Source organism: Sabethes cyaneus, chromosome 2 (assembly GCF_943734655.1).
Source record: "Sabethes cyaneus chromosome 2, idSabCyanKW18_F2, whole genome shotgun sequence".
NCBI lineage: Eukaryota > Metazoa > Arthropoda > Insecta > Diptera > Culicidae > Sabethes > Sabethes cyaneus.
The window spans coordinates 78,013,029-78,301,386 of record NC_071354.1 but is presented as its reverse complement, the minus strand read 5'-3'; the positions used below and the strand labels follow the sequence as shown (position 1 = coordinate 78,301,386).

The following is a 288,358-nucleotide window of genomic DNA, read 5'->3' as shown; positions in this document are numbered from 1 at the left end:
CGCGCGTGGGGTACCGTCGATAAGTAGGTGATGAACGTAATGACGGAGTTGCAACGAGTGCAACGACAGGGCCTGACATAGCTTAGCTAGGGTCAGATAATGGGCTGAGTGGGTAACCCAGGTCCTAGTTTACGCGTGTGGCAGTATAGCATGACAGGGTGCGTTGTTTGAACCTACACCAATAATGACAACGGTGGAGATCTTAGGCACATCCTCCGTCCTGAAGTAAAACTTAACTGTAGTTCCGGAAGGGATTCAGTAAAAGTAGAGCAGTAGAATTTTTAGTAGATAGGCGCAAGTTAACACATTGCGAATCTTAGACAACACCGTGAAGATGTTGTCTTTAGCAGATTTTCTCAAACCTGCATAAAAATATAAAAAAAGATTCTCGAGGTTCTGGGTTCTTCATTCATTTTACAGCCATTTTGTATGATGTGTTACTTTTTTTTAAAATTAAATTTTTTTTAAAATAATCTCAAACTCAATCTATTTTCATCATAACACCTGCCGTTGAAACATCGCTACCATATTCCACAAGTTGGTGTGCAATCAAACCCATCATCCTTTGCTTACCTTCTCTGAGTTCGTTTACTACCACCATAATTTTATCATCCTGTTTCTCTATTCACTGTATTTTCTACGAATATCGCTCCTCTATACTCTCTCTCTCTCTCCCTTGAAGATACTTTATCCGATGGTTTTGACATTCAATACCACCACTCACTGCTGTTCTAAGTTCCACTCACTTGCGCGTGTGTATGTGTGCACCCGTATACGTGTGCGCGGGTGAGCCTCCGACACCAGCAACGCCCACCCACCCAACCGACCGACGGTGACGCTTTTCCACCATGTTGCTCCCGCGGGCGGACGGGCTGGCTGGCTGACTGACTTTTCGCAGGCTTCAAGTTCGGCTACTCGGGAGCAAATTTGCCCAGTTGCATATCGTCTTCCGTTCGTGTTGCTCGCAAAAATCCGGCCGCTCGCTGGTGAGGTATAGCGCAGCCAGCCAGTGTTAGAGCCTACCACCTCCACACACACTTTGTCTCTCTGCAGGGGACAGTCCGTTTGGTGCTGGGTGGAAAAAAGTGAGGATTTAGAAAGTACAATAAAACACCTTCCACTTCATTTCAATCTCTGACTCGTCGGCGTACGGATATACACGGGTACGGCTACTCGGTGAAAAGGCGTTTTATTTTTGCAAGGCGACCAGTTTCGCGATTTGGTCCAGTGAACCAATGAGCATGTTTCCTATTTCCACTGTTGAAGGGTTGAGTGAAGTATTATATAGCTGGGTGCTTCCCGAGTGTTGAATGCAGTTTAGCGCGAGTGAAAAGCTTTAAAGCAGACCGGTTCAGACGGAAAGTGCTTGCTCTGTACATGAACCGAGCATAAATATCGTAACGGGAAAAGCGAAGTGAAGATATTATAGCCATTGCGTAGTGACGGCGAATCAAGAGTGAGCTTTAATTACCCCGGGATTATCCTTGGCGGAAAATAGCTTTGTGTGGGTGCTTCACTGGTTCGAGAAGTGAATAGTGATGTTTGTTCATTGAGAAAATATAGCTGGAAAAAGACACTGAACGTCTTATTCGTGTAAAAGTGAGAAAGAGTTACGCCAAGTTGTAAACAAGGTAATTTTCGACCGAAAACATCCCGCATTTTGGAAGCTTTGATTTGATGCACTGCCACCGACGGATGCCGAATGAAGATCAGGTATTGGTGTGATTTGCTGCCGTCGGAAAATATTTTATTCAATGCTACAAAGTACCTACAGTGTGTGATTTCTTAAGTGAAAATTGAATTCTGTTATTCGCTGCCACAAGAAAAGAGCATAAGGGAAATAAGACCAAGAGATTTTGGGATTTTCTTTACAACTGCTTTCATGGCTTTGTGGGGACGGCTCTAATGGTGTTGGTGGGACCAAACCAGAGCCTGTGTACTGTGCGGCAGAGTTTGTTAGACTACATACGATGGCTTTGCAGTCCAGGCCCCGAGGCAGTCCACGCTGATGTTTACTTTCTCTAGCTCGTTCTTCGTGGTTTCTGCCGATGGATGCGATGGCAGAGCAGTTTTCCGTGAGCAACGCTGGTATTGGTAAAACCGGTGGGAAAACGAAACCAGGCTGACAGGATGCCGAACAGCTGAATCGCAGGCTACGTACCTACCGTACGCTGTACTTAGGGCGGCAAACTCGGCTCGGATTGAAATTGCCTCTAGCACCAATAGAGCCGGGGACGAGAGCTAATCGAAAGGCTGTTGTAATGAGTGGGGCTCCATATTGTGATGATGGGGTTTCACAGTCAGCAGCCGTCGCGTCGGTACGGGGTAGAAATTGTAACGTTTAGTCCCTGTGTACATAAGCACATCAGGAATAATTTGTGAAAATAGGAATGATTTTGTTTCCTGCTGCTAAGCCTTTTGTGGAATAGATTGCGCCCTGGGAAAAGCTTTCATGTTGATTGGTGGTTGAGCCTTTGAATTGCGATGGGTGTTTTGCTATGAAAGAAAGCGCAAGCTGGCAACACGTACTGCCAATAATTCATAATTTAATAAGCTTCTGAAAGTAATTCTGTATTTATTTCAAAGAACGCAGAGACTCAGAATGCGGATAATGTGGGGTATTTTTCACAAAATCAACAGCCAGTAGTGTGAAGATAAATGTGTGAAATCCAAAGAGAATTTCAAAAAGAGCTCAAATCTATATGTACTAAATTTATGTTTAGTGTGTAAATAAAATATTGCTTGCCTCATTAGATATTAAACAATAAAACTTTGATGGTTAACGACAGATATGCGATCAAGGTCTAGCGATACGGTGGGTGGTGTGCTGGTGCTGGTACTTTTACACCATATAATTTTCCATTACTGCTAGTAAAAATGATTATACCTTTTATACACAGATTTCTGATGAAAGCCGTTTGTTCAGTTATCGTATTATGTTTCGGCTGTGTGCCAACGAAAGTGCTGTGCTGTGAAAATTATAATACAGCCAGAGCCAGAGGATTACAGTTTATTCAGAGTCTGGCATTATATGTTCCTTTCAACGATCGTTAAAGCGTTACAATCATGGCAGACCCTCTGAGCGAAACAACGTAAATACCGGTTTTGCCTGCAAAAATTTTCTTGGGAGTTTGTAAAAAGTATGAGATTTTTCTCGTGTTAGGGACTTATTACTGCGATCATTATTTTGGGAAAAAGAAGTATGGGTTGGTATAGACCAAAGAAAATCGATAAAACGGGCTACTAATTTATTAGCCTATCATTGACTTACATGCAATGGCAGTTACTTTCAACAAAATTCTTAATAAACTTTGCTCAGCGTGATATTTTGCAGAATGTGAGTGTGAAAATAAAGAAAATCGTAAGAGAAATGCGAACGGAACTTTTTGCTTTCAACTCTTTTCGATGTAATCCAATTTGTTTCACACCGTAATGCAACAGCGTGTGCATAATTCCAAAGGTCACAAGCGATAGTTTTGCCAATTGTCTACGGAAAATTGTTATATTGTTTCGTGTGGTCAGTCAATTATAACCAGTAAAGTTTGTTAATAATCGATTATTTCTTCTAAATTAAAGTTTTACAGAAACAGTTTCTCTCGTAGAAATAGTTTCAGTTTATTTAATAACTAAGTCGATTTCTATGAATGAAAAGCAAACTTGAAATCAGACTCACTGTTAAAAAATTAGGAAGTGGTGTAATTTCAAATGTAGGTACAGTCTTACAACCTTGCTCAACTCCATCAATGGGTATGAGCAATTCGTAAACTGTGTACAGCAATCGGGCCAGCTTCAAAATACAATCTTAGTGACTATCGCATTTTCGAACCTAGTGCCCTTCTGCCATACAAAAAAAAAATTCAAATGCACTCAATCGGCAACCGTGTTGAAGAATTACACTTTTAATAGAATGAACTACACTCATGTTGGTTTTACTTGAATTTAATAAAGGTTTTATTGCGTTATTAATCATTACCTCTGGTTTTATTGTGGTATTACGCAATACCAAGAGGATGCGAGTCGAAACACATTTTAGCCAGCTAGCAAACCATAATAAAACTGTTGAAGCAAAGTTATTGTGGTTGCTTATATTACTTCGATAAAACTAGTTGACTGCATCACGCCTCTTATAAACTTACCACAAGAGTGGCGTAGCAATACAAAATTGATACAACCAATCAAAATTGATCTTATCGCTGTTGCTCGTGAAACCGCAAGAATTTATTTATTTATTTACTTTTCAATGGGGCTTTCAACCGGCGGTTGGCTCGCCCCTAAAACTGCAAAAAAATTGTTAGCTTTAAAGCTTGCTTTAGATAGTATTGGAACAAAAATAATTGCGTGTACTTCAGTTATTTATTATTGAATTCAAGATCTTTTCTTACACAAATGTAGCGGGTTAAGGTCTTTCGGAACAAACTGGACCCCTTTCTCTGCGTACCATTCTTGAACGACTTTGCTGTAATGACAGCTTGCCAAATCTGATAAAAACATCACGGGATGGTGGTGGGATCGAATGAACAGTAAAATTCGTTTTTGGAGACATTCCTTTTGGTACAGTTCCAACCTAATTGTCTTATTTGTAAGGAAAACACTTTTTCTTCAATTTTTCTGCCACAGCTGCAAATGCCCTGCTAAATCATAAATTTTCGTGAAAATTTGTCGGCAAAATCAAATTTAACTTTGCTTGGAACATACCCCCGAGCCGTTGCCAAGTAAAATTTTTGACCTGGCATTTGCCCAAAGTCAGCCGCAGGTTTCGTCGTCCATCAGAAAACACCCGTCGAACTTGGTTAGCGCCATACAGTATTTCTAGGCAATTTCAGCTGTTTAGCTAGCCTAGATGCAGACCACAATGGATTTTCTAAACAACTGTGCACAATTTGTTCCCTTCTTTCGGCTTCCATGTTGTTTGTTTACAAAAAACCCGAATTAATCCACCTAGCACAATACTCGTTATTTAATTGCTCAGGAACATCTATGTATAATTAACTTGACTATATTTTTAATTATCCGTTCCGTATTCTTCAAAATCCTTATTTGCCAGTAAAATTCCCAACGTATTGCGTAGAATAATTAAATTTTCATTCCTTGGGTGCGTAAATACTTGTAACACCTTATTTAGTTTTAGAATCGGTCGGCCTTAACCTTCGAGCTTCAGAGCCACATACGAAACTTGTTTTGAATTGACAATATGAAATATAGATTTTTTGATATTTTAATATTAATACCATGCGATCAAAAGTTAGCATCTTTGAAAAACAAGAGTTCAGAAAAATTATTATTATACTTCGCTTTTGAAGAAAAAGGATATCGACAACAAAATGATTAATCTCAAAATTTTACTATTAGTTTGCTTGGCTTAAATTTTGCAATATATCTGAATTAGAAAAAATAACTGAATAGAGCAATAGATATGAAAAAGAGAAATTGAACTTTTTCTTAGCTGGCGCTCCTTCAGACAGTTATTTTTGCATGAAAATCAAAACTTAAGCTTCTTTTGAATGTACTTTCATGAAAAGATAGTCATTAGCTTGATCGCATCGTTTTTACAATGTTAGAGGGTTAGGAAAACAAGATGAGTCATTTTTGATTTATTTATTAAAACATGACACATGACATAAGACATCTGTCCTTTAAAATGTCATTAACGAAAACAAATCTTACAAAATTACTTCCGTGCAACGTTTACTTCCTATTTTTCATATAACATTTCTAAGCTCTAGTATCTATTGATTAAAAAGAGCATCTATTGATGCGCAAAATTTGTTTGAAGTTTGTATAAATTTATTTGGAAAAATCAACTCAGTATTTTTTTTATTTTTAGTATTATTTTTAATCCTATACACCAGACACCACTATACCTACATGCTTAAATTAACTGCTTTTATTCGCTTTTTGCTTTTCTTGTATAATTGTGAGTAACAGCAAGTGAACAAAATGACAGTTGAAATCTGAAATCAAAGAAAAGAAAAAGCTTTTCGATTGAATCCCACTATTTAATATTTATTTGCAACAGATACGTAGTTCGCCTACGACGTGCAAGCTTCATCAGTGTCTTATTTTTAAGCGTATACGTATCAGTCGCGAATAAATATTAAATAGTGGAATTAAGTCGGTAAACGTTATTTCTTTTCTTTAATTTCAAATTTCGTATTCCACTAAGAGGCTTCAAAAACTTCAGACAATTGACATGTTTCTCACTTTTCTTGAATTTCAATGCAAATTTAAAAATTGCAAATTGTCATCACATACACACACATACATACATCACACACATTGAATACGATCAACATTTGTTTTGATTTCACACGTTTTAACGGTTTAATATACGGTGCTAAAGTGTTAAAGTTTAAATAACTTTTGAATGAAGCGTCCGATTTTAAATGACTCGGTTTCGTTTGATATATCTCAGCAATAATTTTCAAATAATAATAAAATGTGTGATGTTTTTCATTGAATTAATGCTTATATGTTACAAAAATATGTTTTAAATACTATTTTTTCACATTTATTTATGTAACTTTCAAACTACAAGGCCAATCGTCATGAAATTTGGAAGTTAAGGGTTTGTAAGGCTCCTCTTTCATATGCAATCAATTTGGTTCAAATCGGTTAAGGGACCTGTGAGATAATAAAGCCCCATATTTTTAGTATTTTTATACATGACTTTTGAACTAAAAGTCCGATTAGTATGAAATTCAATGGCGACCAATGGGACACCTAGACCTTTCATTTGACAATAAGAACATTAAAATCGGTCCAGCCATCTCCGAGAAAAGTGAGTGAGATTGAAAGCGGCACACACACACACACACACACACACACACACACACACACACACACACACACACACACACACACACACACACACACACACACACACACACACACACACACACACACACACACACACACACACACACACACACACACACACACACACACACACACACACACACACACACACACACACACACACACACACACACACACACACACACACACACACACACACACACACACACACACACACACACACACACACACACACACACACACACACACACACACACACACACACACACACACACACACACACACACACACACACACACACACACACACACACACACACACACACACACACACACACACACACACACACACACACACACACACACACACACACACACACACACACACACACACACACACACACACATACACACACACAAAATGCTCAGTTTTCGAAACTGAGTCGAATGGCATATGACATTCGGCCCGCATGACCTTCTTTCCATTTCCGGTTTTCCAAGTGATTTCTATACCTTTATACTATATATTTTTATAGTAGAAAGGCAAAACAATCGTTTTGCGGAATGTCAAAAATACATAGGTGAAGCTAACAAAATTTCAGAACCTCCAAAGCCGTCCACCAAGAGCGCCACGATATGAGCGAAAGTTCGTTCCAATTCTAAATGAAGCAAGCAAGTTTTTTTTGCTGCTATTATGAAGAATACTAAAGTTCAAGACCAAAATCTTTTTTTTTATTGCAATATTGTAGTATTTTGTTTTAGCTCGTAAACAAAAATTAATCAAAGCAAATTTTTTTGCAGAAAGTTAATATTAATCGGGTTTTCTGTCACAGGAAGCAACTAAAATGATTTTGCTAGAAATCGAAATTGACTGAACATTGACTGAAAATATTGATTTTGTTAAAACAACCAATTTTCAAAAATTTCAATATTCTAATGGCGCGTTGATTTTATCCACCTATTAATATTAATATGCACGATAAAATTTAATGTGCATATGCTGCAAACGAATTAAGATTGCTCGAAATGTTGTTAATTATTCTCAGGGATATTTTATTATGGTCGCTAATAATTAAATCGATCAGAATGATCTGACAATTAAACTTTAATTTGAAATGCTTCAAAGCTTTGAATTATTCGCTAGTTCGTTCGAAACTAAAACTTACCAGTATTGTTTGGTGCTCGTATCAGGCAATTTGGACTGAGAGATTGGAGAGTATTAGCATAAGCATAAGCATAAGCATAGTATACCGCCCGTGTGCTGCTACTACGTTATTGACCAGGACCGATGAAAATTGCAAAATGATGGATGGAAAAAGCACACTATTCCTCATTGTGCAACCTTATCAAGTACCTGCATGCTGATCAATACCGACACCGGCCACGTCCGAATGCGGGTCCTGGTGGGAAGGGAAGGAATGTTAGTCCAATACTTGTTGCTACTAAAGACCAGGGAATCCTCTGTATCTTCACGAGTATTTCGGGAAAGGTATTGTTGTTAGTAGGAGAGTGGAATAGATCAGGATACATTTTAATGATGATGTGATCTGTTAAAAAAGCTACGCGTGAATTCGGCGAGGTTTCATTAAACGCGCGCGAAATTTCTTGGAGCTCTACTACTCAGATATTTGACTGTGCAAGTATATAATCGTATACGACATCGGACCTGATGTTCAGGAATCAAACAGTCTCCTAACACCGGAATGTTTAAACAACTTAATATACATTTTGTTTATAAAAGCTAATACAGGCTTTTGTACAACTCGAAAGGCATTTGAATTTCAATAAGTTAAACGCGCGTGATCGTGATGCTATCTATTATGGGTTTGTCTTCATTGGTGTCATTACGAAACAAAAATCTTCATATACGAATTATCTGGAAGCACAGCGATTACGCAGAAAATAAGAGTAATTAGCTAATTTCTTTTAAAAACTATGCACCGATGACGAAATCTACGTGTAAAAGTAGCTCTAGCTATAATATGATAGAATGCATAATCCCTAAAAAAAATTCATTTTTACGAAATTTGTCTAAACTACCACATTGTGGAAATACAGCAAAGTGACTTTGTAGCACAACTACATTCCACAAACATTCAATATCAAAAAAGTGCAAGATTTTTATTTTCCCCATTCTTTCAATTACGCGTCAAATTATATAGAAGTAAAGGAAAAAAGCAAAATATCTTCCATCACTGCTATTTTTCCAATTGGAAACTTTTAATGAAATTCGGATTACTTAATAGAAGAGATCCGATTGATACTAACACTTGCACGCACACGTTGGATCTACTGTTGATTGCTTGCAAATAAATAAATATACAATAATACCTAACACAATATATATGAACTACTGAATGCGACGCGTAACCATGGTACGATATACCAAAGGTTTAGCAATAACAATCCAAATCAGCCACACATCCAGCTTAAGACGACTAAGGCTTGACGCCCATCATACAAAATAAGAGTAAAATACACAAGAAATAGGTATTACACACAAACGACAGGCTGACATCAAAAATAAAATTGTTACCGAGTCAAACTGAGTAGTGATTCTACGCTCGTACTCACACATAGATAATTACGATTCCCGAATTCACCATCTTCGTATGTATCTGGATAGGGTAAGACTGTCCAGAACGCACCGTGGGGGCAGAATGGCCCATGCTATTAATTGCTTAAAAACGCGGAAACTATTTGGTAAAATTATGAATGCGCATTTTATTTTGGTGTAAAGCACGCTAATTCATAATTGTGTAGAATGTAAAAGCATCAAACATAGATTGAGAGATTGGAGAGTATTCAGCGCAAAGTCGTTCGTAATCTTCATTGGAATGATCCTCATAACTTGCCTTCCTACGAAGATCGCTGTCACTTATTGGACATAAAGACCTTAGAGTAACGTCGGCGAGCTGCACAAGCTGTATTAATCGTTAAGCTGATAACTGCTGAGTGCGATGCTCTAGATATGTTAGCACAAGTCGGATTCTACGCATCTTCTAGAATATTACGACCTCGAACCATGCTTCAGATAGGATTTGAGACCAGTGGTATTCAAGTGTAGGCATAGTGTGGTCCAAATCAAATCGCCTAATGAGTGTAGCGGGCCGCAATGATCTTTGGTCATTACTGCGCTAAACCAAAAGTAAAATATGCGGCGTCAAAAACAATTTTGCAGGAATCATCACAAGATTTAAATCAGAAAACATTCAGATCCACAGCATGACATAACGACTAAGCTGGATGATCCCTGACCTGGAGTCATCGATAAAATTTCTCATAAGTCCACCAAGTCGAGTAACATTGTTCACCAATAGCGGGAATAGCAACGGTCCCAAAATGCTACCTTGTAGAACTCCGGAAGCATTTTGGAAGTATCTCGATTGAGTAAGGCCGAATCTAACGGCGTTCTTACGACTGCGTAGATATTGGCTAAGCCAGGAAAGCAGGCTCGTTGACACTCATGATTCGTCGAGTTTGGCTAGCAAATGATCAACACAATTGAATGCCGTTTTCAAATGAAAGGTAAATTACGTCGATCTATTTACCTTGTTCCATGATATGTAGACAAAGTGAGGTAAACTCTAGTGAGTTGGTTGAAATTGATCGGTCAGGACAAACTCCGTGTTGTGAAGTAGAAATGTAACTTTTCACGCAAATCAGCAGATGATCGGCGACAGTGGATCCAAATATCTTATAGCAATCACACATTAATGTGCCTTTTATATCCTGGGTATTTCCCATGTACGTGTATCGCTGTAGCCATCGTGATACTACTATCAGAAGTCTCTCCGAGGGGCCATTTTTTCTCGCTTGTTAAAGGTCGATTCAACCGTACTTAGGTTTGGCGGCATGTCCAGTATGATCTATCACGATTCAGGCTGTGCGAGATCGCACGAAATTTCGTCTGTACCAAAATCGAACGAAGCTGGGCGAAATTTACCATAACGTTAATTGCAGTTTAATGGCGACCAACCGTAACACTTAAGGTAAATTACGTTAATCCATTTCCTCCCAGCTCACAAACGAAACGCACCCTTCTCTCGATTCTAGAGAAGGCTAGGTTTGAGATATCAACTTGAACCCTAAAAACCAAAGACAGATTGGGAAAAAATCTAATCGATCTGTTTTTGCACCAAGCTTAGATGTTACATATAACAAAATTATAGGCGTGTAAACATAACAAGTCTTGCCAATTTATAGTCAGCTAACTTTAACTAACTAACTAGTAACTTTACCCTTGGATGGAAAAGGCGAAACCGGGGGAAGCGGAAACGTCAATGACAGCATATCTGGATTCGAATCTTATATTCTAACCTATCCGCAATGACAAAGCTTTGTAAAACCTGCGTACCACCCCTCCACACTTCTGTAAGTCCATGCTTTTCCTTTTCTCTAGCACAGCGTTGCGGGACATAAGGACAAAATTAAAAATACATCTCTGCGGTTTTTCCTTAGAGGATCTGAAACAAAACTTACCTGAAAGTTTCAGCTTTTTATCTCTGCTGGAAAAAGTGTGGAGCTTAATGCGTTAAATTTCGATAAACACGAAACCTCGCACAGCCTTAATTACGATTACTAGAACAGCAGAAGAGTAATTTAGTTTTATCCGATGCAACCTAGAATGTGGTTGTTGTGTACCATTTCTCCATGGCCCTGATCATAACTTGTACTATAGACCAAGATGATGTCGTCGGTGTTGGTATTAGTATTATCCGACAAGTGCCCCTGTTTCATCAAAATACGTCTCTATTCCGTGTTCTGATCTGAATGTATATTGATAGCGATCAAGAAGGTTACCGATCTTCAAAAAGTGCGTTCTGGAGATTATCCCTTGGTAGACGGTTGGCTCAGAGTGGTTGTTATGGTGAACAGGGTCGTAGCACAAGCCTTGCAGTTGTACTGTACTCTTATAGCTGGCAATAATATAATGTAGTACATAGTTACGTCCAGAGGGTCAAATCTAAAGGGTAATTGAATCGTTTGTTTGAGAAACCCCACAAGTCCACTCGACACTATTGTTGGAAAACAACAAAAAACTGATTTTCTCAAAATGTTGAACCAATCCTTATATTTTTTGGTTTGAGGTTCTATGATAATATCTAAAATACATTATGTAGACTTATCTTTTGATCAAAATAATGATTCTAGCTGAAATTACAAGGCTTTGAAGTTGATGGATATTTGGGGTTTCTCAAACAAACGAGAAATTGACAGTGCACTTAAGTAGTTTTAGGCCGTTTCTATTCAAACTTGTGATCTTTCCATGCTCATAGTATGTAATTTGCTACCATATACCACTGAGGATGTTAAAAAAGTACGTACCGCTAAGAAGAAGAAGAGGGGAGGGGCGCTAAATATAATTTATTAAAAATTTTGCAGTAGAATACAAGTTTTAGAAAAAGTTTTGTACTCTTTTAATCCAAATTTTTATCATGGTTTGCATTTACCTATTAAAAAATAAAAGGTAAATGGAATAACGGCGGTTTTTGAATTGCATAAATGGACCACAGTAACACACGAATTCACATCGAATAGAATACCTTGATACTTTGCTAGTAGTAATTAAAGATATTATAACCAGAAAATAAACATTTTAAATCTAGGATAACAACCGTACTATGATTATGGAACAGAATCTGAGAATAAGGGCCTGTTCTCAAATTACGTTATACCAAAAGGAAATGGAGATACGTGAACAGCACCTTAAATACTTCGAAATGATAAACTATTGATTTTACAGTTACTCGGAAGTGCTCGACGGATTACTTACATTAGGAAAAGCAACGAGTTAACAAAAAAAATAATTAGAAGATTAAACCTTTTATTTATATATTGTGCTATTATTAACATTGTAACGTAATTTTTCGATTCCGAAGACATTTTTATACCATTGAATTGTGTTGCGAATACTGCTTACAACATTGCACGTAAATATTGAATGATAATTTTGTACCTATCGCAGCGCCGCTTTAGGTGATTATCGGAAACATGGCTATTTGGGGTTTCTCAAACAAACGGATATTTGCAACCCAATTAAAAGGGGTTCGTGGAACTAACTTTTTCTGGAATTTTGAGGGAAGGTGTGGATCTCCTCAAGGATTCGAAAACTGTTAAAAAGTCAATTTTCATAAAAATGGCGTTTGTGGGGTTTCTCAAACAAACCATTCAATTATCGATCGACAACTTATCTGTGAAATGATTAGGGATTACCTACGAATGGCCGAAACATAAATGGCCGAATCACGAATGGCCGAAATACAAATGGCCGAAATTACAAATGGCATAATATATCTAATGGCCGAATCACGTATGGCCGAATCACAAAAGGCCGAATGTCCTAGTTGGCCAAAAATATTCACGGCCTTCAACCTGCAAAAACGTTGGTTACATGCTGTCCTTACTCGCTATCGCTCGTTCGGACTTAACTAAGGGATAATCCCTACTAGTCAGTAAACCTAGGAAAATGCATGCACCTAAATAGAAGTGCAGGGGGGCTGCTGGCGCTTCCAACGGCGGGTTACCGGCGCACACTCGTGACCTGCGGCCGTCTCTCCCTGAATCGTCTAGGAAACATTTGCTACTACTACTACGAAGTTCATTTGCGCTTAGGGGAACAAAGAACTATCAATCATTCATACTCTATAGTAGATAGTTCTGTTGCTTATTTAGTTTTTTTGTTTGATTAAAGTTATTGGTTAGCTACTTGCAAATTCTTGTTTTAATTAAATAGTTATTTAAGCATTCCGAAAAAATTCGGCCTTTCGTGATACGGCCATTCGTGATTCTGCTATTCGTGATTCGGTCTTCTGTGGCTGTTGTTGAAATTCGGCCATTTGTGTTTCGGTCATTCAGTACCAGCCCAATGATTAGCGTGTGCGTCAGCCATTGCATTTGTGTCACGCCTAGACTTGTCTTAGATTCGAAGTGTAAGATCTTCATAGACGGCCATTCATACACTTGACCCGGCATCAAACCACATTTTAGGACTGAATATCCCTGATATCAATCAAAAAATTCTCCAATGAATCGCTACTTACGCTTCGATGTCGTCCCTTGGCTGGACTGATTGGACGGACCTCGGACGTGTTCGGAAGGTTCTCGTCCTTGGACACCACGTGTATGCTGTTAGCGGCATAATACTCTACGGCCTTTGTTCCGTTATGATAGGATGGTAAATCCGGCCAAAACAGCACGGAACAATCGTGTAAATTCAGAAAAAAGAGCGCACGTTTTTTCAGGCACTCTTTCGTGTAAATTAATTTGCTCTCGGTCCCGGTAACAATAAAAATGCTACTTCTCAAGCCATAGGCACAGATGGCCTACCAAACCAGGTATTTCTTAGTTAACTGTGACAGTTTCATATGGCACATTTTCCCTTCCAGTTACCTTATAAACTCCTGGTCAAGAAACTGTTTGAAGTCTGCTTTCACTTAGGTTTCATCGTTTAGCATTACGTAATCGAACTTTGTCAGTATCGTCGTGTACAACTTCCGGGATCGTGATTTTAGCTTTTTGTTTATCTTCGCGATTTAGGGCTACTGCTTTCTTATCGTTGACAATCCAGCCCCTGTTGTAGCTTAATACTCGAATGTAGATGACACTCACAGCTTGTTTACGACATCTCAGACGGAGAGATTGCGGTTTTGCTTGTCATCGCTGCGGTTTCCGTCTTTCGGTTTCCCCCCAGATGCAGGTTTCCTGGTTGTCAAAAAACGTTTCCCGAACAGTAATGACCGCTTTTAACGTTTTCGATAAGTAGACGTGCGATTGGTTCAGATTTCACAAAAAATTGAACGCTTTGTACAATCGGGCCTACCTTCAATGAGGAACCTTAGTAGGGTATGTTGCTGCTTCGTCATAATTGCCTATTCCCGTCCTATCCAACACAAAATTATTAAAAATATCAGCGATTTTTATGACACACAATGCAAAATTAGTTATTCCCTAATATTTTAGTTTGTTGACTATCATACGCGGTCAATCAAAGTGAGCTGAGAATTATTTAAATGGCATTTTTTATTGAAGAATTTCTAGCAGCCAAATTTCCTACGGTTTTTCGTGCGACAAAGAAGAAAAGATCGACTAATCGTTTCAATTTCCGTCATTCATAAAATGAAAATAACTCACGCAACTCATTGTCGTTATTCTGCAGCCGAGAAAACTTGCATGACCTGCAGAAATTTTGCAGAGTAACATTTGTCATGCCGTCCTACACAAATACATGCGCGCTAGCTACGTAAACATTATTGTGATTTTTAGTTCGGACGATGAAAAATTTTGATGGACGGATTTTAAAACGGTACGACGAATTTAAGATATAAAGTCAGTTGCGTAATTTGAATAAAATGCTTTAATAATCGCTTTTTAGTGAATTCAAAGGGCACGGATCGGAAAGTAAGTGTGTTTGAGTCAAATCAGCAGCAGAACTTTTGGACTATTCATTAACCGTTATGTGTGCGACAAAAAAAACACCTTTAGCAGGGCGACAAGGGTACCCGGGTACCCAAAATTGATATTGTTATAACATCAACAATTTTAAACCGATTTCGACGAAACAGGTGTCATTTGATTCGTTTATTTATCTAGTTTTGAATCATTTGGCCATTTGGCCACTAAAACACATACGGGGCCCGAAAATCCGGAATTCCGACAGAGTGTCCGCTGTGAGGAAGAGAAATGATTGTATTGCAGGAAAATCAGTCATGCGGATATAAAAACTCTAAAAATTCATACAATGTACTATTTCATATAATGAGATGAATCAGGTTGGCCATTCCGGAGTAGGTTCCTGTGGGGTCATGGGTGGCCAGTCCAGGATTGGAGGTAAAACCTAGCAATATGGGTATCAAAGTTCTTGGAAATAGTTCGGTAGGTGATATTTTTTACATTTCGATGTATTTTGATTGGTTATTTCGAAAATGGTTTCTACGGGGTCACAGATGATACCGCAGGATTCAAAATAATGCTTAGCATTATCAGAACCGTTCAAAACGTAGAAGCATCCGTTTTACATTTGGAACCAGTTCCGAAATTATCAATCAGTACTAAACTGACCATTTCAGTTCAAAACATCTAAAAGATCCGCTAAACCAATTCTAATATTGTATTAGGCACCCAACTCGCCATCTGTATCCCTACAGGAACCAAATTCTGGAGTGGCCAATGCGATCTAAAGTCACCAATTTATATAATTAGATGAAAAAAGGGTCCACAGTGTCAAGTTCAAAGCTAATAGGTTTACTGAAAGCTGATATTCTTTCAAAACATGCGGCTTCCCACGTTTTACCGGATGTTGCTCCGGAATTACCGATTCCCGGGAACTACTTGTCATTTGATGGCCAAACGCTTTATCTGATCAAAACTAGATAAATGTACGAATCAAATGCCACCGGTTTCATCCAAATCAGTTCAACATAACTAAAGTTATGAAGATAGAAAATCATGGGTACCCGGGTACCCTTGTCGCCCTCCTACGTAATAAAAAAATTCAAGTGACTCTCATTGCTAAACCCCTTTATGGATATGCACCAAAAAACCTCAATTATTTAAGATCAACGAGTTTTACGATGTCGCAAAATTTCAATGACGTATGTTTTAAATTGAATGAGTTATAACTATTTTAAAACTGAAAAGGTACCCGGGTACCCCGTCGCACACATAACGTTTAAATCCACCTAAGAAATGATGAAAATTAGAGTAGCTTTCCTTACTACGACGGGAAATACAAAAAAAAACCCTATGTCTGCCAACTCTTGACCGTTAAATTTGCACGAACATTTTGCGATGAAGTGATCCCGGATGCCCAAATTATCCAGGCTGCTCGCAACATTCTGCTAATGACTGTGAATACGAAAACTTGGCTGGAAGTTAATCTGGACGCATAGATTAACCTATAATTCGGGACTGAAGTGTCGCTAAAAACTCATAAATGGAGACTGAAATAGTTTTATTTATCTCTAATCTTTAATCGTACCATCTCGTCATATCCCAGGTCGAGATTAGATTTAGCGCACGTCAATATCTTCCTTCTTAACTCTCGGTCCCTATTTAGTTCCAGTTTTCTTGAAAGCTCTTTGCCGCCTTTCCACACCTAAGTCCTACTTATAACCCTTCAGAACATTAAGGGGTACACTGATGATTTTGGAATTTTTAACACTTCAGTCATGTTTTCAGGTGTTTGTACAAGATTTTTTACTTGTATTTAAGTTCTTTCATTTAAAAAATCATGTTTCCTAAGTAATATGCTTGGTTTCTTCCGGAAAAATTCGAAACTTTCTTTGTTTGTTTTAGGGTAATGTTTCGATTCCCATTAAGGATTTTATATGAAGATCTATTTAGATTGATCTATATGAAAGTTTCGGTTTTCATACAGATATTCCACCAAGCATTTGAAATCGAAAAACAAAAAAAAATATGAATAAATATGAGAAAAGCTCCTGTAATATGAAAATATCATGCGTTCAACGCTAACAGTACCTACTTATATTACAATCCAGGTTAACAAGCGATTAAAGCTGTAATAATTGTAAATAAGCGATTAACACATTTTGCCTGCATTTTTTTCAACATTTTCAGTTCTCGCAATGCAACTGATGACCTGTTTTTTTTTTCAAGTGCTAAATAGTTTCTAAATTCATTGTGCCTATTGTCGCCAATGGCAAGTGTTTTCGTTTTTTTTCGACAACAAGGAGAGTACACAGCACTCGGCATGCCAGTTGATGAATGGGCACACTAAATTTTACGAGTATCGTCATTCAAGGGGCGATTACCGTGCGTCGTTCCCCCTGAACCTGACAGCTGGGATCTGTTCCCGGTTACAAATCATTTCCTTTATTGCTCTCGGGTTTTGCCATCAGTTGCAACAGGGCCAACATTGAACGAACGAATGAACGAACGAACGAAGTAACAAATGAGTGAACGAGAAAAGCCTGTCATTAGTAAATATTGTATAGCTTCCTTCAATCGATTGTCGCTCGTCGTCCCGGAAGTTAAGGACTAGGTCAACAATGCGGGTGATGGTGTATGAAAAGGGAGTTATGTATATCGAACAATATACTTCCGACGTTTGTTATCCGCTTTTATGCAGGGCACAGAGCGGAGTACAAAAACCGCGAAACCAATCTGGTAAAGCAGTTGAACATAAAATATGGGGATGGAAAACAGGGCGCAATCAAAAAATAAAATCAATTTTGGGAACTTCACCGTCATCAATCTATTTTATTTTGCGGTAAACTGTTCTACCGCAGGTGCATACCAGTTAACTTTGAACTTTAAATGGCATGTCAATCGAAGTGCGGCATCGCGGTAAATGTCGCGTTGGAAAAATCTTAAAATAGTTGGGAAAAAGTATTTCCGAGTGAAATATACTGAATGTCGCGAAAGTTGCGGCGAAGACAAGGAAAATGAACGGCTCGGGTTACTTTAAGAGTGACTGTACGACTGAGGAAGGAGCCAGTGGTGTTCAGAGCAGTGAATCATGCAGTATCGACGATGATAACGGAAGCCATAGAGCCTCATTACTGGCAGTGCCGGGAGGATTATCCGAAACCAGCAGCAGTTCCCTGCGGAGCCGAAGCAACAGCTACAACAGTTCCTTCAACAGGAGAAGCCAATCAAAAGTGTGTATTGACTCAAATGTATTCCCCTTTTTTTCTCCGGCACACAGCACCATATAGAAAAAAAAAATTCACAAACTGCTGAGTAGCTGCTAGCTTTCACTACTGTGTACCGTACCGTACCTACTTCACGCTGATGCTGCTGTAGGCACCAACCAACGGTCGTAAAAAGTACCTTTGTCGTACGACAAAGCTGTTCCACTAAGATTTTCCTTTTTCCTGCTCTGTCAACACAGCACATAACGCACGCTGTTGGGTTTAGTTTTTGCTAGTTGAGCAGCCTTGGGTGGTAGTTTTTCAAACATTGACTTGAGATGATATGCAGTAAATATTCACTCTACACTAAAGGTGACGTCGAGGTACGTGGGGTATAATGAACATCCTGAGGAAATTGTTCAGTTGGAGCTTAGTGAAGGAAACACATTTAGTATCACTGCAAGTTTATATATACTGTACAATTTTCTTACTGTAATTGCTAATGTATTGCTAGTTTATAATGTCAAATGATTCCACAATACAAAAAACGAGAAGAAAAAGCATATAACAATTTGCGATTACTTAAACGTTCCATTAGTAAGAATCAAATTGTTCAAAAAGTTTAACAATCTAAGTAATGGTCTTAACACAGTTGTTTCTCTCGACAAGCCGGATCCTTTCCGTTGAAACCTGATCACCTAGAAACGGAACTCAGATTGTTGTTTGATAATCTTTAGCTGCTCTTCGGTTGACTCTACGGACGATATCAACGTCATCTGCAAAACAAACAACCAGGTGAGTTGTTAGGCTTGGTTTTTTCTCCAACTTCCAAGACAATGTTGAAGAGCAGGTTAAAGAGTACATCCCATGGCATCCATTCCATCCAACGTCACGGAGGCGGCTGAGGTCTCTCCCGTTATTCTGCGATCTGACGTTTCTTCGGAAAACTATGTTTTAATATTAGTTACCACAGCTTGATTCGTTTGACTGAAACATACACCGCCCTAAAATCAACAAAAGCTTGATTAAAATGTGCTAAAAATGTTATTATTTAATTAAACAAAATCGTTTGTACGGATGTTACGTTTAAATTGGAGAGCAACTATGAAAAATCAATAGTGAAGTAGCGTTGGTCCATCCATATCCTTACCACCCCCATACATAATGGCTTGCTTTGTGGTCACGAAGTTTTCCAATCTCGCCAGCAGGGACGCTTTTTGTGTTCCTGCTTATTTAGCTGATGTTTGCTGATACTACAGTAGCAGTATACGTGAATGTATATTCTGATGAATGTTGAAGCCCTTTGTTTAATTTGCAGATGTGTGATTAGGAAATTACGGTAGGATTTGGTCGACTTTTGCCAGCGGTACACATTCAGGGACTCGGGGATTGCAAATCAGATTAAAACAGACCCTAATTAAAACACAAACCAGCACAAAAACTATCTCAACTCTGTTTTCACAGTTTGTTTCACGATATCACTATTGGTTGGAAAAGTGAGTCATTTGTTGCAGACTGTCGAATTCTCAGCGGGTTTTTAATAATATTACCTAGAACTAGTTTGCAGTTGAATTACAAAAACCGTACGCATTCTGTTATTCTATCAAAAGAATAACAATAAAATTTTAGTACTATCAACCAATTATTTTTGTGAACTAGAACGTATGAAACAACTGATGGACAGGCGTTTGTGTCTTTCGTTGAGAGAGACTGTTTGTATTTCGATGTATCAAAAACTACTTTTTCCATATTCCATATTCTACATTGCGTATTCATTCATATTAAAACGTATGATCTTCGAGGAAAACCGATCGGCGTGAAAATTTGCATGTAGGGGTATTTGGAGCCGAGGAAGGTTCTTATGATTGTTAGAGATCCCTCCCACCACTAAGAGGGGGGGCTCCCATACAAAAGAAATACAAATTTCTGCATAACACGAGAACTAATCAGGCAAACGGAACCAAATTTGGCATGTGGGTATTTTTGGAGATAAAATTTTTTTTATGGTGCATTGAGACCCCTCCCCTCTTTAAGAAGGGAGACTCCCATACAAATGAAATACAAATTTCCTCATAACTCGAGAACTAATCAAGCTAATGGAACCGAATTCGGCATGTGAAGGTTTTTAGAGACAAGAATTTTTTCTATGGTGAACTAGGACCCCTCCTCACTTTAGGAGGGGGGGCTTCTATACAAATGAAATTCAAATTTTCTCATAGTTCGAGAAGTAATCAATCAAATGGAACCAAATTTGGCATGTAAAAGTTCCTGGAGGCCAGAATTGTTTCTGTGGTGAACCAGGACCCCTCCCCACTTTTGGACGGGGGGCTCCCATACAAATGAAATACAAATTTCCACGTAGCTCGAGAACTAATCAATCAAATGGAACCAAATTCGGCACGTGAAGGTTATTGGAGGCCAGAGTTTTTTCCATGATGAATTAGGACCCCTCCCCATTTTAGGAGAGGGGGCTCCCATACAAATGAAATATAAATTTCTTCATAACTCCAGAACTAATCAAAGAAATGGAACCAAATTTGGCATGTGGGTGTTTTTGGAAGCAAATTTTTTTATGGTGAATTGGTGGTATGGTGAGGGGGGGCTTCTATACAAATGAAATACAAATTTTCTCATAACTCGAGAACTAATCAATCAAATGGAACCAAATTTGGCAAGTGAAGGTTCTTGGAGGCAAGAATAGTTTCTGTGGAGAACTAGGACCCCTCCCCACTTTTGGACGGGGGGCTCCTATACAAATGAAATACAAATTTTCTTATAACTCGAGAACTAATCAATCAAATGGAACCAAATTTGGCATGTGAAGGTTTTTGGAGGCAAGAGTTTTTTCTATGATGAATTAGGACTCCTCCCCATTTTAGGAGGGGGGGGGGGGGGGGGGTCTCCCATACAAATGAAATACAAATTTCTTCGTAACTCCAGAATTAATTAAGCAAATAGAACCAAATTTGGCATGTGAAAGTTTTTGGAGGCAAGATTTTTTTTTTCTATGGTGAATTAGGATCCTTTCCCACTTTAGGAGGGGACTCCTATACAAATGAAATACAAATTTCCTCATAACTCGAAAACTAATCAACCAAAGGAACCAAATTTGGCATACAAATGAAATACAAACTTCCTCGTGACCGGAGAACTAATCAAGCAAATGGAACCAAATTTGGCATGTGGAGGACTTTGTAGGCTGGATATTTTTAAGATGGTTTGAGACCCCTCACCGCTGTGGTAGGAATAAGGACTCATACAAAAAAGAGGGGTTATAATTCCTCTCCTAAAGATGGAAGGGGTCTCAATTCACCATAGAAAAAAATTTGCCTACAAAAACACCCACACGCTAAATTTGGTTCCATTTGCTTGATTAGGTCTGGAGTTGACGAAATTTGTATTTCATTTGTATGGGAGCCCCCCCCTCCTAAAAAGGTAAGGGGTCCTAATTCATCATAGAATAATTCTTGCCTCCAAAAACCTTCACATGCCAAATTTAGTTCCATTTGTTTGACTAGTTCTCGAGTTATGAAGAAATTTGTATTTCATTTGTATGGAAGCCCCCCCTCTTAAAGGAGAGAGGGGTCATAATTTCCCTCCTAAAGAGGAGCGGGGTCTCAATGCACCATAGAAAAAGACATTGCCTGGAGAAACACCAACGTGCTAAATTTGGTGCCATATACTTGACTAGTTCTGGAGTTATGAGGAAATTTGAATTTCATTTGTGTGGGAGCCCCCCCTCCTAAAAAGATAAGAGGTCCTAATTCACGATAGAAAAAATTCTTGCCTCCAAAAACACCCAAATGCCAAATATGGTTCCATTTGCTTGATTAGTTCTCGAGTTATGAGGAAATTTGTATTTCATTTGTATGGAAGCCCCCCATCTTGAAGGGAAGAGGAGTCGTAATACCCCTTCTAAAGAGGGGAGAGGACTCAATTGGAAATGGGCCAGAAATTTAAATTTCGGGACAAAAATATTTGCGGTTAAACAGCATGTCTCAGCTCAATGTGGTCTTCGGCAACTTTTTGAATAAAAAATTGATGCATATTTTGAAGGGATCGTCCAATATTTAAGCGTTACTTAAACAACAATTTAAGTAATAACTTTTTGAGTAAACTTTTTTTTACCTGTTTGGTTTCAAAATATTAAAGATAAACCAATTTCAAGTAATTTTTCTGAAGATATCAAACTTCTACCTTTTACCCATTTTCAGCAATAGACCTTTGTTTATAAACGACCCCTCAAATCACATTTCTTTTTGTAACATGTTTATTTCAACAGACAGCTCAATGTGAAGTTCTAGAAAATATTTTGCACATAAAAGAGGAATATTTTTGCTGAAGACTTTTTTGCTTTATATGCATTAATTAATAAGATATAACTGATTTTAGGTTAAAAACCGTTTGATGGAAAATCCGAATATCTTAGCCATCTGCAAGTATCTGTAATTAGTTTGCATACCAATTTGTAGGGAATTATTAAAGCTATCTGCCCAAATGTGTATTTCAGAGAATACCTGGGAATACCATGGCTGGGAATACCTGGGAACAGCGCGGATTTTTTTTTCATACATTTTATAACATAATAAATATGCGTCCCAGCGTCAAACAGTCTTCACAGAAAATATGTACTTCAACATACTAAATAACTTTGTAAAACATTTGTAAGCAATAAAATAATCGTGTACAAAGTTATTGAGTGTAATTGATTTTTAAATGCTCTTTTTTAACACATCATTATACACCCTAATAGGTGAATTCATGGTCACCCTAATAGTGCAAGAAGATGCGCTATATTTTATTATTTTACTTCCTCGAAGACACCACCCTTGAAAAAATACACATTTTTCATCAAACGGTTTTTAGCGTAAAAACAGTTATATCTTATTAATTAATGCAGAAAAAGCGAAACAGTCTCCAGAAAAAAATATTCCTCTTTAATGTGCAAAATGTTGTCTAGAACATCACATTGAGCTGTCTGTTGAAATAAACATATTACAAGAATAAATGTGATTTGAGGGGTCGTTTATAAACAAAAGTCTATTGCTGAAAATGGGTAAAAGGTAGAAGTTTGATATCTTCAGAAAAATTACTTGAAATTGGTTTATCTTTAATATTTTGAAACCAAACAGGTAAAAAAAAGTTTACTCAAAAAGTTATTACTTAAATTGTTGTTAAAGTAACACGTAAATATTGGACGACCCTTTCAAAAGATGCATCATTTTTTCATTCAAAAAGTTGCCGAAGACTACATTGAGCTGAGACACGCCGTTTAACCGCAAATATATTTGTCCCGAAATTACAATTTCTGGCCCACAGTGCAATGCCAGAATGCCAGAATTTATTCTATTTTTTTTCATTTCAATTTTCCAGCCAATTTTTTTTATTACCAATTTCGAAGCGTTGAAGTGCGAAATAAGTACCTAGCACCTGTAATAATGTACAGTTATAATAATTTTATGTTTTCGTGCAGAAGAATGTTGCCACCGTACTGAATCAGGCGCCTCCTTCTGTTTTAACAAACAAGTAGACACATGGTTGTTTTTCAATTAGCAGCGGCAAAATCTAAAAAGGTTAAAAATATTCGAAAATCCTAATGCTTTATTTTTAAAACATGATAAAGAAAACACACTTCAATAAAAATAAATACCGACGTAGGCAACGCGTTAAAGGGTGTCCTATAAATCTCGCCAAAATATTGGGTAAAAATATACTTTATTTTATATATTCGTTCGGGCACGGTTTAGGAATAAGCGTTGTGTCTATATATTTAGTTTTTGAATGATCATAGTTTTGGCACATTTTTGACATTGGTCTTATTGATTTTTAAATAAACTTTGTCAAAATTGAACACAAAAGGGAATTATTTTATTAAACTCAGTTCTCCAAAACAATTCTCTTATTCAAATTTCAATAAATTTAACTGAACGATCACATTTTTCAAATCTTTTAAATCTATGCACGAAGAAGGTATGATGTTTCAATCAATGATTGATTGCCAATCTTGCACCCATAAGTTAAATGGTGCAAAATATGAAAAAATATACGCCAAAAAAGCAACTCAATTTCAGTTTTTCACCTTTTGCTTCGTTTTGTTATAAAACATGATTGCTATTGTGTCCACATTATTTCATCAAAAGACAGAGAACGATTTGCCAGTAAACCCTCGAGTGTATGGTGGAAAAAGAAACCGGAATCACCGAAAAAGGAAGCTCATCGTAAAAGTAAACAGGGATGTGACAAGAATGATGAATATAAAACCAAAAAATATAGCCTTTGCTGTGCAGTAGCGCGTCAGGTAGGTAAGGTAAGCATCGTACACCATAAGGTCCGTTCCGTCGTCGAATCCATTTTCCGCCTACAAAAGGCGATGGCGAATACGAAGGCGGGGAGGCATTTTACGAAACCAAACTTGCTGTGCATCAACGCCGGAAGACAAACAAAAGCAGCAGTAGCACGTTAAACGATGATTTACTGTTAGGCAAAATTGGAAGGTTATCCAATTGTACACACTCTTCGTAAAGCTTCGTAAGCCCAGTAGAAATCACGACGTATTCAATGTTGGCAGCCTGTAAACAGTGGTAACGCTCTTTGACGGTACAATTTGGCACAAGTGGAAGGTTGGGGTAGAATAAAATGATCTCGAAAATTGGGAGACAACAATACAGGAAGTGGAGCCATACTATGAGAGAATAGTTCATGTCCATGCTTGATAAAGACAGTAATCCTAGCTCAGTGGTGATAACAAACACAAAACAAAGAGCTGGGATTGAGTGGCAATATCAAAGCGAACCTGATCCTACACGCACAGAATAGACTGGAAATTGATACTCATGTCTCAGTTAGTTAAGTCACAGAACATATTTAATCCAATGGGTTCTGCAAACTTTCGTTCTAAAGCTGCTAGTATCATACCGGCCATCCACGTCGCCTGCCCCTGATAACACCAAGCTATGAGTGAAGGGGATTTTTTAAAATTAATTCTTCTCCTAGAGACTTAATATTTCACAACGTAAGTGTCTAGTTCACTGGTTTGTGCTTTCTGATGACGATTTTAGTTTAACCAATTCGCGAGATCTTAAGAGCCAGATAGCATTCCGCCATATTGTCCTCCTTCTTTTGAAATTGCAGCATCTGCCATTTCTGACAAGTTTTAATTTTCCGCCTAACAATACCTAGGGAAAAATCGAAAGAAAAAAAACTTTTTTCGTCTCCATCATCGCTCTTTCCTTGTCAAGGTAACCACCACAGGATAAAAGGACAGCACTGATTGAGTATCTCTATTCTTATTCGTTATTTGTAGTGAAGATAACCTTTTGTGTTGGGAAGATTATCAGATCCTGACCATTGCTGTTGCTGCTACTGCTGCTGCTGGGTGGAACAAAGTGTGACCGGAAAAACCGAGATAAACTTTTCATTCTTCACGTTCTCATTGAACAGCGAGAACCTTTTTATTTTGCTCTACAACAGAACTCGTCCGTCCGTCTCCCTACCTGGGCACCAATCAAATTGGGATGCGTAGAAGTGAGTCATATGTATGAGTTTACTGACAGACATTTTTGTCCCTCATCCCTCATAACGACAGAGCAGTAATTCCGCTAACATCGGCAGAAAGTTCGGACGAACGAGGGTATGCTAACTTTAATCCGCTTCAAGCGAGAACGTGCTGAAAACAATAAATTTTAGATTAGTATCCAAGCAACACCTTTTTATTTTAATTATTCCGTATGTCACGATTGCCGCAATGTGGAGCTAAATAAATTTTTTATTTTCAAGCTTTATTTCCTGAAAATCAAATCATTTTGAATAACCAAACAAAGAAGTTTTCATGGAAACTGCGGTTTTGACTAAACTTTTTCAAGACCAGGTATATTGCTTTTATTGGTTTTTCAATGCAAGCTAGGCATTTGGCAAAACAAAAACACAAAAAAAAGTTGCTCCGTGAGTGGTGATGTTTTTCCTTTTTTTAGAGTTCTGCCTACTACACTTTATAGGCGGGCGGTGGCACAAAGAGGACAAAGACAGATAACAAGTGGGACAAAATAATAGGCAAGCATTTTGTTACTGTTCCCAGTGAAATGGTGGTGTGGTTCTCGACAGTCGAATAAAGTTTTTCCTGGGCCGGTCGTTCTGTCGGTCGGCCATTCCCGGAAGCATTTTCTCTCTTTTTTCTTCCTTTCAAGTGGGCCTTTTCCTTTTATAGCGGATGAGATGAGATATCTGTCCAGAGTGGATACAGAGTCGGAAATGACATTGAATATTTTGATGTGAAACAGTGACTGTGTTGAGATGTAAATTTATGCCATAAAACTAGCGCTATGGTGCGATTTCCTAGCATCTCTTCCCCCGAGCGTGGGCTGCAAAAATCGGCGAAAAGCTGAGAACATGAAACAACTTTCTTTGTAGAATATAAAAAAGAAATTTGTCAAACAATAAACAAATAGGAGCAATCAACATTGAACTCAATGTTGCGCGATTATTTTTCTTTATTCTTCTTAGTTATAAGTTTTATTGTAAGGAATTTTTACCAAAATACATATATTGCAAAATAAATTAAATAAATGTTTAAGCTACATTCGTGATTTTCCAAATAAACATAGTAATTATAAGATTTATAAAGAGTAAATAGCAACGAAAATTTGGAACGCAGGCGTGGCTAAACAGTGTAATCTCCAAAAACTAATTTCATTTACAGCCGGTATCTCATTTACTTATTTAATTCATCTGATCATCTGGTGTTCATGAATTTGTGGTAGGATGAGGAAAAACCCATTGAGATGCAACCTTCAAGAGGTCGTTAAAACCCTGTCATCTTTAAACTTTTGATTACAAACATTTAGTTATACCACACACATTTACAGTTAAACAATAAACATTGAATTAATAAGCCTTCTCATCCGGTTTTAATATATAGTATAAAGGTATAGGAATCACTCTGAAAACCGAAAATGAAAAGAAGTCTCGGTGGACCTATTCTGCTTATCCAAATATTATCCAAATTCCAAAATTCTGCAGAAGTTTCCAAAACAGAGCGAACAAGTGAGCAATACCACCACTAACACAGTTGTTACAAACTAGTTGTGGTAACCGATATATGACTAATTCTGCGGCTGGGAGACCACTTTTACCAGAAATAGTGTAGTCCTATAAAATGGATGTATTTCTGCGTGTGCAAGGGATTATGTAGCATTTAGTAATACTCCGCTCATTACAGGAGCACTATTCAAACAAATCATCGCGATAACTTCGCAGTTTAATACAGGCTGCTATGGATCGTATCACAAAAAATAGTTTGACGTCGGCCGCATATAGCAACCTGCACCCGGGCGGGATAACAAAGCAGATGTCATTGAAAAATATAGAGAATAGCAGTGGTCCGAGATCGCTTCCTTGAGGTACTTAATTCCGATCTGCACAGTGAGAGAACGGTTAGTCAGGTATGATTTAAGCCACGCATCGAAGCTAAATGAAGCGCCCAGTCGAGCAATCTTCGCCACCAAAATGGAATGATCGACTCGGTCAAATACAGCCTTAATATCGATATAGATGGTATCTCCCGGAGACTTGTCTCCATTATACTCGGTCCTGGGCTACTCATCGCCATTCCGCTGAGCGTCTCGAAACTCGTAAGTCAGCTTCAACCTGGTCGAGCCATATAGCCCGTTGAGCGCCTCTATTTCTGGTGCTGGTGGGGTTCTCGAAGAGAACATATTTCACTGTACAGTCGTAAAGCATCCTTGCGACCTGGCCGGCCCTCTGTAGTCTCCCAATTTTCGCCAGGTGTACGAAGGAAATCTCTCCAAGTAGTGCCTGCAACTCGTGGTTTATATCATAACACTTGCTCACATATTTAGTAGTCGACGTATTGATTTTTAGCCTAATCTTCCTTGCCGCTATCCCAAAACTTCTTGAAATAATGTCAAGCTTGTCTACGAAACCTAGGAGTTGGCTACTTTTGCACACATTAGTACGTCCTACCTCTTACCGCAACCCTCGGTGTGAAAGGACTGAAAGGATTTAAAAGTGCCCCCGAAACACACACTTAGTATATCTCTTGTGTTCCAGGGTAGCCTTGATCAGCCGCGTCACTTTTTCCGAAAGCCCATCCTCGTGCATTAACTGCCATAGCTCTTCGCGCTCGACTGTATCGTATGCTGTCATGTTGAACTCCCGACATTTCTGGAGAGTTTGCCGAAGTGTGAAAATTTGATCCATAGTAGCACGAGCCTCTTGAGGCCTGTTTAGTACAGTTCTATGAAAGCTCGTAACAAGATCCGTCGTGCTAATAACAGCGATTGATCCGATTACCCGTTTGTAGATAGAACAAACCACATCTTCTATCCACTCCTCCGGTAATTTGTCCTTCTCCGAAATTTTTGAAGTTATTCAATGAATTGTCGTTGCTAGTAATTTCTAACCGATTTTGTAGAGATCTGCCAGGAGTTGGTTCTTTCTGACGACTCTGCTAGCCTTCAGCTCTCCAATTTCTCGCCAGATCTTGGTTTACCTTCTCATAGAACTTAGGTGTATCCCAGTCAGTTCTAGCTCTTCTTGATTTCTGCCCTGTCTTCCCGAAATCGCTTTTTCGTCCTCAGGATCATTCACAATTCATTCCGCGCTCGTCTATACTTGGTCAAATTTTCCCCCTTGGCAATGCTTAGAAAGTTTTTTCATGCTCTTGTTTTTCTATTCATCGCATGCTGGTCTGCACCGCGGTTGCGGGCTCTCTCATGGCGGAGCGTATCCGTATTCGAGGGTTGAACCACCTAGTTTCCAAGTAGAAGCGAATCAGCGAATGTTAATGATGTTCGTAAAATCGAACGAAAATATAATCGATTTTGGTAAATGTTCATTGGTCAGGCATTTTTCAGGTAGTATTATGGTCAACTTTGCGATAAAAAGAGCTTCTGAGCTAAAGGCCTCGGAAAGCTGCGAAGTTTGTGCATCGTTGGCCATTATCGTTCGTTCGCACAGTCTATGAGGACCGATTACCGGTCTATACATCGCTTTCTTTCGATGACAACCTTGATGTCCTGTAGCGAACAGGTTTCCTACACTGGCTCCTGTCGCGCGTCGAACGCTTCCTTCTAATTGTCAGGTCTACCTTCATGCGGGTAGACCGCCAGTCTATCACGCGGTCTTGCATACTACCGAAGACTCCAGAACTCAATACTGGGTATAGTAGAAGGTTCGCATATAAACAGCAAAGCACCATCTCTTATCGCAAGGGAGTTACTATTGCTTAGCCATCTTAAAGAATGTATGCGTGTTACGCTGATGTGGTTGACGTTGACGCAATGATGTCAGTGTAGTTGTGATGCTAGAGTAGTGGCACATACAAAACCTAACAGTTACCATCGTCATCCGTAGAAAGCGTACTAACCTTGTCCGTCGAGATTGGACAGAATGCCCAGTCTTGAGTTCTATAGTCTTCGATTCTACCCAACATGACAAAGCCCGTTTCTAGTTCGTCGGTAGTGCTACCGCTCTGATAAAACTCGTGCTTTCTATCGCAGATCTCACAAAAGTTCTATCCTTTGCGCCAGATATTCTGCAGAGCTACAACGACAAATTCGAGGCTTTTAAGCTGTTACCCAGCAAACATTTTCGTACATATATCAAAGTAACAAATATGATATATGTACCGATATATAGGGTAAGGGGTCTAGTTTTCGACCCTGTGCTAGTTTTCGCCCCACTGCTGAAACATTCATCAAATAGATTCCTAAGAAAAAGGTAGAGAAAAGCTATTATTTAGGATATTGTCAAGGTTGTTATTTTGCTAGAAATTTTGCAATACCCCACCAAAATAGGCGTCTGTACGTCCAAATAATCAAATTTTTTAAGCTGGGACTGGAGTTCGAGTGTTTTCTTTTCGTCTACTGAAAACAGATACGAAATCAAAATTTCCATAAATTGTGTATATTAGAGGACACTGAATTCATACAATATGTTATTATACATAGAAAAGGCAATATTTCTGACCAATTTTCTTTTGTTATAGTGCATATTTGTTTTTTTATGATGTAATTAAAGATATTTAAAAAAGTACGAAAATTGAAACGCAAAACTGTTTGTGTTCTAGATTTCGACCGGTCGAAACAGCCTGCTCTATGCTTTCAAAGACGCTTGTTTCATTTTTCGACCTCGTTCAAAAGCCATGGAAAAGGAAAGTAACCAGACCCGAAAATAATTGTATGATTTCAGGCGTTTTCCGGGATTGCATTTCAAACATTTTGCATCTATTCGCTCAAATGAGAAGGGTAATTGAAATAGTTTACAAAAAAGGTCTACGGTTTAGTTTTAAAAAAAATAATACCAAAGTGATATTACAGAAATGTTGCAGTTATTTTCTTGCATTAACATCATCAATTTAAACAACCCTCGACTTTAAAAATACATTACTTTGTACTTGGGTCGAATATTAGAAGACGCAAGGATCGAAAACTAAAACAACGGGTCGAAAATTAGCCCAATGGGATATTGAATTGAAACAATAAAATGAATGAAAAATATGCATCGTACACTTATTTCCTTTTAAATATTAATTGAATATACATCCTTTTGTACTATTCTATCATATTTTCGAAAAAATGGCGCTATTTGGACGATATATTGCATTTTGTTAGCCTTGCGTCGGTTTCATAGGTCGAATTATAGTGTCCTTACCCTATCTAGAAAAATCGCATTCGATGCACGAAACCAGCATATGCGTACTGTTTTGGAGGCGATATACGTACTGCAAATTAAATGAAAACAATTCACATTCATAAGTATTTGTATACGACGAAATTCGACTCAACATGATTAGTTCCATAATGCTATACAATTCTGTGACGAAAACCATATGTGAATCAGTTACTATCATTTTGTACGAATAAATGTAAACTAGGGTACGCTTTATTAAGCTTTATGTACGATATCGTGTTTGTTTAGCGATATTTAAGATGATTTTCACACATTATTATACGATTTGTGGTTTTCTGGGTAGTAGCACCCAGTCGCCACCTACGAAATTCAGCGATCTACAGTTCTTAGTACCAAGCATCCATTCGATGACCTCGTTTCATCACCTTTGTTCATGCCGAATGTTTCGAATCAAATTTTGTTTATCTTTCGCACTAATTTCCACAATAAAATTCAGCCATTGGCTTTGGATCAGGCACTGTTGTGAGCCGTTCTTAACCTAGAATGCAGGCATGGAGAAAACGTCAAGCTGGTAGAATCCGCTGCTGAGATGACAACAGATGCTCAATGGAGCTACTTATTGTGCTCACAATCAGCAATCACATAAATTACTCCTTGCCTGTCCATATATAACTTCAGTTTTCACCATGGTTGGTTACTCGATCTCCTCTAATGTTGCACGTATCCCGGCAGGTGCCACGGTGGGGATAGGAGTTGCTGGATAAAGGGCTGAGAACCACTGTGAAGTCTATTTTACAACTGTCAGGTACTAGAGGCAACGACGCCAAAACAAGCCCGAAAATTCATCCTTGTCCTCCATACATCGCCAAAAATGGTCCTAAGCACACGATCTTCAAAAACGGCCAGTGCTTTCAAGTTCCCGTCGAGCACTGTCCACGTATCGTGCCTCAGAGGACTCAGTCTTATTAGCGTTTTGTAGATTGTATGGGGGTGAAGCTAACCAGACCTTAGTGTCTAGTGGAGTCCGTAGTAAGCACGATTTCTGGCAATTATACGTCTGCGTATTGCTCTGCTGCAGTTGTTAACCGATGTCATCAACGCCAATGACCCTCGGTAAACAAGTTTGTCTATCACCTCGCTACGTCTATGCGATGTCTATTGCCTATGTGACGTCGATCGCGCTCGGTTACTTCTGCTGACAGGTGCTTGGTTTTAGACGTATTGATTACTAATTCAACCTTAACTGCTTCACGATTCAGTTTGATATGCTGCTCAGTAACCGCCTGAAACGTTTTTTCGGCAATATGCACTTCGTCTGTTAAGCAGACAAAGTGGCTAGATTTATTGAAGATCGTGCCCCACATGTTAAAACCCACACGTTCCATAACACCTTGTAACGTGATGTTGAACAGGAGACCAGAAATACCATCGCCCTGTCGTGGTTCATTGCGTATTGCAAACGGGCTTGATAACGCGCCCGAAATCCTCACACAACACCGAACACCGTCCATCGTGGCTTTAATCAGTCTTGTCAATTTCCCAGGAATGTCGTTTTCATCCATAATGTTTCTTAGCTTTTCACGGTCAATAGTGTCATAGGCGGCCTTGATATCATGAATAAATGGTGCATAGGCACTTGGTATCCGCAACACTTTTGGAGAATCTGTCATAGCACAAAGATTGGGTCCGTTGTCGTTCGCTCGTTAAGCATATTACTCCCTCCTTTCACTCCTCCAGTAGCTGTTCGGTTTCCCAGAGCCAGCTTATCCTATCCGGGCCCATCTTTATAAGCTCCGGTGCGATGCCATCTTTACCAGCTGCTTTGTTGTTCTTGACCTTCGATCACTTCACCTATTGTGGGGGTCGGTACATCACCATCGTTCACTGCACTGGTGTAGCCATTCTTCTTGCTGTCTGGGTATTCCATCTCCGCGTCATTCAGGTTTTCATTGTAGTGCTGCTTCCACCTTTCGATCACCTCACGTTCATCCGACAAGTTCCCTGCTTCTTTATCCCGACATGTTCCGTCTCACAGGACAAAGCCTTTGCGGGATACGTTCAGTTTTTATAGAATTTACGCGTTTCCTGAAAACGATACAGTTGTTCCATGTCATCGCACTCCATTTCTTCCAGGCCGCGCTTCTTATCGCGTAAAAACTGGGTTTGCTGTTTTCGTTTCTGTCTGTATTGTAGCACGTTTTGATGGGTTCCCTGCTGCAGCATCAACTCCCGCGCTGCATTCTTCTTGTCTTGTCTAATTCTCTGGCATTCCTCGTCAAACCAGTCGTTACGTCGACTACTCTCAGCGAACCCAATGGCACCTTCTGCTGCGCTGTATCCCAGCAGTTCTCGAGACGAACTTCGTTTAGCTCTCCCTCACCCGGCAGCGTAGTACCAAAGGTTGGTAACAACGGGAAGTCTTTGGCGCATTTGAACTATCAAAAGGTGGTGGAATCGATGCTCTAACGTGGATGATATCCGAGAAGTGTCTTCCATCAGTCAAAACCTGGTCGATTTGCGAGTGAAATCGATTTTAGAGGTGGCAAAGTCAACAAGCGGATAGCCGTTTTTGTTCGCAAGCGAGTGTGCGCTGAACATTCCAATAACCGGTCTGAATTCCTCCTCCTGGTCAATCTGAGCGTTGAGGTCTCCGATGACAATTTTGACGTCATGTCTTGGGTAGTTGTAGTATTCACGCACAAGCTGCGCGTAAAAAGTGTTCTTATCGTCCTCTTCACTTTCTAGGGCTTCTTGGGCTATGCACGTTGATAATGCTAAGGGTAAACGGGGTAACAACGCCCGCCGGGGTAAAACCGCCCACCATGATTTTACAGGGCCTTGCTCAAATTGGTGTGAAATGTTGATAACAGTCATATTACTGAATGCGTACGCAATATTTTACAATACCTTTTACAGTAATATCGTATAAACTATCGGAGAAATAAATAAAAACAGATTTTTCGTTATAATCTTTACGTTTTTTATAATTTTGTTCCCGCAGAACTTAGGGTTCATTTTATTCAAAACGTTGAAACTTTTAGTAAATCCAGCCCATATCGCATCTCTGATCCTGTCTTCATCCGATAGTACCCAAATTAGGTAACTGTTCATGCAGTTTTGTTGAAATAAATAGTGAAATGTGTAAGTCGGTCATTTGGGGGTAAAACCGCCCACAACGAACGGCGCAAGATCGTCGTGCAAAATGCAAGTGCGTTAAGGAGATTTTTAAAATAATTGCATAGTTTGGATCAAAGAATCTCAGATTTACATAAAACAATGTAAATGTGCTTAACTTGTAGCTGGTAGACGGTTTGCCAATTTCCCCTGCGGGTGCTATGGACATTTTCTTGTTTTCTCGGATATAGCTTTTTTCAATAATTCCTCCTTCTTGGAACAAATATCATGGAATAAACATTTTTTTATGAATATATAGCAAATTTTCTTAGCAATGCAAAAATAATATGTATCTGGTTTATCAACCAGAACAATTTTAAATGTCAAAAAATTACCCACCGGATCAATTGCAGGAACTTTAATACCCATATTGTTATATTTTATCTTAGATTCTCTCTAGTCCTTAAAGATTGGCTCCAGGATGCTTAACCTGATCCACCTTGTTGTCTAAGGAAACTACACGGTATCAATTTCAAGATTGTTGGTACCTATATTACTGATATTCTTCTAATACGAGTGGTTGCCGGACACTCTTTCGAAATTGCGGATCTTGGGGATCCATATATTGTTTGATGGCAAACTGATTCAATGTGTTTAAATTAGATAAATTCACGATTCGGTGGCATTGGAATTTCGTTCAAATCGGTTGAATATTGTTAAAGTTATACGCTATGGCGGTTTTACCCCGTTAGTGGGCGTGTTTCACCCCGCATGGAAAAAATACTCTATTTTTTGGACGTGTTTCCAAATCGTAATAAAAAATAGAAAATCATTACAGATATTTATGTTTTTATTTTTTACATGTAGGTAATAGATCATTTGTTCATTTAAAGCAGATAAATTAGAAATTGAGCTACAACTTTTTTTTACACAGGTGGTTTTGCTTAAGTGGGCGGTCTTGCCCCGCTTACCCTTAATAGTGAAGAAACGACCTTTAATACTCAACTTGCACATACGGCTGTCGATTGGTTACCACCCAATCACGCGCTCTTGCATGTCACCCATCACGACAAAAGCTGCTCCCAGCTTGTGTTTATTGCCGTAGCTCGGGTAAATGGTGTGACCATTTCTATATGAATGTACCCTAGACCCTTTGCTGCATGCCTCCTGCCGCTACAATGTCGAACTGGCCCCCAATAAGTCAGAAAGAACGCGGGTACTTCGCAGAAAATTGAGAATCTTGCAATTCCATGTTCCAAGCTTCCAATCGTTAGTCCTTTTTCGTTGCCTTGGGCTAAACCGATTGTTCCGGTCCGTATTCATTATAAGCTTCATATTATATGCTTTCTGTACCTACTTACTGGTATTCTTCACGAATGGCTTGTAAGCCTGTACCAACCCCCTGTGTCACCGGAAGACCATCGTGGCAGTACTGTTTAGCGTCCCACACTGACACGAGGACAATGATTCCCCCTTCCATGTCAGCATAAGACCTTAGTTTCCACTGGGTTTAGTTCCCTAATTCCGCTATGGTTGCTCGTATCCCGGCTGGTATCACGAGGAGGTAGGGATAGAAGTTACTGGGTTAGAGGCTGAGAACCACTGAGAGGTTTGTTTTACGCATTATCTTACTGTTTTCCAAGCATGATGGAGCGATATGCTTACTAAATTTATGCGTGTTTATGTGAATGGGGCTTACAGTTCCTTCAAAGCTTTCTCTACTGTACCCACTCGTACCTTACTGCCAGTTCTATGTCGGTCTCCAATTATAGTCGTCCCTGGCGAGGACTCATTGCGCTCCTCCAACCAGTGATGTTAAAAACTCAAAATCTCAAAACTCATCAAAAATCAAAATCAACTGTGAATCATGTCGACTTGATCCTATGCAGAAAAAACTCACGCGTGAGTTTTTCTGTTTTCATAGCAAGAAGCACAAAACTCTCACATATTTCTTCCCGCTTGATCATATTCTGCTTTGCTTTAACTGTTACCCGGAGCTATACACATATACATACAAATTCGTTGTTGAACAGCACAGGCATTCTCTCGTGCGATACGTAACTGGGAGTGAGCGTAAGAGAATGAATCGCTAAATAAATCGTAAAGGTAAACTAAAGCACACATTTAAACTACATGTTTATCTAATTCTTATTAGGCTTTTTACTTTCTATTTAAGAAAATGTCGATTCCCGCGAAGGAAAAATGTAAATTGCGCCAATTTGTTTGCCAGCTTAATTCATGAATGTGTGCTAAATTTTTTCGCTGCTGATGTTATCTCTGGCGGTTAATTCTCTTTCGATCTCTGGTTCGTTATATGAAATGCCAGCTGTGGAAGAAGTAAGCAAAATGCTCACAGCTGAATTTGGTTCACATCCAATAGCAACAGAGACATCACATACAATAGCGAGGGAAATTCATATGTGAGTTCGGCGCTTCTGATCAAAGTTGAAATTTCATGGTGCTTGAAATCTCATTGAGTTTTTTGCTGCTATGAATTTCTCAACACTGCCTCCAACCAGCACATTTAACTATGAGAGTGGCTTTTACACTGTCAAGTGGCTTCATCTGGGTAATATAAAAAGCAGAGTGAAGCATGGGTAATGACGGGCTTGAGTATAAAGCCATGACAAAAACTTTGAATATTATTTGCAATGGCCTAATTAACAATAAATATAATTCCAACAAGCACAGTTTACTATGTTTTCGAAGTTTAATTCGATGTTATGATGAAATAAAAATTGTCATATAACTTACATTTTTGCTGCTGCTGAAGAGAATCGCCACCTCGCTATTTTGAGCATTGATTACAGCATTTCTAAAAGTGAAGTACTCAATTTTCCTATACCAGATTTCTATAGACATGTGAGCACTTGCGTCATTTGACGTCATGGTGACAAGCTTATAACAGTCATAATTTGGAACAAGTTTACAATACATCAGTAAAATTCAAGACTGCTTAAGAAAGCACCTTGGTGATTAAAATGCGCTCCAGTTGATTAAAATTAGTTCAATTTTTGCGTTGTCATACATTGTTTTCATTCGTTTACTGAATCAAAAAGTTGCTACGAAGTTATAATGGAACACCTGCTCTATTATGAATGGTATAATTTCAAGGTTATACTTGGCTTGTGTTACATGCCTCAAATTGGAACCCATATTATGTGCACCAGATCAGCAAATCTTTGAATCAATTTATTCGATTATAAATCATATCTCGTTTTTTCTGCTTCGAAATAGATTCGACATGACAACGCAATAATGAGATTCCGCCAGTCGCATGTTGCGATCTGGGAATCCACCTGTGAAGGACCAAAGAGGCATAAATATTTTTTGATTGCAGAAGAATTGCACACCTGAGTTAGCATCCACGACCGCTCGAAGCTTATTTCCGATGAGACAAAAATGAAATTCATTCTCCGAATTCCATTTCGCTGACACGGCGTCATATGGGATCAGCCTGCAGCTAGAATTGTACACCTTTTCGTCGAAATCATAATAATAATACAAGAATTTCCGCATAAATTGTCATTCTCTATAGAGCGGAACCAGGTAAGATTCCACGAAGGGCATGATTATTGCTTTGGCCCGGGTGGCTGTTGTCGTTGCCTCGTAAGGCTGTGTTGTAGCCTCCGTTGTACCACGCATCTGAGTGTAAGCGAATATCATTTCCCGCAAGCTAAAGCCAATTTATTTTTATACCTGCCGGCAAGTCACTGGTTTTGGTGATATTATTTACAGCCCGCTAAATCGAGATAAAATGTCAACTGAATATGAAAATCTATTTTAGAGGCCCACGGAATTTGTAACACATCCCATCAAATGCAATTCAGATCGACGTGAAAATTATTGATATAAATTCAATTTTTCGGAATAAAATTTGAATCGAAAAGCAAATCGAAATCCTCAACGAAAATCCGATGCAGGATGCATTTTGCATGAACGCTTTTCGTTATCAACTTGTTTTAACTAGTATGAAGCTAATTGCATCACTGCTGCTGCACCGCAACGGATCTGCAGCGCACGCAAAACTCGACAGAATGTTGTACAACTTCCATATCCTGCCTACCTATCTGTGCTGTGGTGGCTCGAGTATCCATATTTTGGATCCCAGCTGCCACCACTAGTGTATGCTAGGCACCAGAACTGCAGTGAGTAAACAAGCCACATTTGGTACTCGGACTATCATTGTTTTTGCTGCACTGTGAATAGTGCCTTTAGGGGGACTCTTATCTGTTTCGGCTTTTATAGAATAAGGCTGTGCGAGATCTCGCGAAATTTCATCTTTACCGCAATTGAACGAAATTTTCCATAAATCCAATTGTAGTTTAATGGTGATCTACCCATAAGGTTTAAGGTTAATTTCGTACGATTTCGTAAAATTTCGATAAACAAGAAATTTCGCGAAATCTCGCACTGTCTGATTGCAGAATCAACGTTGTTTTTATAGTGGTTTAAATTAATTCAATCAACAAATCTGAGCAAAATGTGTACTTGAATTTAGAAAAAACTTATTTTTAATATTTATTACCGACTTAGACAGTCAGTGTTAAATAGCACTTTCTGCATAAATAATTGGAACATCAAAACATGTGGCACCTTGAAAGCATGGCAATGTCACTTGCTGCAAGCGAAAAAACACAACTTCGTAATGAGAATTGCAACAGCCCTTACATAATATGTTATACGATAACGCTTACAGCGTCATTACCTGTACAATATTGCTGGTGCTAAATACGGAGCAGGCTAGTAGGTACATTTTGCAAACGTTCTTCCGGTGGCTCCTACAGTATTAGAGTGTTCAAGCCCTTGCTTTTGTTAGTTGGTTATGGTTTGTTCCACGTGCCTGAGCATACCGACTAACAGCCTGTTGAGTAATCAAAACTTTACGAGCGGAATCATCAAATGGCATCAAAGCCGTTTTTTTGTAAAAATTACGGTAAAAAAATAAAAAAGTGAAACAAACTCATATATATTCTAATATTTTCGAATTCGAAGTGGAATCCCACCGGGAAATAAAGCGAACTGTCAACTTATGTATATTCCACTGCAAATTGGTCCTTTTTTTTGCTTTCCATTTCCCGGCCCATTTCCCGCGTATCGGTAACTTTTTTCCCATTCGATGCCCACGCGTGATTTGCGATTCCGCTTCCGATGGTTCCGATTCGCCCGTCGATGGCAATTTATTTGCGCATTCATCAAGTAAAGCTCCCCGGATAGGGTCCCAGGGTCAATGCTTTCACCGCCTCTCGGTCTCTTCCGGGGCCACGCAAACGGAAGGCCATTCCCGAGACCAACAGCGGCAGGAATTGGAATATTCATTTAGTCTAATGGTATGTTAAAATCCAAAAGAAGAAGAAGAACGAACGAAGGCCGACGATTTTCTCCCAACCCAAATTATGCTCACAGCTAACGATAACCGGTGGACGGTGAAAATTGTAATCAAAAAGGAATAAGAGATAATTGAGGACAATCTTACTGTCTAACATGGTATGAAGTCGTTACAATTGCGATTGGTGGAAAATATTCAACTTGGTACGATATCACATTGTGCAGTGAAAGCAACCGCGAGGAAGAGGTTTTCGTTTTTTACTTGTTTCTCATGTTGAAGAAGTTTTCAATGCAAATGATGGTATTTTCAACCTCCTGGTGTTAGGGCGGGACCGCATCGCCGGCATGTTTTGCTGATTCCTTTCGACTACTGCAGGCTGCTCGTTACTACGTTAATCCCGTGATTATGCATAACAAATCCTTTCAGCTCCCAAGAGCAGCAGCAGCAGTGCGTACGTGGTATTGATTTTAACTGACAGCCACGCCAACAAACATCTAAGTAGGAAAGCTTAAGAAGAAAGTTTGCGCCACAAGCTTGAACAAAAAACAGACATTTCTTGGTTCTTTTAAGCTTCGTAGAAAGACTCAACTGTTTTATTCGGACTGCTCCTGAAACATTAAAGTTTCAAAAAGCTATAAATTGTTGGATTAGGTTATGTGGGCATGTTTGGAAACTGAAAACGGTTTGGACCATGCATAAATTATACTATATTGGCACCAACTCAAACAGCCATAACTGCAAACTGCAAACAAACCGAGTGACAGCGATTTCTTGTTGGAATAGTACCGAAAAAGAAACTCTCCATCGGTTTGTTTACATTTTGCAGTTGCAATATTGCGGCTTACAAAAAGATAAAGGTGTAAAATCAAAATCTAAAGGAGGAAAAGCAGTCAGTTTCTGAATAAGATTAGCGATGGATCCAAAAATCGATCAAAATTTTGTCTGCGGACTAATTTGCAACAAAGAAAAATATTTCAATTACTAAATAGTAAAGATTGATGAAAACTGTAGTGCATTTTCTCCATGAACTTCCCAAACACGGACGGCACATTCATATATGGACTGTAACATATAGGGCTAGCCTGGAATACAGTCCGCAATAAGAAAGCAGACAGAACGTAACACGTGCGAAATAAGCAAATCACAACATTATAACAGTTTAGTGTTTAACGATGAGCATACTTTTTGACTAAAGCCAGGTATGTTCATTGAGCACCTTTAAGTAGATGCGCAAAAACTCGCAAAAACATGGGTCCTACAGGCAAAATATAACGGAAAAAATGTGGAGATATCAAAACATTTAGTAAAATATAGTAGAATCAGGCCATTTGATGTCAAAGTGACTTTAGCACAGATTTATTCTCAGGCACCTCATCGCCCTTCCTTCATGCTGAATTCTATATTATCCCGATATGGCCTATTGACAGTGCAAAAATGACTTTTATAGTTAAATGTACTGGTTTAGCTGCGCCAGGGAGGCTATAATTGGGGATAGTGCTATGATGTGGAACGAGATGGGTAAAGTAGAGAAAGCATTGAAAGAAGGGTACACAATTGCAAACAAGCCCACATAAAATTCAATAAGCATATCGCTCACTCAATAACGATTATAGCGAAAATAAATACAGTGCGGGTTATACAGTAAACACCAGGGCGATATCTCAGTAGATCAACGATACTGGTCGCAGTAATGAGTCCATACAGGGGAAAAAATACACAGTACCAAAATATAAATAGTATAAATTATTATTAATCACGTTACAAGAATAAAATGCAACAATTACACCAGCATATTACAATCGATCAAAATAATGGTCGCCGTGGTCAAACCTTCCGACAAAAAAAACTTCACCAGCAATCCTTCTACTATAATATAGTTGGCACGCACCGCACTACGAGCCGGAACGCTATTGTTGTTGCAGTTGAAAACCGTAATAATCGACGTGCGACTTTCGGTTTTATTCTTGTTCTGTGTGTCGCAACTACGTCGCAGGTGGTGCGCTGTATAGCCATAGAAATGCCTACTGAAATCCCCACATGCCAAATTTAATTCCATTTGCTTGATTAGTTCAAGAGTTATTAAGAAACTTGTGTTTCATTTGTATGGGAGCCCCCTCTTACGCCCTTCATAAAATTGTTCTCTCACCCCGTTGCTTGCTGATCATTTTGTCTATCCAACGACATATTAATTGTTTAGTTTCGTTCAGTAGTTTAGTAGTTATTAGCATTTGAAATCTTTCATTCAATCGTTACACTTCTATTTTCGTTTTCACAAAATGCTACCCAATCCCAGTGTAGTAAACAAAGACGTAGTCCTACGTCAAAAAGGACGGGCATCGATATTTACTCACTAGTTGAGTCCGAATCTTACGATCCGGAAAATATAAATATCTGTTCAGAATTCAAAAAACTGCGGATTCATTCCATTGGCCAGTGTTTGCGAAGATGTTTAATCTTTGAATTAGTACTTTGATTTCTTATATTGCATAATATAGCTCTAAGAAATTGTTCATGAAAGAGTCATAGCCGGAAACTGAAACAAATTTTATTATGGCCGTATTGATGACAAGGGAAAAGCTAAAAATAGCATCCCGTTGAAATCAAACACAGGGTTGTAGACAAGCCAAACAGTTTATCTACCCAAACCCTGCAGTAGCTAAAAAATTACTCCATTTAACTCGTATTGAACTACGCACAATCACGGGACTCCTAACAGGCCACAGCCCCGCTGTTTATCATTTAAAGAATATCGGCAAGGCAATCATCCGACACTTGCCGCTTTTGTAACTCTGAACCTGAAAGTTCAGCGCATCTGCTCTGCTATTGCGCATTATCAAGGCACAACTTCTTAGGAAGTTTCCTTCTTACTCCATATCAGGTATGGAGCCTAAATCCCAAAATGGTCATTGGCTTTATAAACCATGTAGTACCGAATTGGAGCACAGGATTACACAGGAACTCCATCAATGGGTATGAGCGGTCCGTAAACTGTGTACAGTAATCGGGACCTGCCACAAAAGATCATTAAGACTGTCGCAGTGACCTTTTAACCCAATGCCCTTCTGGCATACAAAAAAATGGTCGTATTGGATTTGATTTAACTGAATAAAAACATCTGGCTGTTTGCAACATTTATTAGAGTAAAATGTTGCTTAGAAAATTCTTGATCGTTTGCTATCATGAACTCATTTTTTAAAATTTTGCGGCCTGGTCTGGTCTGATTTAACACCGACCATAGCAATCGAGTTGTGCAGGCGAGTCGAGCAGTCGAATCAAGCAATCGAGTCAAGTAGTTGGGCCGAGCAATCGAGTCGAACAGTCAAGTCGAGCAGTCAAATCGAGCAGAAAGATCAAGCTGCTCTGCATGACTGTCCGGTCGAGCAGTTGAGTCGAGCAGTCGAGTCGAGCAGTTGAATCGAGTGGTCGAGCAGTTAAACCGAGCAGTCCAGTCGAGTAGTTGAATCGAGTAGTATAGTCGAGCAGTCGAATCGAATGGTTTAGCCAAGCAGTCGGGTCAAGCGGTTAAGTCGAACAGTAGAGTCGAGCAGTCGAATCGAGCAGTCTAGTCGAGTAGTCCAGTCGAGCAGTTGAGTCGAGTACTCCAGTTGAGCAGTTAAATCAAGCAGTTAAGTCGAGCTGTCGAATCAAACAGAAGTCAAGCGCTTAAGTCGAGCAGTTGAATCGAATAGTCTAGCGAGCAGTTGAGTCGAGCACTCGAATCGAACAGTTTAATCAAGCAGTCCAGTCGAGCAGTCGGGTCAAGCGGTTCATTCGAGCAGTTAAATCGAACAGTTGAGTCGAGCATTTCAATCGAGTAGCCTGGTCGAGTAGTTAAGTCGAGCTGTCGAAACAAACAGTCAAGTCAAGCAATTGAGTTGAGCAGTCGGGTTGAGTGGCTAAGTCGAGCAGTCTAGTCGGGCTGTTAAATCAAGCTGTCAGTTGAGTCGAGCAATCAAATCGAGTAGTCTAGTCGAGCAGTTGAATCGAGTAATCGGGTTGAGCAGTTGAGTCGAGCAGTCGATTCGAATAGTCTAATCATGTAGTTGAGTCAAACAGTTCATTCAAGCAGTCGATTAGAGCAGTTGAGTCGGGTATTCCAGTCTAGCAGTGGAATCAAGCAGTCTAATCGAGTCAAGTAGTCCACTCGAGCAGTTAAATCGAGCTGTTCAGTCAAGCAGTCAAGTCGATCTGTCCAATCAAGCAGTTGAGTCGAGCAGTCGAAACGAACAGTTCAGTCGAGCAGGTTCGTTAAGCAGTCCAGTCGAGCAATCAAATCGAGCAGTCTAATCGACCAGTCTAGTCGGGCAGTCTAGTCAACCAGTTGAGGGCAGTTGAGCAATCGAGCAGGCCAGCAGTCGACCAGTGAGGTGACTGAGAATACAACCCATTGCTATGAAAGCATGACGTCCTGTCAGGGACTTGTTTTACGGTACAGACATAAACCTCTTATATAAATCTATACCTATAAAGAAGGATTTCTGTCTGTCTGTCCTGTTTTCCTTATAGAATCAAAAACTACTGAACCAATCGGCGTGAAAATTTGCATGTAGAGGTTTTTGGGGTCAGGAAAGGTTTTAGTGACGGTTAGAGACCCCTCCCCCCACTAAGAGGGGGGGCTCCCATACAAATGAAACACAAATTTCTGCATAACTCGAGAACTAATCAAGCAAATAGAACCAAATTTGGCATGTGGGTGTTTTCGGTGACAAGAATTTATTCTAGGGTAATTTGAGACCCCTCCCCTCTTTATAAGGGGAATTATAACTCCTCTCCCCTTTAAGAGGGGGGGTTTCCATACAAATTTCCTCATAACTCGAGAACTAATCAAGCAAATGGAACCAAATTTGGCATGTGAAAGTTTTCGAGGGCAAAAAAATTTTCTATGTTGAATTAGGACCCCTCCTCACTTTAAGAGGGGGGGCTCCTGTACAAATGAAATACCAATTTCCTCATAACTCGAGAACTAATCAAGCAAATGGAACCAAATTTGGCATGTGTGTGGTTTTGGAGACAAATTTTTTTTCTATGATGAATTGGGACCCCTCCCCACTTTAAGTGGGGGGGGGCTCCTATACAAACGAAATACAAATTTCCTTATAACTCGAGAGCTAATCCAGCAAATGGAACCAAATTTGGCATGTAGGTGTTATTGGAGGCAAGAATTTTTTCTATGATGAATAAGAACCTCTCCCCACTTTAGGAGGGGGGGCTCCTATACAAATGAAATACAAATTTCCTCATAACTCGAGAACTAATCAAGCAAATAGAACCAAATTTGGCATGTGGGTGTTTTCGGTGACAAGAATTTATTCTATGGTAAATTGAGACCCCTCCCTCTTTATAAGGGGGATTGTAGCTCCTCTCCCCTTTAAGAGGGGGGGCTTCCATACAAATTTCCTCATAACTCGAGAACTAATCAAGCAAATGGAACCAAATTTGGCATGTGAAGGTTTTCGACGGCAGGAAAATTTTCTACGGTGAATTAGGACCCCTCCCCACTCTAAGAGGGGGGGCTCCTGTACAAATGAAATACAAATTTCCTCCTAACTCGAGAACTAATCAAGCAAATAGAACAACATTTGGCATGTGGGTGTTTTTTTTAGTGACAAGAATTTATTCTATGGTGAATTGAGACCCCTCCCCTCTTTATAAGAGGAATTATAACTCCTCTCCCCTTTGAGAGGAGGGGCTTCCATACAAATTTCCTCATAACTCGAGAACTAATCAAGCAAATGCAACCAAATTTGGCATGTGAAGGTTTTCGAGAGCAAGAAAATTTTCTATGGTGAATTAGGACCCCTCCCCACTTTAAGAGGAGGGGCTCCTGTACAAATGAAATACAAATTTCCTCATAACTCGAGAACTAATCAAGCGAATTGAACCAAATTTGGCATATGTGTGTTTTTGGAGACAATTTTTTTTTCAATGATGAATTGGGACCCCTCCCCACTTTAGGAGGGGGGGTCCCATACAAACGAAATTCAAATTTCCTCATAACTCGAGAACTAATCCAGCAAATGGAACCAAATTTGGCGTGTAGGTGTTTTTGGAGGCAAGAATTTTTTCTGTGATGAATTAGGACCTCTTCCCACATTAGGAGGGGGGGCTCCAATACAAATGAAATACAAATTTCCCCATAACTCGAGAACTAATCAAGCAAATAGAACCAAATTCGGCATGTGGAGGTTTTTGGAGGCAAAAATATTTTCTACGGTGAATTAGGATCCTTCCACACTTCAAGAGGGGGGGCTTCTACACAAATGAAATACAAATTTCCTTATAATTTGAGTACTAATCAAGCAAATGGAACCAAATTTAGCATGTAGGAGATTTTTGAGTCTTGAATTTATTTTATGATAGTTAGAGACCTCTCACCCCTGTGGTAGGGGGATATGGACTTTCATACAAATAAAACAGAAATTTTTGCGAAACTCAAAAACTAATCCAACTCGAGAAATTCGAGACTCTTCCATAAAACATTAATCAATAACAAGACCACAAAAACTATCTATAGTAACACTAGATCATTCAGGACGAGCCGGTCGCGAGTGTTGCCGGTGACCCGCCGTCGGAAGCGCCGCCCACTGGGGGGCTTGCAAAACTCGAGATAGTGACAAAGATCATCCGAGATTCATGATTTATGTACAACACAGGTTAATTTGTGGCAATACGAAGTTTGTCGGGTCAGCTAGTAGATTATATAAATAGATGTGATCCATGGGATCCCACTGTCATTAGTACAAAAGTACAGTTGAAATAAAAGAGTTATATGAAAAGAAACAATATTAAGCGGGTACCCGCATGTTTCACTACGTAACTTTTTTTCATCAAGCGATAGCTACTTTCTTTCTTCAGTGAAATCGCTCAAAACAATATTATCTACAAATGTTTCTTATCAATTGAAGATGTTAAGCTTGAGACTAAAAAGCTATTTTTTTCTATCTGTTGTGTTACCCCCTTAAACCCTAGTTTTTCAATTCTATTAGAAAGTTCTTGTAAGGCGAACAAACTTTTCAGAAGATAAGGTGACATCTTTAATAGTTCAGTAAATCAGTAATTTTACCCATCACCGCATTGTTATATTATAACAGCGTACATAAGTATTCATAATACTTATGAATGTGAATTGATATCATATAATTTGCAGTACGTATATCGCCTCCAAAACAGTACGCATATGCTGGTTTCGTGCATCGAATGCGATTGTTCTAGATATATATCGGTACATATATCATATTTGTTACTTTGATATACGTACGAAAATGTTTGCTGGGTTCGGACTAGACTTCTATCATCTGACAGATCTTGCAGAAATGTCGGGAGTACAATGTGCTCACGAATCACATCTTTGTTGATTTCAAAGCAGCATACGATACAGTCGATCGAGACTGGCCATGGCATATAATGCACACGAATACGGTTTTCGGGAAAAAACTGATGCGAATGATCAGAGCTACATTGGATCGAGTGATGAGTTTCGGGCGCATCTCTGGGACACAACGGAGTCCCTTCGATACACAGCGAGAGTTGAGCGAGTCGCGACGCGGAGTGCATAGTGGACTTTTGTTTTCTTCAATTTAGCTCTTATTTAGTATTGCAACCATTCAACATCATTATTCAACCTTCTTTTTGTATTAATATAACGATTGATGTGGTTGTTTTTAAAAATGAACATTTCCGTGGGCATAAGGCAGCGAAAACTTTCATAGTTTTCAATGAATTTTTAAAACTCAGTACGACGAAATCTTTCAGTACTGAACTAGTTTTTCTTTTTACACGAAAAAAAACTGATTAAATATTGATATCTTTTGAGTAAGTGCTTTTTGGCTGAATAGGAACCGAAACGAGATTGAATTCGTCACATCAATCAGTCAATCTCACTACGTTTCAATCCTTTTGCATTTCAATCGAGTGTAATAGGGATAAATAAACTCAAAACAGCTGCATCTGTACTTCAAAGTATCTCTGTTTCATTCCACTCCTGAGCCTTTGCATGGTACTGCCACATAGGTACAAGATTTTTTCTTGTGTCATGCTCCGTAGACTTGCTGCATGCACGGCTACGCTTCCGATGGTTTGCAGCAAACATGCCACGGCGAGTAGCAAAAACTTGAAATTTCTTCGAAAATATTCTCGATCGATACTCAAGCTGTAACGAGCCGCTCGGCTGCTGGCACAGTTTGCTTCACAGCGTATCCTACTATTGCGTCTGATGAAGCTCGCTTTTGAAGACTGCAGCAGCAACAGCAGATAAGGACCACTTGAAACTGCAACGGCAGCTCGGCCAAATGACTATTGATCAACTATATTATCGCTTCCAGTGTGGCAGGTCGGAAACAGTAAACTATCAGCGTTGCTCTGTTTGATAGTCGAAGGTAACGAACCATTCCAGATAGTACATACGTGATTGCTGTTTCAAATGGGGTGAACATTTACAGGACGAATACTGTTTAACTTTGCATTATTCGCAAGTATAGGTTATGGGCCCAATATAAGACGTGGAATGGAATTTCGAGCAACTGGATTTGTTCTTAAAAAAACTCGTTTCCATTTGTTATCTAAGCTTTATCCAATTTAATCTATAATGAAGCGTTTTTGCGTTTGAATAATAGTCATCAATCAGCATAATATCGTTGCAAAAAAAGCTGACAGATTCATTTTCTGTATACCTTAGCCATTTGATGAATAATTAATTTTCATTTCCTAAGACGGACCTAATGCAAGTGATTATGGCATTATGCAATGAGAGCATACCAATGTCCTATACGTAATAAAAAATCAGTGGGGTTGTGTACAAGACACGACCGCATATATAGGTGACGCAGGACTACGTAAGTGTATTTGTAGTGATAGTATCAGCATCTTTGGCTCGAGCAGCACGTTCCTCCGTTTGTAGTGATAGTAGCATATATTCATGCTTGTAATCATTCGATTTTTCATGTATACATGCTAAATGCAACATATATACATGCTACATGCGTTGTATGTAACATTTATCAAAGTAGTAAAATTGCATACGTTCAATTCTCAAAAGATTGTACATTTGAAAACAATTTAACAAAATCAAGAACACAAACTATTGCTTTCCTGCTACCTTACTGAAATTAAAGATTGTTTTTATTACCCATGGTTCCCCACGTTGAAGGGATTTTACCAATTTAATCCTATTTTATCAACAGCACATCTTTTCACTACACTTCTAAAGGAACGGCAAGCATGCGTATTCATACAGAGTCGTATTATAACCGAACACTACAACAGCTGTAGTACATTTTTCCAACACAGATATCAAGTTCGCCGAGGTTTAATCGTCTCGCAGTAAAGAATTTGCGATCTGTTGGGACAGTGAACTTATGTCATTTTTTCTGGCACACTTCCCTAACACAGACATCAAATTGGACTAGGTTTAATCGCGTTCGTAAGAAATTTGTTGGTACGAGGGGGCTTTGTCACTCTTTCTGGCATACTTCCCAAGCAAGGACATCAAAATGGTCTAGGTTCAATCGCGGAGTTAAGAAATTTTGTTGAAATAAGGAAACTTTGTCACTTGTTTTGGCTTACTTCCCAAGCACAGATATCAAATTGATATAGGTTTAGATCATCGTAAAGAATCTTCCAACCAATCACAAAGCGAAAATTCTGGTAAAACATAGGTTTATTATTTTCAATTTTTCAATAGTTCAACATCAAGAATCCATACTTTTCTTCATTTGGGTCAATTCTTAGAAGATTTTCCGATCGATTGGTGTAAGAATATTGAAAATCGATCGGAAAACCGCTGAGCTATTAGCGCTCAAAACCTTTCATTTTTCGTGACGCTCGCATTTTTCGATTTTTTGGAAGACGTAGTCCTACGTCAAAAGAGTAATTCAATGACTAAGCAATAAATGCTATTTATGTGTTCAAATTGCGAACAAACACTGGAGGAAATTCTTCACTTTCGATTAATTCAATTTTCTAGCACTTATCATTTCTTTGCACCCACTAATGTAGCGAAACTTTTTTCTTTCTAAAAAAGAAAACGGAAACCACTCACGGTCACTGAGTGATAGCAGGAAATTTAATTGTCAAATGAAACGACGTGAAAATAATCTCCAATAAAACCAACTTCCGTGTCGAGTCAGACCGGCGAAACTATTCCTTACACATACCCTTACACATACACCCAAATGATGACTGTCAGATTGTAGCGAGCGATAAAGTTTCACAGTCGCTGGATACTACTTATCGGTGTGTTGCTGCACCTAACTCGTTATAGGGACAACGTCGTCGGTCGGCAGAAGGACGTCATCGAATGCTCTTCCGGCGTAGAGATCTCCCCCGACCAGCCTCGGGACCCGCCTGAAGTGCGGAAATGCATACGGAGCAGAAAAACATTACCGTCATCCAACTACGACATCGTCGTCGTCGTTTAAAAGTTAACGTTTTTCGCCCGGCTGCCTGAACGCTCTCTAGTGGGCGGCAATGACGATGGTCGTAAATTGTTGGAAGAAAATGTTCCACTGAAATCTAGTAGCAATCGGCACACGAATAGAGTCGGTGACTAGAGAACAATCTAATGTAACTTTTCCTTCCGTTTTCATGCACTGGAAAATGCATTAGAAAGATATTCTAATAACGTAATACGTTGGCGCATTTTATGACGAATCACAAAAAGAATAAATTTGAAGTTTTGAATCAACTTTCTTCGATTCAGTAGAGGTTTTGTTTGCACAAATTAGTGAAGAGCAAATTTTGTTTTTAATTTTTTTTTTTTGTGTTCTTCGTAGAACAGCGGAGATGTAGTCGTTCTCGTGAATGATTTGCCACAGCCGTTCTCGACTAATTATATCGTACGCTGCTTTGAAGTCGATGAAAATGTAGACAAGTTTTGCTTACGATATTTTTGCAAAATTTAGGTTTCCTCGTAGCACGTGCTTTCTTTGATCAAAGGTTTTTGGCCGACGAACCTCATCATACTAATAGAAATAGACATCGAAATAGGATTAGGCATTTTGCGGGTGATCCAACTTGTCGCTCTTTTTGTAGATGCGGCAGATGACTACCTCTATCTACTTTTTCGGTAGTTTCTACTTCTCACAGATCTCGAAAAGAACCTAGTGATAGTATTCGTATTGGCTGGAAATCGGCTGGATAATGCATGCCTGTCGGTGCCTCGCGTATCTGTAGGCAGTTAATTGGGGACCCCCTCTGTAAAGTCGTAAAATTCGAATTTTATTTTCTTGCATTTTTGAGACGCTTACACCTTCAGAAATGTTCTGCCAAAAGGATTTTTTAATATCTGATCTCGTTGAACTTAACTATAATTCTAGCGTCTGAAAAAAATTTGCAAAAATATATTATTTTTCGGTCTGCCAGAGTAGGGTCCCCCCTTAATGGAGCGCGCAGCGGTCCACAGCCTGTTATCCAGCAACCCCTATCCTACATGTTCTGTAGACGGACACAATCATCAGCTTGCGGATGACGAGGTAAATTTTCAAAGCATCTGCATCAACAAACAGCTGTTCGCTAGAAACAAGACGACATCATTGGAGTAAAGAGCGAATAGAAATGGTCTCAAAGTGCTTCCTTGGGGTACCCCGCACTGCGGACAGAATTTTATTGTTACAGCCGTTACTGTAAATCAATTAATTCGTAAATTCGAATCGAATTCGAATTCGGCTTTTGTCCGTTTTCGTCGAGAAAAACATCCCAAAAGAGCGTCGCAAATGTGGATTACACACAGCGCCGTAGCGTGGGGTTGGCCAGACTGGCCCCCGCCAAGGGCGCTAGCTCTTGGGGACGCTAAAAAGGGCTTATATTCAGTAATGCATCAGCAAACCCTGGACGGACATTAGCAATTTTTATTGCCACATTATCAGTTGATCAGTTGATAACCATGGCGAAAACAGTCATATAATTGCGCTTGATGCTTTGTTCGTACTGCCAGCTCCACCCCGCAACGAAGAAGTTGGACATAGTGAAGCACTTCGTACTTGCTGAATAGAACCAATCTAGCATTTACAACATCCTCCCCGACGAGAAAGCCGGAAGCGTTGAACGGAAGCCTGGTTTCGGACGCCCAACAATACTGCGCGACCGTAACGTGTAGCAGAAGCTGAAAATTGAAGAATGAGAGCAAAGTGGTCTCATTGTTCCGCAGCTTAGGCTGGGAAGTCTAAGCAAACGGCTAAACGGTGAAGAAGTACTTGGCCAAAATTGTCATCTTAAGCGCGTGCGCCAGTAGAGGCTGACTGTGTCTGAATGGATGGTGTAAATCGCCTAGAGAACGGCTGAACTGCTGGTGAAAAAAATATTTTTGGCGAAACACGATGTCATAGTCATGATGGATGACGAAAACTACTTGACGCTGGATGGCAATGCTGGCAGAGGACCGAGTACTTTACATCTCCAACCAAGAAGGCAAGTGATGACGTCAAGTACTTCTTCCGCCCCAAGTTCCCGAAGATGATCCTTTTGTGGCTGGCGTTCTTTCGTTTGGAGTTTACAGTGAACAAGAAGATACGAACATATAGAATAAAATACCTACCGGAAGTTGCCGCCTTCATCAAGAAGTATCTAAAGGATGTGGTCTTTTGGCGGGTCTGACCTCGGTCCATTATCCTAAGAGATTATTGGAGGAGATGAACCGGCTGAAGAAAAACGTTTTACCGACGATCACCAAATCTCCCAACGTCCCCCAACTGCAACCTATAGGAAATCTGTGGGCGAAGCTCAAACGGAGCCTTTGCTTCAATGATTTTGTTGCCAAAATGGAGAAGGAGCTGATCGCCAAGGTCACGAGTTAAATAATATGCCAACGTTTAACTTTTGATCGGCCACAGCGAAGGTTCCGGTGAACCGCTGAAAAGCCATTTGGCAGGGCTTCGAAACATTGTTATAGAAGGCTTAATTAACGTAAGATTTCAGGAAAATCTGTTTCATTGAATTAGCTTGTGTATTTTTTTCATCGCCATCCGAAATGAGTCCATTTTTCTAATATATACGTTAAGTGAAGCGAAATATTGGATGAGAGACGAATACGAAAAAATGATAAACCTGAAGAAAACACTGATTTAGGAAACGAGGGGGCGCCAAATTGGGCTTCCGCTAAGGGTGCCGCAATGTTACGCTACGGCTCTGATTACACATAGTCGATCGGAAATAAAACACAAGTTTGGTTTGCAAACGTTAATCTTGTTTGTTATTTATTATTACTTTTTTATATGTAACTAACCTTAGGTACTAACACGTTAAAACACAAAGGATTCTGTAATACTCGATGGAATCACGGACATGTCTTTTAAAAAATACGTGGAAATCAATACTGGTCCAATATTCACACCCTGAGGCACATTCGGCTAGATACGCTATTAAATCGGAAGTGGAAAGCACATTGGCAACAAATCCACAAAGCTCACTTATTGCTGCACCTATTCACTCTATCTTTACACAAGCTACAAGTTACGATCTGCATGGTCAAAAACCTCTTTTAGTTCTGTGCACATGGTACTCACAGTACAAACATTCTAGAACCTTTCTTTATTTTTATTGTTAGACCATATTTTATTTACGCTAAGTGCATTATCTCATTTAATTTGTCGATTGTTACTCAGCAGGTTAAAATATTTAGTTTCCATTTTGTTTGATTTTCGTTTTTTTATTTTCTATTGCAGGTATGTATTCGTTCAGAACTTTCTCGTACTGGTAAGTCAACGCCCTAGCAACTGAAAAAAGCCAAAAGGTCACGCAAACCATTTCAGATTGAATGGATGGTCGAAACGTGTGCCAATTACACCACAACTGATTTAGTACGTTTTATTTCTAATTATCTTTGACGGCTATACAAATGATGAACTATTTTGACTTGACAACTCACTGTTTGAATAAGACACAATTTCTTGACAAATCACGACAATTAGAATGTTACCAAATTAAATAATTCGACAGGGTATAACTGCAAACCCTTTCCGGGTTGGGTTTCAGACATTTCACGACAGCTTTAAAAAGTTGATGCTATCGCTGTGCGCCACCAAAGCCAGCCAGGACTTGCTCGTCGTGATAATAATCAATTGCGCTGAGCGAATCGCTTGTACCTACGCGTGTTACGATGGTGTTTCCACCCATAGATTGCTCATGGAATCAGCATTTCTATTACCTACCGCGGGACTACTGGGACAGATTGTTATCCCCGAAGGGGGTTTAGCTAGCAATCGGACCGTTGCCGTCACGCACGGACCGCAATCTGTTCCTAATTGTTGCTGGCGCGATTTGGTCTCGCTCGGTTTGGTGTTTCTGTGCTTGTTATATCGGCTGCGGAGAGATTGTTCGGGATTTTGTTTGAAAGCCAAACGGATTGAGCCATAACCAATGAGGCAGTGAAATTTAATGACCGTGATTGTTGTCCGTAGCTTAGAGCGAAGCCCCAAGGTAATTTGATTCCTTAAACGAAGATATGAGCAACATTTCATTCTAATGTCTCGAGCTTAATGTAGAAAACCCTCGGGCAATTCTGACAACCATCTTTCTTTGAGCTTTTACAGCGAATGTCCTCGAAAGACACAACCCTGCTATAAACGCGTATTATTCTGCCGGCCAAAGATAGTCACGTGCTGACATCAACCATAGTCAACATGTGGCCGAAAGAGTATGTGTCCTAGAATCGCGTGTCAGGATAATTAATGGATTCCCTTCCGGAATTGTTGTGTTTTATCGTGCTTTTACGAGAAATAAAGGCCCCAGCGCCGGTAGCGGAACGGTAGCTCTAGTTGGTTCGTTTATCGAGGAAAAAATAGCTTCTACTAGTCATATACTGACATCACCAAAAGCCGTCCATGAAATGTGTGGTGCTGTTTCGTCTCATGTGAAAGCTATTTTCAAGCAGCAGGATTTGAGCTACCATGTATGTAGGCACAGGATGTGAGTTAAACGCACAGCTACCTATTCATAGTTTGGACTCGAGTAGTTCTAAAAGTAGATACTCGGACATAAAACGGTTGGTCGTGCATCGGAACGATGCAAAAGGTTGTGAGGTTGAAAACCGTGACAGACCGGCACTAGACGCACATAGTTCCTCACAAAAGGATTGATTCGGTTAAATGGTCAACAGACTTTTTTTTCAGGATTGGTAATTTACCTGTTTGTTAAACAACGATGAAGAACTACCTCTTCTATAAGCTGGCCTCAACGTTGCTTGTGTCAACAAGATTGCCATTTGACATCGTGCAACGATGCTGCATCAGAAAACTAGTCAATTTTCGATTGGAATTGTAGGAACAATTCAAAGAAAGCGCATCAAAGCTTTGCTTTTCTCTCCAAGTAATCTCATTCGTACGTTTAATTTCGGACGAGAAAGAAAATCAGAAGAATGGTAAAGTCACTTCAATTAACTTGCGAAATTAGAAGTGGCGTCTCCAAAGAGAAGGTCACTGGCGTGCCAAGGATGCGCCACACTGTGGCGCGTGCCTTACATTCTGATTACTGTTTGATGTCGCACATATAATTATTTTGAAAATGATGCCCTGCATTTCAGTAAATGTTAATTCTTTGTTCATAGCTTGAGTTCGCCTAAAGTCTAAAATATGTCTGATGACACGCTTTTTTTAAAGTAAACTGGACACTAATAGAATTGAGGACTTCAAATTATCGTACAGTTTGGGTCGAATGGTCTTAGAATTTTAAAAAATTTAGCTTACAGGCAAAGTTTAAAGACAGTAAGATGCAATCAATAGTTAAAAACTGAAGATCCATTCCGATGGAAGGGAAATTTTCATATTTTTATAGTTCTTGGCCTAACCATGTAAAAACCTTTTGTCCAATCAAAATTACATATAAACGATCCAAAAACGAAACAAATGTTGCATCTAAGCTATCCAAAATAATATAAAAAGATATAAGAAATAATACGAAAATAGTAATGAAAGCAAACAATATTGGAAAGTTACATAAATAATATATTACATAACACAGAAATAACAATAACAATAGTTATACAACAATGTCACAAGAATGACACAAAAATGACACAGAAATGATACAAGTATACAAAAATTATACTATCATGGTATTAGAATGGCACAAAAATGATACAAAATGAAATAAATATAACTGTTACGTACCTATTACTATACCACAGTGACAAAAAGAGTATAGAAAACTCATGCAAAAATAAGTTGCGACAAAAATGAGACTTAAGTGATATAAAAAGACAAAAACTGGTATAAAAGTAGAGCAAAGCTTTGGATTCACTGCTTCACATAGCATTTTGTTTCTTAGCTTTTCAATAGTGAGCTTGAAATTAAAACCGGTTGGGGATTATTGCATGGCAAAAAAGTCCATTTTCTGTTAAAATCCGACATGGTCACCCAAAAAATTATCACTTTATTCAAAACCTTTTGCGAATGTTCGTCTGTAGGAATTGGTTGTTTGATTTAAATAATGCAAATGTACATTTAATTGGTTAAAGCTTGGCTCCATCCGCGGGTTCCCGAGCTTGGGTAAAAAGAATCGGCGCACATCTTGCTAATCGTTGTTCCAATGACCTTACCTTACTTAATTTTTCGCTCTTGTCCCATTCTTTTTGGATACTATCAATACCGTTGTGTGATTACTTTCTTCTACCGTCCCCTTCGTTGATTGCAAAAAAACGAGGTGGGAGGTTAGCTGGGGATTTCCTTTACTAGCGAAAATGAATAATTAAAATAAAATAAAAATAATAATTTAAAAAAAATAACAGGAGATATCACACGATAAAGATGTCAAAATTTGCTAAAAATTTAACTCTTTTTTAAAACTGTCGGACCCCTCGACGAACAAAGGTCCATTGTTTCGAGGTAATGAAAGCGTAATTCTCATTTTTAAACCATTTTCATCTAACCACGCTCAAAAGTTATAATATTTGAAGCCTGACATCAGCTAGTGGTTCCGCTCAAACAAGAATTACTTACTTAAAAATATACAAATCTATATCTATAAAAATGGATTTCTGTCTGTCTGTCCGTATGTTCCTTATAGAATCGAAAACTACTGAACCGATCGGCACAAAATTTGCATGTAGGAGTTTTTGGGGCCAAGGAAGGTTCTTATAATGGTAAGAGAGCCCTCTCCCCACTATGAGGGGGGGCTCCCATAAAAATTGTACACAAATTTCTGCATGACTCGAGAACTAATCAAGCAAATGGAACCAAATTTGGCATGTGAAGGTTTTTGGAGACAAGAAGTTTTTTTATGGTGAATTAGGACCCCTTTCCACTTTAGGAGGGAGGGGGGCTCCTATACACATGAAATACAAATTTCCTCACAACTCGAGAACTTATTAATCAAATGGAACCTAATTTGCCATGGGAGTGTTTTTGGAGGCACGAATTTTTTCTGTAATGAATTAGGAACCCTTACCTTTCTAGAAGGGGAGGGGGGCTCCCATACAAATGAAATACAACTTTCCTCATAACTCCAGAACTAATCAAGCAAATGGAACCAAATTTAGCACGTGGGTGTTTTTTTAGGCAATTTTTTTTTCTATGGTGAATTGAGACCCCTCCCCTCTTTAGGAGAGTAATTATATTCCCTCCCCCTTCAATAGTGGGGGGGGGCTATACAAATAACATACAAATATCCTTATAACTAGAGAACTAATCCAGCAAATGGAACCAAATTTGGCATGTGGGGGGAGTTTGGAGGCAGGAATTTTTTTATGATGGTTTGAGACCCCTCACCCCTGCGGTAGGGGGATAAGGACTCTCAAACAAAATAAACAGAAATTTTTGCGTAACTCAAAAACTAATCGAACTCGAGAAATTTAAGACTATTTCATAAATTATTAGTCAATAACAAGACCACCAAAAACTATCGTTAGTAACATTAGATGATTCAGGGCGAGACGGACCCAGGCCACGAGTATTGCCGGAAACCTGCAGTCGAAAGCGCCGGGCACTGCGGGGGGAGGTAGGTAGGGAGGTAGAGGTCACCTCTATCTAGGTTTATTTATTTTTTTAGATCTACTGACCTCTATTGCTTTCCTTCAGTAGAGTCACCCCTGCGAAATGGTGCTTTCTTCGAAAAGATTTTCCGTGAAATGGTACATTCTGCGTAAGATTTTTCGCGAAATGCTATTCTGCGAAACTCTATATTTCGCGTTATGGTCAACCGAGAATTGGCGTTCCGCAAAATGGTATTCGGCGAAATGGTTTGTAATGATGGCGAATATTTAAATGCTATCCGCTTTATTTTATCAGGCTAAGCAATGGGGAAGTTGTTTTCTACTGTGAGGAAAATTTGTGTATTAAAACACCCGTGAACTCCTCAGATACTTGCAAAACTCGAGATTGTATATGGCGTCACCACAACCGCAAAACAACTTATTGTACACTTCGCCTTGACATACTCTAATCATTATGCAATTCCAATGTAAAATTGATATGCATACGACTTAATGTACACTTTCTATTACGATCTTGTGTTTTCTGGGCATCGACGTTCTTTCGCGGTTGGTTCGCGAATGTTTTACCAACTAAACTACTGCTGCTTGCTATATTGGGTAGTCTAACACTTAATTTTGTTTTATTCTACCAATTCGATCACTCCCTGTGTACGCGTCACACACTTTCCCCTGCGACGATATTATTTTTCTATGACTGCTCTACCACCGAGCAGATAGACTTGTCTTCTCGATCAGTGTGACAGAAGCAATGCAGTACGTTGCCGACGTTCGCACGGCAAGTCTCGGATTAAAACCACTACCGAGTGTGTTTTTATTTACTTGTATATGCATATACGCAATCAAGACGTAAACTATTTTAGAAAGTGAGAAAGTGTCTGGGTGTGTGACCTCCCAGTTAGTTTCGAGGCACGATGCTGGTCTAACAAGCCAGTCGTCGTATGTTTGAATCTTGGCTAAGCGGTGCTGCTTAGGTAGAGTTAGTAGGATTTTTGCACTAGCCCCGGAACTGTCCTGTACTCTAACAGCCGACGTCGAAGTCTGTCGATAAAGAAGGCTCAAGGTTCAGAAAGATGTTCAAGTTCAAGGCTTTGGATTAATTGATTGAAATGGAAAAGTATGAGCAGTCATACAAAAGCTAGTCGCTGAGTAAGTGCGTGGAGAATGGTAAAATAGGATAACGCAGCAAAATTGAATATTAGACTATCTAATAGAAGAGTGTGGTGATAATGCACTGCTCTCACACTTGATCGGCTATCGAAAATTCTGGGTTCGAGTCCCTTCTGTTATAGTGCTCAATATATTTTGGTCTTTATATAGAAATTATCCAGTTCATCCAATTAATTATTTTTCGCATCATACATTTGCATTCATTTTCATTTGCTTCAAAAAATTTACGTTATGATCACGTCATCATCATTTCATACAATGCAATCCTCACAGATTTCAAAGCGGTGTTCGATCGTATAGATCATGGCATTATGGAATTTTTACGACTTGGAGTTTCACAGAAATTTACTGTACGGCTGAGTTCATACCTGCGTGGCAGAAGTTTGCGTGTGAATCACAATTCCTGTCGTTCTTCACAGTTTACAAACAACTCTGATTCTCCCCAAGGGAATATGGGGCCTTTGCCATAATGACATAACCTTACTGCTGAGTGTCGGTGTAAAGCTCGTATATGCCGATGATCTGAAACTGTACCTTGTTGTAAGATCCATCGATGATTGTCGCCGACTACAAGAGCTCTTGGATATATTTGTGAACTGGTACCTTAGACACTGGTTACTCGTTAGCATTGCTAAATGTCACGTTATGACGACTCACCGTTCAGTGACTTCTGTAGTCTTCCGCTATCAAACGGACGACCAAAAACTCACCAGAGTAGACCACGTTTCCACGTAGGATGACCCAAAAAATACATAAAAATCATACAAAACTGATACACAATACAAGTTGCCAATAGCAAAAACGACATTAAGATATCATAATAAAAAAAATAAAAGTTGTACCGTGCCGTATCGAAATACGTACACCTAAGAACTAGACAATTTTAAATGGTCAATATAAAATTATGATATCGTAATAAGCAATTTGTCATATTGTCTTTTGACAGTATAATGCTTATTTTAACATTATTTGGAATAACAAGAAACTAAAATTAATCCTAGTTATAAAAAATCGAGATCGAAATGTGCAGCTCTTGATTCAAAATCCGTACACTTTTATATGTCTGATTCAAAATCCGTACACCTGTGACTCAAAACCCGTACACCATGATAACCATGTTAAATCCGTGTAAGCTTGATCGAAATGACTGTAAAGTTTATGGCTAAGTTGTTTTTGTTTATTTGACTAATTGCTTTATAAAATATGCTTTTCTCGATAATTGACGCATTGTATTTCAGTCCTGCTCATCTAAGAGTCGTTTACACGCACAGTAGGAACACTACAAGGAATCAATCTTTTCTTTTTTTAGCCAAATTATGGGTAATTGTTCATTTTCGGTCGGAAAGTTAAAATATCAGGTTTGGTACTGATTAAATATTGCATCTATCCAAGGGACCACCCATATGTAAGAAACCTCGTTTGTGTGCTCTTACATTCTTTTCCTTATGCCTCAGGAAATATTAGGCTTAGAAACAAACTTTTTTAACATTTTAGAGTAAATTAACTTGACTTATAAATAATATATAACATTTTTTCTTGATTTTTGTTGCAAATTATACGGAAAGCTGAAAATTGCAGAATAGACGGTATTTCGAGAGTACCAATTCAACATACTAGCTCTTATCGTAGTGACCGGAACTTAAACTATCTCGATGCTTTATTAAAGGATTATCCACCATTTATTATCGTAATTCCCATCTTCCAGTTTATCGACATATATTTAGCTTTAGTTGTTTCCATTTTGTTTGGCAAAACATAGAATAGAGTAAGATCGCTAAGGATACTGCACAGGTGTACGGATTTAGATTCAACTAGTAAAACTGAATCAAAATCCGTACAGCACTAATTATGATGAATAAATATTACTTCAATGCCATAATGAATAAAATTAGGCTGTAGAACGATAAACACCTATAGTTCAAATTGATTTTCGGGATTTTAAATAGGAAAATCACTTCAAGTACGCTTAACACTTCATTTTATTGGAAGTTGTTTTCTTAGCAAATTGCTAACAACACAGCCAATTTAGAAGGGAATCTGATAGGCATTAACGTTTTAATTTTTATTAGTTGTATTTCGTGGCCTACTGCCTATGTTTTGACATTGACGTAATGCTAATAAACCACGGATCTAGGCCTATTATTAATATTTTGCATTTAGACTGTTTAATACATATAATCAAGCAAATTGTATTAGGTGTACGGATTTCGAAGCTGTACGGATTTCGATACCGCATGGTAATTATAAACCTAAAAAACTTATAAAATAACGTAAGAGAGATACAAAAAATGGTACAGAATGTACAAACGAACGCCAAATATTACAGTTTTTACGGCACAAGGACTTAAGCAACAACAACTCCTCTTTTCATTAATATTTTTTGAAACGATGGTTCTACAATTAATGAAGCGACGGTAGGGGAAAGAAATGAAAATTTTTGGTGAAGGAGAGAAGAGCGGAAAGGAGGGGGAGGGGGATATTGGTAGCTACGCTTGACAAGTAGTCATTTTGACTCCTACCTTTTGTCCAATGCTGGAAGGTGCATGAGTCGAACCAAGCTATAATCTGAGATTATAACCGGATTTGAACCCACAACACCCACCAGGGCATGTGGTTCGCTGGTACTTGTACCTTTGAACCATAGAGGCGCTGGACAAAAGGAGACCGCAAAATCCACTTCTCAAGAATAGTGACGCGTTTGGTTGGGTTATCGACACATATTGTGCCCTTCCTACATCTATTGCAGATTTACCACCGATCGAGAAGTTTAAATCTAACTCGTTTTTACTTTCAGGACGACGACACTATGCCGGCCCTTACGACTTGTAAGGTACAGCTGTGAGGGGGTTTCTCCGAAGATCCATCTCTAAGCTAGCTATGTTTTACGATGATGGTGCAATTTGGACTGGAGCGAATGTTATAAGGATGAGGCTATTAGCACTAGGCACATTGCATTGAATTGCAATTGTGTATTTTTAGTTACCAAGAGCTCGGAACCTCGGGAAGATCTGTCTTATGCTAATACAATACTGATTTTGTATTTGGTCACAAATTAGAGTGTCTATGAACAAAGTTTCAATGGTCAACGAAATAATGCAAAACTATTTTCGTAAAGGTGATTGACAGCAAATTAGTATGTTTTCGTTCACTTTAATGGTACCGTTTCTTCTTCAACCTGTCAGAAAACAAATTGTGAGTTTAATATAATATTATGAAAATATACAGCGAGGAAAATCGGCATTGAAACACATTCAAATTGAGTTTCATAAATCACAATCCGGTTGTGAACGAACAACGAATGAAAGCTGCAAAAAACCATTTCTCACAGAATTATTTTGAACGCAAAAGGAAATAGGTATAAAGAAACGTTTTCGAAGTCAACGCCGAAAACTGGGCTACGAAAAAAAACACCGAAATATTTAGCTCGTAAACTTGTACAAATCAAATTTAACCTGAGCTTGCATGCTAAACCGGAGCAATCGCTCCAATCGCTGCCGGCAAACGAACGGCAACCGGGCGTGGGCGGATCTTTGGCTGCCATTTTAACTGCACCCTGTTTGAATTGACTGAGTTCGAAGTGTCTACTTTACCGGGGTAGGTTCACCCGTTGGTAATAGTCGGCCGATAGCAAGCTAACATTACGATTACTTTCACCTGGCCCTCGGCTGAGTGGGTGGGAGGAATTCCGGTAGAAAGACGAATTTGCCACGTGACCAGCTGCAGCCCACCTAAATGGAAATTGATGTTGATAAAGAGCTCGAGGTTCGGTTCGAGACTACCTGGGTGGGCTTCGCCCTGCCAGGAAAGTGAATAAAACGCTTCCTGACTAGTCACGAAATGTGCAAAGGTGCCCGACTTCAATGTGAATGAGCGATGAAAGGATTTGGCACTTGTGCTGCGCTTTCGTGAATGAGCAAACGGTTGGAAACTATAAAAGTGTACCGAGCGGAGCAAAGACAAGTTCAGCTGGGTTTTGGTAATTTGATCAGCGAATGATTTATTGCTTTAGAATTTCTTTAAATTAACGTATATATCTGTAGAAGTGTGAATCTATTCAATAGAAGAGATAACGTACAGTTTTATTTCAATCCTCACTTGCTGAATGAATGGTATCTGTGCGGTATTATTCACTTTCACTACCACCCAGGCTGGTAGCTGCCAACTTCACTGAAACTGAACCATCCAAAAGAAAACGATATACTATCTTTAGCCAGCACAATGCCTCGTCAGCAATAAAACTAATTTGCCCTAAGCTTTCATCGCCGAAAATTAGCTCATCTATTTTTGTCATTCTGAGTATTTCTTGATTGGAAGCACATTCAATTTCAGCCAGGAAGGCCCAATCTAGAGCAGGGCGGGGCAGGGCAAGGCAGAACAAGACAACAGCAGCACCAACACAACACCTACAGGCTACAGCTCCAAAATGTCGTTGGCCAGATCGGAAAAACTATCGGCAAATCATCGTCCGTTATTTTGGCAGCTTGTCTCCTCAGCACTGGTGTCAACAATAGCCTGTTGGCACTTTTCCTACCGTTTCTGTTTCATTCGGCCCATTTCCCACGCCATTAGCTTCCGTCACCTTTTGTTATCGAATGGTGCTTCAGCACGCGGCTTGTTTTGGTGGCCACGCAGGTATGGTTAACCATTACTATGTATATGTAGAGACGTACATAAAAAGCTGAGAGGGTTGACTGATCCCGGCATCGTCGTTACAAAATGACGCTCCGGCTTTATTTCGAGACTATTCATTGAATTGGACATACCGACGAACGATAATAAAACCATAGAAAAGACAAATTTTTGTTTCGGTTTCGTATCAATTTCCGAATTAATCAGATTATTGTAACGCATTCCAATAATCATTTATTCAGTATGTCGTTGGATCAGACGCTACTACATTTACTTTTTGACACTCGGCGAACGTATACGTGGCGTGCCTAAACTTTTGTACCAAATTTTTACAACATGCGGTATACTTGTTTTACAAATTAGTAGATACCATGACTAGCTGATTGCCCGATCTCACTCGGGGCCCCTTTGTCACTCAGTCACTTGTACATCTGTTTTTGTAACGAAAACTCTCATAATGCAAGAAACAAAACCCTTTTTTCATTTGAATGTGCCTACTCCCTTTGTCAGATCCTTTCATGTTGTCCCCCAACCACTTGTAAATCTGTCTTCTCCTCGGTAATCCCTATAAATCGACATAAAATCTTTTTTACGTTTTTGAACCTCCTCTATTTTAATGGCCACCCTATTCTCCCTTTCAGAAATAAAACAACTTGGACAACTGCTATCGTTCCAGCTATCGCAAGAGAAACGCACCCCTTTACTCATTTGAACCTTTCTCGCCTCTTGTAAGAAAGCGTCTCCCACTTTTGCCAATCCCCCTGCATAGAAGAATCAACCCATAAAACATGTGTTTGACAAACAACGTTTAATGGAGAACAGTCTAAAAGTTCCGGAGCTATTCCGGCACAAACATTCATACAGACAGCTCCCCCTTCTGTCACGTAGCTAGCATCGGTTTTCTCATATAAAATCGTTATAATGGAAACGAATCGAAGGTTTATTCACCAAATATTCCTCCTCGGTGGAACCCCCGTCTCTGCTCAGTTGCACAACTGCAATCGGTTTAAATGCAAGAGATACGCAAACCCTTTTACTTATATAGATTTCTCCCCCCTTGTTAAGGACTCCTCCCTTTTGTCAACTTCCCAGTGCTGATTCTCTTATATCAAGCAACATATGTGCCAAGTTTGATGAAGAACCGTCCAGGTGTTTCGCAGTTATGGCCTCCCCCCCCTTATGAACCCTCTCCCGCCTCCTCTTCTTCACAACCCTTCAGTGCTGATTCCCTTATGTCAAAGAACGTGTATGCCAAGTTTGGTGAAGAACCGTCCAAGCATTTCGGAGTTATGACCCTGCCCCCCCCCCCTCTTATCAACCCCCCAGTGCTGATTCCCTTATATCAAGGACTATGTGTGCCAAATTTAGTGGAGATCGATCAAGGCGTTCTGGAGTTATGGTGGAACATACAAACATACTCACGTTCACTTTTATATATATAGATTTAAGCAGCACTAGCAACAAACAGCGTTGATACAAACGAGAAAGATAGCATCTTGACAATCTGAACATTTCTTAGGGGGAAACGAGCAGTCAATAACTTTGCGCCGATAAGCCCATAAGAATTCGGAAGCAGTTTTGGGACTACAAGAGCGGTTCTGTTTTTAAGAAATGTATTTACTGTATTCTTCTTGCTACCCTGAACACAGAGCTTATATTTTCCTGAACATAATTTTTGTTTTGAACAAAAAAACTGCTTTTGAAATTTTCAGAATCAATGATGACTTATTTCTCTTTAAATAATGCCACAACATAGTTTTTCGAATATATCCCAAGTAACAATATGGGTTTTATTACACTCTTATGATGGCATTTAAGACCAAAATTGGTCTTGAAGACCTCAAAAAGAGTATAATAAAACTCACATTGTTGCTTGGGATCATTGTGTTTAAAACACTTACCTGACATGATATGTCACTACAGTTGAGTATTCCAAACCATGTAATTAAAACGCACCCTCATTGCCCAATTTTTAAAAAAAAACGGAGCCTTTCTCCGAAGAACTGCGCTGAGAAACGCGGACTAACACGCTTTCGGGCGAACAGCGTCACAATTTTGCTTCACATTTTTTCTCTCTCTATTGCGCTGCTTAGTCCTTATGTGGACTACTGGAATGGAATGTGACAGCATCTGTGTCTAAAAACAGCTTAGCATTGCCAGTTGTTGGCGGAGACTAAAGATGGGTCGGACGTTTATATAAAGGTTATAGAGATTATTATTCAGCAGTCATCTGGGGATCAAGAATTACACATCGGCAAATGGGGTCCTAGGATAAATCCAGTTGGGTTCGAATGCGTATAATTGGTTACCATCGGGTGATCACGTTAGACATACGGATGATAAGCGTACGGGCATTAGGTATAATGGACGTTAGGCATAACGGATGATAAGTATAACGGATGCTAGGCATAATGGACGTTAGGCATAATTTACAAAATTTCACTTTCCTATTAATACGCTCTTGAGTCAATCATCGCTACGTCACAATACTATGAGAACCGGGAGCCCATTTAACATAATTCTGCTTGGAATAACGTTGTTTCCCATAAAAAACATTAGCATAAACCTAAGCAACTATTTGACAGAAAAACATTTTGCATAATGACCCCTGCAGAAATCAGATCTATTTAAGTACACGCATTTAGTTAGACTTACACACTACTAGGGGTTATCCCTTAGTTGAGTCCGAACGAGTCGTAGCGAGTAAGGAAAGTATGTACCCAAAATTTGAGTAGGTCGATACCCGAGAATATTTTCTATGACATTCGGTCATTCGACCATTTGTGATTCAGCCATTCCTCTGCAAGCATTTTTTAAACAATGCATTTTTGAACAGAATCAATTAGACTGCTTGTAAGCTAACGGAAAATTTCCTAACATCCGTTGTGCTTAACATACATTATACTTTCCGCACGTCCATTTCCTATCGTCCCTACCGTCCATTATGCCTATTGCCCATTATGCCTAACATCCATAATGCCTATCGTCCATTATGCTTAACCTCCGTTGTGCCTAACGTATTTATACCTAACGTCCACTATGCCTAACGCCCATATACACAACGTCCTTATACCTACACTCGTTCCCATCATAACCTGGTTAGCCCACGGTTCGCCTAGTTTAGTAAAAAGCAACAGACTACAAACCTTGTAAGGACTGCTTTAATCAAATTCTCCGCTTCTTTTCATAACATAAGACAAAAGCTTGAGCTTGATTCTATTTGACACCTTTTTGGAAAATGGCGCGTGTGTGCTGCAGCTGCTTCTTGTGGCATTGTTGTGAATTCACTACGCTGTCTTCTCGCTGCCTTTTCGGTTCCCTGCACGCTGGATTGGGCACTGCCTGACCGTTATTTAGCTTGCTTTTGAGATACCCCTCCCACGACTCCATCCTTTAATGACTGCTGTTTCACTTATTCGTTTAGAGGTTGCTGCTTTGAACGTCGTCTCTCCTGACTGTAATGTCTCGCTATGTCCCATTCTTTGCCCAGCTGCTGTTGGATTGCCTGCTCCTCTAATATGCTTTTATAAAGCTTGAGTTACTTAATATTTGGACGCTAAAAACGAATTTGTCTCGGAATCTTGTTTATGAAATAAATATGTTGTGTACTCAAGATAAAGGTTATTTAATGCACTTTAAAGGAAAAATATCGAAAAAATTATTCCGATTTGGTTCGGATGAAATCTCGAACTTTTCTTTGAATGTCATTCATCATATTTTGAGCATTCTGTTGCCTAACCTGAGCGGTCATTCTGTTCAACCACCATCTTTCTCTCTGCCGGATCCCGAGTCACCTTTGTACTCTTCTTCAACTTGTGTTATATATATATATATATATATATATATATATATATATATATATATATATATATATATATATATATATATATATATATATATATATATATATATATATATATATATATAAAAGTGAGCGTGAGTTTGTTTGTATGTTCCACCATAACTCCAAAACGCCTTGACCGATCTTCACCAAACTTGGCACACATATTCCTTGATATAAGGAATCAGCACTGGGGGGTTGATAAGAGGGGGCCATAATTCCAAAATGTCCGGATATAAGAGAATCAGAATTGAAGGGGTTGACAAAAGTGGGGGAGGCCCTAACTCCGAAACGCCTTGATGGTTCTTTATCAAACTTAGCACACTTGACATAAGGGAATCAGCACTGGGACGTTGCCAAAAGGGGGAGGGGGGGGGGGGGCTAAATAAAAGGGGATGCGTTTCTCTTGCATTTAAACCGATTGCAATTGTGCAACTTTGAGAAAAGAGGAGGTGCCACCGAAGAGGAATATGCGGTAAAAAAGACCTTTGTTTAGTTTTCATTACAGTGATTTTCATAGAGCAAACCAATGCATAATTAGCTACGTGACAGAAGAGGGAAAGGATGGACAAGTAGGGGGACGAATAACGTGAGTATGAATGTGTGTTTCGCCATAGCTCCGGAACTTCTGGATTATTCTTCATTAAACGTCGTTTGTCAAACACATGTATTTTGGCATAAAAGAATCAGCGCAGAGGGGTTGGCAAAAGAAGGAGATGGTCTTTTAAAAGGGGAAAGAAAGGTTCAAACGGGTAAAGGAATGCGTTTTTCTTGCAATTGGAACGATAGCAGTTGTACAAGTTGCTGAATTTCTGAAAGGGGGAATAGGGTGGCCATTAACAAAGGGAAGGGTCAAAAATGGTTTTTTGTCGATTTATAGGATTTAGGGGAGGAAGTCAGATTTACAAGGGGACAACATGAGGGAAACTGACAAAGAGAGTAGACACATTAAAATGGAAATAAGGGTTTTGGTTTTTGCACTTTGAGAATTTTCGTTACAATAACATCTGTTGATTGACAAGTGACAAGTGATTGAGAGGCAAAGGGGTCCGAGTAAGATCGGGTAATCAGCTAGTTGACTAATACTTATAAACTGAGTGGAATGAGCGCATTTGCGCAGTGTTGCAAAGCCCGCACTCGTGTGATATAGTTTTCTTGCACACACACTCTTTCGTTCTAACGGCCACACAGGCGTGAGTATCTTTCTTGACCTCTTTGTCTAATTTTTTCATGCCCTGCGACGAGTTTTTGCGAGTGTATATTTAACCAACAGCTGCGGTTGTCGCTTTCGCTCGTTATTGCAACTCGCGCAGTTGATAACGAACGGTCGCGAGGACCCGCGTTCTTACTCGCGTGTGAAGCGAGGGTGTTGGATGAAAAAGAAAAGAAAAAATTAAGAAAAATCTGCATTCATACATCCTACTCACGCTCGTGGGTTGTTAACAGCTCACGATCTGTTGATTTCGTGAGCAAGCTGTGCAGAACGACGTTACGAGGCTGTGTGTTTGCGTGTGTGTCGGTAGCAGAATATATATGCACAAAGCATCAGCCGTTGTTTGTCGTACGCTTGCGTCGGTGGAGTAAGCGTTGGATGCTATGCATTGGATGCGTTGGATGCTTCACGCTCGGTTTGCAACACTGCAGTTGGGTGGATTGATGTGCTTTTCGAAGAAATCCGTCCCGTTGTTTCGATACCACTGGAGTACATCTCCACTATAGTGGAAGCTTACCAAATCAGGCTGAAACATTACAGGTTCATTGTGAGTTTTGATATACGGAGGAATGCATTTTTTCAGGAATCCATAGTCTTGTTTGTGATAAAAAACCTGGATTTTATGTTCGCAGCTGCAAATACCTTGCCAGCCCAGGTAACCAATAAGCATGTTCAATGCAATTTAAATGCAAACCAATAAGCATTTAAGTTACCTCAAATGCTACCTTAATGCTATTTTGGCAAAATAGACGGCTACTTTACTGCTAGCCCTCTTATAGTGCTGACAATGCTTATTTGCAGCTAGTTACAGTAATGCAGTCAAAAGGCTGATAAACAGCAACCAGCAGAATAAAACGCCTGGAATGCTAATAAACGATTGATTTACTGCTTATACTAATGCTTATTGGTTACCTGGCAGTTTATAAGCTTTTTTGCGAAATTATCGGCAAAAACTAATTTGAACTTGCCAGAGACATCAGCTCGATCAATGGCTTTATAGCATGCTAACCATAAACAATCTTCACGTACGCTTCGTTGTTCATGATGATCTTACTTCGTAAGAACCTCATTGTGCATCTTCCGGGCATGTCTTTTGGCCACCAGATTCTGCTGCAGTGTCCTGTTTGGGTGCTTACTGGCCCGAAAAAATCGGAATCCTTCTCGCAATCAAATTCTTCTGACGGAGTTTTGTCTGTCATTAAATTTCATGGCGATATCATAGTCTGACAGCTCTGGGTTTGTCCTAATCGTTCTCAACACCTCTAAATACAGCTTCCGATTCTCAATTTTACTAGGACGCTTGCTATGACCCTGAACTTTGGTTCGAAAGCAGACACTGATGAAGCATGCGAATCGTAGGCGAAACACGTATCTGTCAAGAATAAACATTCACGGTAGAATTTAATTGGAAAGTTTTCTTTTTACTTTAATTTCAGACAAAAAGTGCTAAGAATATGCTTTCGCACCAAATACGTACCGTTCATAATAACAACATTTGTAGTAGAAAATAAGCTTGCGAATATTCTAAATGGTACGAGTTTATTTTTATCAGCTACAAATATAGTTTATGGTTTTTTTTCTTACAAAATGTGTAATTATGGTCTCCATAATTTCATGTTTTGTTATGGTCGGTCATCTTTCATTCATATTAAAGCTGAACTTTGCAGTACAAATGTGCATTTTTGTAACTATTTCTAGGACTAAAAAACCCGCATGTTTCATCGGCAAATGAAAATATAACAATGAAACTGCTAAAAAATAAATTCTCTTTGTATCGTAATTCCGCTTAACAAAATAATAAAATACGACTATTGAATCCCCTCATAGCTAACGCTACATTTCGAACTGACTTCGAATTCAGCCTGAGCTACTATTTTTTATTATCTAACTGGTATTTGCAACCAATAAAAAGAATAAATAAATACTCTATAACATAATCGTCGAAACCATTTGCTAAGCAAACGAAATAAATTGATATCAGCTGTGCAGAAATTGTTCCGTCTTGAAATAACAGTCCATTAAATTTTCAACTCGAATCCATTCCTATCAGCTAGCCCAGATTGAGACATTCGGCGCGCAATGCTGGTGACGGAGCACGGAATGCCAGGATAAATCTGCAGATAATTGTATTTCTCTTCTTCGAAGGCCAGCCAATCTGGAACTTTTTCCCGCTCGGATAGCTCGGGAAAATGTCCCCCGCCGCCGCCGCCGCCGTAAAGTACGCCACAACTTTCTTTCAGTACAATGTGATTTCATTTTCACTTTACTACTGCTTGCTAGTGGGTACTTGGCAGATTTGTTTGCTCGAAAACACTTTCCTGGTCCGTTCTGAAACTTTGTATTGGAGGGAGTTCCCACTGGAAGGAGTAGGAGCACACCAACTACTACTACTACTACTACTACGACTAGTACTACTCCGGGCAGCGCACCGGCAGCACGATGGATTGGATTGGGTGACTGTTATCGTTCTTCACGCTTGAGATGATCGGGATGCAGCAGTCGGAAAATTTAGAATAAATTGAAAAAGTTATGCACTGTGCACAGAATTCCGTGCCAGTATTATTGTGATAAATACTGGCTGCTGGTTGATGAAATTGGAATGAAATATTTACTTTTAAAAAATGGTAATCGATGGTTCAAATATAATTGAAGAAAATCTTCCGTTAATTCCAAGTAATACATAATAATGAATATTGACTCTTAATAACACCATAACTAAAAAATTGAGTTTGATTATTATAATTGTAATATTCGTTTAATACCGAATATGCAGTAATAATCTTATTCACGGCACACAGTGGGACAATTTTAAAAATAGTGAGACATAAGGAATAACATCGAAACCTTAAAGCATAGCATAATAGTATCTTCAGAAAAGTTTCTCCATTCAAAAAGCGCCTTCTAGTGGGGGAAAAATATTTGAACATTGGGGTGTCCCTGAGCAGATACAAAAAATATTTTCTCTATTTCAAGTCAGAAATGATTACGTTCTACAGAAGATTTATAGATAATCTAATTTTAAGAAACTTTGTTGAATACTGAAGGTTTCTATCTCTTACATGAAAAAAGTTATAGAGCCAAACTCTTAGGGACACCCTTAAAAACAGTTTTTTCGATGTAGCTCTTGAATTACGCTTCGTATACTTTTCAAATGTACTAAGAAATTGGTAATCTAATTAAATTGCACATTTTTGTCGAAGATAGTAGAGCTCTATCTTGTTTCCTTTAGAAGCCATCACTGGTTTTTATATTTTTTTACGTAATCTTTAAAGGGGTGTATCTCGGGGGAGAGCAGCTATGAGCAGCTAATCTCACTTGTTTTTTGTGAATCAATTTATGCTGTATCCCACCATGTACAACTTAGGGTGGAACACTGTGGAACATCTGAAAAAACTTATCACGAAGGCAACCGTTTTTAAAACCTTCACTAAGCCAATAAAAAATTAAGACATTGTAGTTTAATAGGATTTTATTTAAATTGATGAATTCTGGCTTTAGTTTTCATAAGGTCGCATAATCAACCCTTTTGCTTGGATTATGCGACCTTTTGAAAACTAAAGCCAGAATTGTGTGTTGTTGTTTGGTGTAGTAGTGAATTGAGTGTTGTTGTTAGTATAATAATTTTGCTTCGGTTGGTCAATTCTCCAAACGCTTAGGGACACCCTAATGTTCAAATATTTTTCCCCCACTAGAAAGCGCTTTTTGAATGGAGAAACTTTTCTGAAGATACTATTATGCTATGCTTTAAGGTTTCGATGTTATTCCTTATGTCTCACTATTTTTAAAATTGTCCCACTGTGCGGCAAGAGTTGTTGTGGGCCCGAAAAAGTAAGTTTCCTAAAGCTGTGTTAAAACCATAATTCGTGATACAACAATGTAAAGAAAACAAATTCTGCCAGATAGCATTCAGTAACGTAGTTCCATCCCGTTAAATATACATTTAGGTATTTTGGTCATACATTCCGGATATCTCCGTTATAGTGAATCTAGATTACTACATTAAAAAGTGTGATTTCGCCGAAATTATAGAAAATAAGGTTGGGTACTACCGATGTGTTCTCAATTAGACGTAAGGTGACGCATGCATGCATTTTTAATAAACGAATAATACGCAAAATCATAAATTGTTGAGCAAGCATGTTGTAAATTACTGCATACTTAACGTAAAGTTTTGCCAAACATTTTCTGCCTAAATTATTTACTGCTCTTCAAGAGCAACTCTGTTATGTCTGTTACACCGTTCAGGGCGAATAGGTCTGTTCAGTTCAGTTCCTAGCATCAACCGAAGCAATTCAATTGTACGACCAAAAATTACGGAGAAGTCAGTCCGAATGATTGGAGAACCACTAATTGGATGTCACGTATTTTTTGCAATCAACTTCTTCTGACCGCCGCGCCGGCCGGTCCGGTTCGATTGTTCATCAACCGTGTACCCGAGAACTACATTTTGCTCGAAACGCCCAGTAGACAGCAGTGGTGGTAGACGGTGCATGGAAATGAAAGGAAAAGCAAAAACGAACTTCCGCTCTGTTTGCTTAGGAAATTAATTACGAAAGATTTTCCTGGCTCTGAATATCATGCAACCACGTTCCGTCTGCTGACTGAAGCAGAAAGAATCCTTTTTTTTGTGCTACGCTGTATTTATCTGTCGGTATTTTCCATCCAGCAGAGACCGAAGCAGAGTCTGGATGGTGGGTCGAATCAAATACTCAGAAATATGAGGCGTGAGATAATCGAAAAAATGGAAATGAGTCGATATTTCGTTCCGCCGGGTCCAAGAGATAATTGTATTTTTGACATTTTTCCTTTAGCGATGCTCATTTATTAAAATAAAATAATCAGCTGTGAGTTTGAATTGCACCATCTAATTTTTCATTGTTCACATTAAGTATTTACCCTTTCCGGACAAAGCCAAAGCACCATATATGTCCTTGAACATTGCACATGTTACGATAGGTCCATCTAACGTACAAGTTTCTTGGAGGTTAGTTAAGTAGGGTAGACGTACCAAATATGGTGGAGATATGTCATCTATTAAGACAAATTTACGTATAAATATCTAATTATGACTCAAAACGTATAATACCTAAAAATTTTCCAGTACTTTGTGATCAGTAGAAAAGGAATCAGGCGTCAGTTTTGATGATTTTTTGACGAAAGCTATCAAAAAGCTGGTTTGAAAATAGCATTGCTATGTACCAATTATAGTAGTAGTGTTTCTGGCATTTCGTTATATGTGTACCAAATATGGTAGTATACTGGAACACCGAAGAGAAATTAAACAATCAATTAATCAAAATCAATTAATAAATTAAAATAGATCAAAATGAGTAATGAAAACGACGCTTATTTGAATTTTACTGGGGAAAATAATTAGAAACGGTTCATAGATTACACAACGCGTCTATGGAGGTGGAAAAGAAAAGTATCTATTGGCATTGCGGCATGGAAAAAACTCCCAGAAGAGCATTTCCTATAACAATAAAGCATCAGAAATATCAAAATTGTGTTAAATAAGTAATCAATGTACGCCACCTTCCATTTTTCTAACTTGATAACAGTGCCTCAGCCAAGCAGAATTTGAAGAAGTGGTGTATAGAACAGTTGTAGAGGTAGTTATTATCTGCAATGTAATTGAAGTGTTCGAATCTCGGTTGGGAGAAGCTGTTAGACTCTATCTAGCACTAGCTAGAACTAGGGATATTCACTAGGTTTAAAGTGTGGGATATTTCAAAATTTTATGTTTTTGTTTAAGGATGGGGGAGTGTACGAAAATCTAAAACTGATGCAACTAGCAACTATGAGTTTCGTAATAGTAACAAAAAATAAAGTTTTTATTTCTAAATTTAATATTATTTTTTAAGTATGGTTTCCTTTTATTAATTTCTTCGTTTTCGGCTCCAATTTTTTACGTTCACGCTCCTCAATTCTAGACTTTTTGAGTCTTTTAGATTTGCATCTTCACGTTCCATGTTACTCGTCGTTTTTTCCGGCGCTTCTTTTCCTCTTTTTCTTATTCTTTCTTACAAATTCCTTCGAAACTAGTAAGCCAGTTATCTACCACCTGGAACCATCCATGAAGATGCTTCTTAGTTACCCGGCCGCTTGCTAATGATACTTACCCTTATTCTGCGAGGCGAGTGACGTGACTATGTTGCAGTCACCGCGAATCAGGTGACAATTGTCACCTAGGTGACTCGCCTTGTCACTTAGGTGACAAGGGTTTCTTACCTAGGTGACACGATTGTCACTTAGGTGACTCGACTCGCCGTGGCGAGTGACAATTGTCGTATTGAGTCATGTGACTCCCAGAATAAGGGTAACTGTTTCTGGTGTGCGGATAGAAAATCCGGGTTTGCGACGCATAAAACCAGAGATTCACTGACGTCCTGGAAATGAAAAACAATTAGAATGTATAAATAATGTTCAGGAACCTTATGGGATCGGAAAAATCATGATGAGAATTTTAATTAATCATAAATACGATCGCATTACGCGAGCACCGTTTGTCTCACACAATTTTCCAATGTGCTCTCTCATGATCCCTGCTGGTCCCAAATAAAATTACCTGGTCGATTGTTCCAGAACAGCGTGATCCGCTCCTTGGATGTCAGGTACTCACTCACTTGGGACAGAATTGCATGTCGGGAAACTGATCCTGCTTACCAACAATTAGTCGACACAATTTGCTGCTCCTTTTGTTTTGACAGGGCAGTTAGTGGATTTTTCTGCAATGTCCAATTCTCCAGTAAACGACAGTGGACATCGGAATCCCGAACTGTTTACAGCATGCGTAAACCATCATCCCGGAGTTGAAGACCTTGGAAAAAATCTTCTTCGAAGTAATGTTTACGGGAAATTTGCTTTCGGTATTTGCTGTTGAATGTAAATCAAATATTGTAATTATATTTAGATAATAAGCGACTAGTTATTGTTCATACCTGATATTTTATTAACAGCATATGATATTTTATTAAAAACAAACTAGTTTTCAATCACACCCGGTAAAGAACACACTATGACCAAAAGTGACAACGATGGGAAAAAAGATTTCGTATGCTACGATAATCGGTCATCGCCTACTACTATGATTGGCGCACCGTTGTGAAATTTTGCCAATCATGGTAATACATAAAAGCAATCATTCTTGACTAAAATCGTATTATTTTTTTATTTCACAACGTTAAGAAGGTGGTGACTAATTCCCCCATGCGGTTTTATTTTTGAAAAATATAGTTTTAATATCGAAAATGTCTTAATTACGATTACGTATAGCTTAGCGAATCGCTAAAAAACAAGTCTCACAGTGACACGAAATTTTCAAACCATGTTTTTTCACATAAAAAATAAGTTTACACTAAAAGTGAATCAATAAATCGGTACTGGAGAACTTTTTTTTGCATAAAAATATCTTTTGGAATGCAGAACAGCGTGTTATCCATGTTAAACGATCAACAGGCTCTCTCGTATTACCATGATTGGTGCTATAACTATATTTGGTACTTCTACCCTAGTTGTTTATCAAAATTTAGCCGCTGGTGAAACATAAATCCTTCACTAATTTTAGAGCTTCAGTAAAACGAAAAACGACTCTCAATATGTTGCTCATCTTTTTCCTACACGAGTGGTTATAAAACAATCCGCTTCTACCCGGTGCGGCATCCTTTCTCATGGAGACTTCTCAGCCATACGCTTGCCGATTACTGACAATCCAATTTTTTAATTCTGTCCCTAAGATTGCTCACATTAAGATAGCCGAGCAACCATAAAAGAACCACCCACAAAATTAACCCACACCCAGTCCCGAATGCCGGCAACACCCCAAAAAGCAAAAGATAAATGAGCTCGCAGATCAGAGCCGCATCAGTCATTCCACATCTGCTCGGATCTGCTGGTTGCTGGCTGCTTGCCGCTTGCTGGTTTGTGGGTCTGTCAGCTTTGTTCTCTGCCACACCGGAAGACGGAACGTTGTGCCTCGGCTAGACAGACGCAGTTTGCCGATGTTTGTCTCCTCCAGATATCTGTCGTTGTTGGATTCCACCAGCACCGACAAATGTACCAGTCAGCACCGAGTCGCACGCTTTTCTTCTCTCCAGCTCGGAGATCCTCTTGACTGCGGTTGATGGCCTGGTCACGTCTCTCACCGCCAATGACGACGACATGTCTCCAAGGACTTTGTTGCAGCACACCAGCTTTCATACGTCAGTCGCATTCACCGCACTCCTAGCCTCCTTCCGAGGAGATTGTGGGTGCCGATTAAGGTTTAGAGCAAGCTTTGCAGTAGTTCCGGATAAATGCTGCCCAGAACAGCAAATGTGATGTCAGCAGTGTCGTAAACAGACGGATACGTTGGCAAAAGTATTTTGTTTTGTGTGTATTTCACCGGTTGCCGGTGTGCTGCTTCAGCACCGAACAGCCCAGCAGTTATTAAATTGGATTGCTTCTATCAATTTGTTGGTTCTGGTTTTGAGCTGCAACAGACACGGGGTTTTTTTTTCAACCTTATCAGATGATGTTATTTCGGTGAAGTCTCCGAGTTGGCTGGTTAACAAGGAAAAGGATTTCCTGCTTGCCCACTCTTTAATTTTATTACAGGCTATAATATTTGAGCTTTTCTTGTACTGCTCATGCTATCCTGCTCAACGTAGGAAGAAAACCGATCAAACCGATGAGCAATGAAGCATTAAACTGAGGAATTTATCGCTGAGCAAGAAGTGTCACCAACATCGAACTCGATATTACACTTTTTGCCCGGGGGTCGAGCTATCTTCTGTCATAAAACTGTCAGGACGAAACAGCTTGCTATCAATAGCAGAGCGGCTCTGGGTAACATTTCAGAGTGTACAGTAGAAGAGTAGCACACAGTAGGTACGATATATAAAGAAAATGTACTTTTGTTCAATGGCCATCCCGCTGTTGTTCACCGGAAGTGAATTGAAAGTCTTATCGCCCACAGTAGTGTAGGGTCCATAAAGCGAGAAAGAGCGTGTATAACCTATCCCAGTGGCGTAGTCACGGGCTGTTGGATCTCAATATAGGTACCTACGTACCTACACATGTACCGTGACGGGTCATGAAAGACGTGTAGAGAGCTGGGAAATGGAAAACAGAGCCGTTGAAATGTTCCTCTAGTATGTTGTTGGACATTGTTTGCACGGACTTTAACTTTTAATTCCAAGCCATCTGCCAGGGAAAACTGTTCTCGGTTATAGGGCAGTAAAAGTAATTAATTCAGTTCTGCTTGTGTTACTGGATAAAATATACAGATGAAACACTAAACTTCTTCATTCAACTACCAATTCAATAGCCATACTAGTGCAGTTGCTGTAAAACAGTTGAACAAACATATTTATGACTAATTTAAGTCATTATTAGGTTGCGTTAACTATAAATTTTGTTGCGGATGGAAACCCTACCCTACACCACTCAACGTTGACCGATGTGGTTGATGTGGAGCGTTGAGGGATGTCAGTATGTCAGGCTGACAATGTAAAACTATTTGTCATAACGGCCGAGAGAATAGAAGGTTACCTACTTAATATTACGTTAGATTCTGGTGTATATCTTCGTAAATCTACATATTTAATAAAGCTAAATATTCTTAATTGCTGTTTTTGAACTTGTATTTAAACACTAGAATCAATAACACTAAGCTAAAGTTAAACAATTACAGTTAAAACCTACCTACCTACTTTGTGCCGTTTATACAATATCGTCGCACTGTTGTCCGGCATCCTTACGACATGTCCGGCCCACCGTAGCCTACCGACTTGCGCTAGATACAATAGACGTAATTACAATAGATATAACATTACTTGCTTCGGTAATATTGCAGACAATTACTTGTTCTACAAATGCCCCTTAGGGACCATCCATAAAGTACGTCACGCTTATGGGGGGAGGGGGGTTGACCTAAAAGTGACGATTTGTGACGTAGGGGGAGGGGGGGGGGGGGGGTATAAAGTTATGTGACGTCACAAGAAAAAAAAATTCAAATGTATAGTTTATGCGGGGATTTATAAAAAGGCTATTTCATTTTGAGATAAAACTACTGAAGGCTTCTATAAAATTACCGTACTGATGGAGTTTTTTAACATATTTGTGTAAAGGGGACTTATTTATATTTGTAGTATGAACTCTCTGTTAAAGCTTTACAGAATATGCTGTACATCACTGAAGAACTCTTTGAGTACTGTCCTGCCTAAAAGATTTTTGCAACCGCAAATAGTAGCCGCATAAACTCCTGAGGGGCTACGGCGTGCTACAAGAGACCAATGGCAATGTTTCCTCTTGATATTCTTGCTGAACTCAATCGATGAACCTAAACTCATACCGAAGTTCCACGGCTGGTTTTAAGGTTCTTCTGTACAACCTATGCTGCCCCTCTCTCAAAAGCTTCCGGAAGGATAGAGTTTGTACCACTTGCGGATTAAATTTCGCATCTAAGGTAATGTTGAATGATTGCAAAAAAATACACAAAATGATAAAATCCGTCAGAAAAGTTCTTCCAAGGCGTGTTGCTGCAAGGCGTCAGCAGGAAGTCCTGACTCTTTCAACTATAGTTCTATAGATCAGACGAATTTGAGTGGATGGATGTAAAGGACGTGGATATGCGCGAAACATTAATCGACGACACATCAGCGACTTCTGAAGCGTTTCCGATCGCAGCAATTGGAGATCATCTTCAAAATCCGTGAATCGGTGACTTATAAGCTCGAATATTTTCCGTCTTTTATTTGCTGAAATTCGTTTTTGTTATTTGATGAATTACCCCAAGCAACAATGTGAGTTTTATTGTACCCTTATCGTGATCTTCAAGAACAATTTTGGTCTTAAATGCAATCATAAGAGTGTAATGAAACCCAAATTGTTACTTGGGAATTGAAGTGAATTGATAGCTTGAAATTAAAAGGCTGGAATGTATATTTAATTTTTTTGTTGTAAAGGGGGGGGGGAGGGCCGTGACGTGACGTACTTTCTCAGGGGGGGGTCATGAATGTGTGACCAAATGTGACAATGGGGGGAGGGGTGGTTGATTTTGGTCAAAATTTGCGTGACGTACTAAATGGATGTCGCCATTCACTACTTTTTCAAATTTTGCTTGGCTGAGGTGCAGTAATCAAAAGAGCAAAATTAAAGCGAAAAGTGCATACCAAGCCTGCCTGGCGAAGCCTCGGAGTTGGCTACCCTTGGTGAAAATCGTCGCCCTCTCGTTTTGATTCCCGCTCGTCGGATCACTCATTCGAAAAGCTGTCACCTTATCTCCACCCTCGCCGTGTCTCGAAGGGACTCGAGAGTGTCGCCGAGATGCGCACGAAACACATCACACAACCCAATGTATAATAGCTCTGATCAGCTGCGTCAGTTTATCCGGAAAACCGTGTTCGTGCATAACCTGCAATAGCTGGTCTCGATCAACTGTATCGTATGCTGCTTTGAAATCAATAAAGATATGATGCGTGCGCACGTTGTACTCCCGACATTTGTGAAACATCTGTCGGATGGTGAAAATTTGGTCCATAGTGGAACCATGAGTCCCGCCTGATAAATCCCTAAGAAACCCTGTAACAGCCGGTGTAACAGGATCTGGGAGAGTACCTTCGTTATGCCGTGATAGTTGCAGCACTCGAACAGATTACATTTTTTGTAGATGGATCAAACCACGCCTTCCATCTTTTCCTTCGGTAGCTTTTCCTCCTCCCAAATCTTGGAAATTACCTAGTGTAGAGCCGTTGCCAGCGTTTTTCGGTCATGTTTATAAAGCTCTGCCAGTAGGTTATCCTTATCGGCGGCTTTGCTGGTCGTCAGCAACCCGATTTCTCGTTAGGCTTCTTGGAGATCAGGTGCTGGGACATTACTCTTTTCTGTGGGCATTCCTAGGTTAATGTTCTGTTCCTCCTTATTCTCCAACTTCGCTCTTGAGGTGTTCATCGAAGAACTTGCACCATCTCATGCTCGCTTGCGATTAGATTTCTTTCCTCGTCCCTACAAATGTCCGGTTTCGGTGTGTAGCCCTTACGAGGTTGGTACACCTTCTCGTAAAACTTGCGTGTGTCAAGTGAGACAGAAAAATTGTATCTGAAGTGGACATGAAATGTGACTAGAGTAGAGTCGGAGTCGAAGCAAGTTCGAATTACAATCAGAGGGGCGACTATTCAAGGGGGCATAGTACTTTTTCAATTTAAAAAAATCGAAAATTTTTTTTATTAATTATTTCGAAAGATTAACATTTTGACCATATGTGTTTCAAGTCATTTCGTTGAATTCCAAAAATTGACAAAGTTACAGCTATTTGTACCGCGCATGTCTGGAGCGATTACACAGCGAATAAAAACTTCAACGTCGTTTTTCTCGAAACCAAGTTTTGAAAGTCGGTACCATAAATATCTCAAGAACGGCTGAAGCAATTCTCATGATTCTTTTTTTGTTTCAAAGCTAACAAAATTATCTAGTATTTGACCCATCCTTTTTTCGATATTACAATTTTTGTATATTTTAGAAATGTTTAAAGTCAATTTTTTCGGCTAAAAACCTTACTTTTATGGTTGAATGTCCGCCATTTTGTTATGCGTTCGAATTTAAAAACAAAGATGGGTCAAACACGAGATAATTTAATATTCTTTCGTGTCGTTTTGGAATTTTTCAATTCGGATAAGCCTCCCAGCGCCAATCCATGGTACCGCAAATCATGTTTTTTTCGAATGATCATGTTCAAGGAGCCGTAGGGGAGAGGGGAAGAGGTTCACATATGCAAACAAAACTGCAAATATTAGTATAAAGTGCAATGTTTAGCAAGCAATAAACCCGAATCGATTCGCTTTTCGCGTTATCGAGAAAAAAAAATTTGAAATAAGGCAAAAAATATGGTGTAAAAAGTACTATGCCCCCTTAAGAGCAATTCGTCCTCTACGATGTTCGTACCAAAATGATGGAATTTACCCTGCCGTAACAGAGCTTTCGATGCGACGAACAAGTCAACCGGTTCCGTCATCTCCAGGGTCTACCAGTGATGATGCCAAGTGTACCTTATTAGGCATACGGACGTTAGGCATAATAGACGTGGGCATAAATGTATGTGCATGTATGTATGGGGGTAGCCACCATCACCTCAAGGGTTTCCCATTGTATGCAAGTAGAATTACTGCAGAATCGAATTTATTTACCTAGCAACTTTCAGGGGTTGGGTGGATGTCGCTTATTTGATTCCACAGGAATATAAGACACTCCTTCCAGCATAGACTTCCGGTTTCTACATACATAACTTCGCCGTGCAAACTTATCTTGCGTGACGGTTAGTGTGCTGAAAGTGCGCGTTAAATTCCTCTCTGACCTTATATGACCTGGGCTGGTTACCACATCCCTCATCCAGTCTTCGATTCATTCGATGCCCTGATGCTCCTTCCCTTTTAAGATAATGATGGTATATGGTAATGTTATAAAATATGGATTATATGAATATACATTATATGAAGGTATATGGACAAAAATAGAACAATCTCACCAGCAGTCCTTCGAATGGAACAGAGATGCATCATTTGAGTGTACATAAGTGGTTGCATTATTAATTTAATTCTTTCTTCTGGTATTCATGAGCATTATTTAAACTTTCTTCGGCCGAATTTTCACTGTATAGTAGGGGGTGCTTGCTTCATGAGCTAAAACGAAACAAATAATTAAAATAACTTATGTTAAGCTTACCTACTAACAAGGTCGTGCGGCTCAGTCGTCATCCAAACCCGCAGTTTTGAGATCAGGCAGCCGGTAATCACCCTTCATCGCCCCTCCTAGCTTGGTTACTCAATAGAGCATTACCGGGTAAGGCCACGTGGAGGCACTACTGTGTTACCTGACTCATGCGCACAGTAGGTAGGGGCTTGGGATGGCTGGAGCTATGTTGGACGCTTTTGCGTCCTCATTTGCCTTCCCCATTCCATACCCCATTACTTTTTTTTGTCGGAATATTTGACCACTGCGACCATTATTTTGATCTATTATGGTATACTTCTTCTTTTGTCTAGGTACTAGTTGCTGACATAACACTATTGATGGAAGTGTTTGTCATTGTCAATTCATACCTCTTCTCCCAGTCCGGCATTGAACTTCTTATGAATTTTATTACCTGATTGGGATTTGCAAACCAGACTTCGAAAGGCTCCATTGTTCCTTTACCGAAGATTCTTAGTCTGCGAAGAGTTAGTGCACTGCACTGGCAGAGCAGATGTTCTGAGGTTTCGCTTTCGAATTCGCAGAGTTGGCAAGTATCATTGTCCAGCCTACCAATCGTTTTGAGATGGCGTTTGCTCGGACAGTGACCGGTAAATAGTCCTATTGTTATGCTTAGTTCGGTTTTCTTGAAATTAAGCAATAATAGACTTTTTTTACGGTCTGGCTGTATGAAGCGCTTAGACTGTCTTAGTCCTGTAGAGGATTTCCAATTTACCTCTATTGTTTTGTGTTCCCATGCCCGAAGTTCGGATTTAAGCGCGCTTGGTGACACACCACAGAACGGTTCTGAGCCGATAAAGGCCGTAGATGAACCCTGCCTCGCTAAAGTATCGGCTTTTTCATTTCCTTCCACTCCGCAATGGCCGGGAACCCAGTAAAGGTTTACTTGATTCTTTTCCGTCAGTTGCGTCAGTGAGAGGATACACTCCCATACTAGCTTTGAATTACAAGTACAAGCTTTAAGTGCTTTCAGCGCTGCTTGGCTGTCAGAAAAAATACATATGTTAGCATATCTATAGTTTCTAACCAGGCAGACACGTGTACATTCGGAGATTGCATATATTTCAGCCTGGAATACTGTGGGCCAGTGTCCCATTGGTATTGAAATATTTATTCCTGGGCCTGTGATGCCAGCTCCAGTAGAGCTATTCATTTTTGACCCATCTGTATAGAAAACGACAGAGCCCTGGCGGATACTCGGGCCTCCTTGTTCCCAAGTATCCCGTACGGTTTCTATTATTTTGAAAGGCTTTACGAAGTTTGTCTTTGTTTCCATCCAATCTTCGTTGTTGATTATAAGCTTGCTCAGCTGAAAGTTTTTGAGGATCGACAGCTGGCTACTTATATCTCCATCACTAACTTGTTTGTGACGTGTTATTTTTAGTGCATGTTTCTCCGCCTCCAACCGTATTACCTGATGGAGGGGTAAAAGGTGCAAGATTGCGTCTAAGGCTTTTGATGGCGAGCTTTCGACTGCACCGGTAATTAAATTACACGCTAGCCTTTGTAGTTTGCCTAATTTTAATTTCCATACCCCATAATGGACGATAGGCATAATGGACGCTAGGTATAATGGATGTTACGATTAACGGACGGTAGGCATACTGGACGACAGCTATAATGGACGATTTTTTTTGTTTATAAGACCACGGTAACCAACACTTAGATCTATTGTGGTAGATCTACAAGAACTATTGGAACTGGACGTGCGGAAGGCATAATGTATGGTAGGCATAACGGACGTTATGTAATTTGCCGTTAGCTTGCAAGCATACGAATGACCGAAACACAAATGGCCAAAACTTAACTAGATGAAATACCAAATGGTGTATCTAAATGGCCAAATCTAAATTGCCGAAACACACATGGCCGGGGCACGAATGGACAACTGTCATTGAATATTTGCAGCCTAAGGGAATTCGCCAACTAAGGGATAACCCCTACTAGTCAGTAAACCTAGGAAAATGCCTGTACTTAAATAGAGGGGATTTCTGCGGTGGGCTTCCCACCGCAGTGGCCGGCGCTTCCGATGGCGGGTTGACGGCGAACATTTGCAGCCCACGGTCGTTTCGTCCTGAATTATCGAAGAAACGTTTGCTGCTGTAAATAGGTAAATAGGTCTCGCAACTAATAATGAGCGTATCAGTAAGATGATGTAGGAGGTTAGTTATCGCCGCAGCTAGAGTCCGAAGAGGACAATTGGCCTAGAAAGATCGTGAAAGGAACGATCTTTCAAATTGGAGACAGATTCGAAATAGAATTACTATAGAGATATGATCATGTCGAGTTTCAAGATAGCTAAATATGCTCAAGTAGCACACTTTAGGTCCATCTAGTTGAAGCAACCGGATTACGACTGAAATTAGTCATAATCCCGTTACCACAACTACTTTGTAACAACCGTGCTAGTAGGGTGGTAGCTTCAAATATCTGGAGTTCAGGATTATTCTTGATCCTGAATTAGCTGCGAACCTGCATGGCTTACGAAAAGGGGACAGGGCCGTCATTTGTAAAGTTTTTTTTGAAAGAAGAACCCAACGGAATTCCAGAAAACTTTCTTAATGGACGTTGCCACCTTTCATTCTAGTAGTTCCCCGGCACACAGTAGTCCAGTGATGGCCAAACTGCGACCCGCGGGCCGCATGCGGCCTTTCGTGCTGATTCTTGCGGCCCGCGGACTGGTTTGAGGGATGGAGAACTTATGAATAATTTTGTTGGTGACACAGAGGTCACTCAAATCAGTCGTAATACCTCGTGCATATTATAGATCTGATTGCTTTCCAGTTAAAATTTTGTGGTGATTCCTAAAAATCGGCTTTTGCTGCCGCCTATGTTACATTTTGTTATGAGCAGAAATCGCCAGAGGTCATTGCGGCCCGCGGACTCATGGGGCGATCTGATTTGGCCCGCACCACGCCAATGTCTGGGCACCACTGCAGTAGTCCAAAAGGACGAAAAGTAGAACTTTTATCCTAGTGTCTTTTGTTTTCATTTTATCATTTATGGTGTTCGGTACTTTTGTTCGTATGAATATCCCCCTTAATCTAAAACTGTCAAAAGTTAGTCGTCGCGTACTATAATGAAAATAAAAAATAACTTTTTTGTGTTAGGAAATATAGACATAATTTCTTCGGCAAAGTTGTAAATATTGTAAAAACAAGCAACTTTGCAGAAGAAATATTTTTTTATCTTTATCGAGTGCTGCACTATAGGGCATATTCTTTAAAACTTCTTTAAAAATTGGTTTTTCATTCAAGAGTACAATGTTCTAGGTATTTAACTAAGCTCTCAAAACACACGTTTTTGCAGAAGATCGCAAATCTTTTGGACCTTTACTTGCTGAGTTATCGCATATTCAAGCTTTAAATTTCCATAGCTTCACGAGCCCATGGGGTAAAATGGGGCAAACGGATTTATGAAATCAGTACTTCATCTTTAAGCTTAAGTCGAGTACTATAAACTTGTATGGATTCCGTTTGTGCTTAACCACCCAAATGAGAGTGCGGCAAGCACACGTTTTATGCTTTTCGCGTTCGCTAAAGGATCGATACACGTCCTTGTTTTGTGTTCGTAGATAGACACATGGTTTCTTCAGCAAAGTTGTTTGCCTTTATATTTTCCATAACTTTGCCGAAGAAACCATGTGTCTATCTACTAACACAAAAAAATGGACGTGTATCGAGCCTTTAGCGATCGCGAAACACATAAGACGTATGCTTGCCGTACTCTCATTTGGGTGGTTGGGGATAAGCGGAACCCATACAAGTTTATAGTACTCGACTTAACTTTAAGATGAAACACGGATTTCATAAATCTACGTGCTCCATTTTACCCCATAGGCTCGTGAAGCTACGGAAATTTAAAGCTTGAATATTTGATAACTTAGACGGTAAATGTCGCAGAAAGTGGCGGCGACTTTCAAGAACAGTAGCCTACGAGCACCGTTTTATTGACAAAGACGCCGACGTCGGGGAGAGGAACCAGAGTCTTCAGAGAAAATGTGTATATTAACATACTAAATAACTCTGTAGAGCATTTGAAAGCAATTAAAAAAATCGTGTGCAAAGTTATTGAGCATAATTGATTTCTAAGTGCTCCTTTTTAACACATCAGTACATTTCGCAACCGGTAAGAGATAGATAGTTACTACATTCAGCAAAGCTGCTTATTTTAGTATGTTTTGCAACATTTTGGAAAAAAAAAGTTTTTTTGAAATTATTTAAAAATCAAAATAGGTGAATCAACGGTCACCCTAATAGTGCAGAAAGATGCGCTATATTTTATTATTAAACTTCTTCGGAGAGGCTTGAAAAATTACGCATTTTTTACTCAATTGCTAATGTCCGCATTTTTTCAAATCCGGACCACCGTGCAGAGGCAGCTCGCGTGGGCGGAGCGTGGGAGAGAATAGTACGGTCGATAGAAAACTGCCATGTAAACCGTGCACTGCAACAATGGCAAACTGGATAAAAAAGGACTGGATACCACCCGGTATCAAATTCAACATCAGCTCAGCATATTTTGGAAACGGTACACCCGGGAATATCTCCCGATGCTGACAAAGTGGACAAAGTGGTCCGGGGAAGCGAGACTTCTCACGACAGGCAATCTGGTTAGCATAGTGGACAATTCCCAAAGAAATGGCAGGTTGCGTGGACGAGTCCTGGATGCTGTGTTCGAGGAAAGTGTAAAAAATCGATAAGCTGTTGTTCAGAATGCAAGAGAATACTGCGCAGACCGAAATTAAAACTGGTTACGTTGGAGGTTGACACTCTTGATGAAATTTGTTCTGATGGCCAGTGTAACGGGGAGAGTACGTTGCGGATGAGAACGCAAAATCCCGTTAAATACTGCTGAAAATTTTACTTATTTACTTATTTACAGTCAATAAAACTAAGCTAAAACTAAACATGTGATCAACAGTCACCTGAATTCCTAGCACTAGCCTGATAACTGTCGTGTATACTAACAGCTAGCTGCTAACTAGCTGATATTTAATCGAATAAAAGTTAACATACTAAACCGAAAATGTTATTCAGTACCAGGACTTTGCTTTTCTTTTTCGCAATTGCCGTGGTGTCACTCTTTTGGCAGCAGCAAATAAAATAAAAAATGATCCCCACTTAATAGTGTGCAGTTCGTTCGAAAGGGGTCAACTACTGCTGACAGGATGCAGAAACTTTTTTTCCACGCGATTGGTTGGTTCATCTCTGTGGTTGCTCCTGATTGGTCCTTTGGGAAGCATCGTGTTGGACGTTCGATCTCGTTAGTAAGCTGCACTAGATGGAAACTGTTGGTCGTTAAAACTCTAGCTGAGTCGGTCGGTCTGCAGTGTCAATCTTTAGCTACAGAGTAGAACTTTGACGATTACCAACACCACCGAAGCAGCAACATGTGAATGACGTTTGCCTTTCGAAGAAACTCTTGCTGGTAATGAAATGTCATAGAAGTTGATGTAAACGAAGAAACTTTCTCTCCGACGTGATTATCAGTAACTGGTGCTAGTGCAGCTGTATATACACTTATTGAAATTAACTTTCAAGACACTGTGCATTGTGCAAATCAGTGTATAACTAAAGTTTTCGAACTATATAGAGAGGCACGGAAAACTTCATCTACTCCCATCAACCACAGGAAACTATTTTGTAGATTCAACAATTATTTTCTCTGCCTGATGGTGAACCAGAAAGTAATGTCATTATAAATGATGCCTGACCGGGAAAAAGCAAACAATTGCTTTTCAAACGATAAAACTACACAATGACAGGGAAAGCCAAAAACTGGTCCAGACAGTGATTAATATTCCTTTTTAACCAACTTACCAAGTTCGCCAGTTCGGCGGCGGGCCTCAAACCGAATCAATCGAAGTTCATTTTTTACACATTTATCACAGATGACTGCGTCCTACTGAAACGACGATGCTATGCTTTGCGAACTTGTTGCGCAAAGGTAGCGTCTGCCATGTGATGCCAAAAGACGCTATCCACGCTGTTCGGTTTGTCCCGACCGACCGACAGACGGTTTTTCTTTCGTCCAAAATCGAAACCTGATCTATGTTCTTTGCTTTTCGACAACATTTTCAACTGTGTGCACACCGAAGTCCCTCTTGGGAGTCGGGTAAAATTTTAGCAATAACGCACCTGCACTCATAATAAATGCGGAAATCTGTGCGAACCTGCTTCAGTCGAGCGCACGTGAAAGATTTTTCCAGTCAAAATAAGGAAAAGGAAAATCCCACCGACAAAAAGGCACCGCAGCTGGTTCTAGTATAAAATGAGGTGCGCACGTGTCCAAAGAAAGTTTCACCAAGAAAAAAGGTAGAACACCCATGCGAAAAAAGAAACCTATTCCGATGTGGGCAACAGGATCGGTTTCCGCAGGATGAATATAAAATGATTCGCCTGACGGGAACCGAATGCGAATACGGTATTGTATTTGTATACATTTTCAGTTTGACCCCTCGGGGGTGAATCAATGATGCAGAGCCGATTCAATTATACCCGTAAATGGGTTTAGGATCGAAAATGTACAGAATTTATGTCAGGACAATTGGAGCTGCATAATGCGAATATTTTGCGTTTGTTTACACTGAATATCCGCACCCTGCGGCGGAATTGATTAACGTGATTACTGCGGTTCAGTTCCTGATCGAATTTTCTACAGAAACAAAAAAATAAATAGGTATGGTAGCGAGGTTTTTCCATGGTTTGAAAAGACAATAACAGATGAATTCCATAGACCAAACTCGTGTTTTTAGTCTTTGACCTTGAAATGCGGTCAGGCAGTAATATTAATTCAATACTAATATATATTTTTTGAAACGGTGGTTCTACAATTGATGGACGGAGGGACGGTAGGCGAGGGGAAAGTATTGAAAATTTTTTGGAATGGTGGGGAAAGAGCGGGAAGGTGAGGGGGGGCGGGTATTTGTAGCTACGCTTAACAAGTAGTCATTGTGACTCCACCGTATCAAAAAAAAAAGATGAATTTCAAAAAAATGACTATCAGTTCTTTCTCTTACTGTAACTTACTTTTTTGGCAAACAATCCGATCATCAGCAGAAGTGTTGAATTGAATCAGCAGAAATGTCAATAAAACAAAATACTTGCTAAAATGCTGATCGAACATGGCGGTTTTGTACAAACAAATGACTCACAAACAGTGATGGCTGTCGCTAATGAAATAATTCTCTTCGGAAGTGATAGCGGATTCGATTCCTAATCATGCAGTAAAACATTTATTTACATTTGTTGAGTGAAGTTAAGTTTAAATATCCTAAATATCTGTACTCTGCGAATCACTTTTATCAGTTTCTTAGAGTTTGTAGTTAAACCATCAGGCCAGAAACACATCTTCTAAGGTTTGCGATGATTTTGGATTTTAAGAATTTTTGTGTGACTTGTAGCACTAGTCAACTTTAAGCAACAGACTTGAAGCTGGTATGCAGTTGACGAAGTTAGCTTACTTAAGGAGCTTCCTTTAAAACTACGGTGAACCGAAAAAATAAACAACTATCCCGGGTTATCATTTACAACACTGATTCACATTCGTCAATTTGCACGAAATTTTTGATAGCACCTTTCATTCTGATAGATTGATTTGGAGTATATTTGTCTTAGAACTAGCATGTGGACAACCGGTTAAAATATCAATTAGCAAACGTCCTCTGCATCTAACTAGTTCTTTGCGACGCTCTACTCTACGGTTATTTACATACTTAACAGAAATACAATTGAAATTATGTAAAGATTCGCAAGCAACTAGCTGATGCAAAGCATCAAATGAAATGCTCAAACACTATTCTCGACAGTCAGTCGCTGATTTTTCTCGCTTTGAGAATTGCTGCGTCACTTCACATGCACAAATATCCCTTCAGCCCTGTTTCCGTGCAAGACAACAGTTCCGAACAAATTCTTGCAGTCTATGGATGCAATCTGGCAAAAGGCAGGGATCACCGCTCACTTCATTTTATGGTGTTTCATTTTCAGAATATCAAATTGGACTAGATTCAATTTTTAAAGAAGCGATGAATGACCCTGTGGGTTAAAACCACTCCAGTAAAAAAAATTAAAGATAAAAACGGTTGAAGGAAAGGGGTGGTTTTACACATTAACAAAATTGTTTACTTTCGGAACCCCAAATTGGACTACGCTAAATGTTCAAACGAAAAAATCCGTTGCAGAAAAGGGGTGGGTATGCACTTTGGCGTACTTCTCAAGCACAGATATCAAATTGGTATAGGACGGGAGGGTGATTTGTTACTTTTTGTAAAAGCAGACCACACTAAACAGACAGTATGTTCAACTGTCGTCCCTGCCTGTGAAGCAAGGTAATCACAAAGAAAATGTATGTGGAAATTTGATTTTTAAACCTTAAATTAATGTTAAAACCTTAAACCCAAAAACCTTATGGCGAGGTATAAGACTATTTTTGGTCATTCAGTAACTTAAGCACTGTGTCTTTCATAGTTATCAGTGCTGCCTTCCAAATATTAGAACCTTTAGACGATTTAACTGTTTCAACACAAACATGGGGATGCCCTGTGGCATGGTCGCGTTTATGAGTGTGATATAAGTATTTCCGGTTAATGAAATCTAAAAACGGCAAGGTTAAGTTCAAATGATTTTGTAGTAAACAGTTAGCGATTTTACGGTTTCAAGAGTTTATTTTTAGCGAAGCTAATGGTTTCGCTAACGTGCTCAACATTTAGCAAAAACACTAATTCGCTAACCAAAACTAAGCATCACTAATTAGCGATTTACCAAATTAGCGAAATTAGGCCCAACTCTGCAAGTATGCATACGCAGAATGCATGTTTTGATAGATTACTCTGGCAAACTGCCTTTGCATGTGCCTTTCTCCATAGAAATATAAAAAATCGCCTTCACGCTGACGTTTCTCTGATCCTAATGTGTACACGGCTTTGTATAATTTCGATCAGACTTTTCTTTTTAGTAAAGAAATTGACTCTCGGTGACACATTTTCGGAAGATTTGCTTTCTAGATCGTGCTGATCGAGCAGAACGGTTTGATTAAATGTCGACTCAGATTTACCGTTAACAGAAAGACACATGATTATCCACGGAACAGAACGTCAGTGATGGTTGCATTCATTTTCATTTTAGCCTTGCTTTTCTAACGTTTGCCGTTGGTTTATTTACAGGAATATGGAATATGAATTCAAACGATGAATGGTAATATTGTTACCTGCCTAGCGGCAAAAGCCACCTTTCCCAAGTAACAATTCTAAAGCCACTTTGGTTTACTTGAATTTTATAAAGGTTTTAATTGCGGTATTAATCATTACCTCTGGTTTTATTATGGTATTACGCAATATTAAGTAGATATGATTCAAAATAAACTAATAGCCGCGGTATAAAACCGCAGTAAAACTGTTAATAAAGCTAATTTATTGTGATTGCTTATATTACCACGATAAAACTAGTTGGCTACATCACGTCTCTTATAAATTTACCGTAAGTGTGGTGTAGCAATACAATATGGCGTACCAATCAAAATTGATCTTATTACGGTTGTTGTCAAACCGCAATAAATCTGTTAGTTTTATAGAGATTTTAAAGCGTTAACTAGGGATGGGAAAACTATCATTAACTACTGATAGTTATCAGTAAGCTATAATATCACTAAGTATCAGTAAGGTTTCGGTACTATTGATATTTACTGATATAGTTGCCTCCCAGTTGGCCTCGAGGTATGACGCTGCCCTAATAAGCCAGTTGTCGTATATTCGAATCTCGGCTGGGAGAGGCTGTTAGAGTCAATAGAATCATAGCAACTGGCCCTGCAATTGTCCTGTACTCTAACAGCTGGCTGCGGAGTCTGACGTTTAAAAACAGAAGGTTAAGTTTTGTTAACGGAATGTAGCACCTAGGCTTTGCTTTTACTGATATAGTTACGTTGTCCCGTTAGAAAAATTAGTTAGATTAAACTTATTGATCGGTAGTTGCGTACGATAAACTTGGATGACACAATATATCGTAGTCAACGTCAGTAGCCGGGTAGCTCGTGCTGATTCAGGCAGTCGTCTCCATTTAACTCGAACTTTGGCCATACGTCGCCAATTTTCCAGTCGTTTCAAAAGTTACAAATCACTTTCGACGTGATCGTGCCATCTTGCACGTTGAGCCCCCTGTTCCTGGTGCCAGTGAGGTTGTTAAAGATAACTGTTTCCGTCGCACTATGGTCCGGCATTCTTACGACGTGTCTGGCCCACCGTAGCCTACTGACTTTCACCAAATGTACGATGCGATTCACTCCAAACAATGTCTGTAGCTCGTGATTCATACGTCTCCACCATTCGTGCGGTAGCGTATGCTTCTTGATCGTAGTGTATAGTGTAGGGCAAAGTAGGTTCGATTTCCCGCATGAATGCGCCGCTGGATTTCCTTACTAATGTTGTCCGCGGTCACCAGCAATCCAAAATACACGAATTCATCTACCACTTCTAGTTTGTCGCCGTCAAGGGTTACCATCCGTGAGAGGCACGCGTTTAGTCCCTTGGAGCCTCTTCCTTTCATTTACGTGATCTTTGACGTATTTATTATTAATCTGATCTACCTATACTACTTCTTTCAACCTGGCGTAGGTTGCCTCCACCATCGCAAGGTTCCTAGCTATGATATCAGTCATCTTGTCACCTTATCAATCCTCGCCGAGTCTCGAAGGGTGTGTCCCCGAGATGCGCACGAAACACACCACTCGATCTAATAGCTCTAATCAGTAGCGTCAGTTTATCTGGAAAACCGTGCTCATCCAATAAGTGCAATTGCTGGTCTTGATCGACTGGTTCATGTGATGCGTAGGCACGATGAGCTCCCAACATATCTGCTGGGTGGTAAAAATCTGGTCCGTAGTTGCGCGAGCCTCCATAAGGTCCGCTTGGTAAATTACAAAGTAAACTTATAATGAAGAACGCAGTTATAATATTTCCTTTTTTGCTTCAATGTCCTGATGAGTAAAATTACTGATATTTACTGATAGTTATCAGTAACTTACTGAAATAACTGATAGTTATCAGTAACGATTTTTAATGATAGTTCCCATCCCTAGCTGCCAGCATAATAATCACTATTCTGGTATCCAAAAAATACAAAATATATCTTCAAATAGACCTTAACCAATAACCAAAATACCCCAACACTTAACTATAATTCTACCATCTGAAAAAAATTTACGAAAATATATTAGTTTTCAGTCTTTCAGAGTAGGGTCCCCCCTTAAAACAACCAGTTTTCGAAAATTGCAAAATTTCAATGGCGCATTGATTTTATCCACCTATCATATCAATGTGCATGATAAATTTAATGCGCATATGCTGCAAACCAACAAAGATTGCTCAAAATTTATTAAATATTTAAATAATTAATTATATTACCGGGGTCAGTCCCGGCGTAGTAGTTAGCATTCACGCCTCTCACGCCGAGGACCTGGGTTCAAATCCCAACCCCGCAGAAGTCACGAATGACCCAAGCTGATTAAAGTGACTATAATAAAACAAAAAAAAAAGAAAAAAAAATTCTATTATGGTTTCTATCAACCAAATCGATCAGAATAATCTGACAGTAAGCAGAAAAGTTAGTTTGCTCACGGATGTATTTTCAAGTTAACAAAGCTGGTGAACTGATTTAGCTTTTCACAGGGGGGAAAAACCTAGATAATTAGATAATTATGGCGGCGATTGTCCAGCAGCGAAAGCTTAACCGGTTTTATTAGAGCGTGATATGACTACTTAACCGTTATGTGTGCGACGGGGTACCCGGGTACCTTTTCAGTTTTAAAATAGTTATAACTCATTCAATTTAAAACATACGTCATTGAAATTTTGCGACATCGTTAAACTCGTTGATCTTAAGTAATTGAGGTTTTTTGGTGCATATCCATAAAGGGGTTTAGCAATGAGAGTCACTTGAATTTTTTTATTACGTAGGAGGGCGACAAGGGTACCCGGGTACCCATGATTTTCTATCTTCATAACTTTAGTTATGTTGAACCGATTTGGATGAAACCGGTGGCATTTGATTCGTACATTTATCTAGTTTTGATCAGATAAAGCGTTTGGCCATCAAATGACAAGTAGTTCCCGGGAATCGGTAATTCCGGAGCAACATCCTGTAAAACGTGGGAAGCCGCATGTTTTGAAAGAATATCAGCTTTCAGTAAACCTATTAGCTTTGAACTTGACACTGTGGACCCTTTTTTCATCTAATTATATAAATTGGTGACTTTAGATCGCATTGGCCACTCCAGAATTTGGTTCCTGTAGGGATACAGATGGCGAGTTGGGTGCCTAATCCAATATTAGAATTAGTTTAGCGGATCTTTTAGATGTTTTGAACTGAAATGGTCAGTTTAGTACTGATTGATAATTTCGGAACTGGTTCCAAATGTATAACGGATGCTTCTACGTTTTGAACGGTTCTGATAATGCTAAGCATTATCTTGAATCCTGCGGTATAATCTGTGACCCTGTAGAAACCATTTTCGAAATAACCAATCAAAATACATCAAAATGTAAAAAATATCACCTACCGAACTAATTCCAAGAACTTTGATACCCATATTGCTAGGTTTTACCTCCAATCCTGGACTGGCCACCCATGACCCCACAGGCATCTACTCCGGAATGGCCAACCTGATTCATCTCATTATATGAAATAGTGCATTGTATGAATTTTTAGAGTTTTTATATCCGCATGACTGATTTTCCTGCAATACAATCATTTCTCTTCCTCACAGCGGACACTCTGTCGGAATTCCGGATTTTCGGGCCCCGTATGTCTTTTAGTGGCCAAATGGCCAAATGATTCAAAACTAGATAAATAAACGAATCAAATGACACCTGTTTCGTCGAAATCGGTTTAAAATTGTTGATGTTATAACAATATCAATTTTGGGTACCCGGGTACCCTTGTCGCCCTGCTAAAGGTGTTTTTTTTTGTCGCAAACATAACGGTTAAGCTTACAACCTGATTCCTAAAGAGGTTGTAAAAACCTTCTGAAGAGTGGGCCACTAGGTCGGAAGGCATTTTGGTAACGGTCATCAGAAAGTTCTGATGGAGCTCATAGTTTTATTAGCTGTTTTATGAAATTGGTCATTAAAACCACTAGAAGAACGTAACAAAATTTAGAATTGTTACTTGGGATTGTTATGCCATCATTATGTGTCACTAGATATAGAAAACGACACGTTGTAGGAACTCAATTCATTTGTTTGTTAACGCTGTGTTAATTATCATCCATCTGCATCCTAGTGATAAACAATCTTTATAGAAAATGTGTATTTTCACATACTGAATAACTTGTGTGAACAACTTTTGAATAATCGACCAAACCTCGTGATTTTAGTCATGACCTTGAAATGCGGTCAGGCATATATTAAATTTTTTTTTAAACGATGGTTCTACAATTGATGGAGGGACGGTAAGGGAAAGTAATGAAGAAGGATTTTCTTTGGGAATTGAGGGGAAAGAGTGGAAAGAAAGGGGGAGGGAGGTAATAGGTAGCTACGCTTAACAAGTTGTCGTTGTGACTCTTACCTTTTGTCCAATGCTGGAAGGTACATGGGTCGAACCAAGCTATAGTCTGAGATTATAACCGGATTCCAACCCACAACACCCACCAGGGCATGTGGCTCGCAGAGGCGCTGGACAAAAGGAAACTTTTGCGAAGATACTATATTGTTTTTGAACCCATTTAGAAAAACAAAAATTTGTATCACCCTATTAGGTGGATTTACGTAACCGTTATAGTGTAAAAAAGCGCTTTCAAATAAGATTAGTAACGCATAAATCTGCTTGGCCATCTCTGAGGAACGTTCGACTTGTTGCCTTCTTGTAAAAGTACATTTTAAGCATGACTGTACGATTGTTTTTAAACTTGTGATAGCAAGAGCTTTTATTTGATACTAAAATAATTGTTGAAATCGGTGGAGCGGTTCCTGAGTAAATCATGTCAAGTAATTTTCACATTTTTGCTTAAAACTTTTAAATGAAACGTCGGACCACAAAACAATTCAATAACGATCTACACGGTGATAACACCTTTGAAATAAGCGTTTTAGAAAATGTTTCGTTCAGCAATCTCAGAGAAACAGGCAACTAAAGTCAAGTGTCGCACGCACACACAAACAGGGAATGGCGTACCGTCGTAAGCCAGATGGATAATATGATGAAGAAACAGAATAGAGTAAAGTATGGCGAACAGAAGAAGCCTGAGCGTCGCCGGGAGAGGACTAAGGGCGATACGCTAGTTGCCAAAGCGAACGCCAAAGTGGACAGACGAATTTGGAAGCAGGTGAGTGAAGAATCGTTGGCTAAATGACAGAGAGACTGGGCCAGGACCGAGAACGGTAGATGGACGTAGAGGCTTATACCGGTTCTATAGACCTGGTTAAACAGAAACCATGGGCTCCTCTTGACGCAGTTTTTGTCGGGGAACCACGGTTGTTTCAGGCAATATCTGCACCACCGGTTCGGACACGCCCCAGCTAGCATTTTTATATGTATAAAAAAGATAAAACTCAGCATTACGTACAGATATACATGCTAATAAGTCGTATTTGATGCGCAAAATTGGCATATCCGTACTACTTTGGAGGCGATATACGTGATTACGAATAGTTTTAAGCGTTACGACTATATAAGTATTTATATACGATAATATCCGATTAAGCGCGAGTCGGTCCGTACTATTACAGTTGGATTTCGAATTTGGCATGGTTCGATTTTGGCATGGTTCGATTTTGGCATGCCTCGATTTTGGCAACAAAAGTATCCGTTTTTGGCAACACAAGATATTTCTCTTCCAAAAATATGCTTAAATATCAATCAGTTCACGCATACATGCTCTAAATGACGAAAAAATGATGCTCTGAATATGTTCATAGAAAAAAGTTATGTGGTTTCGAACAATAATATTTTTATTGCCGTAGGACTACGTCTTACCGCAGGATGTCAATAGCTTATTTGCACCGGACGGATAGCTCTTGTCGAACTTTTTAAACATAAAATGGTTGTAATCATTGATTAATGATATTTAGTGAACTTCTAAAGCATTTACATTAATTTTTTTCGTATCGAAAAAGGGTCTCGATTTTGGCACGGTTTCGATTTTGGCAACATAGGTGACACGCATTTGTTGCCAAATTCGAAATCCTACTGTATACGATTTTGTGCTGAAAATCGTATGTTTGTCAGTTATTATCATTATATACGATAGAAAATCAACTTGGTCCCACTTTATCCAGCTTTAGTTACGATTTCCAGTTTGTTAGGAGATATTTACGATAATTTTCGTATATTGATATACAAGTTGGTGCTAGCTGGGGCAGCGTTACAGTCACGTTGTCTTCGAATTTCCAAGTTTTCTAAGATGGATCGACGCACGTAGTGGAAACTGTAAGACAACAACGAAGCAACAACACTGTGGTTGGTCAGAAAGCCTACGAGGGTGGCCATAAAAGGATGGTAGTCATGTAAGTCGCCATCCCTAGATCGGTACATGTCTTGATAGGTGAAATTGAGTGACGAACTCAACGGAGCAGTGCTGGGCCACTCCGGTGGCAACTTTGGCGCTTGCGAACAAAATAAGTGAAGCCAACGTCACTGCATCATTGCCAAGTGGATCACTGCATCACTTGTATGAAAGTTCGCGTGCAAAAGAACGAATCACACAGTATTTTTGCAGCACCAGCAGAAATTTTCGTGGGTTATCATCTATCTCATCATGTAACTTGTCCTCTGAATGTACAATGTAATGTAATGTTGAATGTAGGTACATTATAATTATCAATGAGTTATCATTGAGTTTCCTAAAAAAATCTTCACTTCCATATCAAGGAATTGATACATACGTGATTAAGTTTCGTGTGAATGCTGCTTCTTCTTCTTCAGCAGCATAGAGCCGGGATGGTTCGTGCTGTTTCAAGCACTCGTCTCCATTCAACTCGGTCTTGGGCCACTCGTCGCCAATTTTCTAGTCGTCTCAGAAGTTGGGCCCCCTGTTCCTGGTGCCGGTGGGGTTGTTGAAGAGGACTATTTTCATCGCACTGTCGTCCGGCATTCTTACGACGTGTCCGGTCCACCGTAGCCTGCTAACTTTCCCGCTTGGATGCGCCGCTGGATCTCATTACTAGTGTTGTTGTCCGCGATCTCCAGCGGTTCCAAATACACGAACTCTTCTACCACTTCTAGTTCGTCGCCGTCAACGGTTACTGTCCATGGGAGACGTGCGTTTGTTTCCTTTGAGTCTCTTCCTTTTATGTATTTGGTCTTCGAAGCATTTATTTTTAGCCCAATTCTCTTAGACTCCGCTTTCAGTCTGGCGTAGATTGCCTCCGCCGTCGCGAAGTTCCTGGCTATGATATCAAAGTTATTTGCAAAGCCTGGAAGTTGGCTACCCTTGGTAAAAATCGTGCCTCTCGTTTCGATGCCCGCTAGTCGGATCACCCCCTCAAGAGCGATGTTGAACAGCATGCAGGATAAACCGTCACCTTGTCTCAGCCCTCGCCGCGTCTCGAAGGGACTCGAAAGTGTCCCAGAGATACGTAAGAAACACATCACTTGATCCAATGTAGCTCTGGTCAGTCGCGTCAGTTTGTCCGGAAAACCGTTTTCGTGCATTATCTGCCATAACTTGTCTCGATCGACTGTATCGTATGCTGCTTTGAAATCAATAAAGATGTGATGCGTGGGCACGTTGTTCTCCCGACATTTCTGCAAGATCTGTCGGATAGTAAAAATTTGGTCCGTAGTTGAGCAAGCCCCCATGAAACCCGCCTGATAATTCCCTACGAAACCTTGTGCTATTGGTGACAACCGGCGTAACAGGATCTGGGAGAGTACCTTGTAGGCGGCGTTTACCAGCATATTACCGCGATAGTTGCAGCAGTCTAGCCGATCACCTTTATGGTAGATGGGACAAACCACTCCTTCCATCCATTCCTCCTGTAGCTTTTCCTCCTCCCAAATCCTCGAAATAACCCAGTGTAGAGCATTTGCTAGCGTTTCTCCGCCATGTTTATAAAGCTCTGCCGGTAGGCGTTCCTTCCCAGCAGCTTTATTGGTCTTCAGCAGCCCGATTTCTCGTTTGACTTCTTGGAGATCAGGTGCTAGGACATTACTATCTTCCATGGGCGCTCCTAGATTAATTTCCGTTCCACCTCCTTCTGCGACTTCGCCATTGAGGTGTTCATCGAAGAACTGCTTCCATCTGTCGACCACCTCACGCTCGTTTGTGGTTAGATTCTCTCCCTCGTCCCTACACATGTCAGGTTTCGGTGTGTAGTTCTTCCGAGTTTGGTTCACCTTCTCATAAAACTTGTGCATGTCATTAGCTCGGAATAGTTGCTCTAATTCTTCACGATCACTGTCCTCCTTCTGGCGCTTTTTCCTCCTCAGGATCGTGGTCAACTGGTTCCTAGCTCGTCGGTATTTGGCCAGGTTCTCTCTAGTGGCAATACTTAGATAATTTTTCCAAGCAGTTTTTTCCCCTCCACCGCTTGTTGGCATTCCCCATCAAACCAATCATTTTGTGTAGTCCGAGGTTCAATGCCGCGGTAGCGTCCTCTCCGATGGCTGAGCGTATTCTGCCCCAACCGTCTTCGAGGTTTGACGGTTGGGGCGTGAATGCTGCTTATTAAAAGCAAAACGCATGTAGCGCCACCTCATAATGTGGCGATTTCAGGAAACATGGTAGATGATCGGGGGTTGAGCTGAGTTCAATAAGAAACTCAATGAGGGTGGCTGTGAGGAGATGGTAGTCATGACGGTCACCATGTCTGGAACGGTACACGTCTAGACAGTTGCAGCAAAAGTGGACGGTCAAGTAACATGGAGCTGCATGAAGTTTGGGAAAACACCTGGAAGGCCTGCGGACTCAGTTGAAAATGGAGCCCGACGCACGCTACTGCATATCTGCGAGCGCTACAGAATGGGAATACTGTCAGCAGGATTTCGAACCATCAATGTCCGAAATAAGCCTGCCTGTCTGAGTAATGTCCACCGCCAGCTTACATTATTTGAAATAGGCAACAAATTTTTATAACAAAGATAACCATGTTTATATTTTTCTCGACGACCTAACAAAAGAGTAAAGTTATTTTTCTACCCCGACGAAACGGCCCTTTTCGTTATTGCTTTCGTCAGCACCCACGTCAGCACGTACCTACCAACCAACCAACCAACCATAGTGGTTAGCTGGTAGCTCGTTAAATCCCACATGTAGGTACATGGGAAAACTTTCAGGCTGTATATCATGAACGCAGCTTGAGAACTACGGGTGTAGCGTCAAAATACTAAATTTCAGCGTGAACTCGCCGATGATGTGGTATAACTACAAAAGGGTATAATTTACGTCGAAAAAAGTTTAGTTATCTGCGTGGAATCCTTCAGTTGTCCAAATGTAATAGTCTATTTAAGCAAATGAGTTGTCCTTAATAGGTAAAGTTAAAAGAGACTTTACTTTGGAAATGTTACTAACAAAAACTTCCAATTTGTGTGACTATTACATCATCTCAACCTGTTTTACAACGTACTCAGTTTGTCTGCAATTAAATTCATTTTTGCGCAGCAACGTTGCTGCCACAAAACTATTCGCTACTGCAATACAGTACAGTGAAACGGTCCTGTGAAGAAAACTATTGCTATCGTACTCAAGAATGGCATGCCATCATCAGCAACACCAACCCGCATCGACGAAGAAAAGTAATCAAAATTAATTTCATGATCTGAAAGAAAGTTGCAAAAAGTACGATTCTAGTGCAACGTATGTTATCGAACTCCACTCAGTACGAGTAATTAAATGAAAACAAACAACCCTCATGCCAGTTGGATGATCCGAGCAAAATAAGAAGCTATTTCTTTCGAGTAACGAGAACATGATTGATGTTTTTGCGTCCATGCATGGGGAGCAATATTTAAGGCGAATATATTGCAGCATGCCAGGCAGAGGTACTCGGCCCACAACATCCTGCATTCCAAATGGTGCATTGATGCCGGCTGTTCTGGAAGCTCGAAAAACCGAGCGTGATTTATTTGCCGCACGTGAACATATCCTCTCAAGCCCGGAGCTCAAGGGTTTGCATGAAATGGTAGCGTCTAACGTCATACATAACCCCGGACCACTACCGCAAATGTTAAAAACAATTTTACGTCCATTGTGTAGGGTATACTCGATCAAAATTGCTTCCCTTGAGCAATACTTAACAGCCATGCAAAATGGTCGGACTGTAAAGCACTGTGCTTTGTTAGTTTAATAATAATTGCTGTCATTAAAAGTCCACAACTAGTCTAATATATTGGTTCACAACTAGCACAATAAACCTACGTATTCACCACCGCTCGCCACAGGACGAGTAAACGGTGGTGGTTTGGTATCCTTCCGCCAGTATTGATGCGTTTGGGCAACCAATGTGGCTAGAGCATCAACAGCAGTGTGTGTTTATGGTTGTTGTTAGTCGAGTGCATTCACTGAAAGTACAATTCCTATGCTTTACGGCAAGCACTTCCGGTTCGTGTTTAATGGATGCGTTTTGAATGTTTACCGCTAGCATCTGTACCTAAGGGAAGAGATAACGTCGGCGAGAGAGACAGACAATAGTTGATTCTAGATTTCAAGAATGAACTTACAATAGCAACGCGCTTAGTATCTCTGGATTCCAGGAAGCAGCGAAATGGGAATAAATGGAATGTTTGCTTCGCAAAAATACAATTCACAATAGAATTTTATGGGTTTTCCCGGAAATGCGTGCTTAGACATTTCTCGTCCAGTCTTCTAATAGATTATCTTCCTAAATCAGCTTTTGGAAGGCTTAATATTTTCTACTCGAATTTTACCTACATTGATTGTTTCGATGAGGCTTCCTGACTTTATTTTGTGGTGCAACAAACCTAAAATGTTACAACAGCAAAAGTACTCTAAATCTACGTGCATCGCACCCTTTCACGTCGTGCATCATTTTACGTTTTGCATGGCTTCGAGCCATTTCAATTACTGTCGTCGCCAGCGCAACCCGATAGGCGCCGACGGTAACTACTCAGGAAGTAGACGACGATGACGACGGCGACGTCGTTTCGCTTTTCCGTCCGGCTAAGCCCTGTGCATGCATTTTACGAGGCGAACAAAATGCAGAAACAGAAGTCCGCCGGTTGGCTGCCGCTCTTGTTTCAAGCTCTGTAATTAGCAAGTCCGTTCAAAGCAGCTTAGCAGTCAAGTTGGAATTGTGTTCAGTCGCTGTGAGTTAGAAGTGAAAACTGCATGCAAGTCCCTTGACTAAAATTAAGGAAGCAGTTAAACGAATCAAGAAGCTTTCCACTGCAATCGCCAAATTAATAGTGAAACCGTGCAAATTAAAAGAAAGTAATTACTCCGGTTCTGGTTGTTCAAAATCATTCGGAACACCAACACGTCGAAGTCGGTACTTCGAGACCTGACAGCCCGGTTGAATAGTACAGTTCTGGCTGTCTAACGAGTATTTTTTCTGGATGATTCATTATCTGCAAATACAGAGGAAACAGTAAATCCTTTAATCTTTGTCTATTCATGGCAGAACCACTTACCAAACCATTCATGGCACATAAAGAAGCTCCACGAGAGCAAATCCTCTACCATCATTGGATGTTATAGTTCCCATTGAATGTAATTCAGCTTTACAACCTCATCATAATAACCATAATAGAACAGCAAGCTACCGTTGCTTCTTTTACATTTCTGCACCTCAGCATAAGTAAAGGAAAATTATGCAGCCAGAGCTAGAGCATTTACTCTGCCATGACATACAACATTTCCATTCAAATCAACCTCAGCGCTCAGAACGCAACTAGGGACGTCATTCACACGACACACCCACCCACCCGTACACGCACCTGGGCGTTAACCCGGAAGCGGAGGAAACCCGATCTGACAGTACGGTTTGGTATCACTTTTCATTAGCCTGCTTATTCTGCAACTGGCCATTGTCCACCCACGACGAGCACGACACAATACCCGACTGTGGAAGTGAAACATAACCTACAAACGACGTACAGTTTAGTTGGCCAACTTGAACATCGCTTCAAGTGTCGTGTTCTGTTCGGTAATTCCACCCAGTTCCACCCACTAGATTTTTGTATTACTCTTTCCTTTGAAATTTTGTCGTGAAAATTGCGACAACATTCACGTGTCTGCCACTGCTGCAGTGCAAGAACTGACTCAATATAAATCGAATATGAATATCCGCAACTCTAGAGCAGCATCTTTGGTCATCGTTTCCAGCACTCAGCATAGCTGTATTTACGGGCTAGCTAGGATCAGTTACAAGCACGCTCTCACTTCCACTTGCCTTCACCAGGCAAGTGCTGGAAACCAGATGAAACGTAATGCAGATTGAATTAAGATAGCATCGCAAATATTTGCTCTTCGTACATCGGAGAGGTGGGGTGGTTCGGATTTCCCTGAATTTGTTGACAGGGAACTGTTGCATGCACACGCTCTAGAGTAGCCTCGCTGCTGCTGATACTGGCGACGATAGGGTGGGTGTGGGCGTTTTTGTTTGGTTTCAATGCACTCTTGAGTGCACTCAAACAAGCGTGGTCCACTTTTTTGCATGAGTAAGCTCTTCTCTTTTTTCGTTTTTGTGAAGCACAAATGTGTAGCGTTCGCAAATTTATAGTTAAAGTTAAATTATGTTTGCCATACAAATAAAGCATAAATTTCGGCGTTGGGAATGTGAGAGAAAACACGCACCAAAGACATATTTTTGGTCGGTGTCCTAGTTGAGAGTAATTACACCAGCCAGCCACGGGTTTCACAAATAAACCATATTTGAATAAGTGAAATAATTGTTCATTTTTTAACTTTGCGTTTATGACATTATACGTATTACGTGGTTGGAAGAATCTTTGATAGTGCAAGTTGAGAACAACCATGCAACTCCTTTTCTTTGAATATCGATGAAGGCGCCATGTTACTTCATCTCGGTAGTTTGTATCATCGCATTACTTTAAGGCGGAACCGAAAGTGGCTAACGTTATTGTGTTAGTGCGACAAACACTGTACTGTACATCTCATGTGTTCGTTAAAAACCTAAACGTTTATTTGAATATTGCATTAGTATTGGTAATATATGTCAAATAGCGGAGCTTGCAAACATAAACAGCTGATCCGCAGCCAACCGCACTAACTACAAACATCCCGAAAAAGGGTTTGTTTTCTTTATCGAGGCATTCCGATTCAATCAAAATTAACAGCAGCAACTGAATAATGCGTAGGATCACTAGGATGTTTAATTAATCCGCTTGAATCAGATTGCGTTTTGTTTGTTTATTTCACTCTAAGCTCATCGATGCGGCGAAAGTTGAAAGCTCTTTAAAAGCTCATTGATGTGACGAAAGTTTGATACTGTGTTGCTGCTTTTTCGGAAATCGCTAGTTCAACGAAATATGTGCGTAACCAAATATCTATTAACTAATTCCAAATTATACATTGGTCGCTTTTATGAAGACGTAATGATCGATATGTTCAGTTAAATTTATTTTCCATTAGCAATTATGTTTTGCTGAGCGTTTATTGATACACAGCAGATCGATAAATTGAATTACAAGTTTTAGGACATTATAACAGCGCTGGAAGCACTGATTACGTGGCGAAAGCGTGCTCTGCCAATACAGATGCATTTTTAAGGCGCAAAACAATACATGCTTCGAATGGTAGCCATTTATCCAGCCATCTTTGAGCCACTTTCGGTTTCCCCTTAATGAAATTAACTTACTATCTAGCCGTTGCAAATGTACTAGAAATGGCATATTAACAGAAGAATTGTCGACTGTTTTTCAACCCTCAGTACTGAAAAATATTTTTCTACGTAAATTCACTACTAACAATCATTATCTCTTATACCGAAATTTCAAACTAGTGCAATTTTGTCGACAAGTGTAAAACAATATCGTGTCTAAATTAGTGGCACAGAAATCTGGCAGCGAAATAAATTTTCCACGAATGTGTTGCAAAATTCTTCGGTTGTGCTGTTGATTGTATGTACTCTAACATAGAGTATTTAACTAACAAGTATTTAACATACATACGTAATTAATTTAGAGAACGTTTGCTATGAGCAGCGCGGTAAAAGAAATTCATTTTGGAAGCACAGGTGCGTTTTAGTTCTTAAGTACCTATATGGGTTTAGTGGCACAGTCTGACAAAATCACACTCTGACTCGAAGCAGTGCTTTTAAACGTTTGTATGGAAAGCGAAATAAAACAATACACAATTTTCGAATGTTCGACATGATAGTCAGTGCAGGTTCAAGGAAATAGGAACCATACAATTCATCCAAAAATACTACCAAATTGTGGCGTACCAAAATCTATATCTCACTATCTCTGTATTTAGGGGGCTCCGTAGCCGCAAGGTTACCGAGTCTGCTTTGACAAGCGAGTGGTCGTGGGTTCGAATCTTAGTAGAATCAAGCCATTCGATGTCAAGTGACTTTAGCATGGGTTTATTCTCAGGCCCGTCCATTTACCCTTCCTTCGTGCTGAATTTCTATATTTACCCTCTGAAGCCACTTGACAGTGACTCTTGACAGTGCAAATGTCCCTCCAATAGTTAAGTGTTACTGGTCAGAGGTACGACTGAGTCCTCGCCAGGGACGGCTGTAATATGGGATAGTGCTGGCAGCGCGAGGAATAAGTGGGTAAAGTAGATCAAGCTTTGAAGGAAGGGTAAACCCCAATACACGCAAGCACGCATAAAAAAAATTCAATAAGCATATCGCTCACTCAATAGCGATTATAGCAAAAAGAAATGCAGTGCAGGTCATACAGCAAACATCCGGGCGATATTACAATAGATCAACACATACTGGTCGCAGTAATGAGTCCACACATGGAAAAAAATCTCTGTATTTAGTTCCTGGTTCAATGCATATTTGCATTTTCAAGAAGGAATGTGTTCTACTTCTGTCTGTTGCCTTATTCCCGAATTACAACCTGTGCCATCCTGGTATTTATAGTATTATAAATGACTGGTTGAGCCCGAATCTTACGATACGGAAAATATAAACGTCCAATCGAGTAGTTGAGTCAAGCAGTTCATTCGAGCAGTTGAGTCGAGCAATTGAATCGAGTAGTCCAGTCGAGCAGTGGAATCAAGCAGTTGAATCGAGCAGTTGAGTCGAGCAGTCTAGTCGAGCAGATGAATCATACTGTCCAGTCAAGCAGCCCAGTCGAGCAGCTCAGTCAAACAGTGGAATCGAACAATCCAGTCGAGCAGTTCAATTGTGCAGTTAAGTCGAGTAGTGGGGTCGAGTAGTAAGTCAAGCATATGTATCAAGCAGTCGAATCGAGTAGTCCACTGGAGCAGTTAAATCGAGCTGTTCAGTCAAGCAGTCAAGTCGATCTGTCCAATCAAGCAGTTGAGTCGAGCAGTCGAATCGAACAGTTAAGTCGAGCAGTTCAGTTAAGCAGTCCAGTCGAGCAATCAAATCGAGCAGTCTAATCGACAGGTCCAGTCGAGCAGTCTAGTCAACCAGTTGAGCAATCGAGCAGCCGACCAGTGAGGTGATTTAACCCATTGCTACGAAAGCATGACGTCCTGTCAGGGACCTGTTTGTAGTTACCGATAAGCCTCTTATGACATCCTGTCAGAGACCTGGTATTTGGTACAGACATGAGCCTCTTACATAAATAGACTAGTTGAGCCCGAATCTTACGATCCGGAAAATATAAATGTCTGTTCAGAATTCAGAAAACTGCGGATACATTCCATTGGCCAGTGCTTGCGAAATTTTTTAATCTTTGTATTAGTGTTTTGAGTTCTTATATTGCATAATGTAGCTCTAAGATGTTGTATATAAAATAGTCATAGCCGGAAACTAAAGCGAAGTTTCAGTGCTAATTCTATAGGTGGGTAAAATGGCTCTTTTGTGTAAGGGGCTCTGAACCGTCCATTGTCTGCCGCAAACCGATTCATATGGTCGGTGTTAAGTCAGACAGAACCGAGTGACGAAATTCTGACTTCGAGAAAAACGTATTTAAAGTTTGCTGCATTCGAAATCATCTTATAACTCTGGCTGTTTGCAACATTTATGTAGTCTGATTAGAGTAAAATGCTGCTTAGAAAATTCTTGATCGTTTGTTGTCATTAATTCATTTTTTAAAATTTTTCGACTTGGCCCGGTCTGATTTAACACCGACTATATGATATCGCGACAAGCAATCGAGTTAAGCAGACGAGTCGTTCAGTCGAATCAAGCAATCGAGTCAAGCAGCTGGGTCGAGCAGTCAAGTCGAGCAGTCAAATCGACCAGTTAAATCAAGCTGTTCAAGCAGTTAAATCAAGCAATCCAGCGGAGCAGTTGAATCTAGCAGTCGAGTTGAGCAGTTGAATCGGGCAGTCCAGTCGAGCAGTTGAGTCGAGTAGTCCTGTCGAGCAGTTAAGTCGAGCACTCGGATCGAACAATTTAATCAAGCAGTCTAATCGAGCGGTCGGGTCAAGCAGCTAAGTCGAGCAGTTAAGTCGAACAGTTGAGTCGAGCAGTTCAGTCCAGCAGTTGAATCGAGCAGTCCAGTCGAACAGTTTAATTGAGCAACTGAGTCGAGCATTTGAATCGAGTAGTCTAGTCGAAAGTCGAATAGTTTAATCGAGCGCTGAGTCGAGCAGGTATATCGAGCGGTTAAGTCATGCTGTCGAATCGAATAGTCAAGCAGTTGAGTCGAGCAGTCTAGTCGAGTAGTTGAATCAAGCTGTTCTGTCAAGCAGTTCAGTCGAGCAGTTGAATGGAGTAGTCTAGTCGAGTAGTTGAGTCGAGCACTCGAATCGAACAGTTTAGTCAAGCAGTCTAGTCGAGCAGTCGGGTCAAGCGGTTCAGTCGAGCAGTTCGGTCGAGTAACGGAATGGAGCAGTAAAGCCGAGCAATCGAGTTGAGTAGGCCAGTCGAGCAGTTGAGTCGAGCAGTTAAGTCGAGCTGTTGAATTAAACAGTTAAGTCAAGCAGTTGAGTCGAGCAGTCGGGTCAAGTGGCTAAGTCGAGCAGTCTAGTCGAGCTGTTGAATCAAGCTGTCCAGTCGTCAGTTGAGTCGAGCTGTCAGGTCGAGCAGTTAAACCGAATAGTCTAGCAGTTCAATCGAGCAATCGGGTTGTGCAGTTGAGTCGAGCTGCTAATTCGAATAGTCCAATCGAATAGTTGAGTCAAGCAGTTGAATCCAGTAGTTTAGCCGAGTAGTTGAGTTGAGAAGTGAAGTCGAGTCGAGCAGTCTAGTCGAGTAGTTAAATCAAACTGTCCAGTCGAGCTGTCGAATCGAACAGTCCAGTCGAGTAGTTCAATCGTGCAATTAAATCGAGCAGTTGGGTCGAGTAGTAAGTCGAGCAGTCGGGTCGAGTAGTAAGTCGAACAAATGTGTCAAGTAGTCGAGTCGAGTAGTTAAGTCTACCCAGCAAACATTTTCATACGTATATCAAAGTAACAAATATGTTATATGTACCGATATATATCTAGAAAAATCGCATTCGATGCACGAAACCAGCATATGCGTACTGTTTTGGAGGCGATATACGTACTACAAATTATATGAAAACAATTCACATTCATAAGTATTTGTATACGATGAAATCCGACTCAACATGATTAGTTCCATAATGCTATACAATTCTGTGACGAAAATCGTATGTGAATCAGTTACTATCATTTTGTACGAATAAATGTAAACTGGGGTGCGCTTTATTAAGCTTTATGTACGATTTCGAGTTTGTTTAGCGATATTTAAGATGATTTTCACACATTATTATACGATTTGTGGTTTGCTGGGTAGCAGTTCAGTTGAGCAGTCAAGTCAATCAAATCGAGCAGTCTGATCGGCCAGTTCAGTCGAACAATCTAGTCAACCAGTTGAGCAATCGATCAGTCCAGTAGTCAACCAGTGACTGCTGTGACTGAGAATACAACCCATTGCTACGAAAGCATGACGTATTTTCAGGGGTCTGTTTTTAATTACCGATAAGCCTCTTATGACGTCCTGTCAGAGTCCTGGTTTTCGGTACAGACATAAGCCTATTATATCAATAGATTATATAAATAGATTTTGTAAATAGATTATATAAATAGATTGGCCTGCAATATGTAATGTGTTGTTTACACAATATTCAGGTATTTGCCGGTAGCGTGTAATGAACAGAGAAAGTGTCGCAGTTGGTTCCCTAACACAATTTACATTAAATTTTGTAGGGGAAACAATCGTCTACAACAGGTTTTATTATGGACATTTAAACTTATGGTAACTTTATTGCCAAAATATTTTCAAATTCTAATTTTATTCATATTTTTGTTTCTTATTTTAAGGAATAGAATTTGCCATATTTCATCACAAATTTACTGTCTTTTCTACCCGGAACAAAATAACTATAACACGAAGATAAAGATTATTGTAACAGTAGATACGGTAAAAACATAAAATTTAAAATTTATCGTCAGAGAAGATAACCAAACCATCAAATTTCTTGTTAAAGTGAGTTAGGGTTAAAGGAGTTAAAGTTAAAGTTAGGGTGAACTGCAATAAATTTGACGGTTTGGTTATCTTTTCTGACAATAAATTTTAATGTTTTTACTGTATTTTGTATCCTACTGCAACAATATTTTTTTTCTCCGTGTTATGGTTATTTTTACCGGGTAGTCAAAAGGAAAAGGCCTTCGCTTTCAAATTCGGAGATGTAGCAACAAGGTGCAAAACGTTTTAAGCTGTAAAAATTTAGCAGGTATAAAAAACAAGGTTAAAGATTGTATAAGTAGATCAAGTGAGAGAGCAAAGGCCAACGTATATTAAAATTGAACCGGGAAAAGCCCATGTCCAATGCGCATCACAGTTGAGCCGACGAAAGGGCCATGACCAACGCATATGGAGATTGAATTGGGAAAAGCCCTTGGCCAATTTGTATTAAAGTTGAGACGGCGAGAGGGCCGTAGCCAACGTATATTAAGATTGAGCCGGAAAATGCCCATGGCCAAATCGTATTAAAATTGAAACGGCGAGAGAGCCATACTTACTTACTTACTTTAGTGGCAACGGTCCGTTACCGACCCTGCGCCGAACGAATTATGGTCCTCCAGTACCGTCGGTCTTGGACTGCCGTTCTTCAATCCCCACAAACACCAGCTGAACGTGCATCGTCTTGGACAGCCCACACCCACCGGGTGCGGGGTCTGCCTCGAAGTCTACGGCCTCTTCCTGGTTCTCTGCTGAGAATAGTTTTCGCTACTCTTTCGTCGGGCATTCTGGCCACGTCTCCAGCCCCCCGCAGCCTGCCACATTGCACTACCTTCACTATATCAGCATATTTGTATACTTGGTACAGCTCGTGATTCATGCGTCTGCGGCACACTCCATTTTCCATTTTGCCACCAAGTATAGATCGCAGAATTTTACGCTCAAAAACCCCAAGCACTCGCCGATCAGCTTCCTTTAGCGTCGTCACATCGTCACGCGTTTACATCGTCACATGTCACGAGTGTACCAACGTATATAAATTTCTCCACTACTTCATATCGTTCCCAATCTAACTCCACCTCGGCACCAACACCACTTGAGCTCCCACGTTCCCTACCAGCAACCATGTACTTCGTTTTGGCGGTGTTAATGGTAAGTAAGATTTCGTGATGATTGATCCATTCCTTTCCACGTTTGCCCTTCGTAATGCACCTTCCAAGGCAATGTTGAATAGCAGGTTAGAGAGTGCATCCCCTTGCTTCAGTCCATTCAATGTCACGAAGGCAGCTGAGGTCTCACCCGCTATTCTAACGCATGATTTGGATCCGTCCAGCGTCGCACGAATCAGCGTAACTAGTTTCGTCGGAAAACCATGTTCTAGCATTATCTGCCACAGCTCATTTCGTTTAACTGAATCGTACGCCGCTCTAAAGTCCACAAACAGATGGTGTGTCTGCAAGTTGTACTCCCGGAACTTGTCTAGCAACTGACGCAGGGTAAACATCTGATCCGTCGTGGAGTGACCCTCGCGAAAACCAGCTTGGTACTCGCCGACGAAGGACTCCGCTAACGGTCTCAGTCTGCAGAACAGGATACGGGAAAACTCCTTGTAAGCAGAATTGAGCAATGTAATTCCTCGATAGATTTTACACTCCATTCGAAGTCCCTTTTTGAAAATTGAGCAAATAAGGCCATCCAATCACTCCTCCGGCATTTGTTCTTCCTCCCAGATCCTGACAATGATCCGGAGGATTGCTTCATACAGCCGCTCGCTTCCCGCTTCTAGAAGTTCAACCGGGATACCGTTCTTCCCAGCAGCCTTACCGTTTTTCAGCTCACTGATTGCCTTTTTAACCTCCTCCTGTGTTGGTGGCTCCACAGCTTGACCATCGGTTACAATTCCTATCTTGTCCCTGCTGATCTCCGCATTTACCTCTCCATTCAACAGTGTCTGGAAGTGCTCCTTCCACCTGTAAGCAGGTTGCCAGCACTATCATTGTACATCACAGGCATGGCAAAATTCCTGCATCTCACCGTTTTATAAAAATCCGTGTGTCGTTGCTGGCGCATCGCTCCTCTCGGCCGGTGAGCACGTGCTCCTCGTAGTCGCGCTTCTTTAGACGATTTTCCGCAGCTCTAGATTCTCTGTTTTGATGCGTTGCCGCAGTGAGAATGCGACTCCTGGCCTGGTTCTTTTCATCTGTCACTCTCTGGTATTCGGCATCAAACCAGCTATTCGCTGTCTTTCACGCGTCGTGCATACCACCTCTCTCGCAGCTGTTTCGATGGTACTATGGATGTTCCTCCACAGCCCATTTATATCTTCTCCTTCTACCTGCTCCAATTCGTTTGCCAAGCTTCCTGACGTACTCCACTGCTACGCCGTCTGCCGTTAACCGCTGGATGTTGAAACGCAGCTTCACTCAGTGTGGTCGAGTCATTATTTGGTCAGAGTTGATATTTGGTCCCCGAAAAGACCGTACATCGAAAACATCCGAAAAGTGTCGACCGTCAATCAAGACATGATCGATCTGAGAGCTAGAGTCTCCATTTGGATGCCTCCAGGTGTGTTTCCGAATATTCAAACGTAGAAAGTAGGTGTAGAAAGTAGGTTATTTGTTTTTGTAATGTAAATTTGTGAAAAGAAAAATGTGTTTAAAATTTGTATAAATTAGTTGACCAAAAATATAAATTTTCCAGGCGTCTGACGATAAGCGAAGCATAGTAGCCAGAAACGTTACGCAGATCGAGAAAAGAAGGGTTTTATTTCACCGAAATATATCAATGAAACATAATATCAAAATTGTTACGGTGACGGAAAATAAAAAGTAGAAAGTAGGTAGGTGTTTTGGGCACTCTCCATAAATGCTCTCAAGCCTGTCGTAAAAGTCGTCCTTAGCATCATCGGATTTATCATTTAATCCTCAACACGCATATACGGTCATCTACGGGCTTCCAGCGGCTAACTCGTTGCTTTTGTTTTCCCAACACTACGAAACCATGTTCTGCTTTCTTACCGCCACTGTAGTAGATGTGGCACTTGAAAAAAGTGCCTGCAATAGGGTCCACTGCACGTAACTTTCTCCGGAATTTGGCCACCGAACTTCCTGAATAGCAGCGATCGCCACTCCGAATTGATGTAGCTCTCGAGCAAGCAAGCCAGCCTGTGTCGATTCATGGAGAGCTCGGACATTTCAGGTACCAAGTTTCCAATCATTATCTCTCAATCGTTTCCTTGTCCCTTGCCGTGTCCTATACCGATTGTTCCGTCCTGAATTTCTTTCTTCGTTATTCGTGGTAATTGAGTTTTCAGTATACTACCTCACCGGGGTCGCGATACCTACATCCCGCTGATGGGTCTGTCATCTTAGGTATAGCTTAGCTTGCGGGATACAGCATTTCATATTCAGTCGCCCGTTCCGAGACAGACGCTTTGTGAGCCGCCCCTCACCTGGAGAACAGGCGCTCTAGTTCGCACCTCCTAGCTTAGCTGCTTCAGTAAGTACATGAAGCATTTCCGAGTAAGACCATCGACCGTCATCATTTGACTTAGATCTGCGTGGAGGCGCTAGGTGGGAGCTTGAGAGAGCCAGAGCTAGGTTTGACGCTCCTTCCAGGTAACTCTTTTCATTTCATACCCTTTCCTTTCTTAGATTTTTATTTTATTCCCCTAACCCATTAAGTCCCACACTTTTTCCAGCAGAAAAAAGTTTTGTTTTAGATCAATTAAGAAGAAACCGCAGAGATGTATTTTGAATTTTGTTCCTTTGTTCCACAACAATACGTTGAAAAAAGGCAAACGAAGCGACTTACAGAGGGATGGGAAGGCGCTATGCAGTTTTTACATAGCTTTGTCATTCCGGAGAAGCTAGAACATTAGATTCGAATCCAGAAATACTGTCCTTGTTTAGTTTAGTTTAGTTTAGTTTATAACACCTAAGCTTTGAGCAAAAACAGGTCGATTAGATTTTTTCCTAATCTTTCTTGGTTTCTTAGGGTCCAAGTTGATATCTCCAACCTGCTCTTCTCTAGAATCGTGAGAAGGGTGCGTTGCGTTAATGGGTTAACATCCTGTAATTGGTCCAGCGTGAATTAAAGTGGGCACAGTAGTTTGAAGTAATATATTTGATCAAAGGTAATGACCGTTTAAATTTTTAGCTGAATTAAAGACAGTTTCCTTGAAAAAAAACATTTTTTTATGAAACGCTCTTTTAGGACTTTCGTGAATACGCGGAATGAAAACAGAATTGGTAAATAGTTAAGCACTGTCCAATCAAAAAACGACATAAACTCCTGCCCGCAGCGATAAATATGAAAACTTTTTCATAATGTTTCAGTGACTGCTCTCCCACACCCACTGATACACCGCTGAGATCACCAGCAGAAAAGTTCCATAAAGAAAATAGCCCGATAGTTTCATTTTATGATGACTGCGTCGAATGTTGCCTTCGTTCGGCTGAATTTTACAGCTACCACAGAGCTTCGCTCGGCGCTAGCAATCATGAATCACTGTTTCTATCACAAAGTAACATTAACATCCCTCTCGAGACGGTACGGAAAGAGTTTACTGAGCGGAAATATCCGCCTTCGCAGGCAGCTTCGTAGCTGTACCGGTTTGTAGTAAACTTCTTGTTTGCCATGTCAATCTAGCTCCCACGTCTCGAACAAAAGTCAAAATTACGACCGTCGACACCAATATGTAGCCTAGTGGAACCATCTTGTCTCGGTAGGTCTCAGGCACCAGCAGCTAGCTCCACATCATGAACCAAGGGAATGGATGAGATGGAATGAGTTCCCAGTGCAACATCCTGACAACATGGGAACGGTTGGAATTTGTTGGTTGGATACGTACTGCATACATGCAGCGTTCACTTGCATTTGCACTGAGACTTGTGTGGAAAGTGCTATCACCTCTACAAGACGAGCAGCTGCAGCCAGACCTTGCGAGTGTGGTTCGATGTGGTTCCCGAAGCTGATGCTGCTTTCGGGAATGGACGAATCAATTAAATGATATGAATCAGACTTGTTGCTCACTATAGTATAATCCAAAAAACTGCAAAATATTTGCTGCCATCAACCAAATCATATTCCAATAACAAATTAAGAGCCATTTGATCTATATTTTATAAAGCTCAAACTGCTCAAACACGTAAATTAAATGTGATATGAGAGAACAAAAAAACACAACAATGAAGGATAACAATTTCAAGCAATGTTTCCATCGAAAGTGGGTCAGTTGTTCCTAATAGCCATTTAATTAAAATGTCAGACTAACAAACAAAAAAAGAAAAACAATATGATAACAGCAATGTATATTGAACTCGCCAACATTCATTGTAGAAGGAAATTTTCCATTTTGTTCTTATCCCGGAAATTATTTTCCGCTTTTATTCTCTCGAAAGCATCATCAAAGGAACCACTATAACTAACTGCCTTCTACGGCAGCCGTCAGTCGTGATCAGATAAATCTTTATAACAACTTGCTTGAAAAAATATATTCATTTTACGAGCACTTTGCTAGAACGAACATCAACTGTTGGAGACATCAAAGCGGCATCATTTTATGTTTACAAGTCAGTCTATGCTAGAATAGGAGCCCAATGCTTAATAGCAACAAAGCCATCGACTTCAACAAGCAGCACCACCAATAAACTAATTTCCCCCTTGCATGAGCAGCAGCAGCAGTGGCAATCATGGCGGGGTTTTTCCGCGCATGATAAATTAGTCTTAGGGCTTAGTCAGCGAGTGGTTTATGGAAGCTATAAAGCCATCCAGTAATCGATATTACATTTTTTGCTCGTTCCAACTCCCATTACCCGTGGTGTCGGGTTTGATTGTGCGTGTAATACAGCAGTGGGGGGGAGGTGGAGGGCGGCCTGTTCGTGATCCCATTTGGATGCTCGTTTCATTTGCTTGATAATTGGATGAAAAAGATAACGTGACTAGCTAGCCTGTCGGCTGGCATAAACGGGGCAAAGTTTTTATCAAAAGAAAATCTTTGACCATCGAGCTCTGGAAAATTTCAGTGTGAAACTCAGCATCCAAAGGTACCCTTGCTGTAAAACACTCAAGCTTTTCGGAAGTGTGACGGCGACGGCGTGAAGGGTCAGCAAAGCATAATCCCAACTAGAGTGGTAATTGATTGTCCTGCGAGCCGCTCTTTTGGCTTTCGTCAAAGCCGGCACAGGAAGGAAGCTTCGACATCGATCCACTTCATCCCAATAGGGTCACGGTGTTGCTGCTTTCATTCAGACTGCTGTTGCTGTTGTTGGTGCTTATTATTAATGAGTTCGTAAAGTATTTAATTTTTACACTTGCTCCTTCAGTTGCGGCGTCCTTCTCGCTACCGCGAGCGAGAAAATATCTTGAGGCAGCAGCAGGAAACGACAATTGACCAAGCAGATTAGCTAGTTAATGCTTTCTGCTTACGGCCAGATTTATCAAACGAAGATCTGCCGTCGGCTAGTGATTTTCTCGGCCGACAGTTCGTAAAGATAAAGGATTTAGTTGAGCAGTGTAGAGAGTTTATTAATTAAAAAGTCTCTTGCCAACTCGTTACCGGTGAAAATGTTTAACGGAATGGAGCATTCCTTCATTTACTCATCGAATAGATGAGCAGAAGCGACTACGGACTCGACTGGTGCAAAATTTCATCTAACGAAGCAGCTTGCTAATTGCTTCGGCGTTAATCAATATTAAAGCATGAACTAGTTATTTCTCCCTCCCATCTCTGCTCGACTTGAGAATGTCTGCCGCTGGCATCGATAATCTAAAAATAGATGATTCTGCATCATGGGATGAATGATGGTGGCTAGTCCGCGCGGAGGTCGAGGAGTCGAGTAGTACAAATTAATTAATCATTTTGGTCGATCAATAGGGAGATAATGTCGGGCACTGGCGCGTTGGCGTGGCGTACAGGACATACTTAAACAGGAATGGAATGGGTCAGGGTCTCAGTAATATGGATTTTCGTTCATCGGTTGCGGAGTAGTAGATGAGCGTAGGTTGTTCTACGGGTGGCTAAAAGCTTACAAACTTCAACAATTACAAAAAGAATACCACGAGAATGTAGAAATAGTGAAATAATTTTCAAATCAGAACAAGCGCGGCAGGTGTCGGATGATATCTTGCCGATATTCTTTAAATGATAAACATACAGGACAGTTCCGTGATTGTGCGTAGTTAAGTTTTTTAGATACTGCAGGTAGGGATGGTTCAATCACTTTGACTCAATTTTGTTTCATTTGACAGTACCGTCTCAGCCGAGCCAAATATGACAATATTATATATGGGACATTTGTAGAACTAGTTCTAATCTACAATTTTTCTGAACAAAGTTTTGCTGTATCTTTTATAGTTACGGTGCTACAACTCAAGTAACTCATCAGTGACTAAATGAACGTTCATTTAGTCACTAATAAGATACAAGCATTGTAGCGCCGTAACTACAAAAGATATAGTAAAACTTTATTGATCAAAATTATAGATAATAACCTTTTCTACAAATGTTCCATATGTAACTTTGTCATAGTTGGCTCCGTTAAGACGGGAATGTCAAATGAATCAAAATTGAGTCAAGGTGATCGAACCATCCCTGACTGCAGGATTGCGGTAGATAAACTGTTTTTTTATCGAGTAGGGAAATCTGCTGTCAGACTATCAGACACCTTAGAAGACAAATCAGGGAGTGGGGTTTGGTATCCCGATCCCCTCTAGTGGGGCGTGAGGATCCAGACCCACTAAACCCTACTCGAGTCTCCAGCCTCCAGGAACCACCTTATCGGTATTACTTCAGTGAGGGGCTATTGTGCTTAACGCACACTCTTAGATAACTACTGAACTATGGTAGTTAGGCTGTTTATTCGCCGTTGATCGGCTTTCCAGCGGGTTTGTAGCTCAAGTACGATCTGGGTAGCAGCCGCATCGACCGCTCCCCAGACGTCCGAGCTAGAACACATCCTTAGGACTAAGTTATCCAGAGTAGTGTCCTGTCCGCTCACTGCCATCATGTTGCTTCTCACGGCCGCGAAACGAAGGCATATGAAAAAAGCATGTTTTGCAGTTTCCTCAACGTCCACGCATTCGGGACACGCGGGGGACTCCACATGTCCAAACTTGTGCAGATACTGTCTAAAACAACCATGCCCTGACAGAATCTGTGTCAGGTGGAAGTTGACTTCGCCGTGGCGCCTGCTGACCCATCCAGATAGTTCCGGGATAAGTCGATGTGTCCACCGGCCTTTTGTGGAATCAGACCATGCCCGCTGTCATGTGATCATCGAGGCCGATCTTGTGGTACTCCGTATGCCTCTAGTTCCACGTTGGTTGAAGCACTCTACGTCCTCGCTGATGATGATACCAATAGGCATCATACCCGCTAAGACGCAGATTGCGTCATGTGAAACTGTGCGATACGCACTCGCCACTCTTAAGCACATGAGACGATAGGTGCTTTCCAGCTTAGCTAGATAACTTTGGTACCTAACGCCGATGATCACACCGGCCTGCCAAACCTGCGTATGGACTGGACCACGTTGGCTAAAAGCCTTCGCTTGCTGCCATACACCGCAGAGCTATTAGACATCATACGAGACAATGCCGAAATAACTGTGGAAGCCTTCTTGCAGGCATAGTCGACGTGACTCCCGTACTTGAACTTGTCGTCGGCCATGACTCCCAGGAGTTTTAAGGACCGCGTTGACGAAATAGTGCAGTCCCCGACGCTGATATTTGCTTGCTGCACCGCCTTGCGGTTGTTCACCACGATAACCTTCGTTTTATGATGCGCTAGGTTCAGTTTCCTGGATAACATCCAATCTTGAACAATGCTTATAGAGTGGGCAGCCGTCAACTCAACCTCTCTGATAGATTCACCGTAGACTTCCAAGGTGATACGTCCGCAAAGCCGACAATCACCACCCCTACCGGGAACTTTAGCTTCAACACCTCGTTATACATGACGTTCCACAACACCGGGCCCAGCATGGAACCTTGCGGAACCCCTGAGGTGATTGGAACGCATTTCTGACCCTCCTCCGTGTTGTAGCATAGCACACGATTCTGGAAATAATTTTCCAGAATTCTGTACAGCGACACCGGCACTTGGACGTTTCGAAGCGAGCTGGCTATGGAGTCCCAGCTAGCGCTATTAAACGCATTTCTCACGTCGAGTGTGACAACTGCGCAATAACGGATACCTGTCCTCTTGGGCTGGATTGCCACCTCGGCTGTCTTAGTGACAGACAAGATGGCATCCACCGTAGATTTGCCTTTTCGGAAGCCGAATTGGTTCCTTGACAGACCGTTTGTACCTTCCGTGTACTGTATGAGTCTGTTAAGGATAACCCTCTCCAGTACCTTGCCGGCAGTATCGAGCAGACAGATCGGCCTATATGACGAGGGGACACCCGAAGGTTTTCCCGGCTTCGGCAATAGGACCTGGTTCTATCGCTTCCATCTGTCCGGGAAGTGGCCATCTTCCAGGCATCTACTCATTACTGCCCCGAATAATTCGGGAGCCTCTAAAATAGCCGCTTTAATGGCCATATTCGGGATACCGTCTGGCCCCGGTGCCTTGCTCACCTTTAGGGATTTAGCGATCTCAATGAGTTCCTCGTTCGTAACCGTCACTTCCTCCCCGACCTCCAAACCGCCGTCGCCCATGTTACTTTGGATGTTCGCCTGGGAGGCCGACCATACTACGCTATGGTCTGAGATACTGGAACGTCGCCCGTGGGACGACTCAGCGGCCTGGGGCTAGGGCCTTGGCTCGTGGCGCGGAAAGAGGCCCTCGATGATCCGCTCCAGCATCTCTGGCGATTGCTCAGCGGGCGCCATCACGCCCTTGGTCTTTGCCATTACGACCCTGTAGGCATCACCCCACGGGTTCGCATCGGCGCTAGCACATAACCTTTCAAAGCAGGCTCGTTTACCAGCTTTTAGCCCGCTCTTAAGCGCTGCGCGTGTAGCAACAAGTACTACTCGACATTCAGCCCTGTCTTCGTCCGAACGAGCTCTTTGCATAATTCTCCTCGCACGAAAGCACGCTCCGCGGAGTTCCGCTATTTTATCTGTCCACCAGTAAGCCGGTGACCTGCCATACCTAGGTCGACCTTTCCTAGGCATGGTAGCGTCACATGATCGCGACAATACCTCAACCAAATAATCAGCGTTCTGACCGGGCATACCGCGATCACCGCACTCTCTCCGGATCGCTTCCACAAATACTTCGGGATCGAAGTATGATGTCTTCCATCCACGGGTGGTTGGAGTGTTGGCCCTACTCGCCGCCTGCCGCCTCGTTATCTGACCGACGCCATAGCGGACCGCCTGATGGTCACTGTGAGTGTAGCCATTGTCTACCCTCCAGTCTCCTTTCAGACCAGGACTGTCGAAAGTCACGCCGATGATAGACTGCGCACCGTTCCTACTGAAGGTACTTGTGTTGCCGACGTTGGCCAGATCTACGTTAAGCTTTGTCAGAGCCTCAAGCAGAATCCGACCCCTATGATTCGTGCGACGACTTCCCCACTCTACCGCCCAAGCGTTAAAGTCGCCCGCCCCAACCACCGGCCTTAAACCAGTCAGCACAACTGATACTCGGTCTACCATCCGCGTAAACTGCTCGATAGACCAACTCGGCGGAGCATAACAACTGCAGTAAAACACTCCACCCACTTTGGCAACCGCAAATCCCTCGTCTGCAGTTGACACAACCTCCTGAACCGGGAACCTGCTTGTTGTCCATATAGCCGCCGTCGCAGACCTATCCGAGACCCAGTTGCCGTTTCCGGCAGGGACGCGATATGGATCCGAGACTATGGCAATGTCCATTGCTGACTCAGAAACTGCTTGGTGTAACAGCTGCTGAGCTGTGCTGCAGTGGTTCAGGTTGAGTTGTGTCACTTGCACTATGAACGTGGTTTAGCCGCCGGCACACCGCCCGGATACCTTGGACCTCCCGTTACGTGCTTTGCGTCCCGTTTACCGGTACAGATCAGGCACTTGGGAGGCTCCGCGCAGTTCCTTGCTTTATGGCCAGCACTGCCACATCTCCTGCACAACTGGCTCCTATCTGGTTCCAGGCTTTATGTCCGTGCTCGAAGCACCAGAAACAAGCCTCCGACTGCTTGAGCACGCTCAGTGGGCATACCCTTGCATAGGCGAACCGCCTCGGTTGCCACCGTCACTTCACTTTGCTCTTTGAGAGCTTGTACGACCTCGCGCACTTCGGTGATCTCGTTCAGGTTCTTAAGCTGGAGAGTCACTTCTGGTGTGAAAGCACGTACCTGCACTCCGTCCCCGAGCACGCCTGCCCCTATGGACTTGTATGCGGAACTCTTCTTGGTGGCGTCCTTCTTTAACTAGAGGATCATATCGCCCGTGCGTGAGCGGCGGATGCTCCGCACGTCCACGCCCAGATCCTTGAGTAGGGCGTCTCCTCTCGTGGCCTTCAGAACCTTCGAGTATTTCGACCCGTCGATTTTCAGGATAAGAGCGTCGCCCTTCTTCGCTCGCTTCCATGCCGGTTTAGGTGGAGCAGTTTTTTACTGGAGCCTCCTCCGCCTTTTCTCTTGGCCTTAACGTCGGTCCACGGGCCACTCGTCTTGGAGCTTCCCGCTGGTTTTTTACCGATCAGGCATTTATTCGGTCCACCAGGGGTGCTATCCCACGGGGACTGTCTCAGACGCTTGGTGGACGTCTTACCGCTGCTGGTAGCGCTTTCCGTGGCCTCCTGGGCCGCGTTGCGACACTCCGTCAACGGGCAGGCGTCCGTCTGTACTACCTTCGACGCCTTCACGGTAGCCTTCTTCGCCTCTCCTGCACGCACCACGAGGTCGTTGTGCGTTTTGGTCGCTGCATTCAAGGTTCTCCGAAGCATGAGCAAGTTCTGCTTCAGGTCCTTGGAGAAATTGCCGCGACCTGACGTGAACTCCATTATTACATCGAGCTGCTGTGACGCTGCTACCACTTTAGGTACAGCGTCTCTATTCTTCTCCATCGCCCTGATTAGCACTGGGCCGTTCATCGCTGTGTCCGGCGTGGTAGGCATACCGCTGCCTTTGCCACCCACACTAGTGCTCCTTCTCCACCCTTGGTGGAGAACGCTGGATGCCTCCTCTCGCGAACGGGTTTTCCACCGTATCTACACTTGTTGTATTTTTGATTTTGTTTTCCATAAGAATCCCACGAGTTGAGGGGAAAGAAAAGTTCGCCACATCAGAGCCCCTCATGATGCGGTAAGGGCTGATTACTGTGGAGGGCGCTCTGGTACTCCACAGGCTCCGTTTGAGGCTGAGTATTTATAGAACCCCCCACCCCCCCACCATTCATCCCTCGGCACGAGTCACATGACACCTTGGATTAGGGGTTTATCCATTCATGTTTTTACTTTTAGCCATGGATAACAGCTATTAAAACCATCCTCCTTTGGGGGCTTTGGACCCTCTGCTCAGGTTCTCAGTATTTTCAGGTTCATCGAACATGCTTCTACCGACATCCGTCATTTGCAGGCGAAGAGTTTACACTCAGCCTTCGCATGAGATAAACGTTCGCAACGTTGGTCAGCATCGCCCCGTCCCACTTAAACATCCTCCGGCATCGAGAGTGCCGCGTCGGTGATGGTTTGGGGGGCCGTATCCAAGCGTGGGAAGCTTCCGCTGGTGTTTATCGAGAAAAATGTGAAAATCAACGCCGCGTACTATAGACCGAAGTTCTGGAGAAGGTTGCGCCCCGGCACTTCGTGCCCTCTACGGGAAAGATCATTACGTCTTTCAACAGGACCGCGCACCGACCCACACGGCAGATAATCGTCCAAGCGTGGTGTCGAGAGAATTTGACTGATTTTCTCGATAAGACTTTGTGGCCTCCCAGCTCCCCGGATCTTGATCCCCTGGACTTTTATGCATGGTCGTACATGCTGGCCAACCAGTGCGAACATACATAAAGTGAGCACTATGGACCAATTTAAGAAGTTCATTTCCAAGATCTGGGACGAGATGCCCATGGACCATGTGCGAGTCGCGTGTGTTTCTTTTTAGAAATGTCTCAAGCTCGTCATAAAGCACAAAGGGGGGTGGTCTGCTTCCACCAAATATGTCGTAAAGGTTCACAATAAACACTGCTTCAATAAAAATTGACTCAAAAAAGAATATCTTGAATTTTCATTTTTTTAAACACATTTTAAAGTGTATTCGAACTTATTGAACACCCTGTACTCTAATCATCATACAATTCCAATGTATAAGAGACATGCATACGATTTAATGTGAACTTACTATTACGATCTTGTGTTGTCTGGGTACCTTAGTAATGTGTAAACAACACACATTACGCACTACAAGTAAATCCTCTAACAATATGGTATAAATACCAATGTTGCGAATCGAGCGAGAAGTCAACCATGTCTGCTCACACGCGAAAGAGTATGGGAAAAATAGCATTCAACACTTACGCCGCACACGCAGGCGTAAAAGAAACAGCCGCCGGTGTTGTGTGAGATATTTTGTTACCCACACACTCGCGCACGCTCATCCTCACATCGTCTTCCTGCATGGCTTATTCCCGAGGCAAAAAACTCATTCCCCACGTGTGCCCGTGAGGCTGGTGGCGCACTGGGATACAAATTTTGCATTACTTTTTCTTCTTCTTCTTCTTTATCTTCGCCCTCGATTCTACTCACGGGCGAGAGCCCGAGTCCTCGCATGTAATCAGCATCAGCAGATCGGGCTGCAACGACGAACGACGAGCGACAGCTGTTTGCTAAACATGCACTGCAAGATGAAATAAAAGGGGGAGCTTTAAAGGAATTCTCATGCCGGCGTGTTCGTTAGAATGAGTACGCGTGTGAGAGAACATTAGTCCATACGAGTGCGGGTTTCGCAACACTGACAAATACCAGGATGCTACACATATATCATCCGAAAAATGCTAAAAAAAAACTGACTATATAATATACAAAAATAACATAAACACAAAAATCAAAATATGGATTACCTCCGCCATCCCACAGATTCTAGAAAGAATCCCAAGTAATAATGTGAGTTTTATTACGCTTTTATTGGAGTTTTCATGACCAATTTTGGTTATAAAAACCATCACAAGAGTGTAATAAAACATTGTTTCTTGAGTTGTCAAGGTGGTTTACGAAAGCTAGAAGTTGGCTATCTTTGTCGAAGATCTTTCTTCTCGTTTCAATCATACCTTCAAGAGCTGAATCATACCTTCAATAGCGATGTTAAATAACATACAGAACTATTCATCCTCTTGTCGCAATCACCTACGCGGCTTTCGAAAGAACTCGAAAGTGTCCCTGGCATGGGCATGATACACATTACTCGCTCCATAGCAGCTGTGAATAGTCAGTTTGTCTGGAAAATGATTCTCGTACATTATCTGTCGTTGTTCTTGGCGCTAGACTGTATCGTGTCCTGTCCTTACACCCAGGGGCGGATTGGGAGCCAAAGAGCCCATCGGGCCTTTGAGATTAGGGGCACCAGTTTGCAATATTCTCATGATAATAAATTAACACAAAAAACGACATCTTCTCAAAAGACATCAGCGTTACAAGGACAGTAAATCGAGTAAATGAATATGGGCTCTATTTTGTAAGTCATGTAGTGCAACTCGACTCGACTCTGGCCATGTCGAGTGTCGAGTATCGGGAGAACGGGCAGTATAGCGGGTCGATGCTCGAAACAAAACAAACTTAGTCGTTATTAGAACCGAGTTACCAGCGTCATATTAGCGGTTCCCGGTACTTTAGTTTGGACGCATTTTTCTTCAACCTAATCTTCGCTACTTCGAGTTTTAGTTTGTTCAGCCACCATCACAGATGCTATTCTATCGACAATATCCATTTCATTGGCAAAGCAGACGAACTAACTAGATTTGCTGAAGATTGTGCCTGTGTGTTGCTCCTTTCATAACATCCTGTAACGGCATGTTAAACAGCCCACATGAAGAACCATCACGTTGATAAAGTCCCCTATGAGGTTAGAATGACCATGATTTTACGGTCGATGGTATCATACGCAACTTTGAAATCAATGAAATAATTGTGCGTTGAATTCTGTATTTATAGACTTTTTGGAGGATCTGCCGCAGCGTGAATATTTGATTCTTTACCGACCGTCCTTCAGTGAATCCGGAAAAAAACTTTCCACATTCTGATGAGTGCCACTGTGCATCTTTGCCAGCAGTGCAACGTTTTCCTCATCTATCACCCATTTATATTTCTTCAGATTTTAAGTTATAGGGTTAATGACATGCAAAATTGCAAGTATCAATAAGCTAATAAGCAAATAAGCTGATTTTATAAATGACAGGATGTCAACAGTTCAATATATATGAGTAGCTTACTGCGTCTTCACGTCAGAACAGAACAGTTCATAGTGCAGGCGATTCCCGTGCCGAGTTATAGCTATCCCTGGGATTAAACTTTTGGATTCACCTATAAGAATCCTGCTTCTATAAGCAAGGTATTCTGTGCGAATCCTCTGCAGAATTTCTTCACACGATTCCAATGTGAGGAATGCCCGAGACTCTGCACGAATCTTTTTGGTTCGTCCTAGTAGAGCTGCGGAAAAAAGAACCCACTGTCTAAAAACGCCAGTACGAAGAGCACGTGCTCGCCAGTCCAGAGGAGAGGTTCGCCAGCAACGACACATGGAGTTTCTACAAAACGGTCAGGTGCAAGAATTTTGCCATGCCTGTGATGTGCAATGATAGTGCTGGCAACCTGCTTACTGACAAAACGACGGTAGCAGCCAGGTGTAAGCGTATTGAATAGAGAAGTAAACGGCCAAACTATGGAGTCACCAACACAGGATAAGGTCAATAGAGCAATCAGTGAGCTGAAAAACGGTAAGGTTGCTGTAAAGGATGGTATTTTGGCTGAACTTCTAAAAGCGGGGAGCGAGCAGCTGTACGAAATAATTCATCACCTCATTGTCAGGAACAGAATATGGGAGGAAAATGAATATCGGAGGAGTGGTTGATTGGTCTCATTTCCCATAATTTTAAAAACAGACGTCGACTTAAGAGTAAAAACTATCGAGGCATTACGTTGTTCAATTTTGCCTATAAGGTGCTCTCCCTATCCTGTGTTGTAGACTGAGACCGTTAGCGGAGTTCTTCATCGGCGAGTACCAAGCTGGTTTTCAAAGGGACGCTTCACGATGGATCAGATATTTACCCTGCGTCTAGTAACTGACGAGTTCCGGGAGTACAACTTGCAGATTCTTCATCTTTTTATGGATTTCAACGCTGCATAAGATTCAATCAAACGAAATGAGCTGTGACCCTTTAACCCCGCCAAAACGAAATTCATGGCGTGGAAATCCAAATGGTGTTGGTGTTGAAGAGGAACTGAATATATTTTGGTATATTCGTGACATGTGACAACGATGTACCGTGAATTCGGGTGGAATTGATCACTTTTTCGAGTATTTTTTAAATATATTTGAATAGAAACATATTTAAGAAGATGATTGAATTTTAAAATAAGTACTGTAGTGCTGGCTACACAACAGTATCATGTACATCGTATATAAATAGTTTTATTTTAGATAAAACTTAATGTAATCGTGAAATTGAAAAATGACAAATAACGGGTGAAATTGATCACGTAGAAATCAAGACGATATTGCTATCAAACCATATGCTCTGACAGCAATAAGCTAGCTTGCAGTATAAAATCTGGCGTAATCGAGATAGACAACATAACATCCTGTATGTATGCAACAATGTCGCGTACAGCAACTAGCACAAAAATCAGACAGACAGCTCTACATTAGCATGGATGATGCGGCTGCTAAATAAATATGAACGATAAAAAAGATATTAAGCAAATTTTAGCATCGTATTCGCAATTTTTTGTATAGACATAGCTGTATATATGTGTAAATGTACAATTTACTTATACAATCTTCACCTATCTAGTGAAACAAATAATTTAATTCTCCTCATATACGGGAGCTTGACTGTCTTTTTGAAAGTGTAGTTGCATTTCGCTATGTATGTATGTATGTATGAGGTTAGCCACCATCACCTCAAGGGTTTCCCATTGTATGCAAGTAGAATTACTGCAGAATCGAATTTATCTACCCAGCAATTTTCATGTCAATGCTGTTCGTGAAGGACCAAAAGGGGTTGGGTGGATCTATAAGCAATGTCGCTTATATGATTCCACGGGAATATAAGACACTCCTTCCAGCATAGACCTTCGGTTTCTAGATACATAACTTCGCCGTGCAAACTTATCTTGCGTGATGATTTGTGTGCTAGAAGGGCGCGTCAAAATCCTCTCCGATCTTATATGACTTGGGCTGGTTACCACATCCCTCATCCAGTCTTTGATTCATTCGATACCCTGATGCTCCCTTCCCTCCCTTTTAAGAATGTATATGTAAATGTATTAAACAATGAGTAATATGAATATACAATATATATATATGGAATATCTATTATAGTGGCACTTGTTTATGTATCGCAGTCATATACTAATTAATAAACTATATTTTAAAAGTACATTCAATTGTATAAAATTGTACACTGTATTATTAACCGAGTCAGCCTCCCGATGGGCTAGCTAAGTCTGCGACTGTGTAAGGTTTAAAACGGACAGCACACAAGAAAGACATCGCCACACATCAGTCCAGCCTAAAAAACAAACAGCGAAACAACTACTTATCTAAGCACTCGTTGGAACGTCCTCTGTCCACTCTACAGATCAGATCTTACTTCTTACACATGGGAAGCATGGTACCCGTACACTATGTACAGCATTATTTCACATCTACTACTTCACGTCGACCCGTACAGACTGTTTGCTTGATAGTCTCTTATTCCCACCACTAGCAAGCAAAACACGAAAGACAAACGGCGATAATCCGGTTTATTCGTCGCCGGCTTCAACGACAAGTAGCGCAGCAGCGAAATGCACACACGGAAAGCATGAAACTATGGGCTGGCAAAAAAATTAACAAGTTCTAGCTGCTTCACTAACACACATGCACTTTGCATTTGAAACACATTAAACACGAACTGCCGAAATGGAAATTTTCTTGCGCTCTGTAAAGAAGACGCACACAACTGAGCCATGCATATCCGATAAAGGAAAAAGTGGAAATAGCGCGCACTTTTCATCACAATTAGCCCAAAACATCACTCATTTCGATCCGCGGGGTATAAACTCATCGTTAGTCACTCTTGGTTATAGGAATTCCAACTAGAGGCACTCGCGTATATTAAATCAAAGCGAAACTACTGATCTTTCGATCCTACCACAAGCGTCCGATCTCTCTGCTTTCCCATACCGAACTGTGTAGTTGCATTTCGCTATGTAAGCACAAACCGATCTCTTGCTCTCTCATGTAACTGCCATATGGATCGGTTGTAAAATTTGTGCAAAGTATTGTCTGTCTTTTGCACTCTTTTATAAATCTCCATTCTGCTTTACAGAAAGAACAAACTTTCGCAGCTCCATGTCGCAGCCATAGCGAACTAGAAATCAAAGTTGTCTCAGTTCATGATGTTAACAATCGTTTTATTTTGTAAAAGGTCAAATTAAACAATTTCTGGCGCATTATTTTATTCATGGAAATTATCAAAGCACAGCCAGATAATTAGAGAACCGGATTAGTTCCATTAAAACTTCCAGCTGCAACGAAATTTGCGTTAACGGCAAAGAGTTTTATCGGGCATGTTGAAAATTGCGATTCGATCAAAATGGTTGATTTTAAAAAATAAAGCCATTTACAAGATCAATCTTGCTGAAATCCAAGTGACTTTGATCTGTACCTCAATCTTTATATGAATGGGTGCGTATACAGCTTTATGAATCAGTATAAACGTAGAATAATGAGTTTTTCACTCGTTGGTCCGCGGTGATCAATTTCACCCGACTGATCAATTTCGTACGAATCGACGGTAAGTCGCAATATAAAACGACCAATTGCAGCTGCGAATTGGTCTTTATGCAGGCATTACATTTTGTAGCCGAAGTCCCGTAGCTTGCAAATTCGCATAAAACAGACGCTCTAGAGAACACTAATCCTTTCGGTGGCTCTTTACGGACATGAATCATGGACGCTAAAAGAAGCTGATCGACGAATGCTTGGGGTTTTAGCGTAAAATTTTGCAAAATCCAAAATGGAGTATAGCACAGGCGCATGAACCACGAGCTGTATTAAGAATGCAAATATGCTGTTATAATGAAGATAGTACAGTGTGGCAGTCTGCACTGGGCTGGTCACGTGTCTATAATGCCCGACGAAAGAGTAGCCAAAATTATGTTAAGCAGAGAATCAAGAATAGGCCGTAGACTTCGTAGTAGACATCGCACTTCGCACTGATAGATGTGCGCTATCGAGGTTCGAGGATGATGTACATTCAGCTGGTGTTAGAGGGGTTTGAAGAAAGGTAACTTAATATTGAGTACTGGAGGACCATAATTCATTCGGCGCAGGATCGATAACGGTCCATCGCCACTGAAGTAAACTAAGTATGGAGCTTAAGCCAACAGTTCAATATTTATAAGTAGTCAAATAACTGCGGATGAAATACTAATTCTACTTATAAATACTCAGAATTTAAGCTGGTAATATTTTCGGAGCTTGGACCCCAACAGCTCAACTTAAATAATTTCATGAATCAATTTAAGCAATTACAAGCAATTACAAACAGTCAGACCGTTATCGATTTTCAAGCATCTGTTATGCAAGAATTCTATTTTCTCAAGTTTTAATTAACTAAGGTAGAGTATTGGTTTTGGACGCAACCATAGTAAAACTTTTACAATGCCTTTCTAAGAACAAAGTAATTCACATCACAACATGAGACATCGGATAAAGATGAAATTTGCTGTAGGAAATTATGCTGATTTACCGTTTCCAAGTTTCCAGCATTGAGACAAGGTAAACATCCAGATATTCAAAGCCATCAACTGTTTCGACTAAAATTTGGTTAACACAAAGGCTTGTGTGATTTGTTGGTTGGCTTCTTTCTATCTTTGCGTATGCAATTAGCAAGAATTTAAATCATTTATAATGGCGTTATTAAGATTATGATATCCAATAAATCTCTCTTTACACAAAAGGCGCTAATCATACTGCGGTATGCGTCGCAACCGCAGGGTTGAAGTATAGTCTCAGTCTTTTTTTTTGAGTGGTTTTAATCCAACGGGTCATTCATCAAGCCGCAGTCTTGTTTTTCTCCTTGACCATTTATGTGATGAAATATAGGAAAAAGGAAAACAGATTATAATAATCATTTGATACTGATGTGCCACCCTTTTAGTTTAAAAATCAGAGGGGTTGTGTACAAGACACGACCGCATATATAGGTGACGCAGGACTACGTAAGTCTCTTTGTAGTGATAGTAGCATGTATTCATGCTTGTAATCATTCGATTCTTCATGTATACATGCTATATGCAACATATATACATGCTACAAGCGTTGTATGTAACATTTATCAAAGTAGTAACATTGCATACGTTCAATTCTTCAGAGTTATTTCTGTGTGCATTTGAATACAATTTAACAAAATCAAGAACACAAACTATTGCTGTCCTGCTACCTTACAGAAATTAAAGATTGTTTTTATTACCCATGTTTCCCCACGTTGAAGGGATTTTAGCAATTCAATCCTATTTTATCAACAGCACATCTTTTCACTACACTTCTAATGAAACGGCTAGCATGCGTATTCATACAGAGTCATATTATAACCGAACACTACAGCTGTAGCACATTTTTCCAACACAGATATCAAATTCGCCTAGGTTTAATCGTCTCGCAGTAAAGAATTTGCGATCTGTTGGGACAACTAACTTGTGTCGTTTTTTCTGGAACACTTCCCTAACACAGACATCAAATTGGACTAGGTTTAATCGCGTTCGTAAGAAATCTGTTAGCACGAGGGGGTTTTGTCACTCTTTTTGATGAACTTCCCAAGCAAGGACATCAAAATGGTCTAGGTTTAATCGCGGTATTAAGAAATCTTGTTGAAATGAGGCCGCTTGGTCACTTGTTTTAGCTTACTTCCCAAGCACAGATATCAAATTGGTATAGGTTTAGATCATCGTAAAGAATCTTCCAACCAATCACAAAGCGAGAATTCTGGTAAAACATAGGTTCATTATTTTCAATTTTTCAATAGTTCAACATCAAGAATCCATACTTTTCTTTATTTGGGTCAATTCTTAGAAGATTTTCCGATCGATTGGTGTAAGAATATTGAAAATCGATTGGAAAACCGCTGAGCTATTAGCGCTCAAAACCTTTCATTTTTCGTGACGCTCGCATTTTTCGATTTTTTGGAATGACACCCTATCTCAAAACTTGCCGTAAGACGTAGTCCTACGTCAAAATCCGCCTTCTACATCGCGGTTTTATGCAGATTACAGAAGTGAAAAAAATCAACGAACTGATGAGTATAAGGGCGACATGGAGGGAAAGGGCGAGAACTAACTGCAGTCCTGATTGGAGAAAACTGAGTGCCCATAAAATTAATCCTAATTAACCTCCTGCGCTGTTATCGTACATGCTCCACATAGGCACGTCCAGCAGTGGAGCAGCGCGCTTGGTGCTAATGTGGAAAGAAATGGTAGATAACAAGGCATTAAATATACAAACATAAAAACACCGCTGGGTCCGCTGCTGGGGCTGAGTGCTCAGCGATTCGACTTCAGCCGCTCCACATGTTGCAAAACTGGGGATCATGTAGGGAGTATATTTTTTCTGTGTTCTAAAATCAACAATCGAAATTAATTTTTATGCTCATCCACTTTTAATAGGGGGTAATCATTGAAAGTCACCTTTTAGGACAACGTACAGTAGTGGCATAATGAATAATGATTCCCAAATGGACACTGTGGCAGCAAATCACGACAAGCCTTGCTACCGAGGTGGCAATGCATAAAATCAAAATCCAGCAAAGCAACGTTGGAAACGCTTGCAGGCAAAACTATGCACAAGATTAAAAGTCATTATTCTTTTCCAGTTACCGGCCTCCCGAGACCACCAACCGGCACTGGCTGCCGTCGGGTTCTGTGTGTGTTTATCCATAGAAAGTGAAAAAGTGCGCTCCCAGAGCTCCCACAAAGTTTTTCCGGAAAAGTTTTCCGCGGGAGGCGTTTGATCGTAATTTATCGTCATATCAGTAGAGTAGTGCTGTGCTAGCCTGTCGTGTTTGCGGTTGCGGTGCGGTGCGCTATAGTAGCCTAGCCGACCGAGCCTATGGCGGCCGACTGTCGAAAATAGAAGCCGCTCTGCTGCCGGAAACCGAATCCATCGTCTCGAATCGAAGAGTGGTGGTTGGCATAAAAGTGATAAAAAGAGCAATCTCCGGAAGCGGTAGTGATTTTAGTGGGAATTAAATTAAGAATGATATTCGGTTCTGGCTGAATATTCGTGCGAAATACCGGTGCAGCCAGGGCGAGGAAAATGCTCCGGCGGCGGTTAGTTATGGGAAGAGCGTCGACGTTCGCGACCATGATTTATTTTGAATGAACGGTCACATGGGTAATAGTGAGAGTGGGTAATATTTCGGCAGTTGGTCTCTACCCTAGGTACGGGCGGTGAAGCGGAAACGGATAACTGGCATTAGCGTACAAAGAGAGAGAGAAAGCGTAGGCCACAGAAGAAAGGTGGCAGCGGAAACGACGACTTGTACGCAAGAAAAATAGCTCTGCCGTGAAAAATTGTGAACAATCTTGGTGGAAAAATGGCAACGACCTACGGCCGACCCGGACAGGTAATGTGATCTGATGTTTAATGTTTGTTGTTTATCGTTGTTTTTTTTCTGGTAGATTGCATGTAATGATTATTGTTTATGTGTCGAAACATGGCAGATTTAGTGGCCGTGAAGGCTGTGTGAGTAATACGAAACAGATTTATCACCAGAGCAAAAGGATAAAATTAGTGTTCAATTGTGTTTCGATATTGTTACCTTTCAGGTGTAATTTTATGGCTTCATGTCAATAAACTTCTCATTCCCTGGGTTATGTCGATCACTGACATATTTGAAAACGTATACTAACAGACTCATGTTAGTATTTTTTGTCAGAAGTCAAGCGGCAAACGTGCTCCAACGATTTCCCTAAAACACCGTAACCATAATCATTTGCCACCGTTTTTGTCTAATGCCATATACTTACCTCAGTTTTCGCCTCAGATAACCATCGCAAGCTCTTATTAACCAGCGAAAATCTCGTAAAACATTTCAATCAACATGTCCTGACGTGTCTGTATTAAATTCCTCGGCGGAAAATTGCTAGCGATCTGCTGAATCTCGAACGTTGAAATAACCCTTCCGACGGTGCTTCCTGCTACCTGCGCTTCCTTCCATCCATCCACCGGGGAGTAGACACTCTTGCCCAGTGCCGGATGTAGTTGAGCTATACCTGGCAGCTAGCCTAGATGGTAGGCGTTAGTGAAAGCTTTCAGCAGAAGCAGAATAACCGGCGGAACGTCATCTGCATTTACAGCATAATTTTACCATCGAATTCATATTCACCGTGCAAGGAAGGGGCTGACGACGACGGTGGGAGTCGCTGCGGTGGCAGCAGAGCTGGCGTTGTTCAGAGAGATTTTCCCGGGAAATCCGGCTAACGACGATGACGGGTGAACGGAGTGGAATTTGGATACTGCTTAAGAAAATTGCTTCCGAAAGATTTTTTTTTTATTTCGCGCTTTCATGCCGGTGTCTGGTTTGCTCAGCAAATGTGGCAAAATCTGAAAATCCTTTTTCAGTGCAAGTGAGGATATTCTCTTCCACAAAATTTTAGGGTGCTAGCTCTTGCAAAAGATGGCAAGTAGTCTCTCAATTTTTTTAGATACCTCAACTCTTAATTACATTCCGTTCCGACCCGTTTTGCAATTGCTGGACGGAATCATTTTAAAAATAAATTGAATCCAATGGGTTTCAAAAACACACTTCGACGGCTGCTATTCCGGGCACGTTTTGGCTGTCTCTTCAACCAGTTAAAGATTTTATTTTCACTTTCGTTGTTTCCCGGTTTCGCCTGAAATATCCGATTTAGCAGCTGGATTCAAAAGCCTCTCCCATCCATTTTCCTATAATAGGTATTCCAAATCGATTGTGAAGCAGCAGGCACAGATCCTCGAGCATAAAAGTTTCTGTTCTGCTTCTGCTGGAGTAATGTAGCCAACCTACCTGCCGCACACGCCAACTGAGCTCAATTGTGTTCTGGCAACGTGTAACCTTCGTGGAAATTCTGCCTGGATGAGAACCCAAGCAAATAGGGGCCGGGGGACTAACCTGGTGGTAGTGGAGCCTATTTCTGGCACCGGTAAATAGAAATTTTCCCGAAATCGTTTCCCGGCGAAAGTGAATAGACGCTGTGTGGGTTCGATTCGGATAGAGCAGTGCTGATAACGAAAAAGTCATTCATAAATAAGTTTACTAAAAATAACTCTCCCGGTTGCTGAAAATGTGGCATGGTAACAAGGTTATACCATGTTGCATAGCTCCAGCTCCGGTTACTTGGTGAATCCTGGAAATCTTTAGGGTAGGAATGGTGCAGTCCAACTATGAATTATCAACCCTTAAGTTAGCCGATTAGATTATCGAAAGAAAAAATGAAAAGGAAAGAACTGAAGGATAAAAAGTAATAAAAAGAACGTGACAGAAAAAGATGAAGAGAAAGACACTACAAGAGGAAGAACGGATTAGACAAAAACGAAAAACGGGATAGAAAAGGGGTCAAAAACCGAGAGGAGACAAAAAAATCAAAACGGAACAGAAAATGACAAAAGCCCAGAGAGGAAGAGACAAAAAAGCGGCCTAAAACGAGGTAAACGGACAGAGAAAAATCGGAATGCAGTAAAAAGTGTTCTCAGTTTCTTCGTTTTCGTTATCTTTATTCCTTCGTTTCTCTTTCGTTTTACCTTTTTCTCTAGTCCATTTTTCTTTTATTCTTTTTCTGTCCCATTCTCCCATTTTTGTCCCATCTTTCTCGTTTTTATCCCATTTGACCTCTTTTTCCCGTTTTTTTCGATTCCTCTAACGGTTTCTTTTGTCTCACTCTTTCACTATTTTTCTTTTCACTTGGTTCTTTTCCCTCTTTTTCTCTGTCGTTTCTCCTTTTTTGGCTGTGGAATAGAGAAATTCCTGTTTACTTCATTGCGGCCTTTGTTCCATTGTTTTGTCTTTCGTGTTCGGGCCTGTTTTCGCTCTTTTTCTCTCCCTTTGTTTGCCGTTTTCTGTTCCGGCTTTTTAACCTATTAACTGTCGTTTTTCGTTTCATGTTTTTATCTTTTCACATTTTCCGGTTTTCTTTTCATCCCTTTCTGGCACGTTTTATTTTTATTTTTGGTTTATCTTTTAAGTTTTCCGTTTTCATTTTATCTCCAATTTTGTTCTTTTTCTTTGCCATTAAATGTCCCCGTTTGTTTCCACATTTCCCCTCTTCTTCTCTCTCGGTTTCTTCTCTTTTTGCTCTTTATGTGTTCCGAAGTCCCATGGTTTTGGTTTACTAACCCTAATAGAGAGAATGTCGTCGCGGACAAATCCAATTTGCTCACTGAAACTGACTTTCGAGGTATGTAATACGCCTTGGTCATAGATTGAATATATCCAATCTTCGATATCTATTCCCAATGGGTAATGATGGTGTAGAGTATTGTTTCTTCTGGTTAAGGTTACAGGTTTACATTTTTCCATATCTAACACGCATGCCTTACTTGCTTACTTCTTATTTCTACCAGCAGAAAACCGAGATGGCTTTTGCCGTATCATGAATTCCTCTCTACTGTACTCGGTCCTGGGCTACTCGTCGCCAATTCGTTGAGCGTCTCGATATCCACAAGTCGGCTACTACCTGGTCCAGTCATCTAGCACAGTAGGCCCCTCTTTTCTTGGTACCTGTGGGGTTCTTGAAGAGAACGTATTTAACTGCACAGTCGTACGGCATCCTTGCGACATGAACGGCCCACCGTAGTCTCCCAACTTTCGCAAGGTGTACGATGGGTATCTCTCCAAGTAATACCTGCAACTCGTGGTTCTTACGCCTACGCCACTCTCCGCTATCCATTTGATCTCCGCCGAAACTAGTCCGCAACACCTTTCGTTCAAGTACGGCGAGTGCACAGGGGGTCAGAGTAGCTTTGATCAGCCGCGTTAGTTTATCCGGAAAACCGTACTCGTGTATTATCTGCCATAGCTGGTCGCGTTCAACGGTATCGTATGCTGCTCTGATTTCCACGAAAATATGATGCGTGGACACACTGTACTCCCGACATCTATGAAGGATCTGACAGAATCTGTGTTAGGTGGAAGTTGACTCGCTGTGGCGCTAATCGACTCCGGGATAAGTCGATGTGTCCACCGGCCTTTTGTGGAATTAGACCATGCCTGCTGCCATGTGACCATCGAGACTGATCTTGTGGTACACCGTATGTCTCTAGTTTCACGTTGGTTGAAGCACTCTACATCCTCGCTGATGATAATCCCAATAGACATCATACCCGCTAAGCCGCAGATTGCCTCATGTGAAACTGTGCGATACACGCTCGCCACTCTCAAGTACATGAGACGATAGGTACTTTCCAGCTTACCTAAGTAGCTTTTGCTCCTAACGCCGATGACCACACCGGTTCGCCATACCTAAGTATGGACTGGGCCACATTGGCTAATAGTATTCGCTTGCTGCCGTATACCGCAGAGCTATTAGACATCATACGAGACAGCGCCGAAATAACTGTGGAAGCTTTCTTGCAGGCATAGTCGACGTGGCTCCCGAACTTGAGCTTGTCGTCAACCATGACTCCCAAGAGTTTTAAGGACGGCGCTGACGAAATAGTGCAGTCCCCGACGCTGATCTTTGCTCACTGCACCGACTTGCGATAACCCACAATGGCCTATAACCTCTTAACCAACAATTTCTATCCTCGCCTGTATCCTGCAGTATACGAGAAGCAAGATCGGGTAACACTATGCTAACAGTAAAGAACTTCTTAGCATTTGTTCTGCTTAAGGCGGCGTGTGAACTCCATATTAAGAGTGGCCGCCGATTATCGCTTTCGTACCTGTGTTGAACTGGAATGTTGAATAGTACTGTGTACAATACATCTATGAACGTGCGACGAATAAGAAAATGTCGACTAATCGTTTTAATTTCCGTCATTCATAAATGAAAATAACTCACGCATTATCGTTATTCTACAGCCAGGAAACTTGCCTGACCTGCAGAAATTTTGCAGAATAACATTTGTCATGCCACAAACACATGCGCGTTAGCTTCGTAAACATTGTTGTGATTTTAAGTTCGGACGATGAAAAAAATTGATGGATGGATTTTAAAACGGTGCGACGAATTTAAGAAATAAAGTCATTTGCGTAATTTCAATAAGGCCATTGCAAATCATATTTAAAGTTTTTGTCACCCCCCCTTGGAAATTGGCTTGAAAAATCGGGGGGCAAAAAAAAATTTGTAGCATATGAGTCACATTTCTTTTGACGTAGGACTACGTCTTACGGCAAGTTTTGAGATAGGGTGTCATTCCAAAAAATCGGAAAATGCGAGCGTCACGAAAAATGAAAGGTTTTGAGCGTTAATAACTCAGCGGTTTTCCGATCGATTTTCAATATTCTTATACCAATCGATCGGAAAATCTTCTAAGAATTGACCCAAATGAAGAAAAGTATGGAGTCTTGATGTTGAACTATTGAAAAATTGAAAATAATAAACCTATGTTTTACCAGAATTCTCGCTTCGTGATTGGTTGGAAGTTTCTTTACGATGATCTAAGCCTATACCAATTTGATATCTGTGCTTGGGAAGTAAGCCAAAACAAGTGACAAAGTTTCCTCGTTTCAGCAAGATTTCTTAACACCGCGATTCAACCTAGACCATTTTGATGTCCTTGCTTGGGAAGTACGCCAGAGAGAGTGACAAAGCCCCCTCCAGCCAACAGATTTCTTACGAACGCGATAAAACCTAGTCCAATTTGATGTCTGTGTTAGGGAAGTGTGCCAGAAAAAATGAAACAAGTTCGTTATCCCAACAGATCGCAAATTCTTTACTGTGAGACGATTAAACCTCGGCGAATTTGATATCTGTGTTGGAAAAATGTGCTGCAGCTGTAGTGTTCGGTTATAATATGACTCTGTATGAATACGCATGCTTGCCGTTTCATTAGAAGTGTAGTGAAAAGATGTGCTGTTGATAAAATAGGATTGAATTGGTAAAATCCTTTCAAAGTGGGAAACCATGGATAATAAAAACAATCTTTAATTTCAGTAAGGTAGCAGGAAAGTAATAGTTTGTGTTCTTGATTTTGTTAAATTGTTTTCAAATTCACAATCTTTTGAGAATTGAAGGTATGCAATGTTACCACTTTGATAAACGTTACATACAACGCATGTAGCATGTATATATGTTGCATATAGCATGTATACATGAAGAATCGAATGATTATAAGCATGAATACATGCTACTATCACTACAAAGACACTTACGTAGTCCTGCGTCACCTATATATGCGGTCGTGTCTTGTACACAACCTCTCTGATTTTTTTTATAAAATCCATCTTCTGTGGGCTCTATAGTCTGAAAAACTCGAAAAATGAGTCTCCGAGTTGAATTAACGCTTCTAGCACGAAACAGAAATGGAAATTCGAACAACGGAATTTCCAAAAATCGTCCAAAAAAGTGTTCCTTCGTTTTTGTCTTTTTTCGTATATTTTTGCATAGAAAATAATAGCGTATCTATACCTATAAAGAAGGATTTCTGTCTGTCTGTCTGTCTGTCTGTCTGTCTGTCTGTCTGTCTGTCCTGTGTTCCTTATAGAATCAAAAACTACTGAACCAATCGGCGTGAAAATTTGCATGTAGAGGTTTTTGGGGCCAGGAAAGGTTTTAGTGATGGTTAGAGACCCCTCCCCCCACTAAGAGGGGGGCTCCCATACAAATGAAACACAAATTTCTGTATAACTCGAGAACTAATCAAGCAAATAGAACCAAATTTGGCATGTGGGTGTTTTCGGTGACAAGAATTTATTCTAGGGTAATTTGAGACCCCTCCCCTCTTTATAAGGGGAATTATAACTCCTCTCCCCTTTAAGAGGGGGGGTTTCCATACAAATTTCCTCATAACTCGAGAACTAATCAAGCAAATGGAACCAAATTTGGCATGTGAAAGTTTTCGAGGGCAAGAAAATTTTCTATGTTGAATTAGGACCCCTCCTCACTTTAAGAGGGGGGGCTCCTGTACAAATGAAATACCAATTTCCTCATAACTCGAGAACTAATCAAGCAAATGGAACCAAATTTGGCATGTGTGTGTTTTTGGAGACAAAATTTTTTTCTATGGTAAATTGACACCCCTCCCTCTTTATAAGGGGAATTGTAACTCCTCTCCCCTTTAAGAGGGGGGGCTTCCATACAAATTTCCTCATAACTCGAGAACTAATCAAGCAAATGGAACCAAATTTGGCATGTGAAGGTTTTCGAGGGCAGGAAAATTTTCTACGGTGAATTAGAACCCCTCCCCACTCTAAGAGGGGGGGCTCCTGTACAAATGAAATACAAATTTCCTCATAACTCGAGAACTAATCCAGCAAATGGAACCAAATTTGGCGTGTAGGTGTTTTTGGAGGCAAGAATTTTTTCTGTGATGAATTAGGACCTCTTCCCACATTAGGAGGGGTGGCTCCAATACAAATGAAATACAAATTTCCCCATAACTCGAGAACTAATCAAGCAAATAGAACCAAATTCGGCATGTGGAGGTTTTTGGAGGCAAAAATATTTTCTACGGTGAATTAGGATCCTTCCACACTTCAAGAGGGGGGGGGCTTCTACACAAATGAAATACAAATTTCCTCATAATTCGAGAACTAATCAAGCAAATGGAGCCATATTTGGCATGTGGGTGTTTTTGGAGGCAACCATTTTTCCCATGATGAATTAGGACTTCTTACCTTTTTAGGAGGGGGGGGGGGCTCCCATTCAAACGAAATACAAATTTGCTCATAACTTTAGAACTAATCAAGCAAATGGAACCAAAATTGGCATGTGAGAGTTTTAAATGGCAGAATTTTTTTTCTGTGGTGTATTACGACCCCTTTCCCTTTTAAGAGGGTGGGCTCCCATACAAATGAAATACAAATTTCCTTATAATTTGAGTACTAATCAAGCAAATGGAACCAAATTTAGCATGTAGGAGATTTTTGAGTCTTGAATTTATTTTATGATCCCTGTGGTAGGGGGATATGGACTCTCATACAAATAAAACAGAAATTTTTGCGAAACTCAAAAACTAATCCAACTCGAGAAATTCGAGACTCTTCCATAAAACATTAATCAATAACATGACCACAAAAACTATCTATAGTAACACTAGATCATTCAGGACGAGCCGGTCGCGAGTGTTGTCGGTGACCCGCCGTCGGAAGCGCCGCCCACTGGGGGGCTTGCAAAACTCGAGAAGTGACAAAGATCATCCGAGATTCATGATTTATGTACAACACAGGTTAATTTGTGGCAATACGAAGTTTGTCGGGTCAGCATTATAAGTAAGAATAGGTTCGGTTTTCACGTTTAAACCTCAAATAAAAATTCTTAAAATCCATGTTTTTTTTGCTCGATTAAAAAATTCACTTTGTTTTTTTTTTGCCCCCCTCCCCCAACCCCTTCAGTGGCCGAACACCAGAAGGACAAAAACTTTATAAAATATTTGTAACGGCCTAATATGCTTAAATAATCGCTTTTCAGTGATTTCAAAGCTCACGGGTCGGAAGGTAAGTGTGTTTTAGTAAAATCAGCACAAGAACTTTTGGAGTATTCATTAAATCCATCCAGCAAATGATGAAAATTAGAATGGCTTTGCTTATTACGACGGCCCGTCGACGGGAATTAGAAATAAACCCTATTCACTGCATTCTTCTTGCCAATCTAAACACAGAAAAATATATTTTCATGAACAGAATTTTTTTCCCAAACCAAAAAACTGCTTTTAATATTTGCAGAATCGATGACGACTAATTTCACCTTAATCGATTATCTAATAATCAGAACATTAATTAAATAGTAAATTAGATTAAAGATTAATCGACTATTTTAATGGATAATTGATTAGTTCGATAAATCGAGTAGCAATCGGACTTCACTAATTCGGCTGATAACAGCCACACCTACTACCTAGTACTAGCGACGAAGGCTTGTCGTTCGTTCGGCTTGGACCTAGGTTGGACCTAGGTTGGACCTAGGTTGGACCTATGTTGGACCTAGGTTGGACCTAGGTTGGACCTAGGTTGGACCTAGGTTGGACCCAGGTTGGACCTAGGTTGGACCGAGGTTGGACCTTGGTTGGACCTAGGTTGGACCTAGGTTGGTCCTAGGTTGGACCTAGGTTGGACCTAGGTTGGACCTAGGTTGGACCTAGGTTGGACCTAGGTTGGACCTAGGTTGGACCTAGGTTGGACCTAGGTTGGACCTAGGTTGGACCTAGGTTGGACCTAGGTTGGACCCAGGTTGGACCTAGGTTGGACCTAGGTTGGTCCTAGGTATAGGCCGCCACCATAAAGACCAGAGACGCAAAGAGCCAAGAACAAGGAAATTTTGATAGCAACAATTAGAATAGACCAATACGTCAAAAACGAACAATGGATTAGTAACTCGGGATGGGAAGCTACCGATCTCTCAATTTTTAAGGGAGCACTCTCCGACATATCGAAGCACCGCAAGTTGGACGTCGTAGCGCTACAGGAGATGTGCTGGAAGGGCTCAACAACGCTAGGTACGCTTAAGGACGACCATGCCATACCCAGACTAGCTGCGCTGCCTGAAGAGTATATACAAGCCGAACGAAGCCCCTCTCATAGGTCGCTAAAACATTTTCAAAATAGTCGTAGGCAGCGTAGCAGAGAACATCCTAGGACACGTGGAACGGAGTCAGCAAAACATCTGGTATGACGATGATTCTAGAAGCATGGTAGACGAGAAGAATGCGTGTATCGGTAAAGCTGCACAGCGCCACTCGTCTAAAAGTGGATAGACACAAGCAGGAAAAAATTGTAAGAACTAACGTGCGTTAATCATTCTCAATGCCGCCTACCAAGTGGTCTTCCATATCATTTTCTGTCGATTCTTACCAGTTGCGAACAGATTTGAAGGAAGCTATCAGGCCGACTTGAAGAGCAACTACGGATGGACGAAATCATTACGCTTCGGCAAATCCTGCAAAAAGGCCGTCAATACAGATTCACTACGCACCATCTGTTCATCGACTACAAAGCTGCATATGATTCGATCGACAGTAAAGAACTATGGAAAATCATGAACGAAACGGTCTTCCCGGGAAGGCAATCAAACTGACTAAGGCCACGATAAATGGTACGGGGTGCTGTATACGGGTTCCAGATCTATTATCAAGTCATCACAGCGAATTTCGCCATGTGGTGTCCTGCTATGCCCGCTATTTAACATTGCGCTCTTCTATAGTGAATTATGAATCGAGCGAATTACAACATGCGGGTACGATCTCCAACAAATTGAGTCAATTCATCTGCCATACAGATGATATGGACATTGTCGGCAGACATTGTGCGTCGGTGGTTGATCAGTACAACAGACTACAGCGAGAAGCAAAGAATGTTGGGTTAACGATAGATACGCCCAAAAACAAGAACATGCTGGTCGGCGAAATAGCGGCCAAATGACGCCGCGCAGGCAGCATTTTAACAATCGATGGCGATAAATAACGAGAATAGATAAAAAATAAGATTGTACAAGTCTATACAATACCTCTGAGGTTTGTGACCATGTTTTGCCACGGTCACAATAAAACCCTTTGGTCACTGGGCCAGCTTGATATTTACCGTTATTTATATTGTTAAATTTTTGTTTGTTAATATTGTAAGTAAATGTCTAAATGTAAAATAAATGTCAGTTCTCTGTGCTTGCATATTTGAGAGACGTTTGTTTTATGTTTAATAGCCCAAGTTGATGTCCTCGAATAATATTTATTAAAAATTGTTTTTCCTGTTATTTATTTAAATTATTTTCATTTTTTGTTGTCATTTATTTATTGCATGTCATATTTTTGGTTAGGTTAGATTTATTTGATATTATTAAAAAAAAACATTCAATTTTATGGTTAGGGATAGATTAAATAAATATTTTGCATGCAACGTTACTTTAAAATTATCATACAGTTAAAGTTTGATCGGGACACCAACATAAAACGATAAAAATTGTCATAGATTTAGTACCATCAGCAGCCGTAGGAAAAACAACGGGGCAGCGGGATGAAATGCAAGGGGGGTTCAGGGCGGAAAGCGGACCGAGGATGGTTAAAAGCACCCGCGCCGGCAGTTGCGGGAGATCTTGTAATTAGACCGTGAACCCGGAGGTATACAGTGCGCGAGGTCAAGGGACCCACCGAATCAGGCCAAACACAGTGTCGTGCGAACGCTAAGCCCACCGATAGCCTACCCGAACAGTACGAGCCGTAGCTAGTGAGCCAGTGTTGAAATCGCAAAGGGGACTAGCTTAAGGTCAAAGGACCGATCGAAGAGTGTCGTGAAAATTCGTCCCACGCCAGTTTGGACGCTAATCCGCAGTTTTATTTGTGCGCAGTGCCTCTGGGTTGCGATTCGGCCGTTCGTTATTAGGCCTAGATACGCTACAGTGCCCCCGTCGGTGAATTACTGACCGTCAGATGCAAACAATTCGTGGCCAGCTTGGCTAAAACTTATTTACGGCCGTGACTATTGGTTTTGTGCACCCTGTCATCATAGAGGGAAGCGGCTGCGTCCTTTTGTACCTCCTGTAGTGGATTCAACCCCTGGATCACCCCTCGCATCACCCGTCACCAAAGTCGACCAACGAGCAGCAGCAGCAACCATCCCGGCACGCGGGGTGCCAGAAGGAAGTTTTCCGGCGGAAATTGCGCAAGTAAAAGTGACCTACTAACCCTTGTTTTAAAAAAATAAATGTATGGTCTGGTAATTTTCGAGCTGTAAATTTATTTAAATTTGCACTTCCTTTTGCTTGTCTTTGAAGTTTGCTCGTTATAGTTTTATTCCGCTCAGTGACCATTGGTGTTGGCGTGGGTTGTAAGTCCGTCATTTTGTAGTTTTTTCCAGGAGACCAACCAAGACGACCCAAGCCGGTAAGAAACAAAGGCTATTGTATTCAAAAAAACCTCATTGTACAAAAAGAATTGTAACAGGTTCCTCAACAAACGTTTTCTTATTTCAACATTTTTGCTTAAAAACAAGGATAGAGAGGAGCTTCTTTTAAAAGTAGAGGCAGTGTATTTAAATAATGAAGAATTTAAATGACACAAAAATATTGTTTAAGCTTGAGAATTATACTGAAAAAGGCGCCTTCATAAAGTTCAGTTAAAAAGTGAACGCATAGTTGTTTCTAGTTTTGTAGAGTTAAACTGTTTATAAATACAAAAAAATGTGCAAAAATGATTTATTTTTCATTTTTTGAGAGTTTGTATAGTGAGCGACAGATCCATTTTTGTTTTTCTTACCCAAAGACTTATTGATAAGTAATATTCATAGAAAAATAACTGGCAAACAACAATCAAATTTCAAACCAAGCTCTAGGATTCGAAAAAAAAACTAATAAAGTTCCCTGCTGTACGTATCTATCGCAGACTCTTGCGTAAAAGTGCCGTTCCCTTCGATTTGTTTTCACGTAGCCAAAGGCAATAACAATAATCGCAATCAAGTTCTTTTTTACGTTTTTGCATTCCCCATTTCACACAACCGATTATGGTTGTTTGCTCTCGAAAAAAAACCTTCTCTATTTCAGTTAAACTTACGAAACGAACTTCGTTGCCTTCCTGACGAACTGATACCAACATCGCCCGACTTCAAACCCAAAGTGATGTTCCGATTCTAAGGTAGTAAATTTTTTATTGTATTATCTCTCCCGATACTGTGATTGCGACATACTCTGCTCCGATTCGATGCGCCCGCACCCCGCATTCGTGGGCGTTGGGCGAAGCTCGTTTGTGCTTCCGGTTAGCCAGGTTTTCTAACATACGTTGAAGCTGTACTGAACGGGCGGAAGAATACAGAAGGCAGAACGATAATGTCGGTTGTATTTTATTCATAAAATTTTCAAATTGTTTCCACTACCTCCCGCTCGCTGCGACCGGAACCGACGACGGTCCGTCGTGTGGAGTAGCGCTATACGGTGGGAACCAATGCAGCCTTCATTGCTTGTGGCCAACCAAGGATGTCGTCTTTTCCAACCCGCCCGCCCTCATCGGTTTTGATTGTATAGCATCAGGTGTTGACGAGCGGTGCCGTACGACCTCATTATATTGAAATTAGAGCGGGTGCTGCTTCACGGTAGACAATGGAAATAAAAATATCTTTTATGCAACACGCTCGATGCACTTCGAATGATTGAAAAGATTAATTTTTTAGTACTATCGACTGGGCCGTGCAATCTAGTATGACGGAGGGTGCACATTGATAAGAAAATATTAAATAGCTCGAACGAAATTTTCCTTTTCCTCGACCCTAACGCTAGCTGCAAACGGAAGGGATAATCCTACTGATATTGAATTTCGCTGTCCTTTTTAGTTCACCGAAGAGCAGCAACAGTGTCGTTGTATCAAGCACACTGTCTATTCGCCTGAAACCAAGTTTCCCAGCCAACTGCATAAACATTCGAACATGATTGTACTTTGAACAAATTTGACTTTCTCTGAAGTTTAACGTTCACTGCCTAACCCGAAGCAATATTACATACCTACTTTCTCGCGATCGGGTCTGTGTATCGACGGGTGGCATTCAGAACTGCAAAACTATTTCACCTCCTGAAGGTATAGGTCTATCAAGTGTTCTGAAAAAAAAACGACAAGAAGAACAAAGTCTATTTACCCGAAGCTTATTGGGTTTGAGTTTAGCTCGTAAAATCCTATCCCGACGCAACGAGCCGTTGTTGTGGGTGGAATGGAATATAGCGTGCTTTATATCTTTCCTGAATGGGCAAAGTAGATATCGAGGGATCTACAACAAAGGTCAAAGAAAATTGTGTTTCTTATTCTATTCGGAATTTTATGTTTTAAATTTTCCGTTTTTCAAATCAACATATACTGTTAACATTTTCAATCAAAAATTTTTCTCATTTACATTATACATAACGGATATATTTCTCTATCCAACCAATTATTTTCCGCTGAATAACTTTTCAGTTCACCACTGCCATTAGTTCTTAACTTTTAGTATCATTTGTAAAATTATCACCTGCTTGGAAATGACTCGTCGTAGTTCTCATTTTTCGAACTTTACTTACGACCACCGTGGTGCAAACAGCAAACTTGTCAACATGCAAATATAATTCCAAGCTACCTACCTACCGCAGTTCGCACCAGCAGTGCACAGTGGTCCAAAAGCGCGAAAAGCGGAACTTTTTTCCTAGTGTCTTTTGCTTTCATTTTAGCATTCATGCTCTTCAGCACTTTTGTTCGTATGAATATCCCCCTTAATCTACAACTGTCAAAAGTTCGTCATTGCTTACTACAGGTCGGACTCGATTATCCGGATAAAAAAAATTTTAAATAGGTTTTTTGGAATGTATTTACGCTGAAAACGTGTTTACCATTAAAAAGATTTTTTTTTCAGCCGGATAATCGAGTCCGACCTGTATAATAAAAATAAAAAATAACTTTTTTTGTGTTAATATAGGAAATATAGGAAATATAGACATAATTTCTTCGGCAAAGTCGTAAATATTGTAAAAACAAGCAACTTTGTTGAAGAAATAACATTTCTATCTTTATCGAGTGCTCGCTTTTGGTTCGTGAAGTTAAGGAAAAATGAAGCTTAAATAAGCGATAACTTTGTAAGGAAAGGTCATAGCGATTTGCAACCTTCTGCAAAAACATGTGTTTTGAGTCCTTCAATAATAGCCTAGAACCATATACTCTTGTACAATGCAACCAACATACGCTAAATATGTAAAACTAATTTTTAAAGAATTTCCAAAGAGAAGAGCTCTACAGCGTTGCACAAGATAGAGATAGAAATGTCATTTCTTTAGCAAAATTGTTTATATTTATATTTTCTATAACTTTGCCAAAAAAAATGACGTATATCGAGCCTTTCGCGAAAGCGAAACGCATAAAACGTATGCTTGCCGTACTCTCATTTGGGTGGTTGGGGACAAGCGGAAGCCATGCAAGGTTATAGTATTCGTCTTGAGCTTTACGATGAAGTGCTGATTTCATAAATCCGCTTGCTCCATTTTACCCCATGGACTCGTGAAGTTATGGAAATTTAAAGCTTGAATATGCGATAACTCAGCAAGTAAAGGTCCAAGAGATTTGCGGTCTTCTGCAGAAACGTGTATTTTGAGAGCTCTGATAATTGACTAGAACATTGTATTCTTGTAAAATGTAACTAACAAAAGCTAAGTATGAAAAACCAATTTTTAAAGAAGTTTTAAAGAAAATGACCCATAGTTCAGCACTCGATAAAGATAGGAATTTCATTTCTTCAGCAAAGTTGCTTGTTTTTACAATATTTACAGCTTTACCGAAGAAACTATGTTTATATTTCCTAACACAAAAAAAGTTATTTTTTTATTTTCATTATAGTAAGCGATGACTAACTTTTGACAGTTTTAGATTAAGGGGGATATTCATACGAACAAAACTGCTGAAGACCATAAATGATCAACTGAAAACAAGAGACACTAGGAAAAGAGTTCCGCTCTTCGCCCTTTTGGACCACTGTGCAATGGTAGCACCGTGGGAGCGAAGCAAAGTGCAACGGACTGGAAGTTAAAGATTTCTCCTCTTTTCTGCTGGTGCTGCTACTGATAGGGAATACGACGAATTAGCAGCTGTGGTTATGCTTTTGGTTTATACCGGTATAAACTCGTCCGGTTTCGTCCCAGAGATGCTGATGGTATCATCCCTAACTTTTTCCATCATCAGCTGAAAAAGAGTGCTGGTGGAGTTTCGCGATAATAAGACTTTTAATTTTACTTACCATCGGCGCCAAGTTGTTCAGGTAATTGCTCAAGGTAACAGCACTGGAAAGCAGACTACCGGTGGGAAGAAACAATTGTTAAAGTTTCTAATGAATGTTATGAAGGGTCAGAAATATGTTAAGAATAAATTGAAAAAGTTTTCCACAAACAGTTTACCTTAAGCGAGGATTCTTTTGTATGTACTACAAATGCAGACGTTGGTGGTTGAATGATTTTAAATTCTGTTTAATAATATGTGACTATGGCCTAATACCATGAACAAAAGAAAAGACAAAATGAAGAAAAAAAGAGTTTTATGGCATACATCAAACCATCATAGGAAGCAAATCCTTTTTGCCGCATTCCACTTCTATTCAGAACCTGATTTTTGAATAATCCTCTTTCGAAGCACTCTCGTTCCATTTGTAACGATTCAAAACTATTCGAGCATACTAACGTGGCGGAATTTTTTTTTTCGCACCAGAGGCGCATGTCTTCCCAATTCCAACGGGAAAAGGAAAAACTTTTCCATCACACTAGTCGTCACCTCGCTTCGTAAACCGGAACAATCAAATAAACGATAAGCAAACAGAGAACGCATTTTTCTCTGTTTGTATTCATAACACTACCAAGCAGAGCCTGGTGCCGCTTTGCCTGGCTTACAGTGGAAAATTTACCTTTCATCATCGTGTTTGTTATTTCTTTGAAGAAAAAAAATCAGTCTAGCGTTCTTTAGCAGTTCTTTCGTTTTTAAATATCATACAACTTATGGTAAAGCTAACAAAAACTGTTCTGTGCCATAAATTTTCCAAGTTTTCAGTACGTTTTTTATTCGCTGACCATTTTAAACACAGTACCTAGGTAAGTAGTTGTACCAGAATTAAAGCGGCAAACAAACAAAACTGCATGCCTGAAAAACTTCTTCAGAAGTTGATACATGCTGTAAAAATTTAAAACATTGGACAGTGTGAAAATCTGAAAATTTGACTGTTCGAGAACTAGAGAATTTAATATTTGCCATTTGACAAGTTCACCATTTGCCATTTGCCAAGATTTCCATGTACCATTTAATAAATTTACAATTTACCAGTTGCCATTTAGCGAACTTACCATTTGCTATTTGGCGAATTCGTCAGTTTACATTTGGCGAGTTTGTTATTTTCCATTCGATAAATTTCCCATTGGACGTTTGGCGAATTTGCCATTTGCCGTTTCGCGAATCTACGCCAATTCCCATTCAGCAAATTCGCCATTTAGTGAATTTGCCATTAGCATTTGGCAGCTCTGCCATTTGCTATCTAGCTAATTCGCCGTATGGCGAGTTTGTGATTTTCCATTTGGCGTATTTGCCACTTTCCATGCGTCCATTTGTCGTAGGACGAAGTTGCCGTTTGGGGAATCTGCCGTATTCCGTTTGGCGAATTTGTCGTTTGCCATTTAGCAAAGTTTTGGTTGCTGTTTTGCGATTTTGCCGATGGGCGAATTAACCGTTAGTCATTTTTCATATGGTTAAGTTGCCATTTGGCGAGTTTACAATTTTCTATTTGGCGAATTTGTCATTTGATGAACTTGTCAGCCGTCATTTGCGATTTATCATTTTCCGTTTGGCGAAATAACCATTTGCCATTTCACGTATTTACCATTCGCCATTTGGCGAATCTGCCACCTGATATTTGGCGAATTTACCATTTTTTATTTGACGAATTTGCCATTTGCCGTTTGGCGAATATATCATTTGCTATTTGACGAATTTTTTCTTCGCCATCTGGCGAAATTGTCATTTGTCATTTGGCAAATTTCCCAATTCCCATTTCACGAATTCACCATCTGCCATTTAGAGAATTTGCCATTCGCCATTTGTAGTTTGCATTTTCCGTTTAACGAATTAACCATTTGATATTCTATGTAAAAATCTGCCATCAGGCATTTGGCGAATTTGTTTTCACGTATTTACTATTCTCCATTTGAAGAAATTGTCATTTTCCGTTTGACGAATTCACCATTTGGTGAATATTCCATTTGCCCATTGCCATTTGTTGAAAACCCGCAATATGGCTGCACGGTTATTGTTGATGGCTCCAGATACCCCCCGACTGATAAGCAGCATAATTGCAGCGAGAGTACATTGGAATAAGACTTATCATATTTTGAGACCATAAATCTGATGCCTTATGACCCCAGTGAGAATAGTGTTTCATATGGTTATTTTATGGGTATTTAATTTACCTATAGTGGTCAACAATATTAGTATATTGCTAGTGCAATAAAACCTGTTAAGATTGCCATTTCAAAGAAACACTACAATTTGAAGTTCGCTTCGGAAAAAGGTTTCGCAAATTCATGCTTAAGATCATGTTTAACATTTTACGAATAGAATAAAACGGAGAGGTCCCAGGAGAGAACCTTGTGGAACACCAGAATAAATACGGTTTGCTAGATAACTACTTGTTATAACCTCCACAACTGCTATCAAGAAGTGATTCTACCGACAATCGTCAATTCCTAACAGCTATTTGACAAATTCGTATTCAACAATTTTACCATTTCCCATTTAGCTAATTTTCCATTTTTCGTTTAGCGAATTAGATATTCGCCATTTGGCGAATTTAATATTCACCTATTGGCGAATCAGCCAACTGCTACGAGTTCGCTATTTGCCGTACGGTGAATTTGTCATTCTGCATTTGCGATTTCTTCTTCAGCAGCATAGAGCCGGAGTGGCTCGTGCTGTTTCAAGCACTCGTCTCCATTCAACTCGGTCTTGGGTCACTCGTCGCCAATTTCCTGGTCGTCTCAGAAGTCGCAAATCGCTTTCGACCTGGTCAAGCCATCGTGCACGTTGGGCCCCCTGTTCCTGGTGCCGGTGGGGTTGTTGAAGAGGGCCATTTGCGATTTGCAATTGGCTATTTCCCGTTTGGCGAATCTTACTTACTTATTTTACTTTTTCGGCGACAATTCGCTTATCGAATTCATGCCGAATTCAGCAGCCGTCTTCATTATACTCGGCCTTGGGCTGCCGCTCTCCAGTCGCCCCTAACACCCGCTGTTCCAGCACCCTCGTCAACAGCGCTCATCCAACGGGTACGGAGTCTGCCTCGAAGTCATCGGCCTTTGTCGGGTTCTCTGCTAAATATTGTTTTCGCTGGTCTCTCATCCGGCATCCTCGCTACGGGGCTAGCCTATTGTAGCCTGCCGTATTTTAATCGCTTCACAATATCCGCATTTTTGTATGCTTGGTATATTTCATGATTCATGCGCCTGCGCCACACTCCTTCGTCTAATATGCAGCCAAGAATTCATCGCAGGATCTTACGCTCGAAAACGCCAAGAGCTCGTCGGTCACCCTCTTTCAACGTCCACGCTTCGTGGCCGTAGAGTACCACCGGGAGAATTAGCATCTTACTGAGCGCGAGTTTTGTACGGAGTTGTAGGCTACGGGACCTCAGCTGGCTACGTAATCCGTAGAAGGCCCTGTTGGCAGCCGCTATCCGCCTTTTTACTTCACGGCTCACATCGTTATCACATGCCACTAACGTACCAAGGTTAACAAATTCGTCGACCACTTCAAAAGTATCTCCATCTATCACCACCGCAGTTCAAGCACCTGAAGGGCTACCACGCTCTCTACCAGCCACCATATACTTTGTTTTGGTAGAATTTATGATGAGTCCTATCCTCGCAGCTTCTTCCTTAAGATGCGTATACGGTTCTTCCACAGTTCTACGGTTAACACCGATGATATCGATGTCGTCCGCGAATCCTAGGAGCATATGAGATTTCGTGATAATGGTACCGCTTCCCTGCTGCTGTGCCTGCCCTTCGAAAAGTACCTTCCAATGCAATGTTGAGCAGCAAATTCGATACTCCGTTACCTTGCTTCAAACCATCTAACGTCACAAACGAGTCCGATGCCTCACCCGCTATCCTGACGCTTGATTTTGAACCATCAAGGGTAGCAAGTATCAGCCTGATCAGCTTTGTTGGAAAAGCATGTTTAAGCATAATCTGTCACAGCTCATTTCGTTTAACTGAATCTTACGCCGCCTTGAAGTCCATAAACAAATGGTGGGTCTGCAAGTTTCCGGAATTTATCGAGGATCTGTCGCAAGGTGAACAATTGGTCCGTCGTGGAGTGTCCCTCTCGAAAACCGCACTGGCATTCGACAACAAACGTTTCCTGCAACGGCCTCAGTCTGAGAAACAAGATGCGGGAGCGAATTTTGTATGCAGAAATGAGGAGAGTAATGCCTCGATTATTGCTGCATTCGAGTCGATGGCCCTTTTTATAAACGAATCTACCGGCGAAACTAGCGTTTCAATTTCACGAATTTACCATTAGCCATTAGGTGTATCTGCCACCTGACATTTGGCGAATTTGTTATATGCCATTTGGCGGATTTACCATTTTCCATTTGACGAATTCACTGTTTGCCGTTTGACGAATTTACCATTTGTCGTTTGGTGAATTTGCCGTTCGCCATTTGGCGAATTTTCAATTTTTTGTTAGGGAAGAATAAATGTTTAATGCGAGAAATGTAGATTCAGGCAAACTGAAAATTCTTGATATTAGGCCAAAAATATAGACTTAGTGAAGGTGAGAGTCGAACTCACAGCTCCCAATCTCTAGTTGAGCGTGTTGTTTAACCAATTACACCACTAAGCCGTCTATAATTCAATTTTTTGTTTGACGAATTTACAATTTGCCGTTTAACGAATTTACCATTCACAATTTACCGAATCTACCACCTACCAGTTGGCAAGTTTCTTATTTTCCATATGGCAATTTGCTATATTCCACTTGGCGAATTTATCGTTTGACGAAATCGCCAAGTGCCATTTATGAGTTCACCATTTTTCGTTTGGCGAATTCGTCATTGGCCATTCGCGATTTTTAATTTCTGTTTTCCGTTTTCTGTTTTCTGTTTTCTGTTTTCTGTTTTCTGTTTTCTGTTTTCTGTTTTCTGTTTTCTGTTTTCTGTTTTCTGTTTTCTGTTTTCTGTTTTCTGTTTTCTGTTTTCTGTTTTCTGTTTTCTGTTTTCTGTTTTCTGTTTTCTGTTTTCTGTTTTCTGTTTTCTGTTTTCTGTTTTCTGTTTTCTGTTTTCTGTTTTCTGTTTTCTGTTTTCTGTTTTCTGTTTTCTGTTTTCTGTTTTCTGTTTTCTGTTTTCTGTTTTCTGTTTTCTGTTTTCTGTTTTCTGTTTTCTGTTTTCTGTTTTCTGTTTTCTGTTTTCTGTTTTCTGCTTTCTGCTTTCTGTTTTGTGTATCCGTTTTCTGACTTCATACAGCTTATTACCTAGTCCTTACTTCTTACATCTTACTTCTTACTTCTTACTTCTTACTTCTTACTTCTTACCTACTTCTTACTTCTTACTTCTTACTTCTTACTTCTTACTTCTTACTTCTTACTTCTTACTTCTTACTTCTTACTTCTTACTTCTTACTTCTTACTTCTTACTTCTTACTTCTTACTTCTTACTTCTTACTTCTTACTTCTTACTTCTTACTTCTTACTTCTTACTTCTTATTTCTTATCTTCTTATCTTCTTATCTTCTTATCTTCTTATCTTCTTATCTTCTTATCTTCTTATCTTCTTATCTTCTTATCTTCTTATCTTCTTATCTTCTTATCTTCTTATCTTCTTATCTTCTTATCTTCTTATCTTCTTATCTTCTTATCTTCTTATCTTCTTATCTTCTTATCTTCTTATCTTCTTATCTTCTTATCTTCTTATCTTCTTATCTTCTTATCTTCTTATCTTCTTATCTTCTTATCTTCTTATCTTCTTATCTTCTTATCTTCTTATCTTCTTATCTTCTTATCTTCTTATCTTCTTATCTTCTTATCTTCTTATCTTCTTATCTTCTTATCTTCTTATCTTCTTATCTTCTTATCTTCTTATCTTCTTATCTTCTTATCTTCTTATCTTCTTATCTTCTTATCTTCTTATCTTCTTATCTTCTTATCTTCTTATCTTCTTATCTTCTTATCTTCTTATCTTCTTATCTTCTTATCTTCTTATCTTCTTATCTTCTTATCTTCTTATCTTCTTATCTTCTTATCTTCTTATCTTCTTATCTTCTTATCTTCTTATCTTCTTATCTTCTTATCTTCTTATCTTCTTATCTTCTTATCTTCTTATCTTCTTATCTTCTTATCTTCTTATCTTCTTATCTTCTTATCTTCTTATCTTCTTATCTTCTTATCTTCTTATCTTCTTATCTTCTTATCTTCTTATCTTCTTATCTTCTTATCTTCTTATGTTCTTACTCCTTAATGCTTATTACTTTATGCTTGTTGATTATTGCTTGTGTTTTTTCTTTTTTCTTATTTCTTATTAGTATAGTGTCATTAGAAGTATTTTTGCAGAATAATAGGCGCAGTGGCTGATCAGCAGTTGCAGTTCAAAACTCAACCTCACGTATCGCTGCAAAATCAAACTGTTTTGTATTATGACATTGAGCTAAAATTTTTTCGAAAAAATTGGTTGGTGATTTTATTGCAAAAATATTTATCAAAGGCACCTTTTCTCTAAGTAAAACAGTTTTTGAGATATTAGTCGTCATTTCTAATTGATCCCTAAAAATCAATTTAATCAATTTAATTGATTTTTTAAAATCAATCAATTCAAACTTGCAAATGTGGCAATTGAAATATAAACATTTTGCAGCGCCACCTGTGGTTCAGTTTGCAATTAAAAGTAACGGGGGGACGCTTCCGTTATAGGTATGTATTTTCATAGAGCAAACAGATGCGCATTTAGCTACGTGACAGAAAAGGGAGCCAGGAGCCAACAGAGGAACGTGCAACGTGAGTATAAATGTTTGTTCCGCTATAACTCCGGAACGCCTGGACGGTTCTTTGTCAAACTTGACCCACATGTTTTTTGACATACAAAAAGCGCAGTGGGTTGACAAAAAAAGACGCGGTCTCTTACAAGCTGGGACGAAGGTTCCAATTGGTAGAAGACTGAGTTTCTCTTGCATCTGGAATGGTAGCAGTTGTGCAAGTGACTGGATGTCAAGAGGGGATTTCTGAATGGAAGGGAAAAGCGTGGCCATTAGAGATGGTCGGGTTTCATATTTTCCATGCCCGAACCCGACCCGAGCCCGAAAATTTTTTTGCTGTCAAACCCGGACCCGACCCGAACCCGAATTTTTATTTTCTGTCAAACCCGAGCCCGACCCGAACCCGAAATTTTATTTTAAGTCAAACCCGAACCCGACCCGAACCCGGATTTATTTTTTTCGCTAAGCCCGAACCCGACTTGAACCCGAATTTTTTTTTTCGGCTAAACCAAAACCCGATTCGAACCCGAATTTTTATATTATGTTAAATTTGATCCCGCCCTGAACTTGAAATTTATATTAATTTTTATAAAACTCACACCTCGATTTAAATCTCGGAAGTTTTCTTTTCGTATTCTATATAACGTTCGAGCTCTAATATTCATTTGAAATTATAGGTTTTTATCACCCTTCTATTTCTTTTGGAACTGAATTGAAAATTCTAAAAAATTAAAGTATACACTAGAATCGTTTCTTTTACTTTTCACGGAAATATCTCTTAAGTTTTCTATGAAACCTGTAAAAAGCGAAAAGAAAAATTTACATGAAATATTATTTTGAAATACTTGGATCTTGTTTCATTATGTTACACCAGTATCTAATAGCCGAAAGCTAGTTCTTATTCTAAAGCACTAGCACCTTAGTTTAAAGGTAGCAAACATAAAAGGGATTGATTTTAACACTAAACATACCGACTTTACTCTACAAATATTTTTCGCGAGAAGACCGGAAATCCCGCGATCCCCCTTCCAGGCAGAGCTGCCATAAATACAGATATTTGTGCATGCATAAATTTGGGACTACCGTTTTCTCCGGAGTATTTTATTTTCTCGATCTAATTTTTAAAAAACATAAATAGTTTATACAGTACTTTAAAATTCAAGAACATTAGTTAGAGCCAGAAATCACAGCTACTGAAATAATTGAAGGGTCCCAAATTTATGCATGCACAAATATCTGTATTTGTGGCAGCTCTGCTTCATGGTATGTTCAGTGTTCCTGAACAGTTCAGACAACTAAACTTACAACTATTCCGAGGCACGAAACTTTTTGGAAATCGGAGTAGAAACCAATAATCTATGATAGCCGACAATTTTAGTCTTCTGTCAGTCCACCCTATCACTAGTTTGGGCGCAGTTATGACATGATCCAACTAACGAATTCTGGAATATATAACTTTTGGTCTAAACTCGATCTAAAACTGAAAACACTAAACCGTCTAAAATGCAACCAGTCCAGTGTAGCTGATATCTGAGTGATGCTAAATATCATTAAAGTGAGATGGTTCGGTTTCTCATTACCCATACCCGAAACCCGGACTTATTTTTTTCGCTAAGCCCGAACCCGACCCGAACCCGAATATTTTTTTTTGGCCAAACCCGAACCCGACCCGAACCCGACACCTAGTAAAAATGTCAAACCCGAACCCGACCCGAACCCGACGGGTTCGGGTTTTTTTCGGGTTTCGGGTCTGAAAACCCGAGACCCGACCATCTCTAGTGGCCATAGACAATTGGGAGGTTCAAAAACGTAAAAAAGGTTTTATCTCAATCAATTAGATTATCGAAGAGAACACAGATTTATAGGTGGCTAAGGAACAACAGGAGGGGTGAACTGACAAAGGGTAAACACATTCAAATGAAGAAAAAGGGTTTTGTTTCTTGCATTATGAGAATTTTCGTTACAATAACAGATGTACAGGTGGCTGAGAGACAAAGGGGCCCGAACAAAAACGGGCAATTATTAATAAAATCAGTATTTAAAGAGTTATTGAAAAAGTTAACGATTTCCAGCATTAAAACTACTATGCAATGGTGTAAATAATTTGTTTCTTAAGTTTCGTCTGCTTCTAAGATATTACAAGTACCAAACGCTGCTAGATTGATTTTCTTGAACTTTGTCCTTTATGTGGTTGTGCATCTATCGTAGGATGCAAAAGCCTCCCTTCTTACAAGCTTAATGCGGGCACTATATGCTGCTATATCAAATGATAGGCCCTGTCAGAAAATCGAATTTTCCTCAAGCGGAAAATATTTTATCATCGTTTCCGATCTCGTTGAGAAATCCCGGCCTCATTGGATGTGTGTTTTCTTTTCTTCCCGGCGCACAGATTTCCAACCTGGTCCAGCACCGTTCGGAGCAGCAGCACCACACTTCGGAACGGACGCTGCGAGCCATCGGACGGGTCGGACAGGCAGTCAACCTCGCAGTGGAACGGTTCGTGACGGTAGGCGAGACAATCGCGGATGACAATCCAGAAATCAAGCAGGACATGTACGATGCCTGCAAGGAGGCACGAGCAGCTGGTGAGTACAAAAACTTTAGGGTGGGACTCATACGTTAGATTCTTTTTTTTTTCGTAAAATGTTCGTCCGTACAAATATTGGAAACACCCTCTCGAAAAAGTACTAATGATGCATGTTTCCTTTCGTATATTAATTACAACATGCTGTCACCGCCACTCGCTGGCCACCTGGGCACATTTCACATGAAAATTCCGTTCCGTCCCATATGTGACGCTGACTAAACGCCACCGTCGAAAGCCTCCAGCCATTTGAAGCCTTGGGCATCCGTTTTCCGTTGACAACCACATGAGCCATGATGGTTCGTACTTCGTTCGACCTAATGGAACAGATTCCTAATCTTGATTAATGATAGTGTCGGTCAATCTGCTGCCACCTGTATGTAGTTTCGCCTCGAATCCGCTGCATTCTAGCTCGCGTTCGGCTGCAACGATGTATGCAGTTTAAAATTACGTGTCCCACGTGGTTGACGTGACTCGCGTACTCTCATGCATCAGCAGAACTCGAGAATGTTTCGTGATTTGCGAAAATTCGTGCCGCTGATGAATGCCCCGTGCAGGATATGAATTCTGCACCGTGCACTGTAATGCATTTGAATGAATTTCCGCCTATCACGAGAAAACTTGATCGCACAAAATCAACTTTACATATGCAGTACATTTGTGATAATTCGATTACGTCACTGTGGGGAAAATTAATCGTGCGTTTCAATTGAGTTGCAATTTGAATGCCAGCCAGCGATTCAATCAATTAGTTTAATGGAATTTGTAGTGGAATGGGATGAATTTCATTCGTTTTCTATTATGATTCCAATGTCGGCTTTTTTCTGCTTGTCACTAATTCGGTTACACGCTAGCAGAAGCTTCCTGCAATGCCAAACAGCCGGAAAGGCATTTGGTATGCAATAACATGCATTTCCTCACTCGACTAAAAAAAACTAAAGAGAAAAACTAAATTTCCAACCGGAATTTCCTTCTAAGCGATAGGGGCTGTTTTTATAGTTGAATTGTGCATTCAGACTGGCACCGAGTGTGTATTGTGAAATTGTACTGCACACGCGAGAAACCATTTTTTTCGCCCGTCTTCTCCTTTACTTTTTGCCGTGCAAATATCGCTGTGGTTCAACCCAGCAAGCGTCAAGCAAAGCTTCCATCGTGAAGCCATCCCGAAATTGAAACAAAGTTAGTTTTAATTAAATTCCGGATTTATAATTCTATCAGGATGCTACTCGGAAACAAATAGTTCATAAGCAATGCGCAGTCTGAGAGCTTCCGCTCGGCAGTGTTGCGTGACTTTTCGTGAAATACGATTTGGAATACTCTGTTTTCCAGTTACGGAATTCAATCTCTGTTCGCGATTGCACTTTAAACTTTGTCTGCACGACGGATGAGTATAAAAAAAAGCTCATAGAGTCGCTTTGAAGTGAATAATTGGAGGTAGCAAAACAAGCTGGCTTCCTTTGAATGTCTGATAAAATTTTCTTCGCTTTGAAATTGTTCGTATAAAATTAAATTAAATACTTTCAATGAGAACAAACTGCTTCAAATTTCGATCGAATAAATGCTTCAGAAATTATTCTTATTTTCCACCGTTGCTCGTTGCTAGTATACTATTACCGATAGATAAACTGCGCTCTTAACCCCACAACCGATTCTAGGATCACTGCTCTAACAGAGCAATGTTTTTTCACTGATGATGCCCTCGAGGAGGTGTAAATCCGAGCGCTGCCATACTTTGCCGGTCAAACGCCGTACGTCAAGTGGCTCGAGTGTTTTCGCTATTCAGCGTTAACCGATTCCCTGAACTGCAGTTAATTTCATACCATAAAATAACTTGTCGAGTGAACGCTGTTGTGGCTGTGGTGACAGAAATGAATTCATTCGTTCAATACAAAACAACCACTGGCACTGTGTGTGGAAAGTTTACCCCTAAAAAGCACACCGCAGGGGGCTATGGGAAAACTTTATGCACACTTCTGATTGACAAAGGACACGGATGACATTTACCGACAAATCCCACAGCTGACGCCGCTTTTCCGACAAAAACGGCTAGAAGGCACACTGTGCTGTTGCTCTGTGAAGAGGAACACTTGCTCAGCCCTCCGTCTGTCACTCTTTCTGCAGTTAACTATGAAGTAATTTCACGCATGACGTGAAGCTTTGTTTTCACTGCTCTAGTGTCCTCCTTTTAACTTTGTGCTTTGTTTGGATTTTACAACCCTCATACGAAGCACTATTCTTAGTTCTACTCACTGCTTGCTCCTACGCAAAAATATTTTTTCACACACACACACACACACAGCTCGACAGTTTTTCATCCATCAATCAACCGTCGCCAAAGCTGAAGTTCAGGAAAATTGAATTATGATAAGCGACTCTGCGGTGCAGCAGGCTAGGAACAATCATTCCCACGAGGGAAACATGACACAAAGAAATATATTTCTTCCCGTGATTTGCCGCTGCTAGGAGCTGCCTGGAAAAGTGCACGGCCGCCGCCACGCCAATGCGGGATATATTTCTTTGAAGGGCCATAAATTGCGATGGTACCATTAATGTAACTTGAAAGGATAATAAATCCATGAGTGCTTAGCGAAGAGCACAAGTGAAGGGATGATATTATATTCGCCTTCAAGAAGTAGATATTTCTAGTGAGTTAGACCGCAAGATACTGTTGTTGACGTCAATCAGTCTTATAGATTTTTCTATAATAGGTAAATAATTTATCTGATGCGAACCTGTTCTAGTTGAATTCGTTCTACAAAATGGACGATGCATGGCATTAGAAACTTCTCTATATAGCCTGCCAAAATAAGACAATCAGCTGTCGATTAACAGTGCGGTTAGATTTATTCACAAAACATAATTTACATTTATGTGATAAACATAACCTGAATAACCGCCTTGGTCGTAAAGCACTGTGAACTTTGAAGCATATAAAAACAGTTTCACGATTTCGCCATCAATTATCGGCTGAGAGCTGGAAAAAGTACTGTGTGGAAAACGAAATCAAGTTTCATCAACGTGGGTCTCCGCATTTCGGCGAAATCTGGGAAGCTGAAATCATATCTTTTAAATCCCACTTCCATCGAATCGTAGGTAATTCAGTAAGGCATAGGTTCATTCAGTATGGTCCATCTCCATACAGTTGTCGTTTAAATTGAAACCATTTACAATTCCTGTCTGTCCTATCCTCCTTTTTAGACTGTGCAGAAAATCTGTCCGCTCTAACTCTTAACCATTACTTCAACCGGCGTACCTGTTATTACCTGAGACGAGGCGTGTCAACTCGCAGCAGATTTTCAGATCACTTTTGACTAGCCACTGAAAGGCCGAATTAGACTGCTTTACTCGCATGACAAACACTGGCACTGTTAGCAGTGTTGTTAAAAACAACATATTCATAACTTTTGGTAACACTGTTAGGCAACATGTAAAAAGTATCAAACGATAGGTGAAAATAAAACAAAGAAGCCAGCTGTCATGTCTCGTCAGCACGGTGTTCAAAATACCGTTATTAAAAAATAAAATTGGTCATTTAAACGGCAAATGCCAGTTGGTTTGTATTGCCATCCTACACCTCTGAGCCAATTTAAAAAAAATCGATCGACAAATTTTTGAATTACGCCCTTTTGAAGTTTTAAAGGGCAGTTTGCTCATATAAAGTAAATAAAAATCTTCAATAACACTTCCAAAATGAACGTAGATCACAGCCGTTATTGATTTTATGCAACATATCCCCATTGGCGACCATCTTAAGAGTTTTACGATGTATTAGGACTAACCGGAAATGTTCTGGATTAAGTTATCGCTGTGGGAAATGGCCAGTATCGAACATGAACAATGACTTATTATGCGACACCCCAAATTACGCCAGAATTTAAAACCTAGATCATGTAAAGTCATATCAACTACATAGCGTCCCGTTGGTTATGTCTGGATAAAATTCCGGGGACTTCCGGGAACACCCAGACAAGTGACCAGTTTCGTCTATGAACAAAAACTTATCATGCGACACCTAAAATCACACTAGAATTCAATAACTAAATCAATGGAAGCACTTAGCTTGGATGCGCCGCTGGATCTCCTTACTAGTGTTGTTGTCCGCGGTCACCAGCGATCCCAAATACACGAACTCTTCTCCCACTTCTAGTTCGTCGCCGTCAACGGTAACCGTCCGTGGGAGAGGCGCGTTTGTTTCCTTTGAGTTTCTTCCTTTCATGTATTTGGTCTTTGACGCATTTATTTTTAGCCCAATTCTCCTAGACTCCGCTTTCAGTCTAGCGTAGATTGCCCCCGCCGCACAGTGGTCCAATCAGTGAAATACGTGATCGTTAGATATAGCGCCGAAACGTGAAGTTTTTCGCATATAGTTTCTTTAGGAACATTTTTTGGTATAACAAGCCCCTTCTTGTGAGAGAAATCTTTGGGTGATTAAATCCCTTAAAAGTGAGATAAGAAATTTATTTTCTCGTACAGTTGAGATACAGGTTTGGTATTTTCGGCAAAGTTGTAGTAAATATCAATGCAAACAACTTTGTTTAAGACATCATACTTGTATTTCTGCATGGAAATGATCTATGAAGCGTTATTCGTGGACAAACCGTTCAAAACAGTTTTTAAACCCTGACTTATTCTTGTCAACTTTTACGTGTTCATAGTGTTCTAGAATGTTGTTTATCTTACTAAAATCAACGTTTTTGTAGAACATTATTATACGTTATTTTCTGAAGTTTCGGAGATTTTGAGCTTATTTGATGAAAAATAGGACTGCTTTGAGCTTAAATATTTCCCAAGGTGGCAAATGGTGGCAGATCAAACAACTCGTACTTAAAAGTACAACAAAAAATCTTTAAAAGCAAGTGTGAATTGTCTGTATCTGTTTGTATCCTCAAAAGTTATAGTTGTTTTAAAAATCCATCTCAGTCATGTTTATAGAACAATTAAAATGTACTTCGGATGCAATAAACGCCATTTTGTTGACAATCTCTTTCAAACAAGTTGAGTTACCAGTAATTTTTTTCGCCTATTTTCGAGTCGAAAATGAATGTAGACTTAACATTATTTGACGCAATTAATAAAAGAAAAACTTCCAAATAACCAACTTAAGTCTATTTTGTTCAATACCTTCGATTGGTGTCTTTTCAAAAGATCACACTGGTACCGAATGGCCGAAACACAAATGGTCGAATTTCAACAAGAGTCACAGAAGCTGTATTTTCTCGGAATGACTAAATAACTATTTAATTAGAAAACACGAATTCACAAGCAGTTAACAATTAACATTTCTCAAACAAAAAATATAATAAGCAACACATCATTTTGTTGTACTTTTAAGTACGAGTTGTTTGATCTGCCACCATTTGCCACCTTGGGAAATATTTAAGCTCAAAGAAGTCCTATTTTTCATCAAAAAAGCTCAAAATCTCCGAAACTTCAGAAAATCACGTATAATAATGTTCTACAAAAACGTTGATTTCAGCAAGATAAACAACTTTCAAGAACACTATGAACTGTTTTGAAGGGTTTGTCCACGAATAACGCTTCATAGATAATTTCCATGAAGAGATATAAGTATGATGTCTTTAACAAAGTTGTTTGCATTGATATTTACTATAACTTTGCTGAAAGTACCAAACCTGTATCTCGAATGTACGAGAAAATAAATTTTTTATTAATCACCCAAAGATTTCTCTCACAAGAAGGGGCTTGTTATACCAAGAAATGTTCTTAAGGACACTATATGCGAAATACTTCACGTTTTGGCGCAATATCACACGATTACGTATTTCGCTGATTGGACCACTGTGCGCCATCGCAAAGTTCCTGGTTATGGTTATCCTGGTTATCGAAGTCATCGGCAAAGCCTAGAAGTTGGCTACCCTCGGTAAAAATCGTGCCTCTCGTTTCGATACCCGCTAGTCGGATCACCCCCTCAAGAGCGTTGTTGAACAGCATGCAGGATAAACCGTTACCTTGTCTCAACCCTCGCCGCGTCTCGAAGGGACTCGAGAGTGTCCCAGAGAAGCGTACGAAACACATCACTCGATCCAATGTATCAGTCGCGTCAGTTTGTCCGGAAAACCGTGTTCGTGCATTACCTGCCATAACTTGTCTCGATCGACTGTATCGTATGCTGCTTTGAAATCAATAAAAATGTGATGCGTGGGCATGTTGCACTCCCGACATTTCTGCAAGATCTGTCGGTTAGTAAAAATTTGGTCCGTAGTTGCGCGAGCCCCCATGAAACCCGCCTGATAATTCCCTACGAAACCTTGTGCTATTGTTGACAACCGGTGTAATAGGATCTGGGAGAGTACCTTGTAGGCGGCGTTTACCAGCGTAATACCGCGATAGTTGCAACAGTCTAGTCGATCACCTTTTTTGTAGATGGGACAAACCACTGCTTCCATCCATTCCTCCGGTAGCTTTTCCTCCTCCCAAATCCTCGAAATAACCCAGTGTAGAGCCTTTGCTATCGTTTCTCAGCCATGGTTATAAAGCTCTGCCGGTAGGCGGTCCTTCCCAGCAGCTTTATTGGTGTTCACCAGCCTGATTTCTCGTTTGACTTCTTGGTGATCAGGTGCCTGGACATTACTATCTTCCATAGGCGCTCCTAGGTTAATTTCCGTTTTGCCTCCTTCTGCGACTTCGCCATTGAGGTGTTCATCGAAGAACTGCTTCCATCTGTCGACCACCTAGCGCTCGTTTGAGATTAGATTTCCTCCCTCGTCCCTACGCATGTCAGGTTTCGGTGTGCAGCCGTTCCGAGTTTGGTTCACCTTCTTATGTAACTTCCGCGTGTCATAAGCTCGGAATAGTTGCTCTAATTCTTCACGATCTCTGTCCTCCTTTTGGCGCTTTTGCCTTCTCAGGATCATGATCAACTGGTTCCTACACACTTAAATTTTATCACCGAGTACGGTAAAATAAATTTCCGAGATCCCAACAGCTGAGATCTCGGTACAAATCTCGGTAAAGTATTAAATCACTGAGATCTCGGAAATCTAAGCAAATGTCAAACTTAACCGAGAATCTCGGTATTTTTCTACTGAGATACTCGGTAATCGATACCGACAAATTACCGAGGAGTTCGGAAAAATATTAAACTAAAATGCCGTAATTCGTAACTTTTTTAGGTTAATTTTTATTGCAAATTATGAAAAATTTATTTATTTTAATTCTGATTAATATACTTGCTATTTTTAAATATAAATAAAGACTCTCGTGCTGCTGCGGCTTCATCACAGGTACACTTAGATTTTGTCGCATCAGGGATTTTAGTTAGACATAATAAGCAGAATCCCGAAATCTGCAAGAATGTATTGTATATTATAAATATGAAAATATAGATTTGTAAATATCGACTTACCATCTCCAAATTTTTTTTGACGTAGGACTACGTCTTACAGCAAATTTTGAGATAGGGTGTCATTCCAAAAAATCGGAAAATGCGAGTGTCTCGAAAAATGAAAGGTTTTGAGCGCTAATAGCTCAGCGGTTTTCCGATCGATTTTCAATATTCTTACACCAATCGATCGGAAAATCTTCTAAGAATTGACCCAAATGAAGAAAAATATGGATTCTTGATGTTGAACTATTGAAAAATTGAATATAATGAACCTATGTTTTACCAGAATTCTCGCTTCGTGATTGGTTGGAAGATTCATTGCGATGATCTAAACCTATACCAATTTGATATCTGTGCTTGGGAAGTAAGCCAAAACAAGTGACGAAGTTTCCTCATTTCAACAAGATTTCTTAACACCGCGGTTAAACCTAGACCATTTTGATGTCCTTGCTTGGGAAGTACGCCAGAAAGAGTGACAAAGCTCCCTCGTGCCAACAGATTTCTTACGAACGCGATTAAACCTAGTCCAATTTGATGTCTGTGTTAGGGAAGTGTGCCAGAAAAAAAGACGCAAGTTCATTATCTCAACAGATCGCAAATTCTTTACTGCGAGACGATTAAACTTTGGTGAATTTGATATCTGTGTTGAAAAAATGTGCTACAGCTGTAGTGTTCGATTATAATACGACTCTGTATGAATACGCATGCTTGCCGTTTCATTAGAAGTGTAATGAAAAGATGTGCTGTTGATAAAATAGGATTGAATTGGTAAAATCCATTCAACGTGGGGAACCATGGGTAATAAAAACAATCTTTAGTTTCAGTAAGGTAGCAGGAAAGCAATAGTTTGTGTTCTTGATTTTGTTAAATTGTTTTCAAATGCACAATCTTTTGAGAATTGAACGTATGCAATATTACTACTTTGATAAATGTTACATACAACGCATGTAGCATGTATAGGGGAAGGGCGGTAAAGACGGACACCTTAAGGTAAAGACCCAATAACTACTCAAATATAACTGTATTGATCGCAATTTTCGTACAAACCGAACCTTTAAGTCTCTGTCTAATAAAGTTACAACGTGTGCTGGAAAATTTCTTCCAAAATTTATGCTTTTTTTAATATTATAAACATCATGTATAAATCAGAGTTTCTGCGCATGGGCGGGAAAGACGGACACTTGATATGGGAAAGACGGACACTCGCAAAAAGGTGTCACGCGTCGTCGAATTATCAGTAGTAAGAAAGATTAGCATATTTCATCATGTATTTAGGAAAGAATTGGTTTGGGAAAACCCCCTTCCCGATCCTCCCTTTGAGCGAGAAAATAGAACGGTTCCCTTCAATATTTTAAGTAGTGACGAATTAATCGTTTCTAAAAGTTGGCTTATTCCAACTGTTATATTACTTCTGGTTACTTTTTCATATATAATATGTAAGTATTTGCAATGTTAAATCATTGTTGGGCAAAATGGGTTCAAAATCTGTGTGTCCGTCTTTCCCTACCGTTGGGTGTCCGTCTTTCCCGACTTGGATACCATTTTTTCAAACTTCAATAACTTTTTACTGAATATTCGAAAATTCACTAGGTTTCCAATGGATATTCAGTGAAAGATCAAACTAACGCAATGTTGTCGGTTTAGCATGAATATGTTGTTTTTTAACGATTTACCAGCTATTTTCTCTACACGCAAAATTACATCGGTTAGCGTAAATACGCATTTTTTCTTTGTTTTGCTTATAAATTTGACAACCGCGCTGCTAAAAATCGGCAGTTTAGTCCAAAAGTGTTAATTCAGTTTATAGAAACATTTCCCATCATTGATTTGCTTCAAAAAATTATGGTTTATGAACTATAACAAGTGTCCGTCTTTCCCGCAGTGTCCGTCTTTACCGCCCTTTCCCTATGTTGGCGCCATAGAACTGGCAACCAAACGTAATCCACAATTCACAGAGATTTTATCTCTCGCTTATCCCAGTGCACATCTTATCACTGTTCTTTCCACCCGCGATCGTTATCATAGATCATAGCGAAGTTATTTCGGCTACGATCGGCAATTGAATTCACCACCAAGGCTCACTATCGTTCCATATAGCAAGTAGTAGTTAGTTACAAATAAACCACGTTCGAAACTAGACCGCTTTTTTCATACGGTCAATAGTGCAGTGAAACACTTTGAGTGTTCTTTCTTTTTGTGAACCAAGCCCTTTAGCGGTCCTCCAGGCACGATCCCGAACATTTTTTGGTCCTTCGAGCCGGATCAGTGGACCGGAGGACCGTTGGAAGGCTTGGAATCCGCATGAACAGTGATAGTGACAATAGACAAAAGTGGCGTCGGTGAATTGACGCGCCACAATAGGACTAGCACAATAGATTGTCCGCCATCGCGGTCAACGGCGAAATTGGGCACGTGGCTTCATTTTTGGCTGAAATTACGAAGCATCTGTACGAACGAAGCTGTTCCTCGCGGCCACGGCTGATCTCGGCATCTGAGACGACGGAGCGACAACATTCCGGCGGAAATTCTGCTGTTGGCGAGAAGTTTTCGAGTCTGGACCAATGTTACGGGGAAGTATTTTGCATGAACGCATGTGGTGATGCATGATTAAGGTCAAATAAAAAGGAAAATGGTAGATATTTCTTTCTTTGCATGCGATTTTAAAGGAGCCCTGAGTTCGATTGACGATTGGTCTTGGTTTCTGCTGAATTTTCTCGTGATTTGTTGTTCGCTTGGTTGGTTCCCCTCGCTGTATCCAATTTTTCGATTTGGTCTGTCTCTGTCAAGCGCGGACGTTGAGGAATCGCGACGATTTTATAGTGAATTATAGTGGACTAGAAATTCTAAGTGAAAGTGTATAATAAAGATAGTAGTAGCATACATTAACATTAACTGAAATGTACAAACAGTGACTAGAAATTTTTTGGAATAATTAGTGGTTCGAGAGTGATAAAATGTCTGGTGATCTGAAAGATCTCAAGTCGCAGCTGCGGCAAATCCGAAGTACGTTTGACGGTGCAAAGCAGTTCATTCAGAAATTCAAGCGAGAGAAGCATGAAGCGCAAATAGAAACCAGGCTGGAGATGCTGGAAGCCGCAATGAAAAAACTATACACTGTCCGTAGGAAGATGGACGTTTTATTGGAAGAGGCGGATGAAAAAGAGCTTTCGGACTCGAAAGAAGCTCCGGAAAATCGGGAAGCTCGACTGACAATGCTCGCTGAAAAGCGAGAGGCTGAAAGTGCTTCCATCATACTGCAAACAGAAGACACTTATTGCGAATTAAAAGGATCATTGCAACTTCTCTTGGGTCAACCTACGAAAAACGCAGCTAATCAAGAGGCTTCAGCATCGGAGCAAGCAGTTAAAAGCGCCTTTTCAAGAGTTAAATTGCCTGAGATCAAACTGCCAACATTTGGAGGTCGCATTCGCGAATGGGTGACGTTTCGTGACATGTTTTTAAGCCTCATTCACCGAAACGTGCAGCTGAATGAAATAGATAAGTTTACCTACCTTCGATCATCTCTTGTAGGCGAAGCATTGCAAGAAATCGGAACCATTGAGATCTCAGCTGCGAATTACAAAATTGCCTGGGATCTTCTGCAAAAACGCTTTGAGAATAAAAAACTCATTGTCAAGGCCCATTTGGACGCACTCTTTGCTGTAGAGCCAATGAAGAGGGAAGGTCACGATGCTTTAAACCATCTCATCAGTGAATATGATCGAAATTTGCAAATGCTCGAAAAGGTAGGCGAAGACGTATCCAGCTGGAGTACGATTCTCGTTCACATGGTATGCTGTCGATTAGATTTAACAACGTTACGAAATTGGGAGTCTAATCACAGCTCTAAGGAGGTTCCCACTTACAAGGAACTAATAGAGTTCCTTCGCAATCATTGTGGGGTTTTGCAGTCAATTGTCCCTGCAACCGCCCAACTCGAGGTACGACGACCTAGAAACACCGTTAGTCATGTACAAACTTCTACACAATCGTCTGGTCGCTGTCCATTTTGTGGAGATACTATGCACTCGGCTTACAGGTGTCAACGTTTTCTGAAAATGAAAGTAGCTGAGCGGTACGACAAGGTGAAGCGTTGCGGTTTATGTTTGAATTGTTTTTCATCATCCCATTTGGTTCGGTTCTGCACAAAGGGTTTCTGTCATCACTGCAAGCAGAAACATCACACACTCCTACATAGCGGAGCACGAAGCAACGAAGCAGCATCACCGTCGCGAAATGATTCCATCGTCACTAACGCGCAGAACAGACCACCAACCACGAACACTTCACAGACACACTCACAGAACCAGACCACATCTAGCAACACAACAACACCCTCTACGAACTCACTCCCAATCGCAAACACAAACATGCAATTTGAGAATCACTCACCACCCACCACACATCGTACACCAATAAACAATGCTAATGCTTTCCCCGCAAATATATACACTCCATCCCGTCAAGTTTTATTATCTACTGCCGTAGTACAAGTAGTAGATTCATACGGCAACGCTCAATTTGCAAGAGCTCTTTTGGACTCCTGTTCGGAATACTGTTTCGTAACCACGAACCTATATCAAAAGCTTAAGTTAGCAGCGACAGCCAGCTTCCTGTCAGTCGCAGGAATAGGAGGTTCCGTGGTTAATTCGACGAAGGTAGTAGAAGCTTTAATTGTCCCACGATCACCGCATATCTCGACGTACAGCGAAACCGTTAAGTTGCATGTTCTTCCGAAACTTACCTCTGTACTCCCGATGCAACCGGTCAACATTCAGACCCTGGCGATTCCGACCAACGTCACTCTCGCTGATCCTCGTTTCTATGAACCTGGTCCGATCGACATGATCATTGGGGCAGAGTGTTATTACGACTTACTGATTGATGGGAAAATCAAACTATCTCAAGATGGACCCACTTTACAGCAGACAGTATTCGGCTGGATCGTATCTGGTCGCGTTCCTGGTCATCACGTTGAAGATACAAGAACCGTCTCCCATGCTTGTGCCACTGCAGACATTCGTGATCTTCTAGCAAAATTCTGGGAATTAGAGTCATGCCATAGCAAGAGTATATATTCAGTAGAGGAATCGACATGCGAAGATCTGTTTCATCGAACAACGACACGTGATCCAGAGGGCAGATATGTGGTTACTCTTCCAAAAAAGCAGTATGTGCTGAGGCAACTAGGCGAATCCAAATCCATCGCAACGAAGCGATTCCTTGGACTGGAAAGACGATTCCAGTTAAATCCAGAACTAAAAGTGCAGTATCAGGACTTCATAGACGAATACCAACGTCTGGGACATATGAAACTTGTTCCCGAGGATGAAGAAGAACCCGTCCCGGTTTATTATTTGCCACATCACGCGGTTATCAAACCCGACAGCATAACCACCAAACTGCGGGTTGTTTTTGATGCTTCCTGCAAAACATCTACCGGTATTTCACTGAATGATGCTCTAATGATTGGGCCGGTAGTGCAGGAAGATCTCCTTTCGATCTGTATCCGCTTTCGTTTCCACCGAGTTGCAGTAGTAGCGGACATAGAAAAAATGTACCGCATGGTGAAGGTTCAGTTAGACGATCAACATTTGCAACGGATTTTGTGGCGTAGTTCCTCTGATGAACCGATTCGGAGCTACGAGCTAACTACGGTCACTTACGGGACCGCCTCTGCGCCATATTTAGCAACCAGATGTTTGAAACAGCTAGGCTCTGAGGGAGCAGCTGTATTTCCTCGAGCAGCGAAGTCTTTGAAGGAAGACTTTTATGTCGACGACATGTTGACAGGAGCAGATTGCATTGAAACAGGCAAACTTCTCATTGGAGAAATGATTCAATTGACAAACTCAGCAGGTTTCATATTGAGAAAGTGGGCCTCAAATGAACGTGAGTTACTAAATGAGCTTCCAACTCAATTACTCGATGATCGCGGAATGCTGGAATTAGATTCGTCCAGCGCACCGGTCAAGACCTTAGGACTATTGTGGGAGCCCAGGTCTGATAGTTTCACATTTCGTTCCCCCTGCTGGAACGACAAGTTACCAATCACCAAACGAGTCGTCTTAGCCGATGCTTCACGGCTGTTTGATCCTCTTGGACTCATCGGTCCTGTTGTTATACAGGCAAAGATTTTCTTGCAACAGCTTTGGAAGCAAAAGACTGATTGGGACGATATTTTAAACGAAGAGCTACAAAATACATGGCGGGAGTATCGCAGAAATCCGCTAACATACGATGAGTTGAACACAGTTATTCAGCAAGTAGCAGCTATTCTGAACTCACGTCCATTAACCCCTTTGAGCAATGACCCACACGACTATAGGCCTCTCACACCAGGACATTTCTTGGTTGGTAGACCACTAACAGCCGTTCCGGAACCCGATCTGCAGAGCATTTCGGAAAATCGGCTATCGCACTGGCAGCGAAGCCAGGCTTATGTACAGCGAATTTGGAAGAAGTGGAAAACCGACTATCTTTCAAACTTACAAGGCAGAACAAAATGGATCAAGAAGAGAGACAACATCAAAATCGATACGATGGTAGTTGTCAAAGAAGATAACCTTCCCCCACAGAAGTGGCGACTGGGTCGCATAGAAAAGGTTTTCTACGGCACAGATGGCAATATCCGTGTCGTCACAGTCCGTACCAAGGACGGTCTGTTCACCAGGGGCATAGCAAAAATATGCGTGCTTCCTATTCCAGATAACATTGAAGCAAATCAAGGAGAGAATTAATTCTTTCCCGTCGAGGTGCTGCGGCACCGCGGGGGCCTCTGAATAGAGTGCCTCCGCCGCCCAGTTAAGTATTTATTTTTCAAAGAATTTCAAAAAAGCCTAAGGAATGTTTTATCCCCCATAGTCATCAGCACGTACCCCATCGGGGTACCTCGTCGTAGTCATTCAGCCGGTCACAGATCCCACTCGTCAATCGCTTGGTTTTTGGTCATCAATATAGAATGTTGCATGTTTCCCACGGTTCAGGTGCATGGTTCTATTACTAGAACGAAAGAGCATGTTTCTAGAGCATAACATCGTAGTCTCATCACGCAATATCAATCAATTCATCGTAGCGCTGCAATCCACTTCATTCGGAAGAGAATCCCGTCGAGCAATGGACGCATTGTTCGATAACTGCATCCGCAAGGATTTGTCATCGGAAATGGTTTGGCCAACCAACACCGATACCTATCAACAGCATGATCGCAGCATAGTAGTCAGCAAAGCAGCATTTGAAGGTCACCACTTACTTTCGGTCGACAATCCTGTCGATATCATCGGTGCCATAGGCGCCCGTGGAGGCCAGGGGGCCTCCACTCCAGGCGAGTTCCTTTAAAATCCTTAATTTCATCGTAAAAAGCCCCCTATTTTTGTTTCATAGATATCACCTGCGTGCAACCGTGGAGGAGGGATCCGACCAGAATGACGACCGTGCATACTCGATGCACCCGGTACAATTCAATCATCGTAGAAACACACCAAGCAACACCCGGCGCAACATTTGCAGCAGTAATTCCACGTTAGCAGTATAAACCCGAAAATGTTCCTGATCCATAGAAATCCGAAAATGTTCCTGATCAATTCCATTCATGCAGCAGAGGTAACGCAGATTATCCAGTTTCCTGTATTCTGATGTCAGCGTCATTCAACTAGTGCAGGGATCATCCGTCTGATTTACCGAGATACACAAAAGTGAAATTCGAAAAAACAAATAATGTATATGAAAATGAAAGCTCTAAATTTGTATAATTATATTAAACTTTATAGTATGTAAACCTAATAGGACATAGTGATGCCGACTTAGATAGCTTGAACAATAGCGATTAGAATAGATTTAGCAATTATTTGATTGGAATCGAACAGATTCCAAGGCGGGCGGCATGTTGGCGCCATAGAACTGGCAACCAAACGTAATCCACAATTCACAGAGATTTTATCTCTCGCTTATCCCAGTGCACATCTTATCACTGTTCTTTCCACCCGCGATCGTTATCATAGATCATAGCGAAGTTATTTCGGCTACGATCGGCAATTGAATTCACCACCAAGGCTCACTATCGTTCCATATAGCAAGTAGTAGTTAGTTACAAATAAACCACGTTCGAAACTAGACCGCTTTTTTCATACGGTCAATAGTGCAGTGAAACACTTTGAGTGTTCTTTCTTTTTGTGAACCAAGCCCTTTAGCGGTCCTCCAGGCACGATCCCGAACACCCTATATGTTGCATATAGCATATATACATGAAGAATCGAATAATTACAAGCATGAATACATTCTACTATCACTACAAAGAGACTTACGTAGTCCTGCGTCACCTATATATGCGGTCGTGTCTTGTACACAACCCCTCTGATTTTTTATTGAATAAACAAATGTTGTAAAACTTCAGTTTTTATTAATCTTTATTGTAAAATAGTTATAATTTTAAACACAGTAGAACCACGAACATATATTGAACGCGTACGTATTACTTGTGATTGTGACAGTTATGTTTTCCGGAATCTCGGAAAAATGGTATGAAAACCGAGAATCGGGATTTTATTTTACTGACTTCGGAGATTTATTGTTTCACCATTTTTTTCGGCAAAGCAGTTTGCAGTATCTCGGTGAAAACGTTTCTTTTCCAATATCTCAGTAAACTGTTTTTCAAAACTACGGTAAACGAGACATATTTACCATTATCACGGGAAAATATACACGTTTTCATGTAGTTCGGTATTTTGTTTTACCGAGATTGTATTTGGATTTTAAATGTGTAGCTCGTCGATATTTGGACAGATTCTCTCTAGTGGCAATACTCAGATAATTTTTCCAAGCAGTTTTTCTCCTCCACCGCTTGTTGGTATTCCCCATCAAACCAATCATTTTGTGTACTTCGAGGCTGAATACTTAGTACCGCGGTAGCGGCCTCTCCGATGGTCGAGCGTATTCTGCCCCAACCGTCTTCGAAGTTTGAAGCACCTAACTCCTCGGAAGAAGGCAGTGCCTCGTTCAGTACTCGCGCATAGTTCTCGGCAGCTTGCGGGTTATCTAGCTGCCTGATATTCAACCGAGGAAGGCGGCTTTGTCGTGTCTGGTATGCGGTGGACAGCTTTGAGCGGACATGTACTGCTACTAGGTAATGGTCAGAATCGATAACCGCACCCCGTCGGTAGTGTACGTTCGTGATGTTAGAGAAAAACTGGCCCTCTATGAGAACATGGTCAATTTGGTTCATTGTACGTTGATCAGGTGATCTCCAGGTGGCTTTGTGGATATTCTTGCGCGGGAAAAATGTTCTTCGGATCACCTGGCCTCGGGAAGCTGCGAAGTTTATACATCGTTGGCCGTTATCGTTCGTGTCGGTGTGCAGGCTATGGGGTCCTACCACTGGTCTATACATTTTTTCCCTACCGACCTGGGCGTTCATATCCCCGATGACGATCTTGATGTCCCGTGACGAGCAGCTGTCGTACGTTGCCTCCAGCCTCGCGTAGAACACTTCTTTCTCATCGTCGGGTCTACCTTCGTACGGGCAGTGCACGTTAATGATGCTATAATTGAAGAAACGGCCCTTTATCCTCGATACACACATTCTCTCGTTGATCGCCTTCCAATCTATCACGCGATCCTGCATTTTGCCCAACACTACAAAGCCTGTTCCCAGTTCATTGGTAGCGCCACCGCTCTGGTAAAACTTGGCCTTTCCGCCCCGGATCTTCCATACCTTCCCTCCTTTGCGACAGATTTCCTGCAGAGCTACGATGCCGAATTTGCGGGGTTGAAGCTGTTTAATCAGCATCAGCACCCGCTCGCAACCTGCGAAATTTAGCAATCTGCAGTTCCAAGTACCGCGTCTCCATTCGTCGTCCTTGTTCCGTCGCCTAGGTCGATGCCGAATATTCCGCTCCGAATTTGCTTGAATTTGCCTCCTTCCCGGTTATAGTATACGACCTTAGTTTCCACCGGTTGGCAACCCGATCTCCGCTAAGGTTGCTCGTATTCCGCCTGGTACCACGAGGAGGTCGGGATCGGAGTTGCTGGATAAAAGGCTAACTACCACTATGGGTTCTATATTCCGCATTATCCAGTCATTTACCAGGTGGAGACTACCTGTCAATACTAAATAATGCAAGTAATTCTAATAGCATTCAAAAGTCATCACTTGTGATTGAATACGCAATATAGAACACATTTGCTCCCATGAACGTTGAAATTCATTAGTCCATTTCCGAGAAAATGATGAAACTTTGATTACTCTTTACTCTGTACATTTAAATAGTATGAAATATTTACGATGTCGTCCTGCTTGCTGCAATCTAGTATAGATCAAGTTATATGTTAATAAAGTTTTATCGTACACTCAACCTAAGGGTGCACTCTTTAGCTTAAAAAACAACAAGTGCATCGTTCTGCCTTGCCTTCGAGGCAGAACGGAGAAAGGCATCTCGGTAAAAATATTTAAAATCTATGCTAAACCACCATCCCTTAGCAATCATACGCAGCTCACTTTTTCTCATGCAAATTAACTCCATTTCCAGTAGCTCGTAGATTCTGATTATCACTTCCAGCGTCACCGGGTGTACCTACTTGTAGGTGAATGTGTGTATGTTTTTATGCACCAGTTGAGGAAAGTTTCGACACCTTTCATTGCAACGCAGCGTATAGCTGAAGAGTAGAAAGTTGGATAAAACAAGAACATTCGCTTTGCTGATGTCGTAACGGTGACTAACGTTGTAACTACTGGAGAAGGCGTAATCACATGTGGGCGAAGGAAGACATTTTGCTGGTGCAGTACTTGCTTGCCGTGCCGGTAATGTGTTGTCGTTTTAGTCAGGGTTGATATAGGTTACAGCTTTTAAGTGGCCGTCAGTCCCAGGACGAACGACGTCTCCGGAGTCGAAGGCAGCTTGGGTATCTAAACGTTGCAGATATTTAGATTTTTTTTGTAGAGGAGGTAAATTTATAGTAACTCTTGAACAGCAACCCTGTTCTGTCGGGAACGTGTGAGTATGTATAGGGAAATGGGACACAAGTGGTGCTGAGCACACAAGGTGAAACGCGTTGATGAACATGCCGGATGGAGGAAAAAAGCTTTCAGTAGTGCTTCTGGCTAGAGTTTGTTGACAAACCAGCAGGAGAAGATTAGTTAGTAAAATTTTGAAATCTTTTTCTTCAGAAAAAGTTGATGGTTTGAAATCGTCCGTTTGCGAGTAGTGGTGGTAATTTGAGCACATACCTACAACGATTTGCAGCTTGCAACATGCAGTCCCGAGCACACTGAAAAAGTGCCGGAAGATCAAAAGAGAGCTCGCTCGGCGTTTCTTTCAAAGTAATGAGCCAAGTAGCAAAATGAAAACTATTCAAAAAAGTAAACATGCAATTTTAGTTGAAGTAAAGAGATGATGAAAGATTCACCGGGTAGTTGATGTATGCTTTACTCAAACAGCCGTATCTTCATCATGTATGGTTTTATCCTCCATGATAAAAAATACTGAAAAAGTGCCTAATTATTTTTATATTGAATAAAACTAGCCTAGCAGCTAGTTTTATAAATGAAAGGAAAAATCGTAAAAGTTATCAACTATGTTGCATTTCTGTATGCCACCTCAAAAGCATTTTATATCGATCAAATTGTTGCTAGGAAACAATTTCAAGTGGAACAAACTTAAACGAACACACATGAATAGTTATTCTTTGCCTTCAAATCTGAGTTGGTTGCTAAATAAGATATGCTCATATTTGAATTGCATCCTATTCTATGGGGGGAAATGTAAAACTTTTCAACCATTTCCACACAATCACATTCCCGTCGGAGAGCTTCGCTTCGAGCTTTTGTTTGTGTCCTTATTTAAAATTCAATTAAACCATTATTGTTCTGCTGTCTATGAAATGTTCAATAGAGGCCAACGATTTTAACGACATATCGGTTTGCATGCATACTCAGGCCAGCAGTCGTTGGAAGCGAAAACTTTGTCTCTGCCATTAATGGAAAACAGAACAGAAAACTGAATTAAGTTACCGACGGTATGGAAAGGTACGAACTTTGACAGTAGAACCATAATAAAATTTTGCAAAGTACTGTAACTTTATTCCATATTCATTCAATATGTTTCGTGCTTTTATTTGAGCAGCTATATGTAAATCATAGAAATTAAATGACCGTATGCACCCTTCTTTTCGCAAGAACCTTTCTGCAGAACGAAAATGACACTTGCGCTCAGTGAAATTTCGCCATCTTTTGTCGGGTATTCTATTCGGTTGCATTAAGTTCGGTGAAGAGTTTCACAATCCGGTGTCGTTAGAAAATTTATACTCCTTTGTACTGGCTGTGTTGTTGATTTATAGAACAATCGTGGAGGTCTGTAGCCGATGGAAACCAAGCCGTAAAACGTGCTTTTTATGGACTTGATTTTCCCAATTTCATAGCGTTGACTTCTGACGCCGGTTTCTGTAGCAACAGTACGGCAGGCCGAAGAACATTATGCCGAAAATAACGGCAGAAGTTTGCAGAACAAGCCATTGAAGAATGTTCCTTTAACTAGATAATTATTGTTCAGATTTTATGGCATTTTATATGGAAGCTGAAGAAGCTTCGGTACTACATTAGACTGCTGATGCTGAAGAAAGTTGGGAAGCTGAATGAAATCATTCAATATTTTCTTTATTTTGTCACTCATAGATTTACGTTTCAATTGGAACCCATTCCGTCTAAATTATCGCTGTTTGGACAGATCTTATTGCTCCCACGAACACAGCCTGCCTGAAGCTTTTAGGTATGGGAATTGTTCGCCATGAGCGCATCTACCTTAAATAATATTACATTGCACAGTGGTCCAGGAACGAAAGTTAAGTGGAAACTTACTTTTGCGGCTAAGCGTTTTATAATAGCTCCCTACAATGTTCAGCAAAGTTGTTCAACTCTAAAAGACAATTAATGCGAAATCAACGACTAAGTTCCAGTTTGGCTTGTGAACACATAATCCATAATAACTTTTTATAAAAAAGAGATAGAAGAATAATTTCTTCGACAAAGTTGTAGCTAAAGATTATATAAGTAACTTTGCCAAAGACATAGTAGGCGTATTTTTAGGCGTTTCTAACTTACAGGGTGTTTTACAACAAGACCTCTCAAAAATCACTTTTTCGCTGATTTCTTCAAATGCAGTGGTTTTATTGCATCATAATGTCTCACAAAGTTGGTTATCTTATCAAAAGACATATTTTTGTAGAACATTGTATGTTGAAAACTCATACGTATAACGAGTTCTAACGTTTTTCCTGTGTTTTTTTAGTCTTTTTTGGAATAGAATATCTCAAAAAGGGGCAAACGAAAAAAATCAAACTTGGCCGTTTCTGAAAGTTTGGAGTTTTATCTCAAGCATATGTGAAAATAAAAAACTGGTTTTTTCTCTAACTCGAGTAATTTCAATTTAATTATTTCATGTTTGACCATTTTCTACTATGCAGTATTTTCCAATATCTTCTTGAAGACGATTAAAGTCAACATGTCAATAGTAAAAAAGAAATTTGTCGTATCTTGACACAATTTCTTCTGATTGTCACGTAAAATAGTCTTCGAACTCCAGATATGACATCAGTTTTCTATCAGCACCAGCTGTTTTTGATAAATATCTATCTGTCAATTTTCATTATTTTGCAAATATGCTCAATCTACCATCAATAATGTTTTAAAATTAATTTTCAATAAAAAAGCAAAAAATATTGGTTATTTCATACGTAATATTGTTAACTGTTATTTTAGTTTTATGTCATTTTTTAATCGCAGGCAAGTATATCAAAACAGGCAAAGAGGTAAAAGAGAAAAAAAACCTATAGATCCTTTTCGAACTTCAACCACCTTATATCAGTATTTGGATTTGATTTGATTTGGAAAACAAAAAGGGTAGTCATTTATTTGAGAGATTCAATAAATGTTTTGTTTTCGAAATATTTTATTATTGTTAGCAATATAATAATTTATTATATTAATAATTGGTTTGCGCTTGGTGGAAGCTCTAGAGTACGTGTACAATACGAACGATTCTGTATTGCAATGACTGGATCGGACGACAGCAGGAGGCGTTTGAACACATCCTCCAAATTGCCAATCCGGTTAAATTTTCTGACGTGAAATTCCCTGAACTTACAAATACATTTATTTAGCGTTTCCTGTACCTCTTCGCTTAATAACCCTATGAGTTGTGCCGTGGCCTTAAAAATATCTGCGCCGTGTAGTAGCATTTTATTAACGGTTGCCGATATAGCTAATGTGGAATTGAATGGGAAATAATCTCCTAAACTACCGAATCACTTTCACGAACATTTTAGATACTAATTTAAAATAACAGTAACGGTACCCTCAAATCTTTTGGCAAAAAACTCCAGGACTCTAATAGGATTTGCTTGAAAATGTTCCTCCTTTTTTACTACGATCATAGTCTTCTTCCTGTTCCTGAATACGTATAAGACATCAATTTTGAAGACTTCTCAGCTTTCTCACACTAAAGTAATTTAAAAGATTACTTTAGACTAGAATCAGAAATATCAATATAAAATTTAATTGCATGTGCATATATCCAAGTGAAGATTTCCATGACTATTTGTAAATTAATGAAAATTGTAAGATAGATATTTATCAAAAACAGCTGGTGCTGAGCTCCATTTGCAGAGAGGACGATACGACAGTGATTATTTGAAATCCAGGATAACTGCTAACCAGATTACAGTAGTTCTATGGAGACCACGGCTCTTCACTCTAAATCACCGTCGAACTAACTACGCGCGCAATGAACCAGCCTGCCGCTGTATGCAACTAATGAACAATTTTAGAAACATACTAAACTTAAACATCCCAACTGATACTATTAAGAAAAAACTTTCTGATTATTTCTGAGAGGTCAATTACATGTACACTAATACCACTGCATTTTATTTGCATATTTATTTTGTATTTGGTATTATAATTTATATTTATATGTATGGATTGGATGACGGGCGAAGTCCATATATCTTGATAATAAACAATTGTAAAAACTACCGTTATAAAAACTTATTTGATGAATATTTCAGCAGTGGTTCGAAAACTAGCACAAGGTCAAAAAACTAGATCTCTTAACTTATCCGGAGTTCGAAAACTATTTTACGTGGCAATCAGAAGAAATTGTGTCATGGTACGACAAATTTCTTTTTTACTATTTACATGTTGACTTTAATCGTCTTCAAAAAGATATTAGAAAATACTGCATAGTAGAAAATAGTCAAACATGAAATAATTAAACTGAAATTACTCGAGTTAGAGAAAAAACCAGTTTTTTATTTTCACATATGTTTGAGATAAAACTCCAAGCTTTCAGAAACGGCCAAGTTTGATTTTTTTTGTTTGCCCCTTTTTGAGATATTCTATTCTAAAAAAGACTAAAAAAACACAGGAAAAACGTTAGAACTCGTTATACGTATGAGTTTTCAACATACAATGTTCTACAAAAATATGTCTCTTGATAAGATAACCAACTTTGTAAGACATTATGATGCAATAAAACCATTGAATTTGAAGAAATCAGCGAAAAAGTGATTTTTGAGAGGTCTTTTTATAAAACACTATGTAAGTTAGAAACGCCTAAAAATACGCCTACTATGTCTTTGGCAAAGTTACTTATATAATCTTTAGCTACAACTTTGTCAAAGAAGTTATCCTTCTATCTCTTTCTTATAAAAAGTTATTATGGATTATGTGTTCACAAGCCAAACTGGAACTTAGTCGTTGATTTCGCATTAATTATCTTTTAGAGTTGTACAACTTTGCTGAACATTGTGAGGAGCTATTTTGAACCACAAAAAACTTTCCACTTAATTTTCGCTGCTGGACCACTGTGCATTGATAGGTACACGTCACAATCAAATCAATGAAAACAAAGGGATCGACAAAAGCAGAAATCCTCCGTGTTTACAGTCCGAATTGTTAAATTCGTCGTTGTCAACAGCATTGAGTCGGAGTGGCTCGTGTTGTTTCAATCAGTTGTCTCCATTCAACTCGATCTTGGGCAATTTCCCAGGCGTCTCCGAAGTCATCGCAAATCGCTTTCGAGATATTTACGGTATCGCTCTGTTTGCTGCAAGCTAGTGGCTCGAGCTATATGTTGATAAAGTCTTACTATTTTGCACGTTGAGCCCCCTAAAGAGGACTGTTCTCACCACACTGTCGTCCAGCATCCTAACGACGTATCCGTCCACCGCAACCTACCGACTTTCACCAGATGTACGATGCGAATCACCCCCAAGCAGTGCCTGTAGCTCGTGATTCATACGCCTCTTTACACTTTCAATTAGGACTCCGCTAAATGTCGTACGCAGTACTTTCCGCTCGAACACGGCAAGAGAACGTATGTTCTCCATGAGCAGTGTCACAGCTACAAGTCCATAAAGAACTACCGGTACCTTGATGATCGTAAGGTTTTGCGATGGGCAAACTAGACTCAAGTGTTGTCCGCGATCACCAGCGATCCCATATACACAAACTTCTCTCCCACTTCTAGCCCATCGCTGTCAACGGTCACCGTCCGTAGAAGGCACGCGTTCGTTTCCTCTGAGCGTCTTCCTTTCATGTATTTTGTCTTCGTCACATTTATTTTAAACCTAATCCTCCTAGACTCCGCTTTTCATTTGGCGTACATTGTCTCCACCGTCGCAAAATTCCTGTCTAGATATCAAAGATATCTGCAAAGGCAAGAAGTTGGCTACCCTTGGTGAAAATCGTGCTTCTTATTTCAATACCCGCTCGTCGGATCACCCCATCAAGAGCGATGTTGAACAGCATGCAGGAGGATAAACCCTTGCCGCGTATCGAAAGGTCTCGAGATTGTCCTTGAGATGCGTACGAAACACATTACTCGATCAAATGTACAGGGTGTTCAATAAGTTCGAATACAACTTTTCATCGTTGTGTAAGTGCGCATCATGTGCATTCTGTGTATTGGTATTGGTGTCAGCTTTAGCCTTATATATAGGCTAACCGACGCGCAATGTGTCGACTTGATGGCATTTGTTATTTGTTTACCGCGGGCGATGAGGGAGCACCGCAACGTCGTAGTAAAGTTGTTTGCGAGAAGTGAGCGACCTGGCGACATATTTCGGCGGTTGAAATCCCACGGGGTGAAGCGGAATTTCATCTATAACACCATCCGTCGGTACTGGGAGATGGGCTCGGCCAAGGAACGTGCTACATCCAGGCGGCCGCGTTCGGCGAGGACGCCAGCAGCCATCAAGGTGGTAAGGGAGCGGGTTCGTCGAAAAATGAACCGCTCGATGTGGAACACCGCTGTTGACCTGGATGTGTCGAACGGAACTGCTCATACCATCATGGCGAAGGACCTGGGATGCAAGCCGTACAAGAAACGCAAGGTTCACGGGGTAACACGTTGGTCAGGAGTTCGTGTTTTCTGATGAGAAACTCTTCATCTTGCAACAGCCGCACAATGTTCAAGATGATCGGTTGTGGGCACCGACGTTGGCCAGCATCCCCCCGTCCCACATAAACATTCCGTGGTTCCAGAGCACCGCGGCGGTGATGGTTTGGTAGGACCGTATCCAAGCGTGGGAAGCTTCCTCTGATGTTTATCGAGAAAAACGTGAAAATCAGCGCCGCGTACTATAAGACCGAGGTTCTGGAGAAGGTTGTGGCCCCGGCACTTCTGACCTCTACGGGAAAGATCATTACGTCTTTCAACAGGACGGCGCACCGGTCGACCTCGACACGGCGAATATCGTCCAAGCGTGGTATCGGGAGAATTTGACTGATTTTCTTTGTGAGACTTTGTGGCCTCCCAGATCCCTGGATCTTAATCTTCTGGACTTTTATGTATGGTCGTACATGCTGGCCAAGCAGAGCGAACATAAAGCGAGCACTATGGAGCAATTTAACCCTTAAATGCGCACGCTGAAAAAAATCATTTAAAAAAAACTACTTATCTAAAGGCGGTAAACATAATTTACTTTGGGTATGTTTTTCACTATGTTGTTTTAAAGTAACATTGCGCATTTAAGGGTTAAGAAGCTTATTTCCAAAATCCGGGACAAGATGCCCATAGACCAGGTGCGTACCACGTGTGATTCTTTTTAAAAACGTCTCAAGCTCTTCATAAAGCATAAGGTGCGGAAGGTTCATTTTTTAAACACATTTTTAAAGTGTATTCGAACTTATTGAACACTCTATAGATCTAATTTGTCAGTTTGCCTGGAAAGCCGTATTCCTGCGTTATCTGCTATAGCTGGTCACGAGCGACTGCATCATATACTGCTTTGAAATCAATAAAGATGTCATATGGGACACGTTGTACTTATATTTCTAAATTCTTCTTCTGTCGGATGGTAAAAATTTGGTCCGTAGTTACACGAGCCCACATAACGCCCGTCTGGTAATTCTCTACGAAAGCTTTCCAAGCAACAATTTGGGTTTTTTCACACTCTTACGATGGTTTTTATGACCAAAATTGATCATGAAATCCACTATATGAGTACAATAAAAATCACATTCTTACTTGGGTTATGTTATCGGTAGGAACTGGATCTGGGAGAGTACCTTGTAGGCGGCATTGACCAGCGTAATACGACGATAGTTGCAGCAGTCGAGCCGATCACAATTTTTGTTAATGGGACAAACCACTCCTTTAATCCATTCCTCTGGTAACGTCTCCTCCGAATTCTTGGATACAATCTAGTATAGAATCATTGCTAACGTTTCTCGCTCATGTTTATAGAGCTCTGCTGGTAGGCGCTCGTCACTGGTGACTTTGTTGGTTTGTAGATCAGGTTCTGGGACATTAATATCTTCCGAGGGCACTCGTAGGTTATCTTCCATTCCGTCTCCTTCTGCAATTTCGGCATTAAGATATTCATGGAAAACTGCTTCCATCTGTTGACCACTTCGGACTCGTTTGTAATTAGATTCCCTCCCTCGTCCCTACACATGTTAGATGTCGAATTTGGTTCACCTTCTCGTAAAACTTGCGCGTTTCATTAGCTCGGAACATTTGTTCTAATTCTTCGTGATCTCTCTGTCCTCCTGTTGGCACTTTTTACTTCTCAGGGTCGCGTACAACTGGTTCCTAGCAGTACAATATCAAGTACAGAATCCTGGTGGACCTAGTGAGCGAGGTCGCGCTAGTGGTCGAGTCGTAATTCGCACATCTCACATCATCGGCTCTAGATCGGCAATCCAAACCCCTTGGAGATAGCTCAATTTATCCTTCCGGAATTAGCCGGGAAAGATGATGACCAGCTAGGAAGCCGGCATGAACAGTTGTGCCAAGAACGGCTGAGTCAGCAGAGGGAACAAGCCCAAACAGTAACAACTGATGAAAAACCGAACGTCCCAGCAGAGGCAGGAACTATCTCGACTAGAGAATCTTCTGACAAAATAGAAGGGGGAGCTGAAAAAGATGAATATGAATATGAATATGAATATATGGTACTACCACCTGCCTTAGCAGAACATCCGTTCATAGCAATGAGCCTATCATGTCAAAAAGACTTGAAGATATTCAACGATTGGTCATGCTTCCCAACTCTTGTATGAAGGGCCAAAAGGGAATTGGTCGATAAGCAACATCACTTACACGTACCAGGGATTTAGAGAATCTCCTTCCAAAGGCTAAGTAACCTGAGTCAATCGTTGAATAAACCGTCTTAATGCAGAATGACTCCAGCAGGTGGGGAGAAGAGCCCGCTCATTATCCACGACGTGTTGTTAATCGGGCCAAGATTAACCCTAGAAAGTTGACTGTTTCACTCTCCCTAGGCCCACCGCTTCAAACAAGTGCTCTGATCGTCCCTTCCTCTTCCCGATTCTAGTTTATTTATGAAATGTGGTATATATGGGTAAAAATAGAACAATCTCACCAGCAGTCCTTCGAATGGAATAGAGTTGCGTCCTTTTAGTTTCCATAAGTGCTTCTAACTAATAATTAATTTAATTTTTCTTCTGGTATCCAATATCCATGTGCAGTATTAACACTCGTATTAGCCAAAGATTTCACTATAAAGCAGTAAATGCTTCATAAGCTAAAACGAAAAAAATAATTAAAATAACTTATATTATGCTTACCAGATCGTGTGGCTCCACCGTCTGCCCAAAACCTCGATTATGAGATCAGACAGCCGGGAACCACACAGTATCGCACCTCCTAGCTTGGCTACTCAATAGAGCATTACCGGGTATGGCCACGTGGAGGCGCTAGGTAGGGTCTTGGGATAGCTAGAGCTATATTGGACGCTGCTCATTTGGCTTCCCCATTTCATACCCAGAAGGAGGAGCTGAAAAAGAAAGCAGAAACTGTCAAGCAGTTGCTGAAACAGCAGTTGGACCAAGATACGCGAGCTACGGCGTCATATGGCGATACCTTCCGACCAGACGCTCGAGCCGCTGCATATTCCTCAAGTGGATCTGGAAACAGATAAGTCGTACCGAGTGTCGTTACGTGGACAACCTGGACCATTCGTTCAAGATGTTTTAGCATAGCTCTTTCATCTAAGTGAGTCAGGTTCGTTGTGTAGTACAAATGATAATCCGATCCATGGACATAGAGGGTACTCAGAACTCATCGGCACCAGCTAAAAGTGGTAGTTGAATTCGAGTATTTGGGATCGCTGGTGACCGCGGACAACAACGCTAGTAAGGAGATCCAGTAACGCATTCAAGAGTAAAATCGGGCTTAATTTCTCTTCGCTACGACTAAGAAGTATACGCCACCGTACGAAGCTGACAATGTACAAAACCTTTATTAGACCGGTAGTTCTTTAAGAGCTTGAAACTGTGACGGAGTGTGCTGCTCACGGAGGACATACATGCCCACATGCATCTGTATAGTCTGGCTCGGAGCATAGCCAAAAGGGAGGTGCCCATTAGAAAGTGGTTGGCAGTGCGCACTCCAATTCGTCTGATAATAGCATATGATAGCGAGTCTTCATAACTGTTTCGAGCTAAGTGAGGATGGTAAGTAGTAGTTGATCCAGAACTCGGTTCAGTTTTTCACAGACTTCACGACTGGCTCCCAGAGATTACCACAGTGAGGTACTTTGCGAAGGGGTGAACTTTCATACGATGGCACTCAGAGAAATTTCAGTGATGATTTCAGTCGTTGTAGATATATCACGTAGTTTGCAGTAAGTCGTACATTTCTAGAAGGCTGGTTACTGGCACCGTGAAAGTAGACCTCGTCGACGGACCTTGAACGCATCATGGGACGCCATGGCCTAGGAGAGATGAGCGAAAACGGGGAGCTGTTTACAGTGGTAATACCAACATGATCATTGGTGCATTGCTCTTCCCCCATAGATCAGTACATAAAGTCACGTGGGTTTCCCGCGAAGGTCGAACAGAAAACCAAATCGACCACATCTGCATCAGCCGAAAATGACGAAGGAGCCTTCTTGATGTACGCAACAAGCGCAGCGCTGATATCGCATCCGACCATCATCTTGTTATCGCCGAGATACGCTCGCGCGTCGCACGTGTCCAACGACGGAAGGAAGTTGGGTACCGTTACGACGTCCGCCGATTGGAAAATCCTGAGGTGAAAAGAGTATTTGACGAACAACTTGAATCCCACGGCTCGGAGTAGCCACCTGGTGGAACCGTCGAATAGCAATGGACTGGCATCAAGAACGCTTTCATCACGACTAGTGACGAAACCAGTGGTAAAGCACACAGCGGGCGAATGGAGTGGATTTCAGATGAAATTTGGAAGTGGATGGATGAGCGGAGAGAGACGAAAGCAGGCATTGAGCGAGCGCGAACCAGATCGGCTAAGACAGTGAACCGCACTCACTGGAGGGGGCAGTTAAACGAGCTTTTAGGCGAGAGCCTGGACTGACTCCCTAGCCGAACAAGGAGAAACCTCCGTCGTCAGGGGTGATATCTGTTTGTAGTATTTCTCGCCGCCTTAGTGGTGCTAGGTTGAATACAAAGATGCCGCAAAAAGAGAGAGCTGGTCAGCTACTGACTGACCGAACAGAACAGCTTAAGCGATGGATTAAACAACATTTTGAACAACTCTTCCGAGTTTCAAATATCAGACACCAACAGAATCAGCAGCGTATGACGCCAACAGTTCGCGGAATTAATCGTGTCAACTCGGAGGCGCCATCGCTGGATGAAACTGAAGTAGTCATCAAGAGTATGAAATCCAATAGAGTGTCAGAGATTACAGTCTATCCACTTCAACCGAAATGCTCAAAGGTGACCCTTCCTTGTCAACCCAGATGATGCATACGCTTTTCAGCAATATATGAGAAACCGTAACTTTTCCGGTGGACTGGATGTAGGGCACCCCGGTAAATGTCCCTAAGTCCCCACGTTGCTCTGTATTACTTTCAAAGTACTCTGTAAGGTAATCCTCAACCGGAACCAGGAGAAGATCGACGCTACTCTCCAGCGGCAACAAGCTCGATTCCATGCTGGACGATGATATGTATAGACCATATCACAATAATCCGCACTATATTGGAGCAGATCAACGAATTCCAGGACTCTCGCCTGCTGGTGGTCGTTAACTTCGAAAAGGCGTTCGACCGTCTCAACCACGAAAACATCTGGAGCGCACTTAAGCGTAGAGGAGTTCCAGATAAGCTAGTTCATCTCATCGAGGCTCGCTACGAGATGTTCTCGTGCAAGGTTTAGCACAACGGCGTCTTGTCCGACCCTATAAGGGCCTACTGTTGGCGTAACACCGCCTCGGAATCCTCTAATTATGGAGCTGCTAAATGACCTTAACCTAGCCGACGATATTGTATTGCTCACACAACGCCGAAACGGTAGTGAACAGAGTAAAATCAATCCACACCCGGTTTGTTTACACTTGCGACATTTGCCCTTTTGTTAACGCTATCTTCAATTATATGTACAAATTTGGTTGCACTTCGATTTTTTTTGAGTGAATGTTTGGATAACTTTTACATTATGTGTACAGTCAAGCACTAATGAGTTATCAGCGTTGTGGTATAAATGTTTGAATGATGAAATGCTTATCAGGTGACCAATTGCTGATTTATTTGTAAAATTCCCGGCTTTTTACGGTTGTTAGTGTTTCCCGGTTTTCCCGACTATGTAACCACTCTGTTTTCGGGTACAGTCGTACAGTAGATTGTTCGGTCAGTAGGCCTACCCTACTAGCACAGTTGTTACAAACCAGTTATGGCAACCAATATATGACTGATTTTAGTCATAAATAAGTTGTTGCAATCAGAAGTGCCTAAAATGCGCTACTTGGGTAATGTGTAAGATCCTTATCTCGCTTATGGGGCTGCCATCTTAGCTGTGAGCAGGAGCCACTGTTCTTCCTTCCCTCTCAGTGCACGACAACCAAGGTTGCGTATCCCAGCCGCCACCACGTGGCGGTAACGATAGGAGTTATAGGACAGAGGTGACAAATTTGCACATATTCACTTCCGAAGTACATTAGTGAAAATAAAACAAAAAGAAAATTAATTCGGTGTTCTACAAGAAGCGAGCCAAGCAGAATAGGGTACTAAACTCTTGTAGGATATTAATTCCAAATAATAAATGAAAAAGAATAGCAATAAGTCTAATTCCTTTTCTTTCAGTTTATACTCTGCAATTTCCATCCATAAAACCAGCAATAAAACAGTCGAAAAATGTGATTGTCACACGCCCGGTGAGTGCAATGGATTGTCCAAATGCCTTGTGATTTGTCCCGTCCCGATATTATCGTCCTTGCCGGAACTAAATTTGTTTCGAGCATTTCGCGAAGCAGCACTGATCCACAAGCAGCTGGAATGCAAATTTTCGACTTTTTATTCCTATACCACCCGTTGTGTGGGTTAGAACTGGTTTTCGGGCAAAATTGGAAAGGAAAATGCCTGTTCTGTTTTCCAGCAATGCTCGGCCCACACCACCACAGAAACGATGACTATCGTTCAAACACTGCCAGCCACTCAGTAAAGTGCACGGAAAATTTATGCACACAAACTCTAATTGGAGGCGAAAACATTGCATTCCTGTTTGCTGGTAGTGTAGGCTGCATGCAGGATGGAATTTATGGACGAAAAATATTTTGCAGTACTCTTCGGCTGAGTCTAGTTTGTTCAATGTTTGCTTCGGTGGGCAATTACTTATGGAGGCATACCTTTAAGCCCAAGTTTTCCTTCCAACCGTTCCGATTTCTAGTTTATAGATACGATTTGCTGCAAATCGTCGCAATCAGGATACGTTGAACCTTTGCTGAGAAATCCGTACCTAGAACAAGATATGGTAGAGCGAACAAAAAGCATACTGGAGCCATTTCCTAACCGACTGTCACAATAGTCCCTGGAGAGTAATTAGAGTGTGAAATGGCTTTGGGCTCATTCCCGTGATGCTGCCGGCGCCCGCCTTCTTCCCAGCTGCATTCACTGGCTTGCAGCATAAATTTGCAATTGTTGTGTAACAAAGCCGACCGGCTGGCTCAACCGCAGTAGCAGCAACATTTTGCGCCCCTTGGTCAAATATTTTTCCAGTAGTGCTATTCTTTCTCGGAGTACGCTGCTGTGTGCCGTTCGCCATGACAATACAACTATTTTAATTTCATACCATTCGTTCTCGCCCTCCGGGTATCATCGGGGGCTCTGTGACGTCAGTGCTCAGCAGACTTCCGCCAGTGATCTAGGTAGGTACCTGCTTGAGTACATAGGCAAAAGGTTAAATAAAATAACACACCGAAGCACCGATGCAGGCATGCAGGCCAGCAGACATTGACCCAATTCCCAAGAGGAGCGAGCGAGAGTTTCCGCTTCCAGGGAATCGCGTACACGTTCGCCGGCAGTATACGTGCAACTCGTAAATAAATATAAAAGGGGGCAAAATCCATCAAGTATTAATGTGCCAACGGCCGTAATTCAGTCGATAATATTATTCTTGTTTGCAATGGCTGCGAAGTGCATCAAATAACAGCAGTAAATTTTTGTTGTTCTAAGTCGGTAAAATTAGTTTTTGTGCCCGTAAATGTTTGCTACTAGCGCAGGGTGATCAAAAATGAATGACTCTTCTCGGGTTCCTAGTCGAATTCAGAAAAACTCAGGTTTAATTTTGAGTGCAATGTGGTCTCACGGAGTTAAACCACTGACAAACTGACATGACACCGGCGTTTCATTTTTGGCTCACAAGATCTTGCAAGCGAACGACCACTTGCTTACAAGCGAGCGATCGCTTATGTCAAACAGCAGAGAGATGAACTAAGGTACGGGAGACAACTTTAAGCTAAATTCAATTTGTTTCAACGGAAATCTGTATGAATTTTGGAAATAACCCAGTAATTTTTTGTGGATTGCAAAATAAAGGATAAAGTATTTTTTGCAAAGGGCTTTATGCATTCACTGGTGCTCCAGTGTGTGTGTTTTTAGTTTTTCGTGTCGGTCACACATAGTTTTTTTTTGTATGCCAGAAGGGCATTGAGTTAAAAGGCGACTGCGACAGTCTTAATGATCGTCTTTTGTGGCAGGCCTTGATTGCTGTACACAGTTTACGGACCGCTCATACCCATTGATGGAGTTGAGCGGGATAGTTTTAATCCTGTGCCCCAATTCGGTACTACATGGTTTATAAAGCCAATGACCGTTTTGGGATTTAGGCTCCATACCTGATATGGAGTAAGAAAGAAACTTCCTAAGAAGTTGTGCCTTGATAATGCAAGAGTTCCGCAAAAGTAGAGCAGATGCGCTGAACTTTCAGGATCAGAGTTACAAAAGCGGCAGGTGTCGGATGATACCTTGTCGATATTCTTTAAATGATAAAGAGCGAGGTTGTGTCCTGTTAGGAGTCCCGTGATTGTGCGTAGTTCACTACGAGTTAAATGGAGTAGTTTTTTAGCTACTGCAGGGTTTGGGTAGATAAACTGTTTAACTTGTCTACAACTCTGTGTTTGATTCCAACGGGATACTATTTCTAGCTTTTCCCATGTCATCAGTTCGCCTTTCATGGCGGATGTGCAAGCGCCCAGAAACGGTCTAGGTTGTCAGCAAATTCATTGCCCTCGATTCCGCAGTGACCGGGCACCCATAGTAATAAAACTTTGTTTTGGCGGGAGAGCTCCCTCAATGCTGTGCTGCACTCCCAAACTAATTTAGACACGAATTTGGCGGTCTTGAGTGCCAGTAGTGCCGCTTGGCTGTCCGTGAAGATATCGATTTTCGCATGCCTGTAGTTTCGTTTCAAGCATACTGATGCACAGATGTATATCGCATATACTTCTGCTTGAAAAACTGTGGGCCGCTTTGCTAATGAGATAGTTTCCCTGATGCCGGGTCCGTAGACTCCGGAGTCTGTGCAGGCCCCCATTTTTGAACCATCTGTAAAAAAGCAGATAGTTCCAGATGGAAGATCGGGCCCTCCATTATTCCACATTGGGCGATCGGTTTCAATCACCTCATATGGAACGTCCATATTGGGCCTGGCTTCCATGCAGTCAGAGACTGAAGTTACTAAGGGTGTCAGATTGAACTCCCAAAGTATGCGAAGATGACCGATTTGGTCACCTTCGAGTATAGTTTTACTCCTTTGCAACCGTAGTGCGCCGAGCTCTGCTTCCTTCTTCATATGAAGATGCAAAGTCAGTAAGCATAGCATTGCCTCCATGGCTGCAGCAGGTGTTGTACGCATGGCACTGGTAACTGTAAGACCAGGCCAGGCGCTGAACTTTGTTTAGTTTGGCTTGGGCTGTCAACTCATTCACCTTTGGCCCAGATACGACTGCAGCATAGGTTATCCTAGGCCGTGCAATGGTAGTATATGACCAAAAGGCTAGTTGAGGTTTCAATCCCCAAGTTTAGCGAAACAGTGAGCTGCATGCCCAGATAGCCGGAGTTGCTTTCCTAACAGCATAATCTAGGTGGGCAGCCCAGTTCAGTTTTTTGTCGACAATTATTCCGAGGTGTTTGACTTCATTACTGAAACCCATTCTGACTCCATTCAGTATAGGGGGAGTAATGGTATGTTTCCTTCGCCTAGTGAATGGTATAACGACTGTTTTGGTGGTATTAACATTACGTCCCTCTTGTGAGCACCATAACATGGTGGTGTTTAGAGCTCCTTGCAAGCGACTTGACAATACTGCGTCAAACTTTCCTCTGACGATAAGTACAACGTCGTCGGCGTTGCTCGCGATAAATGCAACCTCTTTGCTATTCACTTCAAGCAGGCTTTTAATCGTGCTCCTGCTTCCTCAGAACAAATTGTTTATGCTGTTAGAAACACACCTAATGAAGTCATCAACCTCAACGTCTTTCGTGTAACGGAGGAGATTATGAAAACTGCCATTGGAAAATAAAATATTCGTTGGTGGCCGGACCTGATGGTATTCCATCTTGCATCCTGAAAAAGTGTTCTACTGTTCTCGCTAGACCTCCCAAGTAACAATTTGGGTTTTATTACACTTTTATGATGGCATTTAAGACCAAAATTGGTCTTGAAAACCGTCATAAGAGTACAATAAAACTTACATTGTTGCTCACTAGCTGTCAACACTACATTTCCTCAGACCAGCATGGTTTTTTTTCCAAAACGTTCAGTCTCCACGAATCTCGTCGATTTCGTCTCGTTCTGCCTGCGCAACACGAATGAAGGGGTGCAAATTGATGCAGTGTACACTGACTTGAAAGCTGCGTTTGATCGGGTGGATCACGGCATCCTCTTTACTAGGCTGGAGAAGCTGGGAGTTTTCGCACCGTTCTGCAAGTTGCTACGTTCGTACCTAACACACCGTAGGCTAAAAGTGAAGATCGGATCAGAGTTCTCCGACTCGTTCAACAACATCTCTGGCGTGCCACAGGGGAGCAACCATGGACCCTTGCTCTTTTCTCATTTTATAAACGAACTATCAGCTCTTCTGCCACCAGGTTGTTGATCTTTTTATGCTGACGATGTAAAAATCTTTAAAGTAATTAAAATGGACCCCGACTGCATTGAACTGCAACACTTTGTGGACAAATTTGAAGATTGGTACTCGAATAACATGCTTACCGTCAGCATCTCAAAGTGCTTCGCCATCTCCTTTCATCGTAAAAATAAGCTTTTAGCTACAACATGGCAGGACATTTGTTACAACGCGTCTATCACATTCGTGATCTTGGTGTCGTCCTGGATAGCGCGCTAACCTTCCGTATACACTACAACTACATTATCTCCAGAGCCAATAAGCAACTTGGATTTATTTTTAAAATCGCCAAGGAGTTCCGTGACCCGTACTGTTTTCGATCTTTGTACTATGTACTTGTAAGGCCTGTTTTGGAATTCGGATGAGTGATCTGGTGTCCATATCAACAAATTTGGATCACTAGAATCGAAGCAGTGCAGAAAAAATTTCTACGGTATGCTTTGCGCAGTCTTCCATGACGCGATCTCAGAAATCTTCCGCCATATGAGGAACGCTGCCGTCTGCTTATCTTGGAGACTCTTGAAAGACGACGTGCCAACGCTCTAGTCACCTTCCTGGCTAGATTGCTATTAGGAGATATTGACAGCCCCGCTCTTCTGAGTCAACTGAATCTGTATGCTCCTGAACGACCCCTCAGAACTAGGTATTTCCTGCACCTGCAGGGACGGAATGCAAACTACGGACTGTATGGCCCTGTCCGATTTAAGGCATTGCGGTTCAATGAAGTCTACGGTTGGTTCGATTTCAACATGACGCCTAATAATTTTCAACGACGACTCTCTCGTAGACGATAAAATTGTAATTGTACAATTGTATGTATTTACTGTCATATGTGTGTATATCATGAAGACCACCTTGTGTCCGATGATTTTTTTTTACAAATAAACGAATAAACAAATAACCAAGGTGTGATAGTTTGTGAAGGCGTGACTCGGTCATCAGTGACCAGAGTAGGGGGGAGAGAACTTCTCCCTGTGGACATCCTTTGATCACCGAAATCGTGACCAACGTATCTCCCAATGATGCTGTAATTTCTCCGCTCGAGAGCATTGCTTGAATCCAGCTCATTGTAGTGTGGTCGATTCTCTTTTGAAAGAGAGCCGTATTAATTGACGCGAAGGACGTGTTATCGAAAGCGCCTTCAATATCAAGAAAAGCACAAAGTGCTGTCTCTTGATATTTGAGCGATTTCTCAATTAACGTCACTAAGCTGTGCAGTGCGGTTTCCGTAGATTTACCTTGTTGGTATGCTGTTGATTTGCATGTAACGGAGAGTCTTTTAAAAACTCATTGCGGATATAGTTATCCGTGATTTTCTCCATCAGCTTAAGAAGCGTTGAAGTCAGACTTATCGGTCTGAAATCCTTAGGCATGGTTTTGTCTTTTTCGTCAGCCTTCGATATGAACACCACCCTTACTTTCCGCCAATTCTCCGGGATATACCCAAAGTGAAACTGGCTCGAAAGAGGTTGATGAGCTCGGACATTATTACACCGTCCGTTTTTTTGAAAGAAAATGGGTAGAATACCATCCGGACCTGGAGATTTCATTGGTTCAAAAGAGCTGAGTGTCCAATTGATCGAAGCCTCCGTAAACAATCGGCGTGCAAGTAGAACCGAATCATTTGGCACATTGTGTAATGATCCATTCCGCTGCAGCCCGCCTATGTCTTTTCCAGTGGTCACTGTCGAACCAGGGAAGTGCATGGTTATTAGAACTTCCACAATTTCCCTGGTGGTAACAGTGAGACTCCCATTTTCTTTTTTTGCCCTAGACTATTGCAGTAGTCCTTGGACATCGCCTCCTGCATACGCGTAGCCTCTGGCAGAGTTTGTATACTTTCGCAAAACTTAACTCGTGATTTCCTTTTGGCTTTGCGTATCTGAGCGTTGTGTTTGGTGAGGGAAGCTCTGTAGTCTTCCCAGTTAGATGTGATTTTGACGCTGTTGAACAGACGCCTTGCCTTCCGACGGAGATTGCTAAGCGTCTCATTCTACCAGGGCACATCACGGCCAACTGTTCGCGTGTTTCCGGGATAGTTTGTGTTATACGAGTCTGTGATCCTACATTGCAGGTCACTAGCGGCGATATCCAACTCAACTGGAGTTCGTATATTATTGTGACAGAAATTACATGATGCAATCGGATGATCCCTAAGGAACTCCAGGGTACTCACCCCTGTTGTATGTGTTCGAGCTGCCCCATATCGTGTGGCGCGCATTTGCGTCGCAGCCTATCGCGAACGGTTTGTTGACTGCCTTGTAGTACTGTACGAGTTCAGCAACCTCGGGCGGTGGTATTTCGTCCTTGACCCCTGGAAAGTAGGACGACGCAACGACTATCTCCTGCTTCCCTCTAGTCGTCGGGACTACCATCGTAATGGCAACGACATCGCGTTGGATGAATTCTGTAATTGGAGAAAATGTTATTTTCTCATTTTACTGAATGGTAGTCCTAGGCTTGGACTGTGTATTGCAATAGATCAACTTACCATTAGTGCCGGATAGACCGAGTATCGTGGTATCGTTATTCCATGGCTCCTGGATCAGACAATAGACGCGCCCTTGGCATGGTGGAGGTTCACCTGAACGCAGCGAAAGCTGCTTATTTTGTGGCAGGATTACCGTTTTCAGCTTGATCCAATGACGGATCGAGCCTTGGCGAACGGCAGCAGCGTTTTCGCTGAGTTGAGCGGCCGAGTCGCCCACACCGGCAGGTTTCGGTTGCTGCAGGCGACAGGCCACAGATGTCCGACCCGCACTTAACGGCGGATTGAGCCTCTGAGGTCTGCTATCGACTGGTGGTTGTTGCGTAGGACTCTTGCGAGGTTTTCACTGCGCCCGTCTAGTCTTCGCAGGAGTGCGTTGTTTAGGTGGCGGTGGGGCACTCCCGGAGGGAAGTTCCGCATTTTCCAACCTCAACGTTGCGGGATTACATTGTATTGGTGGTAGCGGGGCGCTCCCAGAAGGAAGTTCCGCTCGTACCGTCCTCGACTTTGCAGCAGAGGCTGTTGCGCCTGATGTGTTGATCAGACCTCTGCCAACCTGTCGCATGCGTGCTTTGCCAAACATATAGTTTAGCATAAAGCGCTGCTCGGCGCTCCTCTGGCTTGCCGATTTTTGGTTAACCTCCATCAACAGTTGGACGGTATTTCCACACATTGCGACGGCGTATCTGCCACGCTTGTGTTGAGAAGCCGTGCTGATTCTGGAAGAATCTCGAAATTCTCTCGTCCGGGGTGCCGACACTGTCCTGGAAGTACCATATGAAGGCATATGCCTTCGGCAGGTCCTTCGTATCGAAGGCCCGCAGTTGTACCCCTTCCCACGGGACGAGAGTAGATGGCGTTTGCTCCAGCCATTTGGCCGTGTTCTGGTCAGAGCAAGCCAGTATCAAGTAGCCGTTCTTGAACTGGCAGCTCCTGAACTTTGGCCTAATGTCTGGAGTCTCCTGCTCAGCAATGTGATCCAGAAGTACGGCGCGGACAGTCTGAGGCTGATTCGTTGTGAACAGGGAAACGGGATAATCAGCCGTAGTTATGGCTACGCTGAAAGCATCCACTATTTCCCTGTATGTGCACTCCGAGGGTGGTTTTGGTGCCGAAGGACCTGCGCAGGTTCGCTAGTGGGTTAGTGGGACCTTTGTTGCTGATATTCGGAGAAGCCGGCCGGCAGAAGGGTGAGTTCCTCCGCTTCCTTCTTTGAGTAGCCCTTGCTACGATACCACTTCTGCCGTCACCGTCGCGCATTGGAGAGACGCTTGGCCACATCTCCGAAAGCCTCAGGTTGCCCCTTGACTTCAGGCAGCGTCGCTGGATCGGGAAGGCTATTCGCGTCACTCTCCGCATTCCTTGCTGGTGAGTTTAGGATCAGGAATGAAGCCGAGAGTCCTCCTTCCAGCGACATGCTGTCGAGGTTAAAGTCCTCTTCCATCCCTGTGTACATCACTCCACCAGTATCGACCGTGCCGATCGGACTGCGCACTTCCGGTCTATCGTCATGCGCCACCTCTACACCTACTCCGGTGCTTATCACCAAATCTTGGGAGTCGTTGGTTGCCCCATCAATGGTTTTTGTATGGTTTTCCATGGCGATGGTTATACTCTGCTGGGGAGAAAATCAAATGTCCTTTACCAGTTTGGAACAGAGGGAGCAATTTACTGCACAGGCTGCTCTGGTACCATGCAAGCTCCGTTCGACCTTGGGAAACTTTATTAGACCCCCCCCCAAGCATTCATCCCTAGGCACGGGTCGCATTACACCGAGGATTGGGATCCTCTACCGCATTTTGTTCAAAATGTAGCATGATTCTGGACTACTTGCTACATTGAAAGCAAAAGATTTTTATAAGATTTGCCGCGGAAGAGACTCGATGTGCGGTTCCGGATGGATTCACTACAAATTTGCCATGGAGCCATCCGGAACCGCACGCCGAGCGACAAATCTTAACGCTCCTCCTTTATGCTGGCTTGTGACAGACAGCTCGGGTCCCGATCCAATTTCCCCATCACTTGTTCACTCTTTTTTAGGGAGCCACACGTGGCGGTTCATCAGCAAAGGTCCGTCGCTGGCGGAGTTAGTTAGTGAATGACATTCTGCCAAACCTGTTCTCTACTTTTCCAAGATAAATAGCGATCCGTTGTGCTGATGGTGTTACTGTTAACGTATTTTGATTCAAATTTTCGGACACAAGTTTTTTAAGGAAAATGTATGGGATGTCATGTCGGTTCGTCGGTGGTTAAACTTTCGTTGGTATTTTAACGCAGGCAACATGAATATGCAATACACCGCAATGTCGTAGATAATTTTCACTTCTTATTGGATAGTACAGCTAAGCCGCAGTTTTCCGAATGCAATTTAATATTATTTAAAAATTTGATAACATCTAAGCAATACCGTGTCTGTGCCTGTTGCGCAGGACTTTTATTTATTACTAAATTTATTCCATCCTTAACCCCCGTACGGTCCTGGGAGACGTTCTGTATCTCGGATTATATTCCTTCGCCAGCCAATACGATTTGAACGTACAAATCCTTTCCGCAAATATCTGCCGGTCTAACAAATTGAACTGCGCCGCTAACCTCTGCTTTTCTTCGTCTCGTTCTTATTTTGCCAGGCTCATCGATAGAACGTTTATGTGATATAGCGGCAACGGACCCGGTGGGCTACTCGCCCCGGCCTAATCCGATTGACGACAGAGGACCGATGATACGGGCCGCCCGGACCCTGCTGAGCTCGGTGACGCGGGTTCTGCTGCTGGCCGATATCGTGGTCGTAAAACAGTTATTATTAGCCAAAGACAGAGTAAGTTGCTAGTTGTTACCATAAGAAACTCAATCTTTACCAATATGCTATGCACTATTTTCACTATTTTTCACCAACAGGTAGCTAGGACTTTAGGTAGATTAGAATCAGTGGCCAATTTTACAGAATTCGTGAAAGCTTTCTCAGTATTCGGCGCTGAGATGGTGGAACTGGCACATGTGACAGGTGAGTGTGTGCGTTGAGTTATGCCCGGGGAAAGGAGGAAAAACAACTGACGTTAGCGTATCGTCAAGTTGGTTGCTATTTTTAACAGGGCAATAAAAGAAAACGTGCGGCCATGTGTGTAAATCAAAACCATTGATTTCACGTTTTCCGCACGATCGCTTTCGGTGGTCGGCACAGTCGAAAACCATCGTCGTCCACTGGAGGTTTATTTATATTTCCGAATAGTACTATTTTGCCCATGCTGATTCACACCCACCACCGCCAGCGGAAACACTTGAATGTACGCACCCGCACGTGTGATGGCCTGGTGCTAGAAAATGGATGAATGAAAAAAAACTGATTCCTGCCTCGTTGAACACGAATTGTGCTGATTTATTGCTGACGGCAATCGATACTACACGGGAACATTACGATTACGAATCATCGAAATATAGAACTCGTGAGAATAATTCATCTTCCATGTAAATTCCCAACAAACGCACGATGCATGACTTTTCAGAACAGAAAAGCTTTTCGTATGGCTGGAAGTTGGATTCAAATGAAAATGCAACTTTCATGCTTAGCCATCTTCGGAATTATTTTTGTTCGTTGGAAATGGCAAACGTATTTTCGAACAATACCGTTTTGCTCTGCAGCATAAAACTTCTACTCGTAAAGTTATCACAACTAACCAAACTGCCGCATTCAGTTGAATGGCTTATTGTTAAAAACCAGCGAACTGCAGTATATCAAGCTGAAACATATTACTTCCACTGGAAGGATCAGTGCAGTGAGAGCCATCTCAGTCTCAGCTCCATTCGGTTGAGCTAATATTGACTAAGCCGTAATCACTACTCAAGTGTTGAATCAGCAAACTTTGGTCATCGCGTTTCGTTTCCGTTTCGTTAGCGATTATACGAATCATTGTAGCTTTTATAGCCGCGTCTGCTACTGTACAGTCAGTGACGACGTCGTTTTATCCTTAAATGAACGACAAAAATTCTTACACGAAACTTTGATTTTCAAACAAACGTTAACTCTATAGCAAAATTTAAAGTTTTTTCGTAAAACTGTTGTTTCAGGATCACGTGTTAGCAGCCGGGACGTTTTAATTGGTAACCATTTGTTACAAACTAAGTAATTGCTCTATTTTCACGGTACCTACCTGCACCGAGTAGGAACATAAAACACTAACCACCCGAAAATGGCCCAGATGGGCCATTTTAAACGACACATTATTCACTTCACACACCAACCAAACGTAACATTCTGGTACCAGAACGTCCCATGTGCGAGCAGAATCAGATTACCTACTAGGAAATATTTTTTAACTGGTTGAAATAAAAACAATGAAACCAACAACTCAAAACTGTAAATTGTTCCAGTACCCGTCCGGACCCGGTGCACCGGGCTATGATGAAACCGCCGAAATTGAAACGGAATTCAGCAATCGAAATAAATCGCTGCTGGCCGCTCGGCCGAGGTGGGCAATTCGGTGCTCATTCGAGTGGATTGTGAAACAACATTGTAAATTGCAATCAACTATTCAATTTTGTGGTAGTCATATTTCCGCTACAAGTGGCGCGAAAGGGATAATTTGTTGTGTTTGTAGCGGTAAACTCTTGATGAAAATAAATTGAATTGATTGTTTCTGTTTGAAGTGATACAGTTTAAGGAGTTATCATACCAGATCGAATGTTTTCCCACAGTTAATTTGTTGTAAATAATTCTTTTTCTTAAAATAATTAATTGTTGAAAATATCGATTGAAAATTTTGCAGGAGAATTTAAATTCATCTTGCACGTTGAGTCCTTTTGTTTCTAGTGCCGGTGGGGTTGTTAAAGAGAACTGTTTCCGTCGTACTATCGTCTGGCATCCTTAAGACGTGTGCGGCCCACCGAAATCTACCGACTTTCGCCAGATGTACGATGGGAATCTCTGCAAGCAGTGCCCGTAGCTCGTGATTCATACACCTCCTACGCTCACTGCTTTCAGTTTGTACTCCGCCAAATATCCTTCGCAGCACCTTCTACTCGAACACGACTACTATTCTATTGAAAATTTTGTACATTATCAGTTTCGTACGGCGGTATATACTTCTCAATCGCAGCGTTTTGCGAAGGGCAAAGTAGGCCCGATTTCTCGCTAGTGTTGTTGACCGCGGTTGCAACTCGCGACGGGATACCAACGAACGTTTCTTTTCCACACATTCGGGTTGATTCGGGATCTTAAAACTGCCGCGGGCCGAAATGTGCAGAGATAAAGATGGAGGTATCTTGACTGACGACCGTGCGGTGATCGAAAGGTGGAAGCAGCACGACGATGAACACCTGAATGGCGTGCAGGCGAAAGACCATGATAGCGGAGGAAGTGATCACATTGGTGTAGCAAGCAACGAAGATGTGCCACCCCCATCGATAAGGGAAATCCAGCGGTTGAAAAACAACAAAGCAGCGGGAAAGGATGGCATTGGAGCGGAACTTATTAAAATGGGCCCGAACAAGTTGGCCGGCTGTCTGCATCAACTGATTGTCAAGATTTGGGATACAGAACGACTGCCGGAGGAGTGGAAAGACGGGGTCATCTGCTCTATCTACAATAATGGTGATAAGCTGGATTGCGAGAACTACCGAGCGATCGCTATCTAGAATACCGCCTACAAAGTGCATTCCCAAGTCATTTTTCATCGACTATCGCCAATAGCCAATAGATTTGTGGGAAGTTACCAGGCTGGCTTCATGGAAGGTCGGTCTACAACGGACCAAATCTTCACCCTGCGGCAGATCCTGCAGAAGTGCCGCGAATTCCGAGTCCCCACGCACCACCTGTTCATCGATTTCAAAGCCGCTTATGATAGCGTAAACCGACAAGAGCTACGGAAAATTTTGGACGAAACAGCTTTCCGGGTAAGCTTACTAGACTTATCACGGCTACGATGGATGGGATCCAGCGCTGTGTGAGAATCTCTGGTGGATTGTCGGACCCATTCGAATCTCGCAGGGGACTTCGACAAGGAAATGATCTATCCTGCCTGCTATTCAACATTGCGCTTGAAGCTGTTATAAGACGAGCGGCGATCGAAATGCGGGGCACGATTTTCAATAAATCCAGTCAATTTATCTGCTTTGCCGACGACGTAGATGCTGTCGGCAGAACATTTGAGGCGGTGGAAGATCAGTACACCAGACTAAAACGCGAAGCAGAGAAGATTGGATTGAAGCTAAATACGTCTAAAACGAATTATATGCTGGCGGTCGGGACCGAGCGCGACAGGGCCCGCTTGGGCAGTACCGTGGTAATCGACGGGGATGAGTTTGAGGTAGTCGACGAGTTCGTATACCTTGGCTCGCTGGCAACAGAAGACAACAATACCAGCCGTGAGATTAAAAGACGTATCAGCGGAAGTCGGGCCTACTACGGACTCCACACACACTTGCGGTTGAACAATTTGAGCCCCCGTGCGTGCACAAAGTGCACACTGTATAAAACGCTAATTAGCCCTGTTGTCCTCTACGGTCACAAAACGTGGACACTGCTAGAAGAGGACCCACGAGCACTCGGAGTTTTCGAACAGCGGGTGCTAAGAACCATCTTTGGCGAAGTGCAAGAGAACGGTGTATAGAGGCGTAGAATAAACCACAAGCTCGCGCGTCTTTATGGCGAACCAAGTATTCAGAAAGTGGTTAAAGTTGGACGGATACGTTGGACAGGACATGTTGCTAGAATGCCGGACAACTATCCTGCAAAAATGGTGTTCGCATCAAATCCGGTAGGAACAAGACGACGAGGGGCACGAGGTGCCGAGACCAGGTGGAGCGAGATCTGGCGAGCACTGGGTGCCCGCGGAACTGGAGACCAGCTGCCATGGACCGCAATAGATGGAAAAATTATACTGCGCAGGCCTCGTCGTAAAACGTTCGGCCAATTAACAGCAAACAACAACGTTGTCACTTCAGTGTGAACTGTCTGCTGACTTGAAACAGAAATGCAATACTGTATCAATGCGAATATGCCAACCGTGAACGACTACCGGTCCGCTCGAACAATATCTTTTGCGACAAAAATTCAGGTTCCGATTATGTTAAAGGAAAAAGGGCGGGGTAGAGGTTCTACATCTCCCCCCTTACAGTGCTGCAATTCATTTTGAACGGAGATTGCTACTAGCTGCTCGATCAGATGATTCTAGCAAAAATATTGCAGAAGTTTAGCTCAAGTTGATATTTCTATCAAACTTTGTTATAAACGTGATAGATAAACTTGTGACACACAAAATGTTCTACCAAGATTCTATCTCGTTCTGTTACTTATAACACGCTTTGCTACAATTTGGTTATACAGCAGAGCAGAATGCTGATTTTTGTACCTAAAAATAAAAAATAAGAAAACTTATCCAATTTAATTCTACTATGTGTATTTTATTCACGACAGATACGTATTTCGCCTACGACTTGCAGGCTTCCTCAGTGTCTGTTTTCGAACTAAATTAGCCAAAGCAATTTTACAGTTTTTATAGGAGCTTAAGGTTCCTTGATGCTGGTATACAAAAGGCGATAGGTAAAGCGGGTAGCGCAAAGCACGCTCGCAAAAACTCGTGGCAGTGCGTGAAAAAATAAGAAATAGAGTCCGAAACATATGCTCATGCCAGTGTGTCTCATGTTAGAATAACTAAGCGCACGTGAGAAACTTAGACCATACGAGTGCGGACTTCGCAACACTGCGCTCTTACGCTAAATCTTCTTTGCAGTTACGCCCGATTTCTTCCTTGCTTAAGTTGCTCGCCGTCCTAAGACAAAGCCTGTCAGGGTTTCCCCATGTAACTCGGTTGCGGGCCACCGCTCTCCAATTCCTCGGACATCAAGCACTATCCACCAGATCTCGCTCCACCTGGTCAAACCATCTTGATCGCTGCGCTCCTGGTCGTCTTGTTCCTACCGGATTCGAAGCGAACATCATCTTCGCAGGGTAGTTGTCCGGCTTTCTTGCAACAGGCCCTGCCCATCGTATCCATCCAGCTTTAGCCACCTTTTGAATACTGGGTTCGCCATAGAGCTGTGCGAGATCACGGTTTATCCTCCGTCTCCATACTCCGTTCTCCTGTACGCCGCCGAAGATCGTTCTTAGCACTCGTCTTTTGAAAACTCCGAGCACTCGTTGATTCTCCTCCATGTTGCATTGTCCATGTTTCACGCCCTTAGAGAACAACCGGTGAAATAAGCGTCTTGTACGGGGTTCACTTTGTACGGGGACTTAGTTTGCTCGACCGCAATTGCTTGTGAAGCCCATAGTAAGCACGACTTCTGCTGATAATACGCCTCCGAATCTCACGGCTGATATCATTGTCAGCCGTTACCAGTGAGCCAAGGTAGACAAATTCGTCTACTACTTCAAACTCATCGCCGTCGATCAATATACTATTGCCCAAGCCGCGTCAGTCGGCCTCGGTTCCGCTGGCTAGCATGTACTTTGTTTTAGACGTATTGTAGCACTGTACTGAACAGCAGGCATGAGAGACTATCACCTTGATGAAGCCTTCTGTCTGATTTGAATGAACTTGACAATCCACCAGAAATCCGAACAAAGCACTGTGTACCATCCATCGTAGATTTAATCAGTTTGATGAGCTTCCTGGGGAAGCTGTCCTCGTCCATGATTTTCCATAGGTCTTTCCGGTCGATAGTATCATATGCGGCTTTGAAGTCAATGAACAAATGGTGCATGGGAACTCTGTATTCACGGTCCTTTTGGAGGACATTTGATCCGTTGTAGATCGACCTTCGACGAAGCCGGCTTGATAAGTTCCCACAAATCTGTTCGTAATTGGCGATAGTCGGCGGAAAATGATTTGGGACAGCACTTTATAGGCGGGATCGAAAACGGTGATCGCTCGATAGTTCTCACAGTCCAGCTTGTCAGTGTCACCCTTTTAATAGATCGGACAGATAACCCCATCTTTCCACTCCTCCGGTAGCTGTTCCATATCTCAAATCCTAACAATTAGCCGGTGCATACAAACGGCCAGCTTTTCTGGTTCCATTTTAATAAGCTTCGCTCCGATGCCATCTTTCCCCGCTGACTTGTTGTTCTTTAGCTGGCCTTTTTAACTTCGCCTATCGTTGGGGCTGGCACCTCTTCCTCGTTTGTTGCATCGTGTCGCCTTGGTAGATTTGGTTTCGCTGTATCTTCTTCTACACCTTTCATCACGTATATCGCGTCCAAAATATCGCGGATATTCCAATTTTGCGCATCAAATACGATTTATTAGCATGTATGTATGTACGTAGTGCGGATTCTTAACCTTTATACGCATTTTATATGCTAGCTGGGTCCTTCCTATATATTATACTAGCTGACCCGATGAGGAAATTTGTATTTCGTTTGTATGAGAGCCCCCCCTCTTAAAAAGGTAAGCGGTCCTAATTCACCATAGAAAATATTTTTGCCTCCAGAAACCTCCACATGCCAAATTTGGTTCTATTTGCTTGATTAGTTCTCGAGTTATGAGGAAATTTGAATTTCATTTGTATAGGAGCCCCCCCCCCCTCCTAAAGTGGGTAGGGGTCCCAATTCATCATAGAAAAAATTTTTGCCTCCAGAAACCTCCACATGCCAAATTTGGTTCTATTTGCTTGATTAGTTCTCGAGTTATGAGGAAATTTGAATTTCATTTGTATAGGAGCCCCCCCTCCTAAAGTGGGTAGGGGTCCCAATTCATCATAGAAAAAATTTTTGTCTCCAAAAACACCCACGTGTCAAATTTGGTTCCATTTGCTTGATTAGTTCTCGAGTTATGAGGAAATTTGTATTTCGTTTGTATAGGAGCCCCCCCCCCTCTTAAAGTGGGGAGGGGTTCTAATGCACCATAGAAAATATTCATGCCCTGGAAAACTTTCACATGCCAAATTTGGTTCCATTTGCTTGATTAATTCTCGAGTTATGAGTAAATTTGTATTTCGTTTGTATAGGAGCCCCCCCTCTTAAAGTGGGGAGGGGTTCTAATGCACCATAGAAAATATTCATGCCCTGGAAAACTTTCACATGCCAAATTTGGTTCCATTTGCTTGATTAATTCTCGAGTTATGAGTAAATTTGTATTTCGTTTGTATAGGAGCCCCCCATCTTAAAGTGGGGAGGAGTCCTTATTTACCATAGAAAATATTCTTGCCCTCGAAAACACCCACACGCCAATTTTTGTTCCATTTGCTTGATTAGTTCTTCAGTTATGAGGAAATTTGTATTTCATGTGTATAGGATACCCCCTTCCTAAAACGGGGAAAGGTCCCAATTCATCATAGAAAAAATTTTTGTTTCCAAAAACACCCACATGCCAAATTTGGCTCCATTTGCTTAATTACTTCTCGAGTTATGAGGAAAATTGTGTTTCTTTGGTACAGAAGCCCCCCCCCCTTCTTAAAGTAGGGAGGGGTCCTAATTTACTATAGAAAATATTCTTGCCCTCGAAAACCTCCACATGCCAAATTTGGTTCCATTTGCTTGATTAGTTCTCGAGTTATGAGGAAATTTGTATGGAAGCCCCCCCTTTTAAAGAGGAGAGGAGTTATAATTCCCCTTATAAAGAGGGGAGGGGTCTCAATTTACCATAGAATAAATACTTGTCACCGAAAACACCCACATGCCAAATTTTGTTCTATTTGCTTGTCGTCGAGTTATGCAGAAATTTGTGTTTCATTTGTATGGGAGCCCCCCCTCTTAGTGGGAGGAGGGGTTTCTATCCATCACTAAAACCTTTCCTGGCCCCAAAAAACCTCTACATGCATATTTTCATGCCGATTGGTTCAGTAGTTTTCGATTCTATAAGGAACATACGGACAGACAGACAGACAAAAATCCTTCTTTATAGGTATAGATTTTTTTAAATTATTTGTTTGTTTTCGTTAAGTGGTTTTATCGTGATGTTTATATAAATATCGATACATTTTATTCATTATCTTTTGTCGTTTATATTGTTTCTTTGCCATACATCCTAGTTTATTTTCTTATGCCCATATTTTATCCCACCACTGTCACCACAATGTAGCTCACGGACGTTTGTCCGGGTTCAGGTTACGTTAAAGGAAGACACGCAGAGTAGGAGTGCTACTCCGAACTAATCTACCACTTCTAGTTTGTCGTCGTCAACGGTTACCTTTAGTTGGATTATCTACGAATGACCGAAACACAAATGGCCGAAATTACAGATGGCATAATATATCTAATGGCCGAATTACAAAACACCGAATCACAAAAGGTACTATCAATCATCTATACTCTATAGTAAAAAGTGGTGTTGCTAATTTTGTTTTTTTGTTTGATTAAAGTTATTTGTTAACTACTTGCCAATTCATGTTTTTCATTGAATAGTTATTTAGGCATTCCGAAAAAATTTGGCCTTTCGTGATTCGGCCATTCGTGATTCGACCATTCGTGATTCGGCCATTTGTGTTTCGGCCATTCGGTACCTGCCCCTTTCGTTGGAGCCTGTTTCTTTCATGTTTTTGGTCTTCGATGCATTTAACCACTTTAGCCGAATCCTCTTTCAGTCTGACGTAGATTGCCTCTGCCGTCGCAAAGTTCTTGGCGATGATATCAAAGTCATCTACGAATCCTAGGAGTTGGCTGTCTTTGGTGAAAACTCAGCCTCTCGTTGCGATGCCCTGTCGTCGGATTATCCCCTCAAGAACGACGTTAAACAGCATGCAGAATTATCTGTCACCTTGTGTCAACCCTCGCAGCGTCTCGAAGGGACTCGAGGGTGTCTCGAGATGCGCACGAAACACCTCACTCGATCTAATGTAGTTCTGATCAGTCGCGTCAGTTTGTCCGGAAAACTGTATTCGTGCATTATCTGCCAGAGTCTCGATCGCCAGTATCGTATACTACTTTGAAGTCGATAAAGATGTGATGTCTTGGGCGCTTTGAACTCTCGACGTTTCTATAAGATCTGTCAGATGGTAAAAATTTGGACCGTAATGACATTAGGTTGTCCGATAATTTTCTACAAAATCTAATGGAATAAGACGTTGTAGGCGGCCTTTACCTGCGTTATGCTTCTGATTCTTTACGACAGCGTCCTCTTTTTGGCGCTTTTCACTCCTCAGGATCGTGGTCAACTGATTCCTTGTTCGTCGGTATTTGGCCAAGTTCTTCCTAGTGGTAAAGCTCAGATAATGTTTCCAAGCCATTTTTTTTCTCACCACCACTTGTTGGTTTGCCTAGCACTGCGGTAGCGGCCTCTTCGAATGCCAAGTTTATTCTGCCCCAATTACTAGGCAGAAGGCAGTATCTCATCCAGTATTACGCGTAATTATCGGTAGATTGCAGGCTATCTAACTGCCTAATGATCAATCCAGGAGGATGGTTTTGAAGTATATTGGATTAACAGTTATTTTGACTGATGGTCGCTTCGTTTTATTCGTTTCATCAAGGTTGCTCGTTAGAAGCCACCAACCGATTTCTGAGACCCCAGACCGATTCATGCAAAGCAGATGTATTCAAGTTTATTTGCATCGCCGTGATAAGCGGAAAATATGCAATATACAGAGACACTCTCAATATAATTTAGGTGCTTTTGAAAATCACCTTTCCAGCAAGCGATTGCTGAACCGCTAAATTGTAATAAACTAATCCATGGGAGAACATATTAAACCAAGACCGGAAAGCTCGTTTTAATTCACTATACTCATAATAAAACGGTGGTAACTCTGCAACTTTTATTCTCGTTCTCATATCCTTGTCGTAACCGTAAATTGATTTCCTTTGGAACGCTTTTTCCATCAGACTGCTTTTCTTTCTTTTTCTTATAAACCGACAATGGTTGTCGCTGTCCCAACCGGCTTTAAGCAATAAACTTTCATCTGCACTTATGGCTACGGTCGCGGTGCCGGAGAAACTCGGACACGTACCACCGGTTATGACCAACCGGGCTCGTAAAACCGTTTAACCGATGCTGACGACAGGACTACCGTTGAAAGTAATCCACTCTCGACGACCAATAACGTGCCACCGCAGCCGCTAGCCGGCCTAGCCGGCCGGGATAGTTTGTGAATTATTTATCTGCTGACAATATCGTCCTAATGAGGTTTTGTGTGTCTGCCGTGAAGAATGCGGTTAGACAAATGATTTTTTCTTTTTGTTCCCATCCTACAAGATTTTGTTCTCGTGTATTGATATGCAGTTTCCCAGCTAATACAGCAATGTTTAAAAATTAGATTGCCAATAAAAGAAAACTATGCCATATTCCTGTGCCATCCGGAGAATCCTTCGAATAGCGGCATAAAAAAGCTTACTTTATACAACTCGGACACTGGCATCATAACGAAAAGTCACGTTCTCAGCCACAGAAGCCAAATATTCTCATCCCCATCCTCATAATCAAATTACGATTATTACATGTCTCATGGTCACCATAAAAACCGCATCGACTTGCGCTGCAATGGCGGTGTTGCCTTCGTAGGATATGCTATCTAGTGCAATGGTATATAGTTAACTCACTCCTTGCCGAGCTACCCCATTGCAATTTTCTACTCTCTACCATTCACTCGTGCTGACTTTATGTTTATAATTTGCAATAATCCTGAGCAAAATGACTACTCTTCAGTGGGAAAATTGTTTGCCAGAGCCTGGCCTAGGTGGTGTTTATAGGGTTTAGACGAGATATACGGCTTCACTGCAGCTCGAATGTTCCCAGGCACGGCTGCGATCTTGTAGTGTCTCCAAGCCTCTCGAATGATAGACGCTCCGAAGCCACTTACTTACGACGATCCGTCGTTACGATCGAATGGGGAGGGATTTATGAGCTGCTGATATAATAACCCCCGTTACGATACCGGTCATTCGTTCTGGTACTAAGTTGCACGGAAAGCAACCACAAGGATTATGACGCTACTGACTATGATGATGCGGTCACGCTTCAATGCAGTCCCGTTCTAACCGGCCACCAGCAGTGCTCACGGACGGTGGACCAATCCTCCCTGTCTGCTTGTCTTAGAGGCAAACCGATTGGCTACTGCTTCCGTTCCAATGCTCGTCAAGTGACGAGATTATAATTGCTGGACCATAAATTCAACCGCATGTGAAAGATTTAATGGGGTTAATTAAATTGATCGCTTGTTTGTCGGGCTTTGGAAAACAAGGGAACACATCAAGGGAAACACAAGGGAAAATCGAACTGGTAGCACAATCTGGCGTTTTTCGCCATAGAGCATACAACATGGCGCAATGATTTATCTGGTAATTCTTTCTAACCTGATTTTATGTTTTATCTCTTTCCTGTTGAAACGCCCACTTTCGGGTGCAGGTAACCGGCAAAACGATCTGAAAGATGAACGACGGAGAGCGCAGATGTCCTCTGCACGACAGGTGCTGGAACGTTCCACAATGATGCTGCTAACGTCATCTAAGGTAAGTTCAGAGAATGCGTGGTTGGGGGAATATTGAATGTGTTCTGTTATTTCTTTAGTAATAACGTGCGAGGAAATTAGATGGTGATGAAAGCCTATTTTGATTTTTGCTGCTTTGCTGCAAAGTAGTGCAAAACTTTCTAGTTTATTATAGTGTTTTTGCCTTATTTTTTTTAAACTACTAAAAGCCTTGCAGTAAAATCCCAGTAAAATAAAAACAAGTTTCTGGAAAGAATGAAATCACTATATGTTGATTTAAATTTTCAAATTAACCTGTTGGTGCCCACCTACGGTTTTTGGCGGGTTCTGCTATATATTCAATATCTTTTTACGACGATACCTGTTTCTCATTTTTCTTAAATACGACCGGACCCTACCAGTTTAAATTATTAACTTTATAAGCTTCCGATGCACGTGAAAAAAGTTATAAAACTAGAAACTTACAAAAACCAGGAAAACGTCATAAATAATTGCCTCGTGTTTCTCTAGACAATACAACTACAATCAAATCACAAACTAGCAGAAACCCCAACCTACTTTATTTTCCTAGGCGAGTTCTCCATGTGAGAATCGCTTTCTCCTATTTTGCGGACTGGGAAATTACACTCCATACGTGAATTCTTAATCCGTTCTTTTTCTCGCAAAAGTTTACATGAAAGCTCAAGTGAAAGCAGAGGCTGAAAAATTGATAAACAAAGTTGGTTAAGCGGAGAGTCCTCTGTTCTCACAGCACCATACTCTTTAGTAGGGTAACTGGTGGTAAAATGCCCAGTCGGGGCAAAACGCGTCACTGTAATATTTCACGAAACACTCACTTTTGAATGCTAATTAAATTGCCAATCGCTTCTATTATAAATTATAAAGCAATGTAGATCATACAAGCTTTCGTAATAAGATCTTGCAACTCGAAGCACTAAACATTGCATTCTATAAGTTCTATTACTTTTTCGGCCATTAATTACACTAAATACTAATATTAGTGACCAGCCAATTAATATTCATCACTATATTTTCACTTTTTTGCCGCCGGTTTTTCATTAATTTTTGACGTAGGACTACGTCTTACGGCAAGTTTTGAGATAGGGGGTCATTCCAAAAAATCGAATATGCGAGCGTCACGAAAAATGAAAGATTTTGAGCGCTAATAGCTCAGCGGTTTTCCTATCGATTTCCAATATTCTTACACCAATCGATCGGAAAATCTTCTAAGAATTCACCCAAATGAAGAAAAGTTTGGATTCTTGATGTTGAACTATTGAAAAATTGAAAATATTGAACTTATGTTTTACCAGAATTCTTGCTTCGTGATTGGTTGGAAGATTCTTTGCGATGATCTAAACATATACCAATTTGATATCTGTGCTTGGGAAGTAAGCCAAAACAAGTGATCAAGTTTCCTCATTTCAACAAGATTTCTTAACACCGCGGTTAAACCTAGACCATTTTGATGTACTTGCTTGAAGTACGCCAGAAAGAGTGACAAAGCCCCCTCGTACCAACAAATTTCTTATGGACGCGATTAAACCTAGTCCAATTTGATGTCTGTGTTAGGGAAGTGTGCCAGAACAAATGACACAAGTTCGTTGTCCCAACAGATCGCAAATTCTTTACTGCGAGACGATTAAACCTCGGCGAATTTGATTTGGAAAAATGTGCTACAGCTGTAGTGTTCGGTTATAATACGAGTCTGTATGAAGGTGAAATTAGTCATCATCGATTCTGCCAATTTCAAAAGCAGTTTTTTTGTTTGAAACAAAAATTCGGTGTATGAAAATATATTGGCTGTGTTCAGATTGGCAAAAAGAATGCAGCATATACATTTTTATAAACACTATCCCGCTTTTGGGCCGAAAAGCTGCTTCCGAAATAGGGCTTTTCGACGAAAAGTCAATGGCTGCTAGTTTCCCGTGAATACGCATGCTTACCGTTTCATTAGAAGTGTATTGAAAAGATGCGCTGTTGATAAAATAGGATTGAATTGGTAAAATCCCTTCAACGTGGGGAACCATGGGTAATAAAAACAATCTTTAATTTCAGTAAGGTAGCAGGAAAGCAATAGTTTGTGTTCTTGATTTTGTTAAATTGTTTTCAAATGCACAATCTTTTGAGAAATGAACGTATGCAATGTTACTACTTTGATAAATATTACATACAACGCATGTAGCATGTATATATGTTGCATATAGCATGCATACATAAATGATTACAAGCATGAATACATGCTACTATCACTACAAAGAGACTTACGTAGTCCTGCGTCACCTGTATGCGGTCGTGTCTTATACACAACCCCCCTGATTTTTTTCAGCTGTTTCAGTCGTCAAATCACTCGCGAAACTTAACTTGAGGCACACAAAACTTTAATTTACCACCCGAACAGGTATTTAGAGATATATTATAATCAATTCGCCCAAATTGTTCACTTGAATTGATAAGAAAAACTTCACTTCGTTTCGATTGCAATTCCGAATCCGCGACCGTCGTTGTTGTACGTTACCAACGGAACGGACGTTTATATGGAGTGATGCCAACGTAAATATTTGAGCATGAAATTGTCCAATTATTTTCGCTATTAAATTAAAGGTCGTAAAGTGTCGATAACATACTTATAAAAATCACTGATAATAAAATTCACCGTAAACAACATTTTATGTGATACAATTACTGTCAGATCTAGTTCAACACCAAAATCAGAGAAGTTGTGCACAAGACACGACCGCATATAGGTGACGCAGGACTACGTAAGTCTCTGTGTGGCGATAGTAGCATATATCCATGCATGTAATAATACGATTCTTCATGCATACATGCTACATGCAGCATATATGGTCGGTGTTAAGTCAGACCGAACCAAGTAACAAAATTCTAAAATCGAGAAAAACGTTTTCAAAGTTTACTGCTCTGTATGGTTTACAGCTAACAATCGTACAAAATCATCTCATAACTCTGGCTGTTTGCAACATTTATGTAGTCTGATTAGAGTAAAATGTAGAATCTTAAATACCTTTGGACACTTTACTTTTTGTTCTTACAACAAGTATAAAATTACCTTCATGCCGACCGGTTTCGGGTAAGTAGTTACCCATCTACGGGGCCGAGTCCAATCCGAAACCGGTCGGCACGAAGGTAATTTTATACTTCGAATTCCGACAACAGTACTTTCAGCAGCTTAGTGGAACCGCAATGGGTAACCCTTTGTCGCCCATTCTAGCAGATTGGGTTATGAACATGTTAATTGATAAGGTTTTAAAAAATGTTAATATTTTCATACCGGTTGTAAAAAAATATGTAGATGATCTATTCCTACTAATACCAACGAAAGAGATACAAAATGTGCTTAATATTTTCAACAGTTACCACCCGTAATTACAGTTCACTGTCAAGGTAGAAATAGATAGGAGGTTACCATTCTTGGACATGCTGATCATTCGAAATATGGATCAGACATTCGGTTCGGAATAGTACAAAAAACCAATAGCTTCAGGACGATTTATAAATTACCACTCAATGCATCCAATGTACCAAAAAATAAACACAGCTTGCAATTTAGTATCCAGAGTAAATAGACTAACAACAACAATGACTCAAATAGACAAAAACAAGATAATAACCGAGGAGCTAAGCAAAAACGACTACCCAAAACGATTCATAAATAGATTAATCAATAGAAAACAAGAAGATAGAAGCGCAGACAAAACCCGAAACAACAATGAAGTATACAAATCCATTTCACATATAGACAAATTAACACCAAAAATAACAAAGCTAATTGAGAAATCAAAAGATTACAACAATACTAAAATAGCGCACTACAATAACTATAACGTCGACTGGCTATACCGTATAATAAAAGGAAAACAAGACACCCTACAGGCACACAATGTAATAAATGGAATAAAATGCAAGGAATGTAAAGCTATGTACGTTGGACTAACAACCAACAAACTAAAAACAAGATTATCTGGGCACAAATCGGACACAAACAAACTGGAGAAAATCGTACAAATACAGGATCAAACTACAAGACAAATACAACTTGAACAGCTGAAGGAAAATACAGCTATGGTCACCCACTGCATCAACACAAACCACTGATTCGACTTAGAACAAGCATCAATTCTGGATCACAGCAACAAACCAACACGACTACCGATACTGGAAGTATGTCATATAATGACTACGAATAACATCAACAAACGCTCCGACACAGATGGAATCAACATATGTTATACGGGAATACTAAACACACTAAAACAAAATAGTAGAAAAACAACCACACAGGCAAACACTAACACAGAAACACAAGAGCAGACACAAACACAAATAAACATCACGAATACAAACCAATAAAAAATAATAGCACAATTAAAATCAAGCCAATAGTAAAAGTATCGTGCCCAACATAGGAAGAACAATTCACGACAGGTTAAAATAGTAATAAATATAACGCGAACAAATGACAGTTACCAGTAACTTTAAACAACACACACACACACAATTATACACAATTAAAAATCTTTACTAAATTCTGATTAACTTAAATATTATGTAGTAAATAAATTGTTCCAAAATCCAAAACCAGACAACACTGTAGGCTAAAATAATTTAGACAAAGACGATCAACAAACAAATTATAACCCAGACAAACAACAGTTAATAAAAGTACCCGTTCGTAGAAGCCCTGATGAAGATCCAAATCCGGATCGAAACGTTGGCGTAAAAAGGCAAATATAACGTCTACTAAAATTTAATGACTGAACAGCCAAAATCCCAATCATTCGATAATTACATCTCAGCCGAAAAATACTAGTGAGGTAATTTTATACTTATTGTAAGAACAAAAAGTAAAGTGTTCAAAGGTATTTAAGATTCATACTAGTTCTTACGTTAGCACGACTACGAAATTGAAGTAAAATGTAGCTTAGAAATTTTTTTTAAATTTTGTGACTTAGTCCGGTCTGATTTAACACTGACCATATAGGGTTTGTTAAGACTGCAGGTTGAGAATATTCAATTATTTTCGAATGAATGTTAATAGCCCCTCACATCTTACTTTAACATCAAACACTATTTAGTTAGACATATATGTATTTATGTATTTGACTAGCTGACCCGACAAACTTCGTATTGCCACAAATTAGACTGTGTTGTACATAAATCGTGAATCTCGGATGACCTTTGTCACAATCTCGAGTTTTGCAAGTTTCTGGGGAGTTCATGGGTGTTTTAACATACAAATTTTCCTCACAGTAATATAGAAAACAACTCCCCCCATTGCTTAGCCTGACAAAATAAAGCGGATAGCATTTAAATATTCGCCATCATTACAAACCATTTCGCCGAATACCATTTTGCGGAACACCAATTCTCGGTTGACCATAACGCGGAATATAGAGTTTCGCAGAATACCATTTCACGAAAAACCTTACGCGGGATGTACCATTTCACGGAAAATCTTTTCATAGAAAGTACCATTTCGCAGGGGTTCGATTAGTTTACGAGTGACAATGGTGCAAAAATATATTTTCTTTGTTGACTCTAGAATTGACTGCAATTTCTTAAGGAATGCAAATCGCAAGAATGTTGAGTTTCTTTTCACCAAATCACGAATGTTGAGTTTTAAAAAATTCGTGTCGGCTGCACTGCTTATCAAAATTTTCAGGTTTTCTGGCTGCATTGCACAACAGTTTTTGACATATGTGTATCAGTGGTTGAGTGAAAAAGACAAAATGAATGAAAAGCTAATGATTACCTTCTTTTTCGTTTCGTTTGTTGCTTGCCACAAGAGTAAAGAGTGGCACAAATGGTTTCGAAGTGGTGAAAATAGAGGACACTGGTACAAAAAGGCATGTAATACATCCGAGAAGTGACGGGTTGAAATATACGTATTTCAGTTTTTCATTTTTACGGTAGTTAGAGGCTTTAATAAAGTAAGTTTTATATCGTTATCATTTCTAAGAGTCAAAACCGAATATTTAGTGAAAAAAAATTTTTGAGGGAGAACCTCTATTGCTGTTTTATTTGTATGAGAGTCCTTATCCCCTTACCACAGGGGTGAGGGGTCTCAAACCATCATAAAAAAATTCCTGCCTCCAAACCCCCTCACATGCCAAATTTGGTTCCATTTGCTTGAATAGTTCTCCAGTTATGAGGATATTTGTATTTCATTTGTATGGAAGCCCCCCCTCTTAAAGGGTAAAGGGGTCATAATTCCCCTCCTAAAGAGGGGAGGGGTCTCAATACACCATAGAAAGAAAAATTGCCTACAAAAATACCCACATGCTAAATTTGGTTCCATTTGCTTGATTAGTTCTGGAGTTATGAGGAAACTTGTATTTCATTTGTATGGGAGCCTTCCCCCCTCCTGAAAGGTAAGTGGTCCTAATTCATCTTAGAAAAAATTCATGCCTCCAAAACACCCACATGCCAAATTTGGTTCCATTCGACTAATTGGTACTCGAGTTATGAGGAAATTTGTATTTCATTTGTATAGGAGCCCCCCCCCCCCCCATTCTAAAGTGCGAAGGGGTCCTAATTCACCATAGAAAAAAAATCTTGCCTCCATAAACCTGCACATGCCAAATTTTGTTCCATTTGCTTGATTAGTTCTCGAGTTATGAGGAAATTTGTATATCATTTGTACGGAAGTCCCCCCCCCCTTTGAAAGGGGAGAGGGGTCATAGTTCCCCTTCTAAAGAGGGGAGGGGTCTCAATTCACCATAGAAAAAAATTGCCTACAAAAACACCCACATGCTAAATTTGGTTCCATTTGCTTGATTTGTTCTGGAGTTATGCAGAAATTTGTGTTTCATTTGTATAGGAGCCCCCCCCCCCCTCTTAGTGGGGTGAGGGGTCTCTAATCATCATAAGAACCTTCCCTAACCCCAAAAACCCCTACTTGCGAATTTTCACGCCGATCGGTTCAGTAGTATTCGATTCTATAAGGAACATAGGGACAGACAGACAGACAGAAATCCTTTTTTATAGGTATAGGTTTGATGATATCAAAAAATTGTTATGTTAAAATGGTTTGGTTGTGCTGCAGGTTGAGAAACCCAAAGTTTTGCAAGTTGATAATTTTTTACAGCGTTTTATTCATTCTCATGATTGAAAGCTACTAAATAAGTTAAAATTGTTTGCAAAATGTTTTGTATTTTACTGTCTTATACTGAGTTGATAGTCGAAAAAACATTAGCATCACTACGGGTCCCTCCTGCCTTGTCTTGTCCATCATTTTCGAAAGAATTTAATCTAAATGTAATGCTTGACTATGGAAACTATGTAAAGAATTGCCAGCAACTAACTGATGCAAAGCAGCAAATGAAACGTTCAAAACTATTCTCGGATAAGAGAGTCGCTGATTTCCTTCGCTTTGAGAATTCTGTGTCACGTCACAAGCACAATTGCAAGACCACAGTTTCGAACAAATTCGTGCAGTACACATATGGATATAATCTGGCAAAAGGAAAGGATGAGTGCTCACTTTTCGATGACGTCTCACCTGCAGGACATCAATTTGGACTAATTTCAATCTTAACTGTTAATGGCGTTTGAAGAAAAGTGGTGGTTCTATACTTTAAGAAAATTACCTTCATATTATTTTCCTTCAGGACATCACATTGGACTAGGTTTAATGCTGAAACGATAACATACGTTGAAGAAGAGAGGTGGTTTTGCACTCTGAGGTACTTCCCAAGCACAGGTATCAAACTAGTATTGGGTTAAGCGCTGTAAAGAATCTTCGACCTATTGGGACGAGGAGTTTCTGGCACTTTTTTGCAATAAACAAGTGCAAACTATGATGACGTCTTTCTTTCGACTAATCGGGATGCGAGGATTTCTAGTTTGACAATGCTTCATTATTTTCAGTTTTTCAATAGTATACACTTACGAAATAATAGCGTTCTTCAAAGCAAAGCCTAGGTGCTGCATTCCGCTATCGAAACTTGACCTTCTGTTTTTATTCGACAGACTTCGCAGTCAGCTGTTAGAGTGCAGGACAATTGCAGGGCCAGTTGCTACGATCCTATTGACTCTAACAGCTTCTCCCAGTCGAGATTCGAACATACGACGACCGGCTTATTAGGCCAGCGTCATACCTCGAAGCCATCTGGGAGGCTATAGCGTTCTTCATTTGAACCAATTCTTAGAAGATGTTCCGATCGATTCGTGCAAAAATAGTGAAAATCGCTCGGGAAACCGCTAAACCTGACCACTTTTCGAGAAAGATTTTTTGGAATGACACCCTACCCAGTCAAACCTTGCCGTAAGACGTAGTCCTACGTCAAAAAAATTCCATTACTTTCTTCTAGCGTTTCAAAAAATATGGCTTCGTATAGCCAGTCGCTCCCCACTGTCAAATGTTCAACCGGGTACACACCATTCTTTCCAGCAGCCTTGCCGTAATTAGTTTACTAACTGTCTTTTTAAGATGAAATTATTCGTCACCGATTCTGCAAATTTCAAATGCAATTTTTTTGTTTGAAACAAAAATTCTGCTCATGAAAATATATTCGCTGTGTTCAAATTGGCAAGAAAAATGCAGTGAATACATTTCTATAAACAGAACCCCGCTTTTTGGCTCAAAAACTGCTTCCAAAATTGGGCTCACCGACGAAAAACTAATGACTACTAATTTCCCGTTAACATCCTCCTGTGTTCGTGGCTTTACAGCTTGACCATCGCTTGGGATTCTTATCCTGTTCCTGCTGACTTCGTGCATCATTGCTAGTAAATTGCTTCTCTGTGTGCTCCTCGTAATTGCGATCTTTTAGTCGATGAGTTCTTTTTTGCGCAGCCTAGCCTTCCTATACCTTCCCCAGTTCTAATGTGAACTCATAGACATTTTTACAGACGGCCTTACTCGTTAGATAGTTAAACAAAATTCGTAAGCGGATTTTCATCCAACCCGTGTAGTACTAGATCATCTCAAAATGAATAGCTTTTAGCTACTCCGTGGCGGAACAAAAGATTGCTGTGATAACAATATAATAGATCATTCGTTAGTTTATATCTGTCGAACGAACACAGACTGATTTGGTTTGGTGCACTGCGATACAGCTTAGTTAGACTGTTAAGGCTTTGTTATTTACTTTGTTTGAAGATAAACACAATTATACATTAGCAACAGTATCTATAACTATTGTCTAGAATAGTGAGTTATAGTGGCCCGCTTTTGCCCCAAACGATACGGTGCGGTTACGATAACTAGGAAGATAAGGTGAGTTCTGACGTAGGACTACGTCTTACGGCAAGGTTTGAGATAGGGTATTATTTCAAAAAATCGAACAATGCGAGCGTAAAAAAAATATTAGAATTTTGAACGCTAGTAGCTTTGCCAATTAGGAATGGATTTCCATGGTTTGGATAACGATGGACTCATAATAGATGTAGAAATTATCTGATTTCTATTATATATTTCTTTTTCAATCACGAGTGAGTGAAAATTATCAAAAAGTTTTAAGGTTAAATATTCCCATACATTTTCTTCCCAATCGCTTCACAGGCAGAGATGACAGTTTTATACAGATAAAGTCGTCTCATCCTAACAAGTATTTTTAGAGCCGCTATAAGCCTAAACTAATTTAATGTCTGTGTTAGGAAAGTGCGCCGGAAAAAGGGATAAGTATTCTCATTTTCAAGGAAATTGACTATTTTCAATTGACCATTCCCGTCCTATCCAACACAAAGTATTAAAAATATCAGCATTTCTATGACACAGAATGCAAAACTAGTTGTTCCCTAATATTTTAGTTTGTTGTCTGTCATATGCGATCAATCAAAGTGAGCTGAAATCTATTTAAATGCTTTTTATCATTAAAGAAGTCCTACCAGCCAAATTTTCTACGTTTTTTCGTGCGATGAAGAAGAAAATGTCGACTAATCGTTTTAATTCCGTCATTCATAAATGAAAATAACTCATGCAAGGCATTGTCGTTATTCTACAGCCAGGAAAACTTGCCTGATCTGCAGAAATTTTGCAGAATAACATTTGTCATGCCGCCTACACAAATACATGCACGTTAGCTTCGTAAGCATTGTTGTGCGTTGTAGTTCGGACGATGAAAAATTGTGATGGACGGATTTTAAAACAGTACGACGAATTTAAGAAATAAATTCAGTTGCGTAATTTCAATAATATGCTTTAATAATCGCTTTTCAGTGATTTCAAAGTTCACGGATCGGAAGGTAAGTGTGTTTTAGTCAAATCAGCACAAGAACTTTTGGAGTATTCATTAAATGCATCCAACAAATAATGAAAATTCGAATGACTTTACTTACTACGACGGGAATTAGAAATAAACCCTAAGTGATATAAAGAAATGTTTCGGAGCATAATATACAGTAAATTAAAAATTTACGTGTCAAACATTTGCAAAATGTCAAGCTTTGTCGAATTTAATCTGCATTCGTAGTCCTACGCAAGCCCCTCGTTCGTGCCCCTAGGCACAGACCTTTACTTTAGACCAGATTTTATTTTTATTTTACGTTAATTCTAACAACTATGATAAACTAACAAGGTTTACCTTTTGTTTATTATTTATACACCATAGACATGCATGAGGCATCCGGAGTGTGCTCACTCCAAGGAAAACCGCGATACCGTGTTCTGCCAAATGCGGCGCGCGATGGACCTGATTCACTACGTGGTGAAGGACGGAATCCTAGAGACGGCCAGTGAACGTAACGCATTGCGACAGGTACGAAATTCCTCCGACTGGTTTTAGAGATATCCCGTCACGTTGATTATTTTTTCCATTCAGGTACCCGAATGGGACTCGGAACGTGCAACGGCCTTCACCTGTTTGCGCCACTTTTCCCGTCTGATCGAGATGTCTCGGCCCGACTACGATCGGCGCAGTGCCGGCAGCAAAACTAGCTCTTCCATGACATCGGCCGTGGGGCCACCGAGCGGTGCACCCAAGGACTGCGTTTCACCCACGTCCCTGCGCGACAAGGAAACCGGCATTGAGTACCGGCGAGAGCTGACGCGACGGAACAGCGAACGCGAACGGGACAGAAATTCCATTGGTCATTCCAGAGAGTATAGTACTAGGGAACGGGAGTTTCCCAAATATGACAATAAAGCTGATGTAAGACCTACCACTTTTTGAAAATAGCTTTTGAGTGAATTGAAATTTTTTCTTCCAAAACAGTTAGGGATCTCAATATTTTCCACTGACACCCGGGAGCAGTTGCTAGCGGCACTAGATAAGGTTTGCGAAAAGACTCAGGACTTTACCGATTCGGCTTACACAAGCCATGATCACCGGGAGAACATACTGCTCCTGTGCGATCGGGCCAAACTCGAGCTGAACCAGTTGATGCGGATCGCGGTCAGTATGGAGCAATATCCGAACTCCACCTTCGACATCGAAAGTGTCATCGAAAGTGTGCTGAATGCGGCTCACGATCTTACAACGCAACTAACGCTGACGGCCCAAGACCAGTCGGCGGAGCTGTCGCACATCATCAAGTCCGGCATCGATATTGCCAATTCGCTCAGGAACATTGCCTTAAATCAGGAGATCGATCGGCTACAGGAGTGCGCTGATCGGTTTCACGAGCATATCGATCACGTACTAGAGGTAAGTTGACAGCGTCTGAATTCTTGTGATGTGTTGGAGTAATTACTTTCATTTTTCACAGGTGTGCAAGCTGCTGCGGCAAATAGCACTGACGGAGACACTGCAGGTGCAAGCCAAATTCACCGAAATCAATGTACGCATTTACGGTCCACAAGTCATTACGGCGGCCCGGGCTCTGATGTCGCACCCACAGAGCAAAATTGCCAAAGAGAATCTCGAGGTATTCGTCGATATGTGGCAGTGGCTATCCACGGATGTAACCGCCATCACCAAGGAGGTCATCGATCTTGCGCAAACATCGACCAAAGCCGACAAAACCACCGAATATCTAAGTCTTCCGAGACCTGGGGTAAGTTTGTTTGTGCAGTTTTATTGTTAGTGGATGTGATTTATTTCAATGAATGCTCGTTGGATGTTCCACGCAGAAACACGGAACCACATCGAAACCTTTGAAGCCGACACGGTTGGACTCGGAGGAGCAGGAAAAAATTGCCAAAACCGGACTCGAGATGAAGATGGTAACGAACGAGATGGATGCCGAGACGGACAAATGGAACGGTGCATCCGAGGAGAACAACGACATCGTTAAGAGGTATGCTTTTTATCCAAAGGAACCTACCTGAACTTAGACATGTTTTATCCCAGTTGAAACCATTATGAGTTTTGCCATCTGTGATTCTAAGAAACTTTCTCCATTCCTAGGGCGAAGAACATGTCAGCAATGGCCTTCTCTATGTATCAATTCACCAAAGGCGAGGGTACACTTCGTACCACGCAGGACTTATTCACTCAGGCCGAGTACTTTGCCGAAGAGGCAAATCGACTGTATAAGGTCGTTCGACAGTTTTCCTATCAGGTGCCAGCCGGTGCACCGAAGAAAGAGCTGCTGGACCATCTGGACAAGGTGCCAACGTACGTGCAAACGCTACAGTTCCTGGTGAAAGACCCGGCCGTCGGCAAGGATGCCACCTTCGTCAAGGTTGACCACGTCATCCAGGAGACGAAAAATCTAATGAATGTGATATCGAAGGTGGTATCCACCTCGTTCGACTGCGCCAACAAGGTAAGAAACGCTGGTTTGAGTGAGGATATGCAAAACACTGTCAGCCTCATCGTAGGGACGGCGTTGACGATGCTGCCAAGAGCAGCCATTGAACTCACTTTCAGTCTCAGTTTCATTTGCATTCTATAAATTTTCGTTCATAATTGGATGAGGATGCAAAATGTTACCATTTGCTTGCCAAATGCTATATTTTGCACCGGTTTCGTTATTTTCTGCTCTGATTTTCATTTTATTTTTAAATTTATGTTGGAGATTTATTATAGCTAGTCTTCTCACGCTTGGCTCATGGGGGATGAAAAATTATCAGCGTTTGTAACACCTGCATCCTATGAGACTCGAGCCCCATTTCATTCAACTAAATCGATATCCATCGGAAGCCAATCGGATTAAAACGTGCAAAACTTCATGCGTTCGTAGAACGTACTCATCCCACCGTGTGAAACCGATTGTTTCATTTTCCTCAAACAAGTTACTGTCGCAAGTGAAACGCGAAATCCCAATTTATCGTTTCCCGATGGGAGGCAAATAATATTTGCGAAATTACTTAGCCAAACTGACGCTCTTATCTCACTGTTTTAAGCCAGACATTCCACAGACTTATCTCCAAAGAGTTCAAAAGCCAAACCGTTGAATTATTCATGATTGTGTAGCTGTTAAAGCGTTCCCATCCAATAACAGCAACAGCATTTCAAATTCTCGTTAAACATTCATCGAAACTTACACCCGCCCGAAACCCGAATGTACTGACGCTCTGCTGACTCTCTGTCGGAACAGATCTACGAACTGACCGGGATACCGTTCGACAACCGGCTGATAAACGTGCCGTCCATGGTCGCCCCCATGGAACCGATCTTGAGCAGAAAGTCCTCCAATAGCAAGGTAACAACCGCACCAGTACGGAGAAGCTCGGCAGCCAACTCATCACTAGCATCTGTTGCACCCCGGCACCGAAGGCAGAAACTTTTGCTGTCCAAGTATCGCTAGAAGTGAGAGACAAAGACGGCCAGAGTCGGAAAATCGAAATTCACTCTGCTCGTTTGAGTTCTGCTGTGAAAAATGTCACTCTGCTGCTATCACATACCGCCTCTTCCACCCAATTTTCACCAACGTTGTTACTTGTCGTCGCAATCCAATCAAATCACCTCCCGATATCTATGTTTTTCCATGGAAATCCAATTGTGTAGTCAATCGTTCGATGTAACGCAATTTGAATACTGATTGGATCCCTCGCCTCATTTATTTATGCTGCTAGGTATTATCTCAATATTACTGGCCATTCTAAACTATTCTAAACTAGATTTAGTCTACTTCTCGTTAAGGCAAGAAACAAAAGGTAATAAACATATTTTTGGAACGAACAAACTCTATTCGTTATCAGTATGATAGCAGGAAAAACATTTTGACCCGGTTTTGGGCTCCTCTGCTTCCTCGCTTTATTCCACTTAACAGTAGCCATTGGGAAACTACTATTCGTACTAACCGTAACCGATAGATTTAATCCGATGTTTGTTTACATCATCACCTTGATATTAGAAGTATTTACTGATTGACCTGTAGGGACATTGATAATTTTGATCGTAAAAATCCTGCAATTAATTATTTTACCGATGATGTAATTTGGAATTAAATAAAAAGAAAACTTATTCAATTCAATTCTACCACAGACAAACAGACATAACACTCGTTTTCCACTCTTCGTACCGATTAAAACGTCATTTCAAATTTGGGCTTAGTTGGGAATGTCTTCGTTTTGGTCAAAGTGGCGCTTTTTGACGAAAGAAAGGGAATTCCCCATAAAAAATACTTGCTACTTCGAGGGATACTCCTGTTGCTATTTGATTTTTAGGAATGTCGGTCATAGATGGTGCCAGTGTTCAGGCTAAATGTGAGATACGGTAATTTTTGTAGATTTTTCTTCCAAGAGTTATGTCTGTTTGTCTGTGATTCTACTACGTATCTTTATTCTTGACCAATACGTATTTCGCCTACCTTCAGGCTTCGTCAGTGTCTGTTTTCGAACGAAGCCTGCAAGTCGTAGGCGAAATACGTATCTGTAAAGAAGAAATATACATAGTAGAATTCAATTGGATAAGTTTTCTTTTTACTTAATTCCAGGTTTCGTATGTTACTAAGACGCTCCAAAAACTTCAGTCAATGATATAATCAAGTATCTTATCAGCAATTCTCGCGCAAGTTTTCAAAAGGACCCAAGTATTGGGACACTTACCTCGATTTCCCCCTCTTCCGATTATTACGGAGAATGGCATCTTAAAATCTTTTTAAGTTTTTTTACGCTAATGACGTAAACAACCAGCTGATATGTTCAAGTGTATTTACCTTACTATAATAGGCAGGCGAGATATAAGATAAAAAGAATTTCTTCTTGCTGATTAAACAAAGATGAACCAAAATTATTCGTTGTATTCGAATTCGTTGCAGAAACAACAAAACACCATGTGCTACCGTTAGATTCTCGCAACTATATTTGTTTAAAAAATTGTATCAATGAAACAAGAAATGCTACATTTTGAAGTTTTCGATTTTCAGTTTTAAAACAAATCTTTAAAAGCTACTTGTCTCTTTACACACCACGAAGACACAAAAAAAAGAATATTTACAATATTTTGTGATCATAAAAAAACTTTCTGTTTAAGTTCAACATATTTTCTGAAAAGTACGTTAATGCCTTACATTTGGTCTCAAACCCATTGAAATTGTTGTGAACGTATCTGTGATGTGTGTTTGTCTGTCATGTGTCTGCGTACATGTTGGTATGTACCAGTGTGTGTTTGTGTGTTTTTACACGAGAAAACGGTCGATGCCTCTTATTATTTTTTTTTGCTAGCAGGGAAATCTGCTGAGTACCTTAGAAAATACGGTACTATCAGACACCTGAGAAGACAACTCAGGGAGTGGGGTTTAGGTATCCCGACCTCCCTAATGGGGCGTGCGGATCCCGACCCACTAAAACCCTACCCGAGTCTTCAGCATCAATCCCCCTGGCACCACCTTATCGGTATTACTTCAGGGAGGGGCTATAGTACTTAACGCACTCGCTTAGATAACTACTGGACTATGATAGTCAGGCTGTTTATTCGCCGTTGATCGGCTCTCCAGCGGTTTTGTAGCTCAAGTACAATCTGGGTAGCAGTCGCATTGACCGCTCCCCAGACGCCCGAGCTGGAACACATCCTTTGGACTAAGTATCCGGGGTAGTGTCCTGTCCGCTCACTGCCATCATGTTGCTTCTCGCGCCCGCGAAACGAGGGCATGTTCTGCAGTTTACTCAACATCCACGCATTCGGGACACGCGGGGGACTCCGCATGCCCAAACTTGTGCAGATACTGTCTGATACGCACTCGCCACTCTCAAGCAGATGAGACGATAGGTGCTTTCTAGCTTGGCTAGATAGCTTTTGGTACCTAACGCCGATGATCACACCGGTCCGCCATACCTAAGTATGGACTGGACCACGTTAGCTAATAGCCTTCGCTTGCTGCCATATACCGCAGAGCTATTAGACATCATACGAGACAATGCCGAAATAGCTGTGGAAGCCTTCTTGCAGGCATAGTCGACGTGGCTCCCGAATTTAAGCTTGTCGGTGACCATGACTTCCAGAAGTTTTAAGGACCGCGTTGACGAAATAGTGCAGTCCCCGACGCTGATATTTGCTTGCTGTACCGACTTGCGGTTGTGCACCACGATAACCTCCGTTTTATGATGCGCTAGTTCCAGTTTCCTGGATCGCATCCAGTCTTGAACAATGCTTATAGAGTGGGCAGCCGTAATCTCAACTTCTCTGATAGATTCACCGTGGACTTCCAAGGTGATGTCGTCCGCAAAGTCAACTATCACCACCCCTACCGGGAACTTTAGCTTCAACACCTCGTCATACATGACGTTCCACAACACCGGGCCCAATATGGAACCTTGCGGGACCCCTGCGGTGATTGGAATGCACTTCTGACCCTCATCTGTGTTGTAGCATAGCACACGATTCTGGAAATAATTTTCCAGAATCCTGAACAGCGACACCGGCACTTGGACTTTCCGAAGCGAGTTGACTATGGAGTACCAGCTAGCGGTATTAAACGCATTTCTCACGTCAAGCGTGACAACTGCGCAATAGCGGATATCTGTCCTCTTGCGCTGGATTGCCATCACGGCTGTCTTAGTGATAGATAAGATGGCATCCATCGTAGTTTTGCCCTTTCGGAAGCCGAATTGGTTCCTTGACAGACCGTTTGTACCCTCCGTGTACTATACAAGTCTGTTAAGGATAACCCTCTCCAGCACCTTTCCGGCAGTATCGAGCAGACAGGTCGGCCTATATGATGAGGGGACACCCGGAGATTTTCCCGGCTTCGGCAACAGCACGAGGTTCTGTCGCTTCCATCTGTGCGGGAAGTGGCCAGCTTCCAGGCTCATTACTGTCCCGAATAACTCAAGAACCTCTAACATAGCCGCTTTAGTGGCCATATTCGGGATTCCGTCTGGTCCCGGTGCCTTGCTCACCTTTAGGGATTTAGCGATCTCAATGAGTTCCTCATTCGTAGCCGTCGCTTCCTCCCCAACCTCTAAGCCGCCGTCGCCCACGTTACTTTGGATGTTCGGCTGGGAGGCCGACCATCCTACGCTATGGTCTGAGATACTGGAACGTCGGCCGTGGGATGACTCAGCGGCCTGGGGCCAGGGCCAGGGCCTTGGCTCGTGGTGCGGAAAGAGGCCCTCGATGATCCGCTCCAGCATCTCTGGCGATTACTCTGAGGGCGCCATCACTCCCTTGGCCTTTGCCATTACGACCCTGTAGGCATCACCCCACGGGTTCGCATTGGCACTAGCACATAACCTTTCAAAGCAGGCTCGTTTACTAGCTTTTATCCTACTATTAAGCGCTGCGCGTGCAGCAACAAGTGCTACTCGACATTCAGCCCTACCTTCGTCCGAACGAGCTCTTTGCATAATTCTCCTCGCACGAAAGCACGCTCCGCGGAGTTCCACAATTTCAGCTGTCCACCAGTAAACCGGCGACCTCCCATACCTAGGTCGGCTTTTCCTAGGCATGGCAGCGTCACACGCTCGCGACAGAACCTCAATCAAATAATCAGCGTTCGGATCGCGCATACCGCGATCACCGCACTCTCTTCGGATCGCTTCCACAATAACTTCGGGATCGAAGTATGATGTCTTCCATCCACGAGTGGTTGGAGTGTCGGCTCTACTCGCCGCCTGCCACCTCGTTATCTGACCGACACCATAGCGGACCGCCTGATGGTCACTGTGAGTGTAGCCATTGTCTACCCTCCAGTCTCCTATCAGACCAGGACTGTCGAAAGTCACGTCGATGATAGACTCCACACCGTTCCTACTGAAGGTACTTACGTTGTCGACATTGGCCAAATCTACGTTAAGCTTTGCCAGAGCCTCAAGCAGAATCCGACCCCTATGATTCGTGCGACGACTTCCCCACTACCGCCCAAGCGTTAAAGTCGCCTGCCCCAACCACCGGCCTTAAACCAGTCAGCACAACTGATACTCGGTCTACCATCCGCGTAAACTGCTCGATAGAGCAACTCGGCGGAGCATAACAGTTGTAGTAGAACACTCCACCCACTTTGGCAACCGCAAATCAATCGTCTGCAGTTGACACAACCTCCTGAACCGGGAACCTGCTTGTCGTCCATATATCCGCCGTCCCAGACCTATCCGAGACCCACTGGCCGTTTCCGGACCCTTGCGTAGGCGAACCGCCTCGGTTGCCACCACCACTCCACTTTGCTCTTTGAGAGCTTGTACGACCTCACGCATTTCGGTGATCTCGTCCTGGTTCTTAAGCTGGAGAGTCACTTCTGGTGTGAGAGAACGTACCTGCACTCCCTCCCCGAGCGCTCCTTCCGCTATCGACTTGTACGCGGAACTCTTCTTGGTTGCGTCCTTCTTCAACTCAAGGGTCATATCGCCCGTGCGTGAGCGGCGGATGCTCCGCACATCCGCAACCAGATCCTTGAGTAGGGCATCTCCTTTCAAGGCCTTCAGAACCTCCGAGTATTTCAACCCGACGGTTTTCAGGATAAGAGCGTCGCCCTTCTTCGCTCGCTTCCTTGCCGGTTTAGGTGGAGCTGTTTTTTTTTACTGGAGCCTCTTCCGCCTTTTCTCTTGGCTTTAACCTCGGTCCACGGGCCATCCGTCTTGGAGCTTCCCGCTGGTTCATCGGTTAGCTGTGCCAACTCGCTAGCCTGAGGGCTTTTACCGATCAGGCGTTTTTTCGGTCCACCAGGGGTGCTACCTCCTGGGGACTGTTTCAGACGCTTGGCGGACGCCTTACCGCTGCTGGTAGCGCTTTCCGTGGCCTTCTGGACCGCGTTGCGACACTCCGTCAACGGGCAGGCGTTCGTCTGTACTGCCTTCGACGCCTTCACGGTCACCTTCTTCGCCTCTCCTGCACGCGCCACGAGGTCGTTGTGCGTTTTGGTCGCTGCATTCTAGGTTCTCCGAAGCATGAGCAAGCTCTGCTCCAGGTCCTTGGAGAAACTGCCGCGACCTGATGTGAACGCGATTATTATATCGCGCTGCTGTGACGCTGCTACCACTTTAGGTACAGCGTCTCTATTCTTATCCATCGCCCTGATTAGCGCTGGCCCGTTCATCGCTGTGTCCGGCGTGGTTGGCATACCGCTGCCTTTACCACCCACACTAGCGCTCCTAGTTGCATCCTTCTACACCCTTGGTGGATAACACTGGATGCCTCCTTTCGTGAACGGGGTTTCCACCGTATCTACACTTGTTGTATTTTTGATTTTGTTTTCTATAAGAATCCCACGAGTTGAGGGGGAAGAAAAATCCGCCACATCAGAGCCTCTCATGATGCGGCTCTGGTACTCCACTTTGAGGCTAAGTATTTATACAACCCCCCCCCACCATTGATCCCTCGGCACGGGTCGCATGACACCTTGGATTAGGGGTTTATCCATTCATGTTCCATCCTCCTTTGGGGGCTTTGGACCCTCTGCTCAGGTTATCAATATTTTCAGGTTCATCGAACATGCTTCTACCGAGATCCGTCATTTGCAGGCGGAGAGTTTACACTTAGCCTTCGCATGAGTGCCCCCTTCTCTGTCGGCATACGACCCTAGTTTCTACCGGTTGTCCGATTTCCGCTAAGGAACGTATCCCGGATGGTACCACGAGGAGATAGAGATAGGAGTTGCTAAATAAGAGGCTGTGGAACTTCGTGGTAGTTCTGGAGCGCATTATTCAACCATTTACCATTCGCGCGTGTGTGTGTGTGTGTGTGTGTGTGTGTGTGTGTGTGTGTGTGTGTGTGTGTGTGTGTGTGTGTGTGTGTGTGTGTGTGTGTGTGTGTGTGTGTGTGTGTGTGTGTGTGTGTGTGTGTGTGTGTGTGTGTGTGTGTGTGTGTGTGTGTGTGTGTGTGTGTGTGTGTGTGTGTGTGTGTGTGTGTGTGTGTGTGTCTGACTGACTACTAAAAACTGACTACTTTTTACATTATTACATATCAAAAATATGTAAAATTACAATTTTCCGTTCAAAGGTTTAAACTTTGAAAAAAATAAAGTTGCGAGAATGCAATGGAGGCGTATAGTATTTTGTTTTCACTTGAAATAAAATGGATATTTTTGACAAAGACGAACCAGAAATGTGTGTTTCTTTGCTTTTCTTAATTAATTAAATTAAATTAAATGTAGAATTAAATCATTCTACATTATTTTATATGCTTTAAATGTGCATAAATGAGCAATGTTTTCGAATGATATTACTAAATAAAGTAATGGTTTAAAATAAAATTTCCAAGCACTTCGTTCAGTTTATTTATGAAACGCTAAATTTGTGTCAACAGATGACAAACGAACCGGGTAACCTGTCATTAACAGACAGCTGTAGTTGACAATAGAATGAATCGAGTTTTTTTATTCCAAATTAAATGTTCAATGAACATGAACCTTTACGTTCTCGATATTAAATAAAGGTACATGCAATTAAACTTTTGGCTCTATTTTCGTTGATTTTTTTCACGTTTTATGATGTCATAAAAAAACTAGTATTAAAAGATGAAGGTCTATGCCTTCATCCTCGGAGGAAAACGTTAACAAATGTTTTCTTAGTCAACGTTTTGCTCCGAGGATGAAGGCACCTTCGAAACGTCAGCCGAAAACGTAAAATAAAGTTTTCGTAAGAAACCCGAGACCGAAAAACCACATCTTTTAATACAAATACAACGGTCTATTATAATTATCAAAAAAAACTAGCTAAAACTACTCTTTAAAACACTATTTTTATAAAAGTCCAACAAAAATCAAGGCAGATAAGCTAACCCAAGTAACAATTTAGATTTTATCATACTTTTTTGATGACTTTTATGTCCAAAATTGGTCATAAAAACCAAAATAAGACTACAATAAAAGTCATATTGTTACTTGGGAATACTGTAACAGCACTGCAACTTGTCACTTGTTCATAGAGCTGCATAATAGCAATGCCACGTGGGCTGTAATGAGAAGTGGAAGCGAAACAAATTAGGTTTTCAAATAAGCAAATAAGCTTTACATAACAAATGTTTGAAACATACATTGGTTATTCACCCTGAACAGTTTGAATGGTTAATGGAAACCATATATTGAATAAATTTGCCGCGTTATTATGAATATTGATGAAATATTGATTAGCAATAATGCGCCCCCATTATCATTAAGCCTTTGAACCTAATCAGTAAAACCTGAGTTGACCAATTTGAGCATCATATCGCATCGAAAGCACTTAATTTCACAAGTTATATTTTTAACATGTTTTCTATTCACTTCATATCCTGACCGATATCACCAATAAACATTCGCAATAAAAATCAACAACCCCCGGCACCTGTCCAATGTTGTCCCGGATGCACACACATACATCGATTGGCTCAAATCTGTGGTTACTGAATCGTGCCAAAATCTGCACACTGCACCTAAAAACTGCTGATTGAAATCTCCCCTAACAACAACAATAACAACAACAACCGAAACCACAACCCGTAACGTTGCTGACGATGACAATTTCCACGGGGCTTAAACTAACTACATCTCCTTGCACCCCACCTCTGCTGCTCTGCTCTCCATCGAACAGAATGGTCTGTCGATGCCTCAACAAGTGGCATACAAATTAAAATAGTCACGCAATAAATCAATACCGACCGACCGACCGAACAGTAGGTGTACACGAGGAGAAACGTACGCAAACAAGATGGCGAAAAGTACTTGAATGTACAAGAAAAAGTGGCTTGGCACTTACTGCCAGAAGGAAATTTCACAATTCAATCCAAAGAAAGAAGTGAGTCTGAAAGAGAGAAAGAGAGAGAGAGAGAGGTGAACAGAAAGAACAGAAAAAAAATCCGGCAAAGCTCGTCGGAAAAGTTCAACAATAGCCTATCGTCCCGCACAGCTTGGGTATGCAGGACTCTGCAAGGAATGGGTTGACGAACGGGGTGAGCCAATACCTGCATTGAACCGTTGAACATCTGGAAGGGGTTGTAGGCGGTATACGATAGCCCGGAGGCGCGTGCAAGAAAATGTTACGCTCCTGATTGTTGCACACCATGCCAAAACCCGCCACCAACTAGCCAGGATTTTCCAGTGAGGTGGAACCGTGAAACAAATAACACGTAAGCACACACCGGTTGCAATGGTACAGTCGTGTTCGCTGGCAAAGTGGTGTTAAACAAGCATGTTTTTTGTGCGCTATACAGCTGACTACCTTAAGTGGGGATGGCAGTGTTGCTGGTGATTGAGCTTTTTCACAAGTCATAAATTGATCGCGTGTCCTTGACCTCCTAGAATGTGTCGTAAGCTTCCATCAGCGTTTATTGATTATCGTTCAAGTTTGAGTCGAACCATGGCAACACTGGCACACCTATAAAAAGATTGTAAAACGTTGCTCACCTGCAAAACAAAGCCATAAATAACCGGCAAAATAACATAAAAAGGCACTAACAAATGTTGCTTGCCGCGAGGGAATTTGAACAACTTCACGGTACGGTTGACGAACATACCGGAACCGTCACGGCGCTGCCGGGCGCCAGGGGGGAAATAGTAGCATGTTGTGCACCATTAACGAAACTAAATATGAACGAGTTGTGCGAAGAAATTTTTCCAACTAAAAGTGTCTGTTAACGGGTGTAGCGGAGAAATCAGATAAATCCACTGTCTGATGGGTGTTGTTTTGCTTGACTAACTTTCGCTATCAAATATGTAGTACCTATATTGTGTATTCTTTATTCTAGGTGTGGGTAAGTTCGTGCATGCAATCGGATTCACGGAGTGACACGTGGCAAAAGTTGCATAATAATTTTATTTTGTATGTTTTATGTATCGTTACGGTGAACCTTGTGTACCTGTTGATGTCCGGTTGACGAGCGTAGTTTATGTCGGCTTTCGAGAAAGCGTTTTAAGCTCAAAAAAAGATGTGTTATGTGCTGTTGAAACAACCTGCAAATATTTCACTACTAATACTAATTTAACTGTACTACTAAATATATATTCTAACAATCCAACGTTTTATTCATACCAAAGACAATAACCAAATTTTTTGTCCAAAAAATACATGAAACGGATTATTCTTTTTTCCGTTGGAATACAATAAAGAGAGTATAATAATATATGCGAGCATTGACTTGTCCTATAGCTGGATGCCAAGTGTGGTATGTGAACCGCCTGTGAAAAAATTTGCCAACGATATGACTTAATCGTTTTCTTGCCCGATTTCACAGTATGTTGCGGAGCACTGTTATGCAACAAAATCACTTTGTGATACCTTTTTGTTATTCTAGTCGTTGTTCACCTAAAGCTCGATACGAATTGATCGTTTTTTGTCGATACCGTTCAGTATTAGCGGTTTTGCCTGGTTCGAGTAGCTCATAGTAAATCAAATGCTTCAGATCCCACCAGAACACAGCGCATTGTCTTTCGTCCATTGTGATTTGGCCGTGTAATGGTTTGGAACACGGATGATACGGTTAACACCCACAAGCCTGATATTCTCACTCGTAAATGAGTCTACCTGAAAACAGGTTGGATTTAGATAAAACTTGGTTAAAACTACTCAAAATGGCCTTGGAGTGTACACACTCAAATTTGGAGCAGAAACTTGCTACCGATAATTGAATTATTCTCAGTGACAAATAACGTACTTTTAGTTCCTCCTGACGATCTTTTGTTTATAAATCTACTCAAAATTGTGCAAATTGTGAAAATATGTCTTACTTACACGCTTCAAAACAATTTTTATTGACGAATATGCTATTTATTACATTTATTTGGGGATAAATGCCGACCTTGTCATACATTCTACTGCTATCTCCCGAGCGAACGAAGTTCCGCAGATGGCTCTTCCTGACGAAACTGAGACAGAGCTTGTGGCGGAGGTTAGTTGAATAGTTGATTGCCCAGATGGTACAGCAGTTTGGCGCAATTACCAGCGCTAGCATTGTTCAAATCCTTGGCAATTTCGTAATATGGTCTCGACTTGTATTTGTTTGTAGCTTTTTTTGGAAAATTTCGTATGTAGTCAAACCAAAATCGTAACAAATTTTTAGTTACTCTCCGACGTTTCGCTTTTATTTTTAAAGCTTTGTCAAGGAATCGTACCTAGTTTGTCCGTTGTCTGAATGATTTTCTCTGAAAATGTCTAAAATTGTCGCTGCTGTCTTATGTTTCCATCTTAGGTTCCTGTAGCTTTAAAAATAAAAGCGAAACGTCGGAGAGTAACTAAAAATTTGTTGCGATTTTGGTTTGACTACATACGCCATTTTCCAAAAAAAACTACTTAGCAATTTCGAAATTCGTTTTCAATCGGCATCATTAAGAACACAACTTATTGGTACTTACTGGTTAGGTGTACCTGGTGAAAACGGACGGATGCCCTTGCGCATTCCCCCGCTATAATTGACTTTTTTCTGAGAAGAAATTGAGGATGATTCGACTCTTAGGGTAAGCCTGTTTTCTGTTTTTGTCTTTCCAGTAATGCGGAACTCTACCCTCCCTTCTAGTCTGTCAAGCAAATTTTTGATCACACGCTTTATTGTGTTTTTCTAGACTCGCTCGCTTCTCTCCCATGGGGTTTTGCTACGATTGTCCATCCAAGGATAGTCTAATTCTTGTTTTTTTCCACCTAACATATTATTCTTCCTCTTTGTCTTTCTTTTCAATATGACTAAACCGTTTTAATAATCAATGGTCGTACCAAACCAGATTACTTATAATTGATCGTGCCAAACAATATATTTGATTTAATAATGATCGCAACGAATCATTTTACTTATACATTATCGTAGGGAACCATTTAAATCATCTAAGGTCGTACTGAACCATAAACTCAATTCAACTATGATCGTAACAATCCATTTAAGTCATCTATGGTCGTACCGAACCATATATTTAAATCAACAATGATCGTACTAAGCCAGTTAACTCATCTATGGTAGTGCCGAACCATACAGTTCATTTAACAATTATCGTTTTGTGGCATATTACTTATAAATTTATCGTCATGTCGAACAATATACTTCATTTAATAATGATCGCAACGAATCATTTTACATATAAATGATCGTACCGAACCATTTAAATAATCTCTGGTCGTACCAAACCATACACTTCATTCGACAATAATCGTACCGAATCATTTAATTCATCTATGGTCGTGCCGAACCATATACACTGAAGTCGCTTTTTACGCGTTTTTTTTATACGCGGTTTTTTACGCGACTATTTTTACGCGGTTTTCGGTATTATCGCGGTTTTCGGAATTTACGCGGTTTTCAGAATTTACGCGGTTTTCGGAATTTACGAGGATGTGCTCAAAACGTCTATTTTTTCGCATAGTGTTGAAATCCACAAAGTTTTTTTTACGCGAAATTTTGGTTTTTTTTACGCGGTTTTCGGAATTTACTTGTTTTTTTAAGCGGTTTTCGGAATTTACGCGGTTTTTTTACGCGGTTTTCGGAATTTACGCGGTTTTTTTACGCGGTTTTGATTTACGCGGGACGTATCCTGCGCGTAAAAAGCGACTTGAGTGTAGTTCAATTATTTATTTATTTACTTTTTTAACGGGGCTTTCAACCGGTAGTCGTTTCACCCCACATATCTTACTTATTAATGATCGTGCCGAACAACATAGGGGAGAGACGTCTACAGTGAGACACTTTTTTTTTTAAATTTTAAAAATGTTTTGGTGATAGTTACCAACGAGGTCTTCAATCCATTTGAAAGGTATATCCTTCTAGTTGTCTGAAAAAAAGTTTCAGCCCTTTTGGTTAAAAGATAAAATAGCAGGTTAAAAGTTAAAAGTGGTTAAAAGATAGAAACGCAAATGTGAAGGTGTCTTTTTGGCTCACTCTTCCCACCTACTGGAGACAACGAGTATTGAATACTGAGACACATATTAGAATTAAACTTAAACCATATTTTTGGTTACAAAGAATAGTTTAGAGGTCGTACTATTTATTTTGTGCATAAAGGATACATTATTGTTGTGCATTATTGAAAATTCCGATTTTTGTCACATCTACATTTATATTCATATAAAGGTCCAATCCTGGTTATCTGACCTTCAACTTACACTTCAGAACCCATTTACAATCAATTTATATGGATTGATTTACAATTCAACACAAATTTTTTTTTTTGAAAATTACCCACATCTGTTTGTCTCACTGTTCCCAATAGAAATGTATTATAAGAAATAGTGAAATAGTGGTGTTAGCAAACGATTCGATGGTCTTATTTACTTTATTTTTAGCTCTCATTCCTATGAGATGACATGTAGTAAATTTAATTTGGATTAGTCATGCGATTTGCCATTAAAAATCACCTAAAAATGATCGCAATAAAATTTACTTTGACCCCCCCAAGAACGATTCACAGATTCATAGATTCACAAACTTTACTTTGCAGGAAAATATCATGGATCTTGTATGTTTTATGGCGAAGCTATTCCCGATGTCTCACTGTTCCTGTTGTCTCACTGCTGACTACTCTTCCCTACTTCATTTAATAATGATCGCATCGGTTAATTTTACTTATAAATTATCGTACATTTAAATCATCTATGGTTGTACCTAACCATACATTTCATTCAATAATGATCGTACCTAGCCATTTAAATCATCTATGGTCGTACCGAACCATATACTCACTACAACAATGATCGTATAGAGCCATTTAATTTATCTATGGTCGTGCTCAACCATATAGTTCTTTTAGCAATGACCGTTTTGCATCATATGACTTATAAATGGTCGTGCCTAACGATATACTTCATTCAACAATGATCGTACCTAACAATGAAACTCATCTATGGTCGTGCTGAATCACATTTGGTTAATTAACAATGATCGTTTTGTATCATATAACTTACAAATGATCAGCGATGCAAAATCAGCGGTTTTCCTGGGATTTCAAGTCGGACAGCGGGACTTAATAACCAAACTGCAGCTAGCGAGAATCTAGCGGTTTTCTTAAATAACTCAAAGGGATTTTAGCGGGATCTCGATTTAGCGATATTTGGTAGGCAAAAAGAGTACTGAGAGGTTGACAGCAAAACACTTCATTTATTGACATTCTAATGTCTGCTCATGCATTGGCAGATGGTTCAGTACTAGGACAGGACGTGACAAGTGGCTTCTTATTCATCTTTATTTTGTTTTGGCGACATCCTTTCAAAATTTACAACGGCAACGAAAAGTGTTTCCGAGAATGTTTAAATTTTAGCTGCAGTCTATGATAAAAAGCCACTTGGCCTAGTCGATCACTAATTACACAATAATAGATCCAATCTGGCCGAATTACAGTTATACTTCAATTTAGTTTGTTTTATGTCAACACACCACGATAAATAAATTCCAAAAAACCTAGTAACGGGAAAAACTTGATGGTTTGCTGTGGTCTCCAGCAACACTTTTGCGCTTCCCTACTGAATTATTGTTTCAACAGTTGCACGCATGAAATCAACCAATCAGGTAGCCGGCTCTTTTTTGACAGTAAATTGGCTCTTTTGCGATACAACGTGTCATGTCCTGTTCTAGGTTCAGTATATTTTGTTGATTAGAAAACTCCGGGGTTTTTTGCCTAGAATGGAATGAGTTCTGACAAATACTCATTAGAACTTACTGAAAAAGAAGACCACCAAACTAATCCGTTTTGGGTATTTCTAATTTTTTTACAAACTAATTCGTTGCCAATGGCAATTATGCATTTGCATAATGTTCATTTAATTGCAACTTCTCAATTTCAGTAGATCATCTTAATTTCAAATGCAAGCGTTACTGAAATGAATATTTTTTATTTTTTATTCTGTGCCAGAAACAAAAGAATAATATGACTTTTGATTCAGCGGGATTTCAAGTGGGAAATAGACTCTAGACAGCGGGATTTTAGCGGGAAATCAACCTCTGGGCAGCGGGAAAATGTGCAAACGACCTGGTAACACTGCAAATGATCATACCGAACCATTTAATTCATCTATGGTCGTACCAAACCATATACTTCATTCAACAATAATCGTACCGAATCATTTAATTCAACTATAGTCGTGTCGAACCATCTAGTTCAACTATTTATTTAGTTACTTTTTAATAGGGCTTTTGACCGGTTGTTGGTTCGCCCCAAATATAGTTCATTGAACAATGAGCTTTTCGAATCATAATAGTTATAAATGGTCGTGCCGAACCATATAGTCCATTGAACAATGATCTTTTCGTATCTTCTTCTTCTTTAGTAGCCGAGAGCCAGGATGGGCGTATCAAGAATTCCTTTTCATTGTACTCGGTCCTGGGCTACTCGTTGCCAATCCGTTGCACGTCTCGACACCCGCAAGTAGGCTTCAACCTGGACGAGCCATCTAGCAGGTCAGGCCACTCTATTCCTGGTGCTGGTGGGGTTCTTGAAGCGAACAGATTTCATTGCACCGTCGTCCGACATCCTTGCGAAGTGGCCGGCCCACCGTAGTCTCCCAACTTTTGCTTTGTGCGGCGCCGTCTGCTCCTTGATAGAAGCGTCTTGCGGAGGGAAAAGTAGGTTCGCTTTCCAGCGGTAACCAGAGATCCCAAATATACGAATTCATCAATCACTTCCAGTTCATTGCCGTCAGTAGTCACTGTCCGTGGGAGACAAACGTTATTTTCTCTGAAGCTTTTTCCAACCATATATTTGGTTTATAACCATTGATTGATTGACGCATTGATTTATAACCCAATTATCCTAGCTTTCGTTTTTAGTCTAGGGAAGGTTGCTTCCGCCCAAGGTTTCTAATAATAATGTCGAGGTCGTATGCAAAGGTTAGCAGTTGGCTACTCTTGCTGGAGATCGTACCTCGCATTTCGATGCCCTCTCGCCGGATCACACGTTCGATAACGATGTTCAATAACATACAGGGCAGTCCATCCCCTTACCGCAAACCTCTGCGCGATTCGAAAGGACTCGAGAGAGCCCCCGAAACGCGCACATAGCACATCACTCTCTACCGGGTAGCTTTGATCAGCCGCGTCAGTTTGTCCGGAAAACCGTACTCGGACATTATCTGCCATAGCTGTTGGCGCTCAACTGTATCGTATGCTGCCCTGAAATCTACAAAAATATCATGCATAGATGCCTTGTACTCCCGACATCTCTGGTGGAATTGTCTTTGTGTGAAAATTTGATCCATAGTAGCACGGGTTTGATGCCGCCTGGTACTGCTTATGAAATCTCTTACTATTGGGGATAGACGTTTGGGAGAAGACTTAGTCCTAAAGCGCATCAGGCAGTTCATCTGCGCTAAGCCGCTTTAAATACAAGAATCAAACTGATCGCTGCTTATATAGATTGGCTAACCACACCTTCCATCCACTCCTTCGTTGTCGTCGAGAGCTGGGGTGGCTCGTGCTGTTTCAAGCAGTAGTCTCCATTCAACTCGATCTTGGTCCGTCGCCAATTTTCCAAGTATCTCTGAAATCGTAAGTCGCTTTCGGCCTGGTCAAGCCATCTGCACGCTGGGCCCCTCTATTCCTGATGCTAGTGGGGTTCTGGAAGAGATCCGTTTTCGTCGTCTACCACCCAAGTAACAATTCCAAGTTTTATTACGTTCGTATAGTGGCTTTCATGACCAATTTCATAAAACCGCTAATAAAACTATGAGCTCCACCAGAACATCTTGCTGGTATTTCGCAATACCACAATAAAACCAGAGCTAATGATTAATACCACAATAAAACCTTTATAAAATTCAAGTCAAACCAAGTGGCTTTAGAATTGTTACTTGGGTACTTCTAATTCATAACCCTTAACGGTTACCGTCCATGAGAAACGCACGTTTGTCCTGTTTGGGCCTCTCTCTTTCATATAGACTCCGCTTCCAATCTGACATGGTTCGTCTCAGCCTTCACATAGTTCCAAGCGTGCTCGCTCTTCGAATCAAGCATTCAGTTGTCACCAACCCTCGCCGGTCCTCGAAGGGGCTCGAAAATGTTTCGGAAATATGCATGAAACACATCCTTAGATCCAATGTAGCTCTGACCAGTCGCGACAGTTTGTCAGGAAAACTGTGTTCGTACATTATTTGTCAAAGCTGGTCTCGATCGACTGTATCCTATGCTGCTTTGAAGTCAATCGAGATGTGAGGTGTGAACGCATTGCACTCAAGACGGTTCTGCAAGATGGTAAAAACTTGGTCCGTAGTGACGCGAGCTCCCATGAAACCTTGATTATTTTTTTTAATTCTATATTAGAGAGGTTTTCAGCCTGCGGCTGGTTCGCTTCTTCTTGATTATTGATATTGATTTACAAAACCTTGTGCTATCGATAACAGCCCCTGCAATAGGATCTGCCAGAGAACCTTCTCATTTGACTTCTTTAAGAGAACAACACGATTTCTTATTTGACTTCGTGAAGATCGGGTGCTGGGACAATTTTTTTTCTTCAAATTGAATTTCTGTAGTAACTGTGACATTGCTAGCTTCCATGGGCATTCTAATATCAACTTCCGTTCCGCCACTTTCCTCAACTTCTCAATTGAGGTGTTCATCGAGTAACTACCATCACTGATTCCTACTGTGACGCCACAGTGATCCCCTCTCTCATCACCACACATGTCAGGATTCGGTGTGTACCCTTACGAGATTGGTTGACCTTGTCGTAAAACATACGCGTGTCATTAACTTAGAATAGTTGTTCTAATTCTCTCCCTAGAGTTCTAGGTCTTTCTAGTAGCCCTAATTTTCCGAGGCATGTTATTACTCTCCACCGCTTATTGGCGTTCTAACCAATCGTTTCGTTTCGTTACTTCGGGGCTCTTCACCTAGTGCCGCGATAAAGGTATTAGGCCGAGCGTATTATTCATCCTATCCCTATCTCCAAAGACGATCTTGATGTCCCGAGGTGAACACCCATTGTACGTTGGTTTCAGCCGAACGTAGAACGCTTACTTCTTATCGTTGGATCTGCCTTCATATTGGTAGTGTTCTTGATGATTGAAGAAACAGCCCTTTATCCTCAATAGACGCATCCTTTTGCTGATCTTCTGCCGATCTGTCATGCGATCCTGTATTCTACCCAACACTACAAAGCCCGTTCACTATTTGTTGGAGATACCTTCGCTCTGGTAAAACCAGGCCTGCGTAAACCGCTCCGGATCTTTCAAACCTTCTCTTCTTTGTGGTAGATTTCCTGCAGGGCTACGATATCGATTTTGCGGGGTTCAAGCTGTTCTAGCACCATCCGGTCACCACTTGCAAAATTCTGGGATCTGGTGTTTTAAGTACCGAGTTTCCATTCGTCGTACCGTGAACGTACCATATTCTGCGCAGTTAAGACATTTTTATGATTCTTCCGCTATTCTAAGTATTCTAGATTTGAATTAACAACGTGGATAGCAGCAATGTGTAGTGCTACGGTCTATAATATCTGGTAAAAAATATGGGAATTATAAGTCGACCAACAATTGAGTATATTTTTTGTTTTGTAAACTTATCCACGGTGCCTAATTCTGCGCACTCTCTTGTCCATGCTCCTAATTCTGCGCATGTTTGCTCCTAATTCTGCGCACCCAAAAAGTGAAAATAAATACTCCTGCCATGCTGTGTATGTCTTTATACGCTGAAAGCACACCAAAAAATCCGGCATTAGCCATTACCATAATTAAATCCATGATCCGGCCTTCTTGTGCATTTTAAATATTTTATTCTCGATAACGTGAAGGGCGAACTGATTCGGGTTTTCTGCATACTAAACATTACACTTCAGACTAATACTAAAAATTGTGTTTTAATAAAGAAACCACTTCCCCACTCTCTGACAGCCCTATGAGGTTGGACATTGAAAAAAAGAAGACATGGTTTCATGAATTGGCGCTCGTAGGTTCGGACCCCGAGACACAACAAGGATTCCAACCAATGCAAGTTAAAGATTCTACTTGAATTTTCATGCCTCTATACCTCAGCCATTTGGGTGAGGTTGCGTATTCTTTCCCCAAGCAACACAGCTTGTTATAGAATAGTATAACATTACATACATCAGAACTTCTCTATTACCAGAAAAGCGCAAAAAATTGAAGTCTAATGAGACAACATTTGAAAGAAGTATGCATCAGGTTATTTCATACCATTTTAAAACGTTATTATGACATAAGCTACAACTTGTTCTTCCAGTAGTTTAAATTTGTTGGAGAGATAATAAAAACTTCGTGTTGACATGTTGACAAAAACAATCATTATTCATTTGATATGAGCTGTCAAATAAATTCATGTTATCACAAAACATCTCAAAACGTTAATAATAACGACACTTGCTTCCAAAGTACGTTTATAGTACTCTTAAACGACTACTTTCCATGAAGATTATTTTCTAACTTGTTTTGTGTGTTACTTGGGTCGCGATTTCTTCGTAGGATACATTACTGCGCAGAATTTGGAACATGAATAAAAAATCTGTACCTAAATCTGCGCATTATTGCATTACATTTTTCTAAGAAAAGCAATACATGCAATCCCTCTTTTTGTCTAAAATATGACTAAAACTAATTATTCTTTCTAATTATGCTGGGTAATTTGATCATTGCAAAGAATTTCGAGCATAACTTTGTTAATTTTCTAGAAGGACAATCTAAGCGTTGGTGCTAACGACAATGTTTTTTGCCATATAAAATACTTTCAGTTTCACGTTAAATTATTTCGCTCTCAAATATTATGGCCCGTTTGTGAATAATGGCGTAATATTCAACAGACATTTATAAAAAAAAATATCGCAATGATCATAGTTATGCACAATGTTAAAAAATACTTGTATAAAGAAAAATGCGCCGAATTAGGAGCGGTCACGGTAATTGTTTCGTCGCCGAATATTCCGAACCGTGTGTGCTTGAATGTTCGTGGTAATCATTGTTTAGGTATATTGCCCTACTAGGGTCATGCTACCGAGTCTCGTGATGGGATTTCCATGTTTAGTGATGAGACACCACGTTTCTTAATTCAGCCACCCGTTCCAGATCATACACTGTCGGGAGCCGTCCTTAACCTGGCGCATACTTGGTTGAGGAATGTAGAAACGTCAAAAGCCACCCCTAATATGCGGAAAAACGCTCATGGCTGGCAAGGCTACTCCCCAAGTAGCACACTTTTGAGCCATGTAGTTGAAGCAACTGGATTACGACTGAAATTAGTCATAATTCGGTTACCACAACTACAATGTAACAACCGTGCTAGTAGGGTCCTCGTGCTGACACTCAGTTAAGGCGTTATTGTCTACGGGGTCCACTAAGATCGTATTACAGGCGGTAACACGAGAAGGTAAGGATAGCAGTAACTGGCTAAGAGGCAGAGGACCACTGTGGGGCGCATTTTATTCTACAGGCGCCCAAGGCACCTCTATCTGGATCTCACTGGGTTCTATCTAAGTCATGTAAATGTCATTACACGTATTTTTACATTCTCTGACACACATGACATGTGAAACATGTGAAACGAATACTACACCATAAGTCCTGATCGTAATTTAACATTTTCTCTCTACACTAGTTTTCACATCTTGACATGAATCAAAATATTCATATTTATGCTTAAACTTATCCAGCTAATTCTCAGAAGCAAACCTATTTTGCTAGCCGTTCGCAAAAGTGTCTTTGGTGCCCTCTTTCACTCATTCAAACTTGCTGTTACTGTTGATGAGTTTTTTATCACTTAAAATATCTCCTATGTATGCAATATTATTGGATTAACGATGATACCGCTGCAAAAATATTCGGAGATTATCGCTCAAAATAAAATTACCATTGCTAAGGTCAGTGCAGCAGATTTTTTATTCGATCATCCTTAATCAAGTATCTGCAAGCGAAGCTAGTTTAGACATTTAAGAATTCTTGTCAGTACTAGTTTGTATCTGCTTCGTCATTTTTCCAGTTTTCTCAAAAAGCTTGTTTGAAACTCCATTCAAAATATCGTTAAATATTACGCAGATTTAAATTCTATCATCTGTATCGCAAGAAGTAATTTATAGAAGTAAAAATCCTGACTCTCGGCACTTCACCATATACCCACCGGTTTTCACATTGTGTGTGTGTGTGTTGTGTGTGACTAACTACATTTAACTAATCTAACCACATGTCAACCCCGTTCGGTGGTCTCTGTTGTCCACAGCAAACGCTAGGAGCACTGAAAAAACAGTTACAGAGTGAGTATAAGAGGAAACGGATTACGCTGATTGCGTTCCCCAAAACTAAACCTCCGGAACCCTACTAGAACGAACCATGCGGAAAATGTTATATTTATTTCAAAACAAAGTTTAAAACAAAAATTATTAGCCTAGCTTAAAACTACGAATATTAAAAGCAAACATATTGCCTGAACAAAGCTCCCGTTTCCCCGGATGTGAATAGAAGCGAATGCAGGCGAAACCTGCGACTCATTTAACCACGATAAATGTGCGCTCGCGAGGCGAATAAAATAATAAACGTTCGTCCAGCAGAAACTTGATTGCCCCAAATAAAAACGAAAACAATCCGAGCTGAATCCTAGTCGAAGCGCAATCGATGGGATTCGGCCTCATTCCATCTGTACGTTATTTTTCCGTTTCCGTTATAATTGTTTGACCATGTATCTGTTGTACCGGTGTGTCTGTGTGTGCGTGATACCATCCCTTTGGCTGTCCCTCGATCCAACCAAATTTGATTAGGCTGCATCCGACATTTGGCTCGAGTTTTCCCATCGATTCGCCACTAGAAGGTAATCTAGCGTAGAAAGCTGCAAGACCCTTTCAGTGAACGAATTGGACTTCCAATCGAAAAACACAAACCACATCGCATCCAAACGTGGAATTGAAAGGGTTAGAGGCTAAAACATCCAGATGTTCTGGTTTTTCATCGTATTCACATGGCTTGCGTTTCCATAGTCTCCAATGTCATCAATGACCGCAGCACAGATGCGTTGCCGACCGCAGCTATTCTCGATATTGGGAAAAAGGAAAAAGGAAGCTCATAATTAAACCGTTTATTGCCACAACCCGTAATGAATCCCTATCTTATAATTGGATTCCTATCGATTGCCTCCACATCGTTCTAAATACCCTTCTCTGTTTCGCCTTCGAACCTGCGTAGGACGAGTACTGCATCGCCGAGGCATACCTTCCGAGACGTTCGTGGGACTTCGAAGGCATCCGGCATCCTTTCGGAGTTAGGCGTAGTTACAGATTAGAAGAAGGCAACCACGGTATGAGAGTTCTTAATTTAGGAAGCCCCGACCATACCACTAGACCGCGCTAAGAGCAGTCCTTGTGGTTGTGTTTTTTTTTGCTTCCAGTTTCCTTCGAAATTAAAATTTGAGGACCAACCGACCAGCATAGCACAGACGGGTTGGACATTTTGTCAGTAGAAAGAAGAGGGTACCTTTTGCCGTCCTTGTTCTGTGCCTGTATTGAAGCAGAGAACACCCGGAAGAGAAGTAATTTTTAATAGAAAATCAATTTTTCAACCCACTGATCAGTAAAAGGTTTTTCACTTGATTGTATGGTTCAATTGAATTGCATATTTTTGGAACTGATAAAACAGCAACACCCTTTGTTTAGCAGCGGATTCGCTGAGTACAGAAATCCCTTCAATTAACAAACGCTAAATGATTAATAGGTCTGCTTGCGCAACGTCCAAATACGTTACAAAAATGAACGAACTTTTTCAAAACCGCTGCTAGTACTCACCTTCAGAAAGAAAATGGAGAAACGCGAATGGGCACTAGATCAAAAGAACATAAAAAGAGAAGAAAATAGGCGTACAGAAAAACAGAAGAACAGAAAAAAAATAAGAGAAGAATACCAGACAAGCCGGAGAATAGAATGACAGAAGAAATGCAAAACAGAAAAAGAGAAAAACAGAAGTAGAGTAGGATAGAAACAGAGAAGAACAGAAGAACAGAAGAACAGAAGAACAGAAGAACAGAAGAACAGAAGAACAGAAGAACAGAAGAACAGAAGAACAGAAGAACAGAAGAACAGAAGAACAGAAGAACAGAAGAACAGAAGAACAGAAGAACAGAAGAACAGAAGAACAGAAGAACAGAAGAACAGAAGAACAGAAGAACAGAAGAACAGAAGAACAGAAGAACAGAAGAACAGAAGAACAGAAGAACAGAAGAACAGAAGAACAGAAGAACAGAAGAACAGAAGAACAGAAGAACAGAAGAACAGAAGAACAGAAGAACAGAAGAACAGAAGAACAGAAGAACAGAAGAACAGAAGAACAGAAGAACAGAAGAACAGAAGAACAGAAGAACAGAAGAACAGAAGAACAGAAGAACAGAAGAACAGAAGAACAGAAGAACAGAAGAACAGAAGAACAGAAGAACAGAAGAACAGAAGAACAGAAGAACAGAAGAACAGAAGAACAGAAGAACAGAAGAACAGAAGAACAGAAGAACAGAAGAACAGAAGAACAGAAGAACAGAAGAACAGAAGAACAGAAGAACAGAAGAACAGAAGAACAGAAGAACAGAAGAACAGAAGAACAGAAGAACAGAAGAACAGAAGAACAGAAAAACAGAAGAACAGAAGAACAGAAGAACAGAAGAACAGAAGAACAGAAGAACAGAAGAACAGAAGAACAGAAGAACAGAAGAACAGAAGAACAGAAGAACAGAAGAACAGAAGAACAGAAGAACAGAAGAACAGAAGAACAGAAGAACAGAAGAACAGAAGAACAGAAGAACAGAAGAACAGAAGAACAGAAGAACAGAAGAACAGAAGAACAGAAGAACAGAAGAACAGAAGAACAGAAGAACAGAAGAACAGAAGAACAGAAGAATAGAAGAATAGAAAAACAGAAGAACGAAACTTCAAAACACGATAATAACAGAAATTAGAAAACTAAAAGTAAACATAACAAAACAGAAAACAAGGAAAACTGAGAAAACCGTAGAGTCAGAAAGCAGAGAAAACAGGAAAGCCAAAAATCAAAGAAAACTGAGAAAACAGGGAAAACAATTAAGTTAGAAAACTGAGAAAACAGGAAAGTCATAAAACATAGAAAACAAGGAAATCATAAAACAGAGAACATATGGAAGTCAGAAAACAGAAAAAACAGGGAAGTCAGAAAACAGAGAAACCAGAAAAGAAGCTAAGAAAACAGGAAGGTCAGAAAACAGAAAAAATTGAGAAAACAGAAAACAGAGCAAACAAGGAAGTCAGAAAACAGAGAAACAGGGAAGTCAGAAAACAGAGAAAACAGGGAAGCCAGAAGACAAAGAAAACGGAGAAAACAAGAAAGTCAGAAAACAGAAAAAATTAGAAAACAGGAAAGTCAGAAGAAAAAAAAAACAAGGGAATCAGAAAACAGGAAAGTCAGAAGAAAAAAACAAGGAAATCAGAAAACTGAGAAAATAGGAAAGCCAGAAAACACAAGTAACTGAGACAACAGGAAAGTCAGAAAACAGGAGAGTCAGAAACCAAAAAAATCTGAGAAAACAGCAAGAACTGAGAAAACAGGAAAGTTAGAAAACAAGGAAAACAAGAAAGTCAGAAAACAAAGAAAACAAGGAAGTCAGCAAACAGAAAAAACAGGGAAGTCAGAAAAAAGAGGAAACAGGGAAAGTCAAAAGACAAAAAAAAACGGAGAACTAGAAACTCAGAAATCAGAAAAAAACTGAGAAAATAGGAAAGTCAGAAAACAGAGAAAACTGCGAAAGCAGGAAAGTCAGAAAACAGTTAAAAAACTGAGAAAACAAAAAAAAAAACTGAGAAAACAGAAAAAACTGAGAAAACAAAAAATACAAAAAAAAGCTGATAAAACAGGAAACTCAGAAAACAGAACAAAAAGTAAGTCAGAAAACTGAGAAAACAGGAAAGTCCGAAAACAGGGAAAACAGTGAAGTCAAAAGACAAAGAAAATTTTAGAAATTGGAAAGTCACAAAACAGAGAAGTCTGGAAACGAAAAAAATTGACAAAACAGAAAAATCTGCGAAAACAGGAAAGTTATAAAACAGACAAAACAGGGAAGTCAGAAAACTGAGAAAACAGGGCAGTCAAAAAAAAACTAAGAAAACAGTAAAGTCAGAAAACAGAAAAAAACTGAGAAAACAGGAAACTCAAAAAACAGAGAAAAAAGGAAGTCAGAAAAAACTGAGTCAGAAGTCAGAGAAAACTGAGAAAACAGTCAGAAAAAAAGGGAAGTCAGAAAGCAAAAAAAAATGAGACAACAGGAAAGTCATAAAACAGAGAAAACAAGAAAGTCAGAAAACAGAGAACAGAGGGAAGTCAGAAAACAGGGAAGAAAAAAAACCGAGAAAATAGGAAAGTTAGAAAACAGCAAAAAAATGAGGACACAGGATACTCAGAAAACAGAAAAAAAGTAAGTCAAAAAATAAAGAAAACTGAGAAAACTGGAAAGTCCGAAAACGGAGAAAACAAGAAAGTCAGAAAACAGGAAAGCCAGAAAGAGAGAAAACAAGGAATTCAGGAAACGGAGAAAACAAGAAAGTCAAAAAACAGAGAAAACTAGAAAGTCAGGAAACAGGGAAAACAGGGAGGTCAGAAAACAGAAAAGCTGAGCAAACAGGAAAGTCAGAAAACAGGGAAGTCAAAGAAAAACTGAGAAAACAGAAAAGTCATAAAACAGAAAAAAACTGAGAAAACAGGAAAGTCAGAAAATAGAGAAAAAAGTAAGTCAGAAAACAGAGGAAACAGGAAAGTCCGAAAACGAAGGAAACAAGAAAGTCAGAAAACAGGGAAGTCAGAAAACAAAAAAAAAACTGAGAAAACAGCAGTCCTAAAAGAGAGAAAACAAGGAAGTCAGAAATCTGAGAAAGTCAGAAAACTGAGAAAACAGGGAATTCAGAAAAAACTGAGAGAACAGGAAAGTCATACAGAAAAAACTGAGAGAACAGGAAACTCAGAAAAGAGAAACAAGGAAGTCAGAAAACAATAAAGTCTGTAAACAGGGAAAACTGCGAAAACAGGAAAGTCAGAAAACAGAGAAAACAGTGAAGTCAAAAGACAAAGAATACTTAGGAAATAGGAAAGTCACAAAACAGAGAAGTCAGAAAACGAAAAAAAAAACTGAGAAAACAGGAAAGTCAGAAAAGAGAGAAAACAAGAAAATGAGAAAACGGAGAAAACAAGAAAGTCAGAAAACAGAGAAAACAAGAAAATCAGAAAACAGGGAAAACGGGGAAGTTAGAAAACAGAAAAAACTGAGAAAATAGAAAAGTCTGGAAACAGAGAAAACGTAAGTCAGAAATCGGAGAAAATAAAAAAGTCAGAAAACTGAGAAAACAGGAAAGGCCGAAAACAGAGAAAACAAGAAAATCAGAAAACAAAGAAAACAGGGAAGTCAAAAGACAAAGAAAACGGCGAAAACAAGAAAGGCAGAAAACAGGAAAGTCAGAAAAGAGAGGAAACAAGGAAGTCAGAAAAGAGAGAAAACAAGAAAGTCAGAAAACACGAAAGTCAGAAAACAGGAAAGTCAGAAAACTGAGAAAACAGAAAAGGCAGAAAATAGGGGAGTCAGAAACCAAAAAAAAACTGAGAAAACAGGAAAGTCCGAAAACAGAAAACAAGAAAGTCAGAAAACAGAATAAACAGGGAAGTCATAAAACAGAGAAAACAGGGAAGACAGAAAACAGGGAAAGTCAAAAAACAAAGAAAACGGAGAAAACAAGAAAGTTAGAAAACAAAAAAAAACTGAAAAAACAGGAACATTCGAAAACAGAGAAAACAAGAAAGCCAGAAAACAGAAAAGTCAGAAAACAGAGAAAACGGGAAAATCAGAAGACAAAACTAACCTGAGAATACAAAAAAGACAGAAAACAGGGAAGTCAGAAAACCTTAAAACACTGAGAAAACAGGAAAGTCAGAAAACAGAAAAAATTGAGAATACCAGAAAGTCAGAAAACAGAGAAAACAAAAAAGTCAGAAAACAGGGAAGTCAGCAAATGGAGAAAACAGAGAAGTCAGAAGACAAAGAAAACGGAGAAAACAAGAAAGTCGGAAAACAGAAAAAACTGAGAAAATAGGAAAGTCAGAAAAGAGAGAAAACAAGGAGGTCAGAAATCAGAGAAAACTGGAAAGTTAGAGAAAACAGAGAAAACTGAAAAACAAGAAAGTGAGAAAACAAAGCAAACTGAGGGAACCGGAAAGTCAGAAAACAGAGAAAACAGGGAAATCAGAAAAATTAAATACTTGGAAATTAAAAAATCAGTAAAATAAAAAAAAACAAATATTCGGAATATCAGTAAAAGTAAAAAGTCCGAATAGCAGAAAATCAAAGAATTAAAAAATCTGAAAAATAGCAAATAAAAAATCAGAACATCAGTGAAATCAGAAAATCTGAAAATCAAAAATTCATAAATCCAACTATTTAAAATCACAAAATCAAAAAAAAAATACAAAAAAATCAGCATAAAAAAACAAAACTTGAAATAATCAAAAAACCATCAAATTGGAAAATCAGATAACCAAAATATAAAAACAAATCAAAAAATCAGTAAAATCAGAACCGACACGAATGCATTACCAGATGTAAAGCATCGCTGATAAAAAACGACAACAGCAACAAGTAAAATTAGAAAATCAATGAATCAGAAAAACAGAAAATTAACACTCCAGAATAACAGAGAGTCAAAAAAAACCAAGAATTAAAACATCAGAAAACCAGGAAACCCTAAAATCGGAAATCGAAAAAGTTGATAACAGAAAATCATATTAGAAAATCAGTGAATCAGTCAATCAGTGAAAAATCAGAAAATCAGGAAAACAGAAAACTGAAATCAAAGTCAGAGAAGGCAAAATGTGTAATCCATGAATTAGAATATGCAGAAAGAAATGGGGAATAGGATATCAGATAATAATCAGACAAAATTTCTAATATGCAAACCAATCAGCTAGCATAAAGGAAACCTGAAAGCAGTGATAATACATAAACAACAGCGAAGCAAGATTGAAAAGAAACAAGGCAGGACAAAGATAGAATGCAAAAGTGAGACAAAAATCGATCAGACCATAAAATTATACATATATCCAAAAACCAAAGTTGAACGTTTTGGAAGAAAAAACAAGAAAGGATAAATCGTAAAATTATAGTAAAAAAAAGAAAACAAGAAAACAAGAATTAGGCAGCATTAAAGGAAGAAAAGAAAATGAATGTAGCCAATCGGAGCTAGTATAAATCAGAAAAATATGGAAGAATCATCCAACCGGTTGAAAGCCGCTTTAAATTGGTGAATAAATAATTAGAGCAGAAAACCAAAAAATTGATATATATAAGAAATGAGAAAGCAAAAGGCCAGGAAGCAAGAAAGCAAGAAGACAGGAAAGTAAAAATGTAACAAAGTACGAAGTAACAGTGTGAAAGTAACAAAATACGAAAATAAGAAAGTGAAAAAGTAAGAAATTATGAAAGTCAGAAAATATAAAAGAAAGAAATTAAAAATAAAAAAAACGTAAGAAGGTAAGAAAGTACGAAGGTAAGAAGGTAACAAAACAAAAAAGTAAGAGAGTAAAGAAAGTTAAAAAGTCAGAAAGTTAGAAAGTTAGAAAGTTTGAAAATTTGAAAGTTTGAAAGTTTGAAAGTTTGAAAGTTTGAAAGTTTGAAAATTTGAAAGTTTGAACGTTTGAAAGTTAGAAAGTTAGAAAGTAAAATGTAAGAAAGTTAGAGCGCAAGAAAGCAGTAATAAACTAATGAATACTAATACAACTAATAGAAAGTAAAAAAGAAGTTTGAAAATTTGAAAGTTTGAACGTTTGAAAGTTTGAAAGTTGGAAAGTTGGAAAGTTGGAAAGTTGGAAAGTTGGAAAGTTGGAAAGTTGGAAAGTTGGAAAGTTGGAAAGTTGGAAAGTTGGAAAGTTGGAAAGTTGGAAAGTTGGAAAGTTGGAAAGTTGGAAAGTTGGAAAGTTGGAAAGTTGGAAAGTTGGAAAGTTGGAAAGTTGGAAAGTTGGAAAGTTGGAAAGTTGGAAAGTTGGAAAGTTGGAAAGTTGGAAAGTTGGAAAGTTGGAAAGTTGGAAAGTTGGAAAGTTGGAAAGTTGGAAAGTTGGAAAGTTGGAAAGTTGGAAAGTTGGAAAGTTGGAAAGTTGGAAAGTTGGAAAGTTGGAAAGTTGGAAAGTTGGAAAGTTGGAAAGTTGGAAAGTTGGAAAGTTGGAAAGTTGGAAAGTTGGAAAGTTGGAAAGTTGGAAAGTTGGAAAGTTGGAAAGTTGGAAAGTTGGAAAGTTGGAAAGTTGGAAAGTTGGAAAGTTGGAAAGTTGGAAAGTTGGAAAGTTGGAAAGTTGGAAAGTTGGAAAGTTGGAAAGTTGGAAAGTTGGAAAGTTAGAAAGTTAGAAAGTGAAAAGTAAGAAAGTTAGAATGTTAGAAAGTTAGAAAGTTAGAAAGTTAGAAAGTTAGAAAGTTAGAAAGTTAGAAAGTTAGAAAGTTAGAAAGTTAGAAAGTTAGAAAGTTAGAAAGTTAGAAAGTTAGAAAGTGAAAAGTAAGAAAGTTAGAGCACAATAAAGCAGTAATAAACTAATAAATACAAGAAATCAACTAATTGAAAGTAAAGAAGAAGCAGAAAAAGAATGCAAGTGAATAGGAAGCAACAAAATTGGATGGCGAGAAAATATGAAAAAACAGAAAAAAGTAAACGAAAAACGGATACAATAAATTGCAACGTAGAAGGCTAGTTATAAAATGATATGCACATATATGCATGATTAGATAAAATAACAAAACAAATAAGCAAGAAAGCAAAAATATTAGAAAATTGAAAAAGCGCAAACTGGTGGTAGTACGGAAGCAAACGAACAAGAAAGCAAAAATAAGAATACGTACAAGCGTAAGAAAGCAATGCAACGAAGAGCGAAATGCCTAACAGTTGATAGAGGATAAAAGTTGAACAGTTGATAAGGAACATTTTTATGCAGTCTGTAGCATACGCAAGGCTCACTAATCAAATATTCGGCGCACCGTTTGAATTTTGCAGCTCTGTAAAGTGATGATTTCTCTCAATCATTTAAATTTTTGGTTTTTCTTATTTTGTTATGAGTTTATTGTAAGCTTTTTGTTTGCTGTTGAATTTTGTTGAGTTTTTGCTGTAGACTAACAATGACCTACTATAATAAAACTTACACCTTCCAGTTGTGTCAAAAATGAAAAGTGAAAATAACCATGTCTTTTTGCTCTCTTTCTCTCCGTTCTTGTTTCCCTTTTCTCCATCTTTGCGTCAATTCTCGTTCACAGTATAAGCTAGACTTTAGCGGCCTGGCAGGTCGAGCAGCAAGCGGAGGAGCCAGAGACGAAGATGGCAGCTCGGGACTGCAAGGCGACAGCAAGGGTTCAACCACTAGCACCGAAGCGAGCATGTGACAGTACGGGATGGCCCGCCGGGGCATGAAAGGTGACGCTCGGCGGACCAGAGTATCATTCCTACTGTTTTAGAATAAGCATTAAACATTGCATATGACCGTATTTATCGAATTTATATTCCAAGTTGTGTATGTTTGATGATTCTCGTTTAGAGCAGACCCGAACCCGAAGAAACAGAATAGAGACGACCACGCGTTTGTATACGTTGTACGTCGAAATCGTCTCGTAGAGTATTCCAGCGAGCCAAATTCAAATTCTAGAGCGACCATCAAACCGACCACATACACAAACCCACATACAATGAACACACACAGACATACGGAGCAATCAGCGTCGCATAATCAAAAGAAAAAACGTGTTTATTCAATATGTGTAATATGAAATCATAAATATTGAAATATGAATGTTTAGTGAATCGAAACCAGTGAATCCAAAAAAAAATTACACTTTTGAGGAGAATTTCCCTTATGCCAAAAACAATCTAAGCTTAATTCTAAACAGCATTCCTTCAGAATTTTAAAGAAATTGGCACCGCAATTGAGCTCTGTCCGCTTATAGCGTCTCTAATTCTTTTCTCTTACGTATGCACTGAAAAATATCGATGATTTTAGCTTTGTCGATTTCACACTACTAGTTTACACGTATTAACTGCTTCACTACTCTGAAAAAAGCTCTGTTTCAAAACCTAACCGCTGAAATCGAAGCTCCGCACACACGACACCTAAAATAGCAGCACAAGATAGTCAAAAAAAAAGTTCGTCATGGTTGAATAATCAACAAATTATCGACGACGCTTAGTTAGCCTCAGCACTAGGAACAGAAGAGCATTTCTAACATTTACACGCGCACCTTAGCCTGACAGAAGTAATCGCTCTATAATTATCTGAAATGCAGCTACTCTACTATTGGAAAGTCTTCCCTACATGTGGTGTGTGATTGATAAACTCTGGTTTGTTGGGAGTTTTAGTATCATAATGGTTAGCCGGCTTTTCTAGCATTTATGGTTAAACCACGTTAGGAACGGCACATCTTTAGTAACGACTTCCTACAGCTTTAATTGATCATAATTTATCAATCACGCACCAGAGCACGTGTTATTGAAGCATCCTTTTCCCATTTCCCATCAACGCAACGCAACGCAACGCTACGCTTCCTATGCAGCAAAAACGCCACATCTGTTCTTTGGGAAATCTATAATCCACCACCACCACCCACCACCCACGCCGCCGCACCATTTGTTCGCACGCAACTCTCATGTGCCGCTGTGGATGATCCATCAAACTGCCGCTTACCGACAACATTACACTTCAACGCAAGCTTGCGTTACACACTTTCTGTGCGCCAGATTGCATTCATCTCCTCAAAAGCTGCTCGCTAAATTCATCCGCAGCGGACCCTTTGATGAGGAGTTCGGGTAGGTTGATGAGACTCCTTGTCGGAACCGGAGGAGGCTCATATGCCATCACGAACGCATCAAAGTGGAAACCCACTTTACCACCTCGAACGCAAATACACACCCACACACCCGCGCACGAGAGGGACACCAGTTGGTGGTGGATCCTGGCTTCCGTTTACTAGTCTAGCAGTCTATATCAACGGATGTGGCGTATTGGTTTTCCTCCCCTTTCCCCTATGAAGTGTGCACCCATTTCCAATCCCTCTGTTGGATGGGCACCCGGAAAACAAATCCCATCTATCGTCAAAGCATAATTAACCAACCGAACGAATGGGCAGGACGGCACGAGAGCCTGTTCTACACCGGAACGGATATCGGAACAAAAAGGAAAACGATTTCGGATCTTTTACTCCCGATGATAAGTTTGTACCTGCTTTGTAGATAATCCCAATACAAAATCCAAGGTTCAGTTCGTCGTAGTATAGCTATTAGGGTTCGGTTTAGGTTTAATTTTATTTTAAGCTAGGAATAATCAGTAGTTTGTTGTTCACCGAAAAAGAAAAAACCAAAACCCAAATAGTCGTAGCGTTCTATGTTGATAGTACTGTAAGTAGGCGAACGAAATTCAATCAACAACAACATCGATCATTTTCGATAAGGTTTTTACTATCTGACCGATCACCGGAAAGGAACCGCGTGAAAGTTCATAACCCCCAGGCTGGCAAATTAATTATTAGGTTCGTAAGCGTTTGATAAGGTGAGAAGTTTTCTCGCGCCAAAAAATTCACTTTAATATTCCAAGCATTCTAATTAGATATTAATGAAAACATTGAAATCATTTCATTCGTTGACTGTGTATGATTCTGAACTTTGATGTTCGTATTTTTTCTTTTTATTTTTTGGAAACAGCTGATGTTGAAGGAAGTGACAGCACTGCAACACTAAACCAAGCACTTGATTTATAAATTACAAAAATCAGATAGAACTATAAGGTGATTTGTGTATTTTAGTCAGGTGTTACGCGTAGTCTATTTTGGACATTTCCATTTGATTTTGCGGTAAATGTCCAAAATAGAGTACGCGTAACACCTGTCCAAAACACATAAATCACCCCAATGAGTTACAGACGTTCCAAACGTTACAACTCCGGCTTAACATGCGTTAACACTTTGACAATGACGCTACACACGCGCTTCTCCGCATATATTGTTGTCGCGTCGTGTGGCTTCGAAGCAAGGGCGGTCTAAAATCACATTCTCGGCTACAGTACAAACGAGGCTGAAAGGTGACCTTACTCGACCACACCTATGTAAGTAAATACCTTTTGAAACGCCCATGGTCGAACAAGAATTGTTTCAGGTACAAATTGACCACTCCAGGCTTTCTGCCGATCCAAAACGAGATGATTTGGATTCGCCAGGTTCATTAGCCGTGTTCGACATTGTCCCCCTCTTGTGGCCACCTAGCTATAGAGTCTGTGGTCTTACTCTGTCACGAATGACTCTGACTTTTCTCCACCTGTAGCACTCACTTACCTTTAGTAACCTTCAGCCTATTTTCTGCTGTGACTCCCATGATTTCAAATTACGTTTCGAGACAATCACTTCCCTCTGACCCCACAATCACCCTGCCGGAATTTTGGATTCTAATGCCGTCAGCAGCTACTGATCGTTACAGTCTCCATCTTAACGGGTGACAACTAAAATATTGGAATTTTTTCGAGGCCTCTATCAGCTCAGAGAGCTCAGAGAGGAATGAGAGTATGTATGTGTTAGCTCCTTCTCTCTCTCTTTCTCTCACCTCTTTTTGTCAATATTGTTTGTTTTGTTTATGCTTACCCAGTTTTGCTTAAAATGGCGTTGAAACAAGTAGCGTTTCGCGAGTGCATTGTATACTTCTACGAACTGCCACAGAAATCTTGGTAAAAAGTATACGGTATGACATTTAAAAAGCAACTATGTTGCGGCCTCGACTGGTTACCATATCCTTCTTCTTCTTCTTCTTCTTCTTCTTCTTCTTCTTCTTCTTCTTCTTCTTCTTCTTCTTCTTCTTCTTCTTCTTCTTCTTCTTCTTCTTCTTCTTCTTCTTCTTCTTCTTCTTCTTCTTCTTCTTCTTCTTAGGTGGCTTGCCGTCCTAAGACAAAGTCTGTTGAACAATGTTTCTCCATGTAACTCGCTTGAGGGCTACCGCCCTTCAATTCCTCGGACACCGAGTACTCTCCGCCAGATCTCGCTCTACCTGATCTAATCAACTTGCTCGCTGCGCTCCTGGTCGTCTTCTTCCTACCGGATTTGAGGCGAACACCATCTTTGCAGGGTAGTTTTCCGGCATTCTTGCAACATGCCCTGCTCATCGTATCCATCCAGTTTTAGCTACCTTTTGGATACTCGGTTCGCCATAAAGCTGTGCGAGTTCATGGTTCATCCTCCGCCTCCATACTCCGTTCTCCTGTACGCCGTCAAAGATCGTTCTTAGCAGTTAGCACTTGTCGTTCGAAAACTTGGAGCACTCACAGGTCCTCCTCGAGCATTGTCCATGTTTCATGCCCGTAGAGAACAACCGGTCTAATAAGCGTCTTGTACAGGCTGCACTTTGTACGGGCAGCGGGCATGAAAGACCATCACCTTGACGAAGGCCCCTGTGTGATTTGAATGAACTGGCCAGTCTACTCGAAAACCGAACACAGCACTGTGTACAAACCATCGTAGATTAAATCAGTTTGATAAGCTTCCTGGGGAAGCTGTTCTCATCCATGATTTTCCAAAGCTCTTTCCGGTCGATGGTGTCATATGCGGCTTTGAAGTCAACGAACAAATGATCCGTGGGAAATCTGTATTCACGGCCCTTTTGGAGGATTTGCCGCAGTGTAAATATTTGATCCGTTGTAGACCGACCTTCGACGAAGCCGGCTTGATAAGTTTCCACAAATCTGTTCGCAATTGGTGATAGTCGGCGGAAAATGATTTGGGACAGCACTTTATAGGCGGCATTGAGAACGGTGATCGCTTGATAGTTCTCACAGTCCAACTTGTCGCCCTTTTTATAGATCGGGCAGATAACCCCATCTTTCCACTACTCCTCCGGTAGCTGTTCCGTATCGCCTATCGTCGTATGTTCGAATCTCGACTAGGTGGTGCTGCTAGTTACTTACTTACTTAATTGGCCTAACGTCTTATGACAAGGCCTGCGCAGTATAATTTCTCCATCTGTTTCGGTCCATGGCAACTGATCTTCAGTTCCGCGGGCAACCAGTGCTCGCCAGATCTCACTCCACCTGGTCTTGCCACCTCGCTCGCTGTGCCCCTCTTCGTCTTGTTCCTACCGGATTTGATGCGAAAACCATTTTTGCAGGATAGTTGTCCGGCATTCTAGCAACATGGCCTGCCCAACGTATCCGTCCAGCTTTAACTACTTTCTGAATACTTGGTTCGTCGTAGAGTCGCGCGAGTTCGTGGTTGATTCTTCGCTTCCATACACCGTTCTCTTGCACTCCGCCAAAGATGGTTCTTAGCACCCGCCGTTCGAAAACTCCGAGTGCTCGTAGGTCCTCTTCTAGCAGTGTTCACGCTTCGTGCCCGCAGAGGACAACCGGTCTAATTAGCGTTTTGTACAGTGTGCACTTTGTACGGGGGCTCAAATTGTTCGACCGCAAGTGTTTGTGGAGTCCGTAGTAGGCCCGACTTCCGCTGATAATACGTCTTTTAATCTCACGGCTGGTATTGTTGTCCTCTGTTGCCAGTGAGCCAAGGTATACGAACTCGTCGACTACCTCGAACTCATCCCCGTCGATTACCACGGTACTGCCCAAGCGAGCCCTGTCGCACTCGATCCCGCCCGCCAGCATATACTTCGTTTTAGACGTATTTATCTTCAATCCAATCTTCTCTGCTTCGCGTTTTAGTCTGGTGTACTGATCTTCCACCGCCTCAAATGTTCTGCCGACAGCATCCACGTCGTCAGCAGAGCAGATAAATTGAAAATCGTGCCCCGCATTTCGATCGCCGCTCGCCTTATAACACCTTCAAGCGCAATGTTGAATAGCAGGCAGGAAAGACCATCTTCTTGTCGAAGTCCCCTGCGAGATTCGAATGGGTCCGACAATCCACCCGAGATTCTCACACAGCACTGGATCCCATCCATCGTAGCCATGATAAGTCTAGTAAGCTTACCCGTTTTCGTCCAAAATTTTCCATAGCTCTTGTCGGTTTACGCTATCATATGCGGCTTTGAAATCGATGAACAGGTGGTGCGTGGGGACTCGGAATTCGCGGCACTTCTAGAGGATCTGCCGCAGGGTGAAGATTTGGTCTGTTGTAGACCGACCCTCCATGAAGCCGGCCTGGTAACTTCCCACAAATCTATTGGCTATTGGCGATAGTCGATGAAAGAGGACAGCACTTTGTAGGCGGCATTCAGGATAGTGATGGCTCGGTAGTTCTTTCTTGTAGATAGGGCATATAACCCCGTCTTTCCACTCCTCCGGTTGTCGTTCCGTGTCCCAAATCTTGACAATCAGTTGATGCAGACAGCCGGCCAACTTGTCCGGGCCCATTTTAATAAGTTCCGCTCCAATGCCATCCTTTCCCGCTGCTTTGTTGTTCTTCAGCCACTGGATGGCATCTTTAACTTCCCTTATCGATGGGGGTGGCACATCTTCGTCGCTTGCTGCAACAAAGGGGTCACTTCCTCCGCTATCATGGTCTTCCGCCTGCACGCCATTCAGGTGTTCATCGTAGTGCTGCTTCCACCTTTCGATCACCGCACGGTCGTCAGTCAAGATACTTCCAACTTTATCTCTGCACATTTCGGCCCGCGGCAAGAAGCCTGCGAGATCCATTGAGTCTCTGATAGAACTTCCGTGTGTCGTGAAAGCGGTACAGCTGTTCAAGTTCTGCGCACTCCTTCTCCTCTTGGTGGCGCTTCTTCTCCTTGAAGAGTCGGGTTTGCTGCCTCCGCTTCTGTTTGTATCGCTCCACATTCTGACGGGTGGCTCTACGCAGCATTTGTACCCGCGCTGCGTTCTTCTCAGCCAATATCTGCTGGCATTCCTCGTCAAACCATTCGTTACGTCGATTCCGTGCCACACTACCTAGGACGTTCTCCGCTACGCTGTTAATGGTTGTTTTCACGGCATTCCAACAGTCCTCAAGAGGGGCTTCATCCAGCTCACCCTCTTCCGGCAGCGCGGTTTCGAGAGATAACGCGTAGTCAGGGGCGGACTGGCCCACCGGGCAACCGGGCAAATGCCCGGTGGGCCCCAGTAAAAATTTCGTCGTTACACAAAATGAGATTTTCCAAAATTTTTATTTCAGTTAAACTCTTTCTACGACTCACGAATGTTCAATTGCTGGGGCCCCATGATTTATGAAATCAACCGATTTGATGATTGAAAATTCAGCTTCAAATGGAACTGTTGGGGCCCCGAACTTTAAACCAAAATTTCTCCTTCAATCAAACTTTTTCTATGACTCACGAATGTTCGATCGCTGGGGCCCCATGATTTATGAAATCGACCGATTTGGTGATTGAAAATTCAGCTTCAAATGGGACTATTGGGGCCCCGAACTTTAAACCAAAGTTTCTCTTTCAATTAAACTTTTTCTATGACTCACGAATGTTCGATCGCTGGGGCCCCATGATTTATGAAATCAACCGATTTGATGATTGAAAATTCAGCTTCAAATGGAACTGTTGGGGCCCCGAACTTTAAACCAAAATTTCTCTTTCAATCAAACTTTTTCTATGACTCACGAATGTTCGATCGCCGGGGCCCCATGATTCATGAAATGAACCGATTTGATGATTGAAAATTCAGCTTCAAATGCAACTGTTGGGGCCACGAACTTTAAACCATAATTTCTCTTTCAATTAAACTTTTTCTATGACTCACGAATGTTCGATCGCCGGGGCCCCATGATTCATGAAATGAACCGATTTGATGATTGAAAATTCAGCTTCAAATGCAACTGTTGGGGCCACGAACTTTAAACCATAATTTCTCTTTCAATTAAACTTTTTCTATGACTCACGAATGTTCGATCGCTGGGGCCCCATGATTTATGAAATGAACCGATTTGATGATTGAAAATTCAGCTTCAAATGGGACTGTTGGGGCCCCGAACTTTAAACCAAAATTTCTCTTTCAATCAAACTTTTTCTATGACTCACGAATGTTCGATCGCTGGGGCCCCATGATTCATGAAATGAACCGATTTAATGATTGAAAATTCAGCTTCAAATGGGACTGTTGGGGACCCGAACTTTAAACCAAAGTATCTCTTTCAATTAAACTTTTTCTATGACTCACGAATGTTCGATCGCAGGGGCCCCATGATCAAATGGGACTATTGGGGCCCCGAACTTTAAACCAAAGTTTCTCCTTCAATTAAACTTTTTCTATGACTCACGAATGTTCGATCGCTGAGGCCCCATGATTCATGAAATGAACCGATTTGATGATTGAAAATTCAGCTTCAAATGGGACTGTTGGGGACCCGAACTTTAAACCAAAGTTTCTCTTTCAATTAAACTTTTTCTATGACTCACGAATGTTCGATCGCCGGGGCCCCATGATTCATGAAATGAACCGATTTGATGATTGAAAATTCAGCTTCAAATGCAACTGTTGGGGCCACGAACTTTAAACCATAATTTCTCTTTCAATTAAACTTTTTCTATGACTCACGAATGTTCGATCGCTGGGGCCCCATGATTTATGAAATGAACCGATTTGATGATTGAAAATTCAGCTTCAAATGGGACTGTTGGGGACCCGAACTTTAAACCAAAATTTCTCTTTCAATCAAACTTTTTCTATGACTCACGAATGTTCGATCGCTGGGGCCCCATGATTCATGAAATGAACCGATTTAATGATTGAAAATTCAGCTTCAAATGGGACTGTTGGGGACCCGAACTTTAAACCAAAATTTCTCTTTCAATCAAACTTTTTCTATGACTCACGAATGTTCGATCGCCGGGGCCCCATGATTCATGAAATGAACCGATTTGATGATTGAAAATTCAGCTTCAAATGCAACTGTTGGGGCCACGAACTTTAAACCATAATTTCTCTTTCAATTAAACTTTTTCTATGACTCACGAATGTTCGATCGCCGGGGCCCCATGATTCATGAAATGAACCGATTTGATGATTGAAAATTCAGCTTCAAATGCAACTGTTGGGGCCACGAACTTTAAACCATAATTTCTCTTTCAATTAAACTTTTTCTATGACTCACGAATGTTCGATCGCTGGGGCCCCATGATTTATGAAATGAACCGATTTGATGATTGAAAATTCAGCTTCAAATGGGACTGTTGGGGCCCCGAACTTTAAACCAAAATTTCTCTTTCAATCAAACTTTTTCTATGACTCACGAATGTTCGATCGCCGGGGCCCCATGATTCATGAAATGAACCGATTTGATGATTGAAAATTCAGCTTCAAATGCAACTGTTGGGGCCACGAACTTTAAACCATAATTTCTCTTTCAATTAAACTTTTTCTATGACTCACGAATGTTCGATCGCCGGGGCCCCATGATTCATGAAATGAACCGATTTGATGATTGAAAATTCAGCTTCAAATGCAACTGTTGGGGCCACGAACTTTAAACCATAATTTCTCTTTCAATTAAACTTTTTCTATGACTCACGAATGTTCGATCGCCGGGGCCCCATGATTCATGAAATGAACCGATTTGATGATTGAAAATTCAGCTTCAAATGCAACTGTTGGGGCCACGAACTTTAAACCATAATTTCTCTTTCAATTAAACTTTTTCTATGACTCACGAATGTTCGATCGCTGGGGCCCCATGATTTATGAAATGAACCGATTTGATGATTGAAAATTCAGCTTCAAATGGGACTGTTGGGGCCCCGAACTTTAAACCAAAATTTCTCTTTCAATCAAACTTTTTCTATGACTCACGAATGTTCGATCGCCGGGGCCCCATGATTTATGAAATCAACCGATTTGATGATTGAAAATTCAGCTTCAAATGGAACTGTTGGGGCCCCGAACTTTAAACCAAAATTTCTCTTTCAATCAAACTTTTTCTATGACTCACGAATGTTCGATCGCCGGGGCCCCATGATTCATGAAATGAACCGATTTGATGATTGAAAATTCAGCTTCAAATGCAACTGTTGGGGCCACGAACTTTAAACCATAATTTCTCTTTCAATTAAACTTTTTCTATGACTCACGAATGTTCGATCGCCGGGGCCCCATGATTCATGAAATGAACCGATTTGATGATTGAAAATTCAGCTTCAAATGCAACTGTTGGGGCCACGAACTTTAAACCATAATTTCTCTTTCAATTAAACTTTTTCTATGACTCACGAATGTTCGATCGCTGGGGCCCCATGATTTATGAAATGAACCGATTTGATGATTGAAAATTCAGCTTCAAATGGGACTGTTGGGGCCCCGAACTTTAAACCAAAATTTCTCTTTCAATCAAACTTTTTCTATGACTCACGAATGTTCGATCGCTGGGGCCCCATGATTCATGAAATGAACCGATTTAATGATTGAAAATTCAGCTTCAAATGGGACTGTTGGGGACCCGAACTTTAAACCAAAGTATCTCTTTCAATTAAACTTTTTCTATGACTCACGAATGTTCGATCGCAGGGGCCCCATGATCAAATGGGACTATTGGGGCCCCGAACTTTAAACCAAAGTTTCTCCTTCAATTAAACTTTTTCTATGACTCACGAATGTTCGATCGCTGAGGCCCCATGATTCATGAAATGAACCGATTTGATGATTGAAAATTCAGCTTCAAATGGGACTGTTGGGGACCCGAACTTTAAACCAAAGTTTCTCTTTCAATTAAACTTTTTCTATGACTCACGAATGTTCGATCGCCGGGGCCCCATGATTCATGAAATGAACCGATTTGATGATTGAAAATTCAGCTTCAAATGCAACTGTTGGGGCCACGAACTTTAAACCATAATTTCTCTTTCAATTAAACTTTTTCTATGACTCACGAATGTTCGATCGCTGGGGCCCCATGATTTATGAAATGAACCGATTTGATGATTGAAAATTCAGCTTCAAATGGGACTGTTGGGGCCCCGAACTTTAAACCAAAATTTCTCTTTCAATCAAACTTTTTCTATGACTCACGAATGTTCGATCGCTGGGGCCCCATGATTCATGAAATGAACCGATTTAATGATTGAAAATTCAGCTTCAAATGGGACTGTTGGGGACCCGAACTTTAAACCAAAGTATCTCTTTCAATTAAACTTTTTCTATGACTCACGAATGTTCGATCGCAGGGGCCCCATGATCAAATGGGACTATTGGGGCCCCGAACTTTAAACCAAAGTTTCTCCTTCAATTAAACTTTTTCTATGACTCACGAATGTTCGATCGCTGGGGCCCCATGATTCATGAAATGAACCGATTTAATGATTGAAAATTCAGCTTCAAATGGGACTATTGGGGCCCCGAACTTTAAACCAAAGTTTCTCTTTCAATTAAACTTTTTCTATGACTCACGAATGTTCGATCGCAGGGGCCCCATGATCAAATGGGACTATTGGGGCCCCGAACTTTAAACCAAAGTTTCTCCTTCAATTAAACTTTTTCTATGACTCACGAATGTTCGATCGCTGAGGCCCCATGATTCATGAAATGAACCGATTTGATGATTGAAAATTCAGCTTCAAATGGGACTGTTGGGGACCCGAACTTTAAACCAAAATTTCTCTTTCGATTGAACTTTTTCTACGACTCACGAATGTTCAATTGCTGGGGCCCCGTGATTCATGAAACCATTTAAGTTGAGCTGTTGGGGTCCAAGCTCAGAAAATATTACTAGCTTCAATTCTGAGTATTTAAAAGTAGAATTAGTATTTCATCCGCAGTTATTTGACTACTTATAAATATCGAACTGTCGGGTTAAGCTCCATACTTAGTTTACTTCAGTGGCGATGTCTACTCTGAAGTCTACGGTCTCTTCTTGATTCTATGATTAAAATAATTTTGGTTACTCTTTCGTCGGGCATTCTAGACACGTGACCATCCCAACGCAGACTGTCACACTGTACTATCTTCATTATAACAGCATATTTACATTCTTAATACAGCTCGTGGTTCATGCATCTGCGCTACACGCCATTTTGGATTTTGCTAAACTTTACGCTAAAACCCCAAGCATTCGTCGATCAGCTTCTTTTAGCGTCCATGATTCATGTCCGTAAAGGGCCACCGAGAGGATTAGTGTTCTCTAGAGCGTCAGTTTATGCGAATTTGCAAGCTACAGGACTTCAGCTACAAAATGTAATGCCTCCGTAAAGGCCAATTCGCAGCTGCAATTAGTCGTTTTATTTTGCGACTTACATCGTTGTCACATATCACGAGCATATCAAAATATATTCAGTTCCTCTTCGACACCAACATCATTTGGATTTGCACGTCATGTACTTCGTTTTGGCGGTGTTAATGGTAAGTCCCAATTTCTCAATAAATGACCTAAAGGCTTCTTTCGCTGCTGTACTTTTGATTTCGGTAATATCGACGTCATCCGCAAAAACAAGAAGCACGTGAGGTCTCATCTGCTATTCTGACTTATAATTTTTACTCATCCAGCGTCACACGAATCAACGTAACTAGTTCTGTGGGAAAACCATGTCCTAGCGTTAACTGTCACAGCTCATTTCGTTTTACTGAATCGTATGCCGCCTTGAAATCCATAAAAATATGATGAATCTGCAAGTTGTATTCCCGGAACTCGTCAGTTACTAGACGCAGGGTAAATATCTGATCCATCGTGAAGCGACCCGCATGAAAATCAGCTTGATACTCGCCGACGAAGAACTCAGCTAACGGTCTCAGCCACACACGATAGGAAGAGCACCTTATAGGCAAAATTGAGCAACGTAATGCCTCGATAGTTTTTATTCTCAAGTCGATGTCCGTTTTTAAAATTATGGGAAATGAGGCCAATCAACCACTCCTCCGATATTTATTTTCGTCCCATATTCTATTCCTGACAATGAGGTGGCGAATTGTTTCGTACAGCTGCTCGCTCCTCGTTTTTAGAAGTACAGCCAGGATACCATCCTTTACAGCAACATTACCGTTTTTCAGCTCACTGATTGCTTTTTTGACCTCCTCCTGTGTTAATGGCTCCACAGTTTGGCCGTCGCTCAAAATTCTTATCCTGTACCTGCTGATCTTCCTGTTTACTTCTCTATTCAACAGCGTCTGGAAATACTCTTCCACCTGGCTGCTACCGTCGTTTTGTCAGTAAGCAGGTTGCCAGCACTATCACTGCACATCACAGGCATGGCAAAATTCTAGCACCTGACCGCTTTGTAGAAACTCCGTGTGTTGTTGCTGGCGAACCTCTCCTCTGGACTGACGAGCACGTGCTCTTCGTACTGACATTTTTAGACGGTGGGTTCTTTTTTCCGCAGCTCTATCAGGACGAACCAAAAAGATTCGCGCAGAGTATCGGGCATTCCTCACATTGGAATCGTGAGAAGAAATTCTGCAGAGGATTCGCACAGAATACCTTACTTATAGAAGCAGAATTCTTATAGGAGAATCCAAGAGTTTAATCCCAGGGATAGCTATAACTCGGCACGGGAATCGCCTGCACTATGAACTGTTTTGTTCTGATGTGAAGACGCAATAAGCTACTTATCTATATTGAACTGTTGACATCCTATCATTTATAAAATCCGCTTATTTGGTACTTTGATACTTAATTTGATTTGATACGCTTATTTGAAATATGAATGGGTGATAGATGAGGAAAACGTTGCATTGCTGGCAAAAATGCGCAGTGGCACTTATCAGAATGTGGAAAGTTCTCTTCCGGGTTCGCTGAAGCACGGTCAATAAAGAATCAAATATTCACGCTGCGGCAGATCCTCCAAGAAGTTCATGAATACAGAATTCTACGCACAATTATTTCATTGATTTCAAAGTTGCGTATGTTACCATCGACCGTAAAATCATGGCCATTCTAACCTCGCAGTGGACTTTATTAACGTGATGGTCCCTCAGGTGGGCTGTACAACATGCCGTTACAGGATGTTATGAAAGGAGCAACACACAGGCACAATCGTCAGCAAATCTAGTTAGTTCGTCTGCTTTGCCAATGAAATGGATATTGTCGATAGAACAACATCTGTGGTGGTGGCTGCAAAAACTAAAACTCAAAGTAGCGAAGATTGGGTTGAAGAAAAATGCGTCCAAACTAAAGTACCGTGAACCGCTAATATGACGCACACGCTAAAAGCTGATTACTCGGTCCTAATAACGACTGAGTTTGTTTTGTTTCGAGCATCGAGCCGCTATGCTGTCCGTTCTCCCGATACTCGACACTCGACGTGCCTGAGTCGAGTCAAGTTGCACGGGGCCCCTAATCTCAAAGGCCCGGTGGGCCCTTTGGCTCCCAGTCCGCCCCTGCGCGTAGTTTTCGGCGACCTCCGGTTGCTTCAGTCGCGCTAGAGTACACCGTGGCGGGCGGCGGTATCGTATGTTGTTCACAACAGATAGTTTTTGACGTATCCTTACCATCACTAGGTAGTGATCCGAATCAATGTTAGCGCCCGGATAGGTTCTGACGTTGATAATGTCTAAAAAGTGCCGACCATCTATCAGAACGTGGTCGATTTGTGATTCTGTCTGGTTGGGTGATCTCCAGGTGCACCGATGGTAGAGGTTATGCTGGAAGAAGGTACTACGTATGGCCATGTTCTTGGAGGCGGCGAAGTCGACAAGTCTAAGGCCGTTTTCGTTCGTTTGCGGGTGGGCGCTGAACCGTCCAATCACCGGTTTGAATTCCTCCTCCTGACCAACCTGAACATTACAGTCCCCGATGATAATTTTGACATCATGTCTTGGGCAGCGGTTGTATTCACGCTCCAACTGCGCGTAGAATTCGTCTTTGTCATCATCGGTACTTCCGAGGTGAGGGCTGTAGTGCACGTTAATTATGCTTATATTGAAGAATCGGCCATTGATTCTTAATCTGCACATTCGGGGGTTGATCGGCTACCACTCGATCACCCGCTTCTGCATCTCGCCCATCACTATAAAAACTGTGCCCAGCTCGTGTGTATTGCCGCAGCTCTGGTAGATGGTATGACCACAGACAAACAGACTAGACACTCGCGTTAATTCCATCGTCCATTCAAAAACCACATATTTTTCAAAAAAGCATGTTTCGCAACATGGCCACACCGCGGCGCTCGAGTGTTGCTTCGAGTTTCCAGTATAAAACCATACAAATGTAAAAAACTTACAGTATAAAACCCTGCAAATGTAAAAAACCTACAGTACAAAACCCTGCAAATGCAAGCTACTCCGCAACATGCATAACAGAGAGCGCTAGTGTGCAAGCAAAACGTGTAGGACGATGGTTTTTGAAGAATTTTCTTCTATGTGTCATGTTAGTTCGTCAGTGGTATGACCATCTCTATACGTACGTACCATCGTTCCTTTCCAGCATACCTCCTGCAGCGCTACGATGTCGAACTTGCGGCTCTTCACTTCTTTAGAAAGCACGTGGGTACTTCCGAGGAAATTCAGAGACCGACAGTTCCATGTTCCTAATTTCCAATCGTTAGTCCGTTTTCGTCGCCTGGGTCTTTCCCGATTGTTCCGATTAGAGCTATTATTATTGCTTACGGAGTCCATTGTTTTGGTTTTTTTAGTGGTTCAGGCTTGCAAAGCCCGCAACCAACCCCACAGTATCGCCGGAGGGCCAACGTAGCTCGAAGGAGCCCTCCTCCCCTGTCAGCAAACGACCTTGGTTTCCACCGGGGTTGGTTACCCAATCTCCACCGAGGTTACTCGTATCCCGGCTGGTACCACGAGGAGGTAGGGGTAGGAGTTGCTAGGTAAGAGGCTGTGAACAACTGTGGGGTCTATTTTATGCCACCTGGGGTCCACCTGGGTTTTTGGACACCTTCTAGTGCGATAGAAATTTGGTGATATGTGCGCTGGAGATCATTACACGAAAAGATGTGCTTGCCTTGCAAGATATTCGGAAGGTCTTGTATGTGTGGAACCGGGTAAAAATCCAGGAAATCATAGCCTTCAAATTGCGATAGTCGCCATTACAGAGACTGTAGATTACAGAGGCGCCGAGACACTCAAAAACCGCTAAAGTTTGAACCAAAACGGAGAGTTACCTTTATTTATGATGGTACTCTCCGTTTTGTTTCAAAATTTAGCGGTTTTGGAGTGTCTCGGCGCCTCTGTAATCTACAGTCTCTGTAGTCGCCATACAGATTCCATTTGCCGTTCGATTTTTCCACCATATGTAGAGAACTGACCCAACAGGTTTTTGGCACGAAAAAACAAGATACTACACTTATAGTTCTTGAGGTTTTTGACGGCTGGCAGATCCCTTGTTCTACGAGGAATCTAAACTCGGCTTTCGCTTCGTTTACCTTGTCGGCGGAAAGTCTGCGTGGGTTAGAATATATGGGTGGTTCAGTAGTAAGAATATGATGAACCGGTTTACCTTGTATTGAGCTTCATGAAGATCTCTGGAGACCGAGCGTCAATGGCTTCGTGCCATAGGCTTTTATGGACTGCCATTAGCGGGAAATGCTTGATTTATAATGGTAGATTGGAGCTGTTCTCAGAGCAAGACAGGTAGTATTGAAACGTCTACGCTGAAATCCTGACGGTTTTCTGGTCTCGCACGTAGATTCGCTGAATGCTCGCGGATTTATTTACACCCAACAGATTTATTAACACGTTATCGCCCTTTTACTTCTCAGTCTCACACTTCTCAGCTTTAATGTCGTAGTGTGTGGAACCAGTAGATCCGTCGGTTGGGGTGATTTATGTACTTTGGGCAGGCATTACGCGTATGCTATTTTGGACATTTCCATTTGGTTTTGCCGTAAATGTCCAAAATAGAGTGCGCGTAACGCCTGTCCAAAATACATAAATCACCCTACCTAGCCGATGATCATCATCATCGTGTACTGTATCGGTATGTGTACAGGATCGATCGAAGATGATCGAAATCGGTCGAGTTCGCCATAGATACATTTCTGATAGAATTTAATTCAGGAGACTGGCAACCCTGTCCATTTCTACCGCAACTGACAGCAACACACACATATTACGGGCCGTATTGAATACGACCCAACTGAGTTTTGTTTTGTTTTGATCATGATGGTGCGTTCAAGCTGCCATTTACAACTTGAATTAGCATTAAGAATTAAGTCGGAAGCACCAGACCGACATTTAAAGATGATTGCGATCGGCTTATTAGTTCCAAAAACATGGTCGCTGCAAGCCTCCCGGTTTAACTGCAAGCACGTGAGTAAGCACGCTAATGTGACGATACGTCAAAACAAGTACTTTCCATTCTGTGAAATTGAAACTCAATCGGTGTTATGACTTCACATTAAAAAATTCAAATAATCCATGAAAAAATAATTAAATAATCAAAAAGTAGGTTTTATAAACCTTCTGATTGGGGAATGAACCATCTTCTTCTTCAGCAGCATAGAGCCGGGGTGGCTCGTGCTGTTTCAAGCACTCGTCTCCATTCAACTCGGTCTTGGGCCACTCGTCGCCAATTTCCTAGTCGTCTCAGAAGTCGCAAATCGCTCTCGACCTGGTCGAGCCATCGTGCACGTTGGGCCCCCCTGTTCCTGGTGCCGGTGGGGTTGTTGAAGAGGACTATTTTCGCCGCACAGTCGTCCGGCATCCTTACGACGTGTCCGGCCCACCGTAGCCTGCTAACTTTCGCTAGATGTACGATGGGAGTCTCCCCAAGCAGTGCCTGTAGCTCGTGATTCATACGCCTCCGCCACTCTCCGCTTTCAGTTTGTACTCCGCCAAATATCGTCCGCAGCACTTTCCGCTCAAACACGGCAAGGGCGCGTATGTCCTCCGTAAGCAGCGTCACGGCTTCAAGTCCATAAAGAACTACCGGTCTAATAATGGTTTTGTACATTGTTAGCTTCGTGCGGCGGCGTATGCTTCCTGATCGTAGCGTTTTACGAAGGGCAAAGTAGGCCCGATTTCCCGCTTGGATGCGCCGCTGGATCTCCTTACTAGTGTTGTTGTCCGCGGTCACCAGCGATCCCAAATACACGAACTCTTCTACCACTTCTAGTTCGTCGCCGTCAACGGTTACCGTCCGTGGGAGGCGCACATTTGTTTCCTTTGAGCCTCTTCCTTTCATGTATTTGGTCTTCGACGCATTTATTTTTAGCCCAATTCTCCTAGACTCCGCTTTCAGTATGGCGTAGATTGCCTCCGCCGTCGCAAAGTTCCTGGCAATGATATCGAAGTCATCTGCAAAGCCTAGAAGTTGGCTGCTCTTGGTAAAAATCGTGCCTCTCGTTTCGATGCCCGCTCGTCGGATCACCCCCTCAAGAGCGATGTTGAACAGCATGCAGGATAGACCGTCACCTTGTCTCAACCCTCGTCGCGTCTCGAAGGGACTCGAGAGTGTCCCAGAGATGCGTACAAAACACATCACTCGATCCAATGTAGCTCTGATCAGTCGCGTCAGTTTGTCCGGAAAACCGTATTCGTGCATTATCTGCCATAGCTTGTCTCGATCGACTGTATCGTATGCTGCTTTGAAATCAATAAAGATGTGATGCGTGGGCACGTTGTACTCCCGACATTTCTGCAAGATCTGTCGGATAGTAAAAATTTGGTCCGTAGTTGCGCGAGCCCCCATGAAACCCGCCTGATAATTCCCTACGAAACCTTGTGCTATCGGTGACAGCCGGCGTAACAGGATCTGGGAGAGTACCTTGTAGGCGGCATTTATCAGCGTAATACCGCGATAGTTGCAGCAGTCTAGCCGATCACCCTTTTTGTAGATGGGACAAACCACTCCTTCCATCCATTCCTCCGGTAACTTTTCCTCCTCCCAAATCCTCGAAATAACCCAGTGTAGAGCCTTTGCTAGCGTTTCTCCACCATGTTTATAAAGCTCTGCCGGTAGGCGGTCCTTCCCAGCGGCTTTATTGGTCTTCAGCAACCTGATTTCTCGTTTGACTTCTTGGAGATCAGGTGCTAGGACATCACTATCTTCCATGGGCGCTCCTAGGTTAATTTCCGTTCCGCCTCCTTCTGCGACTTCGCCATTGAGGTGTTCATCGAAGAACTGCTTCCACCTGTCGACCACCTCGCGCTCGTTTGTAATTAGATTCCCTCCCTCGTCCCTACACATGTCAGGTTTCGTTGTGTAGCCCTTCCGAGTTTGGTTCACCTTCTCATAAAACTTGCGCGTGTCATTAGCTCGGAATAGTTGCTCCAATTCTTCACGATCTCTGTCCTCCTTTTGGCGCTTTTTTCTCCTCAGGATCGTGGTCAACTTGTTCCTAGCTCGTCGGTACTTGGCCAGGTTCTCTCTAGTGGCAATACTTAGATAATTTTTCCAAGCATTTTTTTTCTCCTCCACCGCTTGTTGGCATTCCCCATCAAACCAATCATTTTGTGTACTCCGAGGCTCAATACCTAGTGCCGCGGTAGCGGCCTCTCCGATGGCCGAGCGTATTCTGCCCCAACCGTCTTCGAGGTTTGAAGCACCTAACTCCTCGGAAGAAGGCAGTGCCTCATTCAGTACTCGCGCGTAGTTCTCGGCAGCTTGTGGGTTATCTAGCTGCCTGATGTTCAGCCGAGGAGGGCGGCTTTGACGTGTCCGGTATACGGTGGACAGCTTTGAGCGCACATGTACTGCTACTAGGTAATGGTCAGAATCGATATCCGCACCCCGACGGGAGCGTACGTTCGTGATGTTAGAGAAGAACCGGCCCTCTATGAGAACGTGGTCAATTTGGTTCATTGTACGTTGGTCAGGTGATCTCCAGGTGGCTTTGTGGATATCCTTGCGCGGGAAAAAGGTGCTTCGGATCACCAGGCCTCGGGAAGCTGCGAAGTTTATACATCGTTGGCCGTTATCGTTTGTGTCGGTGTGCAGGCTATGGGGTCCTACCACCGGTCTATACATTTCTTCCCTACCGACCTGGGCGTTCATATCCCCGATGACGATCTTGATGTCCCGTGACGAGCAGCTGTCGTACGTTGCCTCCAGCCTCGCGTAGAACGCTTCTTTCTCATCGTCGGGTCTACCTTCGTGCGGGCAGTGCACGTTAATGATGCTATAATTGAAGAAACGACTCTTTATCCTCAATACACACATTCTCTCGTTGATCGCCTTCCAATCTATCACGCGATCCTGCATTCCGCCCAGCACTACAAAGCCCGTTCCCAGTTCGTTGGTAGCGCCACCGCTCTGGTAAAACTGGGCCTTTCCGCCACGTATCTTCCATACCTTCTCTCCTTTGCGACAGATTTCCTGCAGAGCTACGATGCCGAGTTTGCGGGGTTCCAGCTGTTCAATCAGCACCCGCTCGCAACCTGCGAAATTTAGCGATCTGCAGTTCCAAGTCCCGAGTCTCCATTCGTCGTCCTTATTCCGTCGCCTAGGTCGATGCCGAATATTCCGCTCCGAATATGCTTGAATGTTGTTAGTTTGTGTTGTTTAGGTGTGTAGCCGTACTGGGGCAACACTACCGAGTCTCGTGATGGGGCTGCCATCTTATAGTGCCGAGACTCACTACCTCCTTCCCGGTTAGTATACGACCTTAGTTTCCACCGGGGTTGGTTACCCGATCTCCGCTAAGGTTGCTCGTATTCCGGCTGGTACCACGAGGAGGTCGGGATCGGAGTTGCTGGATAAGAGGCTAACGACCACTATGGGGTCTATATTCCGCATTATCCGGCCGTTTACCAACCCAACCAATGGGGATGGGGAATGAACCATCCGACTTTTAATAAAACCTTCGTTATTACGTAACATTCATAACAGGCGCAAAAGGTTTTAGTTGCTGTGACTGTCATTTCTGCTCAACGTCCAGCGTGACTTCCTAACTCTAACTCTTCGGTAAATCTAGCTGTTGTCCCAACTCTTCGCTCGAATGAAAATAGTTTTTTTTTCTTGGTAGGTGAAAAGATAAATTTGACGAAACGAAACTCCAGTGTATATTAAACCTAAATCAGATTATACTTCAAGTGTTGTGAACTCATTGAAATAAAAATAAAAACATTTTTTCTACACCTAAGTACCAATCTAGACAGTGATAAAATGAGCATAAAATGCCTGGCAAAAGGAACGAGGTATGCTAAGTGGAGAAAGCTTGCTTTCCTCATACCCATGAAGAGAACAAAATTACGATAGTTGCTGGAATCAGAATTTATAGTGGATGTTATTTAAGCCCTTAAATCTTAAAACTAAACAAAATAAAATATGTGAAAGAAAAATGTGAGATCCTAGTCTATAGCGCCTAACAATCTTAGAGAGAGTCAAGAATGTCGGCTCCAGTGAGCGGTGAGTTAATAGATTAGTAGAAGTGTAGACAGCTAGGGCAGGACGAGCTTCTTGTGTAACACTTGGTGATAAGGACCTGGAAGGACCTGCGTGTCCGGTCGTCATCATTATGCCTGACAGGAAGAGGAAAGGCTATCATCGCATCAGTGCAAACAGGAAGTCAGTTGACATAACTAATGATGTAACTAACCTGCTGGGTTTCGTTCGGAAGTTATGTCCCTGAAAGTCGGTGGGGGATTAAACGTTTCTCCTCCCGTTTATTTACACCCATATTTAACCACAATAGCCAGTAACAACGAGAATCACTCAAACACGAACCAAACATCAAAGCAAATCAACCGAAACCGCTTATGCACGCATTGGTTCTCTATTATAGGACTGCCGTGTTGGCAGCAGAGTCAGGTTGACCGACAATATTTGTGTTCGCATAGGGGTAGAGGCTGAAGAAGAAAAAAATTATTGCACGATAAATGTCATAATCAAGAGCTAACAAAATTAGTTCTATTCATTTGGCTTTCATTCATGACAAATCGTTCGATTGCCACCTGGCGCACTGGCCAAGGATAGTCGGAAAAGTCGGAAAAAAACTAACGTGCAATATCATACCCACCAAGTAGCAGCAAGAAGCAGAAGTTTATGGAAGTATTGACATAGAAACATAAAGAGTGGGGGGGAAATCGAGGTTTACTTTCCACTGATAATTGTAAGCTGAATGGTAGATGCTACACTATATATGTAGTTGTGAATATGTACAAGCTCTATACTATAGTAGCATGTGTTCGAAGCCAAACAACCAATTAACAGCTGATGTTGCAGGCTTAGTCAACAAATATGTTAGACAGGATATATGACTTTTATAAAGTTTGATCGTTGTGAGGATATATTTTTTATCAAAAGAGCAAAGGCAGGGCTGTATGTAGATCAAGCGGGGACAGGTTGATTGATATTCTAATTCAAATATGCGTGTGCATGAAGTAACATTCTTTACTCTTTCTGTAATAGAACAGCGAAATTGCGCTTGTATTGGCGAATGGCTTTAAATAATTTAGAATCCTGATAAGCGAAGTGCTTTTGGTGCAGTGAAACGGCATCAATTCGGTGCAGTCGTCATTATTCTTCCACTCTAATAAAATAGGATAGAATATTGTTTTAAACCAAACAGAAGCCAGCAAAGCCATAATTCATATGCTTAGTTTATTTGGATTTGTGATTCTAATCTCAAAGTACATGAAAAATGACATGATTAGCCAATGAAACTGTTCCACTGCACCTGATGGAACTCTTCTGGATGTAGGAAACATTCTATACTAAGACAAATCATCATCGTGTTGCATATCATTTCGTCACCGAAGCAAACAATTGTATTCACAATTCCTGTGTAAATGCACGTAACAAGTACTATATAATTATTTTAAGCAATCTGTAAGTTTAGTTTCGAATCATATATTCCGAACGTACATAGTTTAGCATGTGGTGTCACCCCCCTTGACTATCGTTGGATTATTCTATCAACCGTCGGACAAACAGACAACAAATCAAACAATCATCCTCATAAACAGATGATATTTTCGGCAGAATCATGCAGCAGCTAGATACTCAGAATATATTGTTCAACTAGAAAACTATTCTATTTAGACAGGTGCCAGTAAGCCAACAGAGTCACAGAGCCAGATCCAAATATTTACTCTATAGATTTCTCTAGACGTTACACAAACTGTTAGAGCCAGTCAGTACTACCGAACTAGTGATAGATCCTATAAAAACCCACCCTCTCTTACTGTTTTTTCCACGTACCACGTTCGTCACTGTTGGAGGAACTCTGTTATTTTCCCAGTTCTCAGCCACGACAGCAATCGGAACAACGCCAAAACGATGGCACCAGACAACCGAATACAATAAATAGATCGTAGACAACTTTTCCTTCCTTCCGAATATCAAACAAAAAGATGTTAAGCATGATTAGAAATAATTCGAAGAGTAACCAGCTGTAGCAGTTTACAGGAACTAGCGAATACAAGAAATGAAAAAAAAACAACTACCGTAGTGAGCAAATAAATTGAAAAAAAACTTTACTAATCTAACTAGAGTTTATAGTCCCGTTTGGCTAAACCGAAATGTGAAATAGACAGCGAGTATGAATTAGGCATATTTTTGTATAACTGATTCGCCAATTTTTTATAATCAACGCATTTGCAAGCATGGTTAAGGGTCAAAAATCAAACAAGCGATGTGAAGAAGAAATAATCCAATGGACTTGAATGTAGTTGTGTAATAATCCCGTACTCAGCAAATGATATAAACAGTGTAATGTGTTATTATTTAAAATAAAATTATTTTTGTTTGATTCTGGGTCGAACCCATTCGTTACTAAAAACCAAACAGAAGCAAACCAATAATGTATTTAACTAATGTACAATGTACACCGACGGAGAGACGGATTCATCATCTGTGTCAGTTTTGTTACGTAAACCTAATATTTATGAAAATTTATGAAATCCAATAGAAAAAACTCGTCTGTTACTGAGTACAAACTGTGCTTAGCAAGCAGCTGTGCAGGACGAAATAAGCAACAATTGTAGAAAATGCGCATTGTATTACACTGGCGAAAATGATGTGTTAAGAAATAGCGAATGGTGACAACAAGAAATAAGTTTAAATGCTAGATAGACATATCAAGATAATTCAATAAACTTACTACCAACTAGACCGAGCAGGCGACTTCTACATATTAATTGAAAATACCAAACTAAAGTTAGATAACGATTATGAAAACTGCTGGAAACAAAAAAAAATGGAAAGGAACAACAAATCAGTACGATGTAAAGAAAACAAACTATTACTCTTCATACTCTCAAATAAATTCTTAATAAATTCTACAAATCTAATCGCTGCATAATTTACTTATTGGTACAAAACATTCCGAACAACAGTGTTTCAACCCACAGCCATGCTATAAACTCGGGTACAAACCATTACAGTGATGGTTTGAACCTTCGCTAACACGGTGCGTTACCACCAGCTTAAAAACGAAGTAACACAGCGTAACGCGTAACCATTTTTCTTTTTCCTGTTCCTTGCTACACACTAGCGCCATAACGGTCAGATGAACGGTGGAACAAAATGAGCAACCATTGCCTGTTGCACACTCATAAATTTGGTTTATCATCATTTTGTGTCATACGATCTTCAGTTTTTCGTGTGTGCTCTTAATGTCACATATCAGCGTTTGTGGCAAGAGCAGTACATTCCGCACAATCGTGTGGAAGATTTGTGCCTTGATATTTGTAGTATTTTTGAATAATGACAATTGTTATTGATTAATTTGTTAAGGGGCAATTCGGCTAACTATGATCACAGACAAACAGACATAACACTCGTTTTCCATTCATCGTACCGATAAAACCGTCATTTCAAATTTGGGCTTAGTTGGGAATGTCTCCGTTTTGGTCAAAGTGGCGCTTTTTGACGAAAGAAGGGGAATTCCCCATAAAAAATAGTTGCTTCTTCGAGGGACACCCATATTGCTATTTGATATTTGGGAATGTCGATCATAGATGGTGCTAGTGTTCAGGCTAAATGTGAGGTACGATAATTTTGGTTGATTTTTCTTCCAAGTGTTATGTCTGTTTGTCTGTGCTATGATTGTTAACATGAAATTTTATAGAGAAAACACGGTAAAGGCAGACATTCATTATATTTCGTCTTATCCAGCAACTCCTTAGCGGAGATCGGGTGACCAACCCCGGTGGAAACTAAGGACGTATACCAACAGGGAAGGAGGCACAGTGTGTTTTGACACTGTAAGATGGCAGCCCCATCACGAGACTCGGTAGCATAGGCCTTGGTACGGCTACCTACCTGAACCCTAAAAGCTAAAAAGAGTCAACAAAATCTTACTCGGAATATTCGGCATGGACAAAGGCAACTAAATAAGGACAATAAAATGGAAACTTGATACCTGGAACTGCAGATCGCTAAATTTCGTTGGTGGCGACAGGGTGCTGCACGATCAGTTAGAACCCCGAAAGCTTGGCATCGTGGCAGGAGATCTGTCGTAAAGGCGAGAAGGTGTGTTATAAGCAGAGGTGGGCACATTTCCGCTAATCCGCTAACAGCTAATTAGCTCAGCTAACATTTTGGTTAGCGGTTAGCGGTTTCGCTAATTTTTAAAACCGTTAGCGTTAGCGTTAGCTTCCGCTAAATTTATGTACCGCTAAATAAACCGCTAACTTTTTTTAGTAGGAGGAAAATTGCTGAGGAATATGAAAATTTTCTTTTAATTCTGCTATTGAACTATTATCTATCAATATTATCGCACAGATTTGAGTCGAATCTCAAGACTTCGTAAAGTTTTGTACGCCTGGAAAACAGTTTTTCACAATATTTGCTATGGCTGCGGAGCTCCAAAGCAAACTTTGAAAAACTCTATCTTATGGAAAATTTCTAAAATGTTTTTTATTGTTTCTTGTTCCTGTACTTGTGTCATTCATTTACAAATGTGGCCATTGACTCATTGGCAAATTTCATCATTGACAATCCGGATAAAATATTATTTGGAAAAATCTTTTACAAAATGTTCCACAGTGATAGAAAACTGCAAAGAATAAACAAAAAACCATAGCCTGTCTCTTGGAAATATTTTCTATCTGTTCTATTTTCAATGTGAGAATGTTCTTCAAAACATTTTTTATGAGCGCCTGTGATTTTTTTCATGATTTTTCCAGATATATACTTTATCTTAGACTTTCGCAACGAACATTTCCGTTTTTGCCAAAATTGGCGCTTATCACAGTATTGCCAAATTTGCACTACTACACAATTTAGCGGTTAGCGGTTAGCTTTAGCTTCCGCTAAATTTTTGGTTACTTTAGCGGTTAGCGGTTATCGAAGCTAACGTTTTGAATTAGCGGACTAGCTGTTAGCGAAGCTAAAATTTCGGTTAGCGGTGCCCACCTCTGGTTATAAGGATGACTTTATTACGTGCGAATCGGTGTACAGTACAGAGTCAACTATATGAAAAATGAGTTTGTGCCGAGTGACGCTGTCTATGTGCTAGCTTACTAGAGTGTTTGAAAGTAGAGAGGCCCTAAGACATATGCATGGCGGTATGCTTAACTCAAGTTTAAATTAGATTCCCTATGTTTAGAGTGAGACCAAACGAAACAAAAATATATAATAAAATGAACATTATTACACGCTTTCTCTTTTTTTTTAGTCTAATGTTAGTATTACAGACCGTTTACCCGCGGTCTACTCGGGGTTAGTAACTTAAACTACCCATTCACCGTAACGTTTTGGGGGTACGACTGTACGACCAGTACGTGTTACACGAGGACAAGTTTCAGGGGAGGAAACATCTTGCGAAGAACTATGCATCTGCTGAGAACTATCGAGAACTTCCGTAGAGGGTTTCACACAACTATCTAGGGCTTCAGGACCATGCAACGATTCCTCTAACACACCATCACGCGAGCAACGACTGCCTAATGAATTCCCTGAGTGTAAGATTTCCGAAGAATGTTCGTTCTGATTGTAATGATTGGAACGGTTGAGCGGTCTTGGTACAGTGAGATGTTGATCATTTGGAGCATCCTCTTCAACGAGTAAATCACTGCTGTTGAATCCATCATTGGTAGTTTGAGTAATGAATATACGATTGCGACGGAAATGATTTTCAAAATTGTCTTTAAGCACATAAGAGCGGCCATTAACATCTCGCACGATTTGCCCATAGTGCCATTCTTTGGAACTCTTTTTAAAAAGAACTCGATCGCCAACTTTCAATGGTGGAAGTTGCCTGGCAGAACGATCATAGTATTGCTTCTGAGCCATACGCTTCTGTTCAATTCTACCACGAACTTGACGCTCATCAAGCGACTGTCGAATTAGAAGAGTTTCATCTATCGGCAAGCGCGTTTTGATCTGCCTTCCAAAGAACAATTGACTAGGAGTAAGCTTCATGCTAGCGACAGGTGTGATGTTATACTCGAGCAGACGATACTGAAACTGGTCAACTTCTCCAACTTCATAACACCGTTTCAGTATGTTTTTAGCTATGGCTACGGCTTTCTCGGCAAGGCCATTGCTTTGAGGATAACGAGGACTAGAGAACTCAAACTTGATGTTATTCTTATTGGCATACCTTTCGCATTCAAGGGAATTAAACGGTACATTGTCGCTGCGGACACAGGTAGGATACCCATAACTGTTAAACACATTGTCGAATAATTTACACACACTAGACATTGTTTTGTCCTGTAAGCGATCAGAGCAAATGAACCCGGAATACGCGTCTATTAGTACCAACCAATCGTGACCGCCGTACTCAAATATATCCGTTGAAACTCTTTGGAAAGGGTACTCTGGGATATCCTCCTGTACTAGCGGTTCTTTACAGTTGCTACGTCGAAATTTTTCACATATTACACACGAAGAAACAGTTTCCGTCAAATCATTTGTCATTCCAGGCCAAAAAAATTGAATTCTAGCTTTCGCTAGCGTTTTTTCAATCCCCAAATGTGAAGCATGCAACCAATTACAAATCAGCTTCTGCAAGTTGGTTGGTACGACTAAACGATGATTTTTGAACAATAACCCATTTTCGTAATGGAGTTCACTGCGATGCTTATAGAAAAGCTGACTGAGATCATCGAGTTTATGAAACGACGGCCAACCTTGCTCCACATACTTCACTACGCGCATGTATCGTTCATCCGAGGAAAGGGTTTTCAAATAACGATCATAATTGTCTTTTGACATACATGCACTCTTGGTCAACGAATGCACAACGCTTTCAAGTTCGGGATTTGATTTACCTACTTCAGGTAATGGAGCTCGAGAAAGACAGTCAGCGATCGCAACGCTTTTCCCAGGTGTATACAAAATAGATAGTCCCGGATATTTCAAGAGAATCAAGAACATTCGCTGCAGTCGCGGAGTAACGTCATCGATATCTCTTTTCACGAGAGTCTCAAGAGGTTTATGGTCGGACTGAACTGTAAATTCGCGCCCATACAAGAAATGGTGGAACCGTTGACAAGCGAAAACAACCGCGAGAAGCTCTTTTTCAATCTGAGCCCATTTTTGCTCACAATTGGTCAGGGTTCGTGATGCATAAGCTACAGGCCCATGATCCTGCAACAATACACACCCAAGCCCATCTTTTGAGCTATCCGTTTGAACAATGCACGGCTTATTTGGATCATAAATTGCCAATGTAGGCGCAGAACTGATGGTTGAAAGCAAATCATTTAACTCATTATCATGATCGTCATTCCACTCCCATTTAGCTCCATTATGGGTTAATTTACGTAAGTTAAATGTTCGTGTCGATAAGTTAGGAATATACTTGGCTAGGTACTTAAAGAGACCCAACAATCTGGCAACGTATGTAACACAAGTAGGTTTAGGCATACATGTAATTGCCCGAATATCTTTATCGATTGGGTGCATCTCTCCTGAACCAATCACACTTCCCATAAACGTGACCCTAGTTCGGCGGTATTGTAATTTATCAGCATTGAACTTAACATTATTGGCTTGCGCACGCTCAATGACTTGAGCCAAGGCTTTATCGTGATCCACTTCATCTTTGCCCGAAACCAAGACATCGTCAAAATAAACCACCACACCGGGAATGTCGCCGAAAATTTGAACCATTCGTCGTTGAAACATTTCCGGTGCGTTGTTTAAACCGAATGGCACACGATTCCATCTATATCTACCAAAAGGCGTCATAAACGTCGTCAAGTTCGAACTTTTACGATCCAACTCCATTTGCCAGAACCCACTTCTCAAATCAAGAACCGAAAAGACATGTTTTCCCGACTAGCGACTGAACAGATTCTCCTGAGTAGGTATTAGAAAATGCTCACGTTTTATGCACCTATTGAGAGGCTTTGGATCTAAACAAATGCGTAATTTTCCGTTTGATTTTTCCACCAATTGCATATTACTGACCCAATCAGTTGGGTAGTCCACTGGAGAGATTACACCTGTGTCTACTAAATGTCCCAGTTCAAGCTTCAATCGGTCATGGAGCGCCAGTGGAATCCGTTTACGATAGTGCAACGATGGGACAGAGTTTTCTTTCAGAATGATCGAGCATTTTCCGGGAAATTTACCTAATCCCTCAAAAATTCTACGAAAACATTCCACAAATTGTCGATTTTCCTTCGGGAACTCTAAACGACCATCGACCGCACTAAGGCGTTTAATTAATCCAAATTCAATACACGATTGTAAACCAAGCAAAGGTTCAAAAGAATTATTAACCACAAGGAACGTGGCATTATACGAACGATCACTAACCGAATCAACACAGGTAAGCTCGACCTTTCCATGTATTTTTATTTTATTCGAACTATAATCGAGTATCAAAGCATCACGGAAATCATCAATAGGAAGGTGCAATTTTTTAACAATCTGAACAGGAATACAATTGACGTCAGAACCTGTATCCAGCTTAAAATGAACCGTCTCACCGTTAATACGAAAACCTTTTCTCCACGGCCGGGATTCATCAGACCGACCACTCACAGAATTGGAACTCACTCTATAAAAATTCAAATCTTTTTTACGTTCAACCGCCCATGCATTGTCTACCTGAACTAAATCTATCAACTTACCAGCATCACTCCAATTGATCGAATGCACCGTTTTCTCGTTCGGCCCTACTGACTTCGATGACTGCTGGTTGCTTCTTGGCTGCTTCTTCTTGCGGCAACATTTGCTGTAGTGACCAATTTCTCCACACGCATGGCACTTTGCGATCGATGCCGGGCAGTTTCTTCGGTGATTTTGACTAAATGGCCTTCCACAGTTGTAGCAACGATTACGTGTGACTACGTCGACGGTTTTGATTTCCGTTTCAATCTCCTCCTTCGAAACCATTTTAACTTCCAACAAATTACCCTTCCGATCCAATAGCTGTTTGTTCTCCGAAGCGGCTTCAAAAATCTTGCAGGTTTCCATTATCTTTGATAGCGGGTCGTCTCTGCCATCTAAAAGCTTTAGCTGTAGTTTCTTATCTTGGATTCCAATAATAATCCTATCACGTAGCATACGGTCACTATAAGACGTCTGACAGGTGGCGCAACTAAACTCGCACTACTGAACTTGCGTTCGCAACTCAGTCTCGAAATCAGCGAACGTCTGCTTTTCCTTCTGCGCGATGGAAAAAAACTTGAAAGCTTCCATGGCGATGTTTTTACGAGGCAGACAATACTCGTCAAACGCCGCGATGATATCTGTGAGTGTATGAGTAACTGCTTGACCGTGCGCGTCTTCGAATCATTCATCAGCGGCTTCGCCACCATTATCATCTGCAGCGGCATCTTCCTCATCCAGGCCAAACATGCTCTCCATACTACCATTGTTCGGGAAGAGCGAGTTAAAAATTTCCACTCCGCGGGGGCCGATCATCCACAAGAATGTAGCAATCTTGTTTGCTTCCGTTTCCTTCATTTTATTATTGGCCCGAAGATAAATACAAAATAACTGCTTCCAGCGAGGCCATTCCTTCGCAAGATTCGCACAATCGAGCGGCTGCGGTAGACGATGATCGAATCCAGATGCCATTTTACTCCTTCGATGTGCTGATCCGAACCGTAAACAATTTTCCGCTACTCGGCCACGTCGCGCCGAAATCCAGCCAGGCAAACAAGCCGGCAATTGAGGTTATTCACAAATCCAATATTTATCTAATTTTTTCTTTTTCCGCGGTTCATTTCTGACACCATGTTATAAGGATGACTTTATTACGTGCGAATCGGTGTACAGTACAGAGTCAACTATATGAAAAATGAGTTTGTGCCGAGTGACGCTGTCTATGTGCTAGCTTACTAGAGTGTTTGAAAGTAGAGAGGCCCTAAGACATATGCATGGCGGTATGCTTAACTCAAGTTTAAATTAGATTCCCTATGTTTAGAGTGAGACCAAACGAAACAAAAATATATAATAAAATGAACATTATTACAAGGTGTGGAGGATCCGTGGCAGCAAAGCCCGTAGTGTTGGGCAAAATGCAGGATCGGACAATGGACTGAAAAGCGATCAACGAGAGGATGTGCGTGTTGAAGATAAAAGTCGGTTTCTTCAACTACAACATTATAAACTTGCATTGTTCACACGAAGGTAGACCCGACGACGAGAAGGAAGCATTATATGAGCAGAAGGAGGCAATGTACGACAGCTGCTCACCACGGAGCATCAAGCTTGTCATCGGGGGTATGAACGCCCAAGTCGACAGGAAAGCAATGTGTAGACTGGTGATCGGGTCCCCCATAGCCTGCACACCGACACGAACGATAACGGCCAGCGATGCATCAATTTTAAGGCTTTGCTGAGGCTTGGTGATCAAAAGCACCTTCTTTTTTCACAAAGATATCCATAAGGCCACCTGGAGATCACCTGACCAACGAACCTCGAACCAAATCGACCATATTCTCATCGAGGGCCGGTTTTTCTTGAACATCACCAACGTACGCTCCCTACGGAGTGCGGATTGACTCGGACCACTACCTAGTAGCAGTACATGTGCGCTCAAAACTATCGACGGTTTATACCTCGCGACAAAGTCACCCTCCTCGGCTAAATATTTGGCATCTAGACAACCCGTGAACTGCCAAAAACTACGCGCGCGTACTGGATGAAGCTCTGCCTTCCTCTGTGGAGCTAGATGCTTCGACCCTCGAAAACGGATGAAGTAGGATACGCTCGGCCGTCAACGAGGCCGCAACCGCGGTGCTAGGTGTGGAAACCTCGAGTGCACGAAATGATTGGTTTGACGGGAAATGCCAAGAAGCGATAGAGAGGAAAAAAAAGAGCTTGAGAAAGCTATCTGAGCATATCCACGAGAGAGAATTTGGCCAAGTATCGACGAGCGAGGAATGAGTTGACCACGATACTGAGAATGAAAAAGCGCCAGAAGGAGGACAGAGATCGTGAGGAGCTTGAACAACTATTCCGGGCTAATGATACCCGCAAGTTTTACGAGAAGGTGAACCAAACTCGCAAGGCCTACACACCAAATCCTGACATGTGTAGGGACGAGGGAAGGGATCTAATCACAAACGAGCGCGAGGTGGTCGACAGGTGGAAGCAGTTCTTCGATGAACACCTCAACGGCGATATAGCAGCAGGAGACGCAATGGAAGTTAATCTCGGAGTACCTACAAACGACAACATCGTACCGCCTCCCGATCTCGAAGAGATCTGACGAGAAATCGGTCTGCTGAAGAATAATAGAGCCGCCGGGAAGGACCGACTCCCGGCAGAACTCTTCAAAAATGGCCAAGAACCGCTAGCAACGGCACTTCACTGGCTGATTTCAAGGATTTGGGAAGAAGAGAAACTATCGGAGGAGTGGATGGAAGGCGTAGTCTGTCCCATCTACAAAAAGGGCGACCGGCTAGACTGCTGTAACTACCGCGGCATTACGCTGGTCAACGCCACCTACAAGGTGCTCTCCCAGATTTTGTTGCGTCGTCTATCCCCAATAGCAAGAGAATTCGTAGGGCAGTATCAGGCGGGCTTTATGTGGGCCCGTGCTACTACAGATCAAATTTTTACTCTCCGACAAATCCTTCAGAAATGTCGAGAGTACAACGTGCCCACACATCATATTTTCGTGGATTTCAGAGCAGCATACGATACCGCTGAACGCGAACAGCTATGGCAGATAATGCACGAGTACGGTTTGCCGGACAAACTGACGCGGCTGATCAAAGCTACTCTGGAACGATTGATGTGCTACGTGCGCGTTTCGGGGACACTCTCAAGCCCTTTCGAATCGCGCAGAGGGTTACGGCAAGGGGATGGACTGTCATGTATGTTATTCAATATCGCTATTGAAGGTGTGATCCGGCGAGCGGGCATCGAAACAAGGGGAACGGTCTTTAGTAAGGGTAGCCAACTCCTAGCATCATTACTAAAAACCGTGGGACGGTGGAGGTAATCTGCGCCAGACTAAAAACGGAACCTAGGAGGATAGGGTTACAAATTAATGCGTTGAAAACCAAATATTTGGTAGGAAGAGGCTCCCGAGAAATTAACGTTTGCCTCCCACGGACAGTGACTATTGACGGCGATGAACTGGAAGTGGTTGATGAGTTCGTATATTTGGGATCTTTGGTCACCGCCGACAATAATACAAGTAAGGAGATCCAACGACGCATTCAAGCTGGAAATCGAGCCTACTTTTCCCTTCGCAAGACGTTTCGATCAAGGAGCATACGCCGCCGTACAAAGCTGACGATGTACAAAACGCTAATCAAACCGGTAGTCCTCTGCGGACTTGAGACAGTAGCTTTACTTACGGAAGACATACGTACACTTGCCGTTTTTGAACAAAAGGTGTTGCGGACTATTTCTGGCGGAGTACAGACGGAAAGCGGAGAGTGGCGGAGACGTATGAATCACGAGCTACAGGCACTGCTTGGAGAGATTCCCATCGTACACCTGGCGAAAGTCGGGTCGCAAGGATGCCGGACGACTGTGGAGTGAAATCCGTTCTGTCCAAGAACCCCACCGGCACCAAGAATAGAGGGGCTCAGCGTGCTAGGTGGCTCGACCAGGTTGAAGCCGACTTGCGTGTGTCGAGACGCGCAACGAATTGGCGACGAGTAGCCCAGGACCGAGTACTATGGAGAGGAATTCTTGATACGGCAAGAGCCACCCCGGCTCTCGGCTGAATAAGTAAGTAAGTAAAATAAATTAAATGAACGACGCTTACAAGTATGTACGCGCCCCAGGCATAGGATTGTAAATATAATTATTGTACGCAGTACGTTGTGCATTTTACTGGTAAATAAGGCGTTCGTGATCGTCGTTAGAGTAGGCCAGTCCCGTTGGTAACCGGTAACTCTAACGACGATCACGAACGTTAGGCCGTTTACCAACGGAACTGGCTTAAAGACGATCACGAACATAAGGTTTTTGAGGAATATAGAACGAATTTAAAAAAATATAGTCTAGTTAATTATAGATGTTCCTGAAAAAATAAAAAATAATTAATGTGGCAGTAGGAAGGCAAGGTCACACCGCTAGGAGGATTAATTCGGGTTTTATATAAGACATTAGTTTTGGATAAATTCTTTTAGTAAGTATATGGATACAATCGGGCAAAGGGTAGGGTTGGTCGCTCACTTTTTCAGAACTGTTCACTTTCAGGACATGAAATTAGACTAGGGTTATCGCGGTCCTGAGAAAACTTGTTGGGATTAGTGATGTCCGAAAATTTCAATTATTCGATTACCGATTAATCGGTCAAAGTGGCTCTTTTTGACGAGAGAAAGTGAATTCCCCATAAAAAATACTTGCTACTTCGAAGGATACCCATATTGCTATTTCATATTTGGGAATGTCGATCATAGATGGTGCTAGTGTTCAGGCTAAATGTGAGGTACGATAATTTTTGTTGATTTTTCTTCCAAGTTATGTCTGTTTGTCTGTGCTAGTAGTGTTCGATTAAAAATATTCGAATATTTCTTTGATTAATTCGATTAATCGAACGGTTATGAACGATTAACGAGCTTTATTCGTACTCATTGAACTATTCGAGTAATTCAACTATTCGTGCTGGCAGTATTCGATTAAAAATTATTCGAATATTCCTTGTGTTATTCGATTAGTTGAATTAATCGAACAATTAATGGACATCACTAGTTGGGATTAGATTAGGAGACTTGTCGCTTTTTTTGGTGCACTTGCCTGCCACAGACAAATTGGTCTATCAATTGTTTTTTTTAATAAAAGAAAAACGTGACGAGTACCATTGAATGCAAGTATAAAAAACTTTTTTCGTCATTAGCTACTAGTATTGCTATTTCAAACTGGAATGAATGTAAATTTAATCACGGTTGTATACAACCGTTCTGCTTGTGATATGCAAACGTCATTATCGCTAAACAAATATTAGCACTACTTATTCCGACCAATTACAGAGCGTTGATTTTTACCTAACCTAAGCCTAACATTTTCCAATTATTTGAAAGTTTGCAAGGAAAACATGTAATGTACTGTATTATCACCAATATCTCTAGAATCTAAGGATGACTGAGTTATAAGCAAGCAAACTATAACCACTTTTCGTTACATGTTCTCTTTTCGTTTTTCTAAAGTACACCCCAATATAGAAAACAAAGACGTAGTTATACGTCATAAAACAAATGAGGAGACACAAAATACTGCGCAAAATAAGTTGGTTTTAACTGAAAGAGAAACGGATTCTAACCAGAAGCAGACAATTTTATTATATCCTTTAACAACTAGCATCCTACATCGTCGGTATACTTTTCGTAGCATTTCAATTTTGAGTAATTATATGCAGGTTTTAAAGCTATTGCAAGCACTACCATATTGTCGACACAAAGGTAGCCTTTACCCTTTGCCTTTGCAATTCGCTTAATTTTTCAGCGGTTTAATACTTTACTCCAGGCTGCTTCAGCCTCGACCATTTACTGTAAACCAAGGTTTCCCGATAGAGGTTCCGATGTTGAAGCTACCATTTATAAGTGAACGAGCATTATTTATATTATTCATTATTGATCTATTTTAGAAAGTATTTATGATCATATTGAGTGCATAGTGCTCAAATTTGAGACGTGCTAGCATGGTATCTAGTCCGGCTCTGAGTGTCCTTAAAACAGATAAAAAAAGCTTGCTGATCCTAATAAACAAACCGGTTACACGTATCATTTAAAGTACTCCGACCGCATGGTGATGACTTACTACAACTCAAACTCGAATAATCAAATCTTTTATCCACACGAAGGTCTCGAACATTCTGGCATTCATCTGTGGATTCGCTAAAGCTCAAACTCGAATAATCAAGTTTGTTATTCAACCGAACGTCTAGAGCACTCATGCTTTCGTATGTGGAGTGTTCACCTGATCCGAATTAACTTTGTCTATCAAGGATGTTTATTTCCAGTTGGTACATTTTTGGAGTGAAGCATCATATATTGTTAAATGATATAACAGACAATTCCGATAGTTCAGAATTTTTTGCAGAAGAATCTTGTCTTGGTTATTACTTTGGGTAACATTTTCTTCCATCATCTTTACAGCAGCACCTAAAAAATTAAGAAATGACAGTGCATTGTGATTTGGTGTGATTTTTTTACGTAGGACTACGTCTTTTTCTTCCATGTGTGGACTCATCACTGCGACCAGTATCGTTGATCTATTGTGATATC

The 288,358-nt window shown here is 41.0% G+C and overlaps 2 protein-coding genes across 2 annotated transcripts; one reads left to right on the top strand and one right to left on the bottom strand.

Moving 5' to 3' along the window:
- Positions 1-96,170: 96,170 nt before the first annotated feature.
- LOC128735616 (alpha-catulin) lies at positions 96,171-222,555 on the top strand. The gene is made up of 12 exons (XM_053830100.1): positions 96,171-96,308; positions 156,615-156,810; positions 197,172-197,359; positions 197,440-197,545; positions 208,818-208,921; positions 219,474-219,620; positions 219,684-220,013; positions 220,077-220,508; positions 220,570-220,857; positions 220,934-221,100; positions 221,211-221,571; positions 222,346-222,555. The coding sequence occupies exons 1-12, from the start codon at positions 96,171-96,173 to the stop codon at positions 222,553-222,555; spliced, it is 2,667 nt and encodes an 888-aa protein (XP_053686075.1).
- A 55,874-nt stretch (positions 222,556-278,429) lies between these two features.
- LOC128735615 (uncharacterized) lies at positions 278,430-279,623 on the bottom strand. Its single transcript, XM_053830098.1, has one exon. The coding sequence runs from the start codon at positions 279,621-279,623 to the stop codon at positions 278,430-278,432; it is 1,194 nt and encodes a 397-aa protein (XP_053686073.1).
- Between the last annotated feature and the right edge of the window lie 8,735 nt (positions 279,624-288,358).

Bases quoted from the DNA above. Each gene is read 5' to 3' on its own strand.
- LOC128735616 (XM_053830100.1), top strand. From the start codon at position 96,171: ATGGATAATATGATGAAGAAACAGAATAGAGTAAAGTATGGCGAACAG. The intron at 208,922-219,473 runs GTAAGTTCAGAG...TATACACCATAG, and splicing joins TGCTGCTAACGTCATCTAAG to ACATGCATGAGGCATCCGGA. The intron at 220,014-220,076 runs GTAAGACCTACC...CTTCCAAAACAG, and splicing joins AATATGACAATAAAGCTGAT to TTAGGGATCTCAATATTTTC.
- LOC128735615 (XM_053830098.1), bottom strand. From the start codon at position 279,623: ATGACAAATGATTTGACGGAAACTGTTTCTTCGTGTGTAATATGTGAA.